Source organism: Cryptomeria japonica, chromosome 3 (assembly GCF_030272615.1).
Source record: "Cryptomeria japonica chromosome 3, Sugi_1.0, whole genome shotgun sequence".
Classification (NCBI taxonomy): domain Eukaryota; kingdom Viridiplantae; phylum Streptophyta; class Pinopsida; order Cupressales; family Cupressaceae; genus Cryptomeria; species Cryptomeria japonica.
Genome location: NC_081407.1, coordinates 49308096 through 49596453, shown reverse-complemented (window position 1 = coordinate 49596453; position 288358 = coordinate 49308096). Strand labels below are relative to the sequence as shown.

The following is a 288358-nucleotide window of genomic DNA, read 5'->3' as shown; positions in this document are numbered from 1 at the left end:
CTAAGCAAGATCAACAAAGGCACACACCATTGAATCCCTCCTAAGACTTTCCCTCCATCATCCCACCATCCATAAAATCTTGGTGCAGGGGCACATAGAAATTTTTGTTGAGTTTCTTTCGAGGATGTTGGAAACATTTTTTTATTTTTGTAATAAGGCCAAGAGGCCATTGAGTGTGTGCTCAAATCCTTGTAAGGGCCCTAAGAGTCTTTGTTTGGCCAATGTTGGCCTGTGAGCTCTCAAGGGTGCCAGGTAGAGAACTTAATATGATAAGTTGTTTTTGGGTTAATGTAGGTTGGTTGATGTTGTTTTGAGTTTGTTAAGTTCATATGAGTCATTTTAAAGTGACCGGGTTTGGGTTTGAGCAAAGTTTCTCACCTATGCAACAAATTGCAAAAGTTACAAAAGTTGCTCATAGCAACTTCGCAACATTTTCATACACCAACGACTAGTTGGTTGTCACAGTTGTTCATGAGAGTGTGTAACTAATCCAAGGCTAGTATAAGGTTTGGAAAGATTGATGATAAATGTTTATCATTGTTGTTGTTAAAGATCTGAAGCAAATAAATTAATTTGGTTTCCCATTTGATGTGTTTTCTGAGTTACCGCCTGTTCTTTGCAAGTTTGTACGACCTGTATGGATTGACACTTCCAAAAAATGGATATGGATTGTTATCTTGGTATCTTGCCTCCATTTTTATTTTTATTGGAGTCTTGAAGTGTTGTAATTTGTGAATAACCTTCATTTTTTTGCAGGCGGGTTCAAAGGTCCTAAAAACCAGGGTTTTGAGATCGAAATGGCTCCAACCTAAAGTTCCATGGTGGATATCTTCTTTGAAACCTTGTGGAATGTTAGGTTGTTATGTATACTATGTTTTATTTTTGGTTTTGAGTCAAGGTAAGTCAAAACAAATATTTTTCACCATACCCTAGGCTTGGCACGTTGAGTTGGCAAGCACCAGGAATCATGGATAGCATGCCCTAATTGGGTGAATCCGGTGGGTGGAGGTGAAGTATGATTGGATTGGAATACCATGTGGAGGTAAAAACATTCAATCAACATCAGTTCACAAAGGCAATCAGACCGGTGAAGGAGTTTTGACCAATCCCTACTTTCTAGGCCAAGGAAGGGGCAATTAGGCCTAATTAACCAATAAGGGTTAGATATTTTACTGACAAAACCCACCTTCGGTTTTGTGATATTGTTTATTAAATCCAAAAGGGTGTCTAGAATGTAAAATAGTTCATAGGGTTGTTAAAGAAGTTTAGTAGATAGATGCAAATTACCCCATTGACAGAGCTACTTGAATTAGGTCTCCAGTTAGGCTTGAAAGTGCAGTTTGTTTATAAAACACCAAACCAATAAATGACAAAACTCTTAAGAAAGGAGTAGGGTTAGGAATCCTTCCAAAACCACCCATCCTTATGTTTTTAGTGTGGGGAATGAAGATCCTATGGTAGAGGGGTTGAACTCTCTGGTTGAGTGTGAAAGGGAGTGAGAAAACAAGGTCTCCTAACCAAGAAAATGGAACTCACAAAACAGAAAGTGATTATCCTAGCCAAAGAACATTGGAAAGGTCAGAGAGAGTAAATCTTGTAGACCCTTGGAGGGTGTGAGGTGTAGAATAATTCGATGGTTCTTGTGTATCTTGGAGGAGATACCTAGACGAGGTAGCACAAACTGGTGAGAGATAATTCACTCTACATCAGATTGCTATCAGAGCCAATTGATTGAACAAAGTGGTTTATGTCAGACCTAGAGGTAGATTTAGAAGCGAGTAGCATGCAACAAAAGGCAATGAGCCAAGAGGCCACCAGGAAGTTGGTCCAGGACATGCTTAGTGAAGCTCGAGAGCAAGAAACTAAGAAAAGAAAGGGAAAAGTCACTGAATGGGGTGATGTAACTGATCATGAATATGCATATGTGATAGGATTCATAACAAAAAAGGAGTTGGAAAAAGATCAACAAATCTTCTTGAATACCCTCAAGTAACTCAATAAAGACAACATAGAAGGTTTAGCTATCTACAAAGGAAGCCTGAATGGAGAAGAGTTACTGGATTGGATAAAAGCCTTGAACAATCATTTTGAATACAAGGAAGTTGTAGAAGAAAAGAGGTCAATTTGGCCAAGTCAAGATTGAAGGGATAAGCCCTAGTTTGTTGGAACATGATGCAAGAAGAAAGAGAACAAACTGGTAGGAAAAAGATTACCTCTTGGGAGAGAATAAAGATAAGGATTAACACTCAATTCCTACCTATAGATTATGAGGTGCAGATGCACAAGAAGTTACAGAATTTGAAACAATGAGAAATGGATGAGTACCCATACAGAGGAGTTCAAAAAAATTACCCTAAGAGATAGAAAGCAAGAGGAAGAAGTGGAGAAGGTTGCAAGGTATTTAAATAGCCTTGGATAAAACATTCAAGATGAGATCAACATGATAGCACCTGACACAGTCCATAAATAGTTTCAGTTAGCCTTGAGAAAAAAAGATAAGATCAAAAGGAAAGGTGAACATAATCAAAGGGGCAGAGGTGGCAGAGGTTTCTGAGGAAGAGGCACCTTTGGAAGGGGCTATAACCTGAACAAGAATGATGAAAGCAATCAACCATAGAATGGTGGTGATAATCCTAACAAAGGAGGACAGCTTAGAGGAAACACTAGAGGAAGAAATAGCTATAGAGGTAGATTTGGAAATTCAGGAAGAGGAACCACAGTTTTCACTGGAAAATGCTACCATTGTCATCAATTGGGGCATACCATGAGCCATTGTCCTAAAAATACTTCAAGCTCTCACATGGGAGACAGGAAAACTCAGTTGGTGCAAGAAGAGGATTATCAAAGTGTTACCTCACCAATTAGCAAGGCAAGGCCAGTCTTAGATGGAGAGAACTTGATGCTAAGAAGGACCTTGTTGAAGGTGCCATAGTCCAAAGAACCTACTCAAAGGAAAACACTTTTCAAAACCACCTGCAGATCTCATGGTAAGATTTGTAAATTTATAGTAGATTTAGGGTCTATTGAGAACATTGTAGCACCTGAGATGGTAGACAAACTAAAATTGAAAAGGTTGCCACATACCACCTCCTATACGGTATCTTGGTTGAGTAAGGGTCAGCATGTGCTTGTAGATGAGCAAACTTGGGTAGATTTTGAAATAGGAGATTACAAGGATAGTGTGCTATGTGACATATTACCCATGGATGCATGCCACTTGTTGTTGGGATGCCCTTGGCAGTATGATGTCAAAGCCATACATGATGGGGAAAAGAATTCCTATGTTATCATCAAGGAGGGTAGAAAGTTTCAAATGGATCCCTTGATTGATCAGGGTGAAGAAAGACATGTTGAATCAAGTATTATGTTGCTTGGTAGGAAAGAGTTCTTGAAATATTTGAAGTATGAAGGGAACCAAAAATGTGCTCTCATAGTGAAACCCAAAGAAGAGGCAAAGACAGAAACCAAACCGATGATACCTCAAGAAGTGAAGACCTTGCTAGACCGATACAAAGACATAGTTTTCAATGAGATTCTGGATTCCTTACCCCCTATGAGAGATTTTAACCATCAGATAGACCTCATACTTGGTTCAACTTTGCCAAACAAAGATTCTTACAAAATGACACCTACTCAAAATGAGGAAATAACAAAGCAAGTGCAGGAATTTCTAGATAAGGGGTTGATAAAGAAGAGTTCAAGTCCATGTGCAGTGCCTACTATTTTGGCACCTAATAAAGATGGTAAGTGGAGGATGTGTACTGATTCAAGGGCCATAAACAAAATCACAATTATATACTAGTTTCCAATGCCAAGGATTGAGGATCTAATGGACTATCTAGGTGGAGCTTGTTACTTTTCTAAACTGGATTTGAAATCAGGTTATCATCAAATTAGGATCAGACCTAGTGATGAATGGAAGACAACCTTTAAAACAAATGAAGGGCTCTATGAATGTCTAGTGATGCCCTTTGGGCTCACAAATGCACCTAGCATCTTCATGAGACTCATGAATGAAGTTCTTACAAAATTCATTGGTAAGTTTGTCATTGTTTATCTTGATGACATTCTTATTTTTAGCTGGTCAAAGGAGGAGCATATCAAACACTTGAGTCAAGTTTTGAGGAAGCTACATCAAGAAAAGTTGATGATCAACCTAGATACATGTGAGTTTTTCAAAAAATGAATTGTTGTATCTTGGTTTTGTAGTTTCTCAAGGTTGTTTAAAAATGGATCCATCAAAAGTGGAAGCAATAGTGAATTGGCCTATTCCTAAGTGTTAGGTGTAGACGTATAAAAATGACCACATTCCTAAATGAATATTTTATGTTCATTTTGATTAAATCTAATTTAATTAAATTATCCACATTCTTCTATTTTATTAAATAAATTACTCAATTTATTTAAATAAAATTCACTATACCATTTAATGAATAAATCATTTTATTCAATTAAATCCCCCTAGCCACTTTTAATTAAATTCAAATTTAATTAAATAGTTATCCCAAATTGAATAAATCATATTTATTTAATTTCTCCAAATTACAACCAAATTGAATGAAAATCAAATAATTCAATTAAATCCTATTATCCCCCCATCCACTTGCAAAATCCCAAACCCCTTCCTAATCCCTTCTAGAATCTTCTAATCGATTCTAATTAACTTAATCCTCCTCTAAACTTTGTCACATCCCTAAGCAAAGGGAGGTCACTTCTCAAATAGCCCAAAGTCTTGGATAACCATTGAAGGTTTTCAACCTTCAACCACTAAAACCCTTAAAGTCTTTGAAAACCATTAAAGGCTTCCAACCTTCAACCACTTAATCCCCAAAGTCTCCAATAACCATTAATGGTTAATTCAAACCTTCCCACATGGTTAAAACATTTGTTTTGACTCAACCTCTATCCAACCCAAGGGTCTCATCAGGCCATTAATGCTTTGACCATGATTATCCCTTAATCATTTGCACAAAGGTTTATCCCTGGATTAGATCCTAATTCAGTGGGTAAACCTAATTTAGACTTGACCCTTAGCCTTTAGATAACCATGAGGTCTTCTCAGGCCTTTAATGCCTCCAACCTCTTCTTTCAACCCAATCTGGTGTGGACATTTGTCATCATTTTATTGGTGTCAATTGTGCACATGGATCCCCAACTTTCAAACCTGGCCCTTGATTAAACCTTTCAATCCTGACCATCCATTGCCCTGTTTGTGCTATAAATAGAGCCCTCATTCCTCCATTCTTAACAATCATCTTTCAAATTTGAAGCATCACACTTATGCTCAAATTGTTTCAAGCTTTCATTTTATATATGCTCTTCATTTAGCCTCTTTTAGATCAGAATTAATCATGAATATGCATGCTAAAGTAGTTTATTTATCATTTTAGTTCCATCATAGAGTAAGTATAGTATGCTAGGATAGTATTCATACTAACCTCGTCATCTTATCATTTAGTTTGTTGCATTTCTAGCATCTCATCTAGCTTATAACACATCTCATGCTAAAATCGATTAAAAATCTCTCTCGTTCTCATATTTGCCATCCCTAAGCCATTTTGCTCAGTAATCTAAGAGCAAAACATTGGTTTGAGGGACATTGTGAGATAGAGAACCATGGGACCCTCCTTGGGAAGCTGAGTAACGCATCGTTACTCCATAGCTTGCATCAAGAAGTCCTGTGTGTGTGTGTGGATTGATATTTATCATAATTTTTCACATATTTAGTTTTATTAATCCATTTTTCCCACATACATTTTCTGGCGCCCACCGTGGGGCACGCACCCCAATAACATATCATTTTTTGAATTTGAAGACTTTTGCAGGTACGCGGGAAATTGGAATTAGCGCGTCAAAGACATATTTTAGCGCATCCGCCGAACAGTTTAGCGCTTCTAGCCTACTATTTAGCGCGTGGGCTCTCTGTCTTAGCGCGTTAAACCTGTTCCTTGGCGCATGATACTATTTAACATATTTTCCTGTAGGTGTCAACGCTGGCGAAACACAGATTAGCGCTTCTACATGACAGATTAGCGCATATACCCACAGATTTAGCGCTTCACCTTCCTATGCTAGCGCGTCTCAGCAAAAAGTTAGCGCATCAAAATCCACCATTTTCCGAGAAAAATCGAAACACAGATCAGCGCTTCTACCTGACAGATTAGCGCATCGGCCCAATATACAAGCGCTTAGACTAAATCTTCCAGCGCATGCGAACGGACAGTTAGCGCATTAAATTCCAAAATTCCCGAAAAACAAGTCGCTGAAATACTAAACCATAAATTAGCGCATCAAAGCCACAAAGTAGCGCTTCGGAGAAACAGGATAGCGCATACAAACGGGACAGTAGCGCATCCACCGAATATTGTAGCGCGTACAGTTTGTTCTGTAGCGCATCAACAACAAAACCCACAAAAGGATTGTGTAACCGAACAAATAATTTTAGACTTGTGGAAGTCCCCCGAAACAAACTAACCAATTTCTTTTGCAGGATTTTTAACACATTTCTTACAGGAAAAGCGAGGAGATTTGTTTTACAAGCAAAACGTTTTTCCTTTCGTTGACCTCGAAAATCGAAATTTGCTTTGTTGACGATCTATTGTCCATAGATTAAATAATCATTGCTATAAAGGGTTAAAAAGAACACCATGCTGATTGGAGCAACATCTCCAAATAGAAGTTAGCAAATCATTGTCTTGAAGGCTAAAAAGAACAACTTATCTGCCGTGTATCGAAAGTGGAAGGTATATGCTCTCCCCTTAACTGGGTGACCAAAAAGCCAAACCACTCTTATGCTTTCTTTTATTCAAGCAATAAATCCTTTAGCAGGCCTGCCTTCCCGAGGAGTTGTACTCAACTCTTAAAGCCGTTTATGGCCGGTGTGAAGGGAACGACCTAAGTGGGGAACGGCTTTGACGCCAAGAATTCCAACCCACTATAATCAAATGTGGAAAGTGACGAAAGTCCTTTTCAACGGTTGCGCGCAGTGATTAGCCTTCCCCCAGTATCCTCGAGATACGTAAAGCCTTTGTTCTAAAGGTTGGGAAGCCTCCTGAGGGAGTTTATCACTGACGGCCGAACAGGAAGCCTGATTAAGAACCTTAGCATTAGAAACTTTGAGCTGAGTCAGTATCCAAACATTTGTAACATCATAGTGCAAGGGTGGGGAAGAATCCGCCCACAAGATTACTCACCATATATCTCCCAAGATAACTACTCAACTGTGAAGCAATTCACTTTGGGTTAACTTCTGGCAAAAGGCAAAAAAATGGGCGCCCTCTAGGGGGTGACACGGCTGTTTGAGCTGACGGAGTATCGAGACTAGTGAGCTATGATGTTGCTTATGACCCTTGAATAAAGAGTCTTTCTGAAGTGTTTATCTTGTATCCAACCTGTTAAAACATTGGGGATTCGAAAACATCCTCGACAGAACATACACTTTATGTTAGATTAAGTAAAATGATTATACTTTGTATGCCGTGTTTACATTTTGTATTTTAGAAAATCATCCATCCTACTTGATAAATCTCTCAACAAAATCAAAAACATCATAAAAACACCAAGAGGAAAAATCAAGGCAGTCTAGCGCGTGAGAATAACATATTAGCGTGTCAAACAGTTATTTTAGCGCATCTGAAGAACAAACTAGCACGTTAAACTCACAGTGTAGCGCGTCATTCTCAGAAAAATCTCACAACAAATTTCAAAAAAAGTCTGTTTTAGCGCGTGTAACAAGCATCTTAGCGCGTGGAATCTCTGTTTTAGCGCATTAACTAAACCAAGTAGCGCGTAGGAAATACAGTTTAGCGCGTACATATTTCACAGTCAACCAAACAAAATTTTCCAGAATCAATTGTTTAGCGCGTAACCAGGGGCAGAGTAGCGCGTAGGTAACTATTCTTAGCGCATTAAATTAATTTTCTAGCGCATAGAACAACTGTTTTAGCGCGTGAGAAAAAGGAGAAAAACAGAGAGTTGGAAAAACCAAAATTTTTGAAAATCTCAAAAATATTTGAAACACAGTTTTCCATCAAAACACGTTTTTCATCAAACCAGAGTGACAGAAACAAAGCCATAAAACTATTTTTCAAGTCAAATTTGCGTCAAACAAGGTTGTCTGAATCTGAAAACGAATCAAGCATTATAGGACGTCTTTTCTATCATAATCTGGAAACTTGTCATCATCAGTGTCAATTCAATCCTTTAAATATCTTACGGATCTCATCTCAAACACACTTGTCTAGAAATTTTCCAAATTTGTCAAATTCAGTTTCCCGATTGGGAAACTCTTATCCATATCATTTGGCGCGCTTTATCCTGAAGGGACAGCTAAACCTTCGCTCTGATAAAGTAAGATTTGAAATTTTAAAAACAAGAATCAACTGAGTCCAAATCAATCAAAGGAAATCATTGATCACTCATGCATGACTAATCGCCTTATTCTGAGAAAGAAGAACCTCTATCGCAACATCACGTTAAAGAAACAGCAACCAAGCTTTTCCAAATTCATCAAGAGAAATAAATTTTTATACATCAATCGTCAACTCTTCAAATCCCATCGGGTATTTCTTTATCACATCAAACGTTATATCCAAAACAAATCCAGCGAATTTGACAAAGAACCCCTGAAAACAAGAGCATACTGTCAAAAGTCTGCTTTTAATCAAAAGATAAACTGTGGAGGAAAAATCAATCCAGCATTCCTGCCCGACGAGTGCATCACATATAACACACCTAGACCAGAACCACCAACGCCAGAGCAAAACATCAACGAGGACTTTGTTCCTTTCATCACTGAAAGTTTCTATTGAAATGCCTGTCACTCGTTCTCAACGAAACAAACAAAGCGAGACACCCGCGGAATCAAGTATGAATCGCAGGTTATCAAATCCTTTTGAAGTTCCATCTTCAGAAGATCCTGAAATTACTGATGCAATCCTTCAGGAATGCCAAGAAAATCCTTCATTCCAAAAACTCATTGAAAAACTCATGGAAAATGACAAAGAAAAATATCTGCTTATGCTTACAAGCAAAGGTGTCAAAATTCCTGAAGGTTTCGACGCAAATGTCTTTCAAACAGGATCTCAATAATACACATACCAAGAACAACAAAGGGAAGAAGAGACTCGCATACCTGAACAACGTATTCCAGAACAACATATACCAGAAATGCGAGTACCTATGTTCAAAACCCCCGAACAACACATACCATTTGCTACACCTTTTCAAATGAGAACAAATCCAAGGGAGGAACTCTTCCCTTGGCAAGATAATGCGCCTTTGGTTGCTCTTACTCAACAGATGCAAATGTTGCAAAGACAAATGCATGATATGCAACAAGGGACAACCGTGCAGTATTCTATAAACGAAATCTGTCCTTATCCATTTGACAGAAGCTTAAACATGATACCTTTTCCTCCAAACTCAGACATTCCTAAATTTGATAAATATGATGGGAAAGGTGATCCTCGAGATCATGTTCAAGAATTTTGTACTATGAGTCTTGAATTTGCTCATAATGACACGTATCTGATGAGGTTATTCCCAAGAAGCCTGGGAGGACAAACAATGGAATGGTTATCCAAGATTACACCACCTGTTAGATCATTTGACGAATTAGTCAACAAATTCATCACCCATTATTCTTACAACATCCAACATGCCATAACCATGTTAGATATCTGCAACACCAAACAAAAGAACAATGAAACATTCATGTTATTCCTTCAACCTTGGCGACGCATGGTATCAAGATATCCTCGCGATATTCCTGAAAGAGAGAAAATGGAAATCTTCATTGATAACTTGAATGGGGAAATGAGTTACAGACTCAAACTTCAATGCATCCCATCTTTTGACAAGTTAATTGAAAATGGCATCCAAGTAGAGGAAGCTTGTGTCAAAAAGGGAACACTCAAATTCTACAAAGAAGGAACGAACTCATCAAACTACAATAACCAAAACAATACCAACCTAGACAAAACTCGATTTTGGACTCGAAACAAAAACGACGGCAACAATGAATCCTATGATCCTAAATCTAAACAGCCAGTGCTTGCTTTATCAGGAAATACTCAGAATACGAAAAATCCTAAAAATGCTACTCCCAATACACCCAACAATACTCAAGGACAACTCAACACCAACAATGCCAACGATAATCAAAACAAAAATCTGAATCCAGGGCCTAACAACAATTCACGCAACAACACCAACAATTTCCATAAGCGTATTTTCACACCATTGGGCCAATCATTAGAGTCCGCATTTAGAGAGCTGTTAGCAAACAAGGTTCTTTCTTTACCTCCAATCAACAATTATGAACCCCCGATCAAACCACCTTGGTGGAATGATTCCCATTATTGTGATTTTCATCGAAACAAAGGTCATAGAACAAACGAGTGCATGAGATTGAAACACATAATCCAAGACATGATTGATCGAGGGGACTTAACAGTGGATGGTCTCAAAACAAATAATGATCATGAAGCCTTCAAAGATCCATTACCAAATTATAAAGATGGAGCATCAACTTCAAACGATACCCGCGGAGCTCGTATTAATCACATCTACAACAACACAATCAATCACATATCAGCTGAAGACCATCAAGTCAATGTTATAACCATTCGAGATAAACGTGATCATGAATCTGTCAATGTAACAACCCGGACCCAGAAATATGTCTTAAAGGGACATACTGCACCTCCAACCACCACACCCAAAATCCAATACGACTTAGTTACTCAACTGCGAAAAACTCCGGCTCAGATATCTATCCTGGAATTGTTAAAACTATCTCCAAGACACAAGGACATATTAGAGCAAGCGCTCTTAGAAACAAATGTACCTCAAAATCTGGATACAGACAAATTCCAAGCTATGGTGGCCCACATGACAGAGTCTCATAACCTCACTTTCTCAGAGCATGATAATACTTCATTGAGTCATCCGCATAATACTCCTCTACATATTGAAGTCATTGTTTGCAAACACCGTGTCAAAAGAGTCTTAATAGATGGAGGAGCCGGACTTAATATATGTACTTTAAAGCTTATCCGTGCACTAGGTTTCTCAGAAGAATCTATTGATCCTTGTAAAAAGATTACCATTAAAGCATATGATGACGAGGAACGGTCCTCTAAAGGAACAGTGATATTACCTATTCAGGTAGGCCCCGTGCAAAAGGATACTATATGTCAAGTTTTAGATATTGACCTCACTTATAATATCTTACTAGGCCGACCCTGGATACATGAAATGCAAGCAGTACCTTCTACATACCACCAGTGTGTCAAATTTCCTTATGATGGACAGGAAATCTCCATATCAGCTGATCACAATCCATTTCAACATTGCAATACCATGGGGGCAGCCCAAGACAGTTTGGTTCCTTATAACAGAGAAAAGCAACAGTCTTCGACACCTGATCCACCAATAGCAAAATCCAACTCCTTATGGGGAGATTTCAAACAGAAAATGCAAATCAAAGACCAAGGCATGGGTGAATACTCTATGGAGCCTTTGTGTTTAACCAAATTGCCAACATCACCTAGATCACATGGTTTACCTACTCTATCAATACATCAGGCAACTCAGCCCATAATTAAATTTAATGGTACCTTCATCCAATTAGGGACTCTAGCACATGAATCAGAAGATAAAGATGTTCTTAACTGGTTATACAAAGATGAAGAAGAAGCTAATAGAGCGGCCGCTCTAGACATTGTTCTACCAACACACTTGTATGGAAAAGGCTACCTGATCATGAAACAAATGGGATATGGCGGTAAAGGACCTATTGGGAAACGCCAAGAAGGAGTCATTGAACCTATAGATCTTCCTTCACAACCTAGTAGAAATAAGGCAGGATTAGGTTCTAAATTCACTTTCCTATTAAAAAGGCCGCCACATACAAATACAAAACCTCAATGGAAAGAAAAGAAGAAATACAAGGAAGAATCATGGCAGGAAGCTCTCTTTGAATCAGCAGAAACAATCCATAAGGCAAGAGAACGTCAAGATCAGAAGATACATCAGGGAAAGCTTCTGAATCATAAGAAGGCCATATCTGCAGCAGTGGTTCATATTCACACACCAGTGGCTCAAGAACCAATCCTATCATCACAAGCACCCATCATTCCTCCCCGAGGAAGCACAATATATGAACAAATCCAGAATGTAGAAGATGGATCAGATACAGAATCCACACAAAATGTCAAAATAGTATCTATCATCAAGGATTTATTTTCACCATACAACATACCTGTCTACAACACAGATAGAATTTGGGATGATGCCTATGAGACCGATTCAAATGAATATGAATGGGGTACCTGCTCCGACGCTGCTACAAATATCCCTGATAATACTGATTTCATATCTATTTCTCAAGAAGAACATAACGCAGAAGATAGATCTCTTGAATTTGGTCCACAACATATATATGATGTTCAGGAAAGCGAACAGAAATATTACGAACAAGTCTATGTAGAAGATGATACCATCGAAGACCTCGATGAAACCCTAAATTTCTTTAAAAACAAGACCCATCACGATGATAACTCTATTCTAACACTCACAGCAGCTGAACTTGACCCACCCAATGATTCCTTACCACTTGTCTTCCCTGATCTCATCGACTGGACTGAACCTGAGACTCATGATATCCCAATTTTTCCAGATGATGAATCTATTATTCACTACCTATGTACCGTAAATCCCGAAACAAGCTCTACCAATGAACCGCATAACGACGTATGTTCTTCAGAGAGTGCCAAGTCTCTCAGTCGCAAAAATGAATCAAATAATGAATCTAAGGCTGAAAACCAGTCAATGGCAGCAATGGATCCCAAAAAAGTAAAAATAAAGGGCGCATCTGAGGGTGAAAACCTTTATAAGGCACCTAATGATGGGAGACTTGATACTCTTCCTGAACATTTTCATGAACGATCACCCATATTGATTGAGCCCACTCAATCAATCAACATTGGTACCCCTGAAGCCGTCAGAAACATTCACCTTGCAGAATCTCTGACCAAAGAGGAAAGATTGGCATTCATCATCTTCTTTAAAGGACAGCAAATTAACTTTGCCTGGTCATATGCTGATATGCCTGGAGTGGATCCACACCTAATCATGCATCACTTATCCATCTCTGCGGGGGTTAAACCAGTCAAGCAGAAACTACGGAAGATGAATCCACAAATAGCACTCATGGTCAAAACGGAATTAAAGAAATTATTAGATGTCGGATTCATCCGACCTATTGACTATGCAGAATGGATTTCTAACATTGTTCCAGTCTCAAAACCAGATGGTAGTATCAGAATATGCACCGACTTCAGAGATGTCAATAAAGCTTGCCCAAAAGATGACTTTCCTCTACCAAGTATTGATATAATTGTAGATCTCACAGCAGGCCATGCAATGCTCTCATTAATGGACGGTTTCTCAGGCTATAATCAAATCAAAATAGCTCCTGAAGATCAAGACAAAACAGCATTCACCTATCCTTGGGGAACATACTGTTGGAATGTAATGCCTTTTGGCTTAAAGAATGCCGGAGCCACTTACCAAAGAGCAATGACAACCATATTCCATGATATGATGCACACATTTATGGAAGACTATGTGGATGATTTGCTAGCCAAATCCTTCACCAGAACTGAACATCTTGGCATCCTAACAAAGATCTTTGATCGATTGCAGAAATTCAAAGTCCGACTCAACCCTAAGAAGTGTGTCTTCGGGGTTACATCAGGCAAGTTACTAGGTTACATCGTCTCAGCTAAAGGTATTGAAGTTGATCCAGCAAAGGTACAAGCCATCATGGATATGCCACCACCAAAGAATATCAGTCAACTTCGATCTCTCCAAGGACGACTTCAATCAATCAGACGATTCATCGCTCAACTAGCAGATAAAAGTCTGCCCTTTAACCACTTGTTACACAAAAATGTGCCATTCAAATGGGAGACTAAATGTGCAGAATCTTTTTACCAACTTAAACAGTACCTGATGAATCCACCAGTTCTAGTACCACCAATTGCAGGAAAGCCTCTTATATTGTATATATCAACGACAGATGTTTCACTGGGGGCATTATTGGCACAAGAAGATCAACAAGGAAAAGAACACGCCATATATTACATCAGTAGAACATTGAATGGATATGAGCTCAATTATACATTCATTGAAAAGGCTTGCTTAACAGTTGTTTTTGCATCTCAAAAGTTCCGACATTATATGCTAGCACACACTATCAAGCTAGTAGCCAAAATTGATCCTCTCAAATATTTACTCAGCAAGGCAGCTCTCACAGGCCAATTAGCTAAATGGGTTATGATTCTCAGCGAATTTGACATCCACTACACAGAAAGACGCACCATCAAGGGACAAGCAATTGCAGATCAGCTGGCTGACGCACCGCTACCAGGAAAACAAATCATGGACATTGAATTTCCAGACGGGGACGTTTTTGCTCTTTCCTCCAAACAATGGATCCTATACTTTGATGGATCCTATACCCAACATGGTTCAGGGGCCGGCATTCTATTCATCACCCCTGAAGGACACACTATGCCAAGATCATACAGGCTTATGTTTCCATGTACAAATAATATGGCTGAATATGAAGCATTGGTCATAGGCATCAAAATGGCCGTCGAATGGAAGATCACAGAATTAAAAGTCTATGGAGACTCACAATTGGTCATCAATCAAATCAACAACAACTATCAGACAAAGGATGATAAGCTACTACCCTATAAACGGATGGTGGATGATTTCAAACAGTATTTTGTGCACATCACTTTTGAGCAAATACCAAGGTTAAATAACAAAGCAGCCGATGCAATGGCTACGATCGCTTCATTACTACAAATTCCAGAACAACAGAGTCGTTATGAGTTCCTGGTAGAGCAACTGTTCTCTACCGCCTATGACCATTCTGAATCTCATGTTATATATGCCTTAACCGGTTCAGATTCTCCGTTATATGGACCAATATATGACTACCTCAAGCATAATATATTACCCACTGACCAATCCCGCAACCAAAAACGTAACTTTATCCGACAAGCTGCCCGCTACACCCTTACCGCTGATACCTTATATCGTCGAGGTCTAGATGGTACTCTTCTTCGTTGTCTTGATCGTAATGATTCTGATTCGGCTTTACACGAGCTTCACGAAGGTATTTGTGGTACACATTCGAGTGGCACTACTCTTGCGAAAAAGCTTCTACGAATGGGATACTACTGGCCTACTATGGAAAAAGACTCATATCATTTCGCCAAGAAATGTCCTAAATGCCAAATCCATGGCAATCTGATACATGCACCAGCACAGGAACTGCAACCATTTACCACATCCTGGCCCTTTTGTCAGTGGGGATTAGATCTGGTAGGCAAAATACATCCTTCATCTTCAAATGGACACAAGTTCATTATAACCGCCACAGAATACTTTACCAAATGGATTGAAGCAGTTCCCATGACCACAGTAACTGGGAAACAAATTGCTTCTTTTATCTTAAATTATTTGATCTGCAGATATGGTATTCCAAGTTCAATTGTCACAGATAATGGACGACCTTTCAAAAACCAAGATGTGCAGGAACTATGTGAAAAATTCAAAATCCACCATCGATTTTCTACACCATACTATCCACAAGGAAATGGTTAGGCAGAGGCATCTAACAAAACGATCCTAAAAATCCTTAAGAAAACAGTGAATGATGCAGGCAAAGATTGGCATATACAACTCAATCCAGCTCTTTGGGCCTACAGGACTAGCATCCGCACACCTACAGGGGCAACACCATATTCCTTGGTATATGGATTAGAAGCTATTTTACCCTTGGAGGTAGAAATTCCATCTCTTAGAGTCTCTTTGAAAGGCTTGATTCCAGATGAAGAGTATCGGGTAAATCGACTGCAAGAATTGGAACTATTAGATGAAAGACGCCAACATGCTTATACTCATCTCAAAGCATATCAGCAACGCATGTGCCGGAGCTACAATCATAAGGTTATTCCTCGTAACTTCAAAGTTGGTGATCTAGTCTTAAAAGAAAATCCAAGAAACCAGCAAGATAGAGAAAAGAAAGGGAAATTTGAACCTAACTGGTTGGGTCCCTATGTCATCATTTCAGTCTATGGATCAGGTGCTTATCAGCTAACAAATTCTAAAGGAGATGTGCTTGATGATCCAACTAATAGCATTCATCTAAAAAAGTACTATACTTAAAGTAGCCTAGTGCACGGAAAACGCCAAAACAAACAAAAAAATACACAACTCCAGAAAAAGTCAAGAAACAAAGTACAATAAAAACAAATGGTGAAAAACCTGGTAAACAGGCGCCTTTGTGAAAGGCCGGCTCCTTTCTCTATATCCTTGCCATTTTATCCATCAAAACACTCTCGGCCATCGCCCGACACTTAGCATATATCTCTCCAGGACATACTTAGCGTAGTCACTATCCTGGGTTATTCATCTACCACATTTTACCATGGCTTGGAAATCACTGTACATACTTATATCTAGCAGAAACACTCATCTAGGAACATTAGACTGTTCAAAAAACTTGCAAACATTCAAGACATGCCAACTATTGCAAAACTTAGACATCTGACATCCAACAAACACAACTACACTACATCACAACAACCAAACACGAACAATACACCAGAAACTTAAGGATGGATGATTTTCTGAAGTACTCAATGTTGCATTATCGTATTAAGGTCTTGATTATTTTGCATTTTGAACTTTTTAATAAATTGGAATCTTTTCCTTATCCCATCAAAAGCTTCACAGCCAGAGATCATGGAAAACTTCCAACATTTTCTTAGTCTTCTGTTTGGGAGGCGATCACTTGTATTGTATGAATATTTGCCTCGAGACGTGATTCATATCACTGAAGGCTTGATCCCATTTCACGCATTATAAATGATCTACTCTTATATGTTTACGCAATACGCACTCAGGTCGTCCTGGTTCAATTATACCTTGACGCTTGTGCTATCTTGCAAAATTAAAAATCATGTAAATTTTACTCAGGTCATTCTGGTTCAATTATACCATTATGTTTGTATAAATTTTCAACATATCCTAAACAAATCAATGCTCAATGATGATATTTACAAAGAAAGCAAATTAATGGTTATATCGGATGGCAAATACAAAATGAGAGATGATCCAAACACAATTAGTTGCATATCATTTTACAATTAGTTGCATATCATTTTACAATTAGTTGCATCTCATTATTATCTCTTCTATCATTATTACATCATTACACATCATCTTACATAAAGCCGCATATTAACATCATACATCTCATTTTCAAGATACATCTCATAACACACAAAAACATACATATGTATATCATACATTACATCATGTACATAAGCATTACATCATCATGTAAAAAAGGAAGCAGCACACATAAAACATACATCTATAAACACATCACATCGGTCAAAAATGGTGCTCTATATATATATCCCTCAAAAATGATCAAAATCTACAAAATGTGTTACAACTGTGTCCAGTACAAAGAATACACTGCTCAAAATACAATAGAGACCATGTCTCTCAAGTATGACTATCCCCTGATGGAGATGGTCTAGCCCCTGAGGCACCTGCTCCCGGATCAGCAGGAGGGTCCTGTCCCGCTGGCCCTGTCACTCCACGGCTCTCCGATCGTGTCCCGGCAGTTCGAGATCGACTCGATCTCGATTGCGCAAAGCTCTCTACACGCCGCTCTCTGGGAACCGCCTCCTCATAGTGCTGCCTGTAATATGCAGCCTCCTGCACACTCCGTGTCAGCTCTCTCAGGGTGTCTCTCAAGGGACCACCCGCCGCAGCTCTCTGAATGGTCGCCAAGGCCTCCTCTGCTCGCCCCCGCCGCTCCATCTCGGTATCTCTCTCAGTGATCAACTGAGAGATCTGCCTCTGATACATCAAAATCTGTGCCTGCAGCTGCTGCACAGTGATCTGAAGCGTCCGGATCTGGGCGTCCTCTATATGTCCCGGCACTCGAACCCGTAACGGTACCTGTGCTGGCGCCACTCCCCCCACTCGGCCTGTCCTGGGTACGGGAGGTGGAAGAATATCTATCCTCCTCCTCTGTACTGGCCTCCCCACCTCCTCCTCTCCTCCTACTGCCGCTAGTACCTCTGTGACTCTGCCCTCTCTCCCGGCTCCAATAGCCAATCCTCCCCTCCCTCTCTCAATCCGACTCTGTCGCACCGCCCTCTGCACACCTCTCCCTCTCCTCCTCCCTCCATCACCCCCATCATCCCCATTATCCCCCTCATCTCCCCCGTCTCCCTCCTCTCCATCTGAATCAAAAACCGGTCTCATCTCCTCTGGATCTGAGATCCTAGCCACAGCCCGAGCAGCAAATAAACGAGCGAACTCGTCAGTCATACCGGCATCCTGTATCTCTGGGGCATAGTCCCAGATCTGCCCAGCCAAACCAGTAAACTCCTCAATCACAATGGCACTGTCAATGGTCGGCCCCCAATCGGCCACATCCTGCTGCCGTCGTGCATATAAGCACGTCCCCTGGGGAACACCCTGCTGCCTCCCGAACTGCCTCAAAACTCGGGTAACCAAAAACCGCTCAATAACGAACGGGGTCCTCCCAATCAAATGCCTCGTCATAAACACAAAAGGCATCTCTATACCATCCTCGGCCCATACCTCGCAGCCTGTGTACGGTCTCCAGATGACCGTATCTATGTCATCAAAAACCCTCCTCCAGTGCTCTAGTTTGCCCAGCTTACGCTGGACAACTAGGCCTCTATAACCATAAGCATAAGCCGCCCCTACGGGCCTATCCCTGTCTGCCAATGGCCTCGCTGCTGGAATGTGCTCCCAGCACCATACCTGTAAGAGTGTCACCCCTGCTGATAAACTGCCATAACCAAGGTATACTACCTCGTGCAGGCTCCTGTAAAGGTGGGCCAGCATCGCTGACCCCCATGCAAATCTCCGGCCCTGTGTGACCATCTGCTCCAGAACCAGCCCCCATCCCACTGAAAATCCCTTTGACCTGCGATCAGGACAAAGGAATCCTCCAATAAATCCTGCCAATACAGATGGCAGCGGTGCATAATCAAGATCCAGGAACTCCTGCCACGGGATCTCATACCCGCAGACACTCTCATCATGAAAAATCCGGTGCAGTGCCTCTGTGCCGCCCTCCTCTGTCTGCTCATAGGGTAGTATAGCTCCTACCACAGGAATACGCAGGATGCGATAGCAGTCCTCTGGTGTCACGGTCATCTCCCCAGTGGCAAAATGGAAGGTGTTCGTGTCACTATGCCATCTCTCTGCCAGTGCTGTCAAGAGTCCCCGGTTCACAGTGAACCGAGGCATATCCAAAAGTGAGGTCAATCCACACCTCTCAATAATATCTAAGTCTGCCTGTGACAGATGCGGTATCAGTGTCCATGGTCTCGGGAATCTCTCCCTCGACTGCACGATCCCCAATCGCTCCTGTCAACAAACAAAACATATCCAATATCAGATTCCACATCAATAAAAAGATATCAAAATACAACTCACATCAAATACATGAAACAAATTTGCTCATCTACATCAAGTTCAAAAACCTATCATTTTATATCAACTTGTAAAACAACTCAAGTTCTCAAAAACCATATCAAAACTTGTAAAACAACTCAAGTACCACAATCACAAACTTGTAAAACAACTCAAGTTTCCCACCCATATCAAAACTTGTAAAACAACTCAAGTTTCCAACCCATACCGGCTTGTAAAACAACTCAGGGTTTCATATGCATTTTGAACTTAAAACAGATAACACAAAATAAATCATGTTCTAATCCCCACAAATAGCTTGATATCTATACATAACTTGGAAACATTCACATCAAAACAAGTTATACAAATATTCATATTGGATACATGCATCAAAAACACGACAGACACGCAAAAATACCACATTTTAGATCAACCACAACGCAAATTTTTCCTGGATGCGCTAAAACAGACATGAAATGCGCTAAAAGGACCTACGCGCTAGGCTGTTTGTCCTACGCGCTAACCTATCTCTCTTATGCGCTAGATTCAATCCATGCGCTATCCTTTTCTACTGGTGCGCTATCCAATTTATCCTATGCGCTAGACTCTGTTCACGCGCTATTTTTTTCCTCCAATGCGCTACCTAAACTAACCTATGCGCTAGAATATTTCTACGCGCTAACCTGTCTTCTCTAAGCGCTCTCCTTTTCATGCTATGCGCTAGACTAGTTCTACGCGCTAAATGCCCTTGCCTACGCGCTACCTTTCCAGCCCTATGCGCTAGGTTATGCCTACGCGCTAAACCTCCTGTTTGATGCGAACTTCTATGCTTCCTATGCGCTAGGTTAGACCTACGCGCTATCCTGTTCTTCTAACGCGCTACTATACACATTACCTGCGCTATTCTACATAGACGCGCTAACCTAAACGAGCTATGCGCTATCACAATCATTTCGGATGCAGCAATTAAAATGGCTTGTATGCGCTACTTCACATTGCGTATGCGCTAATACGCACCTTAGACGCGCTAAAACGATGAGTCCGAACTTTAAAATTTGAAAAACAGCTAAAAACGACAAAATAAAAAATCAAAAGGGGGTCAAAAACGTTGACTTACTGGTGGTCCATACGCTGCAGGTCTCCGATATCTCCGAACGCGCTCGAAACGGTGTCTGTGGTAAGGAATCGACATTTTCTCTCCAGAGCAAATTCTCTTCTCTTCAAAGTCCACAAACACAAATGAATTCAAATCAAACCTTTTTCCCTTTTTATAGGAGAAAATGAAATTAGGGTTACCTAACTGGGCCTGTAATATGGTCGCGGTCTCCCCTATACTAAAACATTTTTAATTTTTCGAGAGATGAATCAATTTACACACTAACTACACGCATGAAATCCTACACATCATACGAACGACATCAATTTAAATCAGAAATTTTCCAACCAAAAAAAAAATAAATAAAAAATATATTGATTCATCTCCCGAGGGGGCATCACATCGCATCGAATCTGGAGCATCGCATCACATCACATCAAATCTGGGGCACGACTGGCAAATCAAAAGAGCGACACAAAAATTGCATTTGATCATAAAAACACAAAAACACATCATTTTCTTTGAATTAACATGTGCACACACGTCACTTCAAAGAGGGGCAAAATGTAGACGTATAAAAATGACCACATTCCTAAATGAATATTTTATGTTCATTTTGATTAAATCTAATTTAATTAAATTATCCACATTCTTCTATTTTATTAAATAAATTACTCAATTTATTTAAATAAAATTCACTATACCATTTAATGAATAAATCATTTTATTCAATTAAATCCCCCTAGCCACTTTTAATTAAATTCAAATTTAATTAAATAGTTATCCCAAATTGAATAAATCATATTTATTTAATTTCTCCAAATTACAACCAAATTGAATGAAAATCAAATAATTCAATTAAATCCTATTATCCCCCCATCCACTTGCAAAATCCCAAACCCCTTCCTAATCCCTTCTAGAATCTTCTAATCGATTCTAATTAACTTAATCCTCCTCTAAACTTTGTCATATCCCTAAGCAAAGGGAGGTCACTTCTCAAATGGCCCAAAGTCTTGGATAACCATTGAAGGTTTTCAACCTTCAACCACTAAAACCCTTAAAGTCTTTGAAAACCATTAAAGGCTTCCAACCTTCAACCACTTAATCCCCAAAGTCTCCAATAACCATTAATGGTTAATTCAAACCTTCCCACATGGTTAAAACATTTGTTTTGACTCAACCTCTATCCAACCCAAGGGTCTCATCAGGCCATTAATGCTTTGACCATGATTATCCCTTAATCATTTGCACAAAGGTTTATCCCTGGATTAGATCCTAATTCAGTGGGTAAACCTAATTTAGACTTGACCCTTAGCCTTTAGATAACCATGAGGTCTTCTCAGGCCTTTAATGCCTCCAACCTCTTCTTTCAACCCAATCTGGTGTGGACATTTGTCATCATTTTATTGGTGTCAATTGTGCACATGGATCCCCAACTTTCAAACCTGGCCCTTGATTAAACTTTTCAATCTTGACCATCCATTGCCCTGTTTGTGCTATAAATAGAGCCCTCATTCCTCCATTCTTAACAATCATCTTTCAAATTTGAAGCATCACACTTATGCTCAAATTGTTTCAAGCTTTCATTTTATATATGCTCTTCATTTAGCCTATTTTAGATCAGAATTAATCATTAATATGCATGCTAAAGTAGTTTATTTATCATTTTAGTTCCATCATAGAGTAAGTATAGTATGCTAGGATAGTATTCATACTAACCTCATCATCTTATCATTTAGTTTGTTGCATTTCTAGCATCTCATCTAGCTTATAACACATCTCATGCTAAAATCGATTAAAAATCTCTCTCGTTCTCATATTTGCCATCCCTAAGCCATTTTGCTCAGTAATCTGAGAGCAAAACATTGGTTTGAGGGACATTGTGAGATAGAGAACCATGGGACCCTCCTTGGGAAGCTGAGTAACGCATCGTTACTCCATAGCTTGCATCAAGAAGTCTTGTGTGTGTGTGTGGATTGATATTTATCATAATTTTTCACATATTTAGTTTTATTAATCCATTTTTCCCACATACATTTCTGGCGCCCACCGTGGGGCTCGAACCCACGACCACAAGCGACACAAAAATTGCATTTGATCATAAAAACACAAAAACACATCATTTTCTTTGAATTAACATGTGCACACACGTCACTTCAAAGAGGGGCAAAATGTAGACGTATAAAAATGACCACATTCCTAAATGAATATTTTATGTTCATTTTGATTAAATCTAATTTAATTAAATTATCCACATTCTTCTATTTTATTAAATAAATTACTCAATTTATTTAAATAAAATTCACTATACCATTTAATGAATAAATCATTTTATTCAATTAAATCCCCCTAGCCACTTTTAATTAAATTCAAATTTAATTAAATAGTTATCCCAAATTGAATAAATCATATTTATTTAATTTCTCCAAATTACAACCAAATTGAATGAAAATCAAATAATTCAATTAAATCCTATTATCCGCCCATCCACTTGCAAAATCCCAAACCCCTTCCTAATCCCTTCTAGAATCTTCTAATCGATTCTAATTAACTTAATCCTCCTCTAAACTTTGTCACATCCCTAAGCAAAGGGAGGTCACTTCTCAAATGGCCCAAAGTCTTGGATAACCATTGAAGGTTTTCAACCTTCAACCACTAAAACCCTTAAAGTCTTTGAAAACCATTAAAGGCTTCCAACCTTCAACCACTTAATCCCCAAAGTCTCCAATAACCATTAATGGTTAATTCAAACCTTCCCACATGGTTAAAACATTTGTTTTGACTCAACCTCTATCCAACCCAAGGGTCTCATCAGGCCATTAATGCTTTGACCATGATTATCCCTTAATCATTTGCACAAAGGTTTATCCCTGGATTAGATCTTAATTCAGTGGGTAAACCTAATTTAGACTTGACCCTTAGCCTTTAGATAACCATGAGGTCTTCTCAGGCCTTTAATGCCTCCAACCTCTTCTTTCAACCCAATCTGGTGTGGACATTTGTCATCATTTTATTGGTGTCAATTGTGCACATGGATCCCCAACTTTCAAACCTGGCCCTTGATTAAACCTTTCAATCCTGACCATCCATTGCCCTGTTTGTGCTATAAATAGAGCCCTCATTCCTCCATTCTTAACAATCATCTTTCAAATTTGAAGCATCACACTTATGCTCAAATTGTTTCAAGCTTTCATTTTATATATGCTCTTCATTTAGCCTCTTTTAGATCAGAATTAATCATGAATATGCATGCTAAAGTAGTTTATTTATCATTTTAGTTCCATCATAGAGTAAGTATAGTATGCTAGGATAGTATTCATACTAACCTCGTCATCTTATCATTTAGTTTGTTGCATTTCTAGCATCTCATCTAGCTTATAACACATCTCATGCTAAAATCGATTAAAAATCTCTCTCGTTCTCATATTTGCCATCCCTAAGCCATTTTGCTCAGTAATCTGAGAGCAAAACATTGGTTTGAGGGACATTGTGAGATAGAGAACCATGGGACCCTCCTTGGGAAGCTGAGTAACGCATCGTTACTCCATAGCTTGCATCAAGAAGTCCTGTGTGTGTGTGTGGATTGATATTTATCATAATTTTTCACATATTTAGTTTTATTAATCCATTTTTCCCACATACATTAGGACCCAGAGGCAACTGAGAGGGGGGGTAAATTAGTTGTCTATTAATTTCAACCCAATTATAACTTAATCAAACTTGATGCATAATACCGGTAAACCAAACTTAATATCGTATAACAGATTAAAAATTAATATCAATACCGGCGAAACTTAATGCATGAAACAGAAAGAGAAACAACATCCACAACACATGACACAAAGATTTGTACGTGGAAACCCTGTAAGGGGAAAACCACGGTGGGAAACCTTACCCACAATCAGATTATACTATTGTAGATAGTATGTATGTACAAACGGGGTCTGCACATGCAGAAAGGCCAACTGCCTAGAGCTCACTGCTCAATCACAAGATGAGAGTCACACTGACTACAATTGGTTGATTAAATCCAATGATAATGTACTGCTCAAAGTAGCATCTCCAATGTTGGATTCAGTACCGGTTAAGTTTTATGCCATGGTGCAAGCACTCAAGAAGTGGTGGCATTATCTGTTACCTAAAGAGTTCATAGTCTACACTGATAATCATGCACTTAGTTTTTTGAATGGACGGGAGAAATTGAATCAAAGACACCTCAAGTGGGTTGAGTATTTGCATGCCTACACCTTTTCCATCAAGCACAAGAAAGGAGTCACCAATAACGTATCAGATGCCTTAAGTAGAAGAGTTCTAACCATCCAAGAAGTGCAACTACAAAGTGTGGGGTTAAATGACCTCAAAGACCTCTACCAAGGTGACAAATTTTGGTGAAGCATACAATGTTTTATCAAAGTTTGCTAATGCTTTTCATGTTGCCTATTCTAATTTTATGTTGCAAGAAGGCTTATTATTTAAAGGACACCTACTTTGCATACCACAATGCTCTATGAGAGACAATATCATCAAGGAGAAGCATCAAGGCAGTCTAAGTGGACATTTTGGTCTTGACAAGACCTTAGAGCAAGTTGGCAGGTTCTACCATTGGCCTAAACTACAATCAGATGTTAGGAAGTTTGTGGAGCAATGTGCTATTTGTCAGAGGGCTAAGGGTACCTCCAATAATGCAGGTTTATATCAGCCTCTTGCCATACCAACAAGGCCATGAGAGTTTGTGAGTATGGACTTTGTTCTTGGTTTACCTCAAACTTCAATAGGATATGACAGTGTCTATGTCATAGTGGATAGATTCAGCAAGATGACACACTTTGTACCTTGAAAATGCACTAATGATGCCTCCTACATAGCAGGGTTGTTCTTCAAAGAGATTGTAAGGATCCATGGTTTACCACTTAGTATTGTGAGTGATAGAGACACAAAATTTGTGAGCCACTTTTGGTGAACCTTGTGGAAGAAACTTGGTACTAACCTTTCTTTTTCATCTGCATACCATCCATAATCTGAAGGTCAAACTGAAGTAGTAAATAGGTCCTTCGGTAATTTACTGAGATGTCTCACTAAACAACATGGTCAAGCTTGGGATCTAGAATTGGGACAAGCAAAGTATGCCTACATTGACTCTGTCAATAGGAGCACAGGTCGGAGTCCATTTAAGATTTTATATGGATGTCATCCAAGGGGTAATTTAGAACTTAGAGACCTCAGTTCAATGGACAATAGGAGTGCCCAAGGGGAAAACTTTGCAGAGAATATGAAGGAGATCCATGAACAAGTCAAGAAAACATTGCAGTAGAACAATGAGAAATACAAGACACAAGCAAACAAAACAAGAAGAGAAGTACACTACAAGGTAGGTGATCTAGTTATGGCATGTCTGAGAAAAGAGAGACTTCCTAAGGGGCAGCCTAGAAAACTATGCATGAAGAGGATTGGACCTCTTAAGGTTGTGCATAAGATTGGAAACAGTGCCTATGAGGTGGAACTACCACCAAACCTGGGTATATCACCAATCTTTGATGTATGTGATTTGTTCTAGTATAAGGGAACTCAATTAACTACAAACCAAGAAGAGTCTACTACTACTAAAGATGTAGATTGGATACAAGACCTACCACCAAGTCAACCAGTGACATTGGATTGTATTATAGATTCCAAGATTGTCAAAAGGACTAAGAAAGGATTATATAGAGACTACCTAGTTAAATGGACAGATCTCCCTGAATCTGAAGCCACATGGATGTCAGAAGGAGATATATTGAAGCATGGAACCATTGTTCAAGCCCAATCCACTCAAGGGACTTGAGTTCTCCCTACCCCGGGAGTATGGTGCAGGGGCACTTAGCAATTTTTGTTGAGTTTGTTTCCAGGATGTTGGAATCATGTTTTTAGTTTTTTAATAAGGCCAAGAGGCCATTGAGTATGTGCTCAAATGATTGTAAGGGCCCTAAGAGTCTTTGTTTGGCCAATGTTGGCTTGTGAGCTCTTAAGGGTGTTAGGTAGAGAACTTAATAGGATAAGTTGTTTTTGGGTTAATGTAGGTTGGTTGATGTTGTTTTGAGTTTATTAAGGTCATATGAGTCATTTGAAAGTGACCAAGTTTGGGTTTGAGAAAAGTTTCTCACCTATGCAACAAATTGCAAAAGTTGCAAAAGTTGCTCATAGCAACTTTGCAACATTTTCATACACCAATGACTAGTTGGTTGTCAAAGTTGGTTATGAGCGTGTGTAACTACTCCAAGGCCAATATAAGGCTTGGAAAGCCCAATGATAAACATTCATCGTTGTTATTGTTGAAGATCTGAAGCAAATAAACTAATTTGATTTCCCATTTGCTATGTTTTTCTGAGTTACTGCCTATTCTTTGCAAGTTTGTACGGCTTGTACAAATTGACACTTCCAAAATAGGGATATGGATTGTTAGTCTGGTGTCTTACCTCTAGTTTTTTTTTTGATTTGGAGTCTTGAAGTTTTGTAAGTTTTGAATATCCTTAATTTTGTTGTAGGGGGGTTCAAAGGTCCTAAAAACTAGGGTTTTGAGACCGAAATGACTCCAACCTAACGTTCCATAGTGGATATCCTCTTTGAAACCTTGTGGAATGTTAGGTTGTTATGTATACTATGTTTTCTTTTTGGTTTTGAGTCAAGGTAAGTCAAAACAGAGTTTTTCTACTATACCCTAGGTTTGGCATGTTCAGTTGGCAAGCACTACGAATCATGGATAACATGCCCTAATTGGGTGAATCCAGTGGGTGGAAGTGAAGTATGATTGGATTAGAATACCATATGGAGGTACAGAGATTCAATCAACATCAGTTCACAAAGGCAATCAGACCGGTGAAGGAATTTTGACCAATCCCTACTTTCTAGGACTAGGAAGGGGCAATTAGGCCTAATTAACCGGTAAGGGTTATATATTTTAATGACAAAACCCACCTCCATTTTTGAGATATTGTATGTAAACCCCAAAAGGGTGTCCAGAATGTAAAATATTTCATAGGGTTTTTAAGTAAGTTTAGTAGATAGATGCAGATTACCCCATTGACAGGGCTACTAGAATTAGGTCTCTGGTTAGGCCTGAAAGTACAATTTGTTTGTAAATCACCAAACCAGTAAATGAAAAAGTTCTTAAGCAAGGAGTAGGGTTGGGAATCCTTCCAAAACCACACATCCTTATGTCTATAGTGTGGGGAATGAAGATCCTATGTTAGAGGGGTTGAACTCTCCAGTTGAGTGTGAAAGGGAGAGAAAACAAGGTCTCCTAGCCAAGAAAATGGAACTCACAAAACAACAAGTGCTTATCCTAGCCAAAGGACCTTGGGAAGGTAAGAGAGAGTAATTCTTGTAGACCCTTGGAGGGTGTGAGGTGTAGAATCATTGGATGGTTCTTGTGTAGCTTGGAGGAGATACCTAGATGAGTTAGCACAAACCGGTGAAAGACAACTCACTCTACATCAAATCCCTAAGTCATTCATCCTCATGCACCCGTACCATTGCTATTGGAAGAAATTTGGATGCCAAATCTAAAATGTATAAATTCAAGAATCCACAAAAATCAAAGGATCAACATGTCCCCTCAAAACGACATGCTCAAAAGAAAAATATGATCCGAAAGAAAGGACAATCCAAAAGGCCGCAAAGGCCCCAAAAGAAAAAAGAAACAATTATGTGGATTCCTAAGATACTTATACAAGCAAAAAAATCAAAATTGGCATCCAAACGTGCTAATCCAAAAGATCCATCCATTCATAAGTACTCCAATCCTCCATCTAACAGTCCTATATCTTCAAAATCCATTTTGGGTCCTTATGTCCCAAAATCCACCATCCCAACTCCATCATCCCCTTCTTCTATTTTGGATCTTCATGTCCCGAAATCCACACTTTATCCTCCATCTAATCCAAAATCCTCTCTTCCACTACTCCACCACCCTTCAAGGTGTGTGCCAATATTGATCTTCCACAAAAATTTTAAAACCCCATCCATTATCCACCATCCATTTTGTACAATCCCATTCCATTAGTCCAATCCTTTGCAAATCCTTATCTTCCATCCCCTATCCATTTTATCTTCCTAATTATTTCTACCAACATCTATGAGCATACCTCCAATTCAAAGAAATACTAAGGGATACCATCCATGGAACTAGATGCTTGAGCCCTCCCTTCCTCCTTCACGCATCCACTATCTTCCATATCCACTTATTCTCATCCTTATCCATCCAAACTATTCCAAAAAATATTTTTAAAAAAAAAAATCAGAAAAAGTAAAGAAAATTCATTTCATCCAATGGTGAAAACCATTTCTTGTGGCACCTTGGGTAAGAACCATGATGAAAACTTGGTAAACAAGCGTCATGTGTAATCCCCTCATCCTCTTACACTCTACACTTGGGGGAAAACTTCATCCATTCAATGGTCCCATCCATCTACATCCTATCTAAGTCCATCCTCCTTTCCTATCTTTGATCTTGATTATCCTATCCATATCCTCCACCGCATATCCCTCATCCTATCCAAATTCAATCCTCCATTCTTATCTTTGGTCTTGATCTTGTTAGAGGAAAAATAATGTATATGCATGCTTTGGAACACACAAGACTTAATACCTCTAACATCCATACCCATTACACATTATCCTTCCATCTCATACATCTTTATCCACCATCCTTACATCCTTAATTCCACTATCCTTAATATACATAGCCCTTGGGTCTCCATAATCCTCCTCTCCATCCTTTATTCCTCCATATCCTATCCATATCCATCCACTTGATCCATCTATCTCCTATCCAAGCAATCTCCCCATCCATACATTCTTTTACCAATCTTTGGTTCTCCCTTGTCATTGGTTCTAGTCCATCTATCCTACATCCACCAATCCACCCCCATCCTATCCAATTTTATTTTTTAATCCAATCCTATCTCACCCAATCATATTCTCCATCTCTTCCAATTCAATCATTAATCCCATCCCCAATCCAATCCTACTCAATCATCCATCCCTCTTTTCATCCTGTCTAATCATTTATCCTTCTTCCAATCCTATCCAATCCATCAAACTAATCTTTCACATCTACCTAATCTTTCATTGACTTGTGCCCAATCCAAGCACATGTGCTAATCAAATCCAAGTGGCAATCCTCTCATATGTAGACCTTGCACATCCAACTTGTCTTTTGTCATCCATCAATCTATCCACACCCTGCCCATCAAGATGAATCCTTCCCATGTCTGGTTGTTCATCCAAATCCATCACCTGCCCATCGGGATGCATCCTTCCCTAGTCTGGCAGTTTATCCAAATCCATGTCCTAGTCTTGGTAACAAATGGTAGTTGGTCATGTAATGTTGTTTGCATGCTTGATCTTTTCTCTTTAATGTTAATCTTGTGTCCTAGGACTATACTTGTTTAGGACTGCCTTGATCATCCTATATCTTGGTATTTCTTGGGTGGTGTATAATGGGGGATAGTTTTCATGGCATTGTGTGTTTGAAGTTTTTCCTTGTACAAACTGACAAACCTGCATTAGTGTTTATCAACACTTGCATGATTGTGTGCAAGGCATACCTGTTTGACTGAGAGTCAGTCCATGCCTTGGATATTCATATCATCTTGGTTCTTATAATCAATGGTGTAGACTATCTGTGGAAATATCAAACCTAGTTTTCTCTCTATATTTTCTCAACAAGAAATCCCATCCATTTATCATTTCTTTATCTCATTTCATTCACAAGACTCCAATCCATCCATTCATATTTCCCTCTTCATCACTCTGATTCTTTTATCACCTCGTCTTCTCATCCATTTCGAGAGCACACACGTGTTCTTCAAACTTGCATGTCCTCTCAAGGGGGCATACAACTACTTCCTCGTCATCCTTCCTCCTTGTCATTCTTCCTCATCTTATGACTGAGACATCATGCTACTAGTCCTTATACTTTTCTTCCACTATGTTTTATTCTTCTTTGATATAACATCACTTCATGATGCTATATCAAAGAGGGGCAAAATGTAGACACCTAAAATTAATTAAATCAATATTTAATTAATTTAAGCTTGTCAACATAATTAATTGATTTAATTGTGTTATCCCTATTGTTCTCAGTGTTAATTAAATCTAATTTAATTAATCATTTCATTATAGTCCATTAATTAATTTATCAAATAAATTAATTATTTCCTTATTCGTCTAAAGCCCCTCCAATAATTATTTCCTCTAAACCCACTCAGTTAATTAATTAACCTAGTCATGTGATTTCTACAAATCACTTTTCCTAATCCCCACTTAGCCTAATTAATTCTTCTAGAATCTCTCATAATCTCACTTATCATTATTCTCCAATTTTATATTCCCCCACTTATGTCACATCAATCTTGAACCTCTCAAAGAAATTCAAATTTCTTTGAATCCTCCTATGCATCATCATTTTGAAAATTCAAATTCCTTCCCCCCCTTTTCCCAAGGAATTTTATATTCTTTTTTATTCTTTTGAGGTATCCTTGACATGCCCACTACCTCAAACCAATCGTATCCCTTCATGATCAAATCAATCTTGGCCCTCTATTGGCCTCCTCCAATCTATAAATTGGAGGATCATTTCCTCACCAAATAATAAGATCATTCTTATAATCTTATGTTGCCCATTTATCTTCTATCTTCTTCCTATCATACCATCACAATGTCCTCATAATCCTTCAATTTTCCAATCTAAATCCATCCAAATCCATCATAATCACAAACTCGAATCCATATCCAATCAACTACCTAATCTTATTGAGCAAGGGAGAGAAATCCACATCTACATAAAAGGAGCCAATCCAATCAGGTGGAGCACAAGGGTGCCTCCACTTCATCCAAGGCTCAATCCGAGGAAGGAATCAAGCTTGGGAAGGTATACTTGGTTTTGGTAATTTATGTGCTTATGGTAGTTTATTGTTTTATATAGCCATTCCATCCCTTCTCACATTTGCACGTCTTCAACTTCCTCTTCTTCCTTCTTTTCTCACCCATAATATTTATTTTCTTGTTTCTCTAAAGTCAAGATCATGATTGCAAGCACTTCCACATAAAGAGAAAAATATCATTCACCATGAAATGGTTTATTTTTGAGATTTTTACAAATGTACAACGAGCTTTCTTATATAGGCAAGTGAGGAGAGAGTAGATATAATTATCTTGTGACAAAATTAAATGCAAGATGTTGACTCATATCTATCTAGAATGACACCTAAGATAACTAACATGAATAATATTAAATGATTGTGTCAAGTGACAACTAAGCTATGTTGGCATTTTTGATGATTGATGTTGTGATTGTCATTGATGGACACACACTTGAATTGAGATCACTTTTATATGTATGAGTTATGCTCAACCAACAATTGTTCCCAACCGGTATGATACATTATAGTCTTTAGACTATAGGTGTTTTGCAGAATGTGTTTACCGGTCTGAAGCGGTATGTTGACCCCAAGCGGTTCGAGGATCTCAAGTGGTACAAAGGATCAAAGCGGCAAAACACATATTTCCCAGTCTTCATTTTTGTCAAACCAGCAACTGGTATTTTGTATGAACTAGTAATACTCTGTGATGAGTTACCTACCGACATTTTGTGATGAGTTACCATCCACCGATTGTTTGATGGTGCCAAAACTTTAACGGTGCTTTTTGTGTCGTGTTACAGAATATGTCTAGATGCATTGAACCTAGGAAATTGTATTGTAATCCTATTGGACCGACATGAAATCAGATTCCTTTATAAGGACATCACGTATAGGGTTTTAGTTGTTGCTAGGGTTTAAGGTGGTTGATGAGTTAAGAGAGAATGTGAATGTGTTGAAGACTGAAGTAATGTTGGAATGCATTAGGAACGAGCTATCAAGGATCTAACCAAGCAATCTGTGCTATTTGCTAGATCACTCACTTGTTGATTACTCACATCTTCAACAAGTTTGAAGCCCTTAACCGGGTAGGCCCAAAAGCCTTTTGTAAATCCTCTAACAAGGTGGTTCACATCTGTGGATCTAAAATCCTCTAGCAAGGTAGTCTTTAATCGGACTTATCTCCTAACAAGATCTTTTCTGGTAAAGAACATTGTATGACCTTAACCAGTCTGACCTTAACCGGTCTAGTTCCTATTCTGCAGATAGTTACTTGTGAGTTCCATCTCACCATGGTTTTTCCCATTTGGGTTTCCACGTCAAAATCTCTTGTCTTATGGTGTTTGTGCTTCTGTGGGTGAATGCATTATTTGCTATTTGGTTTGCATGTGTGCTAACCGGTTCGTCTGCTAAACTGTTTTACCAGTTTACTGGTAGTCTAGTAAAGTGTTTAAGTACAGTGATTTTTGGCATACTAATTCACCCCCCCCTCTTAGTATTCATCAATTGGTATCAGAGCCAACCTTTCTATAAGTCTAACCACTTGGAAAGAGATATGGGGGAATACACTATGAGGGAACTTAGTCATCGGCTCACTCAGTTTGAGCAAGCCTATGATGATCTTATGGTCAAATATAAGGCCTCTCAGGCAAAAAGGAGAGAACATGCTGAAAAACTGATAGAGCTATCGGAAAATAGTTCTTCTGATGAAGCGGACATGGAAGCCCTGATTCAAGAATTAGAAAAGTTGAATGAATCCAATTCCAACCTGAGAAAAGAATTGGAAGGACTGACTATTCGAATGTGCCAAGAGCTTGAGAACCGGAGGAAAGCTGAAGATCTGGTAAAAGACAAAGATCATGAAATCTCCAAACTGAAGCAAGAGATCAGTGTCCTATCTGCTCAACTTCATGTGAGCAAAGTGGAAAAGGAAGACATGCAAGGAGAACTGAACATGGCCATCTCCGAGAATGCAAACTTGATGGAAACAAATGCTGCTATTTCCAAAGAACTCTCTGAGTCAAAGGAAATACTTGGTAAGTTCAACAAGAGTACTATTAAGCTAGAGCAAAATCTTGAATCTGCCAAACCTGTCAACAACACTGATGGACTTGGTTATTCTGGCCATGAGGAAGGTGAGACCTTTGGTACAAATGCTAGAGAATTGAAGAAACAACTGGCATCAAAGGATAAAGGTAAGTAAAAGTTTAAACCTATTTTCTTTATCTGTCTTAAAGAAGGACATATTGCCAATGTGTGCAGGAGAAAAGCCTACAATAATTTTCCTTACTTTATAAACAATGTACCTAGATCCAATAAGTTCAATGGTAATTGTTATGCATGCAACAAGTTGGGGAAAGAGCATCTGAATGCAGGTCTATTATGAACAACACTAGAAGATATTCTTAGAGGACTCAATGAGTTGGTCTGGAACCTTTTGTGAACCGGAATCACAACCGGTAATGCCTTTAATCATCATTTAGGAAGCAGTGGCTATCAAGCGGCAACCGGATGGAGAGCAAATTGTTTGATCTGTCATTGTCATGGTCACACTTCTGCAACATGCACGAGGAAGAACGCTAACATGAATAATGGACCTTGGAGAGCACCTAGAATCGTCTGCTATCATTGCAACAAACCGAGTAACATTGCCAAATTCTGTAGAACAAGAAAGAACATATCGAAAGACATACTGGTCACTCCGAAAGGAAAGATTGATATTGAAACTGTTCAAGCGGATATGAACAAAACCTAGAAAAAGAAACCAACAGTGTTGCAAGAAGAACGGGTTTCTTCACCTAGTGTGGAAATCACAGAACTGGCGAACTAAGCATCAAAAAAGCTTAGGGGGAACAAACGGCGAAATGTTTCGAACCCCCGGTTTATACCGATAAAAGACCTTAACCGGTATGTGATACATGTCATTTGACAGAAGACCGGAAATGGTAACAGGCAAATTAGGGTTTACGCCCTAATGGTGGAGCATTTATTATGGTAGGTGAGGAATATGTTTAAAAGGAATTTTCAAATCATTTCTCACTATCATTTTTTGAGCAAAGAAGTTTTTCAAATGCAGAGCGAAGAAAAAGTGATTTGTGTTGCGATTCAAAGAAATTCTGAAACCCTGAAGAAGATTCAGAAGCAAATATCAAACGGTCAAGAGAAGAACTCAAAGCGGTGATTTAGCAACCGACGAAGTGTGAGGCGAAGTGGAATTAGCAAGCCCTAAATTCTCTATATCCGAAAGGTATTTCTTGAGTTTCCTGTTTTATCATGGCTTCCGCATCACATGCTAGCTATAGTGCTCCTGTTGATTCTATGAACTTCATTCAATGCAAGTCCAAATGCAATGCCCTACCACAAGTACCTGCTGGTGTAATAGTGGAAGAAGGCATTTTTTATTATATAGATTGTAAAATTGAAGACCTAGGGTCTCTCGCAATCCATTCTCAGCTAGGTCTATTATGTGGGAAGGATAAAAAGATCAAACCAGAGTATAGCATCTTGGAGAAGAAGAAGCTTCACAATGCGGTTTACTTCCTAGAGGATTTCACAGATGATCACATTCGAATCATTCTAAGCAGAGTTCATGGTGACAAGATGTATCTTGAGAGAACACATGATATCACACCAAAATCTATTCATGTCATCACTAGTTTCTGCAATGTTGGTGAAGTGCCAGCCCTGAGGAAGGTCACCAAGACCGAAATGACCAAGCTCACCGGTTTAGTGAGCGACTCACAAGGAATGACTGTCAATTCCATCAAGGATGACCTGGTGAAATATGCGTGTATGGTGATAGGATACTGGACATTTCATGCTAGCAGAATTAACTTTGTATCTGTTGTAGCGGTAAATGCTTCTTACAGGATGATCAAGGATGATGCATCGTTTGATCTGTGCACCTGCATGCAAAGACAACTTTTGTTAAATCTCAAATCAATCAAATAGGATAATGCATTGAAACTTAAGTTTGGACAACTACTGGTAGGGTTATTCTTCTACTTCCAAGGTTATTTCCCAAGAGTTGGAGATATTCAATGGTTTGCCGACCAACCGATTACCAAGCAAATCAAAGAGAGCCTGCAAGCAGTTGGAACTGGTTACCCTGAAGTTCGGAACAAGTACTTTGATGAGTTCAGAAGCAAGATGAGCCTAAGGATGAGGATATCCAGCGATATTGTCAATAAATATGAAGAGGACATCTGCTTTATCATCAAAGTGGATGAATGCATAGTGGAGGTTGTTGAGCTCAGACAGGAAGAAGTGGAGCCTATGGGCTTTGAGGTGATGTATAATATGCTGAACGAGTATGCCTCTACCCTACTTGCCTCGCCTCTTGATCTGAAGGCAAAGAGAATAGATGCCTATCTGGAAAGGGTGACACCGGTTAAAGAACCCTCAACAAAGAAAGGGAAGGCAGTGCCTTCAGCATCGACACTGGTTACTCCATCAAGTCCCAAAGTGACCAAGAGGTCACCTGCAAAGAAGAAACTAGAAGCGACACCTGCCAAAGACTTAGAGAGGAAGAGGAAGACAAGGAATAATTCACCGGACTCAAAAGAAACTATGTCTGAAGAAAAACCCAAGAAGACAAGACATACAAGGAAAAAGACAAGGAATGAACCAGCATCATTGGCACCGGTAAATATTGACATTTCTTCCTACAAACCTTTGACACATTGTCAAAGAACTATTAAAAATATTATGAGAAAGTTATTGAATGATTTATTAGATCATTTTTATAATTTCAATGATGAAGAAAAGGAAGAAGTTGAGTAGGAAATTATTAAGTATTTGTGTGCTAATGATCGGTCGCCTTCAGAAATTAGATCCGAGACACCAGATTCTTTGTATAAGTCTATAGACAATAAATGGCGCATTGCCATAGAGAAGGAACAGGAAATAAGGGAGAAAGTTTTTGCCCAACACTTTCCTGACCTGTCCAATTTTGAGCTATTTGAAGTCATCAATCAAAATAAAGGACTCTTCTTCACTAGAAGGAGAAGTCTCTGGTTATTAGAAGGGAGAATTGGTGATGTCAAAAAGGACACTCATCTGCATATGACAACTATTGTACATATGCACAAACTGCTTCAAGCCAACAAGAAGGCTGAGCAAGAATCGACAATAACAAAATTGGATGAAGTGTTTGATAATGAAGGAAACCCGGTTACTGAACCTATAGACACTATTGATGTTGATGCTCTGGATGTAGAGGATGTTGCTCAGGGTACACCATCAGAAGCAACAGGACAGGAGAAGCAGTTAGAATAGGTAGAAAAGAAAAAGGAAGCAGAGGACAAAAAGGAGGAAGCAAAGAAGCAAGCGGAGGAGAAGAAAAAGGAAGAAGATGAGGAGAAAAGGAAAGAGGAGGAAAAGAGAAAACAGGATGAGAAGAAAAAGAAAGATGGGGAAAAGAGAAAAGAGGAAGAAGAGAAAAAGAAACAAGAAGATGTGAAGAAGAATAAAGAAGAAGAGGATAAAGAAGAGGAGAAGAGAAAGGAAGCAGAGAAGAAGAAATCAGAGGAGGATAAGGAAGAGCAGAAGAGAAAGGAAGTGGAGAAGAAGAAAGCAGAGGAGGATAAGGAAGAGGAGAAGAGAAAGGAAGCAAAGAAGAAGAAAGCAGAGGAGGAAAAGGAAGAGGAGTGGCAAAAAGAAGCAGAGAAGAAAAAGAAGGAAGAAGAGAAAGAAGAAACGGCAAAAAGCACTCAAATGGAGACTCCAAAGGCAATTGGTAGTCAAGCCAAACCGGCTGACCTCACCAGTCCTATTGACCTCCAGTCTGCAAATGAAATGGAGCTGCTACAAAGCATTAAGGTTTCTCAAGAACGCCTTGAAGTGATAAGGAGGAAGAAGGAGCAAGATGTGATCCAAGTTGTGGTGGACACTCTTACCGGTTTGTTACCTGGCACAAACCTCCCCAATACTGATTCATCACTGGCACAATTGAAGCTCCTATGCACCATAGTGGATGATCAGGTGCAGAGCCTAGAAGAGGTAGCAGAGGCAAATGCCAAGAAAGAGCATCAAAAGGCTCTCAACATTGCCCTGGTGAAGAAGCTAAATGAGCTCCAGTCCGATCTGCAAAAAGCTCAAAAAGATATAAGGGATTCTTGGAATGAGGGGAATCTACTACTGAGTAAGATTTGTAAACCCCATCTCTTCTGTGATGATGTGCTTGTACAAAAGCAAAAGCTACAATCTAACTTGCAGTTATACATGAGCACCTTCAAGCTGCCATATAATTCTTTTACAACTTATGGGCAAACCGTTCACCGGTTTCATATCCAATCTGCCAAAATAGAGTTGGAAATCAACAACCGGACTCGAGATTTGCAGGAACTACAACTGGTTCTACTCCCACACTTGCAAATACTTTAGAAATGTTATCTCAATCTGGATGCCTTAACGGTGACTCAAGAGATGAGCACAATAGATGCCATGGAAGAATAGGTCTCCCAGATGCAGACAGAGAAAGAAATGGCTACCTCCCTACTTGAGTCCTGGTCCTTATCTATGAAACAATTTTTGCAGGACTTTAAAACAATTTTTGACAAGTTTTATTCTTTATTGTCATAAACTCTTATTCTTTTAATACTAATGAAACAGGGGTTGGTCTGCAATATTATTTTATTGTCATTGTTGGCAAAGGGGGAGAAGTATAAATTTTGAATGTTTTGATGTATACTTTCATGTTATTTCTGTTAAGAAGTAGTATACATTGTTTTTTCTACAAAAGGGATAGTGTATATGCTTAGGGGGAATAATTTTGATTATGGCATATTTTTGTTGTAAAACACTTAGATGTCAAAATTTTCCTAAGTGTTGCCATCAATGCCAAAGGGGGAGATTGTTGGCATTTTTGATGATTGATGTTGTGATTGTCATTGATGGACACACACTTGCATTGAGATCACTTTTATATGTATGAGTTATGCTCAACCAGCAATTGTTCCCAAACAATATGATGCATTATAGTCTTTAAACTATCGGTGTTTTGCACAATATGTTTATCGGTCTGAAGCGGTATGTTGACCCCAAGCGGTTCGAGGATCTCAAGTGGTACGAAGGATCAAAGCGACAGAACACATATTTCCTAGTCTTCATTTTTATCAAATTGGCAACCGATATTTTGTATGAACCGGTAATACTCTATGATGAGTTACCAACCGACATTTTGTGATGAGTTACCATCTACTGATTGTTTGATGGTGTCGACACTTTAACGGTGCTTTTTGTGTCGTGTTACAGAATATGTCTAGATGCATTGAACCTAGGAAATTGTATTGTAATCCTATTGGACCGACATGAAATTAGATTCCTTTATAAGGACATCATGTCTAGGGTTTTAGTTGTTACTAGGGTTTAAGGTGGTTGATGAGTTAAGAGAGAGTGTGAATGTGTTGAAGACTGAAGTAATGTTGGAATGCATTAGGAACGAGCTATCAAGGATCTAACCAAGCAATCTGTGCTATTTGCTAGATCACTCACTTGTTGATTACTCACATCTTCGACAAGTCTGAAGCCCTTAACCGGGTAGGCCCAAAAGCCTTTTCTAAATCCTCTAACAAGGTGGTTAACATCTGTGGATCTAAAATCCTCTAGCAAGGTAGTCTTTAATTAGACTTATCTCCTAATAGAGATTGAGATTCCTAACAGGATCTGTTCTGGTAAAGAACATTGTATGACCTTAATCGGTCTGACCTTAACCGGTCTAGTTCCTATTATGCAGATAGTTACTTGTGAGTTCCATCTCAACGTGGTTTTTCCCATTTGGGTTTCCACGTCAAAATCTCTCATGTTATGGTGTTTGTGCTTTTGTGGGTGAATGCATTATTTGCTATTTGGTTTGCATGTGTGCTAACCGGTTTGTCTGCTAAACTGTTTTACCAGTTTATTGGTAGTCTAGTAAAGTGTTTAAGTACAGTGATTTTTGGCATACTAATTCACCCCCCTCTTAGTATTCATCAAGCTATCATAAGTAAACTGTTCAGAGAAAATTTTGTAAACTTGGGGAAGCTTACAAAATGTAGGTTTCACCACAATATGCAAGATAATATTTCTCAAAAGGCAAGATACAATCCCTCTTATTTATAAGGGAAGGCTCCCCCTTTCTACGAAAAACTATATTTAATACTAATCTACTTGCTAACTTTACACTAATCCAGGCTGATACAATCACTTTACTCTCTTTTTTCAGAGTAAGTACTTTCCCCAATTCTCTATCTAGAATGGATTTATTTCCTCAAAACTGAAAACAATTTCTCATTTGTAGTAATACTAAAATCTATGCTAATTAAGAAGGAAAGTTTTTGTAATAGTACAAAGCCTCTCGTTGCTTCTCTTTTTTGAAAATAACTAATGGGACACGAAAGTAACTACAAAGCTCAAAGTCTTCTTTTACTTATTGTCCTATCGACCTTTTACAAATGATTCTTTTTCTAACATTTTTTCAAAATAACAACTAAAGCACAAAGTATTCAAGCTTCTATTCATATATAACTTATCAATAATCAATGTAGATAATAAGGAAAATCTCAAAGTCTTCAAACTATTATCCACACCAAGTTCCTATTCTCAAATTCTCAAAGTAACACAAAGTTTACTTTTACGAACTCAAACTATTCTTCAATATTTCGCACAAGTAACACTACTCAACTTAAATTTTCCAAGAACGTATAACATAAATACATAAGAATATCTATATCATACACAAGATTGATTCCAACACAAAGTTTGAAAGCCAAACTTGTCTTCTCTTTGATTGACAACTTGAGATTTTAAATCAAGATGATTTCTTGAGGGCTGTCACGAACGGAGTCAAAGGAATTTTACCTCAATCAACGTGCTTAGAACACCTGGGCTACAAATTAGACAAAATTTACAAGGGTTATCCCATAATTTTGAGCAAGCCAAAATTTAGCTGGCTCTAATTGGGGAACTTACTTCAATCATTGGAACGATTGAAGGTAGTAGAATCTAGAACTCTAAGTGTCTTCATCCATCCATTGGGCTACAGAGTCAAGTAACAAAAGATACTTTAAAAAAAGGATGAGGCAACTAACTCAAACAAAAGATGACACAACTTTGTTCAACTGCACTTATTGGAAAGGAAAGCTAACCTAACCTAGACTAAGAAACAATTAGATTTTCTTCAAATGAAACCATTAACTGGTACTCCAAAGTAGCTGCCTTTCTTTAGCAAGGTGTCATTCTTGATATGATCATAGACCGCTAGGTGTAGATGGAGCATGAACAATTGTACAATGAGATGATACACCGCTTCTTGGAAGAAATGAATAAATGCACTTGCCACCTCTAATGGGTTATATGTACTGTTGCTCCAAAGTGAATCAATGAACCAAGATTTCTCTTGATCAAATGCAAATGTATGTTTGACCTCATGTTCACATGTGTCCTCATGCTCAAGTTCAAGTGTGACTTTTGGCATCTTGTTAGCTTCCAACCAAGTTGGATGTCTTATAGGACATCCCCTTGATATGACAAACTCTGACCTCTTCTTGCTTGTTGTACCTTTATCAACTAATTACTCAACCACAACCTTATGCTGAGTCAAATGAGTGTCCTCATGCGATCCAAGTGAAAACATGACTACACTATTTGCATCATCATGTTATTTACGAAATTCAAATTTAGAAGAGTTGTCATCAAGACCAAAGCAAAACTCCTCTATTATGTTTGTGAAAAGGTCTTCATCAAGTTCACTGGTAGTTCTCTGATGCATCACATGTTCAATTTCACGACCTTGAAATATATATGCATTCCTCTCATTTTGTTCAACTTGAATGGTACCTTCATGCATGTCCATTTTTTCACATCTCATGATGTGATGATCCTCATTTACTAGCACCTTTACAAAGTGGCTTTCATCACCCAAAGATTTATTCCCCATGGTATCTTGCTCAACTACTCCTTGATAACATACTTGCCAGATATGAGTCATCGGTTATGTTTGCTTCCATCTCTTGGAAGAGATTAGCAAGATCACTTTATTCGGGTCTGGAGTTCCCCACTACTGCATTTGTTGGTGGTGCCTCAAGTACAAGCTTTTCTAGTGGTGAAGGAAGCTTGTTCTAATTTCTAGCTACATAATTAGAAGCAATATTTGGATACAACCTCCTTGGAATTTATTTGTAAAGGGAACATAATACACCTTGAGCTATTTTCTTTTTTAGGGCAAGCAGCTTATTATCCAACCTTTGCACCATGGGATCTATTATTTTAGTAGAAAATGATTCCAAAGAAGAGTTTTCTCTAGACCCATTTGGCTCTATCTTTATCTTACCTGGAAGGATAAGATCATCTTTAATGTCAATTACTAAGGTCTGTGAGGCTGTGAGGTCTCTTGGAACTACTCTTCTTAATAAGAAACTCACCTTAGGCAACTAAGAATTAATGAAGATCACTTCAAATTTTCAGCAATGGGTTGAGCAACCATTGGAATTCTATTAGATAGCTTGTTAAATTTAGCCACAAACTCCTGCATGGGTTCTTGTGGCTCTTTTTTCATTTGAGCCAACTGTGTGTAACAATGCATGAGCATATTTTGTAGGCTTGAACCTCTCTTCAAACTTTGTTTCTAGAGTATTTACCAATTGGTGATGGCTTCTGGTGCAAGATGGTAGAACTAGTCAGCAACAACACCTTGGAGTGTTTCAATAAATAGTTTTACTAAAACATCTTCATGTTCAACACCATGAATCCCACATGCAATACAGAAGGCAACAATGTGCTCATCTAGATGTTGTTTTCCATCCCCATAGAACTTGGGGAAGTTCTTCTACAAGACATCAGGAAGAGCATGTAGAGGTGGAGTCAAATTCAATGGACCAAAAGCATTCCCCTAAGGACCTTGGGTAGGATTTTTACATGTCCTTGGTGAAACCTTAACAAATTACAAGAAAAAAAATTATAATGAATAGGATACTGGAATACTTCAACCAAAAGCATGAGGCCTTTGGATGCGTATCGTATCCCAAACAGAGTCACCAAAAACTATTGGGTGAAAATTTTGTAAAATATGGGAGGCTTACAATATGTAGGTTTCACCACAATATGCAAGACAATATCTCTTAGAAGGCAAAATACGACCCCTCCTATTTATAAGGGAAGTCTCCCCCTTTCTAATAAAAACTATATTTAATACTAATCTACCTGCTAACTTAACACTGATCCAAAATGATATAATCACTTTACTCTCTTTTCTCAAAGTAAGTACTTTCCCAATTCTCTATCTAGAATGGATTTATTTCCTCAAAACTGAAAAATAATTTATCATTTGTAGTAATGCTAAAATCTATGCTAATTAAGAATAAAATTTTCTATAAGAGTACAAAACCTCCCATTGCTCCTCTTTTTTGAAAATAACTAATAGGATAGGAAAGTAACTACACAACTCAAAGTCTTCTTTTAATTACTGTCCTATGAACCTTTTACAAATGATTATTTTTCTAATTTTTTTTTTAAAATAACAATTGAAGCATAAAGTCATTGGGTTGCTATTCATATACAACTTATTAGTAAACAATATAGATTATAAGCAAAATCTCAAAGTCTTCAAATTATTACCCACACCAAGTTCCTATTCTCAAAGTACCACAAAGTTTACTTTTACGAACTCAAAGTAGACTTTGTGTTACTTTGAGAATTCTCAAAGTAAATCAAGATGATTTCTCGAGGGCCAAGTCATGAATGAAGACAAAGAAATTTTACCTCGATCAATGTGCTTAGAACACTTCGACTACAAATTGGATAAAATTTGTAGGGTTCCCATAATTTTGAGCAATCCAAAATTGAGGATAACATAAACTTAACATGTGTGAATAGGTTCTAAATAAAATCTAGTTAGGAAATATCCTTATTCACACCAACACTTACTACCCATTTTGAAGCAGTCACCGGTGAGGAGGGACCTCAAGGAGATCAATCCAGACTAGTCAGCAAGAGTAAACACAAGGGAAACACACAGATATGATGGAGGCAATGTAGAATAGATAGTTTTATTGCATGAAATTTAATTACATCCAACCGGTAACAACCGAGTTACAACATACCGGCATACATGCCTGGTAGAATAGGTCACAACCGGGACCTTGAATCGAAAGATCTATCTTCTAGGAATAGTCTATCTATCTGATACTCTGATTGATTCTAATTTATTACATTCTAAAGCATAATTACAAATATATATATATTGACCCAAAGGAACCAGTCGGCCTAAAAGGGATCAAAACCCGAAGAACAAGACCTAACGTGCAAAATGAACAAGGTTGGTCTTCGCCAAGAGATTCCTCCAAAAAATCCAAAAGATAAAATGTAGATGGTTGGCCACACACCAAGAAACATCGAGATCAATGCTCAAGGCTCCACAAGCTTCAGAATGGGTTCCGATAGATCACCATAATAGGTCTCAGGCAACCGATAACAAGAAACTGTCATGGAAACCGGTAGCGATATCTTGTCGGAAAGTGATCCAAAAAAGATGCAGTTTGAAAGAAAGAAAGATGATCAAATCTTCAAGTAGAATCCAACTCCATAAGATCAGGTCAACTAAAACTAGGACACACAGAAAGAAAACTGAAACTGCAAACAAAACAGAAAGGAAAATGTTTTTTTTTGGGGGGGTTGATGCTAGAGTATTCTACCAGAATGTACAGTTTTTAACTTTCTACACCATGCAAGTATATACTGATAAACAAATAAGAATATAACAAGAAGAAAATAAATCATCCACATAAATGAACACCATAACACATAGAATTTATAGGTGGAAAACCTCAATAAGGAAAACCACGGTTGGATTTGTGACCCACAATATCAGTTCACTGGCCATATGAAAAGATATTACATAAATAGGGGCCTGAACTTGTAGGAAGGCATACTGCTCATCACTAAAGAGCCTCACTGACTACAAGCTTTCTGCCAAAGTAAATTACTAAAAATGAACTCAAGAATGCATCTGCTATGCCAAATAGAGTTCCGGTTTTGGTTCTGCTCTGTACCAGTTCACAATCTTGAACTATTACCGGTATTACTTTTCCTCCAAGAGTGCTTTCCTAGCTCTCTATAGATCATTGCATGATACAATGTTCGCATACAAAAATGATCTCCATACATATATTTCGCATCTCACAGTTCTGCTATAGAAGCTGCACCAAAACCAATTATGCATCCTGTCAAGATTCCTCAGTGAAAGCTCTACCAGTAAAGCCTTAAACCAATGCCAATAAGGGTTTACCAGAGTGTATGATAGCATCCGATTACCAACTCAATACCAACTGACCAAAACATGCTCCAGAAGCACGTACCACATGTAACCAAACATATTCCATAGATCCAAATATGTCGAAAGTGTCCAACAGATAGTCTCTTCTACCGGTAACACTAGATCTTCTACTGGTAACCAAAACCTATCTGTCGGTAACCAACCATAACAGCTAGTGTTGACATCAATGACAAAACATCAATGCAACACATAATCAATTCATCTAATAATGCCAATGTTTTGTTCTTGAGTGCATTACTAGATTCTTGGAGATATTGATTGCACTTGAGTTATCATATCGGATTGCAATAGGTTCCGGTATCTCCACCTATATGTCCTCCAGTGTCTACTTCATCCATAATACTTGTGAACAACATGTAGCAACTACTATATACTCAGCCTCCATAGTAGATAATGACATTGAATCTTGCTTCTTGTTGTGCCATGATACTAATCGGTCTCCTAAGTAGAAGGCACCTCCACTTGTATTCTTTCGGTCATCAATTCTTCCTGCCTAATCTGCATCGGTATAAGCCCACAAAGATAAGTCTCCTTTCTTTAGATACCACAGACCATAACTGCTAGTTCCTTGCAGATACCTAAAGATTCTCCCAACTGAATTTAAGTGAGACTGTTTAGGAGCAGCTTGGAATCTTGTAACCATGCAAATTGCTTGTACAATATTTGGTCTAGATGTTGTTAGATATAACAGACTACCAATCATAGACCTATGCAGTGTCTACTCAACTTCTGGTGACTCATCTAGTTTGCTCAATTTAAAACATGTAACCATTGGAGTAATTACCGATTTGTTGTCCTCCATTTGAAATTTTTTCAACATGTCTTTAACATACTTAGTTTGTGAGATGAAAATTCCTTTCTCCTGCTATGAGATCTGCAAACCAAGAAAATAGGACAACTGACCCAGCATGGACATCTCAAATTTTGTCTTCATCTGATCTGCAAATTCTTTGCACATGATGTCCTTGTCTCCACCAACAATAATGTCATCCACATATATAACAACTATAATCATATGATCTCCATTTACTTTGATATATAAGTTGTTGTCTGCATTCCCTTTTTAGAATCCTTGCTCTTTGAAGTATTTGTCTAACCAGAAATACCATGCTCTGGGGGCCTACTTCAAACCAAACAAGGCTCTCTTCAACCGACATACAAAATTCTCATCATCATGTTATAGATATCCTTTTGGTTGTTCTGGATATACACCTCTTCTTGAAGATTACCATTCAAGAATGCAAATTTGATATCCATTTGGTAAACCTTGTAACCTTTATAGGCAGAGAAAGCTAAAAACATCCTTATTGCCTCTAACCTAGCAACTGGTGCAAAGGTCTCTTCAAAGCCAATACCATCCACTTGAGCATACCCTTTGCAAACTAACCTTGCTTTATGTCAGATTATCTTGCCTTCTTCATTCATCTTATTCTGGTAGACCTACTTAGTACCTATGACATTCTTGTCTGCCGGTCTAGGAACAAGTTCCTAAGTTTGATTTTTCTCAATTTATTTTAGCTCTTCATCCATGGCATCTACCCACTTCTCACTTTTGCTAGCTTCATCAAAAGTTATGGGCTCAAGTTCTGTCATGAGGAAGAAATTTACCTACTCATCATTTCGGGCTAGTCTCCTTCTGGTCTGCACGCCTTCATTTTTATCTCCTATGATTTGTTCTTCTGGATGGTTCGTCTGTACATACTAGTTGGAGTTCTTGCTTGGTGCTTCTTCTACTGGTCCATTGTCAAATTGATCTTCATGCTCAACATCTGAATCATCAATATAGGGTGCCAATGCAAATTCTCTCTTATGTAGGTCTTTGTCTATTCTCACATTTATACTATCAACTATTTTTCTCAATTTCTTGTTGTAGCATTTGTAGGCTTTTCTATTGGTTGAGTAACCCAAGAGGATTCCTTCATCACTCTGGGAATCAAAACTTCCTTGCCTATCAACATCTCTTTTGATGAAACACTTACTACCAAACACTCTAAAATGCTTGAGTGATGGTTTTCGGTCATACCATAACTCATAAGGAGTCATTCTATTGTTCACTCTTAGTTGTACCCGGTTTAATGTGTAGACAATAGTATGAACTGCTTCCTTCCAATAAGTATCTAGTATGTTGGCCTCATTCAGCATTGTTCTAGCCATCTCCTTCACTGTCCTATTCTTCCTTTCTGCCACACCAATCTACTGTGGTGTTCTTGCCACTGAATACTGTCTCTGGATTCCATGTTTCTCACAATAGTCAATAAACTCATTTGAAGAATATTCTCCACCCCAGTCTGATCTTAAGCACTTCAACCAATGTCCATTGTCATTTTCAACCATCCTTCTGAAAATATTGAATGTTTCAAATGCCTATGATTTTTCATGAAAAAATGTCACCCAAGTAATCCTTGAGTAGTCATCAATGAATAGCATGAAGTATGTCTCATCGGACAAAGCCCTTGTCCCTATTGGTCCACACAAATTTGTATGTACTAACTCCAGAGGTCTTGAGGTATTATACTCTTTTATCTTGCAACTCACTTTGATTTGCTTGCCTCTGATGCATTCATCACAAAAGTACTTGTTGGCTTAGTTATTTGTGGAATATTTCTCACATATCGAATTTTACTTATCTTCACCAGATTATCAAAATTCACATGACCTAATCTCCGGTGCCACAACCAGCTTTCATCAACCTATCCCATCATGCATTGAGACTCGTAGCATTCCTTTAGATTGTAGACATTACCATCTGTCATCTTTCCTTCTGCTACAACCTGACCGATACTCTACTTGCTTATCTGACAACCGACCTAGAGTCAAATGTGAACTTGTACCCTTTGTCACACATTTGACTTACACTTAGCAAATTATGCTTTAGTCCTTCCACATAGTACACATCACGAGCCTTGAGCTTTCCATCAATATTAAATGTACCACAACCCTTAATCTTGATAGAGGAGTTGTCACCAAACTGGATAGAACCACCATTCCAATCATCAAGCTTGATAAACTTTTTCTTATCTCTGGTCATGTGATTTGAGTAGCCACTATCTACTACCCATAGATTCCTCCTTTCAACATGTAGAGCAGTTCGCACAATCAAGCTTGACTCTATCTTGTTCTTCTCCTTCTCTATCCAAACCTGTTTCTCTTCTTTATTCTCCTCTTCTATCATCTTGTGTTCTGGTTTAGTCTCTATCTTCTGATCCAGTACAGTTTTCTTTTGCTCGTCAGTTCTCAGCTTACAATGCCTTGCTATGTGACCAAAATTTTGACACTTGTAATATTTTACATTAGCATTGAAAGATATATCCAAAGCATTCTTGTAGGACATCTGCACATTTCTCCTACATTCATAACTCTTATGACCAAACTCATTGCAATTATAATGTGTGATATTTGTACTTTGTAATGCATCAAATGAGTTTCTACTCTCAAAATGGGGGTTTACATTCATTTTCCTACAATCTGCCATTCTATGACCGAACTTATTACATCGGTGACAATAACCATGAAAGTTTGGAACATACCAGTTAGATTGCCTTGGTCTTGCAAATGATGTTAGTACTTATCAAGTTGCCATTAGTTTTTATATTCAAAGTCATACTATATACTCTAGTCGGTTAGCACTACCAAATCATGCAGTTGGTATAACAGAGAAGTCGGTATGCACAGTCTAGTCGGTTACAAAAGAAAGCAGTCACAGAATGCAGTACACACCGAGTTGTCTACCGAGTATCTTTTTATGTCTACCGAGCAGTAAAGATGACACACCGAGTTGACATACACCGAGTGAAACGTGTTACCAGATACATTGAACCTGGACATGCATATGAAAACGTGTTACAAGATCGAGGCACATCTAACCGTTATTACATTGGAAATTACACTAGAAGATTGTGTATGATTACGAGATCAATCTAACCAATGAAATATTTTGTTTAGTTATTCATTCGAGGAATCTTGTTTGTAAGATCGAAGCAATGAATTGGATCACCGTTTTAAGAGATCTATTTATACAGCATGAGTGAAGTGTATGTATGTATGAAAGAAGACTGTTATAGAGACACAGAGGTCACCAAGAAGGTTTTTAGAGAATAGTCGAAGAATAGAGTAAACAGAAGGGTTTACCGAGGTATGCTATAAGCAAGGTAATCTATTTTGAGCACATAGAATCTGCTATAACATTTCAGATGTAAAGTTGCAAATATCTGTAATAATTTTATTGTAATATTGTGAACTTGAAAGAGAAACCTTTAACAGGGTAAAAGACTCTAATCAAGTCTATAAATTGTAAAGCCTCTAACTAGGTGCAACATTCAGAATAAATGTTGTAGAATCCTTTAGCAAGGTAGATCTAACAGATCTTGTTACTCCTAACAGGGTAAGCTATCAGAAATAGCTAAATGTAGCTCTAATCGAGAATTCTTTATTATTGCAGTAGTGAAGTTGTGGGTGTCATCCCCACCACAATTTTTCTCTCTAACCAAGATTTTCTGCGTAACCAAAATATATGTGTTATGGAGTGAATCATGTATGATTGTTATCTATTTGTTTTAACTTTATTTTATGTTACTGCACTATTCTGTTTATGCATAACAGTAAAGTTATTATTCAAGAAGGGTTTTGGAGTACTGATTCACCCCTCCCCTCTCAGTACATTAGCTTTCCATATTGGGCCTAACAATTGGTATCAGAACTTGAATCTTGGAAAAGGGTTTAACTACCTAAAGAGAAAGATCTTATCAATGGAAGACTATAAACAATCTTGGAGGATTGTGTATCTGCAAGAAGAGCTGGATCATGCTAATCAAGTGATTGCAGACATGCAAAGGCAAATGCAAAAATCTCTGAAAGTAAGAAGAAGATTATCTGATGACTTGTAGGATTCCCAAGAGTTAGTGGAACAAATTGAGACATCATCTGAGAACAGTATATCTGAAGAGACTGAAGAAATGATTGGAGTATTGAAAGAAAAGAACAAAGCATTGGCTGATCAAATAAAAGCAATGAAAAGAGAACATGAACATTTCAGCACACAAATGACTGAAAATCTAGATGCATTAAGGACAGCTGAGGATAAATCAAGAGATCTACAGATAGAGAAACAATAACTGGAAGTCTTAGTATCTGATAAGAATGATGAAATCACAAGGTTGATTGGGATTCAACAAAATATGACAGATCAACTAGGTTATGCACATCATGAAGCAATTCTGAAGAATGATGAGAATCAAGCATTGAGACTTGAAGTATCAAGGTTGGCCGATGAACTTGAATCAGAGAAGAAATCCAAAGAAAAACTGAAGAAGAGTTATGAAGCATCAAAGATGTTGGATGAGCAACTGAATATAAGAAGACCCAACAAAGATGCAGGACTCGGTTACAAAGGAAAAGAATCTACCGAGAAAGGAATTCATACTACCAAGAGAGGAGAATCATCAAAGCAAGTTGGAAACAAGAATAACATCAAAAGAAAGAAGCCTATTTGCTACTACTGTGGAAATCAAGGTCATACTGCCAACATATGCCAGATTAGAAAAGGTAAGCAAGCGAATATCACTAAGTCCAATGGTTATTGTTACAATTGCAATAAATATGGTCACACATCTAATCAATGTAGGACAAAGTCTGTTAACAACTATCAGAAGACAAAATTCAAAGGGTTTTGTAGAAACTACAATAGATATGGACATAGTACCAAGAAGTGTTGGTCTAAGCAAAAGAACTACATGTGCTCTATACACCGAACAAACACTAAAGGTTACCGAACTCACACAAATCCTTACCGACAATATGCAATAGTACCATGGGATTACAATACAAGGATATGGTGCAAATTTTGTGGAAGATATGGACATATAAGTGCCAACTGTTTTATAAGGTTTGGAATGAACAATCGAAGATCATGGAGAAATCCTGGTATGGCATGTTTTCATTGTCACAAAGTTGGACACTTGGTTCGAGATTGCAGAGATCAACCTAGAGGAGACACTGAGGAGATAAAAGAAAAATTCAAGATGATTTTGAAAAAGAAGGAAATCATGTCAAAAGAAAGCACCTTACCTACCGAGTTAGGTACACCTATTCCAAATTAATCAGAAAAGGTATGAAGGGACTGCATTCTCTAAAGGTTAAAATCATAACAATTCCTATTCTATTATGTACTAAATTCAAAATCTGCATAGTCAAGATGCATTAGTAAGTTTGAAATTCTATCAAAAGTACTTTATAGGAAACCTCTCAAGTCGGTGTATACAGGAAGCTTGTCAAGTCGGTAAATGAAGGAAATTTGGTTACTCGGTTAAAACGAAAGAAAGGAGAGTAAATCGGTTAAAAGGTGAACCGAATGCATTTAATGTTTTTGACCTAACCCTCACGGAGCCCGATAAGGTATTTTGTGTACTTAAAAGCATTTTCGCGGTCATTTTCATTCACCAAGTTTTCAAAAGAGCAAAGCAGAGCGAATCAAGGCGATCAAACCTCATTCAGAGCGAATCCAAAGTATTTACATCAAATCTCATCACACTGTTAACCTAGTTTACCGATCTTGTCAAATTGCTATTATCTACCGAGTGTGAAACGTCTGCCGTTTGTAAACCGTCAAACCCTAAGGATAGTTTGCTAGTTTTATCTAAAATCATCAAATGGCACCCAAGATCCAAGATCTCATAGTTGTCAAGAATGTGGAGAAGCCCTCTCTGAAATACTCTTTGACTCCTAAAGTCGCCTCCGAACCGGATGACAAAACTGCCTTTTCACTCATCCCGGATCGAGTCTTGTTAGTCGAAGATGTGAGATTCTTCACCAAATGTCATGTTGAAGATCTCGGTCATGTTGAGATAAGTGACACATATGATGAGCTATGTACCGATGGCAAAATGGATAGCAAGTACGAACACATCAAAATCAAAGGATTAAATGAAGCCCTAACCTATCCTCGTGTGTTCAAACCCCAATGGGTTAAGTTTGTTTTAAGTAGAGTTCATGATGATTTCATGTGGCTAGAAGAGCAGCCATTCAAAATCACCAAGGAAATCATTCATGTGATCACCGGGTTTCCTATCTATGATCATGCACGAGCACAGAAGATGATATCACAGAAGGAGTTAATCAGTTTAACTGGAGTAGAATTTGATTATAGAGGATTAAAACTGAACAATGTCACTGATGCAGAACTTAAGTTTTCCATTAGAGTAATTGGTTACTGTTTCTTCCAATCAGCAAGGGAAAACAGTGTACCCTGTGCAGCAGTTGACTTAGCCTATAAAATTGTGAAAAAGGGAATGAAAGTTGACTTATGTGAAGTGTTATTGAAGAACTTGTTTGAGAACCTGAACACAATAAGGAAGCCGAAGAAGAACAACTCGACAAATACACTGAAGTTTGGTTCACTTCTTGTATGCATGTTTTTCTACTTTGAGAAATTCTTTCCATCAGTTGGTAAAGAGTAGTTTGGGAGCTACACCGACCAATCACCCATCAGATTAATGACTTTATCAAGAAGTTGGGAGATAATTTTAATGATATAATGGATAACTACTTCAACAAATTTCAAGAGAAGATGCACAACAGGTACCGGATTCCACCCCAGCTGGTAGAGAAATATAAGGATGATATATGCTTTGAGGTAGACACCGATTATTGTTATCTGAATGTTGTGGAACCAAGGACTCAATCTTTGCCACCAATGGGTTACGTGATTGACTTTGATATCACACAACAACAAATTGATGCCTATCTTTCATTACCAAGGCATGCCACCGAGCTGAGATATGGAACTTATGAAGAAGTTAAGGAAAAGGTAAAAATGAGCATTGTAGTACCCAAAGCTACAAGAAAGGCTACAAAGATGATAAAGGTTTTAACGGAGAAATTCGGAGAAGAATCTTCCTCCACACCTTTCAAAGGCACTCTTGCCATTACCGAAGAGGAATCAGAAGCTCAAGAGGCAACAATAACATTGAGCACCGAACTGCCTAAGGGTAAAATTTTGAAAAGAAAGAAACAGGACACTACAAAGGCCCTACCGACTCCACCTCCAACAAAGAGACCGAATACAAGAGCATCAGTTGCATCACCGAGTAAGAAACAAAAGAGTGTTACTGCTCCCAAGGTAACCAAGACCTACAAGAAATCTACTCGGAGACTCATTCTGGCAAAAGAGTCTAGTGATACAGAATCTGAGGATGCCAACAAATTCCAAATTGTCAAAAGCAAGAAGGTAAATATACATGGTGTTGAAAACTTCTGTGCCAATCTAAAAGAATATCGTGGATTTGGAGGATTTAGATTTGTCAAGTATGAGACTAGGAATAATGATGAGAAGAGACAAAATGAAGAAGTTATCATCTGTACACTTCTAAAGTTTCGGCTAGCTCCATTAGAACTAGTAAAGTCACTTCCAAATGAACTTTACTTGCATATTGATAATAGGTGGAAATATGCAATGGACTCAGAGAAACAAATTAGAGAAAGAAGTCTAGTCCATCTATTTCCTGATATGTCTGTAGCAGAAATAAAGGAACATTTGACAACCTACAATTCAAAATTTCTTGTCAAACAGAGAGCTTTAAAACTAATGAATGGGCTATATATTGACGTAGAAAATGAGACAAAAGCAAAATGGCAGGAAATCTTCAAAATCAAGGATGTCAGTGAACAATCTACAGTTGAAATTGTTGATGTCACCGAGCACGATCCTGATGTCACCGAGCAAGGTCTTGATGCTACCAAGCAAGGTCCTGATGCTACCAAGCAAGACCCAACTTACATTATTCAAATTGATGAAGATGTCATGGATGCAGAAGCACCGGAGCAGCAGATGATAGAAGGCGCCACATATGCAAAACTTGTATCTAGTGAATCTGTTTTAGAACAAGTTCAGCCTTATCCACCGATCACTCAACCTGTCTCTACTGAAGCTCCGAAGGTCACCAGTCTGAAGTAGCAAAAGGTACAACTCAAGAAAAGACCTCTCAAGCACCGTCAAGCACTGAAAATGTTGCAGCTGAGACACTCAGTACCGAGACACCAAAGGACACCACAACGACTATAGGAACCAACCAACGTGTTGCCTCTACCGAGCAACCTGTCAAGGGTCAACAAGCCTCTCAAGCTATTGTCTTAGTCCAACCAACCAAAGGTAAAGAGAAGAAGGTGAAAAAGCATAGTTTTAAAGTTGATTTAACTAAACCGATAGTGTTGCCCAATGTGGATATTTCAAAATTAAAAGGGCAAGCACTTATTTCGGTGAACTATGCAAAGCAAAGGCCGAACAAGAAAAACAGATGGCCATTCAAAAGAAGAATAAAGTACTTCAAAAGGTAAAAACACTGCTAAAAGATATTCTCCCTTCAGCAACAGTGTCAACCGATGCAGCCATCCACATTCAACTAGATGAACTCCTTAATCAAATAGAAACATCTAGAGTTGATGCATCTGAGTATTTGAGCAAGCTAAAAGACAAAGAGCTTACTGCAAAAATGATAGAAGAGGTACAAAAAGCTCTAGCTATTGGGAAAGTCAAGCTTGTCAAATTCATTGCTGAGTTGTCCCCTCAACTCAAGCATATTCTTTATTTATTTCAGAAACTTTGCACATTTTCCATATTCATTAAATATATCAAGAATAAAACTGATGCAATTGAGAAAGAGATCACTGATCTCTCGAATAAGTTGACCACAAAGCCCAATTCTATTCAGAATTTTTATACCAAGCTTCAATAGCTAATGGCTCAACAGTTAGAACTAAGAAATGAAGAACATAAGATTAGGATGGATATAATGACACTCCAAACATTATTTCTTCCTCATCTCTCATCAGTTCAAGAACAGATTAACCGAGCTACATGCCTATCTACTACACAAGAGGGAAGCACTCTCTTGATGGCTTAATATCACTATTGGCTGATATTCAAGCACAAAATTCTTTAATGGAAAGTGTCAAAGATGCACTCACAGTCGCTCTCACCGACGCCCGAAAAAAGTATAAATCTATTTTTGATCAGTTACCACCCCCGGATGGAAATTAAGTTTTTGATGTTTGTCAAAAAGGGGGAGTGATACAGATAGGGGGAGTAATATACATACAGTTTTGATATAATATTCGAAGTATAGTATACAGGGGAGTATACTGAGCAGAGTAAGCAGAGCACACAAGCATAGAATAGAACCGAGCATGCACAATTAGAGTTATGTACAGTATAATGATAAGGGGAGTATATCTGAATATACTATTTCATTGACTATTGTATATATTGTCAAGTGTAGTCATTTTGCAAAGTATATAGATTTTTGAGTTATGACTTTGAAAGTAGTTTTTGTCAAACATCTCAACTAATGTCAAAAGGGGAGATTGTTACTACTTATCAAGTTTCCATTAGTTTTTATATTCAAAGTCATACTATATACTCTAGTCGGTTAGCACTACCAAATCATGTAGTCGGTATAACAGAGAAGTCAGTATGCACAGTCTAGTCAGTTACAAAAGAAAGCAGTCACAGAATGCAGTACACACCGAGTTGTCTACTGAGTATCTTTTTATGTCTACCGAGCAGTAAAGATGACACACCGAGTTGACATACACCGAGTGAAATGTGTTACCAGATACATTGAACCTAGACATGCATATGAAAACGCGTTACAAGATCGAGGCACATCTAACCGTTATTACATTGAAAATTATACTAGAAGATTGTGTATGACAATATCAATCTAACCAATGAAATATTTTGTTTAGTTATTCATTCGAGGAATCTTGTTTGTAAGATCGAAGCAATGAATTGGATCGTCGTTTTAAGAGATCTATTTATACAACATGAGTGAAGTGTATGTATGTATGAAAGAAGACTGTTGCAGAGACACAGAGGTCACCGAGAAGGTTTTTAGAGAACAGTCGAAGAACAGAGTAAACAGAAGGGTTTACCGAGTTACTATATGGGTTACCGAGGTATGCTATAAGCAAGGTAATCTATTCTGAGCACATAGAATCTGCTATAACATTTCAGATGTAAAGTTGCAGATATTTGTAATAATTTTATTCTAATATTGTGAAGTTGAAAGAGAAACCTTTAACAAGGTAAAAGACTCTAATCAAGTCTATAAATTGTAAAGCCTTTAACCAGGTGCAGCATTCAGAATAAATGTTGTAGAATCCTTTAGCAAGGTAGATCTAACAGATCTTGTTACTCCTAACAGGGTAAGCTATCAGAAATAGCTAAATGTAGCTCTAACCGAGAATTCTTTATTATTGCAGTAGTGAAGTTGTGGGTGTCATCCCCACCGCAGTTTTTCTCTCTAACCAAGAGTTTCTGCGTAACCAAAATATATGTGTTATGGAGTGAATCATGTATGATTGTTATCTATTTGTTTTAACTTTATTTTATGTTACTGCACTATTCTGTTTATGCATAACAGTAAAGTTATTATTCAAGAAGGGTTTTGGAGTACTGATTCACCCCTCCCCTCTCAGTACATTAGCTTTCCATATTGGGCCTAACAAATGACTGCCTCACTGGGGGTCTTCCTTTCATGTTGTTAACTTTGGTGAATCCTTCATGATCAACTCTTGCATTTCTCCTTGGATGTGCATGTCGGTGCATTGAGTATGGCCTCCGGTTCATTAATTGTGTATACCAGTTTGTGTGGCGATTTCTAATAGCATCTACATATGTCTTCTTACCGGTATCCTTGCTTACCATGAATTTCTTCTTCTCTTCACCTTCATTTGAAGAAGTAAACTGTATCTCCTTACCGGATGTGTCTTTGCTGTTTGAATTTTGACCCTCTTCAAATCCTAAGCCACCGGTATCTTTAGATTGCTTCTGTTTGCTCAACATCTTGTCTAAAGCTTTGGTGTTGCCTTCATATTTGCTTCTCACTTTCATTTATTCCTTACTTTTCTCTAATTCCTTCTAGAGCTTGACAATTTCTTCTTCCACGTTTTGATGCTCCTCCTCCTTATTACTCAAGCCGGTACTAGTAACTTCACAGATCCTCTTGGCCTCTTCCAATTGAAGTTTCAGATCTGCAATTGTTTTCTTGGATTCTTCAAGAGATTCTTCCAACATCTCTTGTTCTTTAGCTGCAACCTTTTTCACCTTCTTCAGATCTCTTCTTGTTTTCCTCAGCTCTTCCAAGTTGCTGATGAGCTCTGCTTCAATATCTACTTCTCCTTCTTGCTCTTCCACTTCTCCTTCTTTAGGTACTGGAACCTCTTGGGCCATGAAAAGGTTTGTTCTGACTTCATCTTCACTGCAACAGTCATGTGAGACACTTTCCTCATCTGTGGTATCATTTTTATGTGTGTAAAGACTGCTCTACTTCTGGTAGCCTCTTCTACCATGTTGGTAGACATTCTTCTTCCTGTCTTTAACATATGATCTGCTACCACTTGATTGATCATCTTCATTCTTATCACCATAGGGACATTTGGTAGTTAAATGTCCAATCTTTTCACAGTTGAAACATTTCAAGGGCAACTTGCCTTTGTATTTGCCTAAACCCGTCTTGAGTCTTTTGACAAAGTTTGTCATGATATCATCAGAGTCTTCACCGGTTCCATCTTGAGAAGATTTTCCTTTTCCTTTTCCTTGATATTTATTTCTATCATCCTTCAAGTATGAATTACCTTCTTTTCTCACTTCCTTGTCCTTGTTCTGATCTGTACTGGTTCCTCTTCTTCTGGTATATCATCGTCCTCCTTGAAATCTTCCTCCAGTAAACCTTCCACCTCTACCTCTCTATCTCTGCTCATGTCTTTTATTTAATTTCTCTTCAGCCTTTAGTGCATACTGGTAAGCCTCTTCAACACTCTCCAATTTGATCATACTGAGTTCATCTTGTATAGACATCCGCAATTCGTTCAAATATCTTGCAATCTATTCAACTTCATCATCAACATGTCTGGATCTGATGTTCAATTTGTAAAATACTTTGGTGTACTCCTTCACACTAGATTCCTTATGTCTCGGGTTTTTCAATTTCCGAAACAAATCCACTTGATAATTCGTCAAGACAAACTTTGATTTTAACTTAGCAATCGTTTGATCCCATGTCTTAATATTTTCTTTACCTCTTCTTTGTTTATTAACTTGCAAATGCTCCCACCAAAGAGATGCATGACCTTTCAACGGGGTACAGGCATATTTCACCTTCCTCTCTTCTAAAGTGTTTTCAAAATCAAAATACTTCTCCATCTCCGAGATCCAATCCACCAATTCATCTGAATCTAACTTCCCATCATATTCTGGTGGGGTAAAATGAGGTTTAATGTTCACCCTACTCAAAACCCTTAAAAACCTTTCCTCATCTAGATCAACTGTTGGTAGGTTTACTTGTTCTATTGGGGCTTCTTCTCTTTCATCTTCACTCACATCTTCAATATGTCGACCTCTTCTTTGGGTTGCATCCACGACTTCTAACCAAGATGCTATTCCTCGCAACATCTCCATCACAGCAGGGTCTGCATTCCCATGCGCTCCACCATTCCTAGTTCCTCTTCGTGCCATTGATTCATGCTAGTCCTCTGCAATTGCATGTCAAATCCGCAATCCATCACACTACAACAAAATTCTAGACATGCCACCTCCAAAATGAAACTTCACTCTAGTACCACTTGAAGCAGTAACCGGTGAGGAGGGACCTCAAGGAGATCAGTCCAGACCGGTCAGCAAGAGTAAATATAACATAAACACATAGATATGATGGAGGTAATGCAGAACATATAGTTTTATTGCATGAAATTTGATTACATCCAACCGATAACAACCGGGTTATAACATACCGACACATAGGCCTTGTAGAATAGGTCACAACCGGGACCTTGAATCGAAAGATCTATCTTCTAGGCATAGTCTATCTATTTGATACTTTGATTGATTCTAATTGACTACATTCTAAAGCATGATACAAATATATATATCGATGCAAATGATCCAGTCGGCCCAAAAGGGATCAAACCCCGAAGAACAAGACCTAACGTGCAAAATGAACAAGGTCGACCTCCGCCAAGAGATTCCTCCAAAAAATCCAAAGGATGAAACATAGAAGGTCGGTCACACGTCAAGAAACATTGAGATCAACGCTAAAGGCTCTGCAAGCTTCGGAATGGGTTTCGATAGATCACCAAAATAGGTCTCAGGCAACCGATAACAAGACTGTCATGGAAACTGATAGCACTATCTTGTCGGAAAGTGATCCAAATGAGATGCAGTTTGAAAGCAAGCAAGATGATCAAGTCTTCAAGTAGAATGCAACTCCACAGGATTCGGTGAGCCAAAACCGGGACACTGAAAGAAAACGGAAACTGCAAACAAAATAGAAAGGAAAATATTTTTTTTTTGGTTGATGCAAGATTGTTGTGAACCGGGGATGCTCCTGCTTCACATTTTATCAATCACAATCCATGATTTGTTAAGATAAAGCATATGTTTTTGAGATAACAAAGATTATAAGGTAGAGGACATCATAAAACCCCCCCTACATGATAATTGTCTATCATCAGTTCGACACATGCAACACAATCAGAGCGAATTTCACCTTACCTCTCCTAATAATGATAACTAATCCTAAGAGTAATCATTTTCCAAGGACCTCAAAGTTGGCTCACAACTGTGTTATTTGGTTGAGTGGTCAATGTCATCGATTTATTCAAAAGCCTTGTTGGTAATTTAACTCAAACTTAAACAAATACTTTATTAAATCCTATTTTAACAACATTTGAAAGAAACAAAAAAGTTAAACCAAGGATTACAAGAAATAAATGATGAGAATCCAAATCATCAATTTTATTAACCAACTGCCAAAGAGATTTCTTAAACCATTAATTCTTAAATCTGTAAAAATATAATCTATAACATTAGCATTGTGAGATTCAAAGGATTTCATAAGATCAAAAGGCTTATTTTCATTTACTTCTAGTTACTATATCATATGCACAAACCAAAAATGAACTTAATAGGTTCATGCAAACACATTCATGTCTTTAACAAACGATATACAAATTACCAAGAAGAATACCACATCACATGCAGAAGAAAATTTTGAAAAAAAAAAAAATCCACCTTGCATTAATTTCTTCAAAAAGACAATTAAAAAAACTAACTTTACTTCATTGAAATTTTGATTCAATATTTTTTTAAATACCTCTTCACAACACTAGAACACTTAAATTAGGAAATAAAAATTAAAAATATCAATAGAGAAAAACTATAATTGACCTCCAACTTAATTCACCAATCTTCGAACCCTTCAAGTGAGCCAAATTATGTATTTAATAGATCCTAAGAGAAAAGCATTCTTATCAAGATGACATGCAAGAGTGTGAGTTGAATTGACATGCAAAATGCCTCTCAAAATGGGCTTTCCATTTTGAATTTTAGTTCTTAAATTGCATTCTAGATCACACATAATATACTCATAGGCCACCTTAACATTAATGCTCTATTTACAGCTCCTTATTCAAAAAAACCTCCCCACTAGAATCGTACCCACTCAAAGAACTCTTTACTAGAATCTTACCCACTCACTTTTCTTCCTTTTATTTTTTCACTAGTATAGATTTCCTCACTAGTCGATGTTTCTTCATGCTCTATCTTCAAAATTACCTTCTTTTGTGAAAATTAACCTTGGTATTGATTGATGTTTACTCCTCATTTTTTGCACACTCTCAGCAACATCAATACCTCAAACATCTTATGCTTGACACTATATTGTTGTATAGTACCTTATCCTATACCTTCACATATGTTCTATGCAAGAATTCAACACTAGATGATTTTTTATTTTCTCAAAATATTTTTTTTAAGTCCATTAAAAGAACCTCTACTAGACACTCACTTGTTGGAGGATGCTCACATCTACACTTTTCCAAGACTTCAAACTCTTACTAATATTATTCTTCTCTCATCAATAATAATATATCCACTTATACATACTTGGCTTTCAATGCTTTACAAGTACTATGTCTTCTCTAATATCCTTTTCCTAATCATGTAGGGTTGAAATTTATATGATATCCTCCTATTCACTTTATAGGATTCAACTTGCTCTAATACTAACTTATTTAGTCAATCTTAGCAATCAAAATTATTGGATTGGGAACCTATCAACCTTAATAGAGAGATCTGCTTAGACAATGGAAGAGCACAAATAAACTAACATAATCAAATATGAAAAAATATCTTTATTACACACAATAATTACATCAAACTACTATAAATGCTACCACCAACTATTCTTAATTCTATTACTCTTCTTGACTTGTACCACTCAACTAATCTTCAATTTTTTCTAGTCTTTAGTGAACTCTACTAATTCATTTAAATTTCACCTTAGTGTCAAGCTACTTGTTCTATAACTCTTCTTCCACTACAGCTGGCTCTACCCCTAGGCTTCATTCTTTTTATATATATAGGCATTCATCCTTATAATGAACAAAACATATCACAAATTTGATCCCATTAAACATGGATGACTATCAATATTATTTTATAGTTTACAACGATCACTACATCATCCAAATGAAAATGAAACCTTAAATAAATGTTTCGTTAAAATGGACTCCTCTAAGAACCTAGATTGCTCCAAATAATTTAAATGATACTTTATTTACCCCACTTTTAAACAATCCCTTTTATATTACTAATTAAGGAAATCAACTTCCAAAACTCTAAACCAAATATTTGAAATATCATGCCACTTGATAATGTGAAGAAATAACAAGAAATTTGATTACGCAAGTAAAAAATGTTGGCATTTATATTGTGTACAATAATAAAAACTAATAGAATTTTGCATTACCACGGTCTCATCATTAGACATTTACACTGCAAAACTATAACTCTGAATATATATAATGTAAAAGAAATATAAGATAAAAAGAAATCTTCTTGAAAGATTAAAATTATTCTACTCCCAAAATACTCTTACATGAATTGAGAACTCGATTGAAGAGGCTCCATTAGTAATTGAAATTCCATAGCCAGTAATATTTTTAACATGGCTTGAAAGAATTCTCCTAATTACACATGATTCTCAACATTTATTCTATTGATATAGATTGCTAGGGTAACATAGCCGTATTTCAAAGAATCTTACTGATATGGTAACCACTTTGAGTAACCAGCGACAATGTATTAAAGATAGTGAAAAATAATAATATTAACTAACATTAGTTGATTACCACTTCATTAAAGAGACGTATAAGAGTGAAACTATAGATACATTTCATTCCCACCCTTAACCAACATATAAAAGATTACTCTCTTATCAATTTTTAAGTATCAGGCATCTTAGATATCCATGAATTCCATCATTTCTACTAAAAGTCAAATGTCTATGATCACCTATTTACTTTTTGCTATGATATGTTTTTTCCCCTTTACAGTTTTATGTGCTTTATTCCACTGTAATGGGGATGTAAAAGCAACTCCCATTGCTTACATGTTCATTTAGAGACATTTGCTATGATTCATTTAGGCTCTCTGAAATTTACTTTTGGATTTTTTTTAATTTAGAAATTATTTTCAATTTCATAAAATTACTGTTGAAAGAACAAACAAATTTTAAGCTCAAATCAGAGCATAGAGACTAAACAAGGTAAGAGATTTTTAAGTCTAATAACTTTAATGGAAATTTTAGATTTCCTACGAATCAAAGTAGATGTATATGATCTTGTTTGATAGATTTGAACTTCACAATGCCTGAAATGAGTTAGAGAAAATCTCATAGACCATTTAATGCCCTTAGTTCATGACAGGCGTCCATTCAATCTTTTCATTAAAAATCATCTTTTGAGATAAAGACGAATCTGTTAGCAGAAATTATCATCATGAAAATTACGTGAGATTAAGGTTAGTTTGAGGCAGTCTTGTCGAGTTGAAGCCTCTGTTTCCAATTTACTGTTGACTTCATCCATCATGTTAATATTCAGGTGGCATGCCTTGTGGCTTCTACCAATCTGCATCATATTTAGAATTTCATGCTGGTTAAAAGCGAAAGAAAGATTATGATGGCAATGAGCAGAAGGATAGGACAATTTGTTACCTTTTTATCCATCTCAGCGTTTTCCAGTTCAAGTAACTTTTCCTGCGTTGCAGTCAAATAATCAGCCATTGCCAAAATAGCGTTAGTCAGGTGTAATGAGCAAGGAATTTACGGCATTGACTTCGGAGATAGTTATTAAAATTGTTGGATAGTGATGTAAGCGTGTAACTGAAAATGGAATTAGTAATGTCAAGAATACAATTGCAGTTTCTAGAGATAGATTTTAAATTAGATTTTTAGTGTTTTTGGTAAATCTTTATAGAAGGTAATTTCATGTTTTAGAAGTTTCTTTACTGGTGATGCAGTGAATTGTTGTGTTTTTAGAGGTTGCAACCTCTATAAATACTGTCTTCTTGTATTGTTTATGTAGATTAAAATGTAATTTCTATTTAGAGGCAAATCATGATGTAATAGATTTCGAATAAATAAAAATTTATTGCATGTTAAATTGTATTTGTATTTTGTGTTTGATTTTAATTCTACAAGAACCCATGGGAATTTATTTTAGGAATTCAAGGTGAGTTGCCAAAACCACCGGCTTCATCTAATTTATTATGATGCAATCTAATAAGCTGGAGACAACAAACAAAATAAAGCTATTCATAAAGTTCACCTTGAAAATTTTACAAGGACAAAAATTTAGATCGATAAATATTAAAAAACAAATAAAATAAAAAAACACAATGTGATCCGAAATGTTGATAAAAAACTCTCACACAATTATTAATCCAGAAGCTTACTACAGACAAAATAAAGAAAGTTATCATACAATCATTGAATATTTAATTTAAAAATTGTTGATGTGTTTTTCATGCACATGCGAACACATAATAAAATACCATAAGTATCTTATCCTCTCTTGAACAAAGTTATTCAAATGCTAAAGATTTTTGCCTAAGGATCAATTGAAATAACTCCAAGGTTCATATATGTAGGGTCTCTACGTGTGGATAAGTTCAATTTGCTCTGATGTGATTATGCTGGATTCACAAGGGGACTTACGTTTGTATGCTTGAAAGCTTGATTTGCTGGAACTCAAGTCCTATCTACTCACTAGGGAAAATAAAGAAATAGCAGAAGGTGTAGGGTTTAGAGAGTCTAATCTAAGACCTAGAATGAAAGAAGACAGATGAACGACTAGGTGGAGTCCTATTGGGCTAGGTTTCACCATCAAACTGAACAATTTGACACCAGCGCAGTGCAATCTTCTAAGGGACGCTTCGAATATGTTCAAATCATTACACCATTAGATACTGATCACCATTCAAGTTAATGCATGAACAATGTGCATATAACAATTCGAGATTAGGCTCATTCAATGCCAGTTGACCACGCAGGACGCACTTACAATCAGTAAGAGGCTAGTGGTATGGACTAGGTGGATTCAACAGTTTTCTCCATTCAATCTAATTATCTACCATCTAATATGAAGATTCAACAAGAAACCATGTACATTGCAAAGAAACAACATATTTCACCATATTTTCAATGAAAATGGAGTCTTTTACAATTAAGGGAACAATGTCTTGCCTTCTCTTCCTACTCTACTCTAATTGCTATTTTATTCACTATTCTTCTGCTACTAACTATTAACTATTGACTATTAACCAACTATTAACCTTTACAAATGAAGAGCCAAAGCTTTATATAGAGAGCTCTTTACAATTCAATGGCTTAGATTGATTTACAATGAATGGCTAGGATTTCAGGATGAAAACCCTGATTAGGGTTTGTTACAACAAAACCTTTTAGCCAATGAGAAAATTACATTAAATGCATGAGAACCAATAGGAAGCATGGGTAGGTACATCGGATTTTGTGCCTTCATGCATGAGCCTGGTTCACCGAATCTGGACATGTTAATGTGGACCCTTCTGATTGGAGGAATAGTAACTGAGATGCCACCTTGTCTGGTACTCGCTTGGTCAAGGAATGATGTATCTCTTGATATTCAATGTGATGATGATGAGAAGCTAACTTTGATTAACTCTTCTGAAACTATCTGCTTCTTCAATGTTCCCTTGCACTGACCTTGGTTGATCCTCCTCCTTCCTTTATGTACCTAATGAATCATGTACCCTTCCTTGACTCTCTTGTGTTTGATGAAGCCTCCTCTTGATCTTGTATAGTAGTGATAGGAAGTTACGGTCAAGTCATTCCTTCTTCTTTGGTTTTTTCATGTGATAGAATGAGGATCTTGAGGATAGCTTTCCCTACTGCTTGCAACTCCTTGAACACTTGAATTCCTTCAACTTAGAAGCACTTTGAGTCCTCTCCCATGCATTCAAGGCGTCCTTAATGAAGATGAAGCTTGAAGAGGTCCTCCTTGTCTTGGCCTAATCTCTCTCCAAATGGATCTTGTTGCCCTGCAAAACAAACAAAAGATGGTGTCAAGCACATATGATATATCCATCCTAACATGGTATTTCTCACTTCAAACCATCAATAAGAAGGCACTAGGATCAATTTTGCTCTGGACCCTTTGAGAGGTACATGAGGGAATTAGCTTCTTTACTAGCTAAATTCACTTATTGCCTTCTTTTCATCATTTTAGCCTTAAATTCTAATTCTTTCATATGAAGATATCATTATTTTGACCCCTAGGAAGGCCTAGAAGGGATTTCGCTTGGGTACCTTTGGAAGGTACATGACCCTCTAAGAAAATTCGCTCTGGACTCTTTGGAAGGGTTAGGAGCGAATTTGGCGTTTTACTCAATTCATCCTTCATAGAACTTCATCTCTCAAACTTTTCCTCATCAATATCAAGTCATTTGCCTTTAAAATTGCTTAGGAATAGGTTGATTCAAGGGTTTAAGCAAGGTACAAGGTCTCTTGAAGAAGTTCGCTCTGGACCCTTTGGAAGAGCCAAGAGCGAATTTACTCCTTTAGGCTCAATTCACACTTCTTTTCACTTAGCTTTATCTTAGACTTGACTTTTGAATCCTTTCCTTGCCATGCTCAAGTCAATTTGCTCTTACTATTGCTCAAAATGACAACCATTCAATGTCCTTAGTGAGGAATTAGGTTCTTTGGAGGATTCCGCTCATGTACCCTTGGAAGGGTCAGGAACTAATTTCTTAATTCAGCTCTCATTTCTTTCATTCCACCTTAGACTTGTCTTTCCAATTAAGATCATACTAATTTGCCCTCAAATCTGCTCCAAGCGGGATTTATTCAATGTTCTAGGTGAAGAATTAGGACTACTCAAAAATTTCGTTTTGGTACCTGTTGTGACCTTTTTCACACATTGCCCCATTGCAAATGGGGACTCTCTCTTTTCCTGCTTTCTAGGATTTTGTTAGTATCCTATGACCTTTTGCTGCAGTTTCACCAAGCCTTGTCCAGTCCAAAACATTTCAAGCCCTGACGATTGAAAGTTAGTTTTTGTAAGTTATGTGATTCTGAATTGTGAACACCACCAGAGTGCTTAGAGAGGCCAAAGGACGAAGATCGCAATTGATTTGGATGAATTTGGACAACTTTCTATTTTTAGAAAGTTTGCTTTTTTGCTTTTTCCTATTTTTTAGGAAGTTTCGTTTTGCCATTTTTAGCCCAATCCTCAGTATGGCTATTTTTAGAAAGTTTTCCCTATTTTTTAGGGATGTCTACTTTTTGCTTTTTCCGGGATGCAAACCTAGGGTTTACACCACTTGTGCCACTGACCAACTTCGATCGGAACCCGAAAATTCCAAGTTTTGACCTAAAAAAGTTGAATCCCTAGATTTTAGGTTTTTTTGCTTTTTCCGGGATGCAAACCTAGGGTTTACACTTGTACCACTGACTAGCTTCGATCGAAACCTGAAAATTCCAAGTTTTAACCTAAAAAAGCTGAATCCCTAGATTTTAGGCTTTTTGCTTTTTTCGGGATGCAAACCTAGGGTTTACACTTGTACTACTGACCAGCCTCGACCGGAACTCGAAAATTCCAAGTTTTGACCTAAAAAAGCTGAATCCCTAGATTTTAGGCTTTTTGCTACTTCAAATGATCCACCTAAGCATGGATTTCAAATTTCAAGTTAATCCGGTTAAATTAGATTAAATTGTGAAATTTTAAAATTTCTTTGAAAATTCTTCGAAGTCTGGCTAACAAGGGTTTTGAAGTGTTTTTGCAGGTTCAAACCCCATCACGAAGGTTGAAGAGGCCATGAAGGAGCCTTGCATGAAGTAAGCCATGCGTTAGGAGGCTGTGTGGGTGCTCTCATCCAAGTCCGCCCTGCATAATGGAGGTCATGTGGGTGCCTTGCCTAAAGTCTGCCATGAGTTTGGAGGTCACATGGGTGCCCACTCTAAAGTCCACCCCACCTAAAGAGACCATGGAGGAGCAAGGGTTGAAGTCCGCCCAAGGCTGAAGAGGCTACGTGGGTGCCAAGCTCCAAGTCTGCCCTGCATAATGGAGGTCATGTGGGTGCTAAGGTTAAAGTCTGCCATGCCAAAGGAGGTCACATGTGTGCCTACTCCAAAGTCCACCATGGGTTGAAGGGGCCATGAAGAGGCCAAGCCAAAGTCCCTCAAAGCTTAAGAAGCCATGAAGGGGCTAAGGTTGAAGTCCGCCCAAGGTTGGAGAGGTCACATGGGTGCTAAGGTTGAAGTCCGCCCAAGGAGGAAGGAGACCATGTGGGTGCCAAGCTCCAAGTCCGCCCTGCATAATGGAGGTCATGTGGGTGCTAAGGTTAAAGTCTGCCATGCCAATGGAGGTCACATGTGTGCCTACTCCAAAGTCCTCCATGGGTTGAAGGGGCCATGAAGAGGCCAAGCCAAAGTCTGCCAAAGCTTAAGAAGCCATGAAGGGGCTAAGGTTGAAGTCCACCCAAGGTTGGAGAGGTCACATGGGTGCGAAGGTTGAAGTCCGCCCAAGGAGGAAGGAGACCATGTGGGTGCCAAGCTCCAAGTCCGCCTTGCATAATGGAGGTCATGTGGGTGCTAAGGTTAAAGTCCGCCCAAGGAGGAAGGAGACCATGAAGGTGCTAAGGTTGAAGTCTGCCCAAGGAGGAAGGAGACCATGTGGGTGCCAAGCTCCAAGTCCGCCCTGCATAATGGAGGTCATGTGGGTGCTAAGGTTAAAGTTCGCCCAAGGAGGAAGGAGACCATGAAGGTGCTAGGGCTAAAGTCCGCCCCACCTTGATGGAGGTCACGTGGGAGCAAGGGTCAAAGTTCGCCCCAATGCCTTATTCAAATTTTCACTTTAATGGAGGCCATGAAGGAGTTCTAGCCAAAGACCGCCATACCTTGGAGAGGTTGACAAATTCCGCCAAAATTTGAAAAAGATGGAGATAAAATTCGAAAAATCAACCTACACATGGAAGGTCAAACAAAGTCAACATGATGTCACAAAATCCACAGAGATTTCAAAATTAAATCCAGAATGAAGAAATATCTAAATAAAAAAAAAATCCTCAAAATAAATCCAATATGGAAAGTTTTTTTTGAGAATATTGAGAGAATATTAAAAAGTTATTGAGATATTAATCCAAAATGGAAAGTTTTTTTTGAAAGGGAATATTGGAGGATTAATGAATATCTTCAAACTTAAATCAAAATGGAAAGTTTTTTTAGAATTAGAAGTATGAGTTGGATGATTTTAGGGGTTTTGCTTAAACCTTGTCTACAAATACTTCATTATCAAATTCATTATTACACCAAGAAGTTCAAATTACTAAGGAGAGCTTAGTAAAGTATGTCAGTTTGAAGATCATCTGGAGGAAATTCTAGATATTGCTGGAAGTGGGATAATATTTTTGGCAGAAGGCTTACAGATTTCTAGAGAAAGACATCTTTTCTGAATTTTCTCAATATTTTGGAGAAAAGTCTAGCCTTACTCCTATCCAAGTTAGAGGTGAAATTAAAGTTGTGAATTTTCTGAATATTTTCCAGAATTTAATAAATGATTTTTTCGAAAATTTTGGAGAAAGAAAATCATTTTTTTTGGCTAAGTATGAAATTTTTTGAAAGTTTTAACACTTGCTGGTGACTTCAACTGACCTCAAGGCTGAGGGTCTAGAGGTGAAAATTCAATTTTTGTGGCTAAGTATGAGAGTGAAAAATGGAAAATTTTCCAACACTTAGTCATTTCGCGGCCCCGTTATTTTTTTCGAAATTTTGCAGAAATTTTCTAACTTAATGTTTTCATCATCCATCTGCAGGTCTTAAGCACCGTGAAGTTCCAGGTAGATAAAGATGCTCCTCCAGAGTCGAGGATGACTTCCAAGTGGAAGAACATCAGCGACACCAACCTCGGACACATCAATCTGAGGGAGTTTAAGAAGCGAATGTTTGGTCTGGACAACCTTGTGCCAATCACCATTGCGCGAAAAATGATGAAGAGTGGTATCGTGCACGCTGCCAGCTTCCTCCCCACCATGCAATGCAATGAACTAGTAGTTGAATGTGCCAACCACTACAACCCCATCAGTAAGGATATTGTTGCACCTGATGGAAGAGTGTTGGCGAATGTCAGCGATGAGGCCATCAAAGAGGCCTTCAGGATCCCTGAGTACCACAACGCAGTATATATGACCAAGGACGAAGCTGACAGTCCATACCACGATCACCTGGAAGAATATGATGCCATAGTTAATCATTCCTGGCTAGACAAGCCGAGGAAGGGCACCTCCGAACTCCAGAGAAAGAGCCTAGTGCGAGCATACTTCAAGGAGGACATTGGGGACATGATTGTCTTGCTCAATAGAATAAAAGGAAATCCTCAGGGAGCTCCATTCGAACCCTAGATGTATTATTTCATTAATGAAATAATCAATGGAGTAAAAATGATAGACTGGGCCCGTATGATCAGCGACAACCTAGACAGACAGCTAAGGAATCTGGAGGCAAATAGGACTTCCTTCATGAGATCTTACTTGTTCTATTCTTTAGCCAGGACCTACAGGTACAGAGGTCTCACTTGTAGAGGAGAAGTTGGGAACAAGGAGAACCAATTTTCGGTATATGATTGCTATCCCCAGCTCCATATGGAGAAGAACTTCCATTTCAAAAGGGTGAATGATGCCTTCCTAATGCACATTACCCGGACCCTTCAAGGTGGCCTGCACCAGAGGCTCTCTCAAGAGTCTATGGACTTCATCGGTCAGTTCGGGTGTTGGTACATCCAATATCCAAAGTTCACTTACTTCTGAAGTCAGGGATTCTCTGGGCCTCCATACAAGCTTCCAGCTTACCCTACCAACCGAGTGGTGTTGCTTGAGGTTGTGAGACAATTGGAGGAGTATATAGTGATTCAAAGGGATAAGCAGAAGAAGGCAGGGACATCCTCACTTACAATTGGTAATGGGCTGGAAACATGTCCATCATCACAGGCTATAGCTACCGCTGAGAAAAGAACTGCCCTGGTATCCCTTCTACCAATACAAGGCAAGAAAAGATTTTGATCCATTCCATAGGATAAAGAAGATCGAGGGGACAACGTTTGAGCATAGACTGGATCTGGAAGACTACTGGGCTAATGCACCTGATAGTTTCGAGATCCGGAAGAGGTTCTAGTCAAGAATTCCTTTAAGTATGGTGAGAGCAACGGAAGTGTTCAAAGTTGCCGATCAGGTGGAAGAAAGCCTAGAACTTCAGCAGCCGGGTTTTGAGAAGATGAAGAATGAACCTTTAGTCTTGATAGATTGGACAGAGGGAGAAAAATCAGATCTAGCAGACCTCATGAGGTTGGTGGTTGAGTACTCAAGATGGTGGGCGTCTAAAAAGACAAAACAGTCGAAGGCCAAAGGTGTGGTTCTAACTTATAAATTAATGGGAGTGGATGATACTCTGTCCGTCCATCCTTGTACCTCCGCCGGTGATGCTCGGAATCCGGAAAGTGTTGGATCTCAAAAGAGAAAGGAGTTGGGTGGAAGCTCCACCAAGTGCACAGGGAAAAGGGCTATAGTTGAGAGAAGAGAATCCAGTGAAAGTCACTCCATCCTAAGTGTTGCTTCCATTGCGCCTGATCAGAGTACAATTGGGGAACAAGAGATGAACATCTATGTGAGTGATGATGAAGTAAGAGTGCTTTCCCAGCCAGTTGAGGAAGTGGTGGAGAAGGTCTTCCGAACTCCAGACAGGGGGCAGGATGAAGCCCCTACAATCTTCTTGGATGGCATACCAACGAACCCAGGAGAAGCAGACAATGAGTTTGATCGGAACACTGTAGAACAATCAATCACTCCTGATTGGCTGAGAGCAAGGATAAAGGCCAAGGTTCCCAAGGATGTCCACTCAACCGAGGAGGTTACCGCAACATTCCTGGAGAAGGTGAATGAACCTGCTGTAGCTAAACCGCCCAAACTAGCCAGGAAGTTCTCCCTGATTCAGAGAGACAGTGCCGGATTCAGGACAGTCCAGATAGCAGTGCCCAAAGAAGGGAAGACTAGGGACAATGTCACTGCAGATGACTACAAGATTACCACCATAGAGATGGGTAAGCCTACCCAGGACCAGGAGATCCAATATTTTGACGACTCCTGTAATGTTCTAAAGACGAGGCTGGCTCATGAGAAAGAAAAGAGGAAGAAAGTGGAAGAAGAGAACCAGCAGTGGAGGAAGTATGTTCTCCATCCTACCAGCCCGCTCAACCATGAAGTCCCAGCTACTCCACCACAGCCTCTTCAGCAGGGATCAATGAAGGACTATGATGAGATGAAGGGATCATACACTCAAGAAAAGGAGTGGATTTCAGACGCTGTGATACGTGTTGACACCCTGGTAGAAAAATTAGTATCAACACATGAGGCAACTTCTTTGTTGATTGATCGTATCCAGGATCTATCATCCAATTGGGAAGAAGTGGATGAAATTCAGAATGAAATACTCCCTCACCTAAAGGTTATCCGAGACATGTCAAAGAAGAGCTTAGTGGATGCAAGCATCATACAGACAGGAGACAGGTACGACTTCGGCATGTGGTACTATGCTCTGGTCACTCGGATTGAGGTTCTGAAGAAATCCGAGACCAAGTGTTTTGAGACAGAGGCAAGGGTTAGAGAGATCCTGGGCAAGGTATTCCGTGTGGCGTCAGAGATTTGGCAGAAGGAAAGCCTAAGGGAGAAGCATTTACAAGCAGAGAACCTGAGAGCCAGGATTCAGGCAAGCTTCTTCCGAGATTCAGGGATGATTAACAAAGGCGATCTTTTGAAGATTGCAAACTTCCTCTCCATCGATGACAACTTCCTCACCCAGGCAGTGGAGTGGGAAGGCATCCTTGCCACATGCGCCGACGATGTGGATCTCATCGACTTCCAGATTGGCAGTTTGCCAAGTGTCACCATGGAGGAGGTCAAGCTCGTGGTGTCCAGATACGTTGAATCTCTGAAAGAGGAAAGTGGCCACTCACCTCAGTAAAATTAGCAACTGCACCACTTGTCACTTTTCCATTTGCTTGAACTGATAGTATTTCGGGAAACCCTAATTAGGGTTTAGAACTTTCAATCTTGGCCCTTGATCACTGTTTTATCTCGGCCATTCATTTATTTTTGAGAAACTATATAAGGTTGCCTCCTCTCATTTGAAAAGTGTGAGGTTTTTGATGTATTGTTGCTTAAGGTCATTTCCAGATAATATATTGCATGTGCACTGCTTTGTAATCTCTAATATTTGAATGATTTGCATGGTTTCAATTGCCTCAACACTTAGTTAGAAATAACTTAGATTTTCTTTCATTGTTGTTAATTTGAATGAAGGATTTGATAAGTATCAATTGATGGTGTATTTCCGCTCATACTTTTGGTAAATGGATGATTTCCATTCTACCGTGCAAAGTTAGTTTGAGCCCATCCCCTATGCATCCCAACATCTCGATCATAAGCACAACCCATTGAAGATTGCACCGGCCTTGTGTAGTTGTCCCTAGTGTGGCGAAGCAAGGTTTGGTTTCTCGAGAGCACCCAATTGATACCGTCTCCAGAATTCGTAGGATTAGATTAGCCTTCCTAAACCCTATCCCTTTTTCCCTTTCTTTTGAAAGTCTAAATCCCAGAAAATTCCCAAAAAAAAAGAAGAGCCTAAAATTGCTAAATCCATCTAAGTCCAGCAATTCAAGATACTTGTCAAACGTAAGTCCCCCTTGAAATTTCAGCATACACTACCCAAGAAGCTATTCCACGAAAGTCGCTTGTTCGCACATATAGACCTTGGAATCAATAGTGATTTTTCAGGAGAGGATAGAATACCTTCGGGTATCCTATCCTAATGTTTGGTAGATGCTAAAACAGACACCAACAGTACCTTTGGAAGGTACATGACCCTTTCAGAAAATTCACTCTGGACCCTTTGGAAGGGTCAGGAGCGAATTTATAAAGTTTGCACAAACTCTCCATATTTCATCACTTCACCTTATTTGAATTCACTTCAAGGGTATGTATGAATCAAGTCCCCTTCACTCAAGGCATAGAGTCATGAATTTGATCCAAATAAGGGGCAAGAAGGTGTTCTTGGAGAAATTCACTTTGGTACCTTTGGAAGGTACATGACCCTTTGAGAAAATTCACTTTGGACCCTTTGGAAGGGTCAGGCGCGAATTTGACCTTTAAGCCTCAAATTCTCAATTTATTCATGTTCCAAGTGCATTTAACTTCTTCAATTCACTTTCAAAGCATTGACATTCTTTTATTTATGTCATGGGGGCAAGATTTATGGTCCAAACTAGGTGCAAGGGAGGATCTTAGGGAAATTTGCTCCTGTACCTTTGGGAGGGTCAGGAGTGAATTTGACTTTTTGGCTCAATTTTCATCATCAAATCCTGTTTGAATTCACTCACAAGGCATAGATAGGTCAATATTCATTCAATCAAGGCATAGGAGCAAGATTTTTGATCTAAGTTAGGTCCAAGAGAAGAGATCTAAGAAAATTCACTCATGTCCCTTTGGAAGGGTCAAGAGCGAATTTAGTATTTTAGCTAAAATTCTTAACCTTTATCATTCAATCTTGTTTCCAATTCATTCTCAAGGCATGTACACATCAATCCTCCCTCGATCACTCCATAGTAACAAAGATTTTGACCCAAACAAGGAGCAAATAGGTGTTTTAAGAAAATTCGCTCTTGACCCTTTGGAAGGGTCCTGTGCGAATTTGGCTTTAGAGCTCAAATTCTTCACGCTTCCTTGCTCAACTTCCTGTCAACTCACCTTCAAAGGCATGGATAGATCATTTTCTCTCTCACTCAAACCATGGGAAGAAGTTTCATGATCCAAACTAGGGGCAAGAGAAAAGTCTAAGGAAATTCCCTTCTGTCCCTTTGGAAGGGTCAGGAGCAAATTTTGCAATAATGCTCAAATTCTTGACTTTCTCTCCAAATTACCAAGTCAAAGTTTATCCAAAGGTATCCCCAAGGGTTAAATCATACCAATCTCTCTCAATTAACCATTCTAGAGTGGGATTTCATCCAAATTAGGAGGGCAAAGGGAGCTTAGGAGGAATTCGCTCCTCTACCTTTGGAAGGGTCAGGAGTGAATTTGGCCTTCTAGCTCAAATTTGTCTTAATCTTGTCAAACTTTCAAGTCTAGACTTGATTATTAGGCATTTTCTAAGGGAAAATAGGTCAGTTCCATGCCAATCAAAGCCTAGAAGTAAAAGGACTTCATCAAACTAAGTGAAGAAATCTGTAACTCCCTCCATTCTCTCCTTTACACTTGATCTTTACTTCATCATCCTAATCAAGACTTAACCCCAAAACTAGACCAAGGCCAGACCTAAAGAGGGCTTTCAAAGAGACCCTGACCTGGATCACCTACTAATTCATCTCAACTCAAGGAGACCATTCAATCCCAATGAGCTCTCTGACAACTCCCCAACGCAAAGATTAATAGCCAAGACCTAAACGACTACGCCAGGAAGACTAACCCCAAAAAACAAAAAGTAGGGGTCCTCATTTGCAATGGGGCAATGTGTGAATACGTCACAACAAAAACCAATCCACCATTTTTGAAGACAGGGAGGTTCAATACCGACAAATATGAACACTTTGGTAAAGTAATATCTAGGGCATAAAAAAACAAGAATCAAAATAGCAAACGACATATTCTGCTTTATTCATCAACAGAGTTTAAAAATTTATAGATATCACTGACTTCAACAGCATCCTCTAATTTTGTTAATTATGCCGACTGTTAATTCAGTTAATTGGAAACTAATAAGAAGAAAAGAAACTAACTTGTTATTGAAACATGTTTAGATATTTATTGCCACAAACATATTTCAATTATGAATTACTTTCTAAACTCTCTCTTAACGAATAATTGAATTCTGATAGACTCTAACATATCTCTTTATAGTACAAACTTTATCTGCCTAATGACTTAGTGAATACATCAGTCATGTCATTTGTGTTATAATACTGTAGCACTATTTCTTGTAATTAATTTTTTTTCTTTTACAAAATGATTTTGAGTTCCAATGTGTTTTGATTGTGCATGATAAACTGAATTGTTTGTCAATTGATTGAACTTTTATTGCCACATTTGATTACAATTGGTCCTTGCTTTTGTTTAATATCTTCAACAATTCACCTTAGTCAAATTACTTCACAAATAGTACTTCACAGTGCTTTGGATTTAGCTGTGTAAAAGAGATGAAAATAGTTGATTGCTTCTTGTTGCTCCAAGAAACAATGTTTGATCCTATGTTGAATGTATAACTAGTTGTTTACAATCATATAGATCACTTGCCCAATCAGAATCCATATAACCTATCAACTCAACATTCAAATGGTCAATATATCAATACAAAAATTTATGGTACCCTATAGGCATCAAATAAATCTCTTTGTTGCTTTTCAATGAGTCTCAGGTGGTTTAGCCATGAATTGGCTAAGTATGCTGACTAAATATGCAGTATCAAGTTTGATTGTGGTTAAGCGGTTAAAAATTCCAACCATCTATGATCTATCTATACAAAGTCCCATTTACATCCGTAGTACCATTATCAATCAAAAAATTAACAATTTGTTCTAATAGAGTAGATATTTCTTTACAATCTTGTATATTAAACCTCTGGATCAGTTTCTTTGCATACTTAATTTGAGTAATCAAATTCTTACCCTCTTGTCTCCATACTTAATTCTTAAACAATAATAAATTTCTCCAAAGATTCTTCATTTCAAATGCATCTAATAGATCCCTTTTGATTTCATTGATCAACTCAATAGCACTTCCTATTATATTTAAGTCATCTACGTAAGGTGAAATCAAAACAAGATTCTCGTTCATTTTTTTTATTTACACATTTGGATCTTTCTTATTCTTGATAAACTCTTGTTGCAGGATGAAAATATCAATTTTATCATACCATGATTTGAGACCATACAAAACTTTCTTTAACATGCATACCAAAAGCTCTTTTCCTTTCTCTACAAAGCCTTAAAGTTGAACAAGATAGATTTCTTTTTAAAACCACAATTAAAAAATGTTGACTCAACATTTGTTTGATGTAGATTCTAATTAAACTTAGTAGCAAGTGGAATCATAAGTCTAATAGTATTCAGTTTAGCTATAGGTGCAAATGTATCTTCGTCTTTGTAATCTATTCATTTCATTTGCGTAATCTTTCACAACCAATCTAGCTTTGAATTTTTCAATACTAACATCAACTTCAAACTTAGTTTGAAACACCCATTTAGAGTCCATAGGAATTTTATTTGCAGGTAATTTAGATAGTTCCCAAGTGCCATTATCCATAACTGGGTAATATTCTTCCTCCATAGCATTGCATTCTTTATGAGTTCATCTACACTCATTACTTGAGCCATTATAACATAGTCGTTATGCCTGATTGGTGCCTTGATTTGCCTCACTTATCTTCTCAATGCTTCGTTGTTGGACGAAGTGTTAGTCCCAACCGGTACTGAGAGGGGAGGGGTGAATCAGTACTTTACCGGTTTTACCAATTGAAACTTTTACTTTAAGTTTAAACTAATTTACCATTCACCAATGTAAACATTTACTGCAGAAGATTAAGCATACACGAAAAGATAGACAATGACATACAAATTTATCTCGTGGAAACCCAATAGGGAGAAAACCACGGCGTGAGTAGGAACTCACAAAATTTGTACTCTTCTGGAGTATGCCCAGTTAAGAGCCATCCTTGTTAGGAGATTACAAAGACACTGTTAGGTGCCACCTGGTTAAGGGATTTTGAACAAGGTCGGTTAGTGCCTTTACCCTGTTAAAGGTAGTCTGGTTAAAGGACTTAGAACATCAATGAAGATATCACCCGGTTAAGGGATTTTTACAATGGGACCTATTAAAGTCCACCCAGTTAAGGGATTTATGTTGCAGTTGTTAAAAAGCAATAGATGGATGGTTTGCTAAAATTGCTACTCATTAGCCTGGTCAGATCACACTGAAGAATCACACTAAATCTGCATCGGTTGTGTCTGTTCTGCACAACTCTGATTTCTTGAATGCACTATCAACTCTGCCTTCTGCCGATTTGTTGATCCTTGAATATGACATTGCCGGTCCTCTGTCACTTGAGTCACCACTCTGTGCAACTCCACTCTACCGATCTTCTGTCATTCGGCTCTGCAGTCTCTTAAACTCCCCCTGTGTCCACTTTCACATTATCTTCACTCACCTTGACAACAACCATCTCAAGAATGAGATATGTGTATTTATAGACACTCTAGTCTATCGCCAACTTTCCTTCCAAAAAACACCTTTCAAAATTTTGTTGCCAAGCCTTAAATTACGCCTCTAAAATCATGCAAGAATCTCTGTCAATATAGTCGAACATGCCGATAAGTCCGTCGGTTGCCTGGAGAAGACTCCCGATTTAGCTGGATGTAACTGAACGTTACCAGTCTGTCGGTTACCGACTCTTCCGGTGTACCGATCAAAACCTGTCTAGCCGGTTTCCTCTTGTATACCGGTCTGTTCTTTGCTTAGCTGGTGAGCCTCTTCTGTGCCGATCTACTCACCACTACCCAATCTTCTTACTGTTTGCCGGTCTACTCATTGCTTGTCGGTCTACTCACTGTCGATGGACTGTGAAGACTAAAGAGATGATGTTGCCAACAATGACAACCATACCATTTACCGGTCATACAAAACAGTATCAGAATGCCAACACGAAGTAGCTTCACCTTCTCTTGTTTCATGCCTACATTGATCATAAGTTTGCTGATCTGCAATGTACGTACTCTCAATATCTTCTTTAAGAAGTTTCCATGAAGTAATACTATTTTCCTTTTCTCCCTCTTCAATATCATCTACTTATTCATGAAATATAACATCTCTACTAGCAAACACTTTATGAGTAGTAGGATTATACATTTTTCAGACCTTATGATTAGCATGATTAGCATAATAACTAATAAAAATATATTTGATTGACTTTGCATCAAGTTTTGTTCTATTTTCTTTTACACAATGACAAAATGCGTTACTCCAAAAAATTCTCTAATGACTACTGATAGGTTTAGTAACAATGAAAGCCTTATAGGGAATTTTATTTTCTAGATACTTCATCTTCTATTCAAGAAATATGCCAATGTACTAACTACTTCAGCCCACAAATTGTTAGGGAGATTCTTTCTCTGATTATGAGAAACTGTTTATTGTTTATTAATATCGTTTTCTTTACAATACTTCACGAAAAACTTTTCATACAAATTCTTTAGAAACATAATTCTATGTGTCTGTAATTTCATACAAAACTTCACCAACATAGGAAGGGATATCTCGTATGAGTGAGATGATTGAATCCTTTACAAACATGTGTAAGAGAATTTTAGCTTTAGATTCTCTTTTCTCCGAATTTTGAATAACAGTTTGAGACATAATGGGTTTAGCCTATGTACCATTTACAATGGACCACACATTGTACCCTTCCATTAGAATTTGCATCTTAAACTTTCAATTAGCGTAATTTGTGTCATCTAATTTATTTGATTTAATTAGATATCAGTGTAGTAAATTTAATAGATTTAATTGGATATGAGTAAAAAACCTTAATAGCCCCTTTGTATATTAAGCTTACACTTGATGGTAAGATTCTCACCCAAACAAAATCAGAATGTTGATCACACAAGGCTTACATAGATTGCAATTTTTTTTTGGCACAAGTCAGCCTGAACGTGGCAGCTTCACAACTTTAGAGCATTCCATACATAAGCTCCTCTATTTCTAATTATGGCTCCTTTGAACATAAGTAACAAGTCACTTTTATTGGGTTCTACAACGTCCTTATCTGTTGTTTGCAGCAACGTACAAAACAAACCACAAACTTTTGTTCGATATGGTAGTTCTTGACTGAGCCTTCTTAGCATACTCAAAACCTCATCATAGATGCCTCCCTTTGAGAATCTCCTCCACAACTAATGGGATGCAGCTTTCAAATTTTCATGCAAACTAAAATGAATGTTTGACAATAGGAAAGAGTTATTAAAAGAGATTAAACAATTAGAAGATATATACAATACAATGAATCATATGGTTCACTATTAAAGATTATAATCTAAACAAGACAAGACAATATTTTCTATTCGCTGTTACAACAGAATACAAAGTCTACACTCATTTATTTTTACAGATGCCACGAGCTTCAAACCCTACCCTTTGTTTTCAGCCTCAATATAACAAAAAAGAGATCTTGGTACCCTTCCTCCATCCTTGGACAAGATGGAGAGCCCGCTACAACTTCTGTCCTCGAAGGGGATCCGTTGACATTTTAATTTTATCGCTCTCCTTGTTTCTTGTATGAGCAAACTCTGCACCATGCTCCATATAAAATATTTCTCAAACATCACATGGAACAACAATGCAACTATAACTAGAATTCAGAAATTCAATAAAGTTCTTTCGAGTAGCCAGTACCAGTCCCATCCAAGAACATATATGTTTTAGCAGCGGTGTGTAGAACATGGCACTACTTGCAAGATCCTTGATCTTAGGCAGGGGCATATAACCAGTGTGATTGCACAAGGCTGCAATGCCAATAGATAAAACTAAATGTGGTTCTACAACAACCACCAAATGTTCCCTAGAAAACCAATGGCGTGAATCATATAGGTCATGCCAGATGATTGTATTTTTTTTCGGTTTCCACCATCGAGAAACTTTAGTCTGACCATAGCAAAAAATTGTAATCATTGGGCATGTTGGAAGTGGATTGACTCTGAGAGGGGGGGTGAATCAGAGTCAATAATCAATTTAACTCTCTTTAATTTTTTCTTACTTTGGAAAACTCTTTTAACACACATATGACACACTAACTTGTATCGAAGCATGCATTTCTGATTAAACAATATATATAATTGAGTAATCTTGATATGCTTCTTATTGAACTTGTCAAAGCATCAAATTATGACTGGTAGAATTAATTAAAAAAACAAAGTGACCAGCATAAAGAATTAAAATTTTGTAGAACAACAATGAAGCATAAATAAATATATCAGAGCATTCATCTAATGGAACACATAAAGTGGATTAGCACACAACACAGATTTTCATGAGTGGAAAACCCTCTTGGGGTAGAAAAACCACTCGATAAAAGAATATTTTATTATCTCAAGAAGCACCCACTCCTTACACTGTATTTAGAAGTCTCAAACTTCAAGGAGCACCGACCCCTATGTCACAAATGATATCAAGAAAATATCTCCAATTACGAGCATTGATAAATTCAGAAGTGCATCATATTATGCAACTCTCAACTTGTCAATCACTGAACAAGATTAATACAAAAGATGGTCTATCACCGCCATCTCTATTTTTTTATTTTTTTTTGTTACACCCTATTATATTCAAGAGATCTATCCTTCATCAAGCAAAACCAACTAACAAAACTTCTTCCTTGACCACGCTCCAAAATCAGGTTCCCAAACTGTAATACGGGTTTTATAGAACTGAATCACAACCAGAATAAAACTGTTTTGTGTGTTCATCCTTGAGTAGGGTTACCAAACCCTAACTTAGGTTGGAGTTAATAAAAATTTATCACCAAAATAAATGTACTGCATAGGATCTCTTTAGAAATACTTCTTTCCTTTTCCCAATTTTTGTTTCAAAAAAAAATTACTTGTGATTATTTCTTTGGAAGAATATAGTAGCAAGAAAGATATTTTTAATCTTTGCATTTTTTATAACTGGAAAAATACTCGGGACCATCTTTTTCATTTTTTTAAAAATAGAAGAGTAAACACTTTTATCTTTCTATTTTTTTTTCTTCTTTCACTTCCATTTTACTTTTTACCCTTCATGGTTTGACAAGAGAAAACACTTTTATTTTTCTTTCTTTTTTTCTTTCACTTCCTTTTTTACTTTTTACCCCTCACGGTTTCACAAAACATACTGCAAAAATAACAATTTGACAATTTGATGCTAAAACAATTGCGAGAAATCCCCACAAAATTAGCCATAAAATATTACCATCTGAAGCATTCATACCTGTAGATTATTAAATCAAAAAATACCACAATGCGAATTTGAAGAACCACTGGTCACTGAACCTACCTTCTTCTCTTCCACAAAAAGTTTCACTATCAATGAATACCAAAAATTAATCTCCTTACAACTGTCCACTATTCATAGAGATAAAGCTATATAGTCACCAAAACCTTTTTGTCATCAAGGACAATGCAGCATAACAAAGGTAACAAACTCCCCCTTTGTCCTTGATGGCAAAAACTGAACCATCATAAAACTGAACCATCATTAACTGCTAGAAACAACATCATGATACCATAAATACCACCTGAGTAAACTGCCAATTAATTTGTGAAACCTTAGAACAACCTGTAATTCCAACTATCTGTGAAACTCAGAATAACCTGTAATTCCAACTGTGAAACTTTAGAATAACCTGTAAGAACAACTGTCTTCTCCCCCTTTTTGTCTCAAGGACAAAGGGAAAAACTTGGGGAGAGTGATGCTCCCCCTCATAGAATGCAAGATATTAAGCAAGAATAGATTGAGAGATAACTCCCAACCTGTTTCTGAAATGTTCAAATACTTCTTTAGATAGAGCCTTTGTGAAAATGTCAGCCACTTGTGCCTGGGAAGGCACATATAAAAGTTGAAATTCATTAGCTAACACCTGTTCACGTAGAAAATGTAACTTTATTGCAACATGTTTAGTGCGTGAGTGCATAATAGGATTTTTAGAAAGATTTATGGCACTAGTGTTATCACAAAAAATAGAGATTGGCTTGTTTACTGTAATACCCATATCAACAAGTTGATAAGACATCCAGATTAATTGGGTACAACAAGCTGTTGCGGCAATATACTCAGATTTTGCAGTTGATAAAGTGACACATTCTTGCTTTTTGCTATGCCAGGCAACAAGACGATCTCCTAGGAAGAAAGCTGCACCACTGGTGCTTTTTCTATCATCTACACAGCCAGCCCAGTCAGCATCCGTAAAACCAACAAGAGTAAAATCATTATTTCGTGGATACCATAAACCATAGTCTAAAGTACCTTGAATGTACTTTAAAATTCTTTTCACAGCTATCAAATGAGATTGTTTAGGGGCAGATTGAAATCGTGAAACCAAACAGACTGCATGCATTAAATCAGGCCTAGATGCAGTTAAATAAAGTAAGCTGCCTATCATTGATCTATACTCAGATTGATTGACTTTAGGTGAGTCATCTGCCTTGGTTAATTTACAGCTAGTCTCCATTGGAGTACTAACAGGTTTGCAATCTATCATATTAAACTTCTTTAGCATTTCTTTTGCATATTTGGTTTGTGATAAAAAAAATGCCTTGTTCAAGCTGCATTACTTGAAGACCAAGAAAGAAGGTTAATTCACCCAACATGGACATTTCAAATTCAGATTCCATGAGTTTTGAAAATTTTTTGGATAAAGAATCATTATTTTAGCCAAAAATGATATCATCCACATAGACCTCAACAAGTAAAATATCATTACCTTCAACTTTGACATATAAGTTACTGTCAACTCCACCTTTAGTAAATCCATTTGCTGTAAGGTGAGCATCTAACCTGGAGTACCAAGCTCTTGGAGCTTGTTTAAGACCATATAGAGCCTTTTTCAACCTGTATACATAATCAGGTTTATCTGCAGAGACAAACCCTTCTGGCTGTTCCATATATACCTCTTCATCAAGATAACCATTTAGGAATGCTGTTTTAACATCCATTTGATAAATTTTAAAATTTTTATAACAGGAGTATGCCAGAAATATTCGTATTGACTCTAGCCTAGCAACAGGTGCAAATGTTTCACCAAAATCTACACCTTCTTGCTGTGCATAGCCTTTACACACAAAGCGTGCTTTATTCCTAACAACTTTACCAGATTCATCAAGTTTATTTCTGAAAATCCATTTACCCCCTATAACATTTTTATCATTTGGTCTAGGCACTAGTTCCCAGGTTTTATTCTTTTCTATTTGATTGATTTCATCTTGCATTGCATTCAGCCAACAATCATTAATAAGAGCTTCAGAAACAGACTTAGGTTCAAAATCAGTTACCAGACAGTAATGCTCAGCCATTTGAGCTTGTTCACCAATTCTTGCTCTTCTCCTAGTCAAGATTCCTGCATCTATTTCACCAATAATTTGACTTTGAGGATGTCTTTTAGTAATGATTCTAGAGGGTGTATGTAAAAGATTTTCTGCTTTAGGACTTGATGGAGGACTCTTCTCATTTGTAATTTCTACTTCAGCAGATTTAGAAACTTGTTCCAGTCTTATTGGTATATCCTCTTCAACATCCTGCATACCATCACTTAGAAAGAATTGCTCATCAAATCTTACATTAACAGTTTCAACAATTTTGTTCAATCTATTATTGAAACACCTATAAGCTTTGCTATGAGTAGAATATCCAAGAAATATACCCTCATCAGTCTTAGCATCAAAGCTTCCTAGATTCTCTTCATCTCTTTTTATATAACACTTGCACCCAAAAATCTTGAAATACTTAATTGAAGCAGCTTTACCATACCAGAGTTCATAAGGAGTAAAAGTAGATTTTACCCTAATTTGCACACGATTCAGAATATAAACAGCTGTGTGAACAGCTTCTTTCCAATATCTGTCTGGCAGATTTGCCTCATTAAGCATTGTGGGAGCCATCTCTTTGACTGTTCTGTTTTTCCTCTCAACCACCCCATTTTGTTGAGGTGTTCGAGCAGCACCATACTGTCTTTTAATGCCATGTTTTTCACAATAATCAACAAATTCCTGTGATGTAAATTCACCACCCTTGTCTGATCTTAAACCTTTAAGTTTTAAATCAGTTTCACGTTCAACCATTTTCCTAAAAATTTTAAATCTGTCAAATGCTTCAGATTTATGTTTGAGAAAAGTGACCCATACCATTCTTGTATAATCATCCACAAAGAGCATGAAGTATTTTTCACCATTGATGGATTGTGTCCTTGTTGGACCACATAAATCTGTATGAACAAGTTGTAAAGGACTAGTAGAAGAGTGTTCTTTAGATTTAAAAGATACTTTTGTCTATTTACCTTTCAAACACTCTTTGCACACAATATTTAATGGTTTGCTCAAGATGGGTAAACCTCTGACATTCTGGTTCTTGCTGATTCGAACTAGATTATCAAAGTTTACATGTCCCAAGCGCTTGTGCCATAACCAGTTTTCTTCTACTTGACCCATAAGACACATACCTACATTATTTTCATAATCTGTGGAGTCAAGTAAATTGTAAACATTCCCAATAGTCCTCAAACCAGTAGCAACAATTTTACCAGATTTATTTTTGATAGCACAACCTTGAGAACTAAAAGATACATTATAACCACTGTCACAAATTTGACTGACACTCAACAAATTGTGTTTTAATCCTTCAACAAAATAAACATCATGAATAGGAGTGTCATCATTTAGCAGTAATGTGCCTTTACCTCTGACAAAGGCTCCTGAATTATCACCAAATCTTACAAAACCTCCATCAAAGTTTTCAAAATGAAGGAATTTATTTCTGTCTCCTGTCATATGGTGTGAACAGCCACTGTCCAACACCCACAATGACTTTTTACTTGAAAGAAATGCAGTTTGCACTATCATAGACTGTTCAGAACTAGGGACAAACTTTGGTTTCCACACCTTATGAATTTTTTCCTTTGACTTGCATTGAGAAGAAGTATGTCCAAAGAAGTTACACTTAATGCACTTCACAGTATTTGGAAAACCAGAGGCTTGATTATGTCCAAACATAGAAGTTCTATGTTGCAAAAATCTGCAAGTGTTAACCTTATGGCCAAACTTGTTACAGTAAAAACAGTAACCATGAAAGAACCCAAACCTAAAAGGAGTCATTCTGTTGTAGGCCTGAAATTGTTTTTTGTTTGCAAGTTTAGTAATTTGTTTTGATGATTCAGCACTATCAAAACCTATACCTGTCAAATTCTTGCATTGTTTTTGTTTGCTTAAGATTTCATTCAAATGCAAGGTACTTTCATACTGCTCAATCTGCTTATGTAAAGAACTACTTTGCTGTTCCAAAATGTTAACTTTCAATTCACTATCAGCAAGTAAGACTTTCAGATCCTCAACTATTTGCTTTGAATCTTTTAATTCAATTTGTAAAATCTGTTTTTCACTTTCATGAGAAGCTACAAGTTTCTTAAACCTTTTGATTTCTTTGAGAGCACACAGTAACTCTCCTTCAAGATCAATTTCACCTTGATCTACTGATATGTTATTTAAATCTTTCTTTGAGGAAGTTTCTATTGCAGCCATAAACAAGGTTTCATCACCTTCACAAGGTGAGTCATCTGAATCATTTTCAGAATCTTCTTTAATAAAAAGACTCTTCTTTTTCTGAAAAGGATTGAATTTCTTTTTAGAGTTCCATTTTTTCATTTTGAATACTTTTTCTAGTTTTTCTTCTTCATTATTTTGATCACTCAGGGGACATTGAGCAGCAAAGTGCCCAGCTTTGCCGCAATTAAAACATTTGAAGGGTAATTTTCCCTTATACTTCTTTTTTAACTTTCTAACTAGCAAAGCTTCTATAGCATCTGAAAGTTCAGACTCACTATCTAGTTCCTCCTTCTTTTCTACTTTAAATGCAGTTTCTTTAGAACTAGAAGGATTACTACCTATCCTCATTTCATAGGCTGTGAGTATGCTTTGTAGGCTGTCAAGAGACATAGTTGAAAAGCTTTTCTTTTCTTCTAAAGTTGACACCTTAGTTTCAAATTTAGGAATTTAAGTTCTAATAACCTTTCTGACAACATCTTTTTCATCAACATTTTCACCAAGACCCCTTCTTGAATTCACAACTTCATCAATTCTAAGAAAATAATTTGCAATAGTCTCATCTTCTTTCATTCTCAATGACTCAAACTGATTCTTGAGTGTGAGAATTTTAGATTCTTTGACCTTTGCATCACCTTGATAAATAGTTTCAAGCTTGCTCCATATTTCATGAGCAGATGCACAATGCATAACTTTAACAAACACATCCTTGGTAAGACCACACAAGAGAGCATGTTTTGCTCTAGCATTTAACTCATACTGAGATTTAGCATCAGGATCTGAAGGAATAGCATTAGGAACAACATATTTTGTGATAACAATGTTCCACACATTTACATCAATAGAGATCAAGTACGTTTCCATTCTGATCTTCCAAAACACATAATCTGTGCCATCAAAAAGGGGAGCTCTTGAAAGAGAGGCACCTTCTTGTGAATAAGCCATGACAAGACTTCCAAAAGACCAGGAACAATCCCTAGGATAGACCTAAAAGATGGGACCCTATGCTCTGATACCACTTGTTGGAAGTGGATTGACTCTGAGAGGGGGGGGGGGTGAATCAGAGTCAATAATCAATTTAACTCTCTTTAATTTTTTCTTACTTTGGAAAACTCTTTTAACACACATATGACACCCTAACTTGTATCGAAGCATGCCTTTCTGATTAAACAATATATATAATTGGGTAATCTTGATATGCTTCTTATTGAACTTGTCAAAGCATCAAATTATGACTGGTAGAATTAATTAAAAAAACAAAGTGACCAGCATAAAGAATTAAAATTTTGTAGAACAACAATGAAGCATAAATAAATATATCAGAGCATTCATCTAATGGAACACATAAAGTGGATTAGCACACAACACAGATTTTCATGAGTGGAAGACCCTCTTGGGGTAGAAAAACCACTCGATAAAAGAATATTTTATTATCTCAAGAAGCACCCACTCCTTACACTGTATTTAGAAGTCTCAAACTTCAAGGAGCACCGACCCCTATGTCACAAATGATATCAAGAAAATATCTCCAATTACGAGCACTGATAAATTCAGAAGTGCATCATATTATGCAACTCTCAACTTGTCAATCACTGAACAAGATTAATACAAAAGATGGTCTATCACCGCCATCTCTATTTTTTTTATTTTTTTTTGGTTACACCCTGTTATATTCAAGAGATCTATCCTTCATCAAGCAAAACCAACTAACAAAACTTCTTCCTTGACCACGCTCCAAAATCAGGTTCCCAAACTGTAATACGGGTTTTATAGAACTGAATCACAACCGGAATAAAACTGTTTTGTGTGTTCATCCTTGAGTAGGGTTACCAAACCCTAACTTAGGTTGGAGTTAATAAAAATTTATCACCAAAATAAATGTACTGCATAGGATCTCTTTAGAAATACTTCTTTCCTTTTCCCAATTTTTGTTTCAAAAAAAAATTACTTGTGATTATTTCTTTGGAAGAATATAGTAGCAAGAAAGATATTTTTAATCTTTGCATTTTTGATAACTGGAAAAATACTCGGGACCATCTTTTTCATTTTTTTAAAAATAGAAGAGTAAACACTTTTATCTTTCTATTTTTTTTTCTTCTTTCACTTCCATTTTACTTTTTACCCTTCATGGTTTGACAAGAGAAAACACTTTTATCTTTCTTTCTTTTTTTCTTTCACTTCCTTTTTTACTTTTTACCCCTCACGGTTTCACAAAACATACTGCAAAAATAACAATTTGACAATTTGATGCTAAAACAATTGCGAGAAATCCCCACAAAATTAGCCATAAAATATTACCATCTGAAGCATTCATACCTGTAGATTATTAAATCAAAAAATACCACAATGCGAATTTGAAGAACCACTGGTCACTGAACCTACCTTCTTCTCTTCCACAAAAAGTTTCACTATCAATGAATACCAAAAATTAATCTGCTTACACCTGTCCACTATTCATAGAGATAAAGCTATATAGTCACCAAAACCTTTTTGTCATCAAGGACAATGCAGCATAACAAAGGTAACAGGGCAACCTTGTTGGAATATGGTAATTTCTCCCGCATGCAAGAAAGATCTACCACCATGCAACCACTGCCACCGTGAGCTCAGGTTCCACCGTCGGTTCAAACATGCATTTGGAGTTAGTTCATTTACATGCACCGAACATGTAGTATCGGGCAAGAAACTCATGAATAAGTTACTAGATAATTAGCATGCATGCAAGTAGAGAGTTAGGTTTAGTTAGCAATCTGTTATGATCACCATGCACTATAAAAGATATGCAGTTAGATGATTAGTTTTGCATGTTATGCCCACCATCGGTGCTAGTAAGTTAGGTTGCATGTAAATTAGTTCTTTATGCAGATTTACGTAAGAACTCCAAGACTATTTGTTAGATTCCTATTAATAGAGGCAATTTTACAAGCAATAAAAATTATATTGTTGGTGCTGCAGCACATCAATTTCTGTGTTCATATTTTTGTGTGTTTATGATCTAATTGTTAATTTCTTCTGTGTATACATATCTCCATCCACACCTTCAAAGTGGTATCAGAGCCAGACGATGGAGGAATGAGAATTATAAGATTGCAGATCTGTTGAAGTCTTGTAGATGCTAAAGAGAAGAGGCATAGAAGCTTAAACTGTCGGCAAAGTTTTTAGGGCTCGCAGAAGCCACAAAGCGTGTTGTGATTGAAGTCAAAAAAGGGAGTAGATCGCTGTAAGGAAATTGCTGTCTGTGGAAGGAGCCGATAGAGGCCAAAGATTGTCCATCACCAAGCTAAGTGTTGAAGAGGCATCGGGTCAAAAGGAATTTGTAAAGGAAGAGGATTGGAGAAAGGGGTGAATCGCCAGATTAAAGATTCGTATGATAAGCAAGATTGCAGAATTAAGAAGATCGCTGACCAGACAAAGGAAATCACAGAATAAGAGTGAGGCCGCAGCCTTGTGGAGATCATTTGTCAAAAGGAAATGCCAGTTAAAAGATTTATCATTGCTCGTATTGGAGGATTTTCAGATTGATCGCTGCCCTTTGCGAAGATTGCAAGACCAGCCGCAGAGATTAAAAGATGAGACCACTAAATATCACAGAAGTTTGAAATTGTAAGTTGATGTTTTTTTTCTGAAGTATTCATATCAAATAAGTCACAGTGTTTTATTAATGAGAAGGTTGTAGCACTATGTAGAATTTCTATTAAAGGGGATCCCACAGGCATAAGAAGACTATTGAAGTTTTAAGGTAATAGATCTTAAAAGTTTGCCAGTTATTGGAGTGTCAATGGAAAGAATACAGTTTTGAAGACAGTGATAGTGAAAAAGCTGGGGTTCTGAAGTCTAAAGACATTGGAGAAAAGAAAGAAAGAGATCAGAAAGTAAATTGAAGATTGAAAAAGATCCTGAAGAGCTTAGAGGTTTAGAGAAATTTGATGCTGAAGTAGAAGACCCAAATCAGATTGTGGGTAATGTGAGAAAATTGTGATAGTAGTCGCGATCAGAAAGAGGAAATCTTGCAGAAGCAAGAAGCAATGTTTAGTTTTTTGTGGTCATCTGAAACCGCTTGTATGCGAAATTTGTGGTCAGTTAGAAACCATTTAGTGTGATAGTTCGTGGTAACCCAAAACCACTTCAGATTTGTATTGGTTAGGGATAAGGCACGAGATCCCAAGGTGATCCTGAAAAAGAGAAAGAAGATGATGAGATAAAGTGTGTGTTTGAAGTCAAACTAGAGAAAAGAGATCACAGCCAGCAAGAGATGGAAGATTATGGCAAAGTGGAAGTTGGTCCAGCTGTAGCTGAAGTAGTAAAGAAAGTTTCTAGTTTAATGTTAGAAGACAAGGAGGAAGATTGTGGCTAGTAAAAAACCACCACGAAAAGTAAGATAAAAAAGATCTAGGAAGATCAAGAGGAGCTCTAATAGTTGGAGGAAGTCAAATTTTGAAAGGAATGATCTGAAGATCAAGAAATGGTTACAAGTTGGTTACAAGTTATCAGACAAAGAAAATATTGGAGAGAAAGTCAGAAGACTTGGTTAATGGATATCAGAAAGAGACAAAAGAAAAGACTGTAGTCACTAGAAAGGGAATTGAGTGCTGAAGCATTCATAGTAAAACTTAAGGGAGAGTTCGTTAAAACTTCATTAGAAACAAGTGAAAGGTCCGAAGACAAAGAATGAGAGAGAAGAAGACAGCAGTAGCAATTGCGGTTGAAATTAGGGGGGAATGTTGGAATATGGTAATTTTTCTTGCATGCAAGAAAGATCTACCACCATGCAACCACTGCGACCATGAGCTCAGGTTCCACCGGCGGTTCTACCATACATTTGGAGTTCATTTACATGCACCGAACATGTAGTATCAGGCAAGAAACTCATGCATAGGTTACTAGATAATTAGCATGCATGCAAGTAGAGAGTTAGGTTTAGTTAGCAATCTGTTATGATCACCATGCACTATAAAAGATATGCAGTTAGATGATTAGTTTTGCATGTTATGCCCACCATCGGTGCTAGTAAGTTAGGTTGCATGTAAATTAGTTCCTCATGCAGATTTATGTAAGAACTCCAAGATTATTTGTTTTTTGTTTTTTTTAAATAATGCCTGGTAAACTTTTTAACGTGACTTGCGATGCTAGCATGACACGCCCTCCAGCTCCATGTGAAACGCTTTTGACCCGGACCTATGAACCGGTGAGGCCACAACTGGGGGACCTCATCCCCACACTTCAGTTGTTCAAACCTACGAGCACAACGATCCAGCGAAGACACAAGGCCTGGGAGCACAATGGCCCAGCAGGGGTTTGAACCTTGGTGGCCGCTTCACCAATGAAGTGTTTTAACCGCGACACTACATGTCCGAAGACAAAAAGACTATTTATTAGATTCCTATTAATAGAGGCAATTTTACAAGCAATAAAAATTATATTGTTGGTGATGCAGCACATGAATTTTTGTGTTCATATTTTTGTGTGTTTATGATCTAATTGTTAATTTCTTCTGTGTATCCATATCTCCATCCACCCCTTCAAACCTGTCTCAAAAGCCACACGAACAAATCTATCTAAAACAGGTTTCCCTCAATTTGCAAAACTTGAATTTGAGAAGGAAGAAACTCCTCTACTTATCCATTACTCAAAGACATCAATTGCACCCCCCAAAAGCTTCTTGCTCTTAAATTTCTTTTTGAGATTCTGTTGCAAGCATTGTTTAGAATTATTTTCTTCAACTACTTCTCCAGAAGATTTTGTCTCTACAGTAGTTTTCATTATAACCCTCGACGTTTTGAAAGGCCTTGGCGTCCTTACACAAAACCCTTGAAAAGCCATCTGAATTTATACAATTGTTATATATTTATCCATAGCGGGCACCTCCATTGAATGAGAAGTCCTCATGATTTAAAATCATCACCTGTAGAGATGATTTCTTTTGAAGGCACACATTCTTTCACCGATTTCCCTAGTTTAGATAAACTTGGCATTACCCTTTCATTGAAAACGACATCGTTGCTACAAGTGAATTGTTTTAAAACTGGATCATACAACTTATAGCCATATGTCTTATCTTCGTATCTGATAAAAATACACCGTTTCGATTTCACTTTCAACTTGATTCTTTCTTCTTGTGAAACGGAACAAAAATTTCACACCCAAACATCCGTAGATGACAGTATGAGATTCTTTTTTCCAACCACTTCTCTGCCAAAATTTCAAAATCCAACCAAAAGATGGAATCCAATTGATTAAGTATATTGCCATGTTGAGAGTCTCAACCCAAAAAAAATTTCCAAAATAGTCCTATTTATCCTCTCAGCTGCACTATTTTCTTGAGGTGCAAAAGGAACAATTTTAATCCCTTTAATGTCATGTTCTACAAAGAACTGATCAAACTCTAATGAAGAAAGTTCAATTCCATTATCCATTTTTAAGCATTTAATTTTATAGTCAGATTATTTTTCTACAAGTTCTTTAAAAAAATTAATGAATATGGTAAACACGTCACATTTTGTTTTTAGCATATAAACCCCAACTTTTCTTCTGTTATCATCTAGAAAAGTAACAAAGAAATTAGACCAATAAATTGATGTAATGTGTGGAAGCAAAGATATATGAACGCATGAGCTCCAAAGGTCTTGTCTTCTTGTCATGTTCCTTGGTAGAGAAGATGATCCTCCTTTATTTTTCGTATATACAATACTCCCACATCTCCAAATCCATCAATTTCAGTCCCAATTTTTGATATTTTTTGTGCAAAATCTCAAGGCCTTGCTTGCTCATGTGACTAAGCCTTTTGTGCCAAAGCTTTGTGTTACCCTCTACAACTATCATTGCATCTCCAACTTCAGTGTGAGTTTCTTGCACATATTGGGTGTTTAATTTTTTGCCTCTAGAAATTACCGAGGCTTCTTTCGTCACTTGTAGTGTACTTGATTCGAAAGTGACTCTACATCCTTGAGAATCTAATTTCCTAACTAAAATCACGTTTCTTTTGAGTTGAGGGATAAATCTAACATCTCATAGCAACCAGCTATTCCCATTTTTTAGTTTCAACAAAATATCCCCTTTGCAACAATATCACAAGATTTATTATCACCAAGATAAATCTTACCGAAATCATTACTTTGATAGTTTTTGAAATACTCCTTGCACAAAGTCGCATGAAATGATGCTCCCAATTCAAGCACTCAAACATTTGTCGTAGATCCTCCTAGAGTTAGAATAAGAGCACCTGCATCATCTTCATATATTGCATTTGAACTTCATTTTTTTTTGGCTGCTTTTTAGCCTTCTTGAATGACCAACAATTTCTTTTGATGTGACCCTACTTGCCACAATACTAGCAACCACTATCTCTACCTCTTGACTTCGATCTCTTGTCGGATTTTGATCTCCCTTTCTAGTTATACTTTCCTCTTTCTTTTGATCTCTCACTATTGCTGATTATCAAAGTGTCTCCCGATGAATTTCCTTGATTCTTCCTCCTCGTATCCTCACTTAGAAGAGTCCCAACAACATCATCAAATTTTAATACCCTTCCTTTCTTGTCAAACATCTAGTTGTTGATAGGCATAACAACTTCCTTGCTATTGGGCAGAGATCACAACAACTTCCCAGGTATTTCATCATCCAATTTTATGCTCGTGAAAATTAATTGGTTGATCAATTAGTTTAAATTCATTTAAATGGTTTGACACGATTCCACCTTCCTTCATCTTCAAATTGTATAACTTCTTCATTAGAAAAAAATTGTTTGATACAAAAGCCATTTCATACATATTTAATAAATGATCCCAATTACCTTTCGTCATGTTCTCCATTGTAACATTAAATAGCACATTGCTAGGGAGGGAAAGAATTATTGTTGCTACCACCTTCTAGTCTAATTTCTCCCACTCTTGATTGGAAATTGTAGTTGGCTTCTTCGCTTTTCCTTCTAGCATTATCGTAAGGTCTTTTTGCACCACCATAGTTTCTAGTTGTAGCTTCCACATTCCAAAATTTTACCCCAAAATTTTTTTATTTGTTAATTTATCTGCTTCTTCCATCTTTCTTCAATTTCTCTATAATTTTTCCAACTTCTCCTTAATTCTAATACCAATTGTTGAGATTAATGTAATAATCTTATCACTTAAGAAAGAAGAATAAAGGCCAAAGACCACTAAATTGTAGAACGAGCCATTAATTGTCCAAGGAAAGAGTAATTCAATCGACCAAGAAATTAATGATTTAATATCATGTTTATGAATGGAGGAAATAAATGAATTAATAGTATTATATTTAGTTAAGCGATTCATCACTAAAGAAGGATTCAATTAAAGAGAGTAAACGTGACTTCTGGGAGGATCCGCTCGAGATGAAAAGATATGTCTATCGAAGAAAACCATTTAATGAATATTAAAGGAAGGACGCAAGGGATCATTTAGGCATCAAGAAGAGTTGTATTTTTTAATATTAAAATCAAATAGTAGAGCTCATAAGATTCTTCGATTTGCGAAGTTTTGGTGGCATATTCATCACCCTAATGTGGCTATGAGCGCATAAATATATAGTAGCATGATCAGGAACAGCGTGAGACAATTGCACACTGCATGATTATAAGGGCAGGATTCAGGAAGGGCGATCATACAATTGCCAAAATCAAAGAATTCTCAATTCCTTCATATAACAGATCCATATTAACTACTCATTTAGAAGCGAACATTCGACATACATTTGCAAATAATTAACGAAGATTCAGTCATATCTTTGTGAAGAAGACACTATCTAAGCATTCGTGGGAAAGTTGAGAGAGGAATACATCAGATCACATATGCTTTAGCAGACGTATAGCATGAAGATCTGTCTTCTAGAGGTCATATCAGACTACCTCTCCTTGACCGGACACCATAAATTATATCAGACGTTATCACTCCTTACATAAGGAGAGTTACATTAATATTCATTAGCATCATATTGATACATTTCAGCATTCATCTAAGGTTGCTCTTTAATCAAGCATTTTGCTGATCTAATTAGTGTTTTGCTGCTGTGATTACTAAATACTGAGCTACCTCATTGAATAGATTTTTTATATTTCCATTTAGATATCAAATTTTTGAACTTATTTCTGCTAAGTCTTGATCAATCTAAGGCAGGGACAATACAATTAAAAAATAGATTAAATAATATCAAATGGCAAAACAAAAATAGAGATAATTAGAAGATAGACACAAGACAGCGAATTATTGAAGGGAAAATGGGCATCTCAGAAAAGACATCTAAGATCAGTATGCGCATCTAGCATTAATTACAAGCGCACACTACTATGCCATAAAGCAGAATCAAGCACGGTTTATTTCCCACATTAACCCTTAGAGGAAAGTGAGCATGCACACATTTAATTCAACAACACATAATCATAAAACAGAAGAAAAAGACACAAGAATAAAACACAAATTTATCGTGGGGAAAACTCTTTCAGTAAAAAACCCCACACTCCAAAACCAGAGAGCCATTGTATTATTCAACAACAAAAATACAATTACAATACAATCTTCAGGGTCTAGACCTATACATGGAGATTCACATCCTACTCCATTTTGGAGAAAATCCAGCAACATAACCCCTGTAAAATGAACTCCTCTCACTCACAGCTCCTCTAGCAATTCTTATATTTATAGAGCTTACAATATGAAAACAATAGCTTCCCAAAAGCGTCCACATTCAATGTATCTATGAATGTAATTAGAAATTTCCTTTTGCATAACTCGTGCATAAATAATATTTAATACAAATATCATTTATTCCATAAACATAAATCATTTAAGATGAGATAAACAAGCCTTTTGCTAATTTGGAACTTTCCATTTTACTCCAGGCCTATCCAAGTGGAAGATTTGGTCCTGCTGAAAATCTTTCCAAAAACGTGGTAAAGAATGCAATTGCCACATATTACTTGGAGGGGGGTTTGAGAAGCTCTTAAGAATTTTACTTCTTCAAAGTTCCCTCCTTGTGCCAAGTGTCACAATTTCCTTTCACCTCAAACCTTGTTGCACCCAACTTGCCATCGGGCCTCACAATTAAGCTTTGCACTTTGGAAACTCAATATATTCCATTAAATAAATAAAGTCAGCACATAGGACCATTAAAAATAATTAAACAATATTCTTGGGACTCCTAAGGTTGAGGCACCTTAATCCCAACAATTATGTGGTTCATCATTGAAGACTATATTCATGGGAAAGCAGGACAATATTTTTTATTCATTGTTAAAACATAACATAAAGTCTACACTCATTATTTATACAAATGTTTAACTCTCCAAATATAAAGAGATAGCTAGAAAATGAAAAAAACAAGAGAGGAAAGGTTAGATGCCAATTGGACTTCACATTCAACACAATGTTACTTTTGTGTACTACTCACATACCTTAGGATCTTTTTGCAGCTTGCCAATGAATCTCACGTGGATCATGTATCAACTGAGAGATGAGGCTCACAACATACATAATATCAAGTCTAGTAATAGTGAGGTATATGGAGCTCACTCCCAAACTTTAGTATAATGTTGCATCTACCTTAGAACTTGAATCTTCCTTGGTTAATTTCTCACTAAGGGCTATAAGGGTGGCAAATGTAATAATGACATCATTCTAAACCTCTTCAATTAATTAGTTAAATACTTGGTTTGATAAATGGATATGCGTTTAGATTTGTTGCACCTTCACACCAAGAAAATAATGTATGAGTTCAAGATTTGACATCTCATTTATTCTAATTTCATTTTTGCTTGAAATTTCTTCATGAGAGTTGTGTTATTACAAGTATAGATAAGATCATCAATATAAAGAAAAATAATGAGAATATCATTACCAATATGACAAGTTGGCTCAGATGGACATCTATGAAACCCCTTGTTCAGGAATTAACTGCAAATAATTGCACATAGATCAGGCACGAGACGCTTATTTCAACCCATAGAGTGTTTACTTGTAGACCAATTGTTTATTTTCCTGAAATATCATAGCCCATAGGTTGTTCCACATAGAATTCCTCATCAATATAACCATTTAGGAAGGTTGATTTTACATCATCCATCTGATTAAGTAGCCACTTGTGTTGTGCAACAATAGACAAAATAATTTTGATTGTATCAAATCTTGAAACTAGAGTGAAAATTTCTAAATAATCTACTCCAAGTGTTTGTGAAAATCCATTGGCAACTAATCATTCCTTGTGTTTTTTCATATAACTATCAACATGATATTTCACGTTATAAATCCATGTGACACCAATTACCTATTTTTCCTTAGGAAGTTGCACTAATTCTCATTTGTTAGTTTTTCAATTGCATCCATCTCTTCATTCATAGTATTAATCCATACTTTTTCTTTAACTGCTTCTTATATTGAAGGTTTGACTTGAATTGTACTAAACAAAGAAAAATTGACAACTAGATTTATATTAGAGCTCCTTTGATAAGTTTCGTTCAATCTTTATACCTTTTGTCAAGAGCTTGGACTTAATGTCGGACTTGAAATTGTGCTACCTGTAGAACTTAGTGGACTTGAGCATGGAGGGCTCAATCTTGAGCAATCATTAGAGCTTGAACATCCACTTGAACTTGTGGGGAGAGGAAGAACACAATCATCTTCAATACCCATGATGACTGCTAAGGTTTGCTGAACACCTTTTTGTTATTGTCATACTCTACCTTCATAAATAATTGCATCTCAACTAATAATCCGTTGTTGTGTCAAGATTATAAAATTTATACACTTTAGTTGTGTCAAAATAACCCACAAAGATACAAAGTTGGTGTTTTGCATCCAACTTATTTCACTTCTGAATTACAACATTAACATATATAGGACAACCAAATACATGAAAGCGAGCCACTAAAGGCTTGTGACTACTCCAAGCTTCCTTTGGAGCGATAATTTTAATCAACTTTTAGAGCTTCTGTTTATAATGTATACTATTGTGGCTACTACTACTCCCCAATAGAAATTGGAAAGATTTTAATTGTAACATACTTCGTGCCATTTCCATAATGATATGGCTCTTTATTTTTACAATGCCATTTTGCTGGGGGGTTATATGCTGCAGTAAATTGTCTCTTGATGTCATTAGTCTTACAAAATTCAAAGAACCCTTTAGAAGTAAATTCTCCCCGAGTGTGTGCACCAAGATGGTGTGCAAAAAAGTGGACACACCCCCCAAAAAAGTTGGAAAAACATAAAACGCGCACGGGTTATTTGAAATTTAAAAAACCCTATACGCGTTTTGGCTCGTTTTGCTGAGCCTAAACAAAGCAAAACCGTGCACGGGGTTTTTCTTATACTAAAAGCATACGTGGTTTAGTTTTTAAAACCCTGTACGCGTTTCGTTGTCAATAATTTTTTGACTACGGCCGCTGGGTCATATTCACTCGTGACCATAAAAAAAAACACTTTAAGGGTTTCAAGCAACACAATACGTGAACGAGGTTTTTAAAAATAAAACACAGCCACAATGAAAAGAGGTATGAAATCGAATTTTTTCATCTATTTTATGCATTTGATAAATTATATTCGAAATTAGAATGTAAATTCATCGTTTTTTATTTATTTTTATTTTTTTTGTTATGAATGTATATCAGATTCAGAAAATAATGCCCCTAGAAAAACACACCTTTTGAAAACTTAGGGCAAAACCCAAAAGAGAACCCATAGGAGAACCCACAACCAAACCCTCAAGATACAAACCCTCCAACTCCTCTAGTAGACCATTCACAAGCTACACAGGAGGATTTGATAAACCAGTTAACACAAAACACTACCAGAATAACTATACTAGTGAATAAACTGAAGGCATCTGAGCATGAGCATCATGCATCCCTTGCCACAGCCCTAGAATCATTGGCTAGTAGTGCCAATGAAGTTTCCAATCAAATTACAAAATGGTGAAACTATAGGGATCGATGTCATTCTTTTTATGCTAGTGGGTTGTCATATAATGAAGTGAAAAAAAAACATAAGTAAAGCACAAATATGTGCTCTTTTTATTGATCCCAAAACGGGTGAGATCTTACCTCTTAATTCAAAGAGGTTTCTTATACACTAGTGTAGCCATTTGCAAATGGAAAATGCTTTTGAGGATAGGTGGTGGATGGTCTTTGACCAACCACCTTGTAATAATTTTGAGGTTCCATTATATTTTTTTAGGAAACTATATTGTTAGTTTATCCTCATTGAGCAGTCGAACTATATTGATATAAGAGAGTTCCAGGGTAGAGGTGGAGGCTCTACCTAAGATAGATTTGGAGCTCGGAGGGTACTAAACCCCCAAAGTCGCATCCCCCTAGCACCAAACCTGTGGTCCATGTCTGGATACCAGTAGCCCTGAAAGAGTCAATGGAGCTACAGACTTTTCAAGTGGCCACTGCATTGACCGATGTCATCATTCAGCATGGCACACAATTATCACACCCTCTTGGCCCAAACGATGATCCAGTAGTTGAGCCATCTGGCCTTGGTGAGCCCATTCAATATGTGTGTCCCAGTTGTTCAGGTATATGCTCTGGGATGGATGACAAGGCCATTGCAGATGGTTCCATGTCCCATTTGTGTATAATTTACGGGAGTAGATGTCAAACTACCATTGCAGAGGATGTGGTGTTGACTGATGATTTGATGGATATGGTGTTTGGTGGTGATACACAGACACAGGTGTGTTGATTTGAATTGATAACATTTTATTTAATAATCACTTAAAACTTGTAAATGTAAATGAATTTTCATTTATAGATCGATTTCAATTGATACAAACAATATGCATTTTAGAATGCAACAGTGGGTGTTAATACACCATTTGATATTTGTCCCGTAGTTGTTGCAGCTGTAGCTTTGACGACCGAGGTATAAATTTTGTAACATGTTAAAATAGAATAGTACCTTAAATTCAAAAAATAAATTATAAGATATACTAACTCTCTTTAATGTATATTTATTTTACGTTTTATAGGCATTGTCAGGGGATCAAATGTCCCAGATTGATAATGTCATGCTCTCGGTCATCAATTTTGGCCTAGAAAGCTATGCGGTATCATATTTTGAACACCTTTTTTTATGTATTCTTTTGATTGAATATGCAAGACATTTAAATTTGTTGGCATATTGGCATAACTGATGGAGATGATGATGTACCGATAAAGGGCTGTTGGTGATAATATATTGATGGACTATTGGTAATGATATAACTGTGATATGATGCTTTATGATCAGTTATTTGTGTTGTCATTGATGGCAACCATGTTTGTTTATGTTTGGTATATCGTCTAAGTTATCTAGCCTAATCGGTAAGGGAATGTTTGCTAAGTTGATAGTGAACCGGTAAGCAGGAACAGTGAAGGAGATGATTGCGGTAGAGATCCGTGTTGAGTTAAGTGTTGCGGTTTGGAATGTATACTTATAGCATTTTAATGCGTCTATGACAGGAAACACATCATGTTTGAAGAACCGGAAGTCATGTTTGTAAGTGACTGTTGTTTATTCAGTGCAGGGTTTGAGAACCGGTCACAAGATCTTTAACCGGTGATGTTTTATGGTTTGGCAGTGAATCTTATCATGTTCATTAGTTAGTGGTGACGTGTCAGCAACCATGTGTGATGATAAGATTGCATTTAAGCGCGTAAAAGGATCGGATTTCATGGGAAACAGCGAAGTGCTTGGCAAAATGTGATAAGGGTTTGACAGCTTATCAGATCGATGTGCAGTCATGTGTTATGATCATTCAAAGGCTGTAATTGCTTTGAAATTTGTTGTAATGATTTGTATAATGATCTTTAATGATTTGTAATGATATGATATGATCTATGTGTAAATTCAATATATTTTGAATTTGGTTAGGGTTTCGTAACCGACCTAATTGTAAAGTGTATTTAGGTCAAGTTTTAGAAGGTTTAGTGTCTCGATGATCAGAGAAGGAGAGTGTGCTAAACCAGATTGAGATGTCTACATGTGTGAAGCAGATTGAAGCTGAAATGAATCTGTACTAGCAAGCAAAGAGTACATTGATCAGATCATTTATTTGTTATTTCCTAACAGTTGAAGCAGTATTAAAATCCCTTAACTGGGTAGGTCCTAACAGGTCTGATGTTGTAGATCCCTTCACCAAGTGGCTCATTAATTTTGGTTTAAATCCTTTAGCAAGGTTACTCCTAACAGGGTAAACCTCCTAACAAAGCTGAGGTTGAATCCCTTCACCAGGTGACTCCTAACAGGGTTTGCTCTTAACCGAGCATTATTGTAAAGCTCCTAACTGGGCTAGGCCTTTAACAAGGCGCATTCTGAAAGAGTGCAAATATTTTGTGGGTACCAATTCCCACCGTGGTTTTTCTCATTTGGGTTTCCACGTGAAAAATCTTTGTGTTCATATGGTGGTTGATTTGTTTATGTGTGGATTTGATATTATTACATTGCTTACATGTTGATGAACACATGAATGAGTAGTTTGGTAAATCTGCTTTAAGTGATTGATTGAGTAGCTACCGGTACTGGTTATGAACTGCTTTTGAGAAGTGTTTTTAGATTGGTAAAAGATTGCAGTTTATTATTATTACCGATTCACCCCCCCCTCCATAACAATCGGATCCTCACAATAACAATTGGAATCAGAGCATTAGGTCCTCTTTGTGTAGAAGCTTAACCGCTTGAGGTAAAGATCTGAGAAGATGATGAATGAGCGTCCGAAATTCACAAAGGACAACTACAGAATATGAAGTGATAGAATGAAGATTTACATCAAAGGTATGGGTGTTCAGTTCTGGTAGCATGTTATTACTAAGTATGTACCCCCTACTGGTCCTCTGACAGCAGATCATCTTAAGGAGCCATAGGAAAGCATTCAAGCATTGAAAGCCATTGTCAGTAAACTTTCTGATACTGAATAAATTGATGTCCATTTAGAAACTGCTTTTGAAGCTTGGGAGAAGTTAGAATTAATCTATGGTGATGATAAGAATGTTCAAAAGGCTAAAGAAGAAAGCCTTACAGGAAAGTCTGATGATATGAGAATGGTGGAAGGAGAAAATATCACTCAGTATGGACAGAGGATAGAAGAAGTTGTTGGTGGAATCAAAAGTGCTGGTGGTACTATAGATGAAGACACTGTGGTGAGTAAAATGCTTAGAACCCTATTGCCTGCCTATGCCATTAGAGTGTCTGCTATTCAAGAGTTGAGGTCAGTCAGTAATGATAAGGATATTGTTGATTCTTTGATTGGTAAGCTCACTGCTTTTGAGTTGAATAGTTTTGATAACAATGTACCTAAGACAAAATCTGCTTTCAAAACATTTGTATCTAGTGTACCGGTGAGAAAAGGGAAAGATGTTTGTCATAGTCATGAATGCAGGTCAAGTCATCATGGCGGTAGAAAAGATGATGTGGATGATGAAGATAATTTGATGGAATTTAAAGCTCTATTGGCAAAAAGACTTCCTAGAGGCACTGGTAAGTACAAAGGCAAGCTTCCTCTTAAGTGTTCAAGCTTCCTCTTAAGTGTTTCTCTTGTAACAAAATAGGACATGTAGCTGCAAACTGTCCTAATAGTGATCAAAAGGAAAAGTCTAGAAAATATAAGGGAAAAGGAAAGAAACAATGTTATGTTGCAGTGGATGAAGGTGCTATTGATGAGGAATCTGAGGATGAAGACATTGAGGAGATTGTTTTGTTGTTGTTAAGGAAGATCTGTTTGATAAGAAGGCTTTAGTATCTCATATTGATAACATTGATGAATGGATTATTGACAATGGTTGCTCACACCACATGACCGGTGATAAGAACAAGTTTATTTCTCTGGAATAATTTGATGGTGGTGTAGTAAGATTTGGGAACAATTCACCTTGTATGGTAAAAGATAAAGGTTCTATCTCTTTGAATGGTAAAAGTAATGCTGATGATGTATATTGGGTTGAAGGTTTGAAACATAACTTGTTTCGTGTTGGTCAGTTGAATGACAAAGGTTATCATCTTGAGTTTAAGAATGGAGTGTGCAGGATCTTAGGATGCAAAGGAGAATTAATTTCTATTGGTAAACAAACTAAAGGTAACTTATTCCATCTGAATGCTAGTGTAAACAGTTGTTTGGTTGCTAAGGTTGAAGATAGTTGGTTATAGCATCGGAGCTTTTGTCATGTGAACTTTGATAATGTGGTTAAGGTCAGCAAATCCAGTATGGTGAGAGGTATGCCACAACTTGTTAAATCAGACAATGTGATGTGTAAAGAATGTCAGTTGGGTAACATGACATCTTTTAAGAGCAAATCTTTTTTTTCTGAGCATATCCTAGATTTGGTGCACAATGACTTATGTGGTCCTATGAGGACTAGAAGTTTTAATGGTGACAGGTATTTCATGTTATTTACTGATGATTTTTCAAGGATGATGTGGGTTACTTTTCTAAAGGAAAAGTCAAAAGCTTTCAGCAAGTTCAAGGCATTCAAGGCCTTAGTAGAAAAGAAAACTGGTAAGAATCTTAAGAGCCTGAGATCTGACTGAGGTAGAGAGTTTACATCAGATGAGTTTATGATATATTGTGATGAAAAGGGAATAAAGAGACAGTCATTTGCTCGAAGGACACCACAGCATAATGGAATTGCCAAAAGGAGAAACAGAACCATTGTTGAAGCAACAAGGACTATGCTGAACAGGGAGATGTACCTAAGATGTTTTGGAGAGAAGCAGTCAGCACTGCGGTATACACATTGAACCGGGTACTGGTGAAGAAAGGTAATGACATGACACCCTATGAGTTATGATATGGTAGAACTCCTAATGTCAATTACTTCAAAGTTTTTGGCACCAGGTGTTTTATTAAAAAAGATGATTATACTGGTAAATTTGACCCTATAAGTGATGAAGGAACATTCCTTGGCTACTCTACTAAGAGCAAAGCTTTCAAGTAATTCAATAAAAGAACAAAGAAGATTGTGGAAAGCATCAATGTAAAAGTTGATGAATACTCTGATAAATCTGATGATACCAGCAAATCTGATCAAGTAGATGATAAACAAAAACTTGTGATTATTGAACTAGAAGTGCAGAAAGATGTTGACCAGAACAGTGCACTGGAAGATGATCAACCGCTAGAAGATGAAGAAGATGAAGAACAAGAAGACGTTATCGTACTGGAACAGGTTATACCTAGGTATGTAAGGTTAAATCACTCTGAAGACCAGATGATAGGTGACAAGAATGCTGGAGTGCAGACTAGAAAAAAAATCAGAGAAAGCTCGTCTGATTTCCACAGTTGAACTGAAGACAGTAAGAGAAGATCTTAATGATGATGATTGGATAAAGGCAATGAATGAAGAGCTTGATCAAATTGATAAAAACAACACTTGGTCACTTGTTCCTAGACCTAATGATAAAAAATGTGATTGGTACAAAGTGGGTATTTAGAAATAAGTTGAATGAAGATGGTGAAGTTGTTAGAAACAAGGCAAGACTAGTTTGCAAAGGGTATGCACGAGAAGAAGGTGAAGATTATGGAGAGACCGTTGCACCGGTTTCTAGGCTTGAAGGAGTTAGAATGCTACTTGCATTTGCAGCCTTTAAAGGTTTTAAAGTTTACCAAATGGATGTAAATTCAGCATTTCTGAATGGTATTCTTGAAGAAGAGGTGTGTATTGAACAACCAGATGGGTTTGCATTGTCAGAAGATAAGGATATGGTATGTAAATTGCATAAAGCTTTATATGGATTATAGCAAGCACCAAGGGCATAGTTTAAGAGACTTCATGCACATCTGATAAAGATAGGATTTCAAAGAACCAGTGAGGACAACAATATTTATTTGAAGACTAAAGGAGACAAGATGTTAATTGCAAAAGTATTTATTGATGACATCATATTTGGAGGAAATGATGATATGAGTATGGCTTTTGTAGATGAGATGAAGGAAGAGTTTGAGATGTCTCTAATAGGTGAGATTAAATTTTTCATTGGTTTGTAGGTACACCAGATGAAAGGTGGTATTTTTATCAGTCAGTCTAAGTATGTGAAAGAAGTATTAAAGACCTTTGGAATGGAAGACTATAAAACGGTTGGAACACCTATGGTTACAGGTTGCAAATTGTCAAAAGAAGATGATTCACCCTCAGTGGATGAGAAGGAATACAGATCCATGATTGGGAAATTGCATTATGTTGTTCATAGTAGACTGGATATTGCCCATGCAGTTGGTTTAGTAGAAAGATTTCAAAAGAGCCAAGGAGACACATATGACAGCAGTAAAGAGAATATTCAGATATCTCAGAGGGACAGTTGACTATGGATTGTGGTATCCATATAAAGGCAATTTTTCTTTGCAGGTATTCACTGATGCTAATTGGGCAAGAAATGTAGATGATTGGAAGAGCACAACTAGTGGTGCATTCTTTCTAGGTGATAGATTGGTATCTTAGACCAGTAAGAAACAAACTTATATTTCTCAGTCTACAGCAAAAGCAGAGTATGTAGCTGCATCCATGAGTTGTACAGAAGCTATATGAATGAGACATGTCTTGGAAGTTCAAGCAGGATATGATAGAACCGGTGATCATACATTATGATAACACAAGTGCTATAAACATTTCAAAGAACCCAGTACTGCATGCTAAGACTAAACATATTGAATTGAAGCATCACTTTCTGAGAGAAAGAGTACAGGAAAAGAAAGTAAGATTGGAGCATGTGTCAATTAAGGAGCAGTTGGCAGATATATTCACTAAACCATTGCCTAAGGCTACCTTTGAATATCTCAGAGGTAAGCTAAGGGTTATACCTCTACACAAGACCAACTAGGATGCTAGTGAAGCATCAATCCAGTGGATTTCCTGAATATCTTTCACTGTGGATTGATGAGGAGAGGGCTACTCCTCAGGGGGGAGCAAAAGAAATAAAGACAAAAGATGCCTTTACACCTTTGGAATTTCTATCAAAGGGGGAGAAGAACAATGACAGGGAGAACTAATGCAAAGGAGGAGAAGATTAAGTAAAGAACAAATCAGTACAACATGGCATGATGAGTTCCTGATATTTGTCAGTAGTTGATTATTTTGTTGTTGTATTCTTTTAGTGTTGTCATCAATGCCAAAGGGGGAGAATGTTGGCATATTGGCATAACTGATGGAGATGATGATGTACCAGTAAAGGACTGTTGGTGATGATATATTGATGAATTGTTGGTGATGATATAACTGTGATATGATGCTTTATGATCAGTTATTTGTGTTGTCATTGATGGCAACCATGTTTGTTTATGTTTGGTATATCATCTAAGTCATCTAGCCTAACCGGTAATGGAATGTTTGCTAAGTTGACAGTGAACCAGTAAGCAGGAACAGTGAAGGAGATGATTGCGGTAGAGATCCGTGTTGAGTTAAGTGTTACGGTTTGGGATATATACTTATGACATTTTAATGAGTCTATGACTGGAACCGCATCATGTTTGAACAATCGGAAGTCATGTTTGTAAGTGATTGTTGTTTATTCAGTGCAGGGTTTGAGAACCGGTCACAAGATCTTTAACCGGTGATGTTTTATGGTTTGGTAGTGAATCTTATCATGTTCATTAGTTAGTGGTGATGTGTCAAAAACCGTGTGTGATGATAAGATTGTATTTAAGCGCATACAAGGATCGGATTTCTTGGGAAACAGTGAAGTGATTAGCAAAATATGATAATAGTTTGATAGCTTATCGGATCGATGTGCGGTGATGTGTTATGATCATTCAACGACTGTAATTGTCTTGAAATTTGTTGTAATGATTTGTAATGATCTGATATGATCTATGATGTAAATTCAATATATTTTGAATTTGGTTAGGGTTTTGTAACCGACCTAATTGTAAAGTGTATTTAGGTCAAGTTTGAGAAGGTTTAGTGTGTCGGTGATCAGAGAAGGAGTGTGCCAAACCAGATTGAGATGCCTGCATGTGTGAAGCATACTGGAGCTGAAATGGATCTGTACTAGCAAGCAAAGAGTGCATTGATTAGATCATTTATTTATTGTTTCCTAATAGTTGCAGTAGTATTAAAATCCCTTAACCGGGAGGTCCTAAACGGCCTGATGTTGTAAATCCCTTCACCGGGTGGCTCATTAATTTGGGTTTAAATCCTTTAGCAAGGTTACTCCTAATAGGGTAGAGATCCTAACAGAGATGAGGTTAAAATCCCTTCACTGGATGACTCCTAACAGAGTCTGCTCTTAACCGGGCATTATTGTAAAGCTCCTAATCGGGCTAGGCTTTTAATAGGGCGCATTTCGAAAGAGCGCAAATATTTTGTGGGTACCAATTCCCATTGTGGTTTTTCCCATTTGGGTTTCCACGTGAAAAATCTCTGTGTTCATATGGTGGTTGATTTGTTTATGTATGGATTTGATATTATTACATTGTTTACATGTTGATGAACACGTAAATGAGTAGTTTGGTAAATCTTCCATAAGTAATTGATTGAGTAGCTACCGGTACTGGTTATGAATTGTTTTTGAGAAGCGTTTTCATATTGGTAAAAGATTGCAGTTTATTATTATTACTGATTCACCCCCCCCTCTCAATAACAACCAGATCCTCACAATAACAAAATTTATATTTGTTAAATTATATTTAATAATATTTATTGATATCTCGTGTTAATTTTGTTTCTTTTAGGGTACCCCACACGTGTCTAGGACACCTCGGCGAAAGAAATCCTCAAGGACACCTAAACGTCAAAAGGTAATTGAACACATTTTTAATTGACATAATTGTTTGAAAAGGTTGAAATTGTCTTAATTGGAACTTGTAGATTGATTAGTCTTTTTTGTCTCTTTTATATACAACAACAATTGGGATTTGTAGAACTGATGAATGCACCTTATACGCTAGAGGATCAAGACAAAGAAGAAGTATGTATCTCTACTTTATTTTCTTGATTTGATGATTATATGCACATGAACGTGTGAACTTTAAATAAATTCTAATCTTATCATTTTTCTAACAGGAAATAGCCATAGTTGTTTCATCAATGGCGAGCCCTCCTAAGTCTACTGGAGAAGCATCCAAGGTTCCGGTACACTTTTGTTCTATATATTGTATATTTTTGGTGGTTTTGATCTATATATGTTATTACCTTGTATTAATTGTATTTAACCTACAATACTTATCATTGTATTAATTGTATTTAATCTTATCATTTTTCATACAGGAAATAGCCATAGTTGCTTCATCAATGGCGAGCCCTCCTAAGTCTACTAGAGAAGCATCTCAAGCTCCGGTACACTTTTGTTCTATGTATTGTAGATTTTTAGTGTTTTTGATCTAAATATATTATTACCTTGTATTAATTGTATTTAACCAACAATAAGCCCCTTTTCAGTTTGGGCATAACGTGGATCCTCGAAAGTTCCATTTTAAGAGGACTCCTAAGTCTAACAAGGCAACGAAAGAAAAGATGGTAGATCCCAGATCAGCAGATGAGGTAATCTACAATTCAATTGCAAAGGAATTATAGTTGAATGTATAGTTATTTTGATAATTGTGAACTATTTTCTACAAAAGGATTCTAACTTAGCTTTTGAATTGTGGTTGTGCAGCCATCTGCATAGCCATGTACTACATCAAAGAGGCTTCATTTTGATGATCCACCACAACTATAGGATCATATAGTGTTAGTTGCGGTCATTGAAGGACCAATCCATCTATATATAGTCTACAATTTTATTGTACATCGATCTGGGCATGGCAATAGACATTTTTGTAAAACTTTTATTGACTTGGAATATATGCCATTTTTTGTATACATACACAGTTATTGTGCATTTTGATTATATATAAATGTTGATATTCGATCCAATAAATGTGTATTGTGTTCATTATTGTGCATTTTGTTGATATTGATATTGATATTCGGTACTTACACAATTTGTTCATTGTGTTCATTATTGTGCATTTTGATATATATAAATGTTGATTTATAATTGATATAGTTAATTTTTGCTCAAACAAAGACATACAATTCATTATGTGAGCAATATATCCAAAGTGCTCAATGAAATAAGTCTGTATGAAAACAAACAAGCTTACAAAATTGTAATACAAGAGCCTCCAACGCACAATCATTAAAATTTGTCTCTACCTAAAATAGTTGTTGCAAGCTAGGTATTGCCAAAACCAGTGTCTTGCTAATCAATTACTTCAGCTAAACAAATGTCTTTTGTTGAATTCTACCCCATATAAAAGACTTAACAATTGCCATCATGAAATATGAAGTATTGCAACTGTGGAATATGATTTGATAAGTTTTTTCAGATATTGAACTACCCCTAGAAAACTCCATTTTTCAATCACAATGAAATTCTTGGATCACTTCAAAATAGCTTCTACTTTTACTAAATTCCTAACAATAGTTGGATCCTTGTCTGATAAATTTTGATCTCAGCTACTCAATAGACTTGCCTATTCTTTGATATCAGACTTAGACAACTATTCGATGTATTTGGTGACTGCCCTTTTATAAAGTTAAATAAATATTTGCCTATGTAATCAGGAATATGAATGTTAACAACAAAAATCTATTTTCTACAATCATGGGTTACAATGAAATAAGGTGATTTGATAAGCTTTCTAAAATATTGAATTTACCCTACAAAACTCCTTGCCTCAATCACAATTAAATTCAATGGTAATGATCACATTTGATCCATGGTAATATTTGGGTTTTTGTCTTGTTTTGTGTTGTTTCATCTAAATACGGTCATTTAAGATCATTAATGATCATTTGGAGTCATTTGTGAAAGTTTGGGGTCATTTGGATAAAAGATGTAAAAGTTGTTCAATTGTTGTCAAGGTTGCGAGATAGGTTAAATTTGATTCCGTTTATCATGCGCACGAACCAGCAACACGAGTGTGTCTAGGTGGGCAAGTTTACGGTAGGCATACTCCTGTTGTGCCTTCCATCTCGCTGGAACATTCAGAGCCATACCCTACCGACGCGATCTCCCAAGTGTCGTAAGTCCAAAAAATTGTCAAACTTTGATAGACTGTTTCTCGCAATCCAGGATGCATAGAATTGATCTGTTTGAACCTATAGGGTCATGTGAGGCCCGTCTACAATGACCTATCTTAGTTTTTGAAGACTTGGAGCCATTTTCACATGGTAGCATTTTTTTAGTTAGTGCGAAAATCGTCAGATGCATGCAATGCAAGGTTGCAAGATAGGCTAAATTTGATTTTGTTTGTCATGGGCATAAACCAACAACACGAGCACATCTGGGTGGGTTGTTTTAAGGTAGGCATGCTCTTATTATGCCTTTCATCTCACTCAAACATCCAAAGCCATACCCTATCAACGCGATCTCTCAAGTGCCCTAAGTCCAAAAAATTGTCAAACTTTGACGAACTATTTCTCACAATCCAGGATGCATAAGATTGATCTATTTTAACTTCTAGGGTCATGTGAGGTCTGTCTATAATGACCTATCTCGGTTTTTGAAGGCTCGGAGCCATTTTCACATGGTAGCATTTTTTCAGTTGGTGCAAAAATCATCAGATACATGCAATGCAAGGTTGCAAGATAGGCTAAATTTGATTCCATTCATCGTGGGAACAAACCAACAACATGAGTACGTCCGAGTGGGCAAGTTTACGGTAGACATGCTCCTGTTGTGCCTCCCAGCTTGCTAGAACATCCAGAGCCATATGGTAGGCATACACATGTACTCATAAATAGTCATAAATTAGGTCTTGTACTCATAAATATTCATACAAATTTCAAGTATAATAAAAAATACAAAATACATCACAAAATTCTATTTATGCATAAATTTACATATACAAAAATTTGCATATACAAAAATTTACATATACAGAAATTGACATATATTGAAAAATTTGCCTCTAAAAATGGACAAATCATCTCTTAGCTATTTAAATACACAAATAAATTATTTACAAATCAGCTCATGGGCATTTAAATATAATTTGACATTTAAATATGCAAAATCCAACTTATGGCCATTTAAATATACAAAATTTGGCATTTAAATATGTACAAATCAACTCATGACCATTTAAATATACAAAATTTTGCCTCTAAATATGAACAAATTAGCTGATGGGTATTTATATATACAAAAAATGAATATAGAACAATTCGTCGACGATATATACAAAATTCTCAAAATCATTCTACCTTGAACCATAGAATCATTGTAATGCTCCAACAATTGAACACTTGTAGATGACCCAAAATCAATCGAGCCTTCTGGATCGACTCTAACCCGTATTGTGTCAAGTATTGCCTTGTGGTCGGATTCACGAACTTTCCATAAATTCTTGTTATGAGGTCTACCATGATACTTAATCAATTGAATATTTGTTGCAACAAGTTTGGAGAAATGAACAATATGTCTGTGTATCAAAGTTTTCGAACAACCAAACATCCAAATTCTTGATAGGGTATCTCCTAAGCCATGTCCTTATCACGACAACAGACCCTATTGGGTACTCAATACCCTCTCCGTCAATAATTGTAGTTGTCAATTTTCTTTTAGGCTCAATACAACGACAAAAAGCAATATGTTCCTTCTTCATTGTTCTCTTTTGCAACAATTGCATACACATGACCTGCATTTTATAGAATGATAATTAATACCAAAAATAATGTGTGATGTAACAAAATGAGCCAAAACAAATTCTGCAAAAAAATTAACCAAAACAATCACCTGGTTCCACTAGGTCGGATACATGGTTGAAATCCATTGATGCTTCCATCTGGTTCAATTGCAGTGCTTTCAGAACTTGATATGTATCAATTGGAATCAACGGTCTACAAGATCATTTGTCAACCCACTCTTGTCATTCGCATTCTTCCCACAAAAAATACATACATTAAGAGCAAAAACATACAATCTGTCTAGTATAAATTACTAGCGAACTTGCATTCGAACTTCCAAATGTACAACAATCTTGATAGTTTTCAATGTTAGATTCACTAATCAACCAAAAATATATATGAACCATTGACATACCCGCATTACCTAGTACCATTGTAGAGCTACACCATTGCACAATTGTTGCATCTATCAACTCAGCACCACCTTCGTACTTCAATTCTTCTCTATCTAGGGCTCTTTTTACGCATGCTCTTGCACCATCGTTCTCCCCTTTTCCATGTCCAACCTCAGTGTAATTCCAAAAATGTTGTACACCGCTTGTCACATGCATCCTAGTCAACCAATAGAACATCCTTGCATTGTTGAATTGTGAGGTGCAATTATCTGACCATATTATGTGTTGGTTGTATCGTATGTTTCTTTCCCTTAAATTATCATAGAAAACTTTAAAGCATCCTTGCTCAAACTCTGACGAATGAGTATGATCATCACTTATGTAGAAGTTATACTCTTTTACAACCTTTATATTCTTCTCTGTTCTATCATTTGCATGCATGAATGCTATGTGTACAAAAATAGAAACTTGTGTAGAACGGTAATACATAGATTGCACTTCATTTTGAGGTTGCAGTGTATAATTTTCAGCAAAATCAATGATAGAGACAATGGTACCAAGAAGAAATGTGTCCTTACATAATTTGAATTGCTCATCTAACCACCGAGCTCTATGTGTATCCATTGTTTCTCGTGAAACATTTTTATAAATTCAGCTACACATCGTTTTTCACTAACTCCCATCTCTTCAATTCTCTTCCATCTTTAACCCCATATGTGACTGTCTTGTATTTTCCAAAAGAAACTAGTTTCTTACCAATTTCATGTGTGCTCTCCAAGTGTACACATCTTGGTAAATGTTGCAAACCACGACATGTAACACAAGAACCTTTCAGACACATAATCTTATAATAAATGCAACCATCATGTCTTTTACATAGCACACTTGAAATAAATTCTCTTGGTGACTAAGGAGGTGCTTGTATATTGCATTCCTGTAAAACATTGTTAGAGTGCAAAGTACAACAAATATGACGATAAATATCATAGTGCATGGAAAATTCAATATGCATCCTACAACACATGGTGCATACATGATTAATCTTAACATAAAAAGGTTTTGCCATTTCAAAAAATCTTTGACTAATTCTTATTTGAAGAAACTTTTGAATGAATCTTTCATAAAATTTTGTTTGAGTCATATCAAAATAGTGTTTGGTATGTGGCTCATGATTTCTAAATCCAATTCGCCTTCTAACATCTCTTTGGTTGGGCGAAACCCTTGTGTTGTCATGCCAAAAATTTTCAATTAATGTTCTTGGTGCATCAACAACAACCTTGTCTTGGCATGGTAGTCTACCCAAGAACGCCCAAAGAGAATTATTGTAAAGATCGTCTACTTTCTCCCACCTCTCTAATGCTTTACGTAATGTTGTTCTACTTATGTTTAATGACTTGCTTGTTTTTCTTATCGAATGATCTTTTTTTAATTTTCTTGCTCATTATGGTTGATGTAATAACACGTCGAGTAACATTAGAATCTTTAGTACGTGATTTTGATCTTAGGCCTAGAGGGGTCCTAGTGGTGCCACACATGTATTAAAACACCATATGACCCCTTAGGACATCATATGCTCCTAAGGGGTCATGTAGTGTGCTAAGGGGTCACATGATGTCGTTAGGAGTCATGTGGGGTCCTAATTGGGTCACATATGTGTTACAACACCATATGACCCCCTAGGATATCACAAACGTTCCTAAGGGGTCATATGGGGTCATTGGGGGTCATGTGAGGTCCTAATGGGGCCGCACATGTGTTAGAACATCATATGACCCCTTAGAACATCATACGACCGCTTAAGATATCATATCGTCCTAAGGGGTCATGTCATGTGCTAAGGGGTCGTATGGTGTTGTTACAGGTCTTTAGAGTCCTAATGGGGCCACACATGTGTTAGAACACCATATGACCCCTTAGGACACCATACGACCCCTTAGGACACCATATGGTCTTAAGGGGTCATGTGGTATGCTAAGGGGTCATATGGTGTGGTTAGGGGTCTTGTGGGGTCCTAATGGGTCTACACATGTGTTAGAACACCATACGACCCCTTAGGACATCATATGGTCCTAAGGGGTCATGTGGTGTGCTAAGGGGTCATATGGTGTCGTTAGTGGTCATGTGGAGGCCTAATGGTGCCACACATGTGTTACAATAGCATATGACCCTTTAGGACATCATATGCTCCTAAGGGGTCATGTGGTGTGCTAAGGGGTCACATGATGTCATTAGGTGTCACATCGGGTGCTAATTGGACCACACATGTGTTACAACATTATATGACCCCTTACGACACCATATGACCCCTTAGGATATCATACATGGTCCTAAAGGGTCATATGATGTCATTGGGGGTCATGTGGGGTCCTAATGGGGTTGCACATGTGTTAGTGCATCATATGACCCCTTAGGACATCATATGGTCTTAAGGGATCATATGGTGTGCTAAGGGACCTTACATGATGTCATTAGGGGTTATGTGGGTTCCTAAGGGGGAGAGAGAGAGAGAGAGATTTAAAGAGGATAGGAATACAATGCACTAAGATATTGAGAGACAATATATGCATATATTTTACATACATATATGTATACATACACATACACATATTATATACATATACATACATATTATATATATACATATATATATATACATATTATGCATATACATACACATATTATATACATACATATGTATTTCTATATATTAGGATGTCTTTATGTTGACATAACCCGTACTGGTTTTGTTCTCTCTAAACCCCGTACACACTATTAGTAAAATAAAAACTGTACACGTTTAGTGCATTTAGGCTTGCGATTAGGCTTGGATGACAAGGCCGAGGGTTGGAAGTTTGATTTCCCTCCATTTCCCTACTTTTTGACGTGTTTTGTTTTATCAAATTAATTCCTCAACTTTGTCATCATCAGGTTTACACCTCATCAACTGGGTATTTTTAAAATTGCCACAATATTTTCACCCATCTTCTAAGATTTTTAACATATAATTTTTTTTAAATTTGAACAAGAATAACATATTAATCTTGAATTTCTTTTACCAATGTCTCCATAGTTCTCAGAGACATATGTGTACCATTTTTTTAATAACGTTTGATCTACTTATCCAAATTTAAAAAACATTATATATTATTGTAGTTCACTTGATTCTTTACACTTTTAGAAAAAAAATTGCAGTTTCGACTATTTTGGTGCAAGTTATGCTTTGCGCACGAACAGGTACCTGATTTTCAGGATGTGCCCAATTTAAGAAATCATAAAAAAAAAATATTTAACAAAAAATTACAAAAAAATACACAACTTCTAGTACTCACTCTTAGCTATTTTTCTACCAAAGGATTTGTCAAAATATTAAATTTAACTATGACTTTTTTGATGCACACGTCATACACTATGTTATGTTTTTGACAAAAAATCAGTATTTGTTTTTCATGTATGAAGGATTTGACCCCCTTAATCTTATCCAATTTTGAAAAAAATTAGTAGTTTGGAACTAGACTCAGAGTACTACAATCTTTGTTCTTTGAGTATCTTCATATTATGAGTGGATGACTTTCAAATTTGTCCTTCAAGTTCAGGTTTAGCTGATTTCGGAAAAAAAAAAAAAAAGAAAAGTGTCCACTTATACCCCCATTTTTGCACACCATCTTGGTCCACTTATCTCCCCCCCCACTCTATCTGTTCAGACTATTTTGAGACCACTTTAATTTTATATCAAAGCTTTAAAGTTCTTGAAGAACTCAAAAGCCTTATATTTCTACTAGAGAAAATAGACCCACCTATGGTGAGATAATCATCAATAAAAGTAAAAAAAGTACAGATTGTAACCCAAAGATTCCTCTTGCATGTCACTGCAGATCTCAACATGCACAAGCTCTAGAGGAGATTTTGCTCTCTGTGATTTGTTAACCAAAACACTATCTCGATGTTGCTTGCCGAATGCACACCTCGATCAAAATCCTTTCACCTAAATTATTGGAAGTCCTCTCACCATATTCTTCTTGTGAAGACAACTTAGTCTCTGAAAATTTAGATGACCATAACGTGGTGCCATAACCACCAATCATCTATGGTTGCCTTAAGAGCTTGCATCTTAGTAGAAACCAATCTGAGAAGGAAAGAGTTTATTCTCTGTCATATAAGCCCTTGCTGCAAGATGATGCTTAGCTGATTTATTAGATATTTTATAGGAGATGTTTTCAAACACAACCTTATATTTTTTTGCGACAAGCTACCAAATACTTAGAAGATTATGTTGTAATTTTGGCTCATGCAAAGTGTCATGAATAAACATAGTTTCTTTTTTCTTAGCTTTCATAGCAAGGGTACCTTTTCCCATTACATCAACCTTTGTATCATCACCAAAAAAAAAAATCAAGACTTTTCACGTCATCTAACTTGACAAATAGATCAAATTCATCTATCATTTGATTTAAGCAACCACTGTCCAAGAACCACACATTTTTGAGGTTCTTTTTCCAAATTGCATGTAAAAAATGTGGAGTTCTTTGAATCTTCAAATTAGTATAGTTGCTCTTGATTTAATCAAATCAGATTCCTTCTTTCTATATTTAGATTCATAGTGTCCATGAAACTTTTCACAATACATGCACTAGATGTTAGATTCAATGACAGTCCCAAAGACACTGAGAGGGGGGAGTGAATCAATGTCTAACCAGTTGAATGAATATTTAAACTTATTTATAACTTTGCAACCCAAAAGAGTGTACCGGTAAATAAGAATAAGTGCAATAAACACAAATAACAGAGACATCATAGAAACACACCATAACGCAAGATATTTTAACGAGGAAACCTGCTGTGGGAAAAACCTCAGTGGGATTTGTGACCCATAATATTTACTCACTGGCCAATGAATAAATACTACTTACAATAGGGGCCTGCACATGCAAGGAGGCCAACAGCCTAGAGCTCACTGCTCAATGAAGAGTCTCACTGACTACAAAATGGATAATTAAATCCAATACAATGTACTGCTCAAAACAACATCTCTAATGCCAGGTTCAGTACGAGTTTAAGCTCAGATAGATACCTTAACAAAAAACCTTCGCGACCACTAAACAACTATCTGCTGCCATATATCTCTATCATTCTTCATTCCCCAAATCCCAAAATGATCTATAAGATCTCATACATATATGAGTCTTTTACAATATACCAAGTCGGCTTACAAAAGATAATTATATTACAATAAACAAAAGTTCATCCCATGTCGGCCTAATTGTTGGTATGCTTTGTTGCTGATGTAATCTAAATGCCGGTGTAAGCACCTGTCAGTGCCGATGTATGTGGAAAACCTATTGCTGGTTGGTTGCCAGTTTGTTGCCATCAATGACAACATCAACTATTTTCATATGAGTGTATAATGCCAACAATCTTCCCCTTTGGCATTGATGGTAACACTCATGAGAAAAATCAAAATTGTTATCCCAAAACTGAAATCCAAAAAGATGTGCTCCCCCTGAGCGAGTGATCTCCTCTGTACATACATTTTTCTCACTACTACTACTCCCCCTTTGACATCAATGACAAAGGATATCATAAATAATCAAAAGAGTACAAAAATGCTACCTCAAGGTCTATAACCGGTTGGTTACTATCTGAAAAATGTCCGCCAAGACTACATTCAAACTCTGCATAAACTTGTTGTTGTCAATTAGAGTTGCCTCAGTCTGCTGGATCATACCGGTGAAATAGTGCATTTGCTAATCCGGTGATGGTTCTCTAGTAATTGTTGGCTTAGTCATTTCAGCTCTCTAAGTAATCAGACTATCTAACCTCGGACCAAGTTTATTCTTTAGTTCCCGGGCTTTGGACCTTATTCTTGCCTTTTCTTTCTCAAGTTTCTCAACTTCTCCTCAAAAACTGTCATTTCCTGCTCAAAAACTGAGATAAGTTCAGATGAACCTATCATATTATCCGCAATGTCATCAATTTCTTTTTGTGTCTTCTTAATCTCCTCATCAATGTCCTCTGTCAAACAGTGAGGTTTACATGCTTCTCTATATAACTCCTTATACTCCAAAATTGTAGAATTAAGTACTGGTAAAAGTGTGTCCAAGTGATCGGTGCATTTATTTATGGTGTTGTCAAAGAATGTATTTTTCTCTTCGTCAACTCTCTCCTTTTCCAGAGTTATGACATTATCAGCAATGAATTTGGACAATGTGTCCAATTTACCTAAAGAATTCATTAATGTGCTCTATCTTACAATTTGGTGCAATCATCTTTAGGATAGGTAATGTGTTATCAATTGCCTTAAATGCTAAGGCATTGCAATCTGTAATCCTCTTGATGGAATCCAATAGAACCTCTGTTATGTTAGTAGGTCTAAATTCACCTATAGATGTGCTTGGTTCTGCTATGGGTTTCTTCTCAACAGATGTTTGACCAATTACCTTCACTACATCCTCTTTATTTCCATCAGATGCATCCACTTTACTTACATTTTCTTCTGGTGGATCTATCTGTGTGTGTGCCTTTGCCTTTGATGGTTTCTCAGTTTGATTAAGCACCTCTGCAACTGCCGGTTTCCCAGAATCAACATGAACCTCTGCCTCAGATTGGTTTTCAGTATGTACAACTATCGGTTGCCCTGTGTTAGTTGTATTTTTCTCTGTAGGTTTCTCAGTTACCGGTTGCTCTGCTTGGGCCGGTATCTTAGTGTTCTGAGAATCAACAATTTGTGCCGATATCTCAAAGACCTTGCTATCTTTGAGATTATCTACCTTAACCTCTGCAGTTTCTTTGTCCACAACAATGTTTATATCTTGAGTATCTACACTCATGGTAAAAAGTATCTCAGACTCTGGGTTAGTATCATCATGAGTTATACCTTCAGTAGCCATATCCAATGGATTAGCTGTATGAATCGGTGATGTTGAAGTTAATGGAGGAGTGTCCTAAGCCGGTGGAGGGATCTTATCGGTTATTTTTATAGAAGGTACACCATCTACTTTACCTTTTCCCTTATCTTTCTGATATACCTTGAATGTCTTTTCCACTTTCGCTCTGTTTCTTTCCTCTTGCTTTTCCTTCTCAACAAAGAATATGTCCCATTTATCTGCAATCTCATCTGTAATTTCCTTAACCCTTCCAGCCATCAAGCTTACTTGTCGGTATCCACTAACAAATACTAACCGGTTTGCTTCAGATATAAGCTCATCTATCTCTTCCTTAGAATTTACCGGATGTACAGCCAAGAGAGCTTCAACTTTCAACTTCTTATCCAGTTCCATCACAAATAGCCTTTTAGCTTCTAATCTCAAGTACAAATCGTTGGGTAAATCATCAATTACTTCTATCAAAACTTTCTTGTATATATCCAAACGTAGGATAGTGCTTTCTTCAATGGTTTGTTTGTCAGAATCCTTAAAAGAATTATACCATTTATTTACATTTACCAGATTACCTTCCTTTGTAATCTCATTCAGTAGATCATCCAATGTAGGGGTAACCAGTGTTTGTTTCTTCTTTGGTGTAAGCGTCTTTTGCGGTTCCCTAACTACCTGTTGCTTCTTCCTTAGTGTCCTTGTTTTCTTAGGAGGAGGCGAAGGTGCCGATGGGGTTTTCCTTTTCCTTTCCACTCTCTTAAACTCAACAGCCTTTCCATTGTCAGTATCAGAAGATGTCACAACCGGTGAAACATGTGCTTCCGGTTGCAGTCCTTTAAGCTCACTAGCTAATATTCCTGACATTTTCTTTAATTTCACTGGCCTTCTTAGAGGCATCTCTGATAAACTTGTCTCTTTTCTTCCTTTCTTTCTGCATAGATACATTACTTGCAATGGTTTTTGCATTACCAAATATTCCTTCAGATGGCTCCCTAGGTGCATCAAGTAGGGCTTTAGCATATGTTTTCAGAACAGGTAGGTCTACCTCATAACCCATCTCAGTAACCCAAATAGTTCTAGGACTTACTGCTTCCATCCAAGTCTCATCTCGCTTAATGACAAAACAAATTTGCTTGTCATATTTATCAACTATGCTCTACGGTAATATCTCTCTTGCTCTCATCTTTGTTTGAAATGTTTTAAAGTAATCTGCAATGTTCTTATCACAGTCAGTGCCCACACCGGTGAAATCTTCCTGTATCTATTTTCCTACCGGGATGTCATAACCAAAATCCTTGTGACCAATGTCAGGTATCTCTTTGGTAAAGTATAGTATTAAGCATACTAGTAGGTTCCCAAAACAGAAAGTACCTTTCTCATCTCCCTTAATCTTCTTCAAATTGTCAATTAGTTCATCTTTAAGCCATTAACAAACATCTATCTTAGCATTATTGTTCACCATCTCATATGCACTGTGAATACAAAGGCTAGAAACAGAATTTAGTTTATTGCCATGTGTTGCTTTATATTCAAGTATCATACTAATATATCTCTCATTTATATCCTTGACATCAATGACTCTAAGTGACCTGCTATGAGATGTGGCTCTGGTTAACTCCATAACTCCCTTGTTAGGTATTTTCTTGGTTTTATCAAGCCTACTACCAGTTGAAGGTAAACCAGTAACTGCCTTAATTGCTTCCTTGGTTATCTTGCAAACTGACTCTAACCACATGAACTCTCCATGGACTCTGCTCAATACAAGTCTTACAACTTCTTTTGGAAATTTGGGAATGTTCAGTATTTCTACAAAACCTAAGTCTTCCACAATCTTATGTTCAGTTTTAATCACGCCTTTTTCATTGGTGATAACCTAATTAAACATTTTCTTCAAATCCTTAGTCCCTAGGTTTTCTATGTTGCAATGTATATAGATTCTAGGGACTTCTGCAAATGCTACACCCTTTGGAATTTTCGAAAAAGCTCTGACAAAATCATCCTGTTTTGCAATCTCGGGGATAATCTTAAACACGGGTCTAGGGCATTTGATATTTTCAACAATGATAGGTTTTGCAATAAACTCAGGAACAGAAGATGAGGTTGCCATTTTGATAAATACCTCTTGATTGTAGTTCTCTGAATGCCTGAAAATAACTTCGCAGCTTCGCCTTAGTATGCCCTTGCTCAGTTCCGCGCTCTCTGATTGTTTGAATGCTTGGTGAGTCGAAATGAGGGCTTTTCCGGTGCTTTATAGCCAAAAAGGTTCTTAAAAACCGCATTAAATGCTCGTCGGTTAAGTGAAAACTTAACACATCTGCCGATAAAGAAGAAATGTATCTTCTCACCGTCAACCAAGGGTAGAACGCATGACTTTCAATTTGCTGCAATACCCCCTAAAGATTATTCCTTAGTTAGATGAAGAATCTCCTACCAGTGGAGGGTTACTTTGTTCTACCAGTGCAGAGACAGTTTCGTCAACTTTTTGATCTACCTTCTTAATCCATTGTTTTGAAAAATCTTTCTTTATTTCATTTACCTTTTCTTTTCCCTTAACACTAGATCTTTTATTGTTCGCCGGTATAGTCTTGCTTCTACAAAATTTTGCAATATGTCCAATCTTGTTACATGCATAACAAGTTACATTATTCCTTTGAATAGCCTTTCCATATCCTTGACCGGTTTGTGATCTGCATTGATTAGATAAATGCCAAAATCTACACAAATATAGCATTTCACATTCATTCTGCAATTTTCTGAATTATGACCAACTTTGTTGCATTTGGAACATTGACCGGTGGGTGAGTTTGTATTCTGATTATTCCTAAATGTACATTGATTTGCTCTATAACCATATTTGTTGCAATTGAAACATTTCCCATTAAATTTATAAGCATTAGGCTGTCTTACCGGTTTGTTCTGATCTTGATTATTTGCAGTACCGGAACTTTCTCCAATTTCAAATCCAAGTCCAATTGTATCTCCATCAGGTTTCTGTCTTTTCAGCATGTCATCAAGCCTTTCTGAACTTTTCCTAAATTATCTTTGTGTTCATTTGCAGTGATCAACTCATTTTCCAGAATTCCAACTTGTCTCACAAGGTCATCTTTATCATGTTGCATGTGAATCAGATTTGTCTTTAGCATATCAATTTTATGACTGAGTCTCAAATTTTTATTTCTTGCATCATTAAGTCTCCTAGTCAAATATTCTTCATTCTTTTTCCTATCTTCAATATCCTTACATAACCTCATAGTCATATCTTGCATTTCATTCTTCATATTACTGTTCTCTTGCCTTAACTTATTTGCAATGTCTATAAGAGTTTCCTTTTCATCATCATCATTCTGCATTTTCTCATGAAGTTCCTTTCTCTTATTTTGTGCTATAACCAAGTTCTCCTTAAGTCCTTTAATGAATTCCTTAGCAGTCCTCAGGTCATCTTCAAGTTTGATATTCTTCAATTTTTCTACATCAAAATCTTCAAGAGCTCCTTCCAACTATTTTCTTAAGTTCTCCATCTGTACCGGTTTCAGAATCTTCCTCAATCTATTAGGCTTTTGCAAATAGAGGACCGGGCTCTAATACCAATTGTTAGATTCAATGATAGTCCCAAAGACACTGGGAGGGGGGGGGGGGGAGGTGAATCAGTGTCTAACCGGTTGAATGAATATTTAACTTATTTATAACTTTGCAACCCAAAACAGTGTATCGATAAATAAGAATAAGTGCAATAAACACAAATAACAAAGACAGCATAGAAACACACAATAACACAAGATATTTTTACGAGGAAACCCGGTGTGGGAAAAACCTTGGTGAGATTTGTGACCCACAATATTTAATCACTGGCCAATGAATAAATACTACTTACAATAGGGGCCTGCATATGCAGGGAGGCCAACAACCTAGAGCTCACTGCTCAATGAAGAGTCTCACTGACTACAAAATGGATAATTAAATCCAATACAATGTACTACTCAAAACAGCATCTCTAATCCCAGGTTCAGTACCGGTTTAAGCTCAGATAGATACCTTAACCAAAAACCTTAGCTGCCACTAAACAGCTATCTTCTGCCATATATCTCTATCATTCTTTATTCCCAAAATCCCAAAATGATCTATAAGATCTCATACATATATGAGTCTTTTACAATATACCAAGTTGGCTTACAAAAGATAATTATATTACAATAAACAAAAGTTCATCCCATGTCGGCCTGAGTACCACTATGCTTTGTTGCCGATGTAATCTAAATGCCAGTGTAAGCGCCTATCGGTGCCGGTGTCTGTCAGTGTATGTAGAAACCTATTGCCAGTTGGTTGCCAGTTGGTTGCCATCAATGACAACATCAACTATTCTCATATGAGTGTAGAATGCCAACACTAGATGCTTCTATGGTCCATAGAATTTTTTCCTTTTCCTCTTCCCCTGTTATTGCCTTCTCTTCTTTCTCTAATATGTCCTTTATTTGTAGAAGAATCCCCTTGAGATTAATGGGAGTGAGGAGTTGTAGACTTATCTTCAATCCCCATAATAGATTGGAAAGTTTGCACTAGGCTCTCCATAGAATGTTGTGTATGCTCCTCATGAGACTGCAAAAAACCTATCAACTCTACAACTTTAAAAGTAGTTAGATCCTTACTTTCTTCAATGATTATCACCATTGAATCAAACTTTGGAGGAAGACATCTTAAAACCTTTTCTATAAATTTTTCCTGTCTAATAGTTTTCTCGTAAATTCTAAGCTGGTTTACAATGTCTTGAGTCCTACTAATAAATTCTTGAATAGACTTAGGTTCTTTCATCTTTAGATTTTCAAAATCTCTTTAAAAAGTTTGAAGTCTTACCAATCTTACTTTGTCAAATCCTTGGTATGCAATTTTTACAGGCTCCCATCATCATACTAGAAATATGGGGAAAATTTGACATATTCAATTTAGATTGGATGATGGAGAGAGCTTGATTGTCCTTCTCCTTGTCTTATGTGATTTCCCTAATTTAGGGATAATGCATTCAAAACATTTTGATTTGCAATCTCATTATATCCTACTTCTACTAATTCCCAAAGCTCTTGGAATAATAGTAGGTTTTCATCAAACTAGATTAAAATGTCGTTGCCATTCTGCCATTCTGAAATTTCTTGAAGAAAACTGCTCTAAAACCAATTTAAAGATAATATCCTGAAGCTCTTACACTATAAGATCAGAAATAAAACTCGTCACATTCAATCAGAGAACATTGAACAAACAAACTTCAATAAAATTGAGCGAACAACAAAGATAGAAAAGAAAGTGACTAATCTGAATATTGAATTGTTATTGTTTGCTAAGAAAACCAAAGCAAATATAAATAAATTGTTACAATACTTCCTGCGTTGCATACAACAATTTATTATTAGAAATCCCTTAGTAATGTAATGGAGGAACGAAGTGTTGAATATGAAACTAAACAGTCACTTTGTTTCCCTCTCATAACTTTTAGCTCTTTTGATTCAAGATAATGTTGTTATGATTGTTTATAAAGAGCAAGCTACTGCTGTATGTAATCGTCTGATAATTATGAATAAAGATATTGTGTTGTTTGAGAGTGGAAGTCGTTTTTATGGTGAACTATTATAAATTTTATGTTTCGTGTTTTAATCTTGTTTATGTTTTTCATATCTGATTCTGTCTTCATTTTATTTTCATTTTATTTTCTCTTGTTACAACTTCGTTAGAGTCAAAGAGAGGTTGAGAAATTGAATAGAGATGAAAGATGATTGAATGCTAGATCCCGAAACTAGATGCTTCTATGTAATAAAGAGACACTTAGAAGTGGGAGTTGTTCTTCCTACTTTAAAGTTTGCAGCATGCAGAGACGCAGCGCGGATTGAGATGAAGAAAGATGCCGTAGAACTCCAACTCCAGAGGGACAAGCTTAAAGAAAAGAAAGAATCTTTATCCAAAGAAAGTGAAAATATTAGCAAAATTGAGGAGCTGTTGAGCAATGCAATCAGAGGCCCAAAAGAGGTGGGTTTCACTCACACCCAGAAGCGTTTTCACCAAATGTTACAAGGATAAACAGCCATACAAATTGCTGTTGTTCCAAGGGAGCGCGGTGAAGAAATACATTCTAATCTCAGAAAACTTTAAAAGAAGAGAGTCTAACTTCAAGTTATACGACACATATAGCAGTTATTATGCATTAACAAAAAAGATAAGAAAGTTGTCGTTGATCATTGCATGTCTTCACTCAAAATCTCATGATAGATGTCTCCTTTTGAGAATCTTCTCCACAACAAACCAAACACAGCATTTAAACGGTCATGCAAACTAAAAAATATATATTTGACAACAAGAAAAACTCATAAACAACACTCAAACGGACCAGCAGTAGCACCAAACTTCACTGCAGCAGCAACGACTCATAAACAATACTCAAATTACTCTGCAATCAAACTTATTTACTTCCCTCTAGTCTTCTTCACATATTCTACGAGCAGCTCCACAACAGATTCCTTAGGCCATAGCGACCACCTCACCGTCCTCAATAGAGGGTTATTTGATAATTCCTCAGGGATTCTTGGCCAGCTCTCTTTTGCAACATTGATACCAAAAGAGGAATCGAAACAGAAAACAATACACTCATTTGTTTATTCATTAGCACATTTTACAAATTTATAGATATAACTGACTGCAACAGCATCTTATAATTATGCTAATTATATTGACAGCTAGCTAAAACAGTTCGAAGGTTAATTGGAAGCTAATAACAAGAATTGAAACTAACAGATAACAAACTGTATTGGACACCTCTACAATTGGTATCGACACATGTTCAGATACTCATGAACATAATTCAGTCATGAATTATTCTCTTAACATAAAATACTCCAAGCCTCAAACGCGTTGAATCTTGGATTCTATGAACAAATTTGCAAGCCAATTTCCTTCAAGCTAAAACTGAATAGTTGCTTTTCAAAGATATCAAGACCAACTAATTTACAAACCAATTTCATGAAGATATTTAATTTCTATCAAGAAACATCTATGCATTACAACTCGATTCAAGCTATAGTAGCTATATTACTACTACATTTTAAATTTAGACAAAGAAGGAATATACTCGCATAAGTAATCCAGTTATCTAATTCTATCTACCCATTAAATTTAAGACTAATGATTTGAATCTATTTTAGTAGGGAAATATTCAACCATGTTCATCTAACCCTTCGGTAGTGGGTTGAGGTGCACCTTTCTCCCACATGGAATCAATCTATCAAAGTGGCTTGACCGGTAGATATGGACCATCTCCACGAAGAGAAATCTAGGCTGTAGGTAAATAATTATGTCTCGACAAGAAATAATATTTCAGGTAATTGCATCAAACCTTTATTGGTTTGAAGATACTTGAATTAAACTGAGTTGCTCATATCTAATTAATATAGATTTGAAAATGTTATGATTAAAAATTCAATCAATTTTAGATTTATAAAATGTATACAGTATGGAAATGGAATTTTTATCTTTACACACCTAAAATAAAAAATTGAAATATACATAGTTATTAGGAGACCCTTCTCCTACCCTTGGAGATCTGTACTGGTACTGGAGATGTACTGGAGACATGTCTCCCGTATCAGATACTTCTCCAAAAATTTCTTGATGCGTAAGGTGCTTTTGGCTGCCGTCTCTAAAGTCTCCCGACCAAAAATTGACGTCTCCTAGAAAACTTAGGACAAATACGATAAAAAGGCAAAAAAAAAAAAAGCGAACAAATAAGATAAGCTTGCAAAAAAGAAAAGTCCTAGGGAAATAACTAATAAAAACCATGTAAAGTTATAGTGATTGGATCTACTGACAGTGTAGACTTTTTGAGCGGATTGGTTTCTTATCATTGTTATAGTCTAAAGAGAAATTGCCTTTACTATTTAGCCGACAATATTGAGTGTGCTCAACATCCATATTACCTTACTTTCACTAAACAATTTAGATTGGCTATGGTATCAGCAATATAAGCAATTTTAATTTCAGTTTTTGTTCAATTTTAAAGTTAATGTTGAACTTTACCATTGTTCTTGTTTTCAAAGTTTTCTATCATGATATGTTTTGAAAATTATTAAATATTATTTATTAAAAAAATTGACATCTCCAAGTACCCCATCTCCTATTTTTGAAAATTAGTCGTACCAGTCTCCAAGTACTAGTCTATGGAGTCTCCAAAATTCAAATACCCGTCTCCTAATAAGCTTGGAAATATACATTACAATAAAAAATATTACTTCTAAAAAATAATGAGATAGACATTTTACTTTCTGAAGGTATATAAATTCTTAAACGACTGAGGTCACATCACATTCTCCAAAGAAATCATAATTAAACTCAAAATTAACTTAACTAAGATATAAGAAATGTATAATTATATGAACAACCCTATGAAACACAACTTAGCTAGATAAAATAGGTCCAACAAGACAATACCAAATTAGATACCTTCTTAGAAAGAAAAAAGAGAGAGGACTAGGCAACCCACACAGGAACAGCTTCTCGAAGCCGCGACATATCTGTAGATGGACATAATTGGTGCTTGTGGAGGACTTGCGAAGATGTATGTAGCCTACTGTAAACTAGGACAAAACTGAACACCAATGATCAGCTCCTCTATCAATTACTACCAAATGTAGTGCATACATATTAAATATGTTTGGTTCGTGGAATTGGATAGGGTTCCAAGACATATTTATAGTATTTTAAATCACACACTGGGTGACTTGAGGCTGTGTGGTCAGTTGATGTCGGATTATATATAGCATTCTAATTCCCACACTAAATGACTTAAGACCATGTGAAAGGAACACAGAATTCTATGGGAACAGCTGAAGGTAAATGGCTTTAGTGGTTGCACTAACAATCCTTTGATATTCAGCCTTTCCACATAATAAAGCAATAGATTGTTGCTTCTTGCTAGATAAAAATATAAATATAAAACAAGAATTAAAATGGGAGTTGTAGCCAAAAAGTGGAATTGTAATCTTTGAAGTCACCAGCACATTCAGAAATTATATGTTACAGAAATCTGTGATACTTCCTTTCAAATGGTGAATTCCATATGGACATGTACCTTGACATAATGCGACATTCATTTGACAACTTTCTAGTAAAGCTCAAAAGATCAAGGACCATCTATCAACGACAGGAAATACTGGACTATATCTTTGTTGCATAATTGAGGCAACGCAAAAGAAGTTGGTAGATTGCAGCATCAACCAAAGGAGTAGAACAGCTAGCTGCAAGTTTAAAACTGGAAAGAATGGTGGTGTTAATAGGCTTATAATAAATCCTGTGAAACTAAGTCAAGAGATCAAGAGTTTATTTGGGTTGCACAATATTTATCATTAAATTTGATTGAGGAACCTTATGTTAATGAAAGAAATGTGAATAAAGATGCAGAAAGAAAACAAAATTCAGAAACCAAACACAAAACTCATGACACATGTTTTACGTGGTTCATCATAAATGGCTACATCCAATTTGAAGCAGGAGAAAATTATATTATTCTCAATCTGTCAATAATACATCAGCTGCAGCTTACATCTCCAGAATATCTATCAATAAACAATGTAAACCTCTCATATACACAAGCAAACTCAAGAATACGAGAAGGCAGGGCACTTGGACGGAAAAGAAGTCTGTTGGGCTTCATATACCCAACAATCTCCCACTTGAAATCCAACGATGCTGCAGCAACCAGAGATTTCCCCCACTTCAATCTTATTATAATCCTTTGACAAGGCCAAGAGAAGTCTGGCAGAATTCGAACTTCTCTTTGGGAACTACTTTAGTCAACGCATCAGTCGGATTAACCTTTGTATCTATCTTGACAACTTGCAATTTCCTTTCTTCAACCACACTGCGAATAAAATGATGTTGTATCTCACTATGTTTGGTGCGACGATGAAACACAAGATTCTTAGCCATTTGAATGGCACTACTACAGTCACAAAACAAAGTAAACTCTTTTTGTGTACATCGTAAACCACTCAACAAGCGCCGCAACCAAATCAGCTCCGTTGTTCTTTCAGATAGAGCCATATACTCAGCCTCAGCTGTGGATTGAGCTACTGATTTTCACAGCCTCGAAACCCAACTAATGGCAGCTCTAGCAGATGTGAAAACATAAGCTGAAGTAGACCTTCGCTTTTCTAAGCCCCCAGCCAAATCAAAATCAACAAAACCTTGAACTAATTTACATACTTACTGCAGAAGTATTATGTGACTGTGGGTAGGCTTCCTACCATGGTTTTTCTGTTTACCGGGTTTTCCACGTATAAATCTTGGTGTCATGTGGATGGTATTTATTCTTTGATTATTGTTTATGCTTAATTGGTTATACTGCTATTCCGGTATTTGGTTTAAGCATTCCCGTATTAATGTTTTGGGTTCCGATATTAAAGTTTTAATTGCTAAATGTTCTGGTAATCTGTGACAACTGATTCACCCCCCCCTCTTAGTTGTCTTCCGGTTATTTGAACTTGTGAGATTTTGCCAAGATCAAGAGCTCAATGAAAAGTACAATAGAGAGGCACAATATTGATAGGAATACACTGTATTCTATGAATATGAAAATACAGATCAACTAGATCATCAATTGTTACATACAATGAATATGAGTCTGCTTATATAGGCAAGGCTATATGGATATGTGAGCACACAAACATGACATGTGGCTCACTAAGAAACAAGGGTAGGTAGGAAATAGGTGTGGTAGGTAGGAGAAACAATAAAATATTCCACATGAGGTGGATCACCCACTAAAGGTGGAATTATCACTCCACAATAAGTGGATATGATAGAGTAGTAACAAGATCAACACCGTAAAAGGTGGAAATTCTCCTACACACACTATCCCAATGTGGCACAAACACTCAAGTGTCTTATACTCAAGCTACGATGAAATGTATTATCCTAAGTAAATTTAAGTAAGGTTTAATAATATCCAAGATGAATAATTAATTACACCAACACCCCCCCTTAAGTGCAAATTAGGGGAATGCACTTAAGTCTACAATGTAACTAAGAGATGCAAAATGGGTCATGGCTACTAGGCCATGTTAGGTACCCATGTACAAATACAAATGCATGCAAACCAATGCAATGAAATCTCTCACAAAGCAGGAAAAGAGAGAAAAACCCAATGGAAAAACACCCTCCCCCAAAAGAAAGATGAAACATATATACAAAGAACTCTCATAGAAGTATGTGAAGGACAAAACCCCATGTGAGGAAAAAGTCCCACCCATATGAGAGAAGAAGAAGAGAGACTAGGAAGCCCCCCCTCAATGTAGAATCTGCACCAATGATAGAAGCTTGAAGATGAATGAAGAAACTGCTCCACAAACGTTGAACCACGTTCCTCCCCTTAGGAAGAAACAAAACCAAAGGTGTATCCATGAAGTCTCCCCAATCATGAAGGGAAGATGTAGGAAAAATACTCATGATGAATGGAATCTCTGAAAACTGCTCAAGTGTCCCCATGTCAATGCTGAAAGATACCCCCTCCAAAGGTGGTAAACTTCTCCACACTACTGAAAAAGGCACTCCAAGATCTAGTGGAGAATAAAGTAGAACAAATCCCAAAGACTCGCATGTGTCCTCAAAGAATAAAGAGACCTCCTCCAATTGCTGTACAAAAGTATCCACAATCATGTCAACCTCTAAAGAATGATCATGTAGGGAATGCACAAGAGGGTCAAAGTGTTCCCTCGCAACAATCGAAGAAAGATCATCTTCATCAAAGAGAAGATGAATGTCATCAATGATGTCTCCCAAATCTGCAATATAGGACTCCACAAACAATCCTGCAATGTCTGTCAAGTAGGCATCCCATGAAACTAAAGCTGGAAGACATGAAATATCCTGCTGCACTGAATCACAAGAATGCAAAACTGTCGCACTAGCTGCATCATCAAGTGCAATAGGTGGTGTGATATCAAGAGGAGGAGATGAAATAGAAGGCTCAAGAATGGGGTCACATGTGAGAATCCCTAAGTTCAAGTACCAAAAGTTCTCAAAATCTGAATCATCAACATAGGAAGAATCAACCTCATCAATAGGACCAAAATGTGAAAAAAAGTACAACTGAGATGTATGATCAACCACAACAGTCACAATGATAGCTCTTGTCTCCAAGTCTCTAATGATAACTAAATCAGGTGTGAACTCCACAGTTTTCCTAGTTGCCCCATGTGTGTTTTGATAGATGGAAAGAAGATTATTTGTCAAATGGGGTACACACAACACATCATTGAATGAGTTATCCCCAATGGCAATAGATCCTTTCCCAATCACATCCATGTATGTATGATTTCCCATCAAAATCTACGGCGTGTGGCAAGGCTCAAATGTAGAAAACATAGACTGCGAAGATGCCATATGATGAGAAGCCCCTGAATCTAGAAGCCATTTCCCTGAAACATGACTTGTAGTAGCACAAAAAGCTTGTCCCTTTCCTTTATCTGTCCCAAAAAAGTGATCCTTTCCTTTATCCTTACCTTTGGAAGAAGCCGATGTAGACATTCTAGAAGGTAGGTTGATTTTGATCTTCTTAAGAAGAATATCCTTCTTGTAACAATGATGTTCATCATGTCCCGACTTCTTGCAATATGCACAAAAAAGATTGTCCTTATATGATTTCCTCTTAGGTGAGAATGGTGAATCACCTTGTTGTGGAGAGAAAGATTGTGCTCCATCTTGTCGTATTTTTGACTCAGGTTGCATTTGATTCTTGCCTTTTCCTTGATTACTTTGATTCCCTTTGTTAGCCACCAAAGCTTGTGACTTTGAAGATTTGAGAATCCCCATCTTGGTCAACTTAGATTGCTCAAGTATCAACATTTCTGTGAATGAATCAAATGAGGGAGAAGTGTATGAGGAACCTTGAGCTAACATATGGATGTGAAAGGTAGATACAAAGGTTGCATACTCTGAAGGAAGCTTGTCCAAAAAGTTATAAACCAATTGAGCATCATTTTTGTCAATTCCACAATCCTTTAGCTTTGCTCTTAACTCATTTACTTTTGTGACATAATCTTGGATTGTATCAAAATCCTTGGGATCCAAAGTTGTGAGTTCACTATCAAGCTTGTAGCCCTTAATCTCATCAACTTGACAATATAATTTCTCAAAAATATCCCAAGCCTCTTTAATTGTTGTACACTTCTCAATGTGAAAAATGAGGTCATCTGATACATACTTTCTAAGAGTTCTAAGTGTCATAGCATTCTTAGTGAGCCATTCAATTTGAGCATTAGGATCAGGTGGTGCTGTAATAGTTCCATTTACATAATGAATGAGTCATTTTTCCATTAGTTTACTCCAAGACTTAATCTTCCATGAAGCATAATTATGAGGAGTTAAAAGTGGAAATTTACGAGAACCCATAGCACCAAAATGAAAAAAAAACACAAGATAGAGAGAGGCACAATCAAACAAGACACCCCCCCAAATTACTCAATCAAGAAACTGTTAGGAATCGTAAGAACAACTAGGGGGGAGGGAGGGGGGGTGAATCAGTTGTTAATGAATTTCAACCCAATTATAACTTAATCCTACTTGATACTTAATACCGGTAAACCAAACTTAATGTCGGTGAACAGATTAGCAGTTAATATCAATATCAGTGAAACTTAATGCATGAAACAAAAAGAGAAACAACATCCACAACACATAACACAGATATTTTTGACGTGGAAACCCTGTAAGGGGAAAAACCATGGTGGGAAACCTTACCCACAATCAGGTAATACTACTACAGATGGTATATGTATACAAATGGGGTCTGCACATGCAGAAAGGCCAACCGCCTAGAGCACACTGCTCAAATGGGAATTGCAATGACTACAGTAGGATGGTTAAATCCTAGAATAATGTATTGCTCAAAATAGCATCTCCAATGCTGCATTCAATACTGGTTTAAGCTCTGATAAACACCTTCAAACCTTCCTTGAACCTTCAAATGATGTCTGCTTGATTTGCTCTATGATCTGCTCATATGATTTTCAATATTCGCACATACCATGACCATACCACAATTCCACACTTCATCTAACAAATGAGATCTTACATTTATATAAAACCTAAGACCAAATGTGTAGGTCGGCTCACTAAGAATATTACAATTAAATCAATTACAAATAAGTCTTGATGCGATACCACATGTCGGCTCAATACATTTACAACAATATCCAATCAATAAATCATCTCCATAATATGTCGTGCTGATCTGGAATAGATAACGTATACCAGTCCATAACCTAGACCAATATGCCGGTAACAACAAATATATCAACCCGATTAGACCAATAACCAAAACACCAAAATCAAGTATCCAAACCATGTCTTTGACATAATCAAGTGATCTCCAGATGATAACAAATCATCATCAATGTCGGTGAACCATATAACCTGTCGGTGAGCATATATAGGTTACTGTGCATAAGTCACTGACCTTGTCGATGAACACATTGTGTCGGTTCAACAATAAACCAATATAACCATAGTGCCAAATCAACAATGTAGATCTCCAGAAGGATAAGTGTTGACATCAATTGCAAAACCAATGCAACACATCCATAATGCCAACAATCTCCCCCTTTGGCATTGATGGCAACACTAGATGGAAAAACATCTAAGTGCCAAAACAGAATGCCAAAAACCAAAAAAACCAACCACCTCTAAAATAGATCAATACCAGAAATCAAAATCAAACTACAAAGAGTATATATCTCTCCCTCAATGAGTAATGTTTTTCCATGGGTCTCTCTCCCCCTTTGACATCAAATGCCAAATCAGTTAAGAAGAAATACCAGAACATACAACCAACTACTCCCCCTGAGAAGTAGCTCTTCTCCATCAAAGTCAGAAAAAAAATTCTTTGTTAGTTTCTGTCGGTTTGATGCCAATCTTCAATCATCTAAGTCTTTGTCGGTAAGGGTATTACCCCAAGCTGCTCTTTGAGGTATTCAAAGGTTTCCTTAGGCAAAGGCTTTGTAAAGATATCTGCAATCTGATCTTTACTATTCACATAAACCAATCTTACTTCCTTTGCTTCAACATTCTCTTTCAAAAAATTATATTTGATAGAAACATGCTTAGTCTTAGAGTAAAATACCGGATTCTTTGATATATCAATTGCTGCTGAATTATCACAATAAATGATTATCGGTTCTTTGCATTTTACTTTTATGTCCTTCAACATTTTCTCAATCCATAATACTTGAGTACAATTAGTTGCTGCTGCAACATATTCTGATTCTGCTATTGATAATGATGTACAACTCTGCTTCTTGCTTATCCATGAAATCAATCCGCTACCAAGAAAGAATGCACTGCCAGTGGTACTCTATATGTCATCTACATCTCTTGCCCAATTTGCATCGGTGTATGCACATAAATCAAAATTTTCATCTTTAGGATACCATAAACCAAGATTTGTTGTGCCTTGTAGATACCGAAAAATCCTTTTTACTGTTGATTCATGATTTTCTTTAGGATTGCTCTGAAAGCTTGAAACAATACATACTACATTCATTATATCAGGTCTAGTTTGTGTCAAATACAGTAAACCTCCAATCATAGATTTGTATCTTGTCGAATTAACAGGAGCTGAATCATCCTTCAATGTCAATTTATCAGTTGTAGTCATAGGAGAACTTACCGGTTTAGAGTTTTCCATATCAAATTTCTTCAGTAGTTCCTTTAAGTATTTTGTTTGACATATGAATATACCTTTATCAGTTTGTGAAAACTGCAATCCTAAAAAGAAATTTATCTGCGTTACCTTTAGTGTAACCAAGCTTCAAAGAATATTTGTCCAATCTAGCATACCAAGCTCTAGGAGCTTGCTTCAATCCATACAAAGCTTTCCTTACTCTGCAAACCATATCTTTAACATTTGTCAATGAAAATCCATCAGGCTATTCAATGTAAACTTTCTCTTCAAGATCACCATTCAGAAATGCACATTTTACATCCATCTGATATACTTTATAGTTCTTATGAGTTGCAATGCAAGAAATAATCTAACTGCCTCAATTGTAGCTACTGGTGCAAAGGTTTCATTATAATCAATTCCCTCTTTCTGTGAATATCCTTTACAAACTAATATTTCTTTGTTTCTGGTTACCTTACCATCTTCATTAAGTTTATTTCTAAATACCCAGTTAGTTCCAATTACATTTGTCTTTAGGTCGGGGAACTAATGTCAATGTATTGTTCTTTTCAATTTGTTCTAATTCATCTTCCATTGCTTTTATCCAATGTTCATCTTGACATGCTTCAATAACAGATGTTGGTTCAATTTGAGAAATTAAGCATACCTCTTTATTTGTCAGTCTTCCTCTTGTCATATTTTGAATGATTCAGTCTTACATACCTAGGATTATTCACATGCTGCTCTTCTTTAGTCACTGTGGAATTCTCTGATGATGCCGGTGTGACTGGATCCATATTTTGTACCGGTACAATCTATATTGGTTCATTTATGATCATCTCAACTGCCGGTTCAGAATCTACAGACCTTGAATTTCCTCTAAAGTGTTCATCTATCTTCACATTAGCACTTTCAATGATCTTCTGCAATCTTTTATTAAAACATCTATATGCCTTGCTTTTAAATGAATAACCAAGAAATATTCCTTCATCACTTCTAGGATCAAATTTACCAACATACTCATCTCTCCTAATATAGCATTTTCTTCCAAATATTCGGAAGTATTTAAGAGTAGGAGTATTACCAAACCATAGTTCATAACGGGTCTTATCGGTTTCACTTTGATGTGAACTCTGTTGAAAGTGTAAACCGCTATATTTACTGCTTCTCTCCAATACACATGAGGTAGATTTGCTTCCAATATCATGCTTCTAGCTGCTTCCAGAATAGTTTTGTTCTTCCTTTCCATAATTCCATTATGCTGAGGTGTCCAGGGTGTTGATAGTTGTCTTTTGATTCCATTCACTTCAAAGAATGTATTAAATTCCTTAGATGTAAATTCTCCTCCTTGATCAGATCTCAAACATTTGATTTTCTTACCGGTTTCATTCTCTACCATTGCCTTGTATAATTTGAATTTTCCAAAAGCCTCTGATTTCTCCCTGAGAAAAGTAACCCAACACATTCTAGAATAATCATCAATAATTAGCATAAAATATCTATCTCCCTGTAGACTTCTTGTTCTTGTCGGACCACACAAGTCAGTATGAATTAAATCAAGAACATTATTGGATTTCTCATAAATACTCTTAAAGGTTGTTCTAACTTGCTTTCCCATTTGACATTCCTTACATACCGGATTATGAGGTTTCACAATCTTAGGTAAATCCCTTACCGCCTTAGTTGAACTGATCTTTACAATGCAATCAAAATTTACATGACAAAGTCTCTTATGTCATAACCAACTTTCATCAATATGTGCAATCAAACATGTCTTATCACTGTTATTCAAATGAAAGATATTACCTTTAGTCTAATTACCGGTTGCAATCTCCAATCCAATTATGTTCATGATTTTGCATTTTCCATTCTTGAATTGTAACTGAAATCCCTTTTCAACTAATTGACCAACACCCAAAATATTACGCTTCAAACCTTCAACATAATAAACATTGTCAATATTGTTCTTACCATCCAAAGATATAGTGCATTTTCCTTTGATTAAACAAGCTTTATCATCGCCAAATCTTACTAGACCTCCATTATATTCCTGAAAAGATAAGAATTTGCTTTTATCACCAGTCATATGATGTGAACATCCACTATCAATGATCCATTCATCATTTTCTTCAATTTTAGTTGTCAAGGCCTGCTCTACCTGTGGGACCGTAGGTGTTGGTTGATCTTCTTTTATTCAACAAATGCCCATCCATTGTCTGTCGGTTCTTCATCAGAATCATCTGTAACTCCTTCATCAGCATAGTAACATGATTTATATATGTTCTTAAATCTGTATCTCTGATATTCAGGGTTTGGCTTATATGTTCTTTTAGCTTCCTCTCTCAATTTTGCATGTCTATCAAGACATTTGGATGCTATGTGACCAACTCTATTGCAATTAAAACATTTAAACGGTGCTTTACCTTCATACTTACTTCCAACTAGACCTTTAGGCATCTTTCTTGCAAATAGTGCTTCAAGGGTGAACTCACAAAGCCGGTTCCCACTTTTGCCAACGAAGGAATTTGGCGAAAGTGGGAAGTTTATTTTTTGAGGGGTTCGAGCGAAGTGGGGGTGTTTGAACGGAATACCCTTTGGGGTGCACACGAATCCTCAACTTCGCTTGAACCCCCTCTTTCGAGCGAAGCACCTTTATTGCGTGTTTCAGTTATAGCACGGGGGTTCGATCGAACCCCCTTTCATTCGAACCCCTCTAAAAATGGGGGGTTCGCTCGAACCCCCCTTCATTCAAACCCCTTTTTTGACACTTCTCTGAAGATTTCTACATTTTTTTGCAAATTTTTGGCCTTCAAACCTCTGGTTGAAGGCTCAAATGGAATGATCTTGACAACCCAAAATGATGTATTGTAGTCCTCAAAGAAAGCTTTCCAATGACTATAATTTTATTACATATTGAGTTTATTATGAACTTGTTTTTTTAATTTTACCAAACATAGGTTTTTCATCGAACATGAACTTCTTTGTTCAACGCATTGGGAAAAATAGGAAACTAATTCAAAAAAATTCTGAAAAATATCTACACCCCAAGTATTTATTTCTTCTTTCTAAAAAAAAAAAAAAAGAATTTTGATATATATAGAACAAGTTATGTGTTCAAACTTAAACCTATGTCTGAATTATGACTAGTAGGACTTCAAAACTTAATAAAATGAAAAATATTGAACATATCACTATCAAACAAACTGCAAGCCCTGGATATTGATGTTACAAACCAAAATTCGAAAGAATTGAGTTTTTATCATTTATAGAAAAAAAGTTATGCATTTAGGGAGGCACATCACTCTTAAAAAATGTAGTTTGTTGTAAAAAACTACTTTTCGAGGGAGATGGAAAAATTAAAAAAAAATCCTTCAAAAAAATTTGAAAAAAAATTATATAGAATACAGACAAAATGCTACAGATCACTAATTTATATCATCTCCAAATTCTTAATAGTTTAAAAGTTATAGTTGTCGGAAGTTGAAGATTATTTTAAAATTGTTCATCTCAGTGTCAAAAGTGGCAAAAAAGTGGGAACCATTATTGCGAGTTCACCCTCAAGTTCTTCCAGTTCTTCATTTTCCCTCTTGATATCTTCAAGTTCTTTTGCATAAAGTGCTTTCCAATCAGATTTGTCAAATGATGACGTTCTGAAGCCTAAATCTGTCTTAACTATAACAAAAGGACCAAATTCCTCAAGCTCAAATGCTGAAAGTTTTTCAGCCAAGGTATCTCTAGATACTGATGTATTCGGCATTGTTCTCAACTCATTAATAGCAGTTACTTTCATTTTGTAAGCCGGTGGCAGAACTTTTAAAACTTTAGAAACAATTTCATCTTCACTTAAGGATTCTCCACAACATTGTATTCCTAAAATAATTTCATTAACTCTTTCCATAAAAGCAGAAATTCTTTCATCTTCCATTTCCAAATTTTCATACCTGACCTGGTAACATTTCAGTTTTGCAATTTTGACAGTGGTATCTCCTTGATTCAATGTCTCCAATTTATCCCAAATAGCTTTAGCAGTAGATCGGTCTGATAATCCCATGATTTGCTGATCTGATAATGCGCTCAGAAGTGCTTCTCTTGCTTTGCAATCATTCTCATGATCTTTACCCAAAGTTGGTGGATTAGGTTGATTCGGAGTAGGACCAACATAGCCATTCTTTGTAACTTCCCAGATGTCTCTTCCAATGCAATTCAGATAAGTCTCCATTCTGATCTTCCATATACCATAGTTAGTTCCATCAAGTTTAGGACTGTCCTTCCTGAAAATGTTTGTTGCCATAGGATCTCCTCAAACTGTTAGACTTCTACAAAAAGAGAAATTAGCTCTGATATCAATTGTTAGGAACCCGAAGGACAACTGAGAGGGGGGGGGGTGAATCAGTTGTCAATAAATTTCAACCCAATTATAACTTAATCCAACTTAATCCTTAATACCGGTAAACCAAACTTAATGTCGGTGAACAGATTAGTAGTTAATATCAATACCGGTGAAACTTAATGCATGAAACAGAAAGAGAAACAACATCCACAACACATAAGACAGATATTTTTGACGTGGAAACCTGTAAGGGGAAAAAACCACGGTGTGAAACCTTACCCATAATCAGGTGATACTACTGCATATAGTATGTGTATACAAATGGGCTCTGCACATGCAGAAAGACCAACCACTTAGAGCACACTGCTCAAATGGGAGTCGCAATGACTACAGTAGGATGGTTAAATCCTAGAATAATGTACTGCTCAAAATAGCATCTCCAATACTGGATTCAGTACCGGTTTAAGCTCTGATAAACATTTTCAAACCTTCCTTGAACCTTCAAATGATGTTTGCTTCATTCACTCTATGATATTCAATATTCACACATACCATGACCATACCACAATTCCATACTTCGTCTCACAAATGAGATCTTACATTTATACAAAACCTAAGACCAAATGTGTAGGTCAGCTCAATAAGAATATTACAATTAAATCAATTACAAATAAGTATTGATGTGATACAACATGTCGGCGCAATACATTTACAACAATATCCAATCAATAAATCATCTCCATAACGTGTTGTGCTGATCTGGAATGAATAATGTATACCGGTCCATAACCTAGACCAATCTATAAGTAACAACAAATATGTCAACCTGATTAGACCAATAAGCAAAACACCAAAACCAAGTATCCAAACCATGTCTTTGACATAATCAAGTGATCTCCAGATGATAACAAATCATCATCAGTATCGGTGAACCATATAACCTGTCGGTGAGCATATACCGGTGACTATGCATAAGTCACTGACCTTGCCGGTGAACACATTGTGTCAGTTCAACAGTAAACCAATATAACCATAGTGCCAAATCAACAATGTAGATCTCCAGAAGGATAAGTGTTGACATCAATGACAAAACCAATGCAAAACATCCATAATTCCAACAGAAACCCCCTCAAAATGGTGATTTGACACTTTATACTTAGTGCGTATACAATGGGCCACTTGCAAATCAATGCAAAGTGGACTTCTGTTTTCAATTTACAACTTCTCAAAATGAGATACAAGAGACTTCAATAAATACTGCTAGTGATCTAAACTGAGATCCAAACGAAATACAAGTACCAAATGGACCAAAAATGACCAAATGCTGAAAGTACAATTTTTACTCAAAATCACTGCAAACAAATGGCAGATTATGAAAGTAGACGAAAAATTATGCACTTTCAAAAAAAAAGACACCTGAAAAGGAGGTCGTATGACCCCAAACAAAGCCTCTGAAGTTGCAAAATCAAGGATTAGACAGGTACAGTCACGAAGATCTGCAAATTTTGGAAAAACCCATCCATCAAAATCAGAAAATTTCTCCACCACTACGAAGAGCACGAAATTCTAGCCCATTTCAAAAGAATTGCGCCAAAAAAGTAGCAAAAATGAGCAAGATATGGCCTTCCAAAGTTGTACTGCAAAACTGAAAAGCTCAATGAGAGAGGGGTAAAAAATTACTGCTGACGCCAACAAATTACGAGCTTAAATTTGATGCCCGTCTGGTCGTCCCACCCCCCGCAAAGCATGTCTGTACGATGATGTCATCATCCACGTGGCACAGTGACTGGATGTACAGCCGAATAGAATGTTGCCACGTGGCACAGGGGCTTGAAAAAATGCGTGGTTGCTAACTGTCAACGCGGTTGGAGCACGATGTGTCAGAGCACAGAGTGGCACGATCGGAGCACGGAGTGGCGGTACTGGCAGAGGCGGCCGACGGGAGAATGATAGAAGCTGTCAATGCTACTAGAAGAAAATCGGAGCACGATGGCGGTGGAAGAGGATGCCTGGCGGGAGAGCATGGCACGGCTTGTCGAGAAATATAGATGTCGGCGGTGGATGCCGGAGCCGAAGCCGGAGCAAGGTAGAGTCGTCGAAGGAAGCCATCGAGAGGGCTTCTGGCGGACGATACGGTGGCGGTTGGGTTTGTAGGCAGCTGACGGAGCTATACGGCCCTACAAAAAATTAAATCTGCAGTACAGGGGGTCACAAGGGGGGGAACCCCCCAAAAATTTTTTTTTTTTTGAAAAAAACTTTTTGCAAAATGAATAATGATTTTTTTTTTTTTTTTTTTTTAATTTTCGAAATCTGAACAAATATAGCAAAATTGGCGAAAAATTTTCTCACCAAAATAGGCCGACTATATAGTCAAAATTTATGGAAACTGCCTCCCAGACTCAACCGTGATGTCCAAATCACTGTACGACGCCCCCAAAAATAGCACCTCCTCAAATCCGAAAATTGAAGCCTTCAAAATGACTAATCAAAGACGCCCTATAGGCTCTGATACCATGTGAGATTTTGCCAAGATCAAGAGCTCAATGAAAAGTACAATAGAGAGCCAAATATTGATAGGAATAAACTGTATTCTATCAAGATGAAAATACTGATCAACTGGATCATCAATCATTACATACAATGAATATGAGCCTGCTTATATAGGCAAGGCTATATGGATATGTGAGCACACAAACATGACATGTGGCTCAATAAGAAACAAGGGTATGTAGGAAATAGGTGTGGTAGGTAGGAGAAACAATAAAATATTTCACATGAGGTGGATCACCCACCGAAGGTGGAATTATCACTCCACAATAAGTGGATATGATAGTGTAGTAACAAGATCAACACCATAAAAGGTGGAAATTCTCCTACACACTATCCCAATGTGGCACAAATACCCAAGTGTCTCATACCCAAACTACTATGAAATGCATTATCCTAAGTAAACTTAAGGTGTAATAATATGTAAGATGAATAATTAATTACACCAACAGAACTGTCTAACAAATTAACTGGGCGAAGATCATTAGTAATAATCTAGATGATCAATTGAGAAATTTAGAAAATAATAGGACATTCTACATGAACTCTTACTTAGTCTATTCTTGTTAGACACAATGCACCACTGAGAGGGGGGTGAATTGATGGTTCTCAACTTTTTCCCTTTAACTAACTTATGTGTGTATACCCGTTATGAGATCTAACACAATGCAGACTTACCAATTAGCGGGGAGACTTAATCACAAATGCAATCACACACAAAGGGACATCACATAACACTAGCATGTACGAGGAAAACCCAAGATGGGAAAAACCTCGGTGAGCAATGCTACTGGAGTCTACTGCTCCAATCCAACCTCACAATGAAATATGTTACAATGTTTAGGGCACCAACCCGAGGAGCTACGACCCCTTATTTAGGGCACCAACCCAAGTTGCACCAACCCCTGATTTTAGGGCACCAACCCAAGGAGCACTAACCCCTAACTTGTTTATGGGCTACAACCCAAAGGAGCTACAACCCCTGCAGTGAGCTACAACTAAGTGATCACCATACATTATCTTCACATACAAAGGTAGTAATCTAGCTACAAGTGAGTCTTGTAACCTCTCAATACAATCCTTCCTGGTGGTAAGATACCTCCTTCGCCTTACCAGTTCTCTATTGAATCTTCAGCAACTCAGCCACTATCTTGTTGGATCTCCTCTATCACTCTCTACTCTCTTCTTCTCACTGCTGCTGCTTACCAGTTCCTCCTCTTAGCACACTGCCTCTCCTCTTCTAGTTTACCTCTATCTTGTCCACAACTATCTGTCACTGTCGATTCTCTACCATTCCTTCTTACTTGACCAGGTTCCTCTGGTTCTTCATTCAACTTGCATTCACTCTCTACCGCCTTCTCACAGGTAGCCTTGACCTTACCGATTAAACCCTCTTACCGGTTCTCCAACTAATATTCAGACACTTATGATCTTTCCTAATTAGACTTAGACTGCTTTCATTACTCACAGAGGTATACCAACACTCTGTCCAGCATAGTCTTCTCATGCATCATCAACTAGCCCTTCTCATTGATTTTGGCTTGCGTATATATAAACAAGTTTTCCCGCAAAAAACCAATTCAAACTTTAGTAGGTTAGGGTTTCTTCCATCGATCAAATCTTCATCAGATTCAATCCAATCTGCCTTGGATCGATCACCTGCATTGGAGGAATGCATCTGTATGCATTTTCCATCATCCAATGCATATTTGCTAAAAATAGCAAATCTAACATTGTTCTTCAGCCTCGAAATCAGTTGACACATTTATGATCCAGCTATTTCCTTCTCGAGGTCAATCTGCAGTTGGATATCAAGCATCGATCATGGCGCTAGCAGATCTGTGATCTTCCTCTGTCGTTCATCTTTCATCGAGTCGCAAACTTTGCAACTCCCCCGTGATTTTCGCAGTCGACATTTAATGTCGACCAATCATAACTACCTCTTTGACACCAGACATCACCGACCTCTACATATTCGCCACCTCATCTCTGTGTGGCATCACATTCTCATGCATCCAATCTCACCGACATAGAGTCAGTTTATGCTTGCACATCCGACAAACCCTTACCGGAATCAATCCTTATCGGTTTGCCGACACAAACCTTGTCGGTAGACCTTCATGCCATCACCAGCTTAATCTTGTTGGTGTAACACATCAACTGAGCATCAACCATGTCGATCCTCAACAGTCATCAAGAGTAACTCCACATGTATGACTTCATCTGATGAAGGTTTTTCACTTCTTTCCATTCAACTCACTCAGTTGCATACCGGTATCTTTGTTTACCGATAACCACCTAGATGACTCTATTTCATCATCCTTCATTAGACCTGCACCAGTGGCAACACAACACACCATCTTCATTTTGGTAACTCTATTTTTTGTGCTGCTGCAGACATAGCATCATTTGTCCAATTCATCTCACAACCGGTTTGCCAAAGTGGCAAAAACCCTTCGCTTCAAATCTTCCTTCACCATCCTGGTAACACATCTTGTCTTCACATGCTTATCCAGTGTGTATCTCTAATCCCACTCTCTGGAGGCTTAACTATTCTCAGACTCTAGAAGCATTCTCATCTTCCGCTTGGTCATCCGGTTTGTTCATTTACTCACCTGCCTATCTCAAGGAATCATTATGCCGGTACAAGTGTGACTTCACTGAGGGGAGGATACATCTTCAACTTGACATATGTCCCAATATCTTTCCATATGTCAGCATGCTTACAGAAGCATCTTACTCTTGTTAACCTGTCACATAATCGGTGATAGCTTCTTCATCCGGTGGGAGTCCTGCTAGTTAACCTTACACTAGCAATCTGATGGCCTACACATACTTCACCTCTGGTGTTGATGTGATCCAAATAGCATTCCACCTCTTCATCACAATGAATACCCATCATGTAGTCTCTTCATTCCGGTTATTGCAAGGTATTTATAGAAGATATTTTAAGGATTAAAAGGAAAGATAATATCTTTCCTAATCATAGCACATTTAAGAGCAAACATAGAAAGTTTGTGAGAAGATTTAAGGAAATTTATAGAAGAATTTTTTAGAAAACTTTATAGCACACTTAGAAAAGTTATAGAGGTAAACCATTCCAGCATATAGAGGCAATATATACCAGTCTATTGGGGGTAACTCGTATCAGCATTTGAGCAGATATATACGGCAATCTTGGAGGAGTCATTATTGCAGATTATAGCAGATTTGGAGCAACGATTAAAGAAAACTTTGAATCAGAAATTGCATCATTTCAGAGCAAACTTAATTACAAATCTTAAGCAGAGATTGTTGGAAACTTTAGTTGTTGTGATGTGTTGTCATTGATGTTACTATGCATTACAGATGGTGAGGCAGTGAGTGTTTTGGTATTGATGTGTGGTTTGGTGAAGATGTTGAGAGGTTTTGAGAAGGTTGGTAGTGGAAGGTTCAATATGCAGGAAATACTATTTATGCAACAAAGAGTATTTAATGTTTTAGTGGAAGAATGTTTTGCATTTCTATGGTATGTGAAGATTGTGCTGCAAATTTGGATATAATGTTTATGTTTTATGTATATTGCACTATTAGGTTTGGAGGTCCTTTATTGCTCAAACGGTAAAGTTGGTTGTTGTTATTTCAAACAGTGATGCTATTTGTCAAAACTGGTCTAGAGTAAACTTGGTGGCTTCTAGATATATGGATTCAAGTGTCGCGGTTTCGAGGACGTGTTTATTTGGTTTATGTAGTGTTCCAGTTCAGTTTTCTGGTGATAGCTTGATTGGAATGTGAAGTTATGATGTTCCGAGTTTTGTGATGTTAGCTAGTCCAGTTTTCAATTGACTGTGATGGTGTATCCTACTCAGATCATATTCCCTTGGTTTAGGTTTGCTTTGGAGAATGAGTTTGGTTTTTGTTTTGGCTCTCACAATGGTGTGAAGAGATCCAAATTGTGTAATTTTCTTTGGAGGATAGTTTTGGGTCGATTGGTTAACATGCTTTAATGTTTATCTACACGTTTCATTTGATGTCAATCTTGGAAGATGTGTTAGTGTGCATGGTTCATTGGAATTGTTTGGAAGGGATGTATTGTGATGTTTTTGGGTCCTCTCTATCTCTTGGAGAGGACCAAAATGGATATTTCTAGTCCAGTTGGCCAAATTTATGTAATATTATTTATTTTGTCTATGGCCAACCTATTTAAGGGTTTTAATAATTAATCTCGTATATAAAGGAGTGCAAATATGTGAATAATTTATGGGATGTGTGTGAATTGACAAGCAGTGGATGTAAATGATTTGTAAATATATTTGATGTTAGAGATGTGCGAAAGTCAATTGTGAAGAGCTTTAATGATAATATCTTCAATATGACAATATTTTGAGATAGTGTTTGAAGTTAGATGTGTTTTCCATGATCTTGGTCTCTCGACACAGTGGTTCAAAAATAATTTTATGATCAATCGATCTTGTTCTTTTCAATTCAACTATTCCTTTTCTCTACCAAATGACAATGTGTTTCTTGGTGGCTTTCTGTATCTTTCCCTGGGACAGTGCATCTCTGTTCTATAAGTTATTTATATCTTGCCCTAAAGTTGTGCACCTTAGTTCTGCAAGTCCTCTTAGGAGTAGTGGATTCTGGAGGCAATATTATAACAGATTATATTCATATTGCCTCATATTACCTCATTCCACTTGATGATGTTGATAACATACCCTTTAATGATGATACATTAGAAGAGTTTGAATATGATGTAGGACTTGAGCATCTTGACGATCAAGGGACCTCTCTTCTAGCTCCCATTTATCCAATTGAGATCACATATGCATCTTTTGTTGCTAATCTATTGAGCACTTCTAGTGATTCATTGTAGCAAGTAAACTACAATCTTTCAAATACAATCTTGTTAGATGATTCCTTGAGAATTTTTTTAGTCTTGTTTATAGAGTCTCAGATTTTAGATATTGAGGACCACTTTGAGGAGTTATCTCTCCTCTTTGATGACAATCATGACATAGTTGTTGTCACACCATCTTTGTCTTTGGATCTTGTTCAACATAAATTAGCACTTTCCCCTACTTTGTCACCTTTTGCTTTGATTGGAAATGTACTAATTTGATTATGGCATCATCATCTACAAAAGACTTGACAAAACATGAGAAGATTTCAGCAACACAATATATATATATATATATATATATATATATATATATATATATATATATATATATATATATATATATATATATATATATATATATATATATATATATATATATATATATATATATATATATACTTCTTCCTACTAATTCCTATCTAGAATAGGAAGCATTTGTGTAGTTGTACTTGGTATATCTTCTTCCCAAGTGGAGAAATGTTGATTGTAGGTATTGGATCTTATTTTTGTACAAGGATTACCATATCTGTAGGATATTATACATTATGGAGGGCTCCTTAGTCTCTCTCATTCCTTTTTATGGAGGGATAATTGATTTTATATTTGTGATGGATGTACTCCTTGGAGGTATAATTGAGTCCTCCATTTAGCGCTCTTTTATCACTTTCATTTTTTCGTATCTTTTCTCTCCTTTCGAGAGAAGTTTTGTCCAATGAGATTACATTGTAAATAGGTACCCAATATGGCCTTGTAGTTGGGACCCATAATAATCTCCATATTTTGCATCATTTGCATATGCCTATTACTCCCTATGTTGAACTTAAGGGGGTTCTTGGCATAATAAGGTAGTTTACCTATGTAGTTCACTAGTAGGTCCTATTCTCATGTTAAGTTTACTTAGCTCCTAGGACTCTTTCTACATGGTCTTAGTTGTCGATTATATCATATCTTATCTTTTGGAATTCAAATATTGAGTCCTAGGTAATTTAATATTCATCAAATTAGTTGTCTCATTGTATAGGATTAAGACACATCACAATCTTGTCTAATCTGACCTATCAACCTTGCTTATAGAAGCATGACATCGAATGTACAATTTATGATGTATGTCCAAGTTCAATCTAATCTATTGTGCCCATAAACATTGTTTTTCTCATATTACTCTCTTATGGAAAGCATATTTTTTGTTTTGCAGGTTATCATAGAGGATTAAGTCCATTGGTGACTCTAACAATAATCACTTTCTTTGTCCCCCACTATCCCCATATTAATTTCATTTCTCTAAACCTTATATCTTTTTCTAAATCCTTTGCCTCCTCCTATCCCTTTTCCTTGTAAGAATTAGTTTACTTCTTAGTATAAGTAGAAACATATAATTCTCCAAAGTTTTCTTTCCCTTTTGAAAGTTATCTATAGGAGAATCCACAAATGTGTTGCCCCAAATTCTAGTGTCTTTTGGCCTCTTGGGCCTCAACTATGAGAATTGACAGCCACAAATACCTTTAAATATGTACATTTGGAAGAATAAATGTAATGAAAATTCTTAAGTGACATTCCCAACAAACCATCTCTTTATCAAAAAATAATGTCAACCTTATCAAAAAAATTAAGATAAACATATTTGTGCCTCTCAATTAAAAATCTCTATAAATAAACTCATAAAATTTTCTCCAATTTAATTCTCTGATTCTCATTAAAAAATTATATGACATTTTTGTATCACTTAAAAACTAAATAGAAAGGAAAATTCGAGTACCATAAAATTTTTAAATTAATTAAAAAACTATGTAAAGTATAATATACATTCTTGAGAAGGAAATTGTACACTACCTTGGATTTTAGAGACCCAACATTCTCTACCAAGATTTTATCCTGCAAATTTTGCATTCATAAGACAAACCAACTTTGAATATGATTAATGTAAAATATTATAAAAAAAAACTTATATATTATTTTCCAAAGCAAGAAAATATTCGAAAAGGTTTAGATAACATACTACTTTAAGGTCATGTCATTTTCATAATCATAAACGTAACGTGTAAACAATAATTTATAGAAACTAAATCAAGAATGAATTATGGATTACCTTTCTCAAATGTATCTTTCTAGCACTAAAACTCATTTTCTTCTCAAGTTTCTGCAACTCTTTAAAATTTAGAAAATCCAAGTCTTCACCATTCATATGTCTGCCATAAGAGTAAGATGTTTAAAGCTATAATAAGTAGGAACATTTATTGAATTTTATAATATACAAATAAATATTAAAATTCCTCTATGATTCAACGTTCTTACTTGCAGGTTTTTTCTAAATGTGTTGTCTCTATTCGCAAGTTCTCCAATTCCATACGTAATGTCTATTGGCACATAAAATGTTAGTCCATAAACTATTAATAACTATTGTACATATTCTACATAAATTTTTATCAAAATGTAAAATATCTAAAATACAGTTTTGAATTTTTGGTGAATAGAACAGATATTGTTATATTGTTTTTATATTTGTCAATTAATGAGTTATGCAGAAATTCATCAGTTGAGGAGTATTTATTTAAAAAAATCGTATTGGCATGTCAAATATTTTACATTACCACCCCCTAAACTCTTTTAATGTCTTACAAAATAAATTCATATTATTATTTTCTAAATTATAACATAAGTTTCTTTATATGAAAATATGTTATACATAATAAATTACGATATAAATTACATTATATTTAATGCATATATAATCATTCATGATAAATATTTATCACTACTTAAAAATTAAAATGAAAAATACAGTCACAATTCTTGCATTTATTTTGAACTTGTCTTTAAATGTCTCATTTTAGTCTTCAATACACTGTATTCTTGTGTATAAATTGATAAAACCCAATCAATTCCTCTATCTTTATTAGTTCATCACTTGAAAGTTGAAACCCAAACATAGAATGATTGCTATTAGTTTTTGTTTTTTTTTTAATTTAGGAATAAACACCCTCAATATCTTATCCACCTTACACAAACCTTAACTTTCCCTCACCAAGAGATTAGTTCCTCCTAAATGTAGATTGTTGCCAATTGTCTCACATGCAAGAGCATTCAACTTTGGCACCTAGGATGTTATATTTAAAGAGAAGACCTAGGGAACTATATTAAATTCAATGAAAAAATCACGCATTATAGACAACATTCAATAAGCATTATAAAAAAAATACCATATAGATAACTCCACATTTACTTAAAAAAAAAAAACTACACTAGGTGACACATAGACCTGCCACTTTTCCAAAGTATTAGTCATCACATAGACCTAGTATCAAGAGTGATTTTGCCTCATAAAGTAGCACATTGGATGACACCAGCAAAGAATGTAGAGTTCAGCAAACAAGTACATGAGTTGTTAGAGAAGGGGTTGATCTATGAGAGCATGAGTCCATGTGCAGTGCCTGTTGTCCTAGCACCAAAGAAAGATGGAGAATGGAGAATGTGTACTGACTTAAGAGTCATCAAGAAAATCACAATAAAGTAGCAGTTTCCTTTGCCAAGTATGGATGACATAATAGACTATTTGAGTGGTGCAAGATACTTCACCAAGATTGATCTCAAGAGCGAATATCATTAGATAAGAATCTAAGAGGGAGAAGACTGCATTCAAGAAAAATGAGTGGTTGGTCATGCCTTTTAGACTCTGAGCACATTCATGCGGCTAATGAATGAAGTACTAAAGGAGTTCTTGGGTAAGTTTCTCATTCTCTATTTCGATGATATTCAATCTTTAGCAGAACAAGGGAGGAACACATACAACAAATCAAGCAAGTATTCCAGTAGTTGACGGAGGAGCAGTTGCTGATCAAAATCAAGAAATGCATTTTCATGAGGAATGAGCTAGTATGTCTAGGATTTGTAATCTTTGCAAAAGGTTTGAAGATGGCTCCAGAGAAGGTGAGAGCAATTGCTGAGTGCCTTACATCTGTACACATTAGAGAGTTAAGATATTTTCATGTCTTGCAAATTTTTTACCCAAAATTATATGAAAATTCAGTATCATTCGTACACCTATGACAGATAATGAGGGCAGACCAAAAATAATTCAAGTGGACATCCAGAGCACAAAAGAGTTTTAAACAGCTGATATAGAAGGTGACAAAGCAGTTGGTACTAACGCTATAGGATTTTAACAAAGTCTTTCAAGTAGATTATGATGCTAGTGGCAGTGCTATTGGACTAGTCATGAACCAGGAAGGAAGACCAATTGCCTATTTTAGTGAGAATTTAAACAATAGCTTGAGAAGGTATTTAGTATATGATCAAAGAGTTCTATTTCATAATCCAAGCACTGAAGAAATGGACACTAGTTGGTGCCAAAAGAGTTCTTATTGTATACTGATCACCAAGCACTCTAGTACCAGAACAATCAAGGCAAGTTGAATTAGAGGCACATGCGGTGGGTAGAGTTCATGTAGAGTTGCACCTTTATCCCCAAACATCGAAGCGGTAAATTAAATTGGGTGGCAGACACACTGAATAGAAGGAGGACCCTGATAATGCAAATGAGGCTGACTAATAGGATTTGATGAGTTGAAACTCTTGTATAAATATGATCCAGACTTTGCAAAGGCATGGAAGACATGTGGAGAATCGGTACTAATGGACAGAAGTACGTAGATAGACTATTTCATCTAGGATGACATGTTCAAAGGAAATCATCTATGTATTCACGGGAGCTCAACGAGGGATAATTTAATCAAGGGGAAACATTCTCAAGGATTTACGATGCATTTTGGTATTGACAATAAAGTGGCTTTGGTGAATGAAGGATTTTTCTGGCCTCAGATCTACAAAGATGTCCAGAACTATGTGTAAGAGTGCAATACATGTCAAGTAGCTAAGGGAGTGAACCAAAATACTGAGTTGAGCGAACCTCTTTCGATTCCATAAAGACTTTGGGAGGACATCAATATGGAATTTGTGTTAGGATTGTTGAGGACACAAAGGGGATATGACTCCATAGTTGTGGTGGTGGACTGATTACCCAAGATGGCACACTTCGTTCTTTGTAAGAAGACTCGTGATGTAGTACATAATGCTGACCTATTCTTCGGAGAAGTGGTGAGGCTACACAGAATATTGGGGCATTGGGGCATTGTTTTAGACCAGGATACTAAGTTTACCGGATAATTTTAGAGGACACTATAAAAGAAGATGCAGACAAACCTAAAATTCAGCTTAACATTTCACCCATAGACTGAGGCAGTGAACAGATGCTTCGAAAACTTGCTCAGATGCTTGGTAGGAGGTAAAACCGATAATCGGGACTTAATCTTGCCATAGGAAGAGTTTGCATTTAATATTTCAATAAATTAGAGAATCAAGAGAACACCACTTTAGATTGTTATTGGAGTGCATCTGAGAGGGGTGACTGAAGTCCAGGACCATAGACAACAAGATAAAAAGAATACAGAGGTAGAGGAGTTTGCAAAGTACATGAAGACTGTCGATGAGGAGGTCAAGCAACACCTAGAGAGCATGAACAACTAGTACAAAGAGTGAGCAGACACCAAACAAAGACAAAAGGAATTTGAAGCTAGGGATGAAGTTATGGTGTATCTTGAAAAGGAGAGATTTCTAGTAGGAATATGTACAATAAGCTAAACTTGAAGAAGTTTGGGTCTTGCAAGATCATCCAGAAATTTGATTACCAGAGGGTGTTGACATTTCAACGATCTTCAACATTGCAGCTCTCTCAATTTAGAGAGCACACGAGGATCACTCAAAGGCACATTCACAACAACTACTTGTTGAACAGTACTAGATTGCTGGGGGAGTGAATTAGCAAATACTAAAATTTAATCAGATTATTTCAATTGTTAACTCATCATACATTCCATCCATCACATGCATGTAAATAAATAACAGAAATAATAAAAGCAATTATATAGGAACTCCGACATTTTTATGTAACAAATCCACAGTGAGAATCAAACACGATATATGTATAGCTAATTACAGAGTTTAGCTGAAAGGCTAGGGACCTCATTGCTCTAAAATATGACTTGCAGGCTAAGGCACACAACCTTAGTGAAAGATATAATAATTACTTGCACACATTGAAGTGCACCTCTCTAGGGCGAGATACAATTCTTATAATACAATGATATCAACAAGATTGAGCTATAGAAAAGCATCTACTAGAATGCAAATAATAGTTCACAATTCATTACACATCTTAAAAAGTCTTCATCTCTAATCTGCCACATCTTTGAACCTCTAAACTATATCACAATAACATCACACACCATATCCTCTACATCTCCAAATCAATGCAATAAATTTTTCCTTTATATATCAACCACAACCTTAATAACATCCCCTAGGTCAGCCTAACAAGATGGAACATGTCTATGCAAAACCATTAGCCCAAAACCAATCTTGTAATGTCCCCTTCTCAATAAGGAGTAATCAGAGGTCCATTGGCCTATTCTAGAGACCCGTAGGCTGATTGGAATGAGGAATTAGGGCTTCCTATTTTCTAGGATGATTCTTCACAGTTTTCAGGGATGTTTTGATTGGAGTTTGGCAGAATGAATCAAATTTTCCTTCTGGGTTTTCTGTAAGCTTCGCAGTGGTATGACATGCAAGTAATTCAGGGGAGTTTGCAGAACTTACTATTTTTAGTAAGTTGATGTCAATTGTCATGATTACTGGTTTTTTTTGGGTTTCTCAAGCTGAGCTACAGGGTTCGAAGAATAGTCTTTTTGGAGTTGTTTTCAGGACTTACTATTTTTAGTAAGTGCTATTTCAGGCAGTTCTTTTTTTAGCATCTCAATTTTGGGTTTAGACCCAGCTCAGTTTGATGGTACTGATCAGTATTTATTTTGCTAGTGAATTATTAAATATTAATACTTTACTCTAAAGTTTAATATTTAATTATATTGTTGGACGACTTAGGAAATGAAAGGGGCATCTTATTCAAAATTTATTTATTCTCCAAACTCAGGCGTCCAAGGATGAAATATACGCTCATGTATAAAGTTCTTTTGTGTTGCAAGTTGAGACCAAGGAAAAGTTTGAATTTTGTGCCTACGAAAGGGGGACGCCAAGGCAAAGTCATGTTTGAAATGAAATGAAACTGAAGAAGTGTAATTTGGATGCCATTTGGAGGTGAATTTGGGGTCTCGGAATCCATAAATATGAGAGCTTGGTCTCTCATTTGTCATCTTTGAACATTTTCATAACGAAGTGCTGCCAAAATTGTGCCAGACCTTTGCTTCGAAGTTGCGTGCTTCCTAGCTTGTACTAGTTTTGTGCTTGAGAGATAGCACCTAGCTGTGAGAGAGCCTATTTCTCATTCAAATGAGTAGATTGAGCTTCAAAGTGGTCAAGTTTTCTATTGCATTTTCAGTTTTCTGATTGCTGCTGTGTTTTTGGTGTGTGGTGGGCGTATAGTGGCTGAAGCAGTATTTTGATCGTACCTCCTTGTCTACTGAGCGTATCAACATGGGTATTGACTCTGATTTTCTCTATCCCATAGGCAATGATGTCCTCCAAAGGGGAGATGATAGTATGCTGATTTGAATTTTATATTGCTGATCAAATTTTTCTGTCGGGGTGCCCCTTCCCTAGCTGCCTCGGGATGTGTGTAGCTGGTTGCGGACTTAGGAGTTGTAGGTTTGAGGTTCTGAAATGATCGCTTATGTCATATTAGTCGTTTGCTTTTGATTTAGTGTGATTTCGAGTATATTTGTGTTAGTTATGAGCATTTTGGTGTTTCCGGTAGTGGTTGATCTGCGTGTTATGCACTTTCTTAATTAAGAGGAACAATAGTTGCTTAATGTTTGAGTTGGTTTTAGAGGTAGCTTTGATTTGTAATCATATTGTTCTTCTATTCTAATCATTTCTCTCTATATTGTAAGGTTGAATAGTAGTACTATCAACCACTTCTGAACTGTAAAGCATACCTCGTTGAAAAGTGGAAGAGGCTGGCTTGCCGCCTACATTTGATATTTATAATTTTGTCCTCATGCTGCATAAGCGGTAGAGTGATATTTTGTTTGTAATGGTCCTCCCGCTACATAAGCAGTTGAGTTGAGCTTTGTTGTAGGTGTTTAGTCCTCCCGCTGAAATATTGTGGTAGAGTGATTCGTGTTTGGTTTTGTTCTTGTTCTCCTTGGCTGGTTTACCGCCAAGCTTTCTAGTTTCCCATTCCCACTGGAAATTGGAAGGGGCTGGCTTGCCGCCCATTATTGTAATCAGTACTTTCAACATTTTACATCTAACGATCCCCTACTATCGTATGCTCTCACCCTCCCAGCTTGGGCTCTCACTGATCGAAAGGTGTAGAGTTCCTTTCAGCTGGTTTAGTTCTCTTATTCTAATCCCTAGCGGGTGTTGGTGTGATTGCAATCTTCTTTAAAAATTAAAAAAAATTGTGGGTATATTAAAAATATTCAAGGAAAACGTGGAAGGAAAATGAAATGTGTGAAGGATCACACCATGTTAGACCACCTTCCAAATCCTATGTAACCACATGCAATTGTATGGACCAAATAACCATGAGTCAACCTCTAAAGGTAAAATTGTTAACTCATGGCAATATAACAAGCTCAAACTTCAATCCAGACCACGAACAAGACTTGTCGACAACCAAAGAACCAACACAAAACATAAGGGAAGTGTTATCATTTTATGACACCCTTGGTCCATCAGTGAGAACCGATCAAAGATATGTTCCATGGACCAGCGCTACCCTAGTTGTTTAAGGAGAAAAGCAATGGAATTATGAAGTGTGAACTATTGTCTTGTTAGCAGGAAGTTCCTAGTCTTAAACTTTGGAACCCCCAGCTTCCCAAGATCCTAGTTCTTCAACCCCGGAACTCCGGGCCCCCAGGTTCCCAAGTTCCTATTCTTCAACCCCAGAACTCCGGAACCCCCAGGTTCCCAAGTTCCTAGTTCTTCTACTCCGGAACCCCCAAGCTCCCAAGTTCCTAGTTCTTCTACCCCGGAACTCCGGAGCCCCCAGGTTCCCAAGTTCCTAGTTCTTCTACTACGGAACCCCCAGGTTCCCAAGTTCCTAGTTCTTCTACTCCGGAATCCCCAGGTTCCCAAGTTCAAAATTTCTTCAACCCCAAAACTCCAAAACCCCCAAGTTCCCAACTTACTAGTCTTCAACCCCGGAACTCTGAAACCCACAGGTTCCCAAGTTCCTAGTCTTCAACCCCGGAACTTCGGAACCTGCAGGTTCCCAAGTTCCTAGTTCTTCTACCCCGAAACTTCGGAACCCCCAAGTTCCCAAGTTCCTAGTTCTTCTACCCCGGAACTCTTGACCCCCAAGTTCCCAAGTTCCTAAGTTCTTCAACCCCGAAACTCCAGAACCCCTAGGTTCCCAAGTTACTAGTCTTCAACCTCGGAACTACGGAACCCCCAGGTTCCAAAGTTCCTACTCTTTCTACCCCGGAACTCCGTAACCCCCGGGTTCCCAAGTTCCGAGTCTTCAATACCGGAACTCTGGAACCCCCAGGTCCCCAAGTTCCTAGTTCTTCTACCTTGGAAATCCAGAACCCCTAGGTTCCCAAGTTCCTAGCCTTCAACCCCGGAACTCTGGAACCCCCAGGTTCCCAAGTTTCTAAGTCTTCCCAACATCAGTGAACCAGGTCTCCGAAGTTTCCCCAACTTCGGTGACCCAAGTCTCCTAAGTCATCCAAACTCCTTCTGGCTGGTGACACTTCCGGATGGCATGATCGACACTCAAGGCTTTAAATGCTCTGATGGTTTTGGTGACTTCTGCACTTTCTTTTGTGGATTCACAGGGGTGCATTTAATATTTTTGGCAGGATTTCCATCAAGGAATGTACAGGGCCATGCTTATTGTGGTGAATTATGTCATGTCTGCATTCTCTAACTTTGGAAGGTCAGTCAATCCACCCTTCTCAGGGTTGCCTTTTCAAGGCATGGCTAGGTTGCTTGCATGTACAGAAGTCAAGTGCATGCACTTCCCTGCACTCTCAAACTGACACACAAGGGTCATCACCACTCTTGTAACCATTTTTCTATATAAAGGTTGTTAAGCCTCATTGAAAAGGGTTCTCTCCCTGCTGGCTTGAGCCATTCCATGCTCTCCCACTTCTCTTGTATTTATCTTGCATTTGTGCAACTGTAAGTTTGGCCATTGGCCTTATAATTAATTGAAATCACCATTCTGGCCTACTTTCAACTTATGTATATTGTGTATGTTTCCTTACCTTCATCATAGGTGTATGTGTTGTGGTTCTTCTCTCATATATGTTGTGCTAAATTTATTTCTGAGTGTGACTTGTGGGAAACCTTCTCCCCTCTTGGCATTCAATGAATTCTAATCTTCGTGCATGCATTCGGGTTACTCATACAACTAAGGTTTGTGCATCTCCTGGGTGTTTCAGTTGATTTTTTTGTGTCATTTCGGGTAGTGAGAGGAATAATCTCTTCTTGGTGCATCACCTCCTTTTATTTCAAGCATTTCTCTCTTCCCTTTACCTCTGCAATTTGTTAGGATAGGCCTAGGAGTTAGTTTTGAAGTGTTGAGTTGGTTCAACACCTGCACTTGGATTGAGAAGGAAGTCGGCCTTCTCCGGAGATTCAACCCCCTTGCACAATGTTCCATACTTCGGGGTTGTTTCCATATTTCACAAGGTTATTGAGTTGATAGCTCAACAAGGGTGCAAGATTTTGTGATAACAGTTTTTGGCACGCTCAGTGGGACTTAGTTTGACATACATGGTAAGGATTAAGTGTTAATTTTTAGTGTTTTAGCCTTTAGAGGCAGTCATCTCTCTAGCACTTGGCGACTCTACTCAACAAGTCCAATTCTTGTTCATACGAAGTTCCTAACTCTGGGACCTCGGGATTCCCAACTCCGATACTCTAGAACCCCCAGGTTCCGAAGTGCCTAAATCCTAAACCTTGGAACCCCGAGGTTCCGAAGTCATGCAATCCTAAGCCCAAGCCAACTGAAGGTTTCGTGTGTTCTTCAGTTCTCAAGCCTTTGGAGGCAACACATTTCAAGCACCTGGCAACTCTGCAATCATTTGGTGAATCTGTTGTATGTTATCAATCTCTGGTTGACAGGGTCCATCTGCTCTTTTAAGCATTTTGTTAAAAAATCTCAATCTCTTTTAAATGCTTTAAAATGAGTTCATATCATGGGTGTAACTTCTATTCACCCCCATTCTGTGAGAATCCCAACCATTTTTCCCCTCCTTACCAACAGGGCCGAACTAGGACTGCTCCTAGTTTCATGCCAAATAACTTCACTTTAGCAATAGGTGGGTACTTTCCTAATGGTTGCCGCCCACCCACCCCTGCTCAACCTTCTTGGCAGCCTAACTAGCCCCAAGATGATGAAAAAAGGCAAATTGCAGAAATCAAAAGTGTGTTTCTTGATTTCACCAAGCAGCTGGAGGAGTTGAAGGGACAAGAGGATTGGGATTTACTGTAGGATCAGCTTGCTTATCAGGCTCAGCTTCAACAACAACAAATGGGAGCCCAAAGACAACATGAGGAGTTCCTTGCAAGGCAGCTTGCCTCTGCTAGGAAGAAAGAAATTGAGCAACTAGCGGCCATAGAGATGTGGCTCATACAAGAGGAGATTTCTGCCCTTGGGGTTCCTAAGTTTCAAATCCCAAGCTTCAGGAAGGGAAGACCTCCCAGGCCTTCAACTACCCCCCTTAGTTTTAAAGTTCCAGGTTTCAAGGGAGCTCCAGTTGTTGTTATAAAAGAGCCTTCTACTCTGTTCCTTTTGCAATACACCCCATCACCTAGGCCCTTTCCTAATGCTATCTCTCTTTTTAAGGGCGGGCCTGTTGTATGAAGGACAGATGGTTCCCATCCTAACCATGACGAAGGGGTTCAATCAACCATTGGTGAGTCTTCATATGCTCTAAAGGATGAGGAATCGGCAATGCTGCAGGAGGATATTGAGAATAATGAGTTTCAACAACAGGTCATTGAACAAGAGGAGTGTGAAGGTAAAGAGGAGGACACTGTCCTCTCATTTGACAATCTTCCTTTTTTTATTGATCATGAGAAGGATATGTCTACACCTCCCCCGATGGTAGCTCTGTAGCAACATGCTAGTGTTGAGGACGGTACAAGGGGTAATGTTTTTACTATAGATTGCATGGAAGATGGATCATGCCATGAACCTGAGGTTGTTGCATTCTGTTGCCACAAGGAGGAAACAAAAACAAAGAGACAATCTAAAGATTTTAGTTCTTCTTTTGAGGTATCTCATAAACTTGAGATTTGTGCTGATGAGTTGGATATCAGCACATGTGATTATGATGTATGTTGGTTCTCCCCTGTCCCTGAAAATGATGATGTTGAATATGAGGTCTTCATTCAAGGTTAAGATGTTTCTTTTAGCATTAGGGATGATGTGCCTGAGCTTGAATGTTTCACTTGGGACCAACATGCCAAGTTTGATGACGTTGAGCAACAACATGTTGGTCATGCTGACAGTCTTTTGGTTGCTCAACTTGACAGTATAACTGAGCTTCAAAGTTTCAAATTTGATGTGTCTGAAAAGCCCCCTTGTGCTAGCCAAGACAAAGATATTGTATACTTTTTATCACCATGTGAGTTCGAGGCCTTTTCTTTTGGTTTCAACTCATGCCAAGAGGAGGTCATCTATTGTGGAAAAAATGATGCCCCCTTTAATAAAAGAGATGCCTTCTCTTTTGCATGGAGTAGTTCTTTTGATGCTAGCCGACTCCTAAAAACTCCCCCCTTACTACTATGTGTATGCTTCATGCATCCCCGGATGTCTCAAGTGGTTATTTTCTATGGCTTTCCTACGATGGCAAGGTAAATGGTGAAGTGTTCTTTCACCACATGAGTAGTATGTGTGATCTAATGCATGCATACAAGAGATTTCAACCATAATAATGGTATGAGGGGGATCAACTCCTTCAAAAGGTTCCTCTTTGACAGAGGCAAAAGCATCAGTTACCTCTCATTATAACAATGTAAGTATTAGTTCGGTTTCTTGTTTTTCAAGAAGTGCACGAGCCCAGGTTGTTCCCCTTTAGAATGGCTGATCTTGATCTTTTGCAGGTTACAGAGGAGAGAGTTTTCTTCTTTCTTGCAGTTGTGAGTCTGTGCCCAATGGGTTACACATGCGACTGATCTATATGCTTAGCGGGCAAGCATCGCGCAGAGGTCGACAAAAATATTATCATTTTATGACATCCTTTGTCCATCAGTGAGAACCGATCAGAGATATGTTTCATCGACCAATGCTACCCCAGTTGATCAAGAAGAAAATCAATGGGATTATGAAGTGTGAAGTGTTGTCTTGTCAGAAAGAAGTTCCTAGTCTTCAACTCCAGAAGCCCCAGCTTCCCAAGTTCCTAGTTCTTCAACCCCGAAACTCTGGAACCCCCAGGTTCCCAAGTACCTGGTTCTTCTACTCCGGAACTCCGGAACCCCCAAGTTCCCAAGTTCCTAGTTCTTCTACCCTGGAACTTCGAAACCCCCAGGTTCCCAAGTTCCTAGTTCTTCTCCTCTAGAACTCCAGAACCCCCAGGTTCCCAAGTTCCTAAGTTCTTCAACCTCGGAACTTCGAAACCCCCAGGTTCCCAAGTTCCTAAGTTCTTCAACCCTAGAACTCCGAAACCCCCAAGTTCCCAAGTTACTAGTCTTCAACCCTAGAACTCCGAAACCCCCAAGTTCCCAAGTTCCTAGTTCTTCTACTCCGAAACCCCCAGCTTCCCAAGTTCCTAAGTTCTTCAACCACAAAACTCTGGAACCCCCAGGTTCCCAAGTTAATAGTCTTCAACTCCGGAACCCCCAGCTTCCCAAGTTCCTAGTTCTTCTACCCCGAAACTCCGGAACCCCCAGGTTCCCAGGTTCCTAGTTATTCTACCTCGGAACTCCGGAACCCCCAGGTTCCCAAGTTCCTAGTTATTCTACCTCGGAACTCTGGAACCCCCAGGTTCCCAAGTTCCTAGTCTTCAACACCGGAACTCCGGAACCCCCAGGTTCCCAAGTTCCTAAGTCTTCCCAACTTCTGTGAGCCAGGTCTCCGAAGTCTTCCAAACTCCTTCTAGCTAGTGATACTTCCAGATGGCGTGATCGACACTCAAGGCTTTAAATGCTCCAACAATTTTGGTGACTTATGCACTTTCTTTTGTGGAGTCATACGGGTGCATTTAATGTTTTTGGCAGGATTTCCATCAAGGAAGGTACGGGGCCATGTTTGTTGTGGTGACTTATGTCATGTCTGCATGCTTTGACTTTGGAAGGTCAGTCAATCCACCCTTCTCAGGGTTGCCTTTTCAGGGTATGGCTAGGTTGCTTGCATGTACAGAAGTCAAGTGCATGCACTTCCCTGCACTCCCAAACTGACACACAAGCGTCATGATCACTCTTGCAACCATTTTTCTATATAAAGGCTATTAAGCCTAACTGTAAAGGGTTCTTTCCCTACTGGCTTGAGATATTCCATGCTCTCCCACTTCTCTTGTATTTATCTTGCATTTGTGCAACTGTAAGTTTGGCCATTGGCCTTATAATTAATTGAAATCACCATACTTGCCTACTTTCAACTTATGTATGTTGTGTATGTTTCCTTACCTTCATCATAGGTGTATGTTTTGTGGTTCTTCTCTCATATATGCTGTTTTAAATTTATTTCTGAGTGTGACTTGTGGGAAACCTTCTCCCCTCTTGGCATTCAATGAATTCTAGCCTTCGTACATGCATTCGGGTCACTCATACAACTGGGGTTTGTGCATCTCCTAGGTGTTTCATTTGATTTTTTTGTGTCATTTAGGGTAGGGAGAGGAACAATCTCTTCTTGGTGCATCACCTCTTTTTATTTCAAGCATTTCTCCCTTCCCTTTACCTCTACAATTTGTTAGGATAGGCCTAGGAGTTAGTTTTGAAGTGTTGAGTTGGTTCAACACCTGCACCTGGATTGAGAAGGAATTCGGCCTTCTCCAGAGATTCAACCCCCTTGCGCAAGGTTCCACACTTCGGTGTTATTTCTATGTTTCACAAGGTTGTTGGGTTGATAGCTCAGCAAGAGTGCAAGCTTTTGTGATAACAGGAACCTTAATCAACCATCTGCAACACAACTAACTACAAGCCAAGGTATGCAACACAATCCTCCACACCACTACACTGCAACTGCGTCAACCGCACCTCTAACATATTTAACAGCAATTCTATATCAATTGAGCACCTAAAAGCTGAAATTTGATAAGATATTTTATCTACCAACACCATGCTCTCACAATATAATCATCTGTCATAGTTCCACCACAAAGCAAATTAGAAAGCCTTCTATACCACCTTATTGTTAGTGTGTTATCTATAACAAACTAACATGTCTTCCACTGTACAACATTTGAATATCTAAAATATGAAGAATATGAATTCACAGCCAATATACGTCAACTACATAAATATTTGATACCCATCTGACACAAAAAGGGAAAACAAGCAAATTGTTCATTGGACCAATCACACATCTCTAGGACACGACTCCAAACTATGAAGATCACCAACAAGACTTCATAAATATCATAAAATAATAAGTTATGCTATTTAGAATGCCTTCAAGTAAGTTCTTGTGATGGTGGGGGAGATAGGATTCCCAAGTTTATGCAAACAAGAAATCTATTTCAATACCCTACCTTACATTGGAAGGAAGATGGTCCACTAAGCTCAATAAGGCTCAATGATAAAGTGGATGCAATGATCCTTCACTATGGGGTACTTGAAAATGACTGTAATTTATAAATGAGAATCAAATGAACTAGGATCAAATCGGCTAAAATTGATTGCTTTTGGAATGCACAAAAAGACAGTAAATTGGGGAACCAATTTTAGAAGAGGAGACGACAGAACAAATTGTAACTAGCCTATAGTCCAAATTTGAGGAAGAAATGGAAGGACTGGGGTGCCCAGATTGGCCTACTCCTGGGACTGGGGTGTTGTGCTCAGCTTGCTCCCAATATTTTCTACTTTGATAAATAGCAGACTGTAGATCTCCACTTGATTAATCTATACCAATTTTCGTAGGTGCGCCACCTGTTCCCGAATAGCAAAAAATAGAGAAAATGTTGGGAAGAAAGGGGTTTGCCTAAGTCAAACCCCAATTTTAGAATCAACCTTGAAAGTTTATTGAATTGAACTTGAATTGAAAGCATGCAATTGTTAGACATCTCAGATATCCGGAGGATAACTGAGAGGGGGGTGGGGGAGGGGTCGAATTAGTTGTCAACATATTATAGAACTTTAAGCATTAAAACCTTGTTACCAGAATACATAAACCAAATTCCAGAATAGCAGATATAACAGCTAAGCACAAATATAAACCACAAAACATTTACCAACCATCCACAAAAGATAACACCAAGATTTGTACGTGGAAAACCTAGTAAAGGGAAAAACCACGATGGAAAGCCTACACATAGTCAGATAATACTTCTACAGTAAGTATGTGATTACAATAAGAGGGGCCTGCACATGCAGGAAGGCCAATAGCCTAGAGCACACTGCTCATCACAAAAGGAGCCTCACTGACTACAAAATAAATCCAAACTACAAACCGGAAGAAGAAAGAACTGCAAGAATAGCATCTCCTATGCCTAAGTACAATTCCGGTTAAGCTTAGTACCAGAGGTATTAAACCTCTTTCATCAACCCAATTCGATCACTTATGATCAACCAAAAACCCCTGCATATGATTACAACTTTATTTGTACACAGATAATCTCATAAATATACCCATGATCTACAAAGAGATCTTACATCACATTTATACCAACTCGGGACCTAAACAATTAGGTCGATCACCTAAAAGAGAATACAATAAATTCATAACTTAAACCCGCAAACTAATGATCAACCAAGTTGACCTGAGACCGAAACAACATAATCCAATCAATAAACCCAACAGGTAACGCATCGGGATCATCCACCAACACGTTACATAAACCGATCCATAACCTAACCGAATAAGATAGCATTAGGTCTGGACCCAAATCCAACACCACCGATCAACAGGAACACAAACAAGATAATCAACAGTATCCCAAAACCCATCTAGAAGTCATGCCAACACCACTTATCGTGTGCATCAAAAGGTCTTCAATAAAGCTCTGCCGACAGAACCCTTACCGGTGACCAAAAGGCTTACGAGAACAAATGATAGCTCCTGAGTCCTTAAATCTTGAACCAACTGATCGTGATACCCATCCGAATAGCATGAATGATATATCTAAACCAAATCCATGAGCCAAATCATACCGGAGCATACCAGATCAATATCATAAACCAACCACTCTACCAGAAGCCGGTAAACAACCAAAACAGTCGGTGTTGCCATCAATGACAAAACATCAATGCAACAAATAATCAATTCCTCCAATTGCCAACAATCTCCCATTTGGCATTGATGGCAACGCTAGATGTGAAAAATATCCAAGTTCCAAGAAATGCCAAACAAGTCTCCCCCAAAGGAAGACAGTCAACAATCTCCGAAAAGATGATATAACAATGAAGTTAACAAACTCCCCCTGTGAATGATATCTCTATTAAGCTCTAATCTCTCCCCTTGACTGATGTTTTGTTGAGCTCTGATTTTCACATATATCTCTCCCCCTTTGACATGAATGCCCGAAATCTGACATGAACATCACAGAAAAATCATAAATCCACTGAACCACACAGCTGACTACTCCCCCTGAGATGCAAATACAAGTGAAAAATATTCTTCAAAGATGTAATCGGGTTTTCAAATCCCCTTTACAAGTTCTAAAAACTTCACTTTTTCACTTCTAAGTCAAATTCGGGTTTTTAGAGAGAGAGCATAAAAATAAAAAGCATTTCGACTTGCAATGGGGAAATAAAACCTAGGGCCAACAACTAAAGAAATAAAAACTTAAAAACTTGTAATAGGGAAATAAAATTCCCATTACAAGTAAACATAAAACATAAAAAGACTTTAAAAACTCAAAAAGACTTGTAATAGGGAAATAAAACCCCTATTACAACTAAAAAGCACAAAGTAGGAACTTTTATGAGAACTTACGAGTTCTCACTAAACTTGTAATTTTAAATTCACTTGCAATTTGTCCAAAAAGTTTCTACAACAACTTAAAAGAAATGAAAAGCAAGGGGGAATAAAAGTAAGTTACAAGTTTTTAATAAAATGCACTTGTCATTGTTTTAAAATTTTCCTACAACACAAAAATAGAAGAAAACTCCAAACCTGCAATAAAGGGAAAAATTCCCACCTGCAGCCAAAAAGAAAAAACCTGAAATTGAAGGAAAGACATAGCAAACGAACTCGAAACATGATGAAATTTGAAACGCGGATCGAGGATGGACCAAAGATCAGTTCAATTTAACCAAAAGTGAAAGTTTTGTCTCAAGAAGCATGCCTTAGAGTAAAAAAATTTATTTTTCAACAAAAAATTTAAAGGGGTTGTCTATTTTTTTGGATAAAAAAATACGAACAACATGACGCTACAGTTATATATATCTGTACTCTTTCAACTTTAACCAACAATCACTGTACTATATCAGACTATGCAGGTTATACACCGGTACCAACAAGATGACATCACCGGACCAAAAGACTTCTCACTATAGTTCTGAAATTTTCACTAGACAAAATGAAATGTATGAATACTGAATGAGAATATAGTTTGTAATTCACCTTCACCAGTAGAACCACCAGCTTGTGGTGCCACACTGTATCAGACCGTATCCGGACCAACCAGTGCACATATGGACAAGTGTGACATCAATGACAACATAAAATTATATTTGTAGCACAACTACCACAAATATCACTAGAATAAATTAAAAAAAACCTGGATAACTACACCAACATAAAGTCTAGAACAAATAATACAAGGAATATCTGGCCAAATAGAAGAATAAATTGGTGGAACATGCAACTTGAGTCTCTAAGAATGAATTGAGGTACTTTGGAGCAGAACTGGCAACATGCAAGGCACACCTTTCAAATAACCCCAACGGTTTGACATAGGAGCATCTTGGAAGAACTCAAGCCAGACCTAATTTTGGAAGCATGTGGAGATTTTTCAAGCATGAATTGTATTGGCCAACAAGCTGGGTTATGTTGGGTGATCCACATATTGCAATAAAATGATCACACTAGCAAGCCACACTATACTAGGAGATCAACACCTTAGGAAGCATAAATAGCAACAACCATAACTAGTAAGCGATGCTATACTAAGTGTTCCATATATCAAGAGAGTGTATGTTTTTGCAAGAATAGAGGCAAAAGGGTGTGTATTTTCATAGGAACAAAGACAAAAGTAAATAACCAATGCAAAAATTGATAACCAAACCTCATGGGCTGTTATGCAACACAACACCATAACTTCTAGGATAAATCAATGAGATCAAGGTGTAGAGGATCATATGCCCCCTTATGATGTCAACATATTTATATGTTGATTTATGGAACATAGGTCAACATGTATCAAAGATAAGACCTTCAACACCAAGGACATATCCTTTTCAAAAATATGTGTTCGAAGCTAGGAAGAATATCCTTATAGGTGATGCAAATCTTCATGAAAAAAAGAGATCATTATAAAGGAAAAAACTTGCAACAAGGCTCAAGAGATCACTATCATGGATATATAGCTATCAAAGTGGCAAAGAGAGAAGAGGAACCTTGTCTAAGGATACCAACCTCCACAAAAGGAAGGAAACCTTCAAATAAGGATGCACACAAGAGAGGAAGAGAAGATCCTTAAGAAAGGATGCACAACTCCCAACAAAAGGAGAGGGAATCCTCAAACATGGATGCATGCCTCAAAACAAGTTGTCCATTTCCCCTAGTGTGCAAGTGACGATAAGCACACTAGAAACTGTAATGTTGCTTACCTTGAAAAAATAATGGTTGCATCTGATATTGTACCACCATGAATGATAATGAGCCCCCATATAGAGCTATGAATGTTACAATGTGGAGAAAAATAATAGAAAGAAGTGTTATGTAGAAGGGACAATATCAAGGTGCAACTCATTGTCACTTATCATTTTAATGATACCGAATTTGATAAGTTGTTATATTTTACTTTCCAAGGCTTGACATTAACTAGTGGAATAGCCATTCAATTGATGATATGCACAAAAGAGAAGATTTATTTGATTAATTTTATGATTTTTCTTTCATTTTGGAGGAAGATGAGTAAGCATGTTAGATATAAAAAGTCTCATGAAAATAGTCTCTTGTTTAGATGGAAGGTGAAGAGAGGGAAGTAATCCTTTCTCTTGAGGAGAGAGGTTTGACCACTCATAAGAATAAGACATAAAGACACTAGGCAATAGAGGGGAATATGTAGATACAGGAGCTCGCTGCTTTGTTACATACAACTTAGCCCATATTTATTGCAGTCAAATTTTAAAATGATTTAAAAACCAACCCCATAATGTGTTACAAAATCAAATGTAGGATCCTTATTGGGTGTTGAGATGTCAGAATGACGAGGTTCATTCTTAGATTCAATAGGTCCATGCAAGATGAAGTCCTAAGAGCCCCAATCATCATCAAGCAATGTGTTTGAAGTAGTCGAAAGAGATTTAGAAGTATCTTGAATAAATGAAACACAATGCTCCTTCGAGACTTTAGATGTAAGTTCAATGATTTTGTATTCTGCCATAAAGTAAGGTGTTATGTCTAATAAACCTCAATCATCCTTTGAGAAAACATCATCAATAGGAGATGGACTGTCTTCTTTAGTTATAGACAAAATCATAATGTCAAGGCAACATATAGATCCTAAATTTGTTTGGACAACACTATATGGATTTTTGTCCTCTTTTATTGTGTATAGCTTATTACCATGTATAAATTTTACTACACAGTGAGCAGTAGATGAGATTTCTCGCATATCATTAATACATAGTCTATCTAAAAGAATATTGTAGTTAAGTCTACCAAACATGAAATAGATAGGTGTTAGTAAATTGATGTCCTATCATAATAGGTAATATAATTGTATCTAATGACTATCTACCAATATTATCAAAGCTTTGAATAGAAAGAGAATTGGGTTGAATGAGAGAGATATCCACAATGATCTTAAGTAACAACTTGATATTGTTGAACACTTTTAGATGTTCAGAAGGGGGACGGTGAATCAACATATATTAAAACTTAACCAATTTAACCAATCAATTATCATTCATTATTTATCAAAAGTGCAAAAGCAAAGAACTGGAAAACACAATAGCAGTCACACATAAACACCAAGATTTTACATGGAAAACCCAATGAGGGAAAAACCATAGTGAGAACTATCCCAATATATGAAAAACAGGTTACAATTGTTTTAGGCTCAAGGCCAAGGAAGCTCAAAACCATAGTGAGAACTATCCCAATATATGAAAAACAGGTTACAATTGTTTTAGGCTCAAGGCCAAGGAAGCTCATAGCTCTTGATATGGACTTACAAAACTGAGGCGCACAACCTCAGGGCAAGATACAAGGGATTTGCATTATTGAGACGCACAATCTTAGGGCAAGATACAATGAAGACTTGCAAACATTAAAGTTCACTTCTTTAGAGCAAGATACAAGGCATCTAAGAATAGATTATCAATATGATTGAATTGTTGAGAGTTGCATCTTCTGATACGTTGATTACAGTCCACTATTAATACACATCTAAAACTACTTTCACTACTACTCAGTTGCCTTTGTGCACATTTGCGGTTACACAATATTACTCAATCATACCACATAAAATTTGTTCATCATCCTTCAAAATGATTTCATCGTTTATATACCATTCGCAATCAAAATAACATCAATTAGGTCGACCTAATTTGATGTAACGTGTAAATAAAAAATGCGGCCCAAAAATAATCTTCGAGGCAATGCGAAAGGTAGAACGAGGTATGTGAACCATCACATCATGTTGACACACCTTTCTATCCATCCCAAATCAATGTCTATTGTTCTCTATGCATCCACATAGACCAAAACTTCATAGGTTGGCTCCAAGAAATAAAATGGCTAGTGCCCACTGACCAAACTAACACAAATATGACGTGGATCCCAAAAAACACTTGTCGATGCACCACATAGAATCATCAGACACCAACATAGAAAAATTATCCAACTGCACCATCAACATTACTGAAGGTAGAGGAATGCAATGCATTCCTACAAATTATCACTCTAGCACTGCACATGTCAATACACAGACCAACATAAATTCAACTGTAGATCAACTGAAAACCTAGAAACTAAGGGTAGCATCATAAATTATAACTGGTAAAATTCACATGTCATGTTTGTGCTCCTACCTTAGCTTGTCTTGTCTCCATTCCACCTAGATGTGTTTTGATCCTCTTTACTCCAACTTTGATGTCACCTATTGATACCGTTGAGTGGACCCCATCCTAGAACTGCCTTCACCCATTTTCTAATTTGTTGGTCCTATCTTTTGAGGACCAAGGAGTGGGGCGCCCTAGTACTATATTAGGGCACCCCAAACCACCCTGGTCCCCCTTAAATAAGACCCAATTTGAATCTGGGTGGACTCTCTCCCTCTCCAATGGATTGTGGTCCCTGTGGCTAAACTTAACCATTGGAGATCGACCTAATTGATGATTTACCTAGGGAACCATATATAAAGACATCCTATCATTTCATTTTAGATCTAAGACTCCATCCACTATCTATCCATAATAATCGTGCATCCTTCAAGCATTTTTACACATTCAAGGCAACATTTTATCTTTCAAGCATTATGGAGCAAAGTTATATTAATCTTCATGCAAGCATGTATCTTTGATTATGTCTTTCATGTTCATGTGTTTTTCATGCCATTACATTCAACATTATGATTACATTTAAAGAGAATTGCCTCATCAACCTTTTTGTCAAGCATTGTAGGTCTGAGGTATATTTCCTCGCATTTACTTCAGTATTTACATTATTCAATTCAACGTTAATTCCTAAACCGGGGTTTGACCAAATACAAACCCCTATCCACAACACTTTCTTCTCTCTTTTTGTGTGAAAGGAATTGACTCGGGAGTTGTACTCAAAGATTCTAATAGAGTTGAGAATGACGATTAGGTTCATCTTTCGACAAAGACAAAATTAGAGGACATGGACAAATCACTACTACCTGGTCTCGAAAAATCAGCCCGAACTTTTGGGAGTAGATTTTGAATCTCTTCTTTTGCCCAGATCTTTATATGTGTCTTTGTTGGATACCCGTAGCAGTCTGTTTTTACTATTTCATCTCAATTATCCCTTGTCTTGCCCTAATTTCAACTAGGAAGAGGGTGGCAAACTAAAAACTAGTGAATCTAATCATAATTTCAGCCTTTTTCCTATTTGGATTGTGGCTAGATCTATTGGATTTACCCCTATTTCAATGGATTGGTCCCATAAGTAATATTTATGGTCTTATTATCTTAATTAGTAAAAACCTAAGTTTTCCACACCATTACATTTTGGTGAACTTGATGCTTCTTACATTGCATTAATTTTGATTTTCACATATGATTTGGGGTGTTTTGTTTATGGAATCTACTAAATATGATGGGTTTTCTATTTCATATATGATTACATTATTGCTTAGTTACATGTATCAAAATCATGTGTTGGATAATGGTTTCTTTATTTCTACATTACTTCTTTTCATTCATAGTACTCTCATGTGAATGAGGAAAGAGTCAATACTCCTATCAATGATCTCTCTAATGGAGAGCAAGCATTGAAGAGCAATATGTAACCATCTTCTTCTCATGCGCATACTCTAGTGCAAGGGGGCAAGATCAAAATATTAGTTATCAATCTCTCTAGATCATTCTTATTCTCCCAGAACTTATCTTAATTATCAACATATTTGTACGAAAAATGATGTTATGGATTTTATTCATAATCTATCGCCACACATAACATTAAGCGAAGATGAAGCTTTAGATAATAAGGACCCCACTTCCCAACCTATCAAAGAGGACATGAATGATGATAGAAATGAGAGTCCCCCTGCAAAGGATATCCCTTCCTCATCTACTTATCCATTTGACCCTTTGACTCCTCTATGTGTCCTTACACCAATTTTAAAGAAATTCATGATAATTATCCTTCTTCACAATTGAAAAATTCTTATAGGAGTGGTTATAATATAATCTTAAAACAAAGTTATAGTGGACAAGGACTTGGAAAATATGAACAAGGAATCAAACTCCCTATAAAATTTCCTTCACAAGCCAGTATAGAAATTCTAGGACATACTCAACATTCACCTATGGATGATATCCTTAAATTTCAAAGGCTTAAGAAGTATTTTGTAAAACTTAAACTCAATAGTACATCTAAATGTGCTTTTTTCTCAAATAATCTTTTATGCACATATCATCAAACTAATGATCCTCATATAAATGAATGTCCTATTTTCAAAATGCAAAACAAGGAATCATTGATAATGGAACTCTCAAAATAATAGAAAACAATTCTTCTCCTTCTAGCACGCCTTGTCCTCCATCTTAGGAGATAAGACCTACCCCTATTGACAATCAAGACAAGATAGATACAAGAATCTTTTAAAGATTGAAGTATGATAAGAATGTTGTTTTTCCTATCATAAGATACAACAATAAAAATTAAAAAAGTTGACGCGTATTATCTTTTTCATCGTTGTTATTCTCATTCTCTTTAAAATTGTAAAGCTTTTAAAAAATTTGTTCAAGACCAATATGATCGATCTCTTGTAGCTCTTACAACTGATCTTCAAGTTTTTACTGGTGAAGAGGTAGTGCCTTAGCACTCTGTTCACTCTATTATGTTGCTCCTCACCCTATGGCACTAGTAGTTTAACCTTATTGGGGTCTTTTTGTCATGTGTGGTGATACATCTTCATTTTCAAATTATACTTGGGAAGCAACATAATTCTTCCTTGTCTCCTCGCTTGGGGGGCAAGGATAGTATATTCAATCCTCTCTCCTTTCGAAGATTGTCTTTTCTTTTGAGTTGTATTTTGCATTGAATCTTCTCTCATGTGAGTGCATGTTTCCTCCTAGTTTAGTATCTTTTCTTTACTTGAAGTGCTACATCTTTTATGTATAATCACTCTTTAGAGGTTGAGTAATCCTTCTCTTTGTCCCTAAGCTTGGGGGGCATTAATTTACCCTATCCTTTCTAAGGATCCTCTTTTCTTTTGTTGTGCAACGTTTGCTTATGATGTGATGTTATTCTTTGTGTGAAATTGTTTCTTTACTCAAGGGTTCCCTCTTATGCAAGAGGTGTATATCCTTGTGTACAACCTCTTCTTGACTTGGTGATGTATGTCTCCTATAATCAAACCCCTCACTTTAGGTCAAAAGTGTGTTATCCTTCATCAAGAATCCCTTTTACCTAGCAATAGGAGCAAGGTATGAATTCTTGTTCTCTTTCGTTTTGGTCAATGATGTTATTTCTGTTCAAAATCTCCTCTAGGAGGTAGATGTCTTTTGAGCAAAGATCTCTTCCCCCTTCTCTTCCAAAGGATTCCCTTTACACTTGTTGCAAGATGTAGCATCATAAATTATAATTGTTCCAACTTACACCTCATGTTTGTGCTCCTATTTTAGCGTGTCCTATTTCCATCACCTCTCTAGGTCTGTTTTTGCTCCTTTTCCAACCCCTGATTCATGCAACCATTATTATACGTATTGCATTATTCGTGCAAGCGTGAAGCATTCATCATCAAGCATTTTCAGAGATTCAAGGTTGTATTTCATCCTTCAAGAATTGTAGAGCAAAGACATCAATCTTCATGCAAGCATGTAGGTGTTATTATGGTTTTTCCCGTTCATGTGTTTGTCATGCAATTAAATTCAACATTTGTGATTACATTCAAAGAACATTGCATTATCATAAACAATTGTAGCTCTAAGGTATATCTCCTTAGCATTTATTTTAGTATTTGCATTATTTCATTCAAGGTTAATTACAAAATTGGGGTTTGACCTAAGGCAAACCCTTATCCACAACCCTATTTCCTTTCTTTCTATGTGTAGGAACAAGCTCAAAAGTTGTACTCTAAAATTTTGATGGAGTCAATAGTGATGAATAGATTCATCTTTTGACGGAGGAAAATTCAAAGGACCAGGGCAAATTTGTACTGCTTGGTCCTGAAAAATCAGGTCGGACTTCTAGGAATAGGTTCTAAATATCTTTTTTTTCCTAGATGTCATTTTCTGGCTCCATGGGATATTTGTAGTAGTTTGTTTTCAATACTTGACTTCAGTTATTCATACTTTTACCCAAATTTCACAATTATCATCCAATTTTCAATAAGAAAGAAAGGAGACCCACACACACAAAATTAGTAAATTTGTTAAAACCATAATTTCAAATGTACACCATTACACAAGCTATCTCTTTTACAACTATCTTTTCCTTTCTTGTAAGAGTCATACCTCTTTAGCTTGAATTTATGTACATTATTGGTTAAAGGATATCTCCTTGTTGTCGAAAGTGTATATCCTCGTTTCTAGCTTCCTTAAGACATCAACATACCTCTATGTACTATATTTGTTTATTTTGCATGTCTTATACATGGCATACATTCTCGAAACTAGACCCAACTCTTAGACGTGATGATTCATTCTCGAAACCACACACAACTCTTTTGTATATATTATACAAGGTATACATTCTCAAAACCAAACCTAACTACTAAACAACATGTTCCCGAAACAAGAAATGTTTATTTTTCAATTACATGTCTTATACAGGTTGTTGCATGCTCGAAACCAAACCAAACTCTTAGACGAGATTCTTCACTCCTAAAACCAAACAACATAAGCAACAAGGTGAGTTGACTAGCACAACACAGCTTGCTAGACCTTTCAGCTCTTCCTCTTTCAGGATGAGTGGAACTAGCATAAGGCAACTTGCTAGACTATTCTGACTCTCCTTCTTTACAAGAATCACACAACATAGCACAACTTGTTGTCCAATGAGTATTCGTGTTCCCATGGGTCACCTAGCATAACACAACTTGCTATCTTGTCGATTCCATGACCTCTTTTGCTCTTCTTCTCATGGATCACCTAGCATAACATAGCTTGCTAGCTTGTAGAATCCATGTTATCTCTTTTCTCCTCCCCATGAGCTTATAGCTTTTCTATTTGTAGATCATGGTTCATCACTTGATACATGCTCTTCCTCTTTCCATGTGACCACTTGTGTTCTTGTGATAGCATTCTAAGAATGATATTAATGGCTAAGACATTTGATTATCGAGGTCTCCTCAATTCGTTGTCTTGAAGCTTTTTGTTTTTAGCATAGCTTTTTCATGTGTCTTTTTTCTTTGTTTGACTTTTTGTCTTTGTCTTGTTTTTTGTGTCCTTACATGTGATTATGTGAGTTAAGATCCTAATATTAGGGGCTTGGTTCTTCAAAATTAGTGATGTCTTATCTCCTTCTGATTTCGCTCCTAGTTTCTTGTCTCTCTCATCTTTATACTTTTTTTTCTGAGTACTTACATAGGCTCATACTCCTGTTAAAGTAGGGGCTAAATGTAACATTGTAAATTGTAACCGATACAATTCACACCTCATGTCTGTGCTCCTACCTTAGCGTGTCCTATCTCCACTCTCCCTAGGTCAAATTTGGTCCTCTTTACTCCAACTCTAATATCCCCACTTGACACCGCTAAGAGAGCCCCATCTTGGAGTTGCCTTGCCCTTTCTTTTGATTTGCTAGTCCTATTTTTGAAAGACCACAACACGAGGCACCTTGGTCCTAGAATAGGGCACCCCAAACCACCTTGGTCCCCCGACCCAATTTGAATCTGAGTGGGCTCTCTCCCTCCCCGATGGATTTTGGTCACCGTAGCTACACTTGATCGTTAGAGCTCAGCCAAATTGGTAATTTACCTAGCAAAACCTATATAAATACATCCTAGATCAATACATTTTAGATCTAAGACTCCATCCACTATCTATCCATAATATTCGTGCATCCGTCAAGCATTTTTAGGCATTCAAGGCGGCATTTAATCCTTCATGCATTATGGAGAAAAGTTATATTAATCTTCATGCAAGCATGTGTGTTTGATTAGCTCTTTCATCATCATGTGTTTCTCATGCCATTGCATTCAAATTATCTTATTACATTTAAAGAGCATTCCATCATCAATCTTTTTATCAACCAATGCAGATCTGAGGTATATCTCCTAGCATTTACTTTAGTATTTATAATATTCAATTAAAAGTTAATTTCTAAATTGGGGTTTGACCCAAGGCAAACCCCTATCCACAACCCTTTCTTCTCTCTTACTATGTATAAGGAATTGAATCAAGAGCTATAATCAGAGATTTTGACTGAGTTGACAATGATGAAGAGGTTCAGCTTTCAACAAAGTGAAATTCGAAGGACCAAGGTGAATCTCTACTACCAAGTCTAGAAAAATCAGCCTCAACTTTGGAGAACAATTTCTGAATCTCTTCTTTTACCCAAATCCCTGTCTATGGCTCTATTGGACACCTGTAGTAGTCTGCTTTTACTATTTCATATCAATGATCCCTTGTCTTGCCCTAATTTCACAATTCACATCCAAATTTCAACTAGAAAGAGGGTGGAAAACTAAAAAACAAGGAATCTAATCTAATTTCAGGCCTTTTCATATTTGGATTGTGGTTAGATCTATTGGATTCACCCCTCTTTCAATGTATTGGTCACATAGGTAAGATTAGTTATTTTATTATCTTAATCAGTGAAATCCTAATTTTTCCACACCATTACACTAAGATATATAAAGCATTTACATCAAAGAACATCATATTACAACCACAACAACTGATGAGGCAATGCATCACAATACAAACCAAAAATTGATCATACTTTGATAGACTGTTCACCGAAATAGTCACACTTAGCCAATACCAACTATGGACCACTGATATCTTCTCCAAAGCTCTGAAAAAGCCACAACACAGCTAGATATATCGTATGAATCATCCAAAATGAAGTTTTACATGAGAATTGAATCAATCCTCTATTACTGCACTAAGTGAATATGTATCTAGACCAAATGTATCAACAAGTTTGATGCAAAGATATCAACAAGTTTGACATTATTGACAACACAAATCCATATTTGCAACAATCTCCCCCTTTATCATTGATGGGAACACTTGTGCCAAATCTAAACTCACTCTATAATGAATTTTGTCCCCCTTTGACATCAAGGACAAAGGGTGTCTCCTCAACACAACACAAACTCAATCTACAACACTTCAACATTACTCGCCCTATCTATAGAAACTCCTCAAAAATTAAATGCAACTGAAAGCCAAAACTATACTCCAAACACCATCCATTTATCTGCATCTATACACGAGTAAAATTGTCTTGTCAACAAGATCTTAAACACCTTGCAAAGCTGGAGGCATGATACCTTTATGAAAAATCTTAAGTTGTATCCATGTAGACTTCCATTCTTCTCCCACAGAGGCTAACAATATACACAGACACTCAATGTTCAACAGAAGATCCTCTTCCTCTTTGTAGCTAATTGAAACCTTTGTAGACCTCTCTAATTTCTGAGAGACTTCAAACAACTTTACCATTTTTGTGAGCTTTAGATCAACCACATCTTTCAAAAAACCAAATTATTTCTTGATCTCCTCACTCTAATTATTTAATAAATTCAGTTTTAAATATGAATTCTCCAACTGAGCTTTGCCATTACTATCTGCATCCCTGTTCAAATCTATTGATCCAGAAAGCTATATAATTTGTGCTTCTACAATTTCCATTTGACTTTTAATCTCAGTAGTGGATTTTGCCCACTGATGACAAAGCGAGTAAACAACCATTACATCATCAACAGCCCTTTCAAATACACTTATGCTATTCTTCAGTTGGGTGTCTACATCTATACACCTATCCACTAACTCCTTTACCCTCTTCTCCTCTACTCTCTTCTCCACATCTTTCAAAATTATTGCTTCTAGGTCAGAAGCATGATCATATAAACCATTAAGAAGCACCTCCACTTCTCCACATCACTTAGAGACTCATCTATCATAACCTCCATAGGTTTCTCATGAAGACACTTCACTGTATCATTAATTAATTTTGTGCACCCTACCTGGGACATGATAAAATTCTTTTGTGTTGTGTGATGTATAACATCAGGTAACATGTGAAGGGGTCACAACCAGTTAAGGTCCATTTGGCTATGGCATATAGTTACTTGAAGTACCTCAACAGTAACCACTGGAGAAAACTTCAATTATAACTATAACAACTCTGATATACAATCTCTAGAGGGTCAATAAAAAATTATCCACCAGACATAATTCTTCTCTCTTCCTTTGTTCCCTTCTCCTTCTCTAGACTACTCTCGTTCTCTTATATCTTCTCCTTCTCCTCTGTCTTCTTCTCTTTTGTCTTGTCCTTCTCCTTTGTCTTTTCTTGAAAAACTTTTGCAACATTCTCTACGTTCTTATCTATGTTGATTTGGTCATCCAGACCAATTCTCGGACCTACATCTACACTCTGTTTCCTGTTTTGGATTTACTCCACTATTGCTTGCACCATGAAAACTCCCTTTCAAACCAGTTCTGGTGTTTGTCTTCTCTAGAAGAGAAGAAAAATTCCTCTTCAATTTTTCTATTAGGAAGTAGGAAGAACCATTGAATCTTGTTTATTGTTACAAGTGTTATATGTGTGAGCAATTTAATGATAATGAGGTTGTTCTCACATTTATTGATTAAGTATACTACTTTGAGTAAATTATTTCATATAGTTTAAGTAGTAACCTAGAGATCTAGGTCAATCTTTAATACCTTTGACAACAATCACTAATTTAATTTATTTTTTGGGATTTGGATTCCTCTAACAGTAATAACAGTTTTAACTTGTGGTTGGAAAATATAAATTTTGTACATTAGACCTTGACTAGAATCTTTATTCACCAATACTTCATCTCTAGAAGGGAGATCATTGACAAGAGCTCTAGTGATATCATCCTCTTGGACCAAAATATCCTCATGATTAGGATAAATGTTGAAAAAGGGACAAGCATGATCCATCAATGCTTCATCCGTAGAAGAGAGATCATTACTCTGAATATAAGGTAAAGCATCATTAGGGGGATTGTTAATGATATCATCTTTTTTTGTTGAAATATCCTCAAGAATAGGACAAAATTTTCGGAGAGGTACAAGCATGATTCATCAATGCTTCATCTCTAGAAGAGAGAGCATTAAGAAAGGTGTTTGTGTTATCATTATCTTTCTCCAAAAGGTACTTATGGGTAGTAGGAATTTCATGAGTGGAGTGTCATAAGAGTGGTTAAGAAACTATCACATCCATAAAAAAAATTAATTGTGAGCATAATTCAATCAACTAATTAAGAACAAAAAGATATTTTTAAAGAAAAAAAATTAGTTTCATCACTGAAATATATGCATTTAATTAATTAAGTGATCTGAGATAACAATGATGTGATTAATAAAGCTATAATATGCAATGATGTCATTAATTAATATTGTTCCACGGTCATTGGGGACGGGGACGTGGGGATAAAGGGAAAATGTTTCGGGGACGAGGGGAGTTGGGCCTTGGGGGGGGAACGTGTTTCCGTGGAACACTGTTAATTAACCAATTGCTTAAGCAATTTGATATAGCAATTTTGTGATTAATTAACCAATGTAAATGCATAAGCAATATATTTTATGAATGAATTCTATGGATGCAAACTAAGACCTCAAATTTCCATTGCATATCATTGGAACATGAATAGGACTAAATTCAGTCTTGAAAGGACACTAGAAACTTACATTTTGTTACTTTGTTGCAATGTATTTTAAATTGTGAAGTGTGTGTTTAAGCTCTAGATTTAATAATAAGAAAATGATTACTTTCAATAATAATGTCAATAAATTACAAAATAGGAAACAACCACAATAGGCCAAATCTTAAAACAGGACTCATAAAGGAACCTAGATATACCAACAAGGCCTAAAAGTGTCGAACACGAGTTCTTGGCATCCTAGTCTTGAGGGTGTCTAAATCGACATAATGAAGTAGAAATACAATCAGGAGGTCATGTAGACCCATCTCCAAAAAATCCAACCAAAAGTGTCAGACCCGGGTATTGGATGCCCTAGTCCTAGCGTTTTTTCCTATTAAAAATCTACAACTGGTCGTCGTTGTTTTCTCTACACTCCTGTAACACTCTTTGTTGTCAAATCTGAACCTGCACACAAGAAAACATGGGAGAAGTGCTATGTTATGTAGGGGCTTACCTAAGTCAAACCTCGTGTTTGTGTTCCCACCTAAGAAAATCTATAATTAAACTTAGATAACTTAGATGATATACCAAACATAAACAAACATGGTTGGCATCAATACAACACAAATAACTGATCATAGATCATCATATCACAATTATATCATCACCAACAGTCCATCAATATATCATCACCAACAGTCCATCGATATATCATCAAGATCCTTTACCGGTACATCATTATCTCCATCAATTATGCCAATATGCCAACAAAGTGTTATGTTATGTAGGGGCTTACCTAAGTCAAACCTCGTGTTTGTGTTCCCACCTAAGAAAATCTATGATGATGTAAAAATAGTGTTTATCGTCAAAAGGATAGTAATGGAAATGTTGAAATGAAATTATTATACCTTAGGTATGAAACCCTCTTATGGAGTTTCACATAAAAATGATGATGGAATACTCTTTAGACAAGTCCTTCAAGTGTTGATGCAATAAGATGATGATAAAATATCATCAAACATGAAATCATACTTGAAAATTCAATACTTGTAGTTTGTTGTTTCTTTAATGCTCTTGATCAAATTGAATTGGAGAATGCTTGCCCTTAAAAACTTAAATTTATGAATAATAGAAGATGTGCTTTATATAGGGTTCAAATGGTATTTTTTTAATTTAAGCCGACATAAAATAGTTGAGTACAAAAATGAGACAAGAGTTCAAATTTTGAAGGCTGAAACTAGGAATAACTATAATTTAAAAAAAGTTTTGTGGGCCGCAATTATTTGGTGCCTTGGTCCAACCAAATTAGGGCCTTTGAAAGGGAGTCACAAGTGTCAAGGTTGATTATATTTTACCTTGTCCTAATTTAAATATTTGATTAAAGTTAAATTGTGGGATTAACAATTAAATTATAGGGTAGGATAGGACCCAAATAGGATTAAAATAAACTAGAAAAAAGACATACTAAAGCAGGGGTCCGAATAGAATGTGAAATTATAAAGGGATACAATTTACTATGCTACGATTACTCAGGGGTCCGAATAGAATGTGAAATTATAAAGGGATACAATTTACTACGCTACGATTACTAAGTGTTTAATGGTCACTATGTCCATTAATTTAGATTAAATAAATAAAAAATAATGGTATATGTTCCAGAGCCATTAACAAAACGGTGGTAAAACGCTTCTTTTCATGCTATGACATAGATGTGACTCTTTGTGGCACTCTATAGGAACCAATCACCATAAATTATATACTCAATATCTCCACAATGCTATCTTATAGGAATAAATCACAATACTTAACATCAATAGGGAAGTTCAAGTATACAAGAGATACGCTCTAAGAAACACTCTCAAGAAGATTAGTATAATGAGGATATAACAATTAGAATAGATAAAGAAACATGGGTGATAGTACATTACACTAATTTATGCAATTGCTAATAAATAGGTCAGTTAGAGTATCAACTCATGTTTTAATAAAAATGGTAAGATTGGTTCATTACCTTTGAGATTTTTTAAACTCCTCATCCAACTATTATTTCATTTCATTGTTGCCACTAGATTAAATTAGGATAGAGAATGATAGATTTATGTAAATGGATTTGGGAGAGGAAATAGGTTTGTTGGTTATGGTTAATTTTCAAGTGTTGGAATAATTGAACAAATGTTATGGTCTTTTTATTTTCCCTTACAAATTTTTTATCTATTATTTCACGATAGATGCATTTTATAAGTATTATTATTTTTATTCATTTGTCAAATAATATATAACAACCATCTATTTAAATTATCATTAGCTAAGAAATTTATCTTTTAATTTCTAATTATTAATAGTTCTTTAAAATAGTTAAAAAAAATATGATAACACTAAAAGCTAACTCCATAATGATTTATAATTTGACTAAAAACTAAATTAAATAATAGAAATATCATCTTTCTATCATTATTTCTGATATGATTAAATCAAATGAATTTGATAAATAAGGTATGAACTATACCTCTAAATGTTCTTGTAGTTGTATGTGATGCCCTATAGAAGCACAATTTTTTTTATACTTTCCAATTATCCTGTTCATGCTTTATTTAAAAAATATTTCAATCATTAAAACTGTATGGAATAAAAAAAATATTTTAACAAATTAACATATTTTAATTGATATCAAATTTATCAATTCATAATTTTATTTAAATATAATATGTAAAAGAAAATAACAATTAGAAAGTTCATGCTTTATCAAAGAATTATAACATCATTGAAGCTGTATAACATATATAAATTTTCTAAAGAATCAACGCATGTTAATTGCTATTATATTTATCAATTCATTTTTATTTTTTTAATACAAAACTTAAGAAAGATACCAATTAGAAAAGTTTAACATATATAAAAAAATTACTTCTAAAAAGTTTCAAAAAATGGAAGATAAGATATCATGTACTAAATGAGAACCCAATTTATAGATAGGAATGTTAGATCATGCATTATTGCTAATGTTTAAGGCAAATGGAAAAAGAGATTAATATTTATCGATTGCGAAGACTTCTTACAAATTAATATTATTGATTTAGAAAGTAGTCTTTTGAAATTATGGTCTTAAAAGTGCTTTACAGTATAAAATAAATTACAAAATTAGAATAGGAGAATCTCTAATATAATCATTACGAAATCAAGCAACTTACAATTAATTGATTTCATTTCTTGAGGAAACCAATTCATAAAATTTTTGATTAAAAAAATTTTATTTTTAAATATCGCTACAAAAAGTGTTCATATTTTTTTAGTAAATAAATTTATGACAAAGTTTATTTATTAAATATGTAGATATTTTCATTGTAATCTTGTAAAGTAATATTATATAAATTTTAGTATCTTTTTGTATGTAAATAATATTTAGAAAATAATAAATTAGAGAGGAGAAAATAACTTATCATAAAAATACAAGATATACTATTTAAAAACTCTCGAAAAAAACAGACTAGAAAGCACAACTCAACTTAATGTATTGTCAAATGAATCATAGGGGTAATACATTCACAAAGATTCTCCATGCAATACTTCAATTCAATCAATTTTATTTTTTTTAATAGAAATCTAATTGCATAAGCCTATAAAAATTCATTCCTTACATCATTAATCCCATGTGTCTGATATATAGAATTAAGGATCCCAAAATACCATGGTATAACTTCTCATGATCACCAACATAGAGCCATCTTGGAATAGAAAATAACTCTTACACCAGCCTCTTTGATTTTCACCACTCAAACTGACATATCTAACTCTCAAGTGTTCCAGTGTTCCCCATTAAGCAATAACTACATCTTACACTCTATAATAATAGAATATTCTTCAAGTCGGCCATATAACCACCTCAATGCCTCGTTACAATAATATTTGTATGTCCTAAGAGAATAATAAAATAATGACATATGTCCCCACCCTCACATGGGTGTCTCATAATGCCCATTCCATGGTCATTGAAGATACATACATAATTTCTTATCTAGAAGTAATAAGCTACATTAAATCTTAGGATATACAAGGTGAATAGCACACCTAATCCTAATATTCTCCCACTTGATATTCATATTGTAAAAGCCTAGGGGCTCTAAAAAAGATCAACTATCCACCAATGATTTAACTATTTTGTGCCAACAAATTCCTCTATGCCCATAGGATTAAAAGAGTATCTATAACAGTCTTCGGACATGTAGTGCCGCGGTTAAAACACTTCGTTGGTGAAGCGGCCACAATGGTTCAAATCCCTGCGGGGCCTTTGTGCTCGCAAGGCCTTGTGCCTTCGTTGGGCCATTGTGCTTGCAGATTTGAACAAGTGAAGTGTGGGGATGAGGTCCCCCGTTTGTGGCACACTGGTTCATAGCTCCTAGTCAAAAGCGTTTACCCCTGTTTTTTTTTGTTTTTTTAAAAGAGTATCTATAACATCCATTAAGTGATCACCATCTTGACTACAACACCTTCATCCTCCATCATGCCCACGGATTAAAGATTAAAAACTGAAATAAAGTACATCCTCTAAATGTTATGTTTCAATTTTAAGAGAAAATAAAGTTCATCTTCTCCCTATGAAGACTATGTATCTATCATATACTTCACATAAGTAGAATATTAATCACATTCATCACTAACACATCCAACAAACTATATGTTAAAGTAGGGTAAACACATTACAAGTAGACCTTCATCTATCAATGTATATAACCTAATCCATGCTTCCAAGTTCATGTACATCCATTATCTTGATCAAAGTCTATCTAGACATCTATACTGAAAATATACTTGAAGACCTTGGTACTATGGTCCAATTATAATTATACCTCCCTAAAAAACATAATATATGGGTAATGTATATGTTGTCATTTTATGACACTTTTGGTCCATCAATAAGAATCAATCAGAGATCTATGTTCCATGGACCACTGCTATCCCAGTTGATCAAATCCCAAGTCAAGAAATCAAGAAAATGTTTAAGTGTTTTCTTGTCATGAGGTGAACCCTTGCATCTTTCCTTTGCACCTTGGAGTCCTTTGGTCCTTTCTCCTTCTCTTTTCCTTCTTAGGAATTCTGGATTTTGTGATTTGGGGAACCGGTCTACCCCTTCTCTTTTTGGGAAGAGATATCTCGTATCCTCGAACCCCAGAACTAATACTTCCCTTTCCAGATTTTTGGATTCAGGGAACCAGTCTACCCCTTCCTTTCTTGGGAAGAGGTATCACGTCTCCCCAAACCTCAAAACCCAACCTTCCTTTCCTTTCCAGATTTTAGGATTCGTGTGGAACCGGTCTTCCCCTTCCCTTTTTGGGAAGAGGTATCTCATATTTCGCTTCCTTTCTGGATTTTGGGATTCAGGGAATTGTCTAACCCTTCCCTTTCTGGGAAGACATATCTTGTCTCCCCGAACCCTAAAATCCGACCTTCCCTTCCTTTCAGGATTTCACGATTTAAGGAACCGGTCCACCCCTTCCCTTTTGGGAACAAACATCTTGTCTACCCAAACCCCAAAACTCGGTCTTCCCTTCCTTTCCAAATTTTGAAATTCGGGGAACCAATCTACCCTTTCCCTTTTTTGGAAGAGGTATCTCATCTCCTTGAAATCTAAAGTCCGCCTATTTCCTCCCTCTCATCCCATTGAACTCCAGGGTTCCCGACTCCTCTCCCTATGCAACAGTTTCTTGAGGGCCTAATGCCTTACCTCCAATGACTTGTAACACTTCCAGATGGCATGATCAACACTAAAGGCTCTTAACGCTCCACCAACTTCTGCAACTTGTATACTTTCATTCATGGAGCTACAAGGGCACATTTAATGTTTTTTGTTGAATTTCCATCAATTGGAATCCAAGGCAGGGATAACTTTAAGAAACCACCCCCCGAGCAAAAGTGTAAATCCTGGCGAATCAAACATTATTTTTGGAGGGGAATTTTCATATTGATGGCGAATTTTTTTTTCAAAGTAGGAAAAAAAAATTATTTTGTATTGGCGATTTTTTCCTAGGGTACGAAAATTACATAAAAATCTAGCAAATAATACCTTGTTCTGTGTGTAAAATAAATATTGTAGGAGGCGAATATTTTTCGTTTAAAGAAACAAATATATAATTGTATGGGCGAAAATTTTCAGTCCGAAGGAAAAATTATTTAAGCATATTGCCAATTTTTATCCACCGCTTGAAAATTATTTAATTTGTTTGGCTAATATTTTGTTATTGATGGAAAAATATATATTTTATTGAAAATATCATGAATTCATTACCATTAATAGATAAGGCACATGATACATCACATCACATCAATACATCACATTGAGTCCAGACTCTGCACAATGTATCGATAAGCGTAGCCTCTTTGACACGTGAAGGGTGACACGTACCTAAAATCCATCAATGATTTTAAACCGTTACATGATCGTAGATCAATGGCTGAAGTTTTATTTAGGCCCAAATTTCTGAAGAGAATGTAGTTTAGGAGAAAGTGCTCGTAATGGAATTGGATTCAATAGACACGTATCAAATGTCCGGGTCGATAATGTCAGTCATTTAATATATGTCTAGTCACTAACTGCAATCCACTCTATCCACACGACTTCCAATGCGGTACTTGGTACTGGTTTATAAATTATAGCTGTTTCCAATTTGGTACGGGTTTATAGCTATTTCCAATTTGGTACTCATGCATTTATTGGAAAGATTTGCAAAGATATACGAAAGATTTAAAAAAATTTAAAGTAATTAATACGGTTAGAGAGCTTCAACTATTTATGTACGATCTTTGCTTCTTTCATCTTTAATTAGCCTTTGGTAGACAAATCGTCGGAGCTCACAGTATTTAAATCTTGCCTTTGATTTAGGTCTATAGGCTCAAACTGTTTAATTTGGTAATCTGATTTCTCAAGATGGACACTCCTATCCACTTGAAAAGCATTTCTGCAAAGGACCAGAGGGCCTTTTTGGACTCTGTTAGAGACCCAACCCTCCAATTAGTCTGCAAGGAGGTTGGGATGTTCACTAATGAGGCTGTGAGGATGGTGCTAGGCAAAGACTTTCTGCATAACGAAAACAGATACCGTGTTAACACGGACATTACATCCCGGTTCTTGACATCTCTTATGGACCTCGGAGGAGACAAGGTGGATATGTTGATGTTGTTAAGGAAGGTGTTTAAAGAAAAATTTCTTAGAGACGACGCTACTGTTGTCGTCCTTGCAGAAGTAGGGGTGGGGATCACTTGGGTGAGTGAATTAACCAAGCTTCTCCTCCCTAACCAAAAAGTGTCAGTGGTCAGGCAATCGTTTCTTTTGAACCTGAATGCGGAGCAGTTGATGCATCATATGGGCACGGATTGGCAGGGACTTTCTCTAGAAATGGTTCCTCCTGGATGACTTTCCAAACTACAGTTGGCTTGAAGAATTCTCTCAACTTATAATGTCTGAAGAATTCTACATGGCGGGAGGGCCAGATTCTTAGGGTAAACCATGAATGTGTCCACTACATGTGCCCTAGCCCCGACCCCCTAGTAGTTCTGTTTTTTTGGCTATGTCCTGGTAACCTCACAAGCTCAATGGCTCACTCATTTTGGCTTTAAAGTTTTTGAGGGACTCAAGTCTCAGACATGTAAAAATTGTAAATTTTCGAAACATAAATATTAATGATAATTTTGAAAATTCCAGTTCGTTTCAGTTTGCCTCTTATGGATATAAAAATGCTTTCTATTTCATTTTATTGATGATATTTTTGCAAATGCTTTTTGTCTATAAGCTACGTTCAATATTTTGTTAACCAATGGAAATAAATTTAATACAGTGATCTTTTTTATGTAATGCTTCTTCCTCTATATTTAATATATATAAAAAAAATTCAGTTCATTCCATTAATTATTTGTACATTGATTATGGTTGATTATAATTTTATAAATATAAAAAAAATGTTGTTTATCTCACGAAAAATAAGTGAATTAAAAGTCCAACTTACTTCTTGTTGAAGTTTTGAACTAGTGCATGCGTGGGTTGGTACATGCTATGATTTATAGTTAAGATTTTGTCATTATGAAGAAATTTGAGACATTTATGAACGGTAGATGGGATTGCTTTCATGGAAGAGAACCAACGATGTCCTAACTTCACATTAGATTGATCTGATGTAGGAATGATAGCAAAAATGACATCTAAGCACTTAGTACCAACCTTAATGAGAAGAGTAATAGTACCTATAGTAGGACAAGAGAAACCATCAAAGATCTTAACCACTAAATCAAATTTATCATATGTTACTTCATGCAATTGTAAAGTATAAAGATATTCTTAAGTTATTACATTCACCATACATGTTGGATCAATGAGAACCCCTCGTGAGAGTATGTCTTTGATCTTTGCAGTGATATATAGTGGGCAATCAAGTGTCTCAATAGTTTCACTAGGATCAAAGGTAATGCATATTGCATAGGTCCTTAGGAGGTGCAGGTTTATCAATAAGATTCACCACATTATTAGACTCAAGGCCAAGGTCATTTGAAGAAATTCAAGATTCTCAGACTCAATTAGAGAACAAGATTAGACTCAATTAGATCAATGGCTTAGGGTGGATTTCGTCCTGAATGTGGGAAGTAAACACATTCGTGAGAACTTCGCCCGAAATTGAACGTTTTACATTTAATTAACTATAATTAAGTCTATAAAGCTCTATTTCGGGCGGAAGTTGAAAAGGATTAAAAAGACTTCAAAAATAGTCCGGAAAAGTGACTTGAGTCTAGTGACATGTCCGAAAAATGGCAAAAGTCATGGGACCCATGACAACTGACAATAGATACCATCGTCTGTTGGATGAGAACAGATCAACGACTTAGGGTGGATTTCGGCCTGAATCTGGGAAGTAAACACATTTGTGAGAACTTCGCCCGGAATTGAACATTTTACATTTAATTAAATATAATTAAGTCTATAAAGCTCTTTTTCGGGCGGAAGTTGAAAATGATTAACCAGACTTTAAAAACAGTCCGAAAAAAGTGACTCGAGTGTGGTGATGTGCCCGAAAAATGGCAAAAGTCATGGGACCCATGACAACTGACAACAGATACCATCATCTGTTGGATGAAAACAGATCAATGGCTTAAGGTGGATTTCGGCCCGAATGTGGAAAGTAAACACATTTGTCAGAACTTCACTCGGAATTGAACGTTTTACATTTAATCAAATATAATTAAGTCTATAAATCTCTATTTCGGGCAGAAGTTGAAGGATTAAAAAGACTTAAAAAACAGTCCACAAAAGTGACTCAAGTGTGGTGACGTGCCTGAAAAATGGCAAAAGTCATGGGAACCATGACAACTAACAATAGATACCATCATCCGTTGGATGAGCACAGATCAACAGCTTAGGGTGGATTTCGGCCCGAATGTGGGAAGTGAACACATTTGTGAGAACTTCGCCCGGAATTGAACGTTTCACATTTAATTAAATATAATTAAGTCGATAAAGCTCTATTTCGAGCGGAAGTTGAAGGATTAAAAAGAATTTTAAAACAGTCCAAAAAAGTGACTCGAGCGTGGTGACGTGCCCGAAAAATAGAAAAAGTCATGGGACCCACGACAACTGACAATAGATACCATCATCCGTTGGATGAGCACATATCAACGACTTATAGTGGATTTCGGCCTGAATGTGGGAAGTGAACACATTTGTGAGAACTTCGCCCGGAATTGAACGTTTTACATTTAATGTCCTCAGAATTTGGACTGAAGCAATGAATGTTTTGTCCTTCGACGGCAAATAGATATTAATAATAATTAATAAAATTACAACAGGATTCTAGATATTTTGCCCTTTAGGTATTACTTTTGTACTTTTCAATGTTTTCAAAATAAGTGACTCATAAATCATAATCGTATTTCATTTCATGGACAAACCAGTAAATTGAGGGAGATTAACAAACGGCTACTAGATTGAGGAATGCAAGTTGCAACAGAGTTTGTCTACCCCAATCTAGTGAAATAGAAATTTCGGGTAAAATCTAAAACACCTACATCCTACCTTTTTTACTTTTTTTAATCTTGTGGTTCGATTTGAGGGTTGGCATTTTCAAGCTTGTATCTAGCATTATTTTAAATTATTAACAATAACAGTGATGGGGAAAACGGGAAGCAGTAGTTCAACACAAAGCCAAGTGAAAAAAAATGTACCTAACCGAACTGGTTAAAACACCAGGTTTCACTGATGAATACCATGATATTTATGACCCTGCTATCCATGGTGAAAAGCGTATCATAGATATTAGATATGCATTGTCTAATAAGGCAGCAGATCGAAGCAGGGCAAAATTTACTATTTTGAACACAATGTTAAAACAAAGAACAAAAAAAATTGCATCGTGGGATGTTGGATTGGGAAGCATGGTGTTACCTGAAGTGTTCCCTTGCCCTGATTTTGTCATGATGTGTGCCAAAAATTATGATGAAGATAAAAAAGTAATTGTCAATAAAAATACAAAAGAGGAAATTCTATCCATAAACGTGGGAGAATTTGCTCGTTTGTTGAACTTTGGGTTTGAAGCACAAAACTCAAACGTCCACATTGACCTAGGAAAGCTGACAGAGAATTATGAGTCTCGATCAAGGTCATAGAGATTCATTTATCAGAGCTCTAATAATGTGTGGTACTTCATTGGATCAGAATCTTAAGCCTCCTTATGATTCTAATATTTTTGTTCCATGGGTTCAGGATACTATTTCCTTGCTGACTTTTTTCCTGGGATTGGAAAATGATAGGTAAGTGGGTGCTAACCTTCTTGAAATTATTTTTAATATCCATTTTGTAACTCAGCCAATAAGATATAATTTTGTTGAGCACGTTGTTCAATCCATGCAAAAACAATTACTAATGATCAAAAAAGGTTTCTGTAAGACATTTAGGTTCTCATCCTACTTGTGCTATCTCCTTCTATCCAAGTATCGTGCAATATTCGAGACCAACAATCTTCACATTGTGAACTACAAGATTGATGAGAAGACTCAGAACAGAACAGAGTGTCCAATATATGAATGGACACCAAAGATAAGGATGCATGATAATAGAAAGAACTACAACCATTTTGTAGACTTTTTTTTGGCACCAATATATAATGAAATTACAAGCACTCCAATGCCTAGATTGCCTATGTCTTGTAGAGATTGCATTCAACTCAGAAGTCAAATACAATTGGTTGACTGGTTCTTCACGGAATAATACACTGTGTTAAGGTTTTACGGATCAGCAGTAAAACCCTACAGACTTCCAATACACGTGACAGAGAGGGTATTTGCATTGGAATATGTACGACAGTTGGAGAGCACAGATAGGCACTTCCATGGTCAGCAAAAGAAGAGCATATTTCCTTCCTTGCCTTTCTCATGTGGAGGGTTCACATTTGAGAGAAAAGCATTCAATGTGGCACATGATTTTTTGATAGTTTTTAGCTTTGGTGATGAGGGTCTTTGGCAGTATGATCCAATCGGTGTAGTTCAAGCAAGGCTTAAGAAAAATGGGAACTCTTCAGCGTTATGTCAACATGAAAGTAAACCATTGCTAGAAAAGCTTAGAAACATGGACTCCTGGGATGAAGTATAAAAAGAGATGGAGAAAATTGCCGCTGACAATAACATTTCAACAGAAGAAATGTCATCACAAATTATGGCATTGCACACACAGAGGACAACAGAGGAGGGTCAGGGCATCCAAAATAGGAGGTCCTACAATTTCTACCAAAAATCTACTAATCCATCTAACAAATCTATTCCCAAAACAATTCTGCAAGAATGTAAAGACAGTTATTGGACTCAAACCAAAATAAATGATTTTTAGACTATGAGGAAGAATCTCGGTGAACCAAAGACCAGTGCAAAATTTGAGTCCATCGACGAGGATGAAGAGTTTAGCAAATTGTGGAATATGAAGCATCCTACAACAACATATGACAGGAGTGAAGATGATAATGAGTATAAGGTTGAGCCCACTCCAACAACTACTACAGTCCCTAAAATATTAGGTGGAGTCAATGAGTCCATGAAAGAAAAATATAGCAAAAGGGCAAACATTGTAGAAAAAATGGGTTTTGAAGGTGGTGGTCTAGGTCCCAGAGGAGAAGGCATTTGGTATCCACTTGAAGTACAACTTCCATCAAATTCAAAATCAAAAAGCTCATGTTAAACTAATCATTGGACTTGATTCTTCAGATTCATCACGGAAAGGTACTACTCATTACCCTCAGGGTCCACCTACATTTGTTTCAGGTTCAAATCCACAACCACCACCACATCATGGTATTCCCATTGGTGGTGAATCAAGTGCCATTGCCACTAGTGGGCAATCTGGGGATAGTATTCTTATTAGTGTCAGTAAAGTGCCACTGTGACTGGTGGGGTTGGCATGGGTACTACTACTGATACTAGTTGTCTTGGTGTTGGACAAGGGCAACAACAAAATATCTCTCACAAGAGGCCACTAGTGGTAGATACTCATACTATTCAAAATCCTATATCAAGTGCCACTGACACTATAAATCTATCATTTGCAGCTTCAGATCAGACCCCTCAAAAGACTATAAAAACTACACGTGAAAGTGACAGTGGGAAAGGATCAAGAATGGTTGTTGGTAATCCTCATAATGCATTAGTTAAAACCACAGGCGTAGGTGGAACTGGATCCTCTGCTATTCCTATTTCACCTTTCAAACATTCAATTGCTTCAGCAAGCCCAGATTTTTAATTTCGTGATTACTATAAAAAATTTGAACACGCAACAAATGCAAATAAAGAAAAAAAGAGAGCATTTCATAGGGTTGCCCTGACTGAAATTTTAGACGAACAACATGCAAGGAACAGGCTATTTCCAACATATGACCCACACAAAGATATGATGGAGTTCATGGTTGTTATTCCCCCAACTAAAGATAAAATTCCACCACACAGTCAGATAGATCCCTCTGAATTTCAAGTTAGCACCCTCCAAATGAATTTTTCCAAAGTACATAATGTGGACAAAATTAGTGTGTCAAAAAGGACTAACGAAGTCGTCTACACTTCACTGCTAAAGGTGGAGAGAGAAAAAAATAAATTGGAGAAACAAATAGAAAAGTTACAGGCAGGCCTGGCAAACGAAAAATCAAAGAGGAAAGCAGCAGATAACAAGTGCAATGATTTACAGAAAAGGATAAAAAATTCAAGCTCCGCAGTAGAAATTGCAGAGCAGGAAAAGATGGATGCATAATTGAAGGACCTAAGAGAAAAACTGGCTAAAAGCAGTAAAAAAATTGATGAGGAAAGAGTCAGTTTTCAAAAATTATACAAAAGTTATGAGTCTGTTGCTGCCGAAATAAGAAAAATACGGGACCTATTGGATCATGAGAAGGAAAAAGCAAAACATTTTGAAAAGGAAGTAGAGGAAGAAAGGAAAAAATGTGCACAAATGAAAGAAGACCTGCACAATGAAAATGATAAAATTAAAACTTTGGAGGATAGATTGAAAGATAATATGAAAAATACAACGAAGTATATACAAGAAAATAGTTGGGGGAAAATAATGCAAAGGAGTGACAAGTTGTGTGAATGATTTGAATTGAATGAAAGTCTGAGATTAATTTATATGAAAATCAAAGGGCACATTGAGAAGGGCATACATGTTTATTCAAAAGAGGATATGGCAAAACAGATTTTGCAAGTAGTCTATAGTACCAGTGACAGCTATTTGGCATCCAAGGGAATTAAGAGCCGCATTGACGCCACAGTTAAGACATCATTTATCCTTCAAAATGGTCATAAACTAAGGGAAACATTAGAAGTTATGGATAAATGGAGCAAAAAGATATTGAAGCTGCAAGAAAAGACAACTACTTTGATTAAACGTGGTTTGCCTAAGACCGTTGACCCATCAAATAAATTCATTGGAAAATAAGCTTACAAAAAAACATGGAGATAAAAATAAAGTTTGATTTGGACTTGCTTCCTAAGAACACAACTCCCCAAATCTTTTTGGAGTTCATCCAACCATTTACAACTCTGAATGCGGTATTGGGTGAAACAGTGATGTCAAGTCACTCTTCTAAATATGGATTGTTGACGAAGTTGCAGTTGACTTTCCATAGTTTAAAGAATATTGACCTTCCATTAGACGAAGAGTGGAGCACCCTACAAAAACTGGCACAAAAATCTTAAGAATCATAGTATGTATTGCACAATTTTCTGCTTTTACTCTTAATTTCAAGGTTTTATGTTTTTTCTGCTTGGAATTTGGCATTGCTTGAAATAACTCTATTTTATGAACAGGAAAAAACCAGCACTCGCTATTGCTAATCCAACCTATGAATCTATGATGCACAGTGCAAACCTTCAGCCTGTAAATTTGTATTCTCAAATTCTCCCAAGTTTTAATATTTCTGCATTTCTCTATTTCTGATTACTAGGTTTTGGGAACTACTATTATCTATATTTAATTTGTCATGGCTTGAATTAATATCTATATTTTCGAACAAGAGACATCAGACATGTAGCAATTGTTAAATTGCTAATCCGGCCTGTGATGGCCATGTAAATTTGTGCTAAGTTTGTGATTTTGATGTTGAGTCTTCACATGTTGCAAATCGACCTGAAGCTGTTGTTGCTCCCTTGTTTCTATAAAAAGGAATTCAGAGTCATTTGCAAAGGGTTCTGAAACTTTGTATTGACTTTTGCATGGAGAATCACACAGAGTGATGTATTGAATGAATTGTATCATATGGCTATATTTTGAAAGAACTAATAAAAATCTAAGTTCTCAAACATGTCTAAATAAACATCTATGTATCAATAAACACATTATGATCTTTTATTATGCTATTTTAAATCTGGAAATAGAAAGTTGAAAAATACAATTACAAATCAATATTAAATTCTAATTGCAAAAAGTTGACAGACTCATAAAATATCAAGTTATCAACCATAATAATATGCTTTTGTAATATGAATGATGAGATACAGTAATAAGATAAATAAATACCAATCTCTTACAGTTGTCATTCATCCTCATCAAATTCAAAGCTTTCTTGATTCTTGTCTGTATTTTCTTCACTCTGAGTCTGCATACCTTCGTCGAACTGCATCTCAATGCTACCAATAGGTCTAGTACATGAGTCAACAGTCCCACTGGAACTTTGGTTTGAAATTTTGCCCAAACCTCTTCTTTCACATTTGGACCTCCAGATTTGCAGTGCCTTATCGTAAGGAAAAGTGTGGACATCATACCTAGATGTATAGAGCCTCAAGCAATTTTCCAAATTTTTGTTTAGTTTGTTTCTACTTTGATTTTAGGAACCCCAAAAAACTGAAAACTCTCTCATCTTCCACCGAACCCAATATCATGGTAAGACATAAATCAGCAAGCTTCAAATATTCTGGCATTGAATCACGCAACGCTACGTTCTCAGCTATATATTTCCAAATCCTTGTTACTGATCCCTCTTCACGGGGGTTTCTATTGTGCCATATTGTTCCCTCATAGTGTATGCAAAACGAGATGATTTCTCTCTAAGACGAGTTTCATCTAATATTTCATTTATAGTTACTCCATTCAATTCTTTGGATATGCAAAATTGTTTTATTAAAGTCAATAGCTTACTTCGAAAATCAGCAGCACTGTTGAGGCTCCAATATTGAGGAAACACAATAGACATGGCTTCGAGTAGGTTGTCATGAGGGAATCTGTTTCTAATTTGTGAGGAAAGATCATAGGCAATTTTCTTCACAAAAGTAGTTACAGACTCAACAATCTTGTCAATATCTTCCCTTGTAACTCTTCCTAGTTGCTTCCTGGGACGCTTTCCTGGTTCCTCGGGTTCGACCGTGGCATAGAAGTGCATCGGTATCTCAACTCCCCGTACATTGGCACATACCTCCCCGTTTGCACCGATTTGTAAAAAGTTATCAGGATTGTTCAAATCTATGAGTGTCTGCCACTTAACAAATTTTTCATCAGATAGTGTTGGTTGATTTCAATAGAGATTGCCGAGGGTCATGCATATCATCTTACGCAGTGTAGCATATTCTACAATATACAGAGCTCTTTTTGGGGCAGCCTTCATAATATTCCTCATTTCCTCTAACATGGGCAGAAGAGCTGCTAAAGTTAAGAGTCTCTAGATTACTTAACCTCCGAAGAAGGTCAAGAAATTTTGGTTGCTCTGATTCGTCGCGAGTTGTGTGAAATAGTCCAATCAAGGATGGATATTCTAAAAAAACTCGATGCACTTGACCATCCAAAGAGATCCATTTGGTATCATTATCCTTGAGAAACTTGTTCCCATCAGTTATTCCATCAGCAAAGTATTGAAATTCCATAAATCGCTTGAGACTTCGACAGAAGTGTGAGTAGAGCTCTCTGATTAAAATTTTTTTTTTTCTTACCGAAGCATACTTGCTCACAATTCCAAAAGCTAGATTCATTCTGTGAGCCATGCAATGAATTGCAATAATGTATGGTGCAAATGAAATTTTAATCTTTGTAGAAAGACTGTTCCTGTGACCTTGCATTACTGAAGCTCCATCTGCTCCAACACACACCTTTTTTTTGGCAACCGTCATGTCATCCATACCTCCATATTCAATTAAACTTCTCTTTACTAGTTGAAATAAATTTCCCACTGCCGCACTCCTTCATTTTAGCAACAGATAGTAGATGAGGTTGGCAGGCATGATTTTGTACAGTATAAACATGCATGCATACCCATGAAGTATTGTCTACTGCCGTAACTTCATCTAAAGAAAATGCAATAAAGTTTGACTCTTATTTTTCCTTTACATCTTCTTTTTCAACCTCAGCAAGATAACTTTCCCATTCCCATCCACTGTTTACTGACCAGTGTCTATTAGGATAGTTAGGAACTTTCAAAAAGTGTAATAAACCACTAATTGATGGGAAATTTGTCATAGCACGCCCCCTGCTCACAATATAAAAAACCAAGCTTAACTGAACAAGTTTTTCCAATTCTATTTGCATTGCTTTTCCAAAACTAGCTTCAATAGAACCTTTAACTTCAGCAGGCTTCGTCTGTATTTTCTCATGAAAATAATACTCTTTAGCATTCCTCACATGCTTACATTCCTCCTTTGTTTTCCATCTTATCACCGATTTTCCAACTTTGTCTATTATTTATTTTTCATTAACTTTACCCATATGCTTTTCTATGCTGTCAAATTTTAGCTGCAACCTTATTTCCTTGTTATATGGGGTAGTTGGATAGTTTTTTTTGATAACTGAACACCCAATAGTCTGAAGCTTTGTGCTCCCTTGTCTTATAAAAGGGAGAATCAAGACTGTGTAGGGGTTCTAAGTTTTGTTTTGAGGTAAGAGCATGTGGTAAAATAGTTTGATACAGATTTGGAGAACTTCCAATGATATTGTTTTCCCGATTTGGTTTCAGTTGTTTGATAAAATTAATGAAAAGACATTATTTGGTCGTCTACAATTTGTGTTTCTCTCTCCCATATGGATCAGTATATTAAAAATATATTTAATTTGTTGATACATTTTTATGTCTTCTATGTGATCCTTTCAACGGGTTTTCTCAAGTAGGAATTAAATTCTATTGAATGGATTATAGTGGGTAGAGGAATTCAATTTGGATTAAGGAGGGTTTTATGATAGAGTTGCTTGCACATTTATGTTATGCATAAACATAATTCAATGCCAAATAATTAGAACTATAGCTATTGAAGGAATACATATTAATTTGGTGATAAGACTTTGATGCCCTATGGAAAAGGCACCAATTAGTTATAGCTCCAAACAGATAAAATATAAAATAATCTTTATTTAGAATTACGTTGGTAGGATTTAGTTTATTTTCATTTTTCTATTTTCACCTCATGCCTATGAATAATAGAAGATAAAAGGATAATTGAATCAAGGTTGTAACTGAATAAACCTTTGAGAATTGTATGAGATTTTATCTACTTAAAATCACCATATAATTTTGAAGAACTAATAAATAAAGGTGATATTGGTTCACCCACCAAGGTTTGGCAGAGCCTAAAAAGCAAAAGATATTAACCTTCTTAGTTAATTCTTGTTTGTTGGCCAAGTCCGTCATTATACTTGAAAATAAGGTTTGGCATACCTTTAGAGTGTAATGATCTGTTGATTTGAGAATCAATAGGACCAACTTTTGGACCTTGGTTGACATCAAAGGCAACAAGTTTGACATCAATGACAACACAAAATCATATTTGCAACAAGCTCATCACAATAGACATTGGATAAAAAGGTAATATATCTTATGCTTGAGTGTGTTGAAATTTATTTGAACAATTTGTTTTTATATTTTATGGAAATTTGTCTTGATCCCACTTCTTGGACTTAGCGACTTGATTATGAAGCTCTTAATTTTTTATGTCAAATATGTCATGAGTGTGGAGATTTATAAAGTGCCCAAGGATCAACCATGCAAGTAGTTGAACTAAGGTACCTTTTCATTGTACACCTAAGGTTGAAAATGGCAAAGTCCATATTGCATAAAAGGTTGCAAACAAGGGCTTTATTCTTGTTAAACCTTGTAATAAGAGAATAGGACAAAAGAGAACCTTCAGGCATAGAAAGGGAGATGGAATCTTCAATCAGTTTGATGCCTTGGAAGCTTTGGCTCAGGGGCATGAGATTTTAGTGTTGAGCACACCACAAAACTTACACAAGGGGAGGGGAAGTGAATCAATCTGGACCTCAAATCATTTTTCTCCTGATCAATTAAACTTCAAACCACACTTAACTAATTACAATAATTATGAAATATAAAAGCACAAAGCACAACATACAAATGAGCACCAGATTTACATGGAAACCCTAAATAGGGAAAAAACACGGTGAGAATCACACTCACAATATGAATAATTGATTGCACAGTTTAGGCACATGACCAAGGAGCTCCCTACCCCTAAAAGAACATGCAAGATAAGGTGAACAACCTTAGGGTAAGATATAAAGGGTTGCACAAATTGCCAAAAGGAACATACTTTCTTTTGGTAGGTGCAGAGGATCAACTAACTAAAACGAATAAGATCTCTTGATCTTAAAATTATCCTTAGACCACTATGTCAAGCAACCAATATTATGGCAAACATATCTAGCTACAAACACTATCTCAACTGTCTTTCACACTTTTGCAATATTAAATTTTCTTGTGCATCGATCACATCTACTCCACATAAATTCACGTACATCTCATACTCAACTCATACATCTGCACTCCTATTTATATAAGATAATTCACTAAAACACTAAATTAGGTCGGCCACAAATAGAATACACAATATTACACAGATTGGTCCAACTAGACATATAACATCAAATGCGGTCAAGTCTAGGAGATAGAGAGGACGAAGACACATTATAACACAACCTTTCCAAATGATTTCAATAAACCGCACACACTAACACATCCTCCAAGGTTGGCACCAAGTGAAACATGTAGATAAACAATGTAGCATGCCAACCAGTCGGTCCAAAAACATTCTCCAATGTACACAACTTAATGTGGATCAACACACGCCATGGTGAGACCCATATCAACATCAAAACTCAACCACCAAAATATGTTTGGACCAAAAAGGCATGATCCAAATTGAACTTATCGCCTTAGTCACTTGGAATCGGACCAACTGATAGTATTGAACTCAAAACATCATAACTTCACTTATGGGCCAAACCATCACTACAAAATTAAACTAGAACATGACACAAATCAAATAAACATGTACTCCAAGCAATGACACTAAAAAATACATATCAAAGAACTGCCAAGCATTCTTCAGACCACTTCTAATAGACATTCCATTGTCAAAAACATCAACAACTAATTCAACCATCTGAGCAATAAAGGACCTGTAAACTTGATAGTACAATATACACAGATCATAAACATTATATTCAGAATCGCAATTTATAATCTTCACATACCAAAGGAATTTGCATTCCTCCACTGAGACATTATGATTAAAAACTCTTTCTTGCATAAATTTTGTTTCCTGTATATTGAACCTTCTACTACACCAACCTTTCAAAAATACCTCATGCTTACTCAATATCATAATCAGACCAATTTCAAGATCCGACCATACTTTTCTAAATCATTTGTAACATGGTGACATTAATGACAACGCAAGAAAGGTTGACATCAATGACAACATAGCACAACTCATCTGCAACATATGGTGACATCAATGATAACACAAGATAGGTTGACATCAATAACAACATAACACAATAACTCATCTGCAACACATGGTGACATCAATTACAACACAAGATAGGTCGACATCAATGACAATATAACACAACAACTCAAGTTTTAAACATTTAGTTTTTGGAGTTGGTTCCTTGGGAGAAGTCCACTCAGATCTTGAAGTGGTCCATAGTTAGAACTTGTTAAAGTTTAACCTCAAAGACACACGAATGGAAACAAATCAAAATATTGTGATTACTGGTGACTTACTACCATGTGGAATTAAAGAGTCAAAATATCGTTCAGCCTTGGTTGGTTTCACTCCTCATTCAAAGAAGGAAGTTTTAGATTTTGGAAAAGGCAGTGGGGTCTTGCCTTTTATGGGATTGCAATAAAGGTCCTTTAAAAGGGTTGCCATAAAGAAGCCCCATAAGGTGGGATGTAAGAAATTTTAGGAGAAAGTGAAATTAACTAGGGAGACGTTGATAGAATTATGGTCAATGAAAACCATTGATTCTCATTTATCTCCTTCTTAACGACAATTGTTCTTTTATGAAATGTAAGGGGTATGAATAGTATCCCTGGACAAAAGGCTATTTGGGAGCTGATTAGTACTCATTCTTCTGATACTCTTTTCATTCAGAAGAACGAATTGTTTGTGGAACCTGTATGCTTAACAAGGCTTCCAAAACTTGGGGAAGAGCTCAATGCCAATACATAGGGTCTAACAAAAACTCAAGAGGTGTTAGTTACATCTGGGACCCGCACAAAGTTGTTACACTTTGGTGGATCTCTAGTAGATCCTGTATTTTTATGGTTGCTTCGAGTATGAAATCTAGTGAGGTTATTCTTTTCACCAATGTATATGCTCCAACTAATTTTCTAAAAAAATTATTGTTGTGGTTCAATGTCAAATGTGTTTAGCCCCTTGCCATTTTTCTTTCTTGGATCCTCACTGGAGACAATATTGTTTCTAGTTTGAAGGAAAAAGGGGGAGCCACAGGGAAGCTTGAGCCTTCTTTTAGGCTTTTGACGGATAGTATAGACTTATTGAATTTGGTGGACATAAAGCCTATTAATGGTCTATTTACTTAGAATAACAACAAATATGGGGAGCATGCCATTTTTAAAAGGTTAGATAGGTTTCTAGTTTCCAAATATCGGGTTGGTGATAGTTGAGTTATCAGCTTGAAGAGATATCAGACTAGAGAGGATCTAACCATTCGTCGATCAAATCTTTTGCTAATTTTTTAAGAGCCTCTAAGAATCCTTCCTTTGAATTCTAGCTTATGTGGCTTCAAGGCCCTTATCTTCAAGATATTATGCTAGAGTGGTGGCACAAAGGGAAGATTTCTTATAGTAAAATAATTTATTATTTTTTAAAAGAGTATAGTTTGTTAAGCATAAGATTAAAAGGTGGAATAGATAGTGTTTTTACAATCTATTTTTGGCTAAAACAATTTCCTAATCTCATTTGGATGCCATTACTCATCATATTTGAGATCATAGTCTGACTTAAGAAAAATGTAGAGATGAGTCTAGTGCTACAAAGAAGCTAGAGAAATGAGAGTTACGTGAGGATATTTTTTGGAAGCAAAAGTCACATATCGATTGGCTTCAGAAGGGAAAAAAAATACTACCTGTTTTACAACTCAGTTAAGGACAAGAGGCATAAGAATTCGATTGCTTCACTCTTGTCCTCTAAGAGAAATCAACTCTCTTCATTCAAAGACATTTCAAGGGAGGTTACTCAGTTCTATTCAACTTTGTTTACTAAACACTCTCTTATTGCTTAGGATGAAAAAAATATTATTCTAGATTGTATTCTTTCCCTGGTTTCTAATGAGATGAATGACGCTCGTATAAGACCTATCTCCTTAGTTGAATTGGAAGAGATTGTATTCCGGAAGAAGGAGAAATCATCTAGTCCTGAATGATTTTCTATAGAATTTTTCTAGGAGTTTTGGGAAATTATCAAATCAGACCTTTTGGAGGTAGTGCAGGAGTCAAAAAGGAACAAATAGATGTTAAAAGGCATGAATTATACATTCTTTTTCCCTTGTTACCAAAAGACAAAGGGGTCAATTCTGTAGATCTCTTTAGGCCTATAGCTCTATGCAATTTGGTTTATAAAAATAATTACTAAGTTGATTGCAAAGAGACTCAGCCACGGCTCAACAAAATAATTTTAAAGGAGAAAGATGGCTTTGTTGTTGGTAGGCAGATTTTGGATGGGATAGTGTCAAATGGGCTTTTCTACACCAAGTGCTTATAGTTTTTAGGTTTGTTAATAAGTGAGTCAATTGGGTCATAAGTTTTGTCACCTTATCTTCCTTTTCAGTTCTTATCAACAACAAGTCTTCTAAGTTGTTTGGAGCCTCTAGAATCCTTCATCAAGGTGACCCCCTATCTCTTTATTTGTTCATATTAATCATTAAAGGTTTGGGAGATTTATAAAGTCTTGTGCAAGGCAATGTTTGATCCATGAATGGAGTTGGGGTAATAGTTTATCTCCTCACTCTCATTTATAGTTTGTGGATGATATTGCTCTGATGTGTTTAGCCAACGTCAATGAGGCAATTAACCTAAGAAGGATATTGGATATTACTTAGTTTTTTCTGGGCAAAGAATGAATGAAGACAATTAGAATTTCTTAGATTCATAGATTCCAAATTAGTTCCTTTCCTATTGTTTACCTTGGTGTCCCCCTTAATGTGGGTCCTTTGCCATTGAAGTTGTGACAAGATGTGTTGGATAAGTTTCATAGGAGGGTGAGCCATTGGACTTGTAGGTAGCTCTCAACTGCAAGGAGAGTAATGTTATTGAAATAAATGGTTTAGGCCCTCCCCGCTTATAGATTCTTTGTGCAAAGAACTCCTTCAATCTTCATTAAGGAATTTGATTATTTATCTCGTGAATTTCTATCAATTGGTACTTCTATTTCTACAAAGTTGAGTTCGGTTAAGTGGGAGTCTATTAATAAGCCAGAACAAAAGGGTGGTCTTAATTTTTGACAGTCTTGCCTTAGTGATCAGGTTTTGGCTACAAAGCTTTGTTGCAATTGGTACATCAATTTGTTATAACCCTAAATTTATTAATATCGAGAGGCATTCTACAATGTCATCAAGAGGTGGAGTGAAATGACGTGACTGTGTTAATGTTAACTTTAATCTTTTAGCTTAAATTTCTCAACCATTCATATGTCAAAATATTAATATTAATTATAAACCTCATATTTTTAATATAAACATCATATAAAACAAAATATATCCTCATCAAGATTATAGGTTTTAGATATATATATAAAATTAAAAATAAAGATATTTAAAAATAATCCACTATTTCATATTTACAATATTTTTTTTTGAATATATTTTATAAATTTTGATTTTTAATGATTTTTTTGAACAATGATAAGAAGTTTAAAATTTAAATATAAAAAGTTAGATGTCAATTATCAATTAAAAAATTGTATAGATAAAACATAAATAAAGTAATTTTAGGGTAAATAAAATAGTTTCAATTGATATCTCTAAGCATTTCTTTAGATAGATGTATTTGAGATATCTATACTAGTATATTTAAATTCATTATTATCTTCAATAATTTATAATATGAAAATTATGTTTTTATTGTATAAATGCAATGATATTATTTATTTAGTAAATGATTGTTAATAATTAGAGAAGGAAAATATAATATTTTATTCAAACTTATTGTGCTTTTTTAGTTTTCAAAATTCACAATAAAATTACATTTAAAAAAATAGAAAATTGCTTTTAACACGCCTATGAGTAGACTGAATTTCCATCTCTCTATTATTCACTCCAAAATTGTAGTTAGAAGTGGAAACTAACGAAGAGTTTTACATTGGCTCGGAATCAAACAAGAAGGGGAATGAAGGAAGCTATGCTGGTATGAGGGCACAAAGAGCTTATCGAATGAGGATTCAAAGAGAAGTATTTCGAAGGAAAAAGGAAGAATACACTATAGACAGATGGAGCAAAGGGTGGTTCTTGCAACGCATTTAGGAGGAGAAATCTACGCCTGTTGCAATGGTAAGATGAAGGGAAATATATAGAGAACTATAGATTGGGAAACTGAGCTTTGGCATGGCAAAGAAAGCGGCCAAGCAACTATACAAGGAAAAAACACAATAAAAGAAGACGAGAAAGAGCATGGAGAGTAGGAGAGGATTCGAGGCTGTTTAGTTTTAAGTTTTCCTTCCAACTATTCTGTTATGATTTTAGTATTTGTGTTATCTGGGAATGAGTTTGCAGATTTGTATAGTTACTTAACCCACTAGAATCGAACTAATGTTTGAGCAAACTGAAGAATTACAACGAAATGTGTTCCTTAAAGATCGTCGTCGTAACCCGCAAACTAACCCACGTCATTACTAGAATCGTTTTTAAATATATGTAATCCATCATGGTGCATGTAAATCGTTTGGTCTAAGTTGTGCCCCCCATCTCTCATGCTTCTTGATTTGCATGCTAGACTGAATCGACCTTAAGCTTAGCCTATAGTAATTACATTTCCTGAAATATTTCTAAATCTTTCCCAACAAATCCATTTTGGGTAATACCCTGCAATCATTTCCCTGAATCATCTTGTCAAATAGACTGCACGCATTATCTATACATGTGCATTTTGCCTATACGTCTGTTTGGATACCCTTTATATAGTTATTTGCATAAAAATTTGTAAAATTCCTCGGTACATGCCCGGCAATCACTCTTCTCATGCTTATGTTACTGAATTTCAAGCACCCATTTTGGCGCAGGTGGAGAGGAATGTTGGCAATGTTAGGTAAATCATGCTAAATATCAAACAGTTGCATTTGCTAGAAAGTTTCAAAAGCCTTTTCAACATATACATTCTCTTCAATTCTTGCAATCAATACATTTTGTGAGATGACATCTCCTTGAGACATTCCGTCGAACAGTTCTCGTGCTTTGTTTGTGCTACCACATTTTTTTGGTGTAATCTTTTCTTTAACAGATAATATTGAGTCTTACATTGTTGTAACACAATTAATCCTTCGTGAATCCTGAATTCTTTTAGGTCACGGATCTATTATACCACACCCTTAATATGATTTTCTTTATTATTCACAATTTATTTTACTGGAAGCTTTTGTGTCTGATTTGTACAGTCCTCTTAACCCTCTTAACAACTTCTTTGTCATTATAAGAGTCTAATTAATGATATTTTTATATGTATGCAAGTCCATCATTTGGTCTTGTAATGTGTGAAAAATTAGGGTTTTCATCATGAAAGGGATGAAAATCGCTAATTTGTCATTACATTAAAAAGATGAGTGAATACAATAGATTCAATCACAAATCAGTAATGATAAAAGCTGAATACTTATTGGATTCAAGGAGGTGTGAATTGATTTGTTTTTTTTTGTGAGTTGAAATGCTGAAATTAGGGAAAAGTGCTGAAATTAAAAGCAAAAATGTGGAAACAATGAGCTACAGTCATCAAATTGAAGCATGCACCTGGATCTGAGCAGTATATGCAGATTTGAATTTGATCTCCAAAGAAAGCTCCCAAAATGTTGAGATCGGAGCGTCTATCGCTCTGGTCCTCCTACATTTTCGCACACTAAAAAAGGTTTGATTCGTCTTTGCAAATAATGCATATTTTGAAAATAATAACTCCGTACCTATTTCCTACACATAGAGAAAAAGGGAAATAGGTTGGAAATTGAGGTTTGCCTAAGTCAAACCCCGGTTTTGGAATTAACCATGAAATAGAGATGAAAGATAATTGAATTGCTCTAAATGAATATTAACTTTTACGGGAGATGCTAAATAATGACTGAAAACCAAATAATATACTTTATGTGAAGTTTTGTTTGTCTCCACATGGGATTAGGGTTTCATGAAGTTTTTGATAAAGTATTATGTAAATCTCCACTTCAATGCTTGAATCTTAATTTTTTTGTTGCTCCAAGGCTTGAAGGGAGACTGATTACTTGCTCAATTGCTTGAATGCTTGATCTCGTGTGTTTATTCTTATTGATGTATATCAAAATAAGAGGGGAAAGCCTCCTTTTACCTGTCCATAGGAAAACTTGCTAATTTCTCCACATGAGCCGACACAAAGTTGGGAATCCCACTCTGAAAATTTGAAATAGGGCAAAAGGTTTTAAAGAGGGCCCAATTGAGGAGGACCATAGCATGGCGCTCTTGTCCTATCTCAATTCAAGGCTAGGGCAAGGTGCCATGATAATGTGCAGGGTCAAAATAAAGACCATCTTGTATGGTGCGAGCAGAATCAAGTCTCAATCAAGCCTAGGAGATTTAGTCGGGCCACTTTAACAGGAGTATGAAGTCAATCATACTCTCGGTAAAGTACAAGGGTTCGCATTGAAAAACTTTCACCAAGTCACCAAGAAGGAAATATACACTAAGCCTCCAATGGACTTTAAGATCTTACAATTTTGATGACAAGATAAAAGAAAAATCATGAGAGAAAGAGAAAGAGGGAACCATGACTAAAAACTAGTAAGGTTCTCTTACCATGAGTCATGAAAAGAAAAGTACCAAAATTACAAAGAAAAAAAACTGTTTGCTAAGTAATTTAAGTATCAAGATATGCAAAAGAGAGAGACATTGAGCGGAATGTATGCCCCCACATTAAAGCGATTGCATACGCCTTATCGGGAGCAATTGCTTTAAGGTATGATACACCCAAAAAGACAAGCACGTTATCACAATAATATGCCCCCAAGAAAAGAGCAAATTAAAGGAAAATAATCACAAGACATAAAACAAGAGTTAGTTTCACTTAACTCTAGGATCAATATATTTTTTATGATAAATAATATATATAGAATTGTTGTCATCCTCCAAAGAAAGCAAAACCACCATGGAAAAAGGACACGTGTCTTTTGAGTCGACATGGGACAGACCAAAAGACATCTCAACGCTTTGCATTGTCCTCAAGTAGACAACACTAGGGACAAAAAATAGAAGAATTGAGAGACTTGATAGAAGATCACAAAAAAGCAAGAGAGGACAGAGATAAAGAATCTACGACATGAATGAGGCTAATCAAGCAAACCATCCACCTCCCCATCTTGCTCATCACTATTTAGGGAAGGTGGACGACATGCAAGAGGAGCAATATCGAGCACAGTAGATGGAGCTATCACAAGTTCCAAACAAAGACCATGCTCTAATGATGAATCACTTTGTCTGTTACTTGGAGCTAGGATTAATGCTTTTAAAAATTGTTGAGATAAATCATTGTCAAGATCAATATATTTATATTCATCATCTGAATTATTAGCATCAATATTTTCATCATGAACAACATTCTCACTTATTTCATCATCAAGATTAACAAAAATAGGAGCTCTAATAGGAATAGAACTTGAACCATCATTTGTCTTAATCATTTTACTCCTTGGAGATTTAGGTTGAACCTCTTCAATAGGAGAAGGTTGAGAAAATGATATATTATGTCAACAGTTGGTTTCTTCAGAGAAGAAATGGTTTGAGAAGAGTTCACGAGTTCTAGCATGATGTCTCTGTCAGTCTTCTCTCGCACAATGGTTTCATTTAGTTTTATCCGAAGGTTGTGAAGGTTTAAGTTCATCAGGTATAGGCTTCTTCTCTTCTTTTAAGGAAGGTGTATAGGAGAAGGTCTTTTAGGTTGGACAATAGAAGATGTTGATCGCTTCCCTTTATAAGATGCAGGAGGCAGAACCGCACCATATAAAGGAGGAATGGGAGGTGTAAGAAGGATACCAAGTCCATGAGGAGGAGGAAGGTTTTTGTCCTTAGGAGGAATCATATGTTTATCCTTAGGAGGAAGAATAGGTTCACGCTTAGGCGGACTAATGGATTTAGTATTAGGAGGAAGAGGGAGAGGATCCTAATGAGAAGGAATATGGTCCTTGGTAGGAGGAAGACTAAGTGTTGGATTTCTAGGTTCACTCAAAAATATGATCATCTCATTCTTCCATTTTTTATAAGATTGAAAAAGAGAATCACTTCTAGGTTTAAGAGGTTGGAATTGTTTGGAAAAAAAATAATCAAGACAAACATCTCTTTGCCTAACCATGGGTTGGTACATGCTATGATTAATAGTTATGATCTTGTCATCAAGAGGGAATTTCTAGCATTTATGAACAATAGAAAGGATCGCTTTCATGGAAGAGAGCCAAGGATATCCCAGTTTCACACGAAATTGTTCCGATGTAGGAATAATAGTAAAGTTAACATCTAAAGCTTTAGTACCAACCTCAACTAGAAAAGAAATAGAACCAAGGGCGAGACAAGAGAAACCATCAAAGATTTTAATCACCACATCAAATTTCTTATATGTCACTTGATGCAATTGTAAGTTATAAAGAAATTTTTCAGTTGCCACATTAACCATACAAGTCGGATCAATAAGAACACTTCGAGAGGGTATGCCTTTGATTCTCACAGTGATATATAATGGGTCATTGGGTGCTTCAATAGTCTCACTAGGATCAAATGTGACACATAAGTCCTTAGGAGGTCCATTTTTATCAATAAGGTTCACCACATTATTAGACTCAAAGCCAAGATCATTGGGAGAGAAGGCAAGACAATTAGTCTCAATTACATTAGTGGAATGGGACGGTAAAGGAGCAGTGAAAATTTGAAGATTTTGATTAGTAGGAGCTACAGATTTATTTCCTTTATCATTCACACCAAACACATATATGGTATTGTTATCAATCAAGTGTTGAATCTTACTCCTTGAGGAATAACAATTTTTAATGTCATGACAAGGTTGACAATGATATTGGCAAAAAGCTTTGGAATCAAAGGCAGGTGACAAAGGCTTAGTTGTGTTAATTGGTTTAATAGGAGGAAACTTCAACACATTCCTTTGTAACAATTGAGTCATAATACTATGTGAATATTCATTAAGAGGAGTGAATTCTTTTCTAAAGTATTTGGACAAAGCAGGCCCACTTGTTGTGGTTGCTACTTGAGTGTTGTTGTTGTCATTGAACTTAATGAATCCCTTATTCGGGTTGACCTTCGTAAAAGGTTGTTAAGGACTTTCACTTTTATCATTCGGAGCCATTGAAGATGATTGTTCCAATTAACTCATGGTAAGGTGATAATTGTGAAGTACTACATAAAGGAAGTGTTGTGCATTGCACACGCTCCCTATCGCCGATAGGGTCCCCCTTTCTATTTTGAGCTTTCCGTCGTTGTCCTGCTAGGTTCCGAGCAGAGTTTCTCGCGTCTCTTCGAGCGAGTTCGTGACCGATCCATAAACTAATTGACGTTGAAGTAATGAACCGATGAGTCCTCCTGACTAGTCTAGCTCTCGGGCGTGAACGCCAAGAACTTTGTTCGAAGTTTTGAGAATCACCTTAGATAGGCGTAAGGTGGTAGGAATTGGCGGAGCCCACCAAGCAAGAGCAGTGCGCCTAAGGGTCGCACGAAGACCAAAGTCGACATTTTTCGCACCAGAGCTGTGAGGCCGATTGCATAAGGTTTGTCACCCGATCTTTGTAAGGTTTGAACGAGAGATGATTTTCGCTTGCTGATGAAAGATCGAATTGCCCGGCCAAGTGCCTTAGTATTTTGATGCCTCCTAAATCTAGATTTGTGGAACCTGGCAAAAGGCTAGTAGGAGGTTCGACATTTCGTGCAAGTTTTCAAAATTGTCTAAAGGGCAGATTTCGGACCCAAAGGCCCGAAGGGGGTCAGAATTTCACTAAGCTAATCTTGCCAAAATTGCCTAGGGGATTGAATTTTAGGCCTTGGGACGAAAATTTCAAAATTTGATGCTCCCTACTTGGTCCAAAAACAATGCAAAAGTTCTTTTAAATGTTGCAAAGGTAGCTCTGGGTCTAAAAATCACTTTAAATTCCAAATTCGGACCTTGGGGCGAAACTGGAGTCTATCAGAGGCACATTTTGGTCCGAAAGTCGCCTCAAGTTCCCATTTTTGGACCCTGGGGGGTAAATGGGATAATGTATCAGGTTTGCAAGGTTGTCCCCTAGATCCGAGGTTTCTTTTAGAGCTCGCCAAGCATGTCAAAATCCGAGAATCCTCAATACGCCCAATCTCAGACCATTGGATTAAAAGATTAAAACGCGAAACGTCCAAATTCGGACCTTAGAGCGATTTGTTTTCTTTTAAATAATAGAAAGGGTGCGAAATGTTCCAAGGACTCTCCTAGCCCCGAAAATCGCTTAAGTTCCAAATTCGGACCTTGGGTCGAATTTGAAAGAAAAGAAGCGCGTCAAGGTCCGAAATTGCCTAAAGCGCTCAAATTCGGACCTGGAGTAAAGTTAGAAAAGTGCAAAGGGCATCGAGTTTAAAAGAAAAAAGTTCTTTTGTGCTCGAAATCACTTAAATTCTTTTTTTTTTTGGACCCTAGCTCAAAGATGTGAGATAATAAAAGTCGCGAAAGCATGTTTAGGTCCGAAATCGCTCGAAATCACTTAAGTTCTTTTTTTCAGACCCTTGGGATTAAAGTGAGGAAAACGCGAAACATTTAAAAGAACGCCTCCAGCTCTGAAATCACAACGAATACAGGGGTCGAGTGCTCCGAAGTTTATTGGCAAAATACACTTTGGACGCTCAAGGCAACATAGCGCTTGGAATCCGAGCTTCTCCATTCAAGCTCCAAGGTCATCGCGAAATTCACCAAAACGCCTCCAGCTCCGAAAAAACTCTAAACCCTCAAATTCGGACCGTAGAAAGCAAATGAAGAAAACACGAAACACTTAAAAGGGACGCATTTAGTCCGAAAAATGCAAGAACGCCCCCAGCTTCGAAGTTTTTTTACAAATAAAGGTGTCGTGACTCTTGAAGTTGCGAAAGTTGCAAGGAATGGCATAGTTTAAAGGTTCGCACGGCTTGCAAATTCGTTCAAATCCTCCGAAGTCATCGCAAAAAACTCTCCAGGAAGCCTGAAGCCACCAAAGTTTAAAATCACCAAGTATACCGAAAACCTCTAAGCTTCGAAACACAGAAGCGCGTTGAGGTCCGAGGTTAGTCTGAAGCCATCAATAATGAGTTAAGAATCCGTAGTTTTGGCGAAGCCGTTGAAGTCCGAGAATATCTCCAAAGCGACGAGAGCACCCCAGCTCCGAAAGTTGCAAGATCGTCTTTCAAGTCCGAGGTTTTACCTCCAAAACAGTGTCGGTGCTCTGAAACCCGCCAAGCGCCCAAGACCCCCAACAGGTGGAGGTCGCAAAGTTTCCAAGTTTGCAAAAGAGGAAGTGAAAGGTCCGAAATTCACCAAAGTGGGTCAGACCTCCAAAATTCGCCAGAGGTGTGCAAATCGTGAAGTGGAAGACGCGAAATTTGCAAGACTCGCAAGGAGGAAAACGCAGTTCAGAATTTGACAACCATCCAAAGTCTGAAAACAAGAAGGTAAGGTGTTGCATTAAATCCTCCTGATCATCTAAGCTCAGATTACCAATTACCCAGGGTAAGAAGGAAACCATTTAAAATGATAAATTCTCTTTGTCCAGCGACCGCGTAAATTTCAGACAAAAAGATAACCATTGGAATTCAAACTTTGCAGGAGCGTCCGTTCATTTCACGCGACAAGGTTGGCTAATCTTTCGCCATCCGCTCCCATCAGGTAAGTGCCCTTTGTTGCATATGATCATTTGAAAAATGTTTAAATCGAATGGGCAAATCATAAAAATTGATCACAATGCTTGAATTCTTGAAATTTGCATCTCTTTTGCTCATAAACATTGTTCAAACGCTCGAAATTTAGAAATCCACTCTCAAGGCTTCGCCATAAATTGCACCTCTTTTCAAACTTACGAAAATTTTCATGTTGTCTCTGTTGAAAGTTAATCCAGAATCCAGAAGTGATAAGTATAAATGCGTAGTCAAAAATCTTCATGAATATGCTGTGGTTAAAGTTGATCAAGCTATTAGCTATAAATATTGCTCCATGTCCAGACTAAACTTTAAATTAATCCCGATCTGCTGGAGCATTTTTTTTGTTATCTAACCCGCATTACCTTTCTTGTATCACCTCGTAATCCGCATCCAGCTGTGCAGGATAGATGCCTAAATCGGCAGTGGAATCATCAAAAACGCTCGCTGCAGCCGAAACCTCACGAGCATCCAAATCAGACATCCCGCGTAAGGTTGAAAAGATGAAGTACCAGTATCAAAGGGGAGGATTGAGGGAGTCGAAAGTTCAGAGCGTCTGGGACAACATTGGTGATACCAACCTTGGCCATATTGATATTCAGGACTTCAGGAATCGGGTCTTCTCACCCAACGCATATGGCAGGCCTAGGCAGATGGTGGAAAGTGGCATTGCCCAAGCAGCAGGTTTTCCTCCAGCAATACAGAACTATGAATTAGTAGTGGAGGCTGCTCGGCATTACGAACCAAAGTCCAGACTAGTGCTTCTGGAGAATATGACTATCGCCGACTTCTCCCCTGAGGCTATTGGTGATGCATTTGATATCCCCTTTCCAAATAATCCCACAACTACAACCATAGACGAAGCACAAGGGGCATATGATATGAATCCAGCCCGATGCAAAGCACTGATTAACGAGGAATGATTCAAGGAGAAAAGGCCTTCGAGCACCAGGATTGTGAAAAAGACCCCCAGGAGTGATTTTCATAATGAACATGGGGATATGGTCACCTTACTCAGCTAAGTCATGGGACTTCCTAAGTCCAGCTACTTTGAAGAGTGGATGTTCTATTTTACAGAGCAGGTCTTCGCCGGAAAGTCTAAGTTTGACTGGGCCCAAATCATAAGCGATAACATCCACACTCAGTTGATTGAACTCGAAACGAAGAAGTACTTCACCATGACCTCCTATTTGGTCTATATGTTCGCAAAGAACCAGCCACTGCCAGGATTGATAATGAAAGGTGAGATTGGGAATGGGCCCGGTTAGGTGAAAGTCTATGATTGTTACCCACAATTGCACTACCAGGATATAGCTCAGAGGGAAAAGAACAGCTCGGCTTACGTGGTTGGTCAGTATGAACGCGTCAATGACGCCTTCACGATGCGCCTGGTTAGGCTAATGCAGGGAGGGTTGCACATAAGGCTCTCGGAGCAAGCTACTACTTTAGTGCAGAGGTATGGAGCCTGGTTCATTTAGTTCCCAAGGTTTTCCTACATCCGAATAGCTGGCTTCGATGGTGCCCCCCTTCGACTTCCACAGTATCCAACCGACAAAGTAATCCTCATGGAGGTGGCAAGGCAGTCACGCCCCGCCGGCATCTTACTTCAAGAAAGCAAGCAGGCTGGATTCGCATTTCCTATAATCATAGGCAGCCATGATGTCCATTTGAAGACCCCTACCCTAGCAGAGGAGTCCCTTGCAGAGTTGGCCTCTTATGGCCTACAGGACCATTTCCCAAGAAAACACTTCGATCATGATAATCTGGCAAAAAGGGCCTATGGTCGAAGATACAAAGCAAAGGAGTCAGTTGAAGACTATTGGAAGAATTGCTCTGATGACTACGAGGTCAAGCGACGGGAATATTCTAGGTTGAGTGTGCAGCAGATGCGACTCTTTGAATACCGTCGGGTCCCAGATCAGCTCACGGACTCAGGAAATTGCCTCTAGGTCCGAGAATTCAAAGCAGTAAGACACCTCTTGCCAAGCGTTGATTGGTCTTAGGACCCAATCACAAATTTCGAAGCAGTTATGGTAGCCCCAACAAGGTACACAGATCAGTGGTTACATCATCAGATCGAGAGGCTAGTCCATGAGGGAGTCCAGTTCACTTACCATGTGATGGGCAGTCTCGATTCTCAGTCTTCCGAAGATGAAGGAACATCTAGTGCACCCCGGGAAAGAACTGAGAAACCAAAGAAAAGAAAGAAAGCTAAGGCTTGCAGAGGAACTCAGACGTCCAAAAGAACAAGAAGGGAGAAGATTCCTATAAAGAGGCCAGAAGTCACTTCATCTTCAAAAGATCCCAGTTCGTCTGACGATGCCATAGAATTGGATTGCGTACCTGCTCCGCCTTCCCAGAGCGACATCTATGCATTTGAAGCCAATGATCCTCCTGTGCCTGATGTACTGGACACTGAGCTAAGAGCCCTCGAGTTGACCGAACTGGGCAACCAAAAGGAAGGAGGAGAAATCCCATCCACCCAAGGGGTCGAAGTGCATGAACCTACCCAGCAGAGCCGTCACAAGTTGCTACTCCTCAATACAGCCAAGGACGACTCCACCGTCGAGGGAGAACAAAGGATAGACGAAATTCATGAGCCCGAGAGAACTGAACAGCAACCTTCACAAGAAGATGTCAGACAGTTGTTCAGTGAAATAGGGGAGAACTCAGCTGCAAGCAAAGAGCTTCCTACCTCTTTCACTCCTCCGATGGTAGGGCAGCTACGAATTTGTGGTCAGTCGGTTGAGAACGTAGGAGAATAGAATGCTGACTTGACCCTATCATCGACCCAAACAGTGCCTCAAGAGTGGCTGATTGCCAGAGCTCAGCGCAGGGCCGCCACCAAAGCACCCATCAATCTAGAGGATATCTTCTCGCAAATGGATCAAGCAAAAGCTAAAGGGAAGAAGAAACCAAGGGCATATTCTAGAGTGACCAAAGACGAGCAAAGGAACGAGCAGCAGGTCGTGATCTATGGCAGGAATACCTGCATGGCGAGGACCAGTTTCTAGAGAAAGAGTGTGAAGTCGAAATAGAGAAAGTAGTTTCTCAAAAGTGTTTTTTTCCCTCCAAATCTTAAAATGCACTTTTGTCCAAAAAGGGTGACAGTTGACTTTTAGTCAACAAATTGTAAAACTTTTTGTGCACCTTTTTTTTGTTTTGTTCCAAATTGTTGTAATTATCCCTTTTTGGGTAGTTATTGCCCATTTTGGGGTAGTTGTTGATATTTGCCTCCCATTTATGGGTATGGGCAGCAATGCTTTATGGATGAATCTGGGCCACTTATTTAGATTAAATCTAGGCCATTCATCCTTTTTGAAACCTATTTAAGGGACGGGTTTTCCCTCTTTTTTGTAAGAAGTTCTTGGATTGTTGCGAAAGCTCTGAAGAAATTTGCAGGAATTAATGCAATGAATTAAGACTATTTTCAAGTTTCCTTGTGAGTGCATGGTCTCCTTCTTCACTTAATTTAGAAAGCTTTCAGTTATGTTTATTTATTTTACATAGCAGTTTTTAATCAAGCATCTGATAGAATCTTTACAGTCCATACCATTAGAGAACAGCTGATTGTTTTTCTTTCCGCATGGTTAATCTGGACCCTTTCATGCTCAGTTCGGTTATCAAATACATACCATGAATGTAGAAGTTCTAATATCATACTTGATAATATGAAAATCTAGTTTCTCCTTTGAAGATTGCACTAGATTTATGCAAACATTGTGTCTAAATAGCTGATGATGTTTAATCTAGTTTCCTGGAGGTGTCTGTCTGCTTGACTGAATTTGCTGTCTTAGTTAGAGTTTACTGTTCGTGACTCTCTCCCTCTCTATCCTTCCTTCTTTTTCCCTTTTTTTAGAAAATCTGCAGTCCTATCAAAACAACATCAAAATTAACCAATATCATCCGATGGAAAGATCGTAAAAGTTCCAGGGAACTTATCCATAAAATTGCCAGTTAAACGTAAGTCCCCTTGTGTTTCCAGCAAAAACACATCAAGCCACTGAGAGGTCCCGCAGTCAAGACCTGACAAAAGAAACCTTGAGGTAGTCTCCTTTGATCAAACCTAGAAAACAGCATTAGAGACTTCCTTATCTCAAGAGAGAGTAGGATAATCAGTTGGCTATTCTATTCTGCGTTGGCCATATGGAGTTTGCAGCAATGCGATTTCATCCACGTCAACAGGAAGTAAACTCAGAAAAGAGAATTTTATCCCTAATATTTGCAAACTAGAAATGAAAATTCTTTGAATATCTTGATCGGGCAAAGGAAAAACAATTTAAGAATATAGATATTTATATCTACCAATAAAATCAGTCACTTTTTCTTTAAAACCTTTCTTGCAATGCATCAAATCAGTCAAAGTAATCTTAGGACTAATATTACTGTGAAATTTTTTAATGAAAACATCAACCAATTGTTGAAAAGAAGCAATAGAATAAGGAGGCAAAGAACAATACCCTTGCAAAGCTTTATCCCTAAGTGTTCTAGTAAACAATTTCAACAATCTTTGGTCATGAGCAAAGTCAAGACACAAAGTTTGAAATATTTTAACATGAGTCAAAGGATCACCTTTTCCATTATAAAGCTCCAATTGACGGACTTCCACATGTTTAAGAGGGACATCACGAACAATGTCATTGGATAATGGGATCGCTACATCAAATGTGGGCACATTATACTTAGATTGATTCATGAAAGCTATTTGTTGTTGTAAGGAAGACATTGTTTGGGCTAGATTATTGATGGTAGTTTGAGCGGATGGATTGAAATAGGACATATCGGATTGAGAGGAAGGAGTAACATTGTTGAAAGAAGGACGAACTTGAAAATAAGGAGGTGGGACACTATGATAGATAGGTATGGGAGATGATTAGGTAACAAATGAAAAACTCGTAGGAGGAGGGGTGAAGGAATTATGATTAGAGGAGTTGCCCCCTTGACTGACATTTGTAGGTATGACATTTTATGTAGAGGTAGCCATGATGTTAGATGTAAAAGTGGGAACACTAGTCATAGGAGTAGTCAAAAGAATGGAATGATTAACTTAACTAAGAGGTTGTGTATAGTCGAGGACTTCAGCAAAACTCTTCATAGGCATAATATTAGTATCAACAATATGAGCAATACCACGCAACACATCAACACCAAGTTTATCACTTTGAACCATTCTTTTTAATCCTCCAATCAATGGTAAAGCCTCACTTTTCGCGTATTGTTGACTCATCCCTTGTTGAAGATTATCAAATTCATTGTCAATCTTTGTCAATTGGTCAACAGACACCCTAGTTAGTGATTAATCCACATCATGAGTATTAAGGAAAGAATGAGGATAAACAGAGTCATTTGTAGGATTGGAAGAACCAACAAACGGGGTCATTTGTAGGATTGGAAGAACCAAAAACATCCTCATGGAATAAGTTATCCAAATTAGGCTCCATCTCCTCGGTAATTAAACCTTGTGAAGTCTTAATTCTACAACTTCTTCTCACAAGGATATTATAACTTGGACTAATAGTAGTAAAACTCATGCACGAAGGAGAAAAATTGGAAACGTAAAATTTGAATTTTGAATTTGGAGATTTGATTTTCGAAATTTGAAATAATTAAACAATGCAAAATTTGGGTAAAAATGATTGTTCAATTAATTGATTTGTGATTTGGAAAAGATAAATTCATAAAGAGCATACATCCCACTAGTAAATTTAAATTTAAAAAATTAGGCTTTTCTGAAATAACTTCTTAATTTTTAAAATTTAATTTGAAATTGGATCTAAGATTGCAATTTTGAATTTGAATTTGAATTAGATCTAAAATAATTAATCCAAAATTTAGACAACCCACAAGCTCAAAATTAAATTTTAAAAAATTAGGATTTTGTTGAATTTAACCTCTGACATCAAACTTGTAAATGAAAATTTGAATTTTAAATTGCATGCAAACTCAAATCTGAGAACATAAATCAAAATTAAAGATGTAAGAAGTTTGGTCCACCAAAATGTAATGTGTGGAAAATTAGGATTTCCACCATCCCGCTAATTTGCCATTACATTCAAAAGAGGGGTAAATCCAATCGATTCAGTCACAAATCAGTAATGATCTAAGGATTGAATACTAATTGGATTCAAGGGGGTGTGAAATGATTTGCCCTCTTTTGTGAGTTGAAATGTTGAAATTAGGGAAAAGTGCTAGAAAATGAAGGCAAAAATGTAGAAAAAGTGAGTTACAGCCATCAAATTTAGGGACACACCTGGATCTTGTTAGGACCCGGAGGCAACTGAGAGGGGGGGTGAATCAGTTGTCAATTAATTTCAACCCAAATATAACTTAATCAAACTTGATACTTAATACCGGTAAACAAAACTTAATGTCAGTTGACAAATTAACAGTTAATATTAATACCGATGAAACTCAATGCATATAACAGAAAGAGAAACAACATCCACAGCACTTAATATAAAGATTTGTACGTGGAAACCCTGTAAGGAGAAAAACCACGGTGGGAAACCTTACCCACAATCAAATGATACTACTGCAGATAGTATGTGTATACAAATGGGGTCTGCACATGCAGAAAGGCCAACCGCCTAGAGCTCACTGCTCAAACACAAAATAGGAGTCACACTAACTACAATTGGATGATTAAATCCAATGATAATGTACTGCTCAAAGTAGCATCTCCAATGTTGGATTCAGTACCAGTTAAGCTCTGATAATCACCTTCAAACCTTCCTTGAACCTTTCTCTATGGTCTGCTCATATGATCTTCAATATTCGCACATACCATGTTACAATACCATAACCATATACCGTCTCTCTATTTCTTTCTTCCTTACATCATCTCACAAATGATATCTTACATATATACCAAAACCTAAGAACAAATGTGTAGGTCGGCTAATTAAGAATATTACAATTAAATCAATTACATATAAGTCAAGATGTGATGCATCATGTCGGCTTAATACAATTACAACAATATCCAATTAATCAAATCATCTCCATAACGTGTCGTACTGATCTGGAATAGATAATGCATGTCGGTCCATAACCTAGACCAATTTGCCGGTAACAGCAAATATATCAACCCAATTAGACCAATAACCAAAATACCAAAACCAAGTGTCCAAACCATGTCTTCGACATAACCAAGTGATCTCAAGATGATAACAAGTCATCTTCAATGCCGGTGAACAATATAACCTGCCAGTGAGTGGTATACCGGTGACTGTGCATAAGTCACTGAACTTGTCGGTGAACATAATGTATCGGTTCAACATAACCAAAGAGCTCGAGAAGGATAAGTGTCAATAAGTGTTGACATCAATGACAAAACCAATGCAACACATCCATAATACCAACAATCTTCCCCTTTGGCATTGATGGCAACACAAGATAGAAAAACATCTAAGTGCCAAAACAGAATGCCAAAAACCAAAAACCAACAATCTCCAGAATAGATCAATACCAAAAATCAAAATAGAAAAACAGAGAGTATATATCACTCCCCAATAATTAATCTCTCCCCAAAGGATATTGTTTTTTTTCCATAGATATCTCTCCCCCTTTGACATCAAATGCCAAAGTAATACAAATACCAGATACAACCAATTCATAAAACTAATTACAATAACCAATTGTTATATCCAACTACTCCCCCTGAGAAGTAGCTCTCCTCCATCAAAGTCGAAAAAAAAGTTTCTCTGAAAATTCTGTCGGTTTGATGCCAATCATCAGCTGTCTAAGTCTCTACCGGTGAGGGTATAACCCCAAGCTGCTCTTTGAGATATTCAAAAGTTTCCTTAGGCAAAGGCTTAGTAAAGATATCTACAATCTGCTCTTTAGTATTCACATAAACCAATCTCACTTCTTTTGCTTCAACATTCTCTTTCAGAAAATTATATTTGATAGAAACATGTTTAGTTTTAGAGTGAAATACCAGATTCTTAGATATATCAATTGCTACTAAATTATCACAATAAATATTTATAGGTTCTTTGCATTTTACCTTTATGTCCTTCAACATTTGCTTAATCCATAATACCTAAGTACAGTTAGTTGTTGCTGCAACATATTTTGATTCTCTTGTTGATAACTCAACCATGAAATCAATCTGCTACCAAGAAAGAATGTCCCGCCAGTGGTGCTCTTTCTGTCATCTACATCTCTTGCCCAATTTGCATCGGTGTATGCACATAAATCAAAATTTTTATCTTTAAAATACCATAAACCAGGGTTTGTTGTGCCTTGTAGATACGGGAAAATCTTTTTCACTGTTGATTCATGATTTTCTCTAGGATTACTCTGAAATCTTGAAATAACACACACTGCATTGATTATATCAGGTCTTGTTTGTGTCAAATACAGTAAACCTCCAATCATAGATTTGTATCTTGTCGAATTAACAGGAGTTGAATCATCCTTCAATGTCAATTTATCAGTTGTAGTCATAGGAGTACTTACCGGTTTAGAGTTTTCCATACCAAATTTCTTCAGTAGTTCCTTCAAGTACTTTGTTTAACATATAAATATACCTTTATCAATCTGTGAAATCTGCAATCCTAAAAAGAATTTAATCTCCCCAATCATAGACATTTCAAATTCTTCCAGCATCTTATTAGCAAAGTCTTTACACAATCCATCTTCTCCTTCAAAAATGATGTCATCAACAAAAACTTCAATAACCAAGATATCTTCATTAGTCACTTTGAAATATAAGTTGTTGTCAGCATTACCTTTAGTGTAACCAAGCTTCAAAAGATATTTGTCCAATCTGGCATACCAAGCTCTAGGAGCTTGCTTCAATCCATAAAAAGCTTTCCTTAATCTGCAAACCATATCTTTGTCATTTTTCAATGAAAATCCATCAGGTTGTTCAATGTAAACTTTCTTTTCAAGATCACCATTTAGAAATGCACATTTTACATCCATTTGTTATACTTTATAGTTCTTGTGTGTTGCAAATGCAAGAAATAATCTGACTGCCTCAATTCTAGCTACCGGTGCAAAGGTTTCATTGTAATGAATTCTCTTTTTCTGTGAATATCCTTTACACACCAATCTTGCTTTGTTTCTGATTACCTTACCATCTTCATTAAGTTTAATTCTGAATACCCATTTAGTTCCAATTACATTTTTATCTTTAGGTCGGGGAACCAATGTCCATGTATTGTTCTTTTCAATTTGTTCTAATTCATCTTCCATAGCTTTAATCCAATGTTTATCTTCACATGCCTCAATAATAGATGTTGGTTCAATTTACAAAATTAAACATACCTCTTCATTTGCCAATCTTCCTCTTGTCATAACTTCTTGATACTTACTCCCAATTATCTGACTTTCAGAGTGATTCAGTCTTACATACCTGGGTGTGTTCACTTGTTGTTCTTCAGTCACTGTGGAATTCTCTGATGATGTCGGTGTGACTGGATCCACGTTTTGTACTGGTGCACTCTGTATAGGTTCATTTATGATCATCTCAACTGCCGGTTCAGAATCCATAGACCTTGAATTTCCTCTAAATTGTTCATCTATCTTCACATTTGCACTTTCAATGATTTTCTGCAATCTTTTATTAAAACATCTATATGCTTTTCTCTTAGATGAATAACCAAGAAATATTCTTTTATCACTTCTAGGATCAAATTTGCCAATATACTCATCTCTCCTAATGTAGCATTTGCTTCCAAATATTATGAAGTATTTAAGAGTAGGAGTATTACCAAACCATAATTCATAAGGTGTCTTACCGGTTTCACCTTTGATGTGAACTCTGTTAAAAGTGTAAACGGTTGTATTCATTGCTTCTCTCCAATACACATGAGGTAGATTTGCTTATGATATCATGCTTCTAGCTGCATCCAGAATAGTTTTGTTCTTCCTTTCCACAACTCCATTTTGCTAAGGTGTCTGAGATGCTGATAGTTGTTTTTTAATTCCATTCACTTCACAAAATGTATTAAACTCCTTAGATATAAATTCACCTCCTTGATATGATCTTAAACATTTGACTTTCTTACCGGTTTCATTCTCTACCATTGCCTTAAACAATTTGAATTTCCCAAAAACTTTTGATTTCTCCCTGAGAAAAGTAACCCAACAAATTTTAGAATAATCAACAAAGATTAGCATAAAGTATCTATCTCCCTGTAGACTTCTTGTTCTTGCTGGACCACACAAGTCAGTATGAATTAAATCAAGAACATTATTGGATTTCTCAGAAATACTCTTAAAAGTTGTTATAACTTACTTTCCCATTTGACATTCCTTACATACCGGATTATGAGGTTTTACAATCTTAGGTAAATCCCTTACTGCCTTAGATGAACTAATCTTTATAATGCAATCAAAATTCACATGACAGAGTCTTTTATGCCATAACCAACTTTCATCAATATGTGCAATCCAGCATGTATTTTCTTTGTTATTCAAATGAAAGATATTACCTCTAGTCTTATTACCGGTTGCAATCTCCAAACCAGTTATATTCATGATTTTGCATTTACCATTCTTGAATTGTAACTGAATTCTCTTTCAACTAATTGACCAACATTCAAAAGATTATGCTTCAATCCTTCAACATAATAAGCATTGTCAGTGTCATGCTTACCATCAAAAGATATAGTGCCTTTTTTTCTGATCAAACAAGCTATGTCATCCCCAAATCTTACTAGACCTCCATTGTATTCCTGAAAAGATAAGAATTTACTTTTATTACCAGTCATATGATGTGAATATCCGGAATATATAATCCATTCATCATTTTCTTCAATTTTAGCTGCCAGGGCCTATTATACTGGCGGAATAGTAGGTGTCGGTTGATCTTCTTTTATTGCAACAAAAGCCCATACATTGTCTGTCGGTTCTTCATCAAAATCATCAGCATAGTAACATGATTTGTCTCTATTCTTCTTAAATCTATATCTCTGATATTCAAGGTTAGGCTTTATGTTCTTTTAGCTTCTTCTCTTAATCGTGCATGTCTATCAGGACATCTAGATGCCATATGACCAACTTTATTGCAGTTAAAACATTTAAATGGTGTTTTACCTTCATACTTACTTCCAATAGGACCTTTAGGCATTTTCCTTGCAAATAGTGCTTCAAGTTCTTCATTTTCCTTTCTGATATCTTCAAGTTCTCTTGCATAGAGTGTTTTCCAATCAGATTTGTCAGATGATGATGATGATGCTTTGAAGGCTAAATCTATCTTAATTGTAGCAACAGGACCAAATTCCTCAATCTCAAATGCTGAAAGATTTCCAACCAAGGTATCTCTAGATACTGATGTATTAGGCATTGTTCTCAACTCATTAATAGCAGTTACTTTCATTTTGTATGCCGGTGGAAATTCTCTCAAAACTTTAGAAACAATTTCATCTTCACTCAAGGAGCCTCCACAGCATTGTATTCCTAAAACAATTTCATTAACCCTTTCCATAAAAGCAAAAATTCTTTCATCTTTTTCCATTTTTCAGATTTTCATACCTGACCCGGAAGCATTCCAGTTTTGCAATTTTGATAGTGGTATCTCCTTCATTCAATGTCTCCAATTTATCCCAAATAGCTTTAGCAGTAGATCAGTCTGATAATCCCATGATTTGCTGATCTGACAAGGTGCTCAAGAGTGTTTCTCTTGCTTTGCAATCATTCTCTTGATCCTTACCCAATGTTGGTGGATTAGGTTGATTCGATGTAGGACCAACATAGCCATTCTTTGTAACATCCCATATGTTTTTTCCAATGCAATTCAGATGTGTCTCCATTCTGATCTTCCATATACCATAGTTAGTTCCATCAAGTTTCAGACTCTCCTTCCAAAAAAGTTAGTTGTCATAGAATCTCCTCAAGTTGTTAAACTTTTGCAAAAAGAGGACTTATCTCTGATACCAATTGTTAGGACCTGGAGGCAACTGAGAGGGGGGAGGGGGAGGGCGAGGGGGATTTGGGGGGGGGTGACTCAGTTGTCAATTAATTTCAACCCAAATATAACTTAATAAAACTTGATACTTAATACCGATAAACCAAACTTAATGTCAGTTGACAGATTAACAGTTAATATTAATATCGGTAAAACACAATACATATAACGGAAAGAGAAACAACATCCACAACACATAACACAGAGATTTGTATGTGGAAACCCTGTAAGGGTAAAAACCATGGTGGGAAACCTTACCCACAATCAGATGATACTACTGCAGATAGTATGTGTATACAAATGGGGTCTACACATGCAGAAAGGCCAACCATCTAGAGCTCACTGCTCAAACACAAAATAGGAGCCACACTAACTACAATTGGATGATTAAATCCAATGATAATGTGTTGCTCAAAGTAGCATCTCCAATGTTGGATTCAATACAGGTTAAGCTCTGATAATAACCTTCAAACCTTCCTTGAACCTTCTCTATGGTCTGCTCATATGATCTTCTATATTCGGACATACCATGTTACAATACCATAACCATATACCATCTCTCTATTTCTTTCTTACTTACATCATCTCACAAATGAGATCTTACATATATACCAAAACCTAAGACTAAATGTGTGGATCGGCTAATTAAGAATATTACAATTAAATCGATTATAGATAAGTCAAGACGTGATGCATCATGTCGGCTTAATACAATTACAACAATATCCAATTAATCAAAATCATCTCCATAACGTGTCGTGTTGATCCGGAATAGATCATGCATGTCAGTCCATAACCTGGACCAATTTGCTGGTAACAGCAAATATGTCAACCCGATTAGACCAATAACCAAAATACCAAAACCAAGTGTCCAAACCATGTCTTCGACATAACCAAGTGATCTCCAGATGATAACAAGTCATCTTCAATGCCGGTGAACAATATAACTTGCCAATGAGTGGTATACCGGTGATTGTGCATAAGTCACTGAACTTGTCGGGGAACATAATGTGTCGGTTCAACATAACCAAAGATCTCTAGAAGGATAAGTGTTGATAAGTGTTGACATCGATGACAAAGCCAATGCAACACATATATAATACCAACAGATCTAAGCAGTATATGCAGATTCAGATTTGATCCCCAAAAAAACTCCAAAAATATCGAGACCAGAGAGCCTGTTGCTCTGGTCCTTCTAACTTTTTACGCACCAAAAAGGTTTGATTCGTCTCTACAAATAATGCCTATTTTGAAAATCGTAGCTTCGTACCAACTTCCTACACACAGAAAGAAAGGAAAATAGGTTGGGAATAGGGGCTTGCCTAAATCAAACCCTGGTTTTGGAATTAACCATGGAATAGAGATGAAAGATAATTGAATTTATGTAAATGAAGATTATCCTTTTGAGGGAGATGCTAATTAATGACTGAAAACCAAATGATATACCTCTATGTGAAGTTTTGTTTATCTCCACACAGAACTAGGGTTTCATGAAGTCTTTGATAAAGTATGATGTAAATCTCCACTTCAATGCTTGAATCTTGACTTTGTTGTTGCTCCAAGGCTTGAAGAAAGACTGATTACTTGCTCAATTATTGGAATGCTTGATCTCATGTGTGTATTCATGTTGATATATATCAAAATAAGAGGGGAAAACCTCCTTTTATACCTATCCATCGGAAAACTTGCTAATTTTTTGACATGAGCTGACATGGAGCTAGGAATCTCGCTCAAATTTGAAATAGGGCAAAGCATTTTAAAGAGGGCCTAATTGACGAGGACCAGAGTGTGGCACTCTGGTCAAAATAAAGACATTCTTGCATGGTACGAGCTAAATCAGGTCCCAATCAGGCCTAGGGGTGCAAACGCTAAGGTAGGGACCCAATGCAGTCAAAATTGTGCAAGGGTGCAATTTTAGGATGCTACAGGTCTTAAGCTATCCACATCATTATCGCCTTCATTTTCTTTCTTTTGATTTCCTACATCAAGGTTCATGTACTCGTGTGCCTCCTTCGTACTTCCACATTGTGCTTAAACCTTAGTATCCTTTTCAAGTTTGGCCAATTCACGATGAACGTTATCTTTACAAATTTGGAGAGAAAGGGTAGGGTGCATGTTAAATCCAATTATAGTAAAATAAATAAATGAGAAATATCTGTAAAATGGGCATCAGTTGAGATAATAAAAGAAGATATCTCCTAAGTATGGAAACATATAACTATTATTCTATAGTAAGTATGAAAAATTATTCAGTACTTAGAAAGTAAAGAGTATTTAGTATTATTTACTTAGGGATGATGTCAAGAATGAAGAGGACAAAAAGTTGCCATAGATATATGGGACAATCCTGAGGCAACTATAGTTTGTATTTGTCTATAATTTCTTAATTTTAATTAGCAAATCTTTATTTGCTAAGCCATTATTAAGGTCAAGAATTCTTAGTCATATCTTAGCAAAACCCATGATTATTTGAGTGTGTGTGTGTGTGTCTATATATATGTGTGTGTGTGTGTGTGTGTGTGTACACACACACACACGTGTGTTTGTGTCTGTGTGTAGTGATCAAAGTAAGGATGCATATTGTTGATCTTTCATTTGTGTTGGTACGTTTAGCACTCGTGCTTTAGAACCTCCATTAGATTTTATGTGCTCAACCTTAAATATATATGGTGATAATACCTTAGAGCTTAGATTTAATTGTCATAAGACTAAAATTCCATAAATATTTCAAGTTGTGTATAGTTAAGGTTGAACGATCTTTCACAAATTATAATATCATGAAATTTTTGTCTATGTTGATCAAAGCGCTTATGTCCTCACATGTATATAATAAGTCAAATTTTTATAGTCTTAAATACATCATACTAATCTTGGTGAAGTTCCTTTGATGGAAGATCCGGATAGGAAAATTTATATAAATGTTTAAAGAGTATTTTAGGATTTAAAAGATGGATCTCTTGCTTGCCCAAAGAAAACGAAGTCTCAATGAAGTAACATAAAAAGAAAAGTAACATGTCTTAATCTTGAATAATATAAAATCTTGCTAGGGGTACCTATTAAATGAGTATTAGTACAATACTAGCTAAATGGAGGTGCCTTTATGAAAACTTCAAGTAGGATACAAACAATAGGGCTCACTAAAAACATAATTTATGATGTTGATTATTACATCATGGAGATAATATCATTGTGAGATTGCAATAATAATTCCCCTATAATTATTGTGAATAATAAATCAAGGCTAGGGAATATGTAAGAAATTTAGAATGTGCTTATCAACTATGCCCTATGAGATAAATGACTACTGTATTTTGATCTTCTAAATAATCAGAATTAAAAACTATAGATTAAAGGTAGAAGAGTAATACTCTTTGTTTAGACATAATATTTGATTTTAATAGAGTAGGACACAAAATTGGAATATATAATGCTAATCTCCTTGGATCTATGATTTATCATAAAGAATCTAGAATTCGTTTGGGGCATTTATCAAAATATGATATTGATCTCTAGTAATTCATGATGACGGTTTCTAATTTCTCACTACTTTTGAAATGAATTTGAGGTAAAGTCTATCTTCTTGATTATTGTGAACAAATTGGTAACTAGATCTTTGATTTGTTATCAAGTACAAGTGCATAGGTTGATCCCCTAATTCTTTGTTATAATTCTTTTGATCGCTTACTTACCTAAGCATTTGTACGCTTATTCGTAGATTTGTAAGCTTTTTATACTCTCTTGTGCATGTTTGGAAAAGATTGTGATTTGTTTTCTTTAGTTAATAATGTATTGAAATGGTATTCATGTGTGAATTTTATTTTTAATTAATAATACATAAATAGATTCTTCTATCAGCCTGCAAGTGCTTTTTTAGACTTGTGTATATGCGAAGACCGATGCATTTTTATGTACTTATGCACTTGCGTATGCCTTATATACTCTTATGTGCAATAGAGGCTCTTTTATACTCTTCTATGCAAGTATGTATAGATGTATTCTTATATTTTTAATGATTGTTTATGTGTTTACAACGGGTGCCAAACATTGAGCAAAGAGAAGAGTAAGTGCCCATAGAAGAGTAAGTCTTTACTTTAACTTATTTGTCAGTAGATAGCTCAAAAAGTGTTTTGACGAAAACTTACTATTTGATCTAAGTGGTATATGCTTGCTATTTGAATCGCTCTGTTTTAGACTCTCTTCCATATCATGGTGTCATTACATTAGCATCTTTAAATGTAGATATACCATACTGCACCAAATTCTATCACCCCATCAGTTTCGAGTTGCTAGGCATCCTCGTTCAGGTTTGAGTATCCTTCATGTCAAGAAGGATTTTGGGGAAGCATAAAGCTTCACAGTTTGGTCGAAAAGTGCTCTGCTCGAGGAGGATAGATGTCAAGAGCTCCTATCAGGGTTATCATCAGTTATTTATTTTATGTACTCAGATTATTCGACCTTATGGTCTCATGAAAATAATAATGTTCCTTATGTTATGCATATGTACTCATACTATATGTTGAAAGATAACTTCATGTATCCATTCTTTTGTATATTTGAGAAAGTTACTTTAATTAATGATTAATTATATGTACTTTGGATTATTTTAATTTAATAATATAGGGTTCCTTACACAATCAAGATCACGGTTGGACTAGAATCCTTACTACCAATTATCTAAGGGGTGAACAATGAATATTTCCTTACTACCAAGTATTTAAGGGTTCTATGATCTAGAGCATTTTTAAAGGAGGTGCTAAATTAGTTAAGAAAGGATTATTTTGGATTAGTAATAGGGCCTCTAAAGCTATTTTCTGGTATGGTTCACGGGATGGTCACTCTCCTATCATTTCAAGTTATCCCCATTTGCAACCTCTTTGTAATAGTTTTTTTTAAGTTGGTTGGAGTAGAGTTGAGGACTTTAAAACACTCTAGGAATTCAATAAGGTGGAGGTGTTTAGATAGAAAGAACCACATTAGTGGCCACCAAGGGGCTCGTCAAGAGATTGTTAAGACTCTGGCAAGAAGAGTGTGTAATTCTTTGAAGGGAAGAGATGTTCTTACTGTTAGCCATATGAAGGAATTGATTATGTGTTGCATTGATGTTTTGTCATTGATGTCAACACTAGCTGTTTTGGATGCTTTACCGATATCCTTATGGTCTCGATAGGTTGTGTGGTTTCTAGTTAGATTATGATCCGGTATGCTCTGGTATGTTTGGGTTATGGAATTGGCTTATTCATGCTACTCAGATTCATGTTCAGTCAGTTGGTTTTGTTCTGGTGATTGGATGTTATCCTGTTTGATAGTAACCTTGGTTTGTGGTTCCGACGAGGGTTTCACGGGCAGAGCTTTGATGAAGATCTTTGATGATATGCATAAGTGGTGTTGGTGCGGCTTCTAGTGAAGATTCAGGATGCTGATGGTGATCAGTTCGAGACTTGATTGATTGGGATCATTGCTTTAGCGTGTGTGGACCTAAACTGGGTCCCAATGTATCTAGGTTATGGACCGGCTTAATGTAACGTGTGGATTGGACCTCTCGATGCGTTTTCGAGATTTATTATGGGTTGGATATTATTTGTTTGGTCTTAGGCCAACATATTTTGTAATTATGTAATTGTATTATTGTCTGGTGGCCGACCTTATTGTTTATGGTCAAGGGTTTGTATATATATGATGTAAGATCTCATTGTAGATCATCATAGGAATGGGATATGGATATGTAATGAGCCAATAATGTAATAATCATTCAAGCAGAGGATTTGGTCGATCATTAGTTATCGAGTTGGGTTTATATAAGAGGATTTAGTCCTCCGGTATTGAGCTTAACCGGAACTATATTCAGGCATAGGAGATGCTATCTTTGCAGTTCATTCATTCTTTTAGATTGTAGTCTGGATTTCTATGTAGTCAGTGAGACTCCTTTTGTGATGAGAAGTGCACTCTAGGTTGTTGGCCTTTCTGCAAGTGCAGGCCCCTCAATTGTAATTCACATACTTACTCCAGAAATATTATCTGACTGTGGATAGGCTTCCCACCGTGGTTTTTCCCTTTACCAGGATTTCCACGTACAAATCTTGGTGTCATGTGGATGTATTTATTCTTTGATTGTTGTTTATGCTTAATTGGTTAATCTGCTATCTCGATATTTGGTTTATGCATTCCAATATTGATCTTTTGGGTTCCGGTATTAAAGTTTTAATTGTTTAACATTCTGGTAATCTGTGACAACTGATTCACCCCCTCTCTGAGTTGTCTTCCAGATATTTGAACTATCTAACAATTGGTATTAGAGCTCTGCTCCTCTCTACAGAAGCTTAACCGCTTGAGGAAGATCCTATGGCGACTAACAATTCAAGTTCATCTATTTCATCTGGAGCTATCTTTCGAAGAGATATTCCTAAGCTTGATGGAACAAATTACAGAGTATGGAAGATTCGGATGGAGACTCATCTGAGATGTCTTGGCAAGGAGATTTGGGAAATCACAGAGAATGGTGTTACACCTTATAATCCAACATTTGGCAACCCTCCTCCAGCAAACCTGGATAAGGAGCTTGAGAATGATTGTAGAGCAAGAGAAGCCCTCTTGTGTGCACTTTCTGATCAGCAAATAATAGGATTAACTGACAAATCATCTACAAAGGCTATATGGGACAAGTTGGAGACTCTTAATGAAGGTGACCCTACTGTGAAGATTGCTAAACTTGATAGTTACCGGGTGAGATATGAAAACTTCAAGATGGAAGAAGATGAAAGAATTACTGCATTCATGGAAAGGGTAAATGAGATTGTTATGGGAATTCAATGTTGTGGTGGAACTCTGAGTGAAGATGAAATAGTTTCTAAAGTTCTGAGAGTTTTACCATCGACTTACAAGATAAAGGCTACTACTATTAATGAATTAAGAACAATGGCTAATACTTCTGTCAACAGAGATACCTTGGTTGATAAATTATCTACTTTTGAGCTTGAAGAATTTGGACCTTCTGGAGCTGTGAAGTATGAACCCGCTTCTCATGCATCTGCATCATCATTATCAACCGGCAAGCAAGATTGGAAAGCTTTATATGCAAATGAATTGGATGATATGAAGAGAGAAGATGATGAATTTGAGCAACTTGAAGCCCTATTTGCCAGAAGAGTACCTAAAGGACCGAGAGGAAGTAAGTATGAAGGAAAAGCACCTTTTAAATGTTTTGCATGTAATAAGATAGGTCATTTTGCATCTAGATGTCCTGAAAGGAATTCAAGATTTGAAGAGAGAGCTAGAAGATCTTTTAAGCCTAACCCTGGATATCAGAACAAGTATAAGTACAGGAAAACCAGAGACAAATCATGCTACATAGCGGATGAGAAAGGTGTGATTGACTCTGATGATGAACTGACACAAGACTTTGCTAGTGGCTCCGACAATAGAAAGGAATGGGTGTTCTTGGCTATCAAGGAAGATGTTCCAACACTAAAAGAGAATGTACATAAAGAGAAGGCATTTGCTGCTAAAATTGAAGATAGGGATGAATGGGTAATTGACAATGGATGTTCACATTATATGACTGGAGATAAAATGAAATTTTTATCTTTGCAAGAATTTGATAGCGGTCTGGTTAGATTTGGAGATGACAAAGCATGTATCATCAACAAAAAAGGAACTATATCATTGGATGGTAAGCACAATACTGATAATGTTTATTATGTTGAAAGTTTGAGGCATAATCTTTTGAGTGTAGGTCAATTGGTGGATAAGGGAATTCAATTATAATTCAAGGATGGAAAATACAAAATCATTAATAGATTTGGTTTGGAGATTGTAATCGGTACACAGACAAAAGGTAATATATTTCATTTGAATTCCGGTGAGAAGACATGTTTGATTGCACAAATTGATGAGAGTTGGCTATGGCATAAGAGGCTATGTCATGTGAATTTTGATTGCATGGTTAAGATCAGTTCAACTAAGGCAGTTAGAGATATACCTAAGATTGTGAAGCCCTATAATCTGGTATGTAAAGAATGTCAAATGGGAAAACGGGTCAGAACCTCTTTTAAGAGTATACAAGATAAATCTAATGATGTTCTTGATCTTATTCATACTAATTTGTGTGGCTCTGCTACAGTTAAAAGTTTTCAAGGTGATAGATATTTCATGCTAATCATTGATGATTATTCTAAAATGATGTGGGTTACATTTTTAAAGAAAAAATCTGAGGCTTTTGAAAAGTTTAAAATCTTTAAAGCTGAAGTTGAGACAGAGACAGGATTAAAGATTAAATGTTTGAGGTCAGATCATGGTGGAGAATTCATATCTGGTGAGTTTAATAACTTTTGTGAGAAGTATGATATAAGGAGACAATTTTCTGCTCCCCGGACACCTCAGCAGAATGGAGTTGTGGAAAGGAAAAACAAAACTATCTTGGATGTTGCTAGAACAATGATGATGGAAGCTAGTCTACCTTATATCTACTGGAGAGAAGCAGTGAGCACAACAATCTATACATTCAACAAAGTACATATCAAAGGAGAAACCGGTAAGACACCTTATGAATTATGGTTTGGCAATACACCTACAGTTAAGTATTTTAAAATCTTTGGTAGTAAATGTTATATCAGGAGAGAATATCATTAGCAAGTTTGATCCTAGATGTGATGAAGGAATTTTTCTTGGTTATTTTAATGAAAGAAAAGCATATAGATGTTATAACAATAGATTGCAAAGAATTGTGGAGAGTTCTAATTTTAAGGTTGATGAGCTGAATAGAAGTAAAATCAGAGTTTATGAGCAAGAACTGGCAGTGGAAATGATCATAACTGAACTAGTAACACCTTTACCGAAACAGAATGTTGAACTAGTTACTCTGGCAGTATCAGAAAATTCAACAATAACTGAAGAACTGGGAAGAGGAACAGAGTCAGAGGACTTCTAGGTATGTGAGATTGAATCATTCAGAAGATCAGATCATTGGGGATAAGAACAATGAAGTGATGATAAGAAGAAGATTGGCAACTAATCAGGTATGTTTAATTTCTCAATTTGCTCCGATATCAATAATTGAAGCATCTAAAAATGAATGTTGGTTGAAAGCTATGGAAGAAGAATTAAATCAGATTAAGAAGAATAACACATGGACTTTAGTTCCCCAAACTAAAAATAAAAATGTTATTGGAACTAAATGGGTATTTAGGAATAAATTAAATGAAGATGGACAAGTTGTAAGGAATAAAGCTAGATTGGTTTGTAAATGATATTCTCAGAAGGAATGAATTGATTATGGTGAGACTTTTGCACCTGTAGCTAGGATTAAACCTGTAAGATTATTTATTGCCTATGTTACACATAAAAACTACAAGGTTTATCAAATACATGTTAAGTGTGCCTTTTTGAATGAGGATCTTGATGAGGAAGTTTATATTGAGCAACCTTATGATTTTTTCTTTCAGATGATAAAAACATGGTGTGCAAGTTAAGGAAAGTTTTATATGGATTGAAACAGGCACCTAGAGCTTGGTATGCAAAGTTAGATAATTATCTTTTGAAGCTTGGTTTTACTAAAGGTAATGCTGACAGTAATCTATATTATAAGGTCACTAATGATGATATATTGATTATTGAAGTATTTGTTGATGACATTATTTTTGGAGGTGAAGATAAGTTATGCATAGAATTTTCTAAGAATATGGAGAAAAATTTTGAAATGTCTATGATTAGGGAAATGAAATTTTTCTTAAGTTTGCAAATTACTCAGATTGATAAAGGTATTTTCATCTGTCATACTAAGTATTCTAGGAAATTGTTGAAGAAATTTGGTATGGAACATTTTTAAACCAGTAAGTACTCCTATGGTTACTAATGAGAAATTGACAAGGAAAAATGTTTCTGCACCGGTAAATCCTACAAAATACAAATCTATGATTGATGGTCTGCTATATTTGGCATAATGAATGTTGTTTATATTGCATCTAGATATCAGAGTGATCCTAGAGAAAATTATGAGAGTGCGGTGAAAAGAATTTTTAGATACTTGCAAGGTACATCAGAATATGGTTAGTGGTATCCTAAGGATGATGACTTTACTTTATGTGCATATACAGATGTAGATTGGGCAGGAGATGTTGATGACCGAAAAAGTACTTCTGGTGGAGCTTTCTTTCTTGGAAAGAAGATGGTTTCATGGATCAGCAAGAAACAATCATGTACTTTTTTATCTACTGTTGAAGCTGAGTATGTTGTTGCTGCTACTAACTGTACACAAGTCGTATGGAGGAAACAAATGTTGAAGGATATCAAAGTACATTGCATTGGACCGGTAGTTATTCATTGTGATAACTCTGCTGCTATAGACGTATCAAAGTATCTGGTATTTCACTCTAAAACAAATCATATATCTATCAAGTATAACTTTTTGAAGGAGAAGATGGAAGAAAATAAAGTTAGACTGGTTTATGTGAACTCTAAAGAGCAAATTGCAGATATTTTCACTAAGTCTTTGCCTAAAGAATCATTTGAGTACCTGGGAGACAGGTTAGGGGTTTTCGCCCCTCCGGCAGAGAACTTATTGATGCTTTTTGGCATCAATCCGATATGCATTATCAAAGATATTATTCAATCTAACACTGATGTGGGGATGCTACTGCTCAGGGGGAGTGGTTAGCCTTGTGATTCAATGGTTTTTGTTTTTGTTTTGATATTTTTGTCAGATTTTTGGCATTGATGTCAAAGGGGGAGAGATATATGTGAAAAACAGAGATTTACAGAGATATCATTCAGAGGGGGGAGTTTGGTCTTTGTTTCAGAACTTCATTGCTATATCTTTGAGTGGGAGATTGTTGGTTGTCTTCCATTAGGGGAGACTTGTTTGGCATTTCTTGGTACTTAGATGTTTTTCACATCTAGTGTTGCCATCAATGCCAAAGGGGGAGATTGTTGGCCATTTGGAAGTATTGATTATGTGTTGCATTGATGTTTTGTCATTGATGTCAACACTAGTTGTTTTGAATGCTTTACCAGTATCCTTTTGGTCCCGGTAGGTTGTGTGGTGTCTGGTTGGATTATGCTCCGGTATGTTTGGGTTATGGAATTGGCTTATTCGTGCTACTCAGATTCATGCTCAGTCAGTTGGTCTTGTTATGGTTATCAGATGTTATCTTGTTTGCTAGTAAGTTTGGTTTGTGGTTACGACAAGGGTTGCACCGGCAGAGATTTGATGATATGCATAAGTGGTGTTGGTGCGGCTTCTAGTGAAGATTCAGGATGCTGATGGTGATCATGTTTGAGACTTGGTTGATTGAGATTGTTTCTTTAGTGTGTGTGGACCTAAATTGGGTCTCGGTGTATCTAGGTTATGGACCAGCTTTATATAACGTGTGGATTGGACCTCTCGATATGTTTCTGGGATGTCTTATGGATTGTATATTATTTGTTTGGTCTTAGGCCGACATGTTTTGTAATTATGTAATTGTATTATTGTCTGGTGGCCGACCTTATTGTTTATGGTTGAGGATTTGTATATATATCATGTAAGATCTCATTGTAGATCATCATAGGAATGAGATATGGATATGTAATGAGCAAATAATGTAATAATCATTCAAGCAGAGGATTTGGTCGATCATTGGTGATCGAGTTGGGTTTATGTAAGAGGATTTAGTCCTCCGTTATTGAGCTTAACCGGAACTGTATTAGATGTTATCTTTGCAGTTCATTCATTCTTTCGGATTGTAGTCTGGATTTCTATGTAATCAGTGAGACTCCTTTTGTGATGAGCAGTGCGCTATAGGCTATTGGCCTTCCTGCAAGTGCACGCCCCTCAATTCACATACCTACTGCAAAAATATTATCTAACTGTGGGTAGGCTTCCCACCGTGGTTTTTCCCTTTATCGGGTTTTCCACGTACAAATCTTGGTGTCATGTGGATGGTATTTATTCTTTGATTGTTGTTTATGCTTAATTGGTTTATCTGCTATTTCGATATTTGGTTTATGCATTCCAGTATTGACAACTGATTCACCCCCCACCCCCCCCTCTTAGTTGTCTTCTGGTTATTTGAACTATCTAACACTTACCTAAGGCCTGGATATAAAAGGCAAGTTCTCAATTGCCTTAGAATACCAAAATTTGAATCGATAGATTCATGAGTGAGTTGAAGTTCCTTGGTGGAAATAGGTGTGGAATAAGCTTGATTGGCCTAAATGCGTTTTTTTCTTGTGGTTAACTACACTAAACAAATGCCTCACTTGGGAGAATTTACAAAAGACAAGATTTCAGAGTCCTATTTATGTTCTTTGCAATAATAGAAAGAAAAGACCATGGGGCTCTCTAGTAGGGAGTTGCACAAATGCCACCACTTATAAAGTAGAAGAGAAAGCATCCATGACTAGAAGCTTGGACTTTTGTATGCTTTTGTCATGAACAAATCTCAAAATATATGCATCATTCTTATCATCACTCCATGTTATGAAGCACCCTTCATGAGCGAAACAATTCTTACCAAAAATCCTTAAAGCAACAAGACATTCTCCTTCTCAAAATCCAACTTAGAAAAACCATGAGGTTTAGGGAATGTCATGCCAGTTGCCATGAATATGTACATGCTCTTTGCCAAGTGACCATGATTTATCATGACAACATCTAGACATTTGAAATATAGGCGCTTTCTCAAATATGATTCGTGAAAGGGGGTTGGAGAAAAAACAATTCGCAGAAGACGGTTGTGGGTGCAATTCCAAGGATATAGAGGTGAAAGTGGGTTAAAATTGGTACGGACAACAACATTTTTTTTTATTCTTTCAACTATGAAACCACATTCTCAAACAAAACCACCTTTATTGTCACCTCCACGTATACATAAATATATTATTATAAACAATTTTGTATAATAAGAATGATAATTTATTAATATTTTACTTTTGTTAACACACTCACAATATTACATTCCATCCCTCGCTTCCATTGTAGAATGACTTTCAACATAATTATTTTTTGTTATTTACTTAAAAGAGTTATTTTATTTGTCTATTTTTATTTTTATTTTTATTTTAAATATGTCCTCTCTTTATGTTATCTACCTCACCCATTACTCAACCCCTTGCTACCCTTCTAATTATCCATAGGGACCTAATTATAATAGATTTTTCTCTCTTAATATATAACTTCTAAAAAATAGAAGAAAAAATTAAGAATAATCACTTAAAATTTTATATAAGATTCAACTTCAATCTTGACAATAAATTATTAAAAACTCTAACACTTAACCTACTTAATATCAAAAAAAAATTAACACAATGAAAATTTAAACAAAGCAAGATTATTTTTATTATGAAATTTAAAACTATATAGCACTTTACTTATTATTAAACAAGTAAAGTAAAATTATTAAAAATAATATCAATTCTTTTGAACACATAAAGTTTAAACAAAAGTAAAGTTATTAGTAACATGAAATTTAAAATTCTATTAAATATTTGACCATCGAAAAAGTTAATTACATCAAAAGACGTTTTAAAAATTAAAATTAACAACATAACTAGCTCTCTAAACAAATAAAAAATCTCTGACAAATCTAAAAATAAAATAAAATAACTTTGATTTTTTTTATTTTATTCGGCCGATTATGTATCTACTCGTTAACAAGAATTTCTTATCTCAAAAATTTCTGTCACTCTGGAAATCGAACAGTAACTAACTTTCCATTGCTCAGAGAGGAAAAAAGGGAAAATGAAAAATCCTTACCTGTGGCTGGCAAACTCGAAGAGCTTCCCCGTGGGCGAGAAAATGATGCTGCAAATTTCAGCCTCGCAGAGAACAGACAGCTCGCCCGCCTTCTTCAACAGACCTGCTTTGCGCTTGGAGAATGTAACCCTGCGATTTACAGGGTTTTGTATTCTTTGCAGATTCACCTTTCCCCTCACCATTTTATTCCAAGGACACAAATTGCGGAGTGCAAAATAAGAATATTCACACAAGACAACAGCTCTCCACCACTCAAATCGCCATTTGAATGTTTAGACCTAAATCTAGGGTATGTCGGTCTGAATGATTATGTTCCGTATTTTTCCCATAATTAAACAATTAAGTGTCTCTGAACATTTTGACACGTTGTGTCCTTTTCTTCTCACTACTTGAAAGTTAGGTACCATTCACGTCTAAATTCGGTGTATGACGTGTAAAAGAGGAAATGGCCTAAATTTAAACTTTCTGCTGTACGTTGGGAGTGGCACACATGTACTCCGAGGGTGGAGCTATTCTCGTTCCAAAATCTCATGTCAATAATACAAAAAAAATTTAAAATTACATATCAACGATCGTGATCAGTAGATTTAGCTGTGGTTTGAATTTTTCGAACTGGAAAAATCAATAACACTAAGTTTATAACCCTTTTTTGGAGCCAGTTTAGCCGCATCCTACTCAGAGCTCTATGGGATGGATTCCAGCTTAAAAAAGAGTAAATGAAGGAAAAGGTTTCATAATTGTCAGTATAGCTAACTTTGCACACCCACAAGTCTGAAATGATACTGTAGGCGTTTTAAAATGGTCAATGCTTGCCGCACCATACTCTAACATGTCTGTGTGACCTTATTTTAGGGTTTTTGCATCTTATTAACGTTTCTTCTATGTCGCACACTTGATCTTTATCATTTGTCGGCATCTTGTCATTCCTCTGCATTTCTTCCTCTTTCGATTGTGTTTTTCGCATTTCTCAATTTGGTCTTGTCAATATCATTTTCCAATTGCAATCTTTGGTCGTAATCAATTTGTCATATCAATTGGGTATCGTCGATCCTAATTGGTGTCAAATTAGGATTTTGTTCTCAATCTTTATCATTGTCAATCATCTTGTCATGTTAATTGGACATCGTCAACCCTTATTGGTGTCAAATTAGGGTTTTGTCCTTGATCTTTGTCATCTTCAATCAATCTTTGATCAATTATCATCATTTTGGATCCTCTTTCAATCATCAATTATTAGTCAACCTTGTCAATTGCGATCGATTTGTCATCAGTCTTTATCAATCTCAATATCATGTCAACCTTCATCAAATTGACCTTTTATTAATCTTTGATCGATTTGTCATCGGTCTCAATCAATCATCAAATCTTTGTCAATTTTGGATCGATTAGTCATTGATCCTTTGTCTTTTGTCATCAATAATTTGGTCCTTTTGTCAATCCTTATCATTTAGTCATTAATCTTCATCAGTTAATCAATTTCGATTTCTTGTCATCTTGTCCTTTTGATTGCAATCTTTACATTTCTTGGCTTTAATTTTGTCACGACCTAATTGTCATCCTTTCATTTCTAATCTTTCTTCTAGGGTTTAATGATTTAATCATTTAATCCTATTAACTTTTCTCTTTAGGTTAAATGGATTAATTCCATTTATCCTAGGTCTCTCTTGTCGCAAATAAATGTTTCATTTAATTGGCTAATTGTGTCCTCTTTGTGTATTAATTAATAAAAATAAATTATTAATTAATTTCCCCTAATTTCCTCATTTTCTAATTCCATATTTTCCACCGAATTTGCTAATTTTCGAATTTCAAATTTCTTCTAATTATTTCCTCCTAACTTCTCCCACTAATTTCTCCCCTTTTTGTGCTCAATCATGTCATAATTAGTGAAGCTATTTTCTCTCCAATTTGTCATTCAATCAATGAGCTATTTTTGTGGGTAACTTTTCATAAATCAAGTGGCTAATTTCTCTCTCAATCATGTCATAATTGATGAGCACAAATTGCTCTCAATTTGTCATATTTTCACATAGAAACTTGTCATGAAATTGGTCATTCAATTTGACATAATTTTGTCATAATCATGCTAAATTTCTAATTTGTTGCCCTTTTCAAATGCTCATCAATTTTGGAGATAATTTGTCTATAAATTGACTTCTCCTTTCAATCAATCTCAAGCACTTCTCGAATACCCTCACACTGTCGAATTCATTTGCAATCTTGCTTTCTCGCTCACATTTGCATTTTGTAGGTGAAGCCCACATATTTGGAGGAGAGAGAGAAACAATAGAGGAGATATGAAGGAGATTTATGTGCTTTGGTTTGCATTTGTTTCTAAAATCTCACTTACATTCCTTTATTTAGTGTGATAGGATCATTTCTTAGCTTATTAGGGTTTGTGGTTACCTAATTGATGGCTTTAATGTTTTCCATGATTCCTATGTACATTTCTTAGCGAACCCAACATGAACTAACTAAATTTGATCCTTCTTGAATGTCTTTAAGGTGTTTGCAGGTTGAATTTCAATAAAAGCACCCTTTCTGAGCAGTTTCAGGCCTTATGTGTTTGTGCAAGAACTTTTGCGCCCGTGCAAGCTATTTTTGTGCCTGTGCTGGCTATTTCTACATCGATGAAGGATACTTTTGTGCCTGTGCAACGTGCATTGCACTTTTACACCTCTGTTCCCTGATTTTTCCCCCGTGTGCCATGATTTTGCGCTTGTGTGCCCTGATCTTGCACCTATGTGCCTTGATTCTGCACCTGTGTGCCCTGAAACTGCGCTTGTGCAAGGGCAGAACCTAAGGTATAACTGGTCAATTTTACTCGCAACATATGATGATTGTTTTATGTTTCATGCATTTTGGCTTTTTGTGTTACTAATGATCCGCGCAGCACCTTGGCAAAGCATTTGACGAAGACTTATTCACAAACTACTAATGTGTTTGTTGCAGGGCGCGGCCAAAGAATTTCATCAAAACTGAGTGCCTGCAATTTTTAGAGTAGTTGCACACTTCCTTTCTAAGGATTAATGAACACCGTGTATGCCATGATTTCTTTTATTTTATTTGTGTGTTTTCACCCTTAGAAGTGGGTCTGCCTCCCGATTTGCTTGGCACTTCGCACAAGCATTGGTGAGAGGGAACAACCCAAAGTGGCAATGGGCTAAATCCAAGCTCTTCCAAGCCACTATAATCAAATGTGTTTGCAACGAAAGTTGTAAGCAATGGGTGTTGGAATGGCATAGCGACGATTAAATTTGTCGGATCTATGCCCACTAGAATGGATGCCCTGACTAAAAACCCCTGTGCTTAGAGACCAAAACCCTTCTACTTGTTGACTCAAGTATTGTGATATGTGCATGCCAAAGAAACCCCTCATGTGCCCTTCAATTTGAGATAGTAAATTCTTGGGAAGTGATACCCCTTGAATTCGAAGCTTGGTATGCCCGTAGAAGTGAGTGTCATGGAGGGGAGCCAGTGCTATCAAGCTTCTAACTATCCAGTTGAATGAGGTATTTTGGGTAAGGGGATTCAACAAGTATTGTCCTTGTCAGCCTTAGGATTTTGTCATTAAATGTGCACGAGTGTCTTTTGTCAAAGTCAAACAAACATCTTTCCTTTCGTGCTTGTTAAAAGTGAATCATAAACAAAAGACATAATCAACCTTACAAACATTGGAAAAAATAATTTTTCAGGACATATTGTCATCTTCCTTCATTTTTAGTCCATTTCATTGTAATCAACCTTATTTTGCACTTAGGTTTAGAATCATTTCCCTAGGTCTTCATTGCATTGTCATACCCAAGCTAGGTTTTCACTTAGGTTGCAATCTTGCATTATCATTGTCATCCCAAAATTAGATCTTCACTTAGGTCATATTATTTCCTTGCACACCCCTTTCCTGCATTAGATCATATCGTCGCATAGTCCAAAAATTTAGGTCATATCATATTCTAAATTTTGTTAATATTACTTTTTATTCATACCTTAAGCTCATATCATTGCATAATAGGTCCTTGAGCCATTTCATACCCTTAGGTCATTTCATTTCATCTTCTTAGGTCATATTCATATCATATCTTGGGTTCATACTCTAGGTCCTTGTCAATAGTCATTTTCCTTTTACATAATAGTCCCAAAATTAGGATTTCCCAACCTTCAAAAAATCAAATCTCTAGATTAAACCCTAAGTTGTCGTTGGGGAGTCTTGACCTTGTCTGAAATTTATCCTTTTGTCAACATCATTTTGTCAAAACTTTGCTTAGTATCCAAGCATATAGGCGTGGTGTTGTCATTTGTCCCATCATCATTTGGTCCTCTTGTCCGTTTAAGGTCTAGACTTCATTTCATCTTCCCAAGGCTACGTCTTTAGGTTTGCATTTCAAAAGTTTGTCCAAAATCTTGAAAAACAACAAAAACATAGGTTGCACTCTTGCCCTAGATTGCATTTTCATATCCCAAAGTTGCACTTAGTTGTATTTCATTTTCATTTGAAAGATCCAAAAACACCAAAAACATAAGTTGCATTATCAATCATATAGGTTGCATTTAGTTGCACCTCATTGTCATTTCAAAATCCAAAACCTCCAAAAACACAGGTTGCATTGGCATCCTTCTAGGTTGCATTAGTTGCATACATCAATCCTAAAATAAAAATCCCAAAAATATTGCATTGCATAGTGACATGCCTGTTGAAACAAGATCAAAATCCAAGAAGTCACATGAACCAACATATCAAGCTATGTCATTTCCAATGGATAACATGAAAAACATTCAAATGCAACAAAATTAAACCCAAGCACTTAATTCAAATATGGGACCGTCAAGCAGTGTAACACCACAATATGGGACAATACATTTGGGACCACTGCCATATTATGAGCCCATATTTATGCCAATGAGACCAGTATGTCGTAGTGTCCCATAGACACCATCAGGATGTGCACCATTCAATTTTACTCAAATAAACCAACAACATCACATGCAACTCCAAATATCACAACAAGCTATACCACAACATGATACTCGAACTTCAATGGCACATGAATACCAAAACTTGTTACAAGGATTTGGAGCGAATCAAGACCTCCAAAAATAAATTGATCCCCAAAACGCACTAAGTTCTTCATCATAGTCCGATGATTCAGATGACATTGAAACATTCGTCAAAAACCCAAAGTTGGAAAGGAATATGAGCAAACGTTTGAGTAAGATACATAAATTATTTCCTAGCAAGTTTAAAGATATGATAGATGTTGCTACAACTTCCAATGATCAAACAAATGTACGACCACAACATGAAGTTGAAAATTTGTTGAGTTTTGAACCTCATCCAGATGAAATTAATACACAACAAGAGGTTCTAATGACTTGTATGAGAAGCGTCTTTCGAAATCTTTGACAATAAGTGTTCCGCCAAATTCAATGTTTGAAGTAGTAAATAATCCATTATACAACACTAAACCATTTCCACAAGATCAAATGGTAATGATGAAAACATTAGAAAATGTGACGTATCCAAAAGCATCTCAAAATTCTCAAAGTGGGTCGCAATTGAAGACACAAGAGCACTTTACGATTGGAATGCCAAATATTAATAATGTACCAGGAAATTCAATGGTACAACAAAAGGCTTATGAGCAATCAAGTGATACACATGCGATAAATATGAATACACAAGTGACACAAAGTTTGTCGACAACACCTTGTCATATTTTCACATAGAAACTTGGCATGAAATTGGTCATTCAATTTATCATAATTTTGTCATAATCATGCTAAATTTCCAATTTGTTGCTCTTTTCAAATGATCATCAATTTTGGAGATAATTTTTCTATAAATTGACTTCTCCTTCCAATCAATCTCAACCACTTCTTGAATACCCTCACGATGTTGAATTCATTTGCAATCTTGCTTTCTCGCTCACATTTGCATTTTGTAGGTGAAGCCCACATATTAGGAGGAGAAAGAGAAGCAATGGAGGAGATATGAAGGAGATTTATGTGCTTTGATTTGCATTTGTTTCTAAAATCTCACTTTCATTCCTTTATTGAGTATGATAGGATCATTTCTTAGCTTATTAGGGTTTGTGGTTACCTAATTGATGGCTTTGATGTTTTCCATGATTCTTATGTACAGATACATCAGATTTCGACAATTATTTTTTGTTGTCTTTGTATGTGACTTAACTGGTTATAGTTATTGTTTTGGCTTTCGGGTAGTAACAACACACGATGTGGGATGCATTATATGTTCAAGGATCAAAAAGTGGTCATTTCAAAGTGTTGTCTAATACCTACTTAAAGATGCCCCAATAAGTGTGCACTACAACAGCCTAAAAAATGACCAATAGTTATGCACAAATGCTCCAATAGTCATGTGCAATGGGTACGAATAAAGTTGCACAACTCCAAATTAAGTCCAAAAATTATAACTACTAGGGTTAAAGTGGGCGGCTATTTGTACATGTGAAATTTATTAATGGGCTTTTAGTTATCATTTTTTTGGTTTCTTTAAAGTTAGTAATTGAGGGGTTGGGTGAGAAAGGAGTGAACAACAATTGGAACATGGGCAGTAACTAGTGCTTTCCCCCTAGGGAGTGGCATACATGCACTCTAAGGTCTATTTGATACACTCTAGCATAAAAAAGAGTAAATGAAGAAATGGTCTTAATAATGTCTATGAAGTCAAATAGACTATGGGATCTACGAGTAGCAAACAATATCAAAAAGCATAAAAGAAGAAATGCAAACTAGTATGTTGCCAACAATGACAACCATATCATTCACCGATCATACAACATGCACTAGAATGCCAATAAACTCCCCATTTGGCATTGGTGGCAAATACTACAAAACTGTGTCAGTTTTGGCCTCTGTTTCTAACTCCTATAACTCACAATGTACAAGTCTCCAAAATTCCCCCTTTTGCCATCAATGGCAAAGACTATACAAAAGAATTTTTCAAAGTAAAAAGGTCCTTGAAATTTTCTTGAGCTACTTTCAATGAGGATTCCCATGAATATTTTACCTATTTCATGGTGGTGAAGTGTCCATGCATAACTGCAATAAAAACCTCCATATCATCAACTGTCTTGCAATCGAGTTCACTTATGAGGTGGTCTGCTTCTTTAATGTTCATTTGCATAAAGTCAATAATTGGTGTCAGATAGCACTGTAGCTCTAACAAGCTAAGACTCCTTTGTCCTCTTCTTCTTTCAACCTTTTGATTTCATGATTGAACTGTTTGACCTTGCCAGTGAAATTTGATGTTGAACTGGTGAGAGGATCAAAAGAACTTATCAAATCTTGAATTTCTTTTTGAGTTTGATTTCTTTTGTCTTCTAGATCTCTAATGAAATCGGTAAAACTTAAAGATTTGACCATTAATTGACCAATTTCCTGAAGTATATTTCTGACTTCTTCTATTAGGGTGGAGAGGGCAACTTTTCCAACTGATATTTGTTCCATTAAATTTTCTTCTCTCTTGGATTCATATTGCCTTACTGCAACCTTCTCTAGATCGGTTGCCTCTGAACCGATTGTTGTAACAAGAGTACTTAACTGATCAATGATGGGGGCAATATTATCAACAGTAATGTAAGGAATTAGGTCAGAGAGAATTGTCTTGGCCGAATTGAGAATTCTTGCCTTCTTTTTCTTTGCTCTTAACTTAGCCTCTTCAGCCTGAATTTTCAGTTTTTTTGAAACCTTCATCAGCTACTTGGGAGTCATTTTCTTTATATCAATGACCAATTCTCCCTCTTCTTCCTCCTCTGTTTCATCTTCCTTTTGTGCAGTCTCAACTTCTGAACTAGCTGTTATGATGATTTTTACCTTCTTCTTTTCACTTTCATTTTCTAAGTCTAACTTCCTCTTTGTCAGTGGAGTATCCATCATTGCTTTCTTATCCTCTACTTTCTTCTCTTCCTCTTTGCCTTCTTCTGATAGAATAGGATTTGGTGTCAATGAGATTCTGTGAGGTGTATCCTCATAAGGAATGTCTTCAACTATGTCACGAACCGTATTCATGATAATGTGTATTTAAGAGATGAAATGTAGGTTTTTATTTATGCATTGAAATTGAAACAGATTTGAGCATTCATTTTTATGATAATTCAGTTGTAAGGAAATGATGTATGCATTTTATTCATGCAATTTACATGTAATTCGATAACTAGTATTATCTTAATTGGGGATCGTCAATGTTGATGAATCATTGAGTGCAAGTGATGCAGGGACAGGTGAACGAAGTTGAAGGTGAGAACATGACTCAGGTAGAGTTGTTTTTAACTTATGACTTTGGTAGACTAGGGGAATCTCACACACCACAATAGAAAATTGTTTGTGCAAATATGACTTTGTTAAGGCATCATTGTTTGAATTGTGACTTCATCAATGTTTATTTTAAATTGAAATAATTTGAGTAAAAATTAGCCATTATGTTGATTGCATATTTGAAAATGTTCAATAGTTGAAAATTAGGGTTAATTAATTAGCGATTTAACATTTTTTTTATTAAATCTGATTTGGAATACAAACTTTATGTCGACATGATTTCAATGGTATGAAGTTGATTATTTTGTTCGTTGAGAAATAAGTATCATGGTCTCGTCGATTAGGTAATTGTATAAATTTCATATGCATATAAATTCGATGATTATTTATAAGTTAAACATTTTGGAAAAGAGTTCGTGATTTAACTATTTAACGTTCCTTATATAGGATGATTTAATGTTCCTTGTATAAGAGAATGTAATTTTATTAATGAGCATTTTGTTTACAATGATACAAATTTATATACATATTAGTTAGATAACTTTCATTCGATCATGTATACACACACACACACACACACACACACACATATATATATGTATGTATGTATGTATATATGTGTGTGTGTGTGTGTGTGTGTGTGTGTATATACGAAGGTGATTATGAATTATGTGTGTGATGTTACTACTTATCAAATCGCCATTAGTTTTATATTCAAAGTCATACTATATACTCTAGTCGGTTAACACTACCGAATCATGCAGTCGGTATACATAGAGAAGTTGGTATGCATAGTCTAGTCGGTTACAGAGGAAAGCAGTCACAGAATGCAGTATACACCGAGCTATCTACCGAGTATCTTTTTATGTCTACCGAGAAGCAAAGATGACACACCGAGTTGATATACACTGAGTGAAATATGTTACCAAATACATTGAACCTGGACATGCATATGAAAACGTGTTACAAGATCGAGGCACATCTAACCGTTATTACATTGGAAATTGCACTAGAAGATTGTGTATGATTTTGAGATCAATCTAACCAATGAAATATTTTGTATAGTTATTCATTCGATAAATCATGTTTGTAAGATCGAAGCAATGAATTGGATCACCGTCTTGAGAGATCTATTTATACAACATGAATTAAGGGTGTGTACATGTGTGTAAGAAGACTATTACAGAGACACAGAGGTCACCGAGAAGGTTTTCAGAGAACAATCGAAGAACAGAGTAAACAGAAGGGTTTACCGAGTTACTATATGGGTTACCGAGGTATGCTATAAGCAAGGTAATCTATTCTGAGCACATAGAATCTGCTATAACATTTCAGATGTAAAGTTGCAGATATTTGTAATGATTTTATTGTAATATTGTGAAGTAGAAAGAGAATCCTTTAACAGGGTAAAAGACTCTAATCAAGTCTATAAATTGTAAAGCCTCTAACCAGGTGCAACATTTAGATTAAGTGTTGTAAAATCCTTTAGCAAGGTAGATCTAACAGATCTTGTTACTCCTAACAGGCTAAGCTATCAGAAATAGCTAATATGTAGCTCTAACCGAGCACTCTTTATTATTGCAGTAGTGAAGTTGTGGGTGCCATCCCCATCGCAGTTTTTTCTCTCTAACCAAGAGTTTCTGTGTAACCAAAATATATGTGTTATGGAGTGAATCATGTATGATTATTATCTATTTGTTTTAACTTTATTTTATGTTACTGCACTATTCTGTTTATGCATAATAGTAAAGTTATTATTCAAGAAAAGTTTTGAAGTATTGATTCACCCCTCCCCTCTTAGTACATTAGCTTTCCATATTGGGCCTAACAATTGGTATTAGATCTTGAATCTTGGAAAAGGGTTTAACTACCTAAAGAGAAAGATCTTATCAATGGAAGGCTACAAACAATCTCAGAGGATTGTGTATCTGCAAGAAGAGCTGGATCATGCTAATCAAGTGATTGCAGACATGCAAAGGCAAATGCAAAAATCTCTAAAAGTAAGAAGAATATTATCTGATGATTTGCAGGACTCTCAAGAATTAGTGGAACGAATTGAGACATCATCTGAGAACAGTATATCTGAAGAGACTGAAGAAATGATTGGAGTATTGAAAGAAAAGAACAAAGCACTGACTGATCAACTAAAAGCAATGAAAAGAGAACATGAACATTTCAGCACACAAATGACTGAAAATCTAGATGCATTAAGGATAGCTAAGGATAAAGCAAGAGATCTAGAAAGAGAGAAACAACAACTTGAAGTCTTAGTATATGATAAAAATGATGAAATCATAAGGTTGACTGGGATTCAACAAAATATGACAGATCAACTAGGTTATGCACATCATGAAGCAATTATGAAGAATGATGAAAATCAAACATTGAAATTTGAAGTATCAAGATTGACCGATGAACTTGAAACAGAGAAGAAATCTAGAGAAACATTGAAGAAGAGTTATGAAGCATCAAAGATGTTGGATGAGCAATTGAATACAAGAAGACCCAACAAAGATGCATGACTCGATTACAAAGGAAAAGACTCTACCGAGAAAGGAATTCATACTACCGAGAAAGGAGAATCATCAAAGCAAGCTGGAAACGAGAATAACATCAAAAGAAAGAAGCCTATTTGCTACTACTGTGGAAATCAAGGTCATACTGCCAACATATGCCAAATCAGAAAAGGTAAGCAACCGAATATCACTAAGTCCAATGGTTATTGTTACAATTACAATAAATATGGTCACACATCTAATCAATGTAGGACAAAGTCTATTAACAACTATCAGAAGGCAAAATTCAAAGGGTTTTGTAGAAACTGCAATAGATATGGACATAGTACTGAGAAGTGCTGGCTTAAGCAAAAGAACTACATGTGGTCTACACACCGAGCAAACACTGGAGGTTACCAAACTCACACATATCCTTACCGACAATATGTAGCAGTACCATGGGATTACAATACAAGGATATGGTGTGAATGTTGTGGAAGATATGGACATATTAGTGCCAACTGTTTTACAAGGTTTGGAATGAACAACCAAAAATCATGGAGAAATCCTGGTATGGCATGCTTTCATTGTCACAAAGTTGGACACTTGGCTGGAGATTGCAGAGATCAACCTAGAGGAGACATGGAAGAAATAAGAGGCAAATTACAAATGATTTGGAAAAAGAAGGAAGTTGTGTCAAATAAAGAAAGCACCTTACCTACCGAGTTAGGTGCACCTATTCCAAATTAATCGGTAAAGGTATTAAGGGACTGCATTCTCTGAAGGTTAAAATCATAACAATTCCTATTCTATTATGTACTAAATTCAAAAATCTGCATAGTTAAGATGCATTAGTAAGTTCTATCAAAAGTACTTTACAGGAAACCTGTCAAGCCAGTGAATACAGGAAGCCTATCAAGTCGGTAAATGAAGGAAATTTGGTTACTCGGTTAAAACAGAAAGGAGAGTAAATCAGTTAAAGAGGAACTGAGTGCATTTAATGTTTTTGACCTAACCCACACGGAGCCCAATAAGATATTTTGTGTACTTAAAAGAATTTTCGTGGTCATTTACACTTACCAAGTTTTTGAAAGAGCAGAGCAGAGCGATTTCAAGGCGATCAAAACCTCATTCAAAGTGAATTCAAGGTATTTACATCAAATCTCATCGCACTGTTAAGCTAGCTTACCGATCTTATCGAATTTATCTACTGAGTGTGAAGTGTCTGTCATTTGTAAACCGTCAAACCCTAAGGATTCTTTGCTAAGTTTTTACCTGAAATCCTAAATGGTGCCCAAGATCCAAGATCCCATTGTTGTCAAGAATGTAGAGAAGCCCTCACTAAAATACTCTTTGACTCCTAAAGTCACCTCCGAACCGGATGACAAAACCACCTTTTCACTCATCTCGGATCGAGTCTTGTTAGTCGAAGATGTTAGATTCTTCACCAAATGTCATGTTGAGATAAGAGACACCTATGATGAACTATGTACCGATGGTGTATTAAACAACAAGTATGAACACATCAAAATCAAAGGATTGACTAAAGCCCTAACCTATCCTCGTGTGTTCAAGTCCCAGTAGGTCAAGTTTGTTTTGAGTAGAGTTCATGATGATTTCATGTGGCTAGAAGAGCAACCATTTAAAATCACCAAGGAAATTATTCATGTGATCACCGGTTATCCTATCTATGATCATGCACGAGCTCAAAAGATGATATCACAAAAGGAATTGATCAGTTTAACTGGAGTTGAATCTGATTACAGAGGACTAAAACTGAACAATGTCACTGATGCAGAACTTAAGTTTGCCATTAGAGTAATTGGTTACTGTTTCTTCCAATCAGCAAGGGAAAATAGTGTACCCTGTGCAGCAGTTGACATAGCTTATAAAATTGTGAAAAAGGGAATGAAAATTGACTTATGTGAAGTGTTATTGAAGAACCTGTTTGAGAATTTGAACACAATAAGGAAGCCGAAGAAGAACAACTCGACAAATACTCTAAAGTTTGGTTCACTTCTTGTATGCATGTTTTTCTACTTTGAAAAATTCTTTCCATCAATCGGTAAAGTAGTTTGGGAGCTACACCGACCAATCACCTATCAGATTAATGACTTTATCAAGAAACTAGGTGATAATTTCAATGACATAATGGATGATTATTTCAGTAAATTTCAAGAGAAGATGCACAACAGGTATCGAATTCCACCCTAGCTAGTGGAGAAATATAAAGATGATATATGCTTTGAGGTAGATACTGACTACTGTTATGTGAATGTTGTGGAACCAAGGACTCAATCTTTGCCACCTATGGGTTACGAGATTGACTTTGACATCACACAACAACAAATTGATGCATTTATTACATTACCAAGGCATGCTACCAAGCTGAGGTATGGAACCTATGAAGAAGTGAAGGGAAAAGTAAAAATAAGCATTGTAGTACCCAAAGCTACAAGAAAAGGAACAAAGATGATAAAGGTTTTAACGGAGAAATTCGAAGAAGACTCTTCCTCTACACCTATCAAAGGCACTCTTGCCATCATCGAAGAGGAATCAGAAGCTCAAGAGGTAGCTATAACACTGAGCACCGAATTGCCTAAGGGCAAAGTGTTAAAAAGAAAGAAACAAGACACTTCAAAGGCCCTATTGACTCCTCCAACAAAGAGACCTAACACTAGAGCATCAACTGTATCACTGAGTAAGAAACAAAAGAGTGTTACTGCTCCCAAGGTAACCAAGACCTACAAGAAATCTACTCGGAGACTCATTTTGGCAAAAGAGTCTAGTGATACAGAATCTGAAGATGCAAACAAATTCCAGATTGTCAAGAGCAAGAAGGTAAATATACATAGTGTTGAAAACTTATGTGCCAATCTGAAAGAATATGGCGGATTTGGTTCATTTAGATATGTCAAGTATGAAACTAGAAATAATGATGAGAAGAGACAAATTGAAGAAGCTGTCATCTGCACACTTCTAAAGTTCCGGTTAGCTCCATTGGAACTAGTAAAGTCACTTCCAAATGAAGTTTACTTACATATTGATAATATGTGGAAGTATGCAATGGACTCAGAGAAACAAATCAGAGAAAGAAGTCTAGTCCATCTATTTCCTGATATGTCAGTAGGAAAAATAAAGGAACATTTGACAACCTACAATTCAAAATTTCTTGTCAAACAGAGAGCCTTAAAACTGATGAATGGGTTATATATTGACGTAGAGAATGAGACAAAAGCAAAATGGCAAGAAATCTTCAAAATCAAAGATGTTGGTGAACAATCTATAGTTGAAATCATTGATGTCACCGAGCACGAGCACGATGTCACCGACCATGGTCCTGATGCTACCGAACAAGACCCGACTGACACTATTCAAATTGATGAGGATGTCATGGATACAGAGGAACCAGAGCAGGAAATGATAGAAGGCACTACATATGCAAAACTTGTATCTAGTGAATCTGTTTTAGAACAAGTTCAGCCTTATCCACCAATCACTCAACCTGTCTCTACCGAAGCTCCTCAAGATACAACACAAGGCATTGAAGGTCACAAATCTACAACAGGAGAAGATACTACTCAAGAATAGACCTCTCAAGCACCGTCGAGCACTGAAAATGTAGCAGCCGAGACACCCAGTACCGAGACACCAAAAGACACCACAACGGCTACAAGAACCAACCAAAGGGTTGCCTCTATCGAGCAACGTACCGAGGGTTAGCAAGCCTCTCAAGCTATTGTCTTGGTCCAACCAACCAAAGGTAAAGAGAAGAAAGTGAAAAAGCATAGTTTCAAAGTTGACTTATCTAAACCAACAGTGTTGCTCAATGTGGATATATCAAAATTAAAGGGGCAAGCACTCATTGATTTCAGTGAACTACACAAAGCAAAGGCCGAACAAGAAAAATAGATGGCCATACAAAAGAAGAATAAAGTACTTCAGAAGGTGAAGACACTGCTATCAGATATGCTACCTACAGCTACAGTGTCAACCGATGCAGCCATCCATATTCAACTGGATGAACTCCTTAATCAAATAGAAACATCTAGAGTTGATGCATCTGAGTACTTGAGCAAGCTAAAAGACAAGGAGCTTACTGCAAAAATGATAGAAGAGGTACAGAAAGCTCTAGCTATTGGCAAAGTCAAACTTGTCAAATTCATTGCTGAGTTGTCCCCTCAGCTCAAGCACATTCTTTATTTATTTCAGAAACTCTATACATTTTCTTTATTCATTAAAGATATCAAGAATAAAAACTGATGCAATTGAGAAAGAGATCACCGATCTCTCAAATAAGTTGACCCCAGAGCCCAATTCAGTTCAGAATTTTTATACCAAGCTTCAACAGCTCATGGCTCAACAATTGGAACTCAGAAATGAAGAACATAAGATCAGGATGGATATAATGACACTCCAGAAATTATTCCTTCCTCATCTTTCATTAGTTCAAGAACAGATTAACCAAGCCACACGCCTATCTACTACACAAGAGGGAAGCACTCTTGATGGCTTAATATCACTATTGGCTGATATTCAAGCACAAAATTCTTTAATGGAAAGTGTAAAGGATGCACTCTGTGTTGCTCTCACCGACGCCCAGAAAAAGTACAAATTCATTTTTGACCAGTTACCACCCCCGGATGGAAATTAAGTTTTTTTGATGTTTGTCAAAAAGGGGGAGTAATACAATATATTTGGGGAGTAATACAGTTTTGGTGATACAGTTTTGATATAGTATTCGGAGTATTGAATACAGGAGGAGTATACCGAGCAGAGTATGCAGAGTATCCAAGGACAGTAAGCAGAGCACACAAGCACAAAACCGAGCATGAAAAATCAGAGTTATGTACAGTATAATGATAAGGGGAGTATATGTGAATATACTATTTCATTGACTATTGTATATACTGTCAAGTATAGTCATTTTGCAAAGTATATAGATTTTTTTTTGAGTTATGACTTTAAAAGTAGTTTTTGTCAAACATCTCAACTATTGTCAAAAGGGGAGATTGTTACTACTTATCAAATTGCCATTAGTTTTATATTCAAAGTCATACTATATACTCTAGTCGATTAACACTACCGAATCATGCAGTCGGTATACACAGAGAAGTCGATATGCACAGTCTAGTCAATTACAGGGGAAAGCAGTCACAGAACGCAGTATACACCGAGCTATCTACTGAGTATCTTTTTATGTCTACTGAGCAGCAAAGATGACACACCGAGTTGATATACACCGAGTGAAACGTGTTACCAGATACATTGAACCTGGACATGCATATGAAAATGTGTTACAAGATCGAGGCACATCTAACCGTTATTACATTGGAAATTGCACCAAAAGATTGTGTATGATTTTGAGATCAATCTAACCAATGAAATATTTTGTATAGTTATTCATTCAATAAATCATGTTTGTAAGATCGAAGCAATGATCTGGATCACCGTCTTAAGAGATCTATTTATACAACATGAGTTAAGGTTGTGTACATGTGTGTAAGAAGACTGTTACAGAGACACAAAGGTCACCGAGAAGGTTTTCAAAGAATAGTCAAAGAATAGAGTAAACAGAAGGGTTTACCGAGTTACTATATGGGTTACCGAGGTATGCTATAAGCAAGGTAATCTATTCTGAGCACATAGAATCTGCTATAACATTTCAGATGTAAAGTTGCATATATTTGTAATGATTTTATTGTAATATTGTGAAGTAGAAAGAGAAACCTTTAACAGGGTAAAAGACTCTAATCAAGTCTATAAATTGTAAAGCCTCTAACCAGGTGCAACATTTAGATTAAGTTTTGTAAAATCCTTTAGCAAGGTAGATCTAATAGATCTTGTTACTCCTAACAGGGCAAGCTATCAGAAATAGCTAATATGTAGCTCTAACCGAGCACTCTTTATTATTGCAGTAGTGAAGTTGTGGATGTCATCCCCACCGCAGTTTTTCTCTCTAACCAAGAGTTTCTGCATAACCAAAATATATGTGTTATGGAGTGAATCATGTATGATTGTTATCTATTTGTTTTAACTTTATTTTATGTTACTGCACTATTCTGTTATGCATAACAGTAAAGTTATTATTCAAGAAAAGTTTTGAAGTACTGATTCACCCCTCCCCTCTCAGTACATTAGCTTTCCATATTGGGCCTAACATGTGAATATTTAAATTACGCTTGAGTGATTATTTTATCGTTATATAATCTTGTCAATTCGAAATAATATATTTTTTTATGCATATATATAATTTAGATTATATATCTTATTATTTTATTGATCTCTTTACTATAACATGTAATATATAATAGTTATGTATTATATATAAATATTTATATATTTAATATTACTAAAAAGGTGGCGGGTTATTAGTTAGCGATAGAAGCTGAACCGGTGGACTGTAAAGACGTCAATCTAGGATCTAACCCTAAACTATGCTTTATTCATAAATAAACTTAAAATTTCAATCTCTAAGCATATTTTATACAAAATATAAGCAAACATCGAATATATCATAATAATGCACATGAATAATACAATATCCAATACAAAGAAGTTCTCATTTCCTACTTAGGCTTCCAAATTGCCTTAAGAATATACAAAAGATGCATCTGTCGATCTTTAGTCTGAGTCGCTTCCTTTTGTCTTTCAAACGCAGACGAGAACAAGAATCAAGCGCTTTTTCCGCCCAACCTTGAAGCTTATGCTTCCCCGGAATTCTTGGTCAATCAAGAATACCCGACCCTGCATGAATTGGTTTAACCAAAGAATTCGAAAGCAAGAGGGAATCTGGTGCATGCCTAGATGATATATGCATTTTCATTTTTCCTACTTCATTCTAAGAAACAAACATTCGCTATCATACTAGGATGTGGTAGAGAGTATAAATAAGGAATTTCCATCTTTTTCTACGGATAATTCAAACAATAACTCAGCCGAGTATATGCCATGCACAACAAAATAATAGTTGGAAAAAACAACTATTCTCCCTAAAGCATCCACATTCGGCACTCGTCCCGAAAGGTAAATTTTTCCATCTCAAGCTTAACCCTAGCTTGATTCCCTCAAACACAAATTCTTTGAGAATACAATCTTTCTAAAACAAAAATAGAGATATCATTTTTGTTGCTTACTAATCGTTACTTGTCTAATATATCTATCACAGACAATCTTTCGTATTTTGGAAAATGACAAAGCAATAATCTTAAAATCAATCTTTCGTCTAAAATAAAGTACATACAATAGAAGGTGTTAAACATGTATGAGATTAATCTCATATGTAAACAAAAGTATATAAACACATTCTAAAAATAGAATTAAAACTAAATATTTTTGTGCAAAGTACGATATTAACAACCTCTTTTCTCTAAATTCTTTTCTTTTATTCCACAATGGTTTATAAAGCATTTCAAATACGATATTAATAATTGATACCCATTTGGACGTACATATCTATTATCGAAACTTCCTTTTCAACACATTTTACACCAAATTTAATGAATAAAATAAAGCGTAAACAAAAGATTCTAACCTCTTGGAAACTTAGAGTGGATTGTAAGCTTTTGACCTTGTCGTTCTTCGTCAAATGATTCCATGCCTCGATCGCAAGTCTCTCTTTCTCTCTAACTATTCTTATCTCTATCCAACTATCTCTCTATCACTCAATCTCCACGATAATATCCAACTATTCTTCCTCTACATCCAACTATCCTTCCTCTCTATCGAACTATTCTTCCTCTCTATCACACTATTCTTCTTCTCTATCAAACTAATCTTCTTCTCTATCAAACTAATCTTCCTCTATCTCAAACTATTCTAACTCTCCCTTCAAGAAATTCGCTCTTCTAATCTCGTGTGAGAAAAGAATGACCAAATGAGTGTGTGCATACGTCTATTTATTCAAATCTGTGGCTATGTTTGCTGCTATCCTCTGGGTCTTATTTACTGTTCCACTATGTGGTTGTATCTATAATCTCCATGCAGTAGTTGGTTCTAACTGTAATCTCCATGCATGTTTTATAAATTAAATACAACCCCCCGGTTCATGGCAAGATCAAGTCTTATTGTTTAAAGCTTCCAACTATTTCAGTTTGAGCTTTACTTGCTACATGAGTCAATGCTTTTTACACGTGCTGCGTGGGATGAAGGAAATGTAACTGAGTTTTATTTAACATGAGCTAAGGCTATTTCAATGCTTCCTATTGTTTCTGCCAATTCTTCTCAGCTAAATCACCTAGGATCGGGGTTGCATGCCTAGTCACCCATCATGGGTCGTGGGAGAGTTTAAGTCTCCATCGTGATGTGTAATTGCTTTGACCACCGTGGATGGAGGGAGTGTTTTGCACATTGCTTAAGTTTTGATAGTGGTAGAGGTGGTATCTTAAGCTACGCTCACCTTAACAACCTTGCCTCCACGTTTGATCTGCGTTTAAAGCTTTAACATCAGCTACCGAGGGTGGAGGAAAACTGTTAGCAAACCGACCAAAGCGGCTATCGTGGGTGGAGGAGTCTATTTACTCACCGACCAAGGCGGCTATTCCTTTGGCTTCGACGGTCGACCACCTTTTTTAATATGCCACCTTTATTAATATGTTTAAATAAAGTGATATATAATATTAAATGACTCTTCTTTTAATATTAACATTAAACTTTATATATATATATCGAATTACTTAGTTTAATTTCATAAATACATATACAATATTTATAAATTCATTATTTCAAATGGTCATGATCATAAATCAAGAAGATAATCACTTAAGCATATTTAAATATTCAATATATAAATGTATATATATATATATATTATGGATTTTTATAAAATAGATTATTCCTCAAACCTATTTACATATTTGATAATTACACTCTTATCTATAAATCTGTGATCAAATTATCATTAGAATTCATATACACATAATGCGTATATATTTTTGATCTCAAATGATTACGTATATGTATAAACAGAAGTCTCGACGAAATCAAATTTCACTATTATTGCATATTGATATATGTATATGATTGAATAAATTTCTCATATATATATATATTAGACTATTATTCAATTTACAAAATTTAAATTCGTAAGTACTGTTTTCATACATTTACATACCTGAACAAGAAGGACATAAAAACCTAGGGTCGATATTCATTTTTGAATCATCTACACATTTTATCTCTTTTAACCATAAAACATACTATTTCACAATTAATCAAACAACTTATATTTATTTCAAACACTACTCACATCATGCAATTAATGCACATATATAAACATTTAAATCAATCTACCTCTTATTCCAAATTCATCATTTCAATTTGAACAAATACTCAAATAAGGTCATTTAAATCATCCATATTTTCAAGATGCAAATATAAATCCTAATGTGGTGTGTGAAAGATTCCCTTTTCTATCGAAGTCGTTCAGTTAAAAGCAATTCTACTTGATTCTTGTTCTCACCTTCGACCTCCTTCACCTCATCCTGCATTACTTGCACTCAAAATTTTATCAGCATTGACAAACCCAAACGAATATTGAATTTCATATCATTTGCAGGAGTAAAAAGCATATTATATTTCCTCATACTAGATTATGAATGATCTAATCTATTTTAAATTTCAAAATCACATTACATCTTTAAATTGCACAATATTAAATAAAATGATTCGTGACATGGACGGTGGTCAAGCCGATTAAACTAGTCAACTTGGCACACAACCCACAGTAACAGAGGATGCCGATGAAGGTGGTCAAACTGGCACCTCAACTATCAGTAAACGTAGAGTTTGGTAGGTCATCGACATGGATAACCATGGATGACTTGGAACGAAGGCGATAATCATGCACATAACAAACACTTAAGTGTTTGTAGTAGGATTTAACGTTGTCGACCTCCCCACCAAGCAAGTGATCAGCCACGATCTTTGGTTGTAACCGTGGGAGGGAAGAATTAACAGGCACGTGGTGCCATAGAGTTTGAAATTTAGACGTTAGGAAGCTACAAACTCCTCGATGCATGGTCGACTCATCTACTCCAAACTATAGAAGATGTAATGAAAACTACCATCTCTCCAAGATGTGTAGACTAGAGATAAAGATAAACTGATAGCACAAAGAAGACTTGATATAGTTAAGTTGAAGACCTATCATAATGCAGGAGAAGACTTCAATTTAATAACCCTAACCGAGCCTCAAATTTAGGAGATATCATAGGGAATTTAGAATAAATATAGGCATAGGATAGATAGATGGGGACACAGAGAGAGGAAGAAAAGAGATAGAAAGTAGCAGAGCAGATAGTAAGATTTTAAGATAGTATTGCAAAGAGAAAGAGAGAGAGAGAGAGAGAGTTGTTTTAGAACAGATTTAGAAGAAGGATAAGAGATCGGTGATAGATATCAAGCAATCAAGGAAGATGTAGATCCATTTAGAGGAGGCACTACAGAGATCTTTCAAACCAGTTTCAAGCATAAAGAGGTTGGAATCTTATTTATTTTGGTTATAATTGCAATAAGGAAGTTAGAGAGTTAAAGCTTTGTATGTAGTATAAGATTTATTTTATGATATCCCATATTTTAATTGAATATATGTTTTTATTCCCTGAATAGATGAAGAAAGAAATCTTTAGGTGGGATATATATTGAAGTAGTTAAGATGGTTAATTTTATTCTTTAAAGATAGTGATTATTTGCGAAGGGATTAGGTTAGAATTTCAATTAACGAATGTGTGCTCATACTTTATTCCTTTATATGAAAGAATATCATACTTGTGATACACCTTCTTTTTATTTGTATCTATTCGAAAATTGTTGATGAAATTATATTGCTTTTCAAATTTTGAAAGATTGTATTCAATTAGGTGAAAGAGATGAAATAGTGTTTATTTTACGACAGTAATAGGGAAGATGTTATTCAATTAGTCAAAAGATTGTATTCTTAAAATTTATTCTTCTTTGTGGGAACCAAGCTATGGAAATGCTTGTGTATAAAAAGCTACCTTCAAGGATGGGTGCCGAATATGGAATCTTAGAGAGAATAGTTGCTTTTCCAACTATTTATTTTTGCTATGCATGGAATTATACTCGGCCGAGTAATGATTTGAATTATCCATAGATATAGATGGAATTCTTTATTTTATGCTCTCTACCATATCCTTGATTGATAATGAATGCTAGTTTCTTAAAAGAATTAGAAAAATGAAAATGCTTGTATCATCTAGGCATGCACCAGATTCCCTCTTGTCTTTCAAATTTTTTGGTTAAAACAATTCGTGCAGGGTTGGGTATTCTTGATTGAGCAAGAATTCTGGGGAAGCGTAAGCTTCAAGGTTGGGTGAAAAAAGCACCTGAATCTTGTTCTCGTCTTCATTCAAAGAACTGAAAGGAAGTGACTCAGAATGGAGATTGACGGATGTATCTCACCTTCTTTCAATTTGTATATTACTTAAGGCAATATGAAAGCCTAAGTAGGGAATAAGGATATATATATTGAGAATTTGTATCTTTCATTTTACATGAAAATTGTATTTAACTCTTTGATATCTAAGGTTGTCTTATCAACTTATTGATATTTCTTTATATATGTATGAAATAAACTTCTTAATTGACCTATGAGTTTATTTATGAATAAAGAGTAGATTATGTCTTATAGACTAATTTACATGTTTACAAACTATCACTTCATCTTGACCGGGAAGCTTAGTTTGATCAACTTTCTTCACCGATGTAGTGTGAACCGGCTGCTCAACATCCTTTGTTAGTTTGGGAATGTCTAACACAACATTTCCTATAATCTCATTAACTGAGAAGACATCAAAACCTTCAATAGAGTCTTTTTCCTTACCTTTTTCTTTGTCAAGGACAGTTGTACCTTGGTCCTATTTTGTTTCCTTTTCTATTTCTTCTTCAACTTCCTTTTATTGATTCATGATTTTCTTCCACAAGGCAACACCTTCTTCGTGCACTGCTTCAACTTTACCTAATACCACTCTCCCTGTTCTATTTCTTATTTTGAAATGTTGAATGCATGCTTCAGCCACTAGTGAAGCTTGATCAAGGTCTAAATCATGTTGCACTTCCATGAGTACTTTTATTTTGTGTTGTTTCTCAATAGCCAGAGTTATTTTCCATCTCCCTTCAATTTGATCTGCACATCTGATGGGATTAATCCATATAATTCACTAGGATTCCTAAAAAACTTATGCAAGTTCCAGATTAGGGCTTCTTCAATTTTCCTTTTGTATTCTTCATTATTCAGGGAATATGTTCTTCCAACACTAGACAAACCTCCAAATTCTTTGATCCCATGGACCAATTCATCAACTGTTGGAGCTTTGTTTCTTCCACTCCTGCTAACCTCTTTAATTTCTACATCTGATTGGTTGTCAGTGATATCACCCTCTTTCTCATCCTTTTTGATCTTTGTATGAACTTTTACTTTACTCTTCTTCTTTCTGGTATAAGTCACTCCTACTGGTCTATCTTTACTTGGGGAAGATACAGGAGTACCTATATCATTTTCTTTTGTATATGTTGCAGGATTGGTTGCTGCAGTCCCCTTGGCTTTTGTCTTTGACACTTTCTTCTTTCCACCTGTTAATTCTTCATCTTTATTAGGGTCAACCCCTGATAGTACATTAGCACCAGTGGAGGTAGTGGCACTGGATGTTTCACGTCCATATTTCTTGTCAAGAGTGTCAATCATTCTTCTTACTTTCCTTTTCATGATTGCCACCTGAAGTTCTTATTTTATTTTGGAGCTTGCCTCCTCACAGGTTCCAAATCTCTTTGCCTTTGAGTTTATTGGTTTGGACAGTAGCATATTGACGTGAATTTTAACAATATCTGCTACAACATCATAGCCCATAGGTGGAACCCAAAAGGTTTTGGGTTGAACTACTTGAATGATACAACAATCTATGTCTACAAGAAATAAAATGTTGTCTTTGTATTTCTTTACTATACTGGTTGGAATTATTTCCCTCTTGTGCATCCTAATTTGAAATTCCTTAAAGTATCCCCACATTGTTTCACCAAACACATCTCCTAGATCTCTAATAATTTCACCTATCTGAACCATGATAGGTTTCTCTTCAAACCATACTATTTTACCCTTACCGTGGAAAAAGTTTTGCAAATAGAAAAATATGCATACCAATAGTGAGCCATATTTGAAATATTTTTTCTTGTCTTTCTTAATTCTTTCCATGTTCATGCCATAAATTAGATTTTAATCATCTCATAAATATTATAGGTTGCATCCTCCTTGATAATTCGATAGGCAACATGTATGGTACCGCTCAACGCACTATTTATCCGGCTTGATTGATAAACCTTATAACCCAGCACTGCAGAAGCAAATCTTACTTCAGCATCCTCAATATGGGTGGTTGTCATTTCTCTACTATCACATTGGGATGTGGTTAATCAGATGACTTCAGATGATGAAATCATTCTTAGGGTTAATGCTTCACCTATTGCACTAAACCCTATAACTCTTCAAATCACCTCCTTTGTGATCTTGATCGGTGCTTGAGTTTCCAACCACAAGAATTGATCATGAACTTTGCTGAGTACATACTTAACCCAATCCTCATGAAACATATCAGGAAAATCAACAACATTAGACAAACCCTTGGTCTTTAGAGGTAGATATTCTAACTTCAATTGATCATTAACACATAACCCTTTAAGATCATTTCGAATGAATTTATCTCCAAGTTCTTCAAGCTTGCAATGAATGTATGAATGAATGTCTTCAACCAATAATACACTGGAGGGCACAGATGATAAGGCACCAGTCATGTCGATCTAACCGGCTTTCATCGGATGCAGCTTGAACTCAGGTTGGGGTTCTTTGATAGCTTCAACCAACATAGGAGTCGATATCGACACTACCATGATGACCTTCAAACAAACTTTTGTCAAATGGGGTTTGAATACTTTTTTCTCAGAAATACCAACCACCACTATCACTCTCCTTAAACTTTCCGCACAAAAAATACTAACAAGATTTCAATCGCCTTTGATCGCACAAGAGATCAACAAAGTTCACAAGAAATCAATGTAAATGAAAATGTGTTGACATTTCCTTATTTATTCGTTGAGATTTATCGATGTAATGATACAACGATTAGTTTTGAAACTTACAACTTGAAGTACACCGATTTGCCTTATACCGATTGTTTGTTACCGATACCGATACACAAACAATTAACTCACAAGGCATTTCTCAAACAAGAACTTTAGTCTAACTTTTATGCATCTCAACTATGCAGATAGACATAATTTTATATTGGTAAAGGGGATACAAAAAATAATCTTACCATATGTGCTTCCCCTAGGCATCAGTATGCCTAGCTAGAAGAGGAACTGTCATCAGCAATGGACGATGACTTTGTTTCAGAATGACCTTCTCCATCTTTTCTTTCTTCCTTATTGATCCATGTTTTTTTCATTTCATTTATTAATTCTTCAATTGTCTTCTTTCCTTTCAGGTCATTTTGCTCTTTCTTCTTGCTAAACCGGTTCTTGTCTTCAGACTAGTTATAGGATCGGTTCCTGCACTCTCTGGCTAAGTTACCAATCTTATGGCAATTGAAACATACAATACTAGTTGTCCTCCATGGTCCTGAATAATTTCTCTAGCCCATTCTCATTATGCAATTTTCTACAACATGACCAAAATTACCATGCCTGGAATAGGTGACGTTGAACTGATTACTCCTTTTATTAGGACTGCGCGGTTTGAATGGTGATCTTGATACATTTGACTTGAACCTGCATTCTTCAGATTTGTGTCCGAACTTATTGCATGTGAAGCAATGTCCATTAAATCTTCTTTTATTTGACATACTGCTAGATTGAGATCTACACTCATAAGCAATGTGGCCATACTTATGACAATTATGGCAGTAACCATCAAAGGTGAAAATCTTCTTTTGACTAACTAGTTTATTTCTATAGTCATTAGTCTTATGACCCAATTTACCACAATGATTACAAGAGGATTTAGAAAACTTCATACCTTTCACTTCTGAATGGTTCCTTTTATCAACCTTCATCTTTTTGGATTTAGATGATTCTCCAGTTTCCATAGGACCTGTATCGAGGTAACCAAGACCGGTCGTTTCCTTTGTTCTTCTCTGAGCCTTCAACTATTTATCTACCTTCTGAGAGCTTTCATTTAATTTCCCCAGCTTTTCATTTCTCTCATTTTCAGTTTTCAACTCACTCTTGAGTTGTTCAATCTCTTTCATCATCTTCTCCTTTTCTTCTGTGTTATCATGCAAATGCTTATGTATGTATTCATTCTCCTGAGTGAGAATTCAGATTTCTTCATCTTTCTCAATCATGATTGCATCATTTTCTCTTAAGGCATCTTCAGCAAGCCTCCTGGCTCTTTCAGCTTTTGACAGATCTTCACCTATCTCCCTTTTTCTTTCATCAACACTTTTGTTGGCTTCCAGTATCTCAGTCATTCTTAGGGCCTGAACTTCTTGTTCTCTTTTGATATGTGTGATTTCTTCAGTAAGCTTCTTGTTCTTTTCCATGAGTTCTGAGACTACTTCTTCAGCTTCTTTAGATCCACTTTGTTTAGAGAGTTGATCTATGATGTCCTAACTCTCATTTAGTTGTTGAGCTAATTCCTTTCTTTTTACAAGAGATTTTCTCAGTCTCTCTTTCAGTTGAGCAATAATTTCACTTGCTTCATCAATTTTCTTCTGATACAAATCTGAAGAATGGAGGTTCTAGTCAAATGTATTAAGATCACCGTTCAAACCGACCAGTCCTAATCAAATGAGTAATCAGTTCAAGGCTACCTATTCCACATGTGGTAATTTTGGTCATGTTGCAGTAAGTAGACTGGTATACCGAGTTTAACTGGCTAAGCAATGTATAGATAGGCTAAGTAGTGAGTAGAACGACACACAGGAGGTCAACCAACAAGTAGTGAGTAGACCGGCACAAAAGAGGTCAACCGGCTAAATAGTGAACAGGTCGGTATACAAAAGGTAATCGGCTAGGTAGATTCTGATTGGTACAACTATAGAGTCTGTAACCGATAGACTGGTAACATTCAGTTAACATCTAGTTAAACCAACAGTCTTCTCCAGTCAACCGGTAGACTTATCAGCATGAACGAATGTCTTGACAAAGATTCCTGCAATGATTTCTAGAGAGTGATTTATGGTGTGGTAAAAATTTTTTGAATCCGATGTTTTGGAGGGAAAGTTGGCGACAAATTGAAAGGGTAATAAATTCACATAACTCATTCTGATGAGGTTGTTGTTCATATGAAAAACTGAAAATGTGAAACTAAACACATGGGGAGTAGAATAGAGTGCTGAGCTGAGTGAAAAAGGACCAATAGAGCGTAGAGTTGAGGACCAGTAAATCAGTAGAGGGCAGAGCCAAAGGTATATTTAGGAAATCGGTGTTGTGCAGAGTAGACACAATCGATATAGATATAGTATGATTTTCAGTGTGATCTGATTAAGCTATTAGTAGCCTCTCCAACAGATCATTTTTATGTTGCTTTCTAACCATTGCAACTAAAATCCCTTAATAGGATGGACTTTCACAGGTCCCATTATAAAAATCCCTTAACCAGGTGTCATCTTAATTGGTGATCCTAAGACCTTTAACAAGGCTACCTTTAACAAGGCTACCTTTAACAGGGTAAAGGCACTAACAGAGCTTAATCAAAATCCCTTAATCAAGTGGCACCTAATAGTGTCTTTGTAATCTCCTATCAGGGATGATTCCTCACTGGGCATACTCTAGAAAAGTACAAATGTTGTGAGTTCCTACTCACACCATGGTTTTCTCCCATTTGGGTTTCCACGAGATATATCTTGTTGTCACCATGTATCTTTTCATGCATGCATATTCTTCTACAGTAATTATTTATATTGATGAATGTTAAGTTAGTGCAAACTTAAAGTAAAAGTTTTAATTGAGTTAAAATTGGTATAGTGTTGATTCACCCCTCCCCTCTCAGCATCGGTTGGGAATAACATAGTCAACACTCAAGCAACCCATATGTTGTCAAAAAAAATATTAAACTAACTTGTCAATAAATATAAAATCTTGGAATGAGCTGGCTGAGAAATTTATTTGTCACTTCGCATTTAATATCGAAAATGAGATAACAATGTTAGATTTATGCAACACAAAGCAAAAACCAGGTGACTCAATAATGGCATTCTGCAAAGATGGTAAAGTCTAGTTAGTCGATGTTCTCTTGATATACCTGAAGAACAACAAGTCAATTTGTTCATACAGAACCTGGTGCCATAAATGATGTATGAGTTAAAATTAAAGGGTCCAAGTTCAATTAATAAACTCATCAAAAAGGGAATTGAAATTGAGAATGTACTCATTGCCAAGGGGATAATTAAGGTTAATAGAGATGACAATAATTCAAGTAATTCAAGTGACAAAAACATATTTTGGTCCAGAAACAAGAATGTCACTAATGATGGTGTAGTTGACGCAAGGACAGTAAATGCGAATAAACCAAAGTTTGTTATCAAAAGAATGAATGCTCCTAATGCACCAGCTTCTCAACCTATTCAACAGATGTCAAATCAAACAAGTAATGTCATTCAACAATCACAAAATGATCAACACAATCAACAACAGCAAGGCCAACAACGTAGGCCTTTAAGGTCAAGAGATGGGACTCCTCATCAATTTACGCCATTGGGTGAGCCTATTGAATCGGTAATGAGACAACTTATTCAAGCAAATTTTATCAAGTTGTCGAATGACAAAGAGGAACCATTAGTAAAACCACATTGGTGGAATGACAATGCGTACTGTGAATATCATCAATCTAGAGGACACAAGATTGCGTCATGCTTTCAATTGAAACATATTATCCAAGACTCATTGGACTAATTGTGATTGAAGTAGATCCATCCTCTACAACTTCTAACGTTGATCATACAATTTTCAAGACTCCTTTGCTTGATCATGACAAGGGAAAACCCTCTTCCTCAAATTTGATTCAAAAGGGCAATCTGAATTATACAAGTCCGAGTCATAATAATTATAGTGTCATAAAATTGCAACCCTAGCAATTTTAACCACATTTGAAGTCCTCACCTTGGTGACGACACCCTCCTTCTTGACCAAGACCCCTTTCTGCATTTTCACCCCATTGTCCCCTTCCTGTTTGAGCCTTGAGATAGCCTCAAGACCTTATCTGAGCCCCAAGATAGGGCAGGACAGGGGCATGGTGCCCCTATCCAACCCTCTTAGGGTGGCCCCAAGTTAGGTCCCCCAGACCCTATCTACACTTCGGGATCCCAAATCTCCATGATGTTGGCCTTTGGTGAGATGAATTAATCTTCTAAGGCATGTATAAAAAGGGAGTTGTTTTTCTTATTTGCATAAGAAGAAATTAGATAAGCAAGCATAGGCGAAGATATACATCATCAAGCATTCAAGTCTTCTTCATTCATCCTTTGGAGAAATATTTCGCCATTTATTTGCAAGCATGTATGTGTGTTAGGGTTTTGTCATGTTACATGCCATTCCATGCAACGCTTGTGATTACATTCAAGAAGCAAAGCAATCATCATCAACAAGTTGCAGATCTGCAAGGTATACATTTACATTGTTTACATTCAAGCATTTGCAATTACTTTCTTTCAAGGTTGATTCCTAAACCGGGGTTTGACTGAGGGAAACCCTTATCCACAACCCCTTTTCCTTTCTTTTTTGTGTGTAGGTTGCAGGTGCGCAGTTGTAATTGCAGGTTTGGGCTTCATTTGCAGAGACAAAAGAACCCTTTTCATTTCGCAAATTTTGTGGAGGACCATGTACACTCCCACCACAGTCTGGATGACTTTTCTCCAAATTTGCAGGGCAAATCCGTATTAGTCTAGTTAGCTCATATCCAAAGTTACAACGCGATCCCGAACCGGTAGCTCCCCATTTCACTCATTTTCTCTCTCTTTTCCACAAAGTCAACAAGTCAACTTTCTTATTTACAAAAGAGGGCAAAACACACTTCAACCCTTGCAATCCACTTGGAATTCACATCCTTTTCTCCCTTGGATTTGGATCTAGTGGATTCAAGCCCCTCTTTTGAATGTAAAGTATCTCCAAGTGAAAATCATCCTAGTGACTTCCTTTCTCTCTCCTAGGTGGGGAGTCCCTAGGGTTCAATTTTCCACTTTACATTTTGGTGAATCCGATGTCTTACACATTAATTTTGATTTCTCATTATTAGATCTAATTAATTTCAATTTGGATTTCAAATTTTCATTTCCATGTTTGAGCTATTTGCAAATTTTAGAGGTTAACTGCATAAAAACCCTAATTTTTCATTTTGAGAAAATTAAGCTTGTCAAGTGCACCTTTTTAATTGTTTCTTTCAGATCTGATTTTCATCTCAAAATTGCGATTCAAATCTGAGTTTTTATTTTGAAAATTCAGTGGTTAAATAATAAAACCCTAATTTTTAAGATCTTTCTATTTTCGACCTTTGACTGCAAATTTGACCGATTTAGACATCTCCAAATTAGCTATTTTTTTGGATTCTGTAATAATATCATTATACCTATCATCCTTGAAAAATTTCAAAAAATGTTGGTCAGACCGTGTGCACTTTCACCACGGTCCTCGACTTTTTCCCAAAATTTTAAGAGACATAATTGATTGTATTTTCTTCTTAAATCCTGAAAATTGGCGTACTTTATCAATTTTAACACCCTCTAAGTTCGAACACAAATTCAAATTTCAAAAATTAAGTGGTTAGGTCATAAAACCCTAATTTTCAAATTTAATTGGATTCTGTACAAATTTCAATCAATTTCATTCAAATTCAAATTTCCAAACATTTTCCAAGGTGTTCTTATCCATTCGGTTTGACCTTTTTCAAAATTGCAATTCAATTCCTCTTTTTTTCTCAAAAACCTAATAGGGTCCTATTTTCACATTTGAACCTTATTTTCGCCTATCTAGAAGTCGTAAAATTCGCTAATTTTTGGGGGTTAGCATTAAAATCATTGTAATTTTCATCCCTGAAAATTTTGAAAAAAGTTGGTCGGATCGTGTGCACTTTCGCCACGGTCCTTGACTTTTTTTCTTAAAATTTTGGGAGACTATTATGACTGTATTTAATAACCTAAATCTAGAAGATTGGCTAATTTTGTCAATTTTTTATCCCTATAAACTCGAAAATACCTCGAAAATTCAAATTTTCAAATTTCAAGAAATTTTTTAAAATTAAGAGGTTAATTTTAATTTGCCCCGATTTTAAAAATTTTGTTTTTGTTAATTTTAAAATTAAGTGGTATCCCAAAACTGATATTATATTTGTTGTGACTGCATTTTGTATGTGGTTTTGGGCGGGGTGCATAAACTGATCTGTCAAATACTATAGGTTTATTTTATGAGTTGTGACCAGAGGTTTTCTTCCCAGGGTTCTTTCCTCCGGTATGCTCTTTGAATCCTGTGTAAAAAATAAAAAATATTAATAAAAAAGTTAAGTGGAATAATCCACTTATATTAAACAAAAAAAAAAATTAAGTGGTATCCCCTTGGCCCTAATTTTAAAACTCCAATTTCCTTTGATTTATTATAAAATTATTTTTGGAAATTGTGTCATTTTCTCCCTCCAACAAAGTTCAAATTTTTTAATCATTATTTTATTAAATTTTGCATTATTCAATTTTTGTAAGTTTTGTTTCCATAATTCAAAATTTAAATTTCAAATTTGCAATTCAAATTCCATTTTCCCTCCTTTATTAAATTTTCTATGCATGTATGCGGTGAACATTGTTATGGTTAAATGACATATGAGTTTCCTATTTGATCATAAGTGCATATGGAGTTCTTATCTTATTTTGCTAATTCAATTTTGAAATACATTAAAGATGTTCATGATGTTTCATTTCATGCATATGATGATAATTTAGTTCTCCCTTTCATTCATACCTATGATTTAACCTCTCCCAAAATTGATCTCATTCATGAGGGCACATTGGTGCAAAAAGGGAATATGGACACTTCTTTCAAAGATCTCCCTCCTAAAGATGAATCTTTGGAGAATTGTGTTCCTTCTTCTCCTAAAAAGTACCTCTGTCATAAGGATTATTTGGTGCAAGAGGATGATATTATGTCTACTTATCCTAGTGATACCTTACCTTCTTTTCATGATCTTCCCTCTAAAGATGAAGTATTCATTACATATGATAGTCCTTTTCCTAATGAGTGTCTTGAACATAAAGATACCTTAGAACAAGAGGATGATATTATTTCTCATTATAATGATCTCTCTCCCAAAAATCAAGAGCCTAACAAGAATGAAATCAATTCCATTTATGTTCCTAGTAAACCAAAAATTCTTCTTGATTATCATGTTGTACCTTACGCATATACTAATGAGGTAGTTGATGAGAACATAAGTTAAGTATCATATGATTTCTTAGTTCCTACAATCCTCTCTTCAATTCAATCAAATACACCATCTCCTACCAAAGAAGTTCCTAAAGGACTCTTAGAGGATGCTTGGGGGTCCTTAGATTTCACTCCTACCTTTTCTAAAAAGTCTAAGATGCCTGAATTTCATATTCCAAATTTTTCTCTTAACACAAATCTTGAAATTGATTCAGGCATGTTAAAAATAACATTTGGAAATGAATGGCATATTCATCGTGATCATTTAAAATAACATTCAAGTTCCTATTATGTTGCTCCTCACTATGTGACATAGTTGGCCTACCTATTGGGGGATCCTTGTCATTCATGGTGGTACAATTTCAGGGGCAATCATACTTAGTGAGCAACATAATAGTCTATTTATTCTTCCCTCTATGCTTGGGGGCCAAGAATATTCCTTTTTCTCTTTCTAAGGTTTCACTATTTTCTTTATGGAGTACATTATTCATAAACTTGTTGTCCTTTCCTGCATGGAGTTCTCCTTCATGCAAGCGCATGTTTGTTTCGTGCTTAAGATCTTTTCCTTGCTTGAAATGGTATGTCTATTATGAACAATCTCTCCTTAGAGGAATTTTTGTGAACCTTTTTCTTCTCCTTTCTCTCTCTTTGTAAATTACCTCTTCTATTGTGGTATTCATAACTTGATGTCCTTTCTTGAATGGAGTTATCCTTCATGCGAGCGCATGTCTGTTCCTTGGTTAGGATGCATTCCTTTCTTAAAATGGTACATCTCTTATGAGTAATATCTCTCTAGAAGTTGTGTAATTCTTCTTATTGTCTTACACTTCGGGGGAAATGATCTCTCTCCTTCTCTCTTTCTCTAAGGATTCACGTTTCCCTATTGTGTGGATAGTGTGGGTTTTATTACTTGATGCCATTACTTGTGCGAAATTGTTGGTTGTTTGCCCAAGGATTCTCTCTTATACAAGAGGTGTAAGTCCGTGACTACAACCTCTTTTCCACTTGGTAATGCACATCTATGATAAATTCACCCATCCCCATTAGGATAAAAGTGAGTCATCCTTTATCAAGAATCCCTTTCACCTAGCAATAGGAGGAAGGATTGCATTCTTGTTCTCTTCTATGCTTCATTCTAAAAGATGCTATATTTGTGTAAGACAACTCCTCTTGGAGGTAGATGTCTTTTGAACAAGGATCTCTTCTTCTCTAAGGATCTCCTTTACACTTACAACAAGGTATCTCTTTTCAACTATCTTATCCTTGCTTGAAGAGTATTCCCTCTCTTGCTTGGATCTATGACATTGTTGCATAATTTATATCTTCTTTGTGTTGAAGGTAGGTATCCTTGTTCTACTTTCCTTAAGATATCAACATTAACCTATGTTGACATCTTAAGGGGGGGCACCCACACTCCTCCTCTATACTATACTTTTCTTGTGCATTGTATAGTGGGACATTCTTGAAAATAGAGGGTGACCTCTTAGAGAAAGGTGTCATCACTTTTCTTGTATAGTGGGACATTCTTGGAACCAGAGGGAAGACTCTTAGAGAAACATGTCGTTACTTTTCTCTTATATAGTCATTCTTGAAACTAGAGCACAACTTCTTAGAGAGAGATGTCTTCACTTCATCTTTTCTTGTATAGTGGGTCATTCTTGAAACCAGAGCATATACTCTTAGAGTGAGATGATGCCACTTTTCTCCTATGTAGGGTGATTACTCTTGGAACCAGAGCACAGACTCTTAGAGCGAGATGTCACGCCTTTCTTGACACTTGTACTATACATTCCATAATAGGTTGTAGTGTACTCGGGCATAGACTCCTATGAGGCGCTTCGAACCTCACTTGCACACATATGCGCTTGAGGTTGGGTGGAACTAATGGTGTTCTCACTCCCATCCCTTACATGGATCACCTAGATAGACTTTGGGGGCTATACTTCCATGTCCTTCTCTCCATGGATCACCTAGTTCTAGGGGCGATATTTTCATGGTTTCTCTCTCGTTCACCTTTGTTCTCATGGATCACCAAAGTGTGTATTCATGTCCTCTCTCTTCTTCCTCTCATGAACCCATAACTTTTCTATTGATGGTTAATGGATGATGTTAGATTTTCTCTTTTATGTGATCTCTTGTGTTTATGTGATGGCATTGGTCTTTGTGTCCTGATTAGTTGTTGAGACAACAGAGTATCGAGGTCTCTTCGGCTAGTTAGTTTGTCATCTTGTGTCTTATTTTTCTCGTGTGTTTTTTGCGCTTTATTTTTGTTTTGTGTATCTTGTTCCTTTTTGTTTTGTGTGCTCTTGCATATGTTTGAGTGAGTTAAGATCCTAAGATTGGGGGCTTGGTTCCTCGAGATTAGTGACATCTTATACTTGTTGTGATCTTGCTCCGCATCTCTCATCTTCATCTCGCTCTTCTTCTACTTCACCGACAGTAGTGGCATGAGCCATACTCCCGCTAAAGTGGGGGCTAAATGTAGTGTCATAAAATTATAACCCTAGCAATTTTAACCATATTTGAAGTCCTCACCTTGGTGATGACACCCTCCTTCTTGACCAAGACCCCTTTTTGCATTTTCACCCCATTATCCCCTTCTTGTTTGAGCCCTGAGATAGCCTCAGGACACTGTCTGGGCCTCAAGATAGGGCAAGATAGGGGCGTGGCACCCCTATCCCCCTTGGATAGGGGTGTGGAACTCTTGTAACACCCTCTTAGGGTGGCCCCAAGATAGGTCCCCCGACCCTATCTGCACTTCGGGATCCCAAATCTCTTTGATGTTGGCCTTTGGTGAGATAAAATAAATCTTCTAAGGCATGTATAAAAAGGGAGTTGGTTTTCTCATTTGCATAAGCAAGAATTAGATAAGCAAGCATAGGCAAAGATATACATCATTAAGAATTTAGGCATTCAAGTCTTCTTCATTCATCCTTTGGAGCAATATTTCAACATTCATTTGCAAGCATGTATGTGTGTTAGAGTTTTGTCATGTTACATGCCATTTCATGAAACACTTGTGATTATATTCAAGAAGCAAAGCAATCATCATCAACAAGTTGCAGATCTACAAGGTATACATTTCCATTGTTTACATTCAAGCATTTGCAATTACTTTCTTTCAAGGTTGATTCCTCAATCGAGGTTTGGCTGAGGGAGACCCCTATCCACAACCCGTTTTCCTCTCTTTTATGTGTGTTGGTTGCAGGTGCGCAACTGTAATTGCACATTTGGGATTTATTTGCAGAGATGAAAGAACCTTTTTCGTTTCACAAATTTTATGGAGGACCATGTACACTCCCACCATGGTCCTGATGATTTTTCTCCAAATTTGCAGGGCAGATCCGTATCAGTCTAGTTAGCTCAGATTCGAAGTTACAACGCGATCTCGAACGAGTAGCTCATCATTTCACTCATTTTCTCTTTATTTTCCACAAAGTCACACAAGTCAACTTTCCTATTTATAAAAGAGGACAAAACACACTTCAACCCTTGCAATCCACTTGGAATTCACATCCTTGTCTCCCTTGGATTTGGATCTAGTGGATTAAAGGCCCTCTTTTAAATGTAAAGTATCTCCAAGTGAAAATCATCCTAGTGACTTCCTTTCTCTCTCCTAGGTGGGGAGTCACTAGGGTTCAATTGAAATATATTATCCAAGACTTGTTGGACTAGGGTGTGATTGAAGTAGATCCATCCACTGCAACTTCTAACATTGATCATACAATTTTCAAGACTCCTTTGCTTTATCATGACAAGGGAAAACCCTCTTCCTCAAATTCGAGTCAAAAGGGCAGCCTGGATTATACAAGTCTGATAGACTTATAAAGCACTGAGAGGGGGAGTGAATCAGTGGCAACAAAAATAATACCACTTGAAACACAGACTGGTAAAGATAGTTAACTAGTTTACTTAATACTATGCTACAATCCAAAATGATATTAAAGCATCCACAACAAGTAAAACATCCACCATAACACAAGTGTTTATACGTGGAAAACCAAACTGGGAAAAACCACGGTGAGATGAGACTCACAAGTTAACTATCTGCAATAATATGTAACTGACCGATTAAGGTCTACAAAGTGCTCTGCTAGGAGCGAATCCTATTAAAGATCCCAAAGCTCTGTTAGGAGCTATACCCTGTTAAATGTAGTATCATGTTAGGAGTAACCTCGGTAGAGGATTTCAAATGCAAACTAATCAGTCACCTTGTTAGAGGATTTGTACAATGAAGCTTGTTAGAGCTTACCCGGTTAGGGGATTTGACTGTTGTAGTGATTAGAAAACAAAATATGGTGTGATCTAGAAGTAGCACAACTTGCTTGAATAGATCCTCTTCTGCTCACTCAAAATTGCATCACCGACATACTCTGCTATGCCTTCAGTAAAACACAACAACTTAACACTTCTATCTCGCATCATAAAAATATTATAGATCACATATTTATACAGTGCATGAAAACAAAAATTAATTTTTGATGTATATTTTCTTTGTAATAGCATTTAGAAGTCGAATACACTAGAATTTGATAGTTTTTGTCTCCCACCATAATTTGTCTATTCAATTTATGATAATCAAAAAACTAAAAATACACTTTTGGAGAAGACTCTCTTCTAGTGAACCATATTTTTTTCAATTTTTTAAAAGTGATTCGATATTTCTTTTTGTTTTTCAAAGCAGCCTGTTATCGAACAAAAGAATACCTAGTTGTAGTATTTTTAATTTTTTATATATTAACAGTAATCAAAACATTAAAAAAATTATTTGAGTAGAATCGTGACTTCGATCTCTACAAAAGGGTATTTTTAATTTTTTTAATAAGTTTAATTTACCTGTTGAATTTTGTTGTAGAAGTGACAAGTTTGAGAAAATCATCATTTTTGTTGATGTGGCTGCCGCTTGGCATTCCACATAGGTTGTTCCGGCTGGAACTATGAGGGCCGACGCAACCAGTCATACAAGTGACCGGTCGCTTGAACCACATATAAAAAATAGGTATTTTCCCATTAAAAAAACCAAAACAATCAAGTGCGAAAATAATAAGTTATTTTTGCAAAAAATCATTTTTTTTTTTCAAATAATTAGGCATTTTGGAGCGAGTAGGAAGATTATAAAGGGGCGAATATTTCTAATTTTTTTTTTATAAAAAACTATGCCTGGTAAACTTTTTAACATGACTGGTGACGCTGGCACGACACGCCCACCGGCTCCACGTGAACGCTTTTGACTTGGAGCTATGAACCAGTGAGGCCACAAACGGGGGACCTCATCCCCACACTTCACTTGTTCAAATCCGTGAGCACAATGACCCAGCGAAGGCACAAGGCCTTGCGAGCATAGTGGCCCGACAGGGATTTAAACCTTGGTGGCCGCTTCACCAACAAAGTGTTTTAACCGCAACACTACATGTCCGAAGACAAATATTTCTAATTTATAAAGGGGCGAAGATTTTGAATTTTTTTTCAAAAGGCGTCTACCCTTTCCAAGTATGTTATTTTAAATTATTTTTCAATCATGCTTAATTTACAATATTAGATATTTTTTTGGAAATTAAATATTTTTTAGATTAAATTTAAAACTTTATTTTATTATTCGTTAATTACGCTTCAATCATTTATTTTCAATTATGTTATCTTAAATTATTTTTTCAATTATTGTTATTAAATCATGTTATTAATGTTATTAAATCATGTTCATTGTACATTGCATAGTCAAATGGAGAATCCAAGTAAACTTAATTTCTTACTCTTTAGATCAATGCTCTTATTTCTTGAATGTTGTTTTTTCATTTTCTAAATTTTAAAAGTTGGAGTTTAAGACAAATGATCTAAATGGATGAAATTTAAACATGTTTCATTTATTCAATTTAAAAAGTTTAAGAAAACAAAATTATTTATACATTTCATTAATCACATTTTGTTTGTTAAGAACAAGGAAAAGTAACTAGATATAACTTATTTACTATATGAGTAGATTAATTCCTATAAATTTACATACTTAAAATCTAACTAAATATTGAATTTGTAAAATATATTTAAACACTTTAATGAAATTGAGTATATATCCAACACTATTTACTACTGAATTATATTATATTTTATTTCCTAATACTTGACTCAAATTCTCTATATATTAGCTAAGTGATTTCAAGAAATCAATGTTATTAAATCACGTTCATATATACATTGCATATAGTCAAATGTATCTAATTTAAGTATAATTAATTTCTTACTTTTTATCAATGCTCCTAAATTTCTTGAGCCTTATTTTTTCATTTTCTAAATTATAAAAATTGGACTTCAAGTCAAATGATCTAAATGGATGAAATTTACACATGTTAAGTTTAAAAGTGCAAATTATTTATACATTTCACTAATTACATTTTTTCTATTAAGAATCGAGGAAAATTAACTAGATATATAACCTTTTTAGTTCAAAACACTAAATTTTGAAGATCTGCATATTTGCATATTTTGTTTTTAGGTTCAAAGCACAAAATTTTGAAGATCTAAATATTTTTTGCAATGGGCAATAAGAGGACTAGATCAAGGTTGTATGATCATAAAAGGGATGATAAGATGAAAGGTCTTACAAAACGTAGCCAACAACAATCCGTTGTTGTTCAAGATCAACCTGATGATGTTCAAGAAATATCTACTCAGGTACGAGATGATTTTTTTTTTTGGTATGGAAAATCTGATGGAAATGGATGAAGATAGTCTTTGCAATGAAATTCCATATAAAGATATGATACTTGAAAGCACATTAAAATTTTATTGTAAGAAATTGTGGGATGATTATTTTAAAAATAAGTCTATTATTGGAAGAGCACAATTATTTGCTAAGTTATTTAGGAAAAGGGAAATGAAACCTGTTTTGGAGTTGGGTGTTGGTAATAAGAAAAGTTCTCTTGATACATTAGTAAAAGAAACTATAATTGAACATTTACAAGAAGCATTGAATTGTATTGACAACACAAGTCAAGGTGTTGATTTAAGTGCTGCATGTTGAGCATTGATGACTATGATTACTAGTAAGGAATTGACTCGTAGAAAACAAGTTAATGCAATTTTTCAATTAATACATGTATCTAGAAGAATTGTTCAAAGATACATTAGGAAGAGAAATATGTTGGATGAAAACATTGAAAATAATTGGGTAAATATCTATAGGGTTCCTAGAAAATACAGAATTTCTGAAGATGTAAAAAGACAGGTCATTGATTATTGGACTAACCAATCTCGTGTTTCTTCCAATAGAAGGGATACTATACAGTGTTGGCATTCTACACTCACATGAGAATGGTTGATGTTGTCATTGATGGCAACCAACCGGTAACAGGATTCTACAGGTTCACCGACAATGCAGACATCATCTATCGGCCCTAGCAGGCACAACAAGTTCATTCATCGACATCTAGTTTACACCGACAATAAAGCATATTGGCACTCATGCTGACATGAGACAAGTTTTGTTTATGTGAATTGTATTGTAATGTAATTAATTATTTGTAAGCCAACATGATGTATTGTAAAGACTCATATATGTTAGGTCCTGAAGACAACTGAGAGGGGGGGTGAATCAGTTGTCAAATAAATTTAAACCAAAAACAACTTAATCAACTTAATGCTTAATACTGGTAAACCAGTTAAGTATGCTGGTAGACAGTGTTAATAGTTAATTGCTATACTGGTAAAGATTAATGCATGAAACATAAACACAAAGTCATCCACAACACATAACACCAATATTTGTACGTGGAAACCCTGTAAGGGGAAAAACCACGGTGGGAAACCTTACCCATAATTAGATGATACTACTGCAGATAGTAAGTGTACATAAATGGGGTCTGCACATGCAGAAAGGCCAACAGCCTAGAGCTCACTGCTCAATCACAAAAAGGGAGTCACACTGACTACAGTTGGATGGTTAAATCCAATAAGAATGTACTGCACAAGATAGCATCTTCATATGCTAGATTCAATACCGGTGTAATGTTGATATGCTTTCACAAAAACCTAGCTTCACCTTCAAATTATGTCTTCGTGTATAGCTCTGCCTAATCTCGCATATACCTTCACACAATTCTTTTTTGCATTCCACATTCGATCTTACAAATAAGATCTTACATTTATACCATAACCTAAGACCAATTTTAGTAGGTCGGCTCTACAAGATATTACAATAAAAACATTTTACAAACAATATAATATCCGATGCAATAACTGATTAAACATGTCATCTTAATACATTTACAAAAATAATTAGTCATCTCCATAGCATGCCATGCTGATCTGGAAAAGATAAACCTGCCAGTGTAACCCTAGGTAACCCTGGACCTATTTGCCGGTAAAAGCAAATATGAAAATATGAATATGCCAATGATTAATTCTTCAAAACAAAGTGTCCACATGATGTCTTTGACATTACCAGGTGTCTTCCATATCATTCCAAGTGCCAGTGATCATTATATTCTGCCAGTGAACCATATACCAGTAACTGTGCAATAGTTACTTGCTTGCCGGTGAATGTTGTTGGATCTCCAAAGTGCTAGTGTTTTAGTAGGTGTTGACATCAATGACAAAACCATACCAAAATACCAACAATCTCCCCCTTTGGCATTGATGGCAACACAAGAAGGAAAAACCGTCAAAATGCCAAAACAGAAATGCCAAATACCAACAACCAACAATCTCTCCTAAACAACAATCTCTCCCCTTGGGAGCAATATGTGTTATCCAAAGTTTTTCAATACCAATCTCTCCTTAAAAGGATAATGTGTTTTTACATAGATATCTCTCCCCATTTGACATCAAATGCCAAAGTTACAATAATAAAATCAAGTTCATATACAAAATACCAATCAATTCAATATACCAACTACTCCCCCTGAGAAGTAGCTTCCTCATCAAAGACCGGAGTAAAAGATTTCTCTGTAAATTCTACCGGTTGATGACAATCATCAACTGTCTAAGTCTCTACCGGTGGTGGTATGACTCCAAGCTGATCTCTAAGATATTCAAAAGTCTCCTCAAGCAAAGGTTTTGTGAAAATATCTACAAGATGTTCTTTAGTATTCACATAAACCAGTTTTATCTCTTTTTCTTCAACTTTTTCCCTTAGAAAATTCAGTTTGATAGAAACATGTTTTGTTTTAGAATGTAATACCAGATTCTTAGATATATCAATTGCTGTAGTGTTATCACAATATATAGTAATGGGTTCCTTGCATTTTACCTTTATGTCTTTCAACATTTGCTTAAGCCATAGTACCTGTGTGCAGTTAGTTGCTGCTGCAACATAATCTGATTCTGCTGTTGATAAAGATGTACAACTTTGTTTCTTACTCAACTAAGAAACTAATCTCTTTCCAAGAAAGAATGCTCCGCTAGTGGTGCTTTTTCTATCATCCACATCTCTTGCCCAATTTGCATCTATGTATGCACATAGATCAAACTTTTCATCTCTAGGATACCATAATCCAAGATTTGCAGTGCCTTGTAAGTATCGGAAAATCCTTTTTACTGTTGATTCATGATTTTCTCTAGGATTACTTTGAAATCTAGAAACAATACATACTGCATTCATAATATTAGGTCTGGTTTGTGTCAAATACAATAAACCTCCTATCATAGATTTGTATCTAGTTGGATTAACAGGTGTAGATTCATCCCTTTGAGATAATTTGTCATTTGTAGTCATAGGTGTGCTTATCGGTTTAGAGTTCTCCATCCCAAATTTCTTTAGTAACTCTTTCAAGTACTTGGATTGACTCAAAAATATACCTTTGTCAGTCTGTGGAATCTGCAATCCTAAAAAGAATTTTATTTCTCCAATCATAGACATTTCAAATTCTTGTTGCATTTTAATAGAAAATTCCTTACATAATCCATCTTCTCTTCCAAAGATTATAACATCAATGAATAATTCTATAATCAAGATATTATCATTAGTTATTTTGTAATATAAATTGTTGTCTGCATTTCCTTTAGTAAAACCAATCTTTAAAAGATACTTATCCAACCTTGCATACCAAGCTCTTGGGGCTTGTTTCAGTCCATACAAAGCTTTTCTTAACCTGCAAACCATATCATTGTCATCTGTCAAAGAAAATCCATTAGGTTGTTCAATATAGACTTCCTCTTCAAGATCTCCATTCAAGAATGCACATTTAATATCCATTTGATAAACTTTGTAGTTCTTGTGAGCTACAAAAGCCAAGAATAATCTGACTGCCTCAATTCTAGCTACCAGTGCAAAGGTTTCATTGTAATCAACTCCTTCTTTCTGAGAATATCCCTTACACACTAGTCTTGCTTTATTTCTGACAACCTTACCATCTTCATTAAGTTTGTTTCTAAATACCCATTTGGTTCCAATTACATTTTTATCTCTAGGTCGGGGAACTAATGTCCAAGTATTATTTTTCTCAATTTGTTCTTCTAGCTTCTCCTCTTAGTCTAGCATCTCTATTAGGGCACCTCAAAGCCATATGACCAATCTTATTGTAGTTAAAACATTTAAAGGGTGCTTTAACTTCATACTTACTTCCAACTGGACCTTTAGGCGTTTCCCTTGCAAATAGTGCTTCAAGTTCTTCAAGCTCTTCATTCTCCTTCCTAGTTTCTTAAAGTTCTCTTGCATAAAAGACTTTCCAATCTGATTTATCAAATGATGGAGCAGATGATGTTGATGCTTTAAAGGCCAAATCTATCTTTATAGTAGCAACAGGACCAAATTCCTCAATTTCAAAAGCTGAAAGTTTTCCAATCAATGTATCCGTAGTTACTGATGTATTAGGCATTGTTCTCAACTCATTTATACCAGTAACCTTCATTTTATATGCCGGTGGAAATCCTCTTAAAACTTTTGAAACAATTTCATCCTCACTTAAGGTTCCTCCTCTACATTTAATACCCAAAACAATTTTATTTACTCTTTCCATAAAAGCAGAAATCTTTTCATCTTCTTCCATTTTCAGATGTTCATACCTGACTCGGAAGCTCTCAAGTTTTACAATTTTGACTGTGGAATATCCTTCATTCAGTGTTTCCAAATGATCCCAAATAGCTCTAGCAATAGACCTATTTGATAATCCCATGATTTGTTCATCTGATAATGTGCTCAAAAGTGCTTCTCTTTCTTTGCAATCATTCTCCTCATCTCTAGCTAAGGTAGTTGGACTAGGCTGACCAGCTACAACAACAGTATAATCTTTCTTTGTAACTTCCCAGATGTCTTTACCAATGCAATTCAGATGTGTCTCCATTCTGATCTTCCATATCCCATAGTTGGTTCCATCAAGTTTAGGACTGTCCTTCCTGAAATAATTAGTAGACATTGGATCTCCTCAAGTTGTTAAACTTCTGCAAAAAAAGGACTAAGCTCTGATACCAATTGTTAGGTCCCGGAGACAACTGAGAGGGGGGGGGGGGGAGTGAATCAATTGTCAAATAAATTCAAACAAAAAACAACTTAATCAACTTAATGCTTAATACTGGTAAACCAGTTAAGTATGTCGGTAGATAGTGTTAACAGTTAATTGCTATACTGGTAAAGATTAATGCATGAAACATAAACACAAAGTCATCCACAACACATAACACCAATATTTGTATGTAGAAACCCTGTAAGGGGAAAAACCATGGTGGGAAACCTTATCCACAATCAGATGATACTACTGCAGATAGTAAGTGAACATAAATGGGGTCTGCACATGTAGAAAGGCCAACAGCCTAGAGCTCACTGCTCAATCACAAAAAAAGAGTCACACTGACTACAGTTGGATGGTTAAATCCAATAAGAATGTACTACACAAGATAACATCTTCATATGCTGGATTCAGTACCGGTGTAATGTTGATATGCTTTCACAAAAACCTAGCTTCACCTTCAAATGATGTCTTCGTGTATAGCTCTACTTAATCTCGCATATACCTTCACACAATTCTTTTTTGCATTCCACATTCGATCTTACAAATAAGATCTTACATTTATACCATAACCTAAGACCAATTTTAGTAGGTCGGCTCTACAAGATATTACAATAAAAATATTTTACAAACAATATAATATCCGATGCAATAACCGATTAAACATGTTGGCTTAATGCATTTACAACAATAATTAGTCATCTCCATAGTGTGCCATGCTGATCTAAAAAAGATAAACCTGCCGGTGTAACCCTAGGTAACCCTGGACCTATTTGCCGGTAAAAGCAAATATGCAAATATGAATATACCAATGATTAATTCTTCAAAACAAAGTGTCCACATGATGTCTTTGACATTACCAGGTGTCTTCCATATCATTCCAAGTGTCGGTGATCATTATATCCTGCCGGTGAACCATATACCAGTAACTGTGCAATTGCTTGCCGATGAATGCTGCTGGATCTCCAAAGTGCTAGTTTTTTGGTAGGTGTTGACATCAATGACAAAACCATACCAAAATACCAACAATATATGTATGAGATCTTATAGGTCATTTTGATATGGGATAGTGTGATAGAATGAGAATAGTAAATAGAATGTATAGGTGATTTTTTAATAAGGCAAATAGATTATGAGAGCGAATATCTGTGTATGCATTATTAATATAATCATCTTATGAGCGAATAAGGAACAGAGTAGAGTGAATTTCATTCACCAACAAGGTTTTTGGTTAAGGTTTCTGACTGAGCTTAAACTGGTACTGAATTAAGCATTTCAGATGCCATATTGAGCAGTACATTGTCTTGGATTTAATTATCCATTTTGTAGTCAGTGAAACTTTTTCATTGAGTAGTGAGCTCTAGGCTGTTGGCCTTCCTGCATGTGCAGACCCCTATTGTAAGTAATATTTATTCATTTTGGCTAGTGAGTAAATATTGTGGGTCACAAATCCCACCGAGGTTTTTCCCTTACCGAGTTTCCTCGCCAAAACATCTTGTGTTATGGTGTGTATTTATGCTGTCTCTGTTATTTCTCTTTGTTGCATTATTACTTGTTTATCAATACATTAATTTGGGTTGCAAAGTTATAAATAAGTTCAAATATTTCATTAACCGGTTAGACACTGATTCACCCCCCCCTCTCAGTGTCTTTGGGACTGTCATTACATCTAACAATTGGTATCAGAGCCTGGTCCTCTATTTGCAAAAGCCTAATAGTTTGAGGAAGATTATGAAACCGGTACCGAAGGAGAGTTTGAGAAAAAAATTGGAAGGAGCTCTTGAAGATTTTGATATAGAAAAATTGGAGAATATAAAACTTGAAGATGATCTAAGGACTGCCCAGAAATTCATTAAAGGACTCTAGGAGAACCTGGTTATAGCACAAAATAAGAGAAAGGAACTTCATGAGAAAATGCAGAAAGATGATGATGAAAAGGAAACTCTTAGGGATATTGCAGAGAAGCTGAGATGAGAACAATAACATGAGAAATGAAATGCAAGATTTAACCATGAGGCTATGTAAGGATATTGAAGACATGAAGAATAATGAAGAAGACTTGACTAGGAGACTTAATGATGGAGCAAATGAAAATCTGAGACTTTGCCATGAAAATGATATGCTAAAGACAGATCCAATTCACATGCAACATGATAAAGAGGAGATTAGGAGACAAGTTGGCATTCTGGAAAATGAGTTGATCATTACAAATGAATACAAAGACAAATTTAAGAAAATTTCAGAAAGAATTGATGACATGCTAAAAAGACAGAAACCTGATGGAGATACAATTGGATTTGGATTTGAACATGGAGAAAGTTCTGGGACTACAAACAATCAAGATCACAACAAACTGGTAAGACAACCTAATGCTTATAAATTTAATGGGAAATGTTTTAATTGCAACAAATTTGGTTATAGAGAAAATTAGTGCAGATTTAGAAATAATCAGAATACAAATTTACCCACCAGTCAATGTTCCAAATGCAATAAAATTGGTCATAACTCAGAAAATTACAGAATGAATGTGAAATGCTATGTTTATGGTATATTTGGACATTTATCTAATCAATGCAGAACACAAACCAGTCAAGGATATGGAAAAGCTATTCAGAGGAATAATCTTACTTATTATGCATGTAACAAGATTGGACATATTGCAAAATTTTGTAGAAGCAAGGCTATACCGGAGAAAAATAAAGGATCTAATGAGAAGGGAAAAGAAAAAGTAAATGGAATAAAGAAAGAATTTTCAAAACAATGGATTAAGAAGAGAGATCAGAGAGTTGATGAATCTGTCTCTGCACTAGTAGAACAGAGTAACCCTTCACCGGTATGATATTTTTCATCTGACTAAGGAATAATCCTTAGGGGATATGGCAGAAAACTGAAAATCATGCATTCTACTCTCGGTTGATGGTAAGAAGTTATATTTCTTCTTCATCGATAGATATGTTAAGACTTCACTTAACTGGCAAGCATTTAATGTGGTTGTTGGAGAACATTTTTTATTATAAAGCATAAAAAAACCCTCATTTCAATTCACCAAGCATCCAAGCATTTGAAGAGCGTAAAGAGAGAGCAAAGGCATTATAAAGGCAAAGGCATTATCTTTCGAAATGGCATCTTCATCTTCTACACCTGAATTTATTGCAAACCCTACTGTGGTAGAAAATATTAAGCGCCCTAGACCCATGTTTAAAATCATTCCAAAGATTGCTAAGCAAGATGATTCCATCAGAGCCTTTTCTAAGATTCTGAAAGGAGTTGCTTTTGCCGAAGACCCGAGGTTTATATCCACTGCATCATAGAGAATTTAGGGTCTGATGACTTGAGGAATATGTACAAAGATGTTATAACAGATGAACAAGGTTTAGTCAAGCCGGAGCATAAGATTGTTGAGAACTTAGGATTTGTTGAAATCTTGAACATTCTTGAATTTTCGGATGAGATAGTTCGTCTTGTACTGAGCAGAGTTCATGGGGAGTTTATGTGGCCAAATTCTGTTTTTAAAATCACTAAGGAGGTAATCAAGGTTGTTACTGGTTTACCCTCAACCAGTATTAGGCCTGACAAAAGGAAGATGATACCAAACAAGGGTGTTATGGACCTAACCAGAGCTACATCTGACAACAGATCTCTTAGGGTTAGTGATATCAATGATGCAAATGTGAAATATGCGAGCATGGTATTTGGATACAGAGTTACACATGCAAATAGGTTAAATTTTATTTCTAGCTTTTGTATACATAGTGCATATTAAATGGTTAAGAACAATGCTAAACTTGACATCTGTGAGTGGCTTAATGATGAACTGCTAGATAACTTGAAAAAGATTAAGGGTGACAAGAAGGGAACATTCCATTTTGGGAATCTACTTGTGTATTTAATGATTTACTTCACAAAGGAGATACCCGACATTGGTCACAAGGACTTTGCATAGGACATACCAATAGGTAGACAGATGATGGAAGCTTTACCGACATTGGTGCTAACAGTGATAACATTGTAGCAGACTACTTCAAAAACTTCCAAACCAAAATGAAGGCTAGAGAAAGGATTCCACAGAGTATTGTGGATAAGTATGACAAGCAAATATGTTTTGTAATCAAAAGAGATGAAACATGGATGGAAGCTGTTACTCCTAGAACCATTTGGATAACAGAGATGGGATATGAAGTTGATCTGAATATTCTTGAGCCTTATGCTAAGACACTTCTTGATGCACCTAGGGAACCTTCTGAAGAAATTTTTGGTAATGTTGACACTATTGAGAGTGTTGTTTTGATGCAAAAGCAGAGAAAAAGAAGAGAAAAATTCATCAAAGATGCATCCAAAATGGCTAAAGAAGTTAAAGGAAATGTGATGAACTTAAGTGGTATTTCTGCTAGTGAACTAGAAGGACTGGAACTGGTAGGTCATGTTTTACCAGTTGTCACTTCTTCTAATACAGAATATGATAAGGCAACAGAGTTCAAAAGAGTTGAAAGGAAGAAGAGGAAACCTTCGCTGGTACCTTCTCCTTCTCCTAAAAGGACAAGAACATTAAGGAAGAAACATCAGGCTGTGAGAGAGCCCAAAAAGAAGTTAACTCTGAAGAAGAAATAACAACCTAAGGCACCAGATACATTTACACTAGAGGAATTGATCAATGAAATAACCCAAGAAGGTAATCTTAGTAATGTGAATAAATTTTATCATTCTTTCAAGGATTCTGACGAGGAGACAATAGAGGAAAGCATTGTTTTGCATCTTGACATCTACAAGAAAGTTTTGATTGAGGTTGTAGAGGATCTGCCAAATGACTTATACATAAGATTAGAGGCTAAAAGAATGTCAGTGATGGAATTGGATAAAAAGTTAAAGGTTGAAGCATTGTTGGTCATTCACCCTGTAAATTCCTGAGAAGAGATTGATGAACTGATTGCTGAAGCCAACTGGTCAATTTTTGTGAGTGGTCACTGACAGGTTAGTCTAATGGCAGGGAGAGTGAAAGAAATAGCAAATGAAACTACTAACAAATGGGACACATTTTTTGTTGAAAAAGAAAAGAAAGAAGAAAGGGATAGACAAAAAATGGATGTCTTTTACAAAGGTATATCAAAAGGATAAAGGTAAAGGTAAAATTTGTAGTGTACCTATTATAAAGGTCAAAGATAACCTTTCTCCATCGACACAGGACACCCCACCAATAACTTCATGGATACTGGTACATACAGATAGTCAATCAGATAAGGAGGCTAAAGAAATAACTCATGATGATACTAATCCGAAATCAGAATTTTTTTTTACTATGAATGTAGATACACATGATTTTAATATTGTTATGGATAAAGAGACTGCAGAGGTTAAGACAACTGATGCTATGAATGTTGAGATCTCTGCGTCACCGGTTAACACTGCTGACTCTCAGAAAATTGCAATACTGAAGGAACCTAAGAAGCCTAACACTGAGAAACCGACATAAGAAGAGGTACATACACAGAGTGAGAAACGGACAACAACTGTAAATAAAGAGGTAATAAATGATGGAAACACGGAAGAAATTGTTAAGGTAATTGGTCTAGTGTCTGATGAAAAGAAAGTTATTGCAGAACCGAGCACATCCATTGTAGATTTCAGACCTATAAATGTAACAGATGTTCTTTTGGATTCAATTAAGAGGATCACTAATTGCAAAGCCTTAGCATTTAAGGCCATTGATGATACATTGCCTATTTTGAAAATGATTGCACCGACATGTAAGATAGATCAAATTAAAGGTTCTTTGGGTAAATTGGATGCATTGTCCAAATTCATTGCTTCGAATGTTCTAACTATAGATAAGGTGAATGAAAAAACTATTAAGGAAAGGGTGAATGAAGAAAAAAGTGAATTCTTTGACAAAACTATCAAGGACTGTACTGAGCATATTGATTCCTTATTACCAGTACTTAATTCAACATTTTTGGAATATAAGGATCTGTATAAAGAAGCTTGCAAGCCTCACCACCTGACTAAAGACATTGATGAGGAGATTAAGAAAACACAAAAGGAGATAGATGACATAGCAGATAATATGATAGGTTTTTCAGAACTTACCCCAATTTTTTATCAAGAAATGATATTTTTTGAGGAAAAGATTGAGAAACTGGAGCAGGAAAAAGCAAGGATAACGTTGAAGGCCCCAGAATTGAAAAACAAACTTGGTCCAAGATTGGACAACCTTATAACTCAGCAGGTTGATCTATCTAAAGCAACAATTCAAGGAGAATGATCACCGGAGCAACAAATGCATTATCTGACCGACATGATCCAGCAAACCGAAACCATTATTTCTGACAGTAATAAATTCATGCAGAGCCTGAATCTAATTTTGGCGGATATCTTTCAAATTGTACACAACCGGTTATAGGCTATGAGGTAGAATTTTTGTACTCTTTGATTCTTTTTGACATCCTTTGTCATTGATGCCAAAGGGGGAGTAGTATGGAGAAAAATGCACATAAGAAATCACTTGCTTAGGGGGAGCACCCTCTTTTTTGGGGGATCAATTTTGGACTTCATTTTTGGACAACAGTTTTGGACTTTTCTCATGAGTGCTGCCATCAATGCCAAAGGGGTAGATTATTGGAATTCTACACTCACATGAGAATGACCTTGATGTTGTCATTGATAGAAACGAACTGGTAATAGGATTTTACAGGTTCACCGGTAACGCAGACATCATCTATCGATACTAGCAGGCACAACAAGTTCATTCGTCGACATCTAGTTTACACCGACAATAAAGCATACTGGCACTTAGGCCGACATGAGACAAGTTTTGTTTATGTGAATTATATTGTAATGTAATTAATTATTTGTAAGCCGACATGATGTATTGTAAAGACATATATGTATGAGATCTTATAGGTCATTTTGATATGGGATAGTGTGATAGAATGAGAATAATAAATAGAATGTATAGGTGATTTTGTAATAAGGCAGATAGATTATGAGAGTGAATATCTGTTAATGCATTATTAATGTAATCATCTTATGAGCGAATAAGGAACAGAGCAGAGTGAATTTCATTCACCAACAAGGTTTTTAGTTAAGGTTTCTGACTGAGCTTAAACCGGTACTAAATCAAGCATTGCAGATGCTATATTGAGTAGTACATTATCTTGGATTTAATTATCCATTTTGTAGTTAGTGAGACTCTTTCATTGAGCAGTGAGCTCTAAGTTGTTGGCCTTCTTGCATGCGCAGGCCCCTATTGTAAGTAATATTTATTCATATTGGCGAGTGAGTAAATATTATGGGTCACAAATCCCACCGAGGTTTTTCCCTTACCAGGTTTCCTCGCCAAAATATCTTGTGTTATGTGCTGGTATTATGGATGTGTTGCATTGGTTTTGTCATTGATGTCAACACTTATCATCACATATCTTTCTGGAGATTTTTGGTTATGTTGAACTGACACATTATATTCACCAACATGTTTAGTAACTTATGCACAGCCACCGGTATCTGGTTCACTGACGGGTTATATTATTCACCGGCACTGAGGATGATCTATTGTCGTCTGGAGATTAGTTGGTTATGTCGAAGACATAGTTTGGACACTTGTTTTGGTGATTTGGTTATTGGTCTAATCGAGTTGGCATATTTGTTGTTACTGACAAATGGGTCTAGGTTATGGACCAACAAGCGTTATCTATTCCAGATCAGCATGACACATTATGGAGATGATTTATTGATTGGTTATTATTGTAAATGCATTGAGCCAACATGATGCATCACATATTGATTCATTTGTAATTGATTCAATTATAATATTTTTAGTGAGCTGACCTACACATTTGGTCTTAGGTTTTGGTATATATGTAAGATCTCATTTGTGAGATTATGTTACGAAAGGAATGTAATATGGTATGGTAAGGTTGTGATATTTTATATATGCGAATATAAGTAGAGCTACTCACGCAGACATCATTTGAAGATTTAAGGAAGGTATGAAGGAGATTATCAGAGCTTAACCAGTACTGAATCTAACATATGAATATGTTATTTTGAGTAGTACATTACCTAGGATTTAACCATCCTACTGTAGTCATTGCGTCTCCCGTTTGAGCAGTGAGCTCTAGGCAATTGGCCTTTCTGCATGTGCAGACCCCATTTGTACATGCATACTATCTGCAATAGTATCATCTGATTGTGGGTAAGGTTTCCCACCATGGTTTTTCCCCTTACAGGGTTTCCATGTACAAATATCTATGTTATGTGTTGTGGATGTTGTTTCTCTTTCTATTTCATGCATTAAGTTTAATCGATACTGTTATTAACTGTTAAACTATCAACCGACATTAAGTTTGGTTTCTGGTATTATGCATCAAGTTTGATTAAATTATATTTGGGTTGAAATTAATAGACAACTGATTCACCCCCCCTCTCTCAGTTGCCTCCGGGTCCTAACAATTGGTATCAGAGCTAAGTCCTCTTTTTGTAGAAGTTTAACAGCTTGAGGAGATTCTATGGCAACTAACTATTTCAGGAAGGACAGTTCAAAACTTGATGGAACCAACTATGGTATATGGAAGATCAGAATGGAGACACATCTGAATTGCATTGGAAGAGACATATGAGATGTTACAAAGAATGGCTATGTTTGTCCTACACAGAGTGAACCTAATCCACCAAACTTGGCTAAAGATCAGGAGAATGATTGCAAATCAAGAGAAGCACTTTTGAGCACCTTGTCAGATCAATAAATCATGGGATTATCTGACCGATCTACTGCTAAAACTATTTAGGATAAATTGGAGACATCGAATGAAGGAGATACCACTGTCAAAATTGCAAAACTGGAATGCTTCTGGGACAGGTATGAACATCTAAAAATGGAAGAAGATGAAAGAATTTCTGCTTTCATGGAAAGAGTTAATGAAATTATTTAGGGTATACAATGTTGTGGAGGATCCTTAAGTGAAGATGAGATTGTCTCTAAATTTTTAAGAGAATTGCCACCACCATACAAAATGAAATTAACTACTATTAATGAATTGAGAACAATGCCTAATACATCAGTATCTAGAGATACTTTTGTTGGAAAACTTTCAACTTTTGAGCTTGAGGAATTTGGTCCTGTTGCTACAACTAAGATAGATTTAGCTTTCAAAGCATCATCATCTACAACATCATCATCATCATCATCTGAGAGATCTGATTGGAAAACACTTTATGCAAAACAACTTGAAGACATCAGAAAGGAAAATGAAGAACTTGAAGAGCTTGAAGCACTATTTGCAAGGAAAATGCCTAAAGGTCCTATTGGAAGTAAGTATGAAGGTAAAGCACCTTTTAAATGTTTTAACTACAATAAAATTCGTCATATGGAATCTAGGTGTCCTGATAGACATGCAAGATTGAGAGAAGAAGCTAAAAGAACATATAAGCCTAACCCTGAATACCAGAGATATCGATTTAAGAATAATAGAGACAAATCATGTTACTATGTTGATGAATGAGTTACTGATGATTCTGATGAGGAACCAACAGACAATGGATGGGCTTTTGTTGCAATAAC

General features: G+C 36.4%; 1 long non-coding RNA gene and 1 pseudogene across 1 annotated transcript; one reads left to right on the top strand and one right to left on the bottom strand.

Annotated features, from left to right (window-relative positions):
- Positions 1–62466: 62466 nt before the first annotated feature.
- LOC131033032 (truncated transcription factor CAULIFLOWER A-like) lies at positions 62467–235582 on the bottom strand (annotated as a pseudogene).
- LOC131033041 (uncharacterized) lies at positions 107433–107849 on the top strand. The gene is made up of 3 exons (XR_009103548.1): positions 107433–107481; positions 107577–107645; positions 107781–107849. It is a non-coding gene; the product is annotated as an uncharacterized LOC131033041 (long non-coding RNA).
- Positions 235583–288358: the final 52776 nt, after the last annotated feature.